We start from the raw sequence: 267,500 nt of genomic DNA, 5'->3' as shown, positions 1-267,500 counted from the left end.
GGGGTATATGGTTAAAAAAGAAGAAAAAAAAAAGAAACGTACCGGGCGTGTCTGCATCGCTCTTTGGGAAAGAAGAAGGAAAGGATGGCCAGCGCATTTGTATACGCGAAGGGCATCTTGGGAAGGCAGAGCATGATGGGAGAAGCTATATTTTCTTTTTTCCTGTCTCTTCCTTTTTTTTTCTAGATAGGAGGATATAAAAGCTGGGAAAAATTCCCAGGGGGGGGGGCAAACAGAAAAGAGTCGTGAACATCTTCTCTTGAAAAGAATTTCGTATTGCTGACGTTTGGATTGTGCGGTGTGACATTGGTGGCGAGAGGCCAGGTGTGGTCGATTGGAAAAGAAGAGGGCAGAAACGTGCTGTTGTCGAGAGTGACTCACTCCTTCCCCAACCCCAGAACCGAATCCTGATTATAACGCTAACGTTCCAAAAGTAATGCCTCCTATATTTATTCGACCCAAATGGATCAGAGGATATTGCAACTTGCATTGTTATGATGACTGAACTGATGCATTTATGACCTGAAACTTTCATCTCTCTCTTGCAGATATTGACGGTGTAAAACTCTCAGAAAGCAATCCCTGTCAGAAGCAGAGATTTGTCATTGAATTCCTCAATTTCAGATATGACAATGCGTGCTCTATATTTTTACAACTGAGGTATAAAAATAGGCTAGCAAAAGTGTGTTTGTTTTTATGGTGTAGAGGACTAGGACATATAAATCCTAATCCCGTTACAAAATGAAATAATGAAACGAATGGAATGAAGTAAACAATAACTCAATTGCGGGATGAAATAAACATGTCGTTTATTTTCTGTTGAAAATAAAATGGTTTAGGTGTAACACGTGTTCATTCAGGCGTTGACGACTACATGCGTGGAAAAGAAAGAAATGAAGTCGAGGATGAGAAATGGCCGTCCCGCACGTAGAAAGGAAAATAGAAAAGGGAGTGTTTGCCTCAGCAAAACTGTGCGTTCATGATAGCAGTCGTCCATGTGGAAAAGTCTTCAAACCAAGAGCTATGGACGCCGAACTTGCCTGGTTGACGAAATCAGGCGAAAGGGAAGAAAGAGGAAGTTGAATAGTGTCGTGGACTTTTATATCGGGGTGAGTGTTCTGACTGTGCATGTCTGGAATTCCTTTCAGGGGAAGTGACGTTTCGCATGTGTGCGTACTTGTGCGTATATGTGTGTACGTTAGCGTGTGTGTGTGTGCGCATGTAAATGTGAGTGTATATACGTGAACGTGAATATATGTAAGTGTCTGTGCGTATGTGCGTGCGTACATGTGGGTGTGTGTATGTGAGGAAAACATGTTCGAACAATGGTACCACTCCAGTCTTCATAGCTAGCTCTTCAATGTATTAGTTTTTGAATTAAAAAATAGGAAATCTTATTTATGGAATGATCCTCGTATTAGGTCTGTATTTTGTACTGAGTCTGAAAACCAGGTTTATTTACCACATCAAATCAATTATTGTACTGTTTCCAGGTTATCTGTACATTATCGACAATCAAAACTCTGAGATATGGTATAATTTAGACACAGGTTGATCGATCATCAAAAAAGATAAAACTGAAAACGAACAAAAAAAAAAAGATAGTTTCATAAACACCTCAATACAAACTGACGAGTTTACTAAAACCTAAAAAGAGGCGTAAGCTTAATAATATTGCCGAAAAGATATTTTGACCATGGAAATACTGATAGAAAGGGGAAGAAAAATACAAATTATGTGAAGGTCGATTCACGAGGGATGTTAAATGGTGGCAAACGCGTAATGAAAAGGTAAACAAAGTTTGGGAGGTAAAAGAAATAATACTAAAAATATTATTTATTTCCCTAAAAAAAGATAAAAAGTGATAAATGAGAAAGGATTTACACTATGTAAGACAGACCAATTGTTTCAGAATGTTTTAGTGATTGATAATTTATATTTCGATTATTTGGACTACTTTTTTTTAAATCTTTGAAGTGATTCACCATATATAAAGGGGAAAAGCAAACAATCTACCTTTTATGAGACGGACTAAAACTTTTAGAATGGTGGAAGGTGACACGACTTAAAGAAATAGGGCATATGTTGAGCAATAAATATTTAATACTATATGAATTACTAGCAGGACCCGTTAACTGGCATTGCCTAGTGGAAGCCTGTCCCCACCTCCACTCGCAACAAAGTAAACTATGGTTGTTGTTGTTGTTGTTGTTGTTGTTGTTGTTGTTGTTGGTGGTGGTGGTGGTGGTGGTGGTGGTGGTGGTGGTGGTGGTGGCCATTGCCGTCTCTGAACAATTGCAGACACTGAAATGAAATAATCTGGCTTTCACTGGCGATTAGTTATGATTTGAGGTGATAACATGCAGATACTGCTTGCTTTAAAAAAAGCAATTAAGGGAATGTGTAAATCAGTATGAATGATTAAATTTAAGAAAAATGGTCAGTTAGAATAATAATGGAAAATATAAACAGAAGTTTTAGAGGTTAGGGATTCTCGCTGTATATGGACTGTCTAGAGTGATCAAAATCAGTGGTAGCAGTCATAGCTGTTTCCATTTGTTGTTTAAGTCTTCCTCTTCTTTTCAACTTTTCCACCAATAGTATTAAAGTAAATTCCAGTTTTATGTCGTTGTTTAACGTGTAAAACAAAACCAATTACAACTTTTTTCACTTCACTTCTTTGAGTATTGTCATGTTAAGAATAGTGTTTGGGATAGATATCCCAAACTCCGCATGTTAAGAACATCTATCGGAATAGACACCCTCAACATCGTCATGTAAAGAATGGCTTTTGGAGTAGACAACCCCCTTTTTATTGGGGAGGTAGTTTTGGAAAAATAATTCCCCCAAATTTAACAGTTGATAATCGTTGTCAGCATACCCACCCGCAAAAGTAAAAAAATAAATAAATTGTGAGGTGGCGGTGTCGGTAGAAGAGATGTAGATTTATTTATCGCACATGCGTATAAACCTGATAGCCAGTAAATTACAGTGTATAATACAGGTATTTATATCTCTGTAAGTACTTGACTCCACAAAATTTCAATGAGATTTTCTTAATCAGCATAGTCAAAAACCTTTATAAGTAGTCTTTCTAAAGAAAATTGTGGAGTTGAACCTAATGTACAAATTTACCCCCCCCCTATACACACACACAAAAGAAAAAAAAAACTTAATGTGCGCGCAATCTGGAGAATCAGTCCGGAAAAGAAATTTAGATAAAATACTCCACTGAATTCAATTCCCCATGTAATGAAATTTACGTTAAAACTGTAGCATAGCACTAACTTTCAAACACACATGCAAGTCTGCCAATGGAGGTATAGAAACAAAAAATAGAAAATATCTAAACAGTTTGACGAAATATATAAGATATTAACTTAAATAAGCATAGTTATTTGAAAAGATATGCGATAAAAAAACTAAAAAAGTTTAAATATTTTTATATATAAAGGTGGTGAAAAAAAAAGTAAACATACAATATAGTTAAGTATAAAAATAGCTTAACAGTTATAAAATGGGAAGAATATTTACAGCAAGATACAAAGCGAGCGAGTGAATGAGAGAGAGGAAATAAATATTTGCTGTTTTATCTTCAAAGCGAGAGACAGAGAGAGGGAGAGAGAGAGAGAGAGAGGGGGTGAGAGAGATAGTTGGGAAGAATATATACAGCGGGAGAATTACCTATATAAAAAAGGTAACTATGTTTGATTACTGAAACAAATGTACAAAGTAAGTGAGCAATTTACTCATAGGGCAAAAGTAGGTATCAGTACCATTAAGTCAGAATATAGGAATTGCCAGAGCTCATCCAATCAGAAGGAGCGGAATTAGTCTGGGGAGATTTTATTATTTTTGTAACGGTGAAGAGAAAGATTATGTTATGTCAATGAATTTATGAACATTTTCGTTTGTCTTTTGTACTTAATATGCTGTAAACAATTTCATGTTATACATAGGATTCAATTCATCATTTACAATCTTCTCATAATATTATTCATTTATTTAATATTTCATAAAAATGATAGCATCATATTGTGTATTTTCATATTCGTTACAATTGTTTCGTGACCATTCAGATAATTTCAAGCATTATGTCATTAAAAATAATTCCAAAATAGCCACTCTTCACCAAACGGTGAAATACACTATTTATACATATATGTACATACTTCTAATCTCTATTTAAGAGATCAAGGAGTTGGACCTACTTCCACCTAACTCTTCTGTATTTTTTTTGTTTAATTATTTTCTGTTAGCCATGGAATTTATAAACTGCCCCATTTTCGCATTTTTACTTTTTAAATCATATTTCAATCAATTACTTATCCTGATATTACATTAAACCTCTGCGTGTTTTTTCATCTAAGTAATTATTTATTTAATTGTTTTATTTTATAAATACTAAACCGCACCCTCACATTTTAGTTTATATGTCCCAACTATATCATCTTCAATCCACGATAGTTTCGTATCAGTTTTGTTTCCATCTATGGTCCCATAAATCTCATAAATCTTTGCTTAATATTGTATTTATTAAGAAGGAATGGTAATTAAAAGGTTAATTTAAAAAATTATTAATTAAAATTTATCTTCATTCCATACTTATCATGTCATTAATCTAAATTTTAAAATAATCTTTTTAATTTTTATCCATATATAAGTATTCTATTTTAATTTCTTTTATTTTCCTCTTCAATAACATTTTTTTAAATCTTCATGCTGTAATGGAATTTCTATCAATTTACCAATTTCTCTCATTTTTTAAAGTATTCATATTTTAATATTTTAACTTTAGTATTTATTAATCGCTCTTATTTAATTTCAAACTTATAGTTCCAACATTAACTTCTTCTCATTTAAAGATAGTTGACATTATATCCACTCTTTGCTTAATAAATAAATAATAGCAAACCAGAACATTAAACGGTGCTCATGTACAATGCAGACTATGCTGAACTAATAACGTTATTATTTAGAAACCTAATCTTAACATGGGAAGGGAGTGTTTTGTAATTATTTGATATTTTTACTAACAAGCGTCATCCTAACCCTAACCTAACAAGCTAATAAACCAAAGCTACCTGGAAAATTGAATTTGACTTGAAAATCCTATCTAAAAAAATAGTATGGTCTGTATTCTGGTGTAAGTCCCATTAAACAATGATAGAATTTCTTCTGTGCTCGGGCAACCATTAGATTTGTTTGGTTCACCAAGCTATCTTCCCAGGCATTTCCTCCTCTCAAAGAAGGCAGGATTGTTTTATCATCAGAGATGCCCTATATTAGACTCGGAATCTTATGCTCTATACAGCCCACATGAGAAGATAAGTATATAGATAAATATTTAAAACATATTTTCAACAATAATTTGAGTATCAAGAAACGATCAAACCTTTATGAGCTTATGCATCTATGTTACCACATTATTTTTTAAAATAGTATATGCGAGTTAAATTCAAATTGTTTCTTAAATTTTTAAGTGAAAGTACAGAATAATTACAAAACACTCTTCCCTCCCTATTTAAGAATGGTGTTCTAAATAATGCACCCCATTATGTTCCGGTAATGAAGGTGAAAACCTGTGCAAGCTATGGCAGCAATTCAAAAACTTTGCCATATACGTTTCAGAAAAGCAAAGGGAATTTTGAAGCATTTAAACTGGCGAATTGAAAGTTATACGTTTATTTATTTATTTATTTGCGGACTATTATCCTCATCTTCATAATTGTTGTTTCACAAAAGTTATACTTTAGAAAAAACATTTATTCAATGAAGAAGAAGAAGAAAGTAGTATGTCTCATATGGCTATTTGATTGATGACACTTTGTTATGTTTTTAATCGTTCAGAAAATACAGGAATCCGATATTCACTTAACCCGATAAATGTGAGGTGGCAGCCAATAGGATTGAGCAGACTTTTCGAAGGGAGAGTTCATTATTTCAGGAATTGGAAATGAAGTAGCTAATATCAAATGTATCTGTAGAAAACCTAAATATGGACGGCGAAATACTAAAATATGCAGCAAATGTAGAGAACTTCCCAGTTGAGTGTGAGGGGTAAATAATTAGGGAGAAAAATTTCTGGAAATAATATAAGATTTTATTATAACGGATGTGATTGTAAATATGTGCAAAACCTACATAAAATAGTTGATCATAATAAATTTATATGTTGTGTCTGTGTTTGCCAAGCTATAATGCTTTATTTTCCTTGGGGGAATAATTGTTCCTATTTTATTATATTAAAGATCAATGAAGACATGACCGTGCACATCTTAGAACATTTAAAATATTAATTTAATCATTCAACAATCATCATTACCGGCCGGACATAGTTTAAAATCATTAGTTACTTTGATTTTTTTTTTTTTTTTTTTTTTTTTCAGATGAGATGACTCTGAAAAAAAAAAAAAAAAAAAAAAACCTGATACACAAGCATCTGTTTGCTTTCTTGTCCTAAAGAACTATTCTAGCCTCTCTTTAACTCTTAACCTTATTTGACCAATGATAGCTTTAGAGATTTTTTATATTTTCTAAGCAGATGTCAAGAGTCAAGGCATTCGTTGTATATCAAAAAACAATGCGCAATAGATATTTATAAATATATTTTAAGCATTTTGCTCTTATTATATCATAATAACACAAATACAATAGCAATATAAAGAAATGTTCAGAAGACAATCTTGTCTTTATCTGAACATTTCCTAATATTGCTATTGTCGTTGTTTCGTCTTCATTTATTGCAGGAGATCGTGTAGCTGTTGAGCCTGCTGTACCTTGCCAAATGTGTGTGCTTTGTAAAAGAGGTCGCTATAATCTTTGTCGTGAACTCCGTTCTTGTGCAAAACCACCAATCGATGGAAACCTGGCCAACTATTACTGCCATTCTGCTAATTTTTGTCACAAGTAAGTGAAAGATGGCACCAAATAAATTTCATTTTCTTTCATGGAACCTTGTTCAGTCAGTTGCAGCAGGGCAGCGACAGTAGCTAAGTGGTTAACGACACTGACTGACCAGTGGAGTGTGCCAAGTTCGAATCCAGTTCGTTTCATAGATTTTAACAAATTACAAAATTTAGTAGCACCCTGAATGTTGAAGAAGACATAAAAATTATATCTAACTGAAGAAAAAACGTTGGCAACCCTCACCTGATGTCTCCTGTAAGTACCCAATGAAAGATATCAAGGAAACGAATGCCAACAAAATCATCATGAATTGTACACAACAGCAACAACAACAACAACAACAACAGCAATAAGAATCTGCATTCCTTGGCCTTTTGGCTAGGAGAAAAGTGTAGTATCTGTTCTGATACTACACTTTACCTTTTCTGTCCTCTTTTTTCTATGGAAGAAAAATCCGTCTAGATTGAGAGAATTTTTATCCAGAATGCCCTTTTTGGAGAGCTGTATTCACCCCACATTAAAAACCGACCTTGTGTCTAACTCTGCCCTTGTGGGGAGGCAAGTAAATAGGAACAATAATAACAATCAACAGCAACAAGTGAATCGTAAAAATATCAATTCTTAATAGCATTTTAATGATTTTTTTTATTTTTATCATACAGTGATTCTATACACAACTATTTTTCCATATGCGTTGTGTGTCGTCATAACATTTGATTTATTTTGTATAGATCGACTTAATCATTCTTCTTTTCCCGCTACAAAATTTGATGACACCGGCATTGGAGGAGGCACAAAATTTGGTGACCCAGACGTTCTTCCACAAAACAATTTTCTGATACCATTGAAAAAACAAAAAACAAAAACAAAACAAAAAGCCATTTATTGCAATATCATTTTTTTAAATGACATATTTCGAAAATATAAACATACATTTCACAGGATAATTTTTTAACAAATTACAAAATTTAGTAGCACCCCGAATGTTGAAGGAGACATAAAAATGATATCTAACTGAAGAAACAAAACTTTTCGACAATTCTATGGAGCGATTTTGTTCTTCTAAACACTCATGTAGTCTTCTGCACACTGCTGCAATATTAGTAAACGACTACAATATATATCATATATAAAGAACCACTCAGTCTCCTGATAAATCCACTGACTTCGATTCTATGCATATATATATATATATATATATATATATATATATATATATATATATATATATATATCCACATACATGTCATCCACATACAGTACTGTTTCGCTGTTTCACATCTCATCAGTGTGGCTAGACAGGCAACTACCTCATGCTAGGATTCCCGATTCCGATACAATTACCGATTCTATTCTAAATTTATGATTCCGATACGATTTCCGATTCCAATTCTTTTAAAATCTATAAATATTTAATTAGAGATTTGTTGTTTTTGTAAATTTGTAAATTATTACATAAGTCCCACTAATTTCCGTGTATACTTTTTTTCTGAAATGTGTTCCTTGAAATTGATTGAAAATTGTAAGACAATAAAAGATTTATTTTGATTTTAAAACAATGCCAGATTGTATAAGTCCGTCGTTAGTGTACAACATGCTATATGCTACTTGAAAGTTTTCATAAACAGTTGAAAATAGTTGATGATTGAAAGGCAAAATGAGAAAACGATGTAAGAACAAAATATTTAACAACGCCCCCTACCAGATTGTCTAAATAATGATATTACTATTTAGAAAACCATTTTTGATATGGAAAGGGCGTGAGTTTTGTTAACTATTCAGTGCCTTCTTTCAATGAATGAAGTGAAAATTTTATTTTAATAATAAAAACATTGGTGGGTTATTAAATTGATTTGCTTTGCTGTAAAAAAAAAAATCGAGATGCAAATGACAGTAGTAGTAGTAGTAGTAGTAGTAGTAGTATATTAACACTCTCAGCTAAATCCCCATTCCAAAATGAAATATTACTTTTATAGGTTATTATGTGTCAAACCCTTTAAAAAACTTGACGGAAAGAAAAGCCATCATTTTAATATTTAGAGTTTATAAGTTTTGTTTTGTTTATTTTATGCAAATATATATATATATATATATATATATATATATATATTATTATTATTATTATTTTAATACCTACGGACACTAGTGTTTCTGTGGAGAAATGCGTGACTTACCTGGATAGACCACGTGCGGGTCGGTCACCGAAAATAAATAAAAAGAAAGAAAAGAAACGGTCAAGACTCTTATTTATAGAGTAGTGATCACGTGAGTTAGAAGAATATGCAAATAGAGGTGAACGATTTTGCGATATAAAAAGCCTGTGTTGTTAAGAGGAGGGGCAGACTGTTGGCAGAAGTCAGTGCTGTCAGACGTGCTTTAGAGTTTTGTTATTATATGCTGTGCTCGATTGTTGGGAGAGAGAAAAGAGAAGAGGAGGAACCAAGAAGACATTCTGCAGATACTTGACTTTGTGCTGGTTTTAAGCTATTTCGGCGCTTGGTGTGCGATGACTAACAATGGACAGATTCGACATTCGCTTAATACCCGAGTTCGACGGATCTACCACTGGACCGGCTGTCGTCGAATGGATTGAAAAGGCAGAGAAAATTTATAAACTGTGCAAAATTAAAGAACCAGCCACAGTTATCCCTTTGAGGCTAACCGGAGGGGCCTATGCAGTCTACCAACAACTCGGGGATGGACCAGACTGGGATGAAATCAAGCAGAGCCTGTATACAGCGTTTGGTACAGATCCATTTGTTGCGTGGCAACAGTTCACGAGCCGGACACTTCAACCCAAGGAAACAGTTGACGTGTACCTAGCCGACCTGCGAAAATTATCTGTACCGTTTGGTGGGGTCAACGATAAAATATTAAGCTGTGCTTTTTTGGTAGGCCTACCCGAGGAGGTCAGTAAACTCTTGCGAGCATCATCAAGAATCGATGAATTGTCAACTGATGAGTTATTGGCCCGAGCTCGAAACATCTGTAAGGAACAGGAACCAATTGCAGCAGCAGCTCGTTTTCGACATGGAGGCAATGGGGACTCTCTTCCAGATAGTAATAAGCATGCCACCCCAGTGTGCTATAAATGTGGGGAGGCCAATCATTTTGCTAAAGAGTGCCGGAGTGATAGGAGAGGTGTATATCCACAATCAAAGAGACCAGTGCAATGCTATCGCTGCAATAAGTTTGGGCACATATCTCACAACTGTTCGGGAAACGAAGTTGGGGGCAAGTTACTATCGCTACCCTTGCCCCCTGCCAACCAATAAACACAGGATTGCCTGTCATTAGCGTTAAACTTGATGATGTGCAGTGTTCAGCACTTATAGACACGGGGTGTTCCCGGTCTATAGTTAGTGCCCATTGCTGTCCGGTGTGGCGGAGGAACCCAGTCGGCGTTATGACCATCAATGGCTTATCACGGGTATGTTGTGGTGAAGGGACAGTCACAATCTGTACTGAGAAGGGTGACACAGCTAAAGTTGACGTTCTGGTGATGCAGGAGAAACCCCTTGGCTACGACATGTTGCTTGGAATTGATGCAATACAAGCACTAGGAGGCGTTACAATCACAGCAGCTAGAGGTATCAGGCTTGGAGAAGGGAAAGACGTCTGTGCAGCCATGTCGATTGAAGAAAAGGACTTCTGTGCTACATTTGATGACAACGAAAGGGTGTGGACTGCAAAGTGGAAATGGGCCATGGGCCAGGAACCAGATCGGCTGTGCAACACGATTCCAGAGTATGCAGTTTCTACCAAGAATAGGGCCGCATATGAAGAAGAACTTCAGATGTGGATTGACAACGGTTGGTTAATACCATACCCACAGGAACGTCTGGGACCACCCAAGGGATTAATTCCGCTCATGGCTGTTGAACAACCTACCAAAGAAAAAATTCGTCCCGTAATGGATTACCGAGAGTTGAATCGGCATGTTGATGCGTTTACTGGAAACGCAGATGTGTGCGCTGCTAAACTGAGAGAGTGGCGTCAAAAAGGGAGCAATGTAGCACTTCTGGATCTAAAGAGGGCCTACCTGCAGATACGTGTCCATGAGTCATTATGGCCGTTTCAGACAGTACTACTCAAGGGAAAACTATATTGTTTGACACGTTTGGGTTTTGGCCTAAACGTAGCACCCTTGATTATGACAACCATTATTAAAACTGTTTTGATGCAGGATGAGACCACAGCAAAAGCTGCTTCAGCCTGCATAGATGACATCTATGTTAATGAGGACATAATGTCTGCGGATGCAGTTCGAATAAAACTGAAAGCGTTTGGGTTAATAAGCAAAGACCCTAAGCGCCTAAAGGATGGAGTGCCCGTGCTAGGCCTCGAGGTTTGGGAGGAGGGCAATACGTTGCGATGGAAGCGAGGGAGCCCACTTCCAAAGTTACCCAATGTATTAACAAGACGTACTGTGTTTTCTATCTGTGGTAAATTGGTAGGACATCTACCTGTCTGTGGATGGCTCCGATCGGCAACAGGAGTGGTGAAAAGACGAGTGACTACAGTAACAAAAGGATGGGACGATGTTGTGGATGATGATTCTCTCCAACAAATGATGGCTGAAATGTTGTCCAGAGTGCATAGGAATGACCCTGCCCGGGGTGAGTGGCAAGTGTCTGGAAACAAACTAAATGCATGGGTTGACGCAAGTTCGTTGGCTACAGGTGTCGTGTTGGAGCAACTAGGTGTTGTTGTGGAAGATGCATGCTGGCTTCGTCCGAAAAATGATGCCCAACATATAAATTTGGCAGAACTTGATGCCACGTTAAAAGGTCTTAATCTCGCATTGCAATGGCAGACTAATGTTGTGCATCTCCACACTGACTCATTGTGTGTTTACCATTGGTTAACCGACACCTTGACTGGAAAGGCTCGAGTTAAGACTAGAGCTGCAAGTGAAATGCTAGTACGAAGGAGACTAGCAATAATTAAGCGTCTAGTTGACGAATACAGCTTGCAGGTAGACATTACGTTAGTCTCGTCGATGCAGAATTTGGCTGATAGCTTGACTCGAGTACCAAAGAGGTGGATCGATGCAATGAGGCAGGGATCCGATCTTCAACAACAAACATGCGCGACTGTAACGGATCAATTAACACCTGACCAGATCCGTATGATACACCAGCAGATTGGACATCCTGGAATTCAGAGGACTGCATATTTTGTCCGAAGAGTATGCCCTGCAACTACAAAAGCATCAGTGAAAGCAGCCATACGTTTGTGTGAAGAGTGTCAGAGAATTGATCTGGCACCATCCCAATGGCAAAAAGGGAAGCTCGAGGTGGAGGGCAACTGGCAGCGAGTAGGGATGGACATAACACATTATGGGGACAAACATTTTTTGACCATGACGGATTGTGGCCCGACGCGTTTCACAATATGGCGCCTGTTGACACGACAGGATGAAGCCAGCATTATACAACAGTTGAGAGCCGTCTTTTTTGAACGTGGTGCCCCGATTGAAATTCTGACTGATAATGCCGCCACATTTCGATGTCAAGAATTTCAGAAATTCGTGCATGAATGGGGGATTAAAATGCATTATCGGTGTGCATATTATCCCGAGGGTAATGGTATAGCAGAACGGTGTCACCGCACCATCAAAAGAATTGCAGCCAGGACGCAGTGCTCTATTCCAGAAGCTGTGTACTGGTATAATATAACACTCAAGGACAATGCAACACCAGCAACTGCACCAGCCAATGGGATTTACCAATATGAACAGCGTGTGAAAGGAGTTGATGCCATACCATCAGTGGTGAGTGTTGTCAATACACCATATCAGGTGGGAGACCTTGTTTGGATAAAACCCCCGAATACTGGGTGCACTACGAAATTTTTCCGGGGAAAAATAGATGAAATCATAAGTCCTCAGACCATGTTGATTGGTGGCATGCCACGTCACGTAAAAGATATCCGCCCTTGTTATACCTCTTCTGATTCTGAGGACGATGAGGAGGATCACACACCGTTCAGAGATGATCCTGATCACTTACTACCCCTTCAGGTGAGCATAGAAACACCACCAACAGAACCAGACGAGGGAATGATGGGACATACTGATGACAATAGTGAGGAGAGCGATGGACACAAGGAAGTAATGCCTCATCGAAATACTCGACAGAGACGAATACTGCCCACCCCCCGTGATTGCGAAACCCCGCAAGAAGGGATGATGGAGCACACCGAGAAGATGACGCCTCCGATTCTTCGGAGAAGTACCCAACAAAGACGGATACTGCCCCCCTGCCCTGATTGTGAGACACCGCCTATGGAACCATGAGACGGGATAATGGAACAGACTGGTAGTAATGATGGTGGTAATGAAGAAAACAGCAATGAGGAAGTGCTGCCCCCGATTCTTCGAAGGAGTACCCGCCAACGACGATTGCCCGCATGTCCTGTTTGTGATCATGAGATCAGGGGGGAGTGTGGAGAAATGCGTGACTTACCTGGATAGACCACGTGCGGGTCGGTCACCGAAAATAAATAAAAAGAAAGAAAAGAAACGGTCAAGACTCTTATTTATAGAGTAGTGATCACGTGAGTTAGAAGAATATGCAAATAGAGGTGAACGATTTTGCGATATAAAAAGCCTGTGTTGTTAAGAGGAGGGGCAGACTGTTGGCAGAAGTCAGTGCTGTCAGACGTGCTTTAGAGTTTTGTTATTATATGCAGTGCTCGATTGTTGGGAGAGAGAAAAGAGAAGAGGAGGAACCAAGAAGACATTCTGCAGATACTTGACTTTGTGTCCTTCTAGAATTATCAGTGCAGGCAGTTATAATTGCCGCTGGTCATGGGATTTGAACCCTGCAACAGAGCCATCTTTGTCTCCATTATCAAGAAATAAACCTCATAGTCACCATCAATCACAACGATATTCAAGGGAAATTAAACATTTATAAAGGCATGAAAATTATACAAGAACTGTCTACAGTGAACATGATCTCGCACAAATGACAGACTTTCAGCAGAAAGGGCTCAACTGTTAAAAAACTTACTTCTTAAAGAGGCGGAAATAATTATAATTATGCCGAGTGATTCTTTGTAGTTGTTAATTAATATTGTAGTAGTGATTCGCTGGTTTACACACTTAATTTTATCACTGTTGTTTATGTTTGACATTACGTTCGGCCACCACAGCGCGCCTTCCAGATTTAATGACTCAGCAAGGTTGATAGCTGCTTTCTTTTTGGCTAGGGGCAAAGTGTACTATCAGTTTTCATATTACATTTCCGATATTTAGAAATATTTTTTACCACTTTATTATTAATCGTTCTTTTGTTCAATTCATGCAATTCTCATCTAATCCCTTTTAGAAGAATACCATTATTAACCATTCTTTTATTCTGTCCATCCATTTCTAATCTTCTCTCTGGTGTTTAAAAGAATAACATTAATCATTCCTTTATTCTGGTGACATAATTTTCATCAACGTTAGTCGTTAGTGTACAACATGCTACTTGAAAGTTTTCATAAACTTTATAAATGCTACTGTTTATTAATAATTCCTTTAATCTATGTTGTATTATGCATAAGCGTATGGTGGCGAGAAGGAACCAGACAAATAATATGTGTTTAAATTTTAAAATGATTGATTGCTCAATCGTTTATTTAAAGAAACAAACTTAACGAGACAGTAAAACCAAACGAAGTGTTCAAAGTTCGTAAGGATGTGAGAATGTTCAGGAAATAAGGTTTTTCGTGTAAGGTTAATGTTTGTAACTACTTAGGAGAGAAAAGTTGGGCGTTAGTATGATTCAGGATGAAATGAGAATGTGAGTGTTAATTCTCGCTGTTGGTGTTTCCACGTGGAGAGGTTGATGGATGATGTGCGCGAACATAGGTTTAACGTCTGGGGTGGGGGATCCGACAGAGCCGATAATTATCCCATGCTGTTTGACTGATTGTCTCTGGGCTCGACTGACTTTTTGTCGCGACGGTTACTGTTTTTATAGTGGTGTTGCGGACGTAGGTGAAGACACAGGGCAAATTGATAATTAGCTTATATTTTGCTATCTTAATTGTGTTTGTTTATCGTGTTATAATTTGTTGTAGTTGACTGTCTGTTTTGTGTATGTATGCATGTGTTATATCGATTTGAAGCTAATAAAATTGTGAATGTAATCTAGTTGTACGGTTGCATTGTTATGTGAATTATATATTGGTGTTTATATGCTTAGGAGTTGCGTTTGCTGTGATGTTCGTGTTTTGTATTTTGGTTTTGTCTTTTGCTGTGCGGCTTTCTGTAGCGGTTTTCTTTGTTGAAGTAAGTTGCGAGTTATTCTAATAATGTGTGTATCTAAAGAAATGGGATTTGGAGTTGTCATGTGTATTTATTGAGTTCGTTTGTATTGACTCGACGAACAGATTTTTCTTATCGTCGCCATTGTTGTTTTGTCGCGGCTGCTGCTGCTTTTCTGGTTTATTCATGTGAATATAACATCTATAAATCTAAATTCTTTGAAGTATTTTTGTTTCTTGGTATTACAGGCTTCCTGACAATGTAAACAATGAAGAAGGAGCCTTATTAGAACCTTTATCCGTTGCAGTCCATGCTTGCCAACGTGCAGGTGTAAGAATTGACTCCACAGTCCTTATTTCAGGAGCTGGTAAGTTCTTATTGTTCCCGTAACACAACCATTAAAAACCTTATTTTACTAAAAAATAATTTAATGCTCCAATCCTAACCCTAAACATGCAATAATAGTATTTATAAAAAAATACTGAGATTATTATGTCTTTCAAAGTTGTTTGAACTATTCCCTGCTTCCTTTGTTCTGTCCGATTTAAAGTAACCTTCTTTGACTGCAATGTACTTGTACCATTCCAACAACTTCTAGAAAGCCCCATGAAAGTCCTCTTGTGTGAGCATGTCAATGACCCTCATCACAAACTCTTTCACCTCCTCAATTGTTCCATAACGACAGCCTCTAAGATTTTCTTTGAGCTTGAGGAAAAAGTCACAAGGAGCAAGGTCTGGATTATAGGGAGGGTGAGGATCTGTCTTGATGCCCATTTTGGTCAAATAGTTTGTGACAAGGATAGAGCAACCTTGGGACAAACTTTGTGCAAACCTTCCGTGTTTTCAGTTCCCTGTGAATAACTGTGCGTACAGTTCTCACACTAACATCAAACTGTGCACTTATTGTTTCTATAGACACGTGGCAGTCCTTATCTATGAAATTCTTTATTTGGCCAATCAACTCTGATGTTCTGACTTTCTTACTCCTCCCATACCTCTCATCATCCCTCACGGACTCTCTGACTTCCTTTAATCTCTTATGCCACTCAAAAGCTGATGCTTGATTCATGCAAGATGGTCCAAAAGCAATCTGAACCATTCCATACGTTTCTGTGGCATTTTTCCAAGTTGAAAACAGAATTTTATTGCATATCGTTCTTCTAAAGTGCCATCATGTCCAGATTGCATTTTTTAAAAATTAAAACCTTTGGTAAGGTGTATTCAAATTCCTGCTGTATCTGTTCATTTTGACCTAAAATCATAAAACTTGTATAGCAATAACATACTGAATTACAAGAGTCTACGACAGTTTTAAATACCTGTTCAAAAAAGTCTGGAAACTTATTGAAGGCACCTCGTAAGTTAATGCTACAAACGTGAAACTTAAAAAAGATTGTTTTTTATTTGATGATGGCCATGTAGATGAATGAAATTTCTTTTGTGGGTGTTGAACTTTGTAACCATTTATAAACTTGGCAAGCTGTTTCAGCTAATAGGACCCAATACTGCCGAGGGTGAAAAACTATATTAACATAAAAATGATTTGCAAAATATTAGTAGTGGAGGGGGAGGAGGATGGATGTTATATTTCTGTTTTTGTGTACATTTTTCTGACCAAAAGCAACATCGGCAGAGGAGTTGAAAAAAAACAAAAACGAACAAAGTAAGCTTTTCTAACTGAAATTATTATTATTATTATTATTATTATTATTATTATTATTATTATTATTATTATTAATATTGTTATTGTTCTACTTATTATTATTATTTTTATTTTTGTTATTATCATTATCATTATTATTATCATTATTATCATTATCATTATTAGTGTTATCATTATTTAAAAAAAAAACAAATTTACTTTATTGGTTATTACTATTACCACTAATATTATTACTAGTAGTAGTAGTGGTGGTGGCGGTTGTAATGGTGGTATGTTTTTATTAATTCTTATTATTACTGTAGCTGTAATGGTAGGTGTTGTTGTTTGCTGTCATTGCTGCTGTTGTTTTTGCTGTTAATATTATTGCTATATTAGTGTTGCCATTATCATTATAGATTTTATTTCTATTGTTGTTGGTGTTGGTAATGGGAATAGTGGTGGTGATGGAGGAAAAAGGTCGGGAGGGGATCTTTGACCTTGGTGGGGAACCCTCCTAGAGATAATGTCTCGATAAAACTATCGGTGATGGTGTAACCTTAAATTCACTAACCCCATTTATGGGAGAATATCAAATCAAAATATTGAAAATAACGAATATCTTGTGATGGTCTAACGTCAGGTAAGTGTCCCACTGGTCAACAGGGTGGGTCCTGTCGTCATCATACAACTGTTCGAAATTCTGAGGATGTGGCTGGATATACGGGGAGTGAGAATTGCCAGAGAGGGTACCAAGACACGAAGGGAATTGGAACAGGAAATGTAAAAAAACATGGACGGATGAGGAAAGAAGAGTACTGTGGGAATGCTTTGTAAGAAGTGGAAGTACCAAATCTGGTGGATATATCTGAAAAATGAAGGAAGAATGGGATCGAGAGGAGGGGGAGCAAGAAGTGTCGCGAGTTTGGTATCCCAGTTAAAACAAATTAAAAATAACAACCTACTTTCAGTGATTGCAAGAGAAGAGATTGAATTGATGGTTAGGAATGAAATGAATAACGAAAGTAAAATTGATGAAACTAGCTCTGATGAAAGAACTGAGAGAGTGGAAGTGCAGAGGGGAAATGTAAGCAATGATGGGAGGCGGACAACTGAAGACGTATGGAATCCTATGGTTAGGGGAAGTAATGAGAAAGAGTTTGAAGGATCTAAGGAAGATGAGATCATTGACTCTGAGACAATGGAGCCAGTGAAAGGAGCAGATGTATGGAGAAGTGGTGATGAAGTTCAAACTTTGACTTCTGTAGAAGAAGAAGTTCTTCAGAAGTTAAGAGAGGTTCTTCTTAGAGACGATATCACAGAGATTCCAAGTATGAAGAGTAGCGATAGGCGGAAGGTGAAAAACGAGGTAAAAATAATTCAAGAAGTAATTCACAACATCATAAGAAAGAACATATCGATTACGGAACTTAACAGGCTTCTATATGCAGCATCATACGTTATTGCGAATCGTCTGGGCTTATTACAGAAGAAAAAGGGAAAAATTAAGGATAGAAGGCCACACTGGCAGAGGCGGCTTGAAGAAAGTATTAAATGGTGGCGGACAGACGGTAGAAATAAGAAAAAGAGTTAAACTAGGACAGAAAGCTAAGGACGAGCTTGAAAGGAGGTATAGATTGCTGGAAAAGGGAACGATGAAAGTTCTAAAAATGTTGAAAGAGAAGGTCTACACTGGTGGTATAAAAATTAGGAACTTTGTTGGAAAAAGTGTTACATTTTGGCAAAACAACCTTTTCCGGAACAATCAGTCTCAGCTGTATAAAGAATTAAATGGTAGTAAACAGGCGGGAAATAACAACACTCCACATGCAAAAGGTGCAAGGAAGTTTTGGAGTGGGATTTGGTCCATCGAAGGGCGATATAATGAGAAGGCTAGCTGGTTGGGAGAGGTCAGAGAAAGGCTATTAGAAATGCAGCAGATGAAGAACGTTGAGATAATCATCGATGACGTTAAAGCTGGCATACGAAGGATGACAAACTGGAAGGCACCTGGTCCAGATGGAGTGATGGGCTTCTGGTTTAAACAGCTCCCATGCCTTTATCCACCTATAGCTGCTGCTCTGCAAAGGGTTGTAGAGTCGGGAGATGTCCCTGATTGGCTTGTGAAGGGAAGAACAACACTGATTAGGAAAGATCCTGCAAAAGGAACAGATGCCAATAATTATAGACCAATTACATGTCTGCCATTGATGTGGAAACTGTTGACTGGAATATTTGCGGAGAAAATTTATGAACATCTAAAGAGTAATGGTGTTTTTCCTGACGAACAAAAGGGGTGCCGGAAAGGCTCAAGAGGTACTAAAGAGCAACTACTAATCGATAAAGCAATAATGCAGGATGCGAAGAAGAAGAAGAAGAAGAAGAAGAAGAAGAAGAAGAAGAAGAAATTTGAGCGTAGCATGGATCGATTACAGAAAGGCTTATAACATGGTTCCTCATTCATGGATACGTGAAATACTATTGATGATGAAGGTTGCTGAGAATGTGGTAAGGCTTTTGGAGACAAGTATGGCTCAATGGAAAACGGTGCTGACAGCAAACAGAGAGGAGATGGGGCAGGTTGGCATTAAACGTGGAATATTTCAAGGAGATTCGTTATTGCCACTTCTTTTTGTAATGTGTAGTAGGGGGTAGTGTCAGAAATGCTACATAATGTAGGCTAAAGGGGTGGTCAATGGTGTATATACATGCATATGCACACATAAACATTCATAAATGCATATATATATACACACACACACATGCACACGAATGTATACGTACGTACCCGACAGACAACAAAATAAATAGTGTAACGATGTTGCTCGCCCAGGTAACACCAATTCACCCTGCTACAGCCTAAGAGTTGGATGGGGTGTTTGACATGAGGTTTAAGAAATTAATCTTTTTCTCCAAGGTCTGGAATATGTTTTATTGCCGATATGATAAACAGAAAAGTGAAGTTAACATAGCGACGAGAGGTCTACTCTATTATCTAGGGAATATTATCATAGGTCACCTGGTCTAGTTAAGTATCAGACCACCAAGTGAAACGAAACTGAAAAAAATGTGAGAGTAAGCTGAAAAGTTTGTTTCTTCGGACAGATTAATAAATTGACTTAAGCATATATTTGATTGGAAAGAAGAGATAAGGGAGAGAAGAAAAAAAAGAAAGAGAGAATTAAAGAGAGATAGAGAAAGAAAAGATTCACAAGAAAAGAAAAAAGAAAAAGAACATAAGAAATGGGATAGAGAAAGACAGGGTGATCTTAAGAGTTGGAATTGGCGTTTGATAAAAACCATTGTGTTTTTAGAAATAACAGTCTTTGGCTTATTGGTATGAGAGAGAACGCACTGCTCTGGGTCCTGACCCCTAGGGGCCAAATACCCCCAGAAAAACTAAGTTGAAAAGCTGTTGTTTATAGCTGGGAAATTGTCTCGACGAACCCAAGTTGTAACAACCTGCATCAGAACGTAAAGAACTTAACATCATACAAATGTATCCTGTATATATCTTAAGAATATTTTATGAATAATTATTTTATTTGTTTATAAGAAAATGATGGTCCATGCAGAAAGAGACAGAGCTAGAAAGGGAATTATGGGAATGCATTTCTTTGTATCTCTACGCCCATGGCCAAATCACCACTCGGCCATGCTGTAGAGTGTGTTAGAAACCATGGCACTGAGAAATAGTGCCACAGTTGCAGGAAGAACAACACGCATAACTTTTAGATCTGTTTTTGATGATTGTATAACGAATACCGACAGCCCAGTTGGGAATGCTGATCATGCAGTGATAATGGTTGAAATCGCCCTAAACTCTAGACCCAAAACTGAAGAGCCAGTGCTCAAAACAACGAGATATTATAAAAAGGCTGACTGGGAAGCCATCAGAGATCTTATCAGAGATGCGCCATGGGGAAATATTTTTTCTCTTCCTGCTGAACAGTGTGCAAACGAGACCACTGAATGGTTCAAAACTGCAATCGAAGCGCATGTTCCCATGCGGAAATTCTATAGCAAGCCCCACTCTCCCCAATGGTTTACTTTGACTTGCACAACTGCCATTGCTCAAAGGCAGCATGCATACTACAGATTTAACCGACATAAGTCCAGTTCAAACAGACAGAAGTACATAGAAGCTAGAAGTAACGTTAAGAAAGAAATAGCGACAGCTAAGAGAGAATTTACGGAAACCACTAAAAAATGCATCGAAGCACAAAAACTAGGAACTCGTGACTTCTGGAAAATCTACAAAAGTGTAGCAAATAATGGGCAATCAACAATTCCCCCACTAACCAACAATCACGGAGTTGTTTGCTCAGCAACTGAAAAGGCTAACATGCTTGCCAGTCGGTTTGCCTCAAACTCCACACTGGACTCTTCCAACCATCCCCTACTTGAATTTCCTATGCGGACAAACGCCATGCTAGACGATCTGAAAATCACCCCTGCTCAGGTGCATGCTATCATAAAAAACATTGACACTTCAAAAGCATGTGGACCTGATCTCATCCTAGCTGTGCTATTAAAAAAGTGCTCAGCCGAAGTAGCTCCAGTTCTCCCCAAACTCTACAACAAATGCCTTAATGAATCTTGCTTTCTGGGCTGTTGGAAAACTGCTTCTGTGGTACCAGTATTTAAGAATTCTGGCGAAAGAACTGACCCATTAAATTATCGCTCCATTAGCCTCCTCCCACTTTTTGCCAAAATATTTGAGACCTTAATTAACCATGCTCTAGTCCATCACCTTACAGATGCTAAACTTCTGACTGACCAACAATATGGATTTAGACAAGCCCGTTCCACAGCAGACATCCTCACTGTAATCTCTGAATGTATATACCATTCACTGGACAAAGCGGGGGAGGGCAGAGCGGTAGCTCTAGATATATCTAAGGCTTTTGACAGGGTATGGCATGAGGGTCTCCTCAGGAAGATTAGATCATATGGTATCACTGGTAGAATACTTAACATAATTAAATCCTTCTTAGATAAGAGAAAAATCTAGGTTGTCCTCGACGGTCGTACATCTAAACAATATGATATAAATACGGGAGTGCCTCAGGGGTCTATCCTTGGACCTCTACTGTTCCTGATATTCATAAATGACCTCCCCGACAAAATTGCCTCTGAGATGGGTAAATATGCTGATGACACCACACTCTATAACAGGCATGACAGGAAAACAAATGAACATATATCTAAAGAAATGGCAGAAACACTAGAAGATGACCTCCAATCTGTAGTGGAATGGGGACAAAAATGGATGGTCACGTTCAATGCTGCCAAGACTAAACTAGTTTCATTCAATAATTACAAGAAACCTTCTCTACCACCCATAGCAATGGCCAACGACTCTTTATCTGAGAGTACGTCTTTCAAGCTCCTTGGCCTAACGTTCACAAGAAACATGAGTTGGAACAATTACATTGAAGGCATTGCCAGGGCCGCTGCAAGGAAGGTGAGCTCTCTCTATTGTGCTAGAAAACTACTAACACCCAAAAGTATCCTGTACTTCTATAAGGCCACCATTCGCCCATGTATGGAGTATTGTTGTCATATTTGGGCTGGTGCATCGGCTACTAGTCTCTCTCTCCTTGACAAGGTTCAAAAGAGAGTCGCAAATCTGATAGGCCCTAAACTGGCATCTAAACTTCAGCCTCTGTCCCATCAACGAAACGTTGCATCCCTCTGTCTGTTCTACAAGTACTTTAATGGTGAATGCTCTGATGAACTGCAAGCACTTGTGCCCCCACGACGTGAACACCCTCGACAGAACCGACAGGCTGCAAAATCCCACCCCCACACTGAAGAGATCCCTAGATGTAAAAGATCTTTCTACTCCAGTAGTTTCTTCCCCAGAACCGCTAGACTTTGGAATTCCATTCCAGGTCCCTGCTTCCCCAACTGTACTGACATGCAGAAGTTCAAGTACAACATGAACCAACATCTTGCTGCCCAAATCCCTACATAGTACCCCAGTAGTTGTTGCCCCTGACAGTAGTCCCCTACACCAAAGTGGCAATGTGCCTTGTTTGGGGTGAAAATGTAATAAAAAAAAAAAATGTGCAAACTCTGTCTGACGAAGACTTAAAGATAAGGTAGTTTGCTTGAAGCATTGCTGGTAAATAGATATGGAGGAGTATAAGATATATGATTATATCTTAGACCAATGAGGAAACTTTCTAAATTTATTTGAAATGGGTCTTTCTGGATCTACTCAAATTTTTTAAAAGAAACAGATTTTCTTTCAGTAAACCAGTGGAACTCATTGGACTCGAGTCTACAGACTGGTGTCACTGGCCCTTTTCCTTGACAACATCTCTCTTCACTCACATGCACATAAACATTAATGAACATACAGACACACGCACAACTCATGCCAGGGAAAGATTAACAAGATGTTGGTTTACGTTACATTTAAATTTCTAGATATCAGTACAGTTAGAGAAACAGGTATCAGGAAGGGAATTCCAAAGTCTAGCTGTTCGAGGGAAGAAACTATTAGAGTAGAAAGCTTTCTGGCATTTAGGGATCTCACAATGAAGGGGTGTGATTTTGTTGCTTAGCAAGTTTGTTGGGGATATGTACGTTGAGGAGGTTCAAGTGCAAAAAGTTCATCAGAGTACATTCCATTAAAAAATTTGTAATTTAGGCACAAAGATGCAATATTGTGGTGAGTGAACAGGGGTTAGAGTTTAGTTGACAAAGTGGGACCTATTAAATTGAAGACTCTTTTTTGAACCCTATTCAAGAGAGAGAGGCTAGTAGTAGATACACCAGCCCAGATGTGGCAACAATATTCCATGCATGGGCGAATGGGGGCCTTGTATACAGGATATTCTCAGGTGTGAATAATCTTCAAGTACGATAGAGGGAACCCACCTTCTTTGTAGCAGCCTTTGCAATGTCCTTAATGTATTTGTTCCAGTTCATATTGTCTGTGAATATTAGGCCAAGGAGTTTAAAGGAATAATTCTCAGGTAGAGTGTTATTTTTCATGAATATCGATGGTTGGAGAAACATCTTGTAATTGTTTAAAGAGGGCAACTTAGCAAATATACCCATCTCGGACACAATATTATCAAAGAGGTCGTTATTAAATTTATCCTTTTGGTTTTGATAAATAGTGACTCGTTAGTAAAGAATAAAATAATTTAATAAATCAAATGATTGTATTTTATTGTTCCATTTCTTTTAGGACCAATCGGACTGTTATGTTATTTGACGGCAAAAGCAATGGGGGCAAAGCAAATTTGTGTTACAGGTAATTTGCAATTATTTATTTGTTTTTTCTTTAAATTTAAAGTTTAATCTTACTTTATGACTAACTTGTGTATTTACCCGGCGTTTTCTGGGAATATTTTTACTTTAATAATTTTTTATTTTCTCTTAATTTCTTGTAAAAAAAAATGTTTACACTTGTTAAAAAATAATTCAATTGAAGAATTGTATGTTTTTCTAATGTAAAGAAGTTCTTGATGAGCCATTCCCCTTAAGTAATCCCATTTATCAAATTTACACTACTAACGATTCCTATGATATTGTTATTAAGAGGTGTCTGGGTAATCAAAGAACACAATAAATCAATCCCAGGAATAAGGTGACCTATAATGGAGTTATGGAGAGGTGTCTGGGCAATCCCAGGAATAAGGTGACCTGTAATAGTGTTATGGATGTGTGTCCAGGCAATCAAAAGAACACTATGAGAAATCCTGAGATTTAAAGCGACCTGTATCCATGATGCCTGGGAATGCATCAATATTACGTCGATCGGCCAGGAAAGCTAACCGATATTAAAAAGGGTTAGACCAAAACCAGCAAAAAGTACAATAAACAAAAGCTGGCAAAAATAAGGTAAACAAGTCAATCAACAGGAACTCTGACCCACAGAGTTGCAAAACAATAAACAAGCTGGCGGGGGAAAAAGGTCAACAGGTCAAAGTAATATAAATAAAAGAGTAGAGAGAAAACACATAGGACGGAGACACAAAGCAGAGACATAAAGCGAAATACAGATTGAGACCGAGTTCTGCAAACCCACCTCTTCACTAACCTCCACTGCGCTCCAATGTTAGTTATCACTTTTATTTTGAAGTGTAAAAGTGAAATGGATGGCTCTCGTCTTGAGAAGGCTCCATGTTTTGACATGCTTCTGGGATTGACCTTTACTCCTGATCTGAAATGGAACACGTACATCAAATCTGTTGCCAAGGTCACTAGAAAAATGGTGGGATCATTCTACCGCTCCAGTAGATATCTCACTGCTGATGCAATTCTCTATATATAAAAGCCAAGTACGTCCAAGGATGGAGTACTGCTGCCATATCTGGGAAGGAACTGCTAAAAACAGTCTATCCTGCCTTGACAGAGTACAAAATAGACTTCGTAGCCTAGTGGGAGATGCCCTTTTCTTTTCCCTGCAACCTCTCTCCCACAGAAGGGACGTTGCGAGCCTGTCTTTGTTTTATCGTTATTTCCATGGGAAGTGCTCGTCTGAGCTCCAATCTCTGGTCCCCCCTCGCCAATATTTCACAAAAACACCTGTCTAGCTGAAACCACTGTTAGTAATTTTCCCGCACTCTTTATCTGTGCCTAAATCAAAACATAGATTCCATGAACAAAGCTTCTTTCTTAGAAGTGCCCACCTGTGGAACACTTTATCAGATCTCCATTAGTAACGATTACTACGATATTGTCCCATTGATTACTGTACATGCAATGACCCTTATCCCCAAGTGGCCTCCGGGCCTTGATAAGTGGTGACTTCCATGTAAAAAAAAAATAAAATAAAAAAAATAAACAAATCTGTATTGAAAACATAAAAAGTGTCTCGTATTCATTTTAACACAGAATTACTTTTCGTTTATACGACCAAGAGAACTTAACGATCACAGCCCATTCATATATGTAACAATTGTCCCATTGACTACTGTACACTCTTTAACCCTTATCCTCAAGTTGCATCTGAGCCTTGATAAGTGGTGACTCCTATGTAAAAAAAAATGTTATAATGAATCTGATTACAATAAAATCTATAGGATGTTTGTACAAAATGTCAACATGTAAATCCTATAAATAGTTTCAATTTTTTATGATGGAATATACATGATACACTATATAAAGGGTGACACTTGATAAAAGCAAACAAAATACAAGGAGGTGTATTGTGAAGCCCTGGATTGATCATTATTGAATGCCTGTACATTTTCTAACAGGACTTTACTACTTTATTACATAACCGCTAAACGATATTTCTCATCTCTGACTGCTGCACATATGGATGTCCTCCTCACCGACTGCAATCCGCCCCCGCTCTTTGTTCAGCAGCGTGATCCAGGCAAAGGCTCATAACATGATTGATTCTCTGAAGGCTGCCGTCATGGAGAAGTTCACTGTTATAAACAAAGACATGGTTGCTAAGGTGTGTGATTCCTTTCACACCCACCATGAGATTGTCATTTTAGCTGGCAGTGGTTCCATCAAAAACTAACACAGGCTGGAATGATAAAATTGTCGCCCAAACGAAAAAAACACTACAGCTTTATTTTAAAACTTTTATTGAAAAAATCAATTCAGATAACTTATATATAATTACGATTTTTTAATATATTATTTATTTCTCTAAGTCATTTTGTAGAAGCTTCTGGTTTTATCTATGTATTAAACGTGATAGTCTGCTAACATATAGTTCTATTATACAACACTATGTTTACATTGTTTTGATTTGGTGCTACTTTTCAAACTTTTCAGTTTATTCTTGATCTTCGAGGTAATAATTTTTTAAGGTGCAATTGTAACGTAGTACACATGTTTACTCATGTAGACGCAACACGTTGTAGCAGAGTGTGTCACATGGAACATAGGACAAGTAATAACTCGACTCCTTTTTTTTGTAACAATGATATTTATTTCTGAGTACTTTCACAAATAAACTGATTGTGCTTTTTCTCTTTGACTTCTGTCCTCTTGAACGTTGTTTCAAACGTGCTCTCAAACATGCTTTTTATCGTTTTGTTTCTTTGCACACGGCTCGATATTTGCATCTGTTACAAAATGTTTTAATAAATGCGTCTTTTTTTCTTCTGAGTTGATACTCTTCCAATTTGTATACGGAATAATGATTCATCAAAAAAGACTGACCACTTGTGCTTCAAATATATTTCTGATGAATTTATTAAAATATGCACACATTATTAGTAAAATAGTTTAGACGATTTGTCGATTTTGTTATAATTAAAAAATAAGTCTTTTAACACTTTTTAAGAGGTTGATGACAATCGCCTGAAATTTGCCAAGAAGATAGGGGTACATCATACCTTGTCTGTGAAGTCAGGAACCTCAGAAGAGTTGGCTTCCCAAATCGAAACAACCTTGGGTCAACGTCCCGAAATCTCTATTGAATGCAGTGGAAATCCAACTGGTCTAAGGAACTGTATGTTGGTAAGAATTATTTTTTCATCGCTTTTTTTATTTATTTTTTTTTCTTTTTTCTTTTTTTTTATTATAAGAAAAGTTTCTTTCTACCTTCAGTTCATTTAGTTTTGTTAAAAGTTGGATTTAGAAGTCATTTATTCTCTGCTAATCCTAATAATTGTTGAAAGTTAAGTTGCAACTTCTCATAAGGTGATGCCTTATCTGGACATTTCATATATTATAAGACTAACAAGGTATGAAAACACCTGATGCAAATAGCTAATATATATATATATATATATATATATATATATATATATATATATATATATATATATATATATATATATATATATATATAGTTTGTTTATTATACAAACATTATTGATTACATATGTGCATACATGTTTCAGTTGAATCCTAATTCAAGAGACCACTTCATCAGACCAAAAAAGGAACGATATTGAGCTGAGTCAAGATTACATTTATTTTTATAAGATATTTGGGTGTGGTTTATACTCTGAAAGACAGTGGGGTGTATACTTTGGGAATGTAAGTGGTAAGGCTTTTGGAGGGAGGTGTGATGAAGGGAAGGAGTAGTATATAAAAGGAACTTTATCTCTGTGTCTGTGTGTATGAGTTCGTTCCTTACGGATTCGAAAATGGTTGGGCCGATTTTTATGAAATTTCACATGTAGGTACTTTATGTGCTTGGTAGTGCTCATAGATAGGTTTTGTGTCGAAATGTTTTCGATAAGTATCAATAATCGACATAATCTGGTGAAAGAATGACCTGTGATTTTGACCAACCTTACACAGCCTAACATCACAAGTGCATTTGAGAAGTTTTATAACCACACAAACCAAAAGGCTCGACATATAAAATCAACAGTAGGTTCTTTGATATGACAGGGATGCATTTGAAATGGATGTTTCTGTTTGAAGCACAATTGCACCATAATATTTAGCTTTTTCATTTTAAACTTAAATTCAAGCCATTATCACCACACAAGCAGTAAAGCCAGGCATATAAAATCAACAGTAGGTTCTTTGATATGACAGGGGCATGTTCGAAATGAATGTTTCTGCTTATAGCCCAATTGAAGCATGAGACTTGACTTTTTCATTTCAAACTTTAATGCAAGCCTTTATATATAAAAATAATTTTATAAAATTAACAGTAGGTTCTCTACAGTGCAATGTAGACTACAATATATTGTGAACTAAGTCACTGCGGCGAAGTATGTGAAGCTTCCTCCTGGTGCACCACAATGGGTCCCTAATCAGAGCAGGCAATTAATCGATTTGATTGAGAAATGGTTGATTTTACTGATTTTGATGACAATAAAAATATACGATTGTGAAAGATTTGATCATCATTCAATCCCCGGCAATCGATACGTCCTTTAAGAGTAACTAGTGTGTACTTGTTGTGAAGCAAGTGTTGCCTCTCCTGAACCGATACTGCTTGTTTCCAACTCTACTTTTTCTTTTTATTATGAAAATAATTCTCAGATGAATATTTTTAAATAAATAAAATGAAAGTTTTTTTTAATTTATTTATTACAAAAAATTAAATAATTAAAAATGTATTTTAATGTAAAAATAATTGTCATCTATATAGCCTATAAGTTTTTAAAAATTGTTATCTATATAACCTATGAATAAGTTTTTAAAAAATTATCACCTATATAGCTAATAAATAAGTTTTTAAAAATCATCTATATAATTAAGAAAACCTATGTTTTTTAAAAATGTCACTTTTTAATTTTTTTTTCTTGCAAAAGAAATCATCATTTATCAAGGTCCAGAAACCACTTGAGGATCAGGGTTAAAGAGTGTACAGTAGTCAAAAGGACAATATCATAGTAGTCGTTAGAAGTGTAAATTTGGTAAATTAGATTACTTAAGGGGAACGGCTCATCAAGAACTTGTTTACATTTGACTTGAAGACGACCATATTGTAGTCAGCTGGAAAACAGGCAAATGGAAAAGAGTTCGACAGGTGTACAGCTCCAAGATATAAGCTTTGTTCATGGAATTCACGTTTAAGTCTAGGCACAGATAAAGAGTGAGGGAAACTATTGATAGTGTTTTCAGCTAGACGGGTGTTTCTCATGAATGCTTGGCAAGGGGGGGGGCATAGATTGGAGCTCAGACGAGCACTTGTCATGAAAATAACGATAAAGCAGGGATAGGCTTGCAACGCCTCTTCTGTGGGAAAGAGGTTGCAGGGAAAAGAAAAGGGCATCCCCCACTAGACTACGGAGTCTATTTTGAACTCTGTCAAGGCAGGATAAGATCTTTCTAGCAGCTCCTGCCCAGATGTGGCAACAATACTCCATCCTTGGACGTACCTGGCTCTTATACAGGTAGAGGATTGCATTAGCAGCGAGATATCTACTGAATCGATAGAAGGATCTCACCATTGACAATTCTATTTGTGGCGTCTTTAGTTTTAAAATAATTCATTTTGAAATGGTTAAAATCTAAATTCCTGGCAGTCAGTGGCACCAGATAATACTCAGTTATCATTTTTGCATTTTATTTCTTGTCATTTCTTTGTGATAGAAAGATGTCATTTATTAAAATGGATCTAGATAACAACGTCGGTTCAATTGCTTTTTTAGAATAATTAGTATTTCTAACGTATTGATTATAGAATCAAGACACTCAATCTATTGGGTTGACATAAAAGTTTGCTCATTTTTTAAATAGTTTTATATTCCTATTCTTCAAATCCTCTATTTGGCGAAGTAAAGTTAATGTCAGCTTTCAAGTAGTTTTTACATTATAGCTTGTATTTCATGTCTTGAGATTGAAGATTAAACAGCACTATCGATATTTAATACAGGGGGACCCAAAAAAAAACAAAAGCTAAATGGAGGCCATCTAGAACATATGCTGTAGAACAGAGAAAAAAAGACCAAAGACCCTAGTGTTTTGATGTGATGTTTTGAATATAATAAACTAGTTATGACCAAAGTTTCATTTCATTCGGACAAAACACTAAGAAATGAGGCCTAATTAGAGTTGGGGCCCGTTTTTTGGGGGGCGGGGGTCACCCTGTATGTGCCAGAAATAATTTCTCTGATTCAAAAAAGGAAATTTGTTCCTTGTTCTGGACGAATAAAAATGATTGACAATGATAAAATGAAAGCCAGAGCTGAACAAATTTGCCATTTGACAATTTCACAAATTGCAGATATTCTCAAAATTTCCAAATCGAGCATGGAAAATTAATTGCAAAAACACTTATGTTTCTAAACTTAATGTTTGGATTCCTTGTCTGACAAGAAACGAACAAACTTTTTGACCAATCCAACATTTCAATAATTGAAGTCATAGTTTTTCTGTGATGATCCAGGGCTCTACAGACAAAGTTATCTTTAGTTGACGTTTGACAACTAAATATTTTCGTTTACTAGCCAAATAGAAAAGTTACTCGCCAAATCTATGTGATTTTTGGAATATGACGCCTTCATTCCATGAAAAGTACATACATCATAAAGATGTTTCTGTATTTCTTTTTAACAAGTGTAATTTTAAATATGCACTAAATTTTATGTTGAAATTTGAAAGTTTTTTAAATAGGCTTCATAAAAAAAGAGCATATTGTTTGACTTTCCATCGTTTTATCAAAAAAAATAATGATTGAAAAGACATTTTTTCGCTCAGTAATAAGCTTTGGAATATTGTCTGTGAAAATTATTATTTCTGATCACCACTTGGAAAAATCACTCGCAAATTGTGATTGTTTGATTCACAACATAAAGCCCTGTAGTTATACAAAGATCATGCTTAGTGTTATGACCCTAAATGACAGAAAGAAATAAGACCATAAGGAGGTAGAGCAACAAAAGTATGTATTTACAGAAAGTACAGAAACAATGGATTGCCAGACTGTTTTCGGATTGGTTATAATGACCTTGTATTCATTGTTTGGAAGAGTCCATGTAGTGGTCATTCAAAGACGATGCTTTATTAATCTTTTGTGCTTTGTCAGCCAATTTTGAAAATGGTTGTACCTTTGCTGAACATTTGCACAAATAAGCAAAATCGTACAAATAAGTTTCTTGGTGGCTGATTTACGGTCTCCTCTTTCTTCAAATCACTTGTAAACTAATTAATTTTAAGTGAATATCTTGATGATATTGTTCTTCTTAAAAACAACATTAAATTTGTTCAGAATTTTATGTAGAAAAAGAATATTAAAATTTCTTTTTTTTTTTAATTCCATTTTCACCCCAAACAAAGCATAGTGCCACTTTGATGTAGGGGGCTACTATCGAGGTGCTGGCTTGATATGTATGTTGCAAGGATATTATGTAGGGAGATGAGCAGCAAGATGTCTGTTCACATTACTCTTGAACTTCTGCATGTCAGTACAGTTAGAAAAGCAGAATCCCAGAAGGAAGTTCCAAAGTCTAGCAGTTCTGGGAAAGAAACTATTGGAGTAGAAGGCTTTCTTACACCTAGGGATCTCTACTGTGACGGGGTCAGATCTTGTTGCTCATTGGCTGTTTTGGGGTGTATTTACATCGAGAGGGTACAAGTGTTTGTATTTCGTAGGAGCATTCACCATTAAAATACTTGTAGAACAGGCAGAGGGGTGCGACATTTCATTGATAGGACAGAAGTTGAAGCTTAGATGACAGTTCAGGACCTATCAGATTGGCGACTCTCTTTTGAACCTTGTCTAGGAGTGAGTGACAAGCAGCAGATGCAGCATTGTTCCTGCTCTCAAAATTAAAAATATGCATTTGAACCCTCTTCGAACAACACTTTGGTCTCCTCAAATCGTGCACCAATCGAACTTGTTCAGAATTTCATACATCTAGAAGGATTTATGAGGATTCACAAACTCTGATTATGGCATGAATATACTTATTGCAATCTAATCTTTCAACAAAATCTGGAAAGAATGAGATAAAACTCAGTTTTCAAGGCATTGGTCAAATCCAAACTACACTTTAGATTAAACTCGTAGACACTACACGTTTCTCAATCTATAAAACTTGATGGACCGTATGCAAAAATGTTATGTGTCATCGACAACATATCTTGAGATAACCATGTAACAAAGAAAAGGCTGTACGGTTGCTTTCTGTGCATATCTGTACTTTGTTGATGCTGACTTTCAGTGCTGGCTTCATATGTATTTGGACACGATGATCCGATTGGAAAAAGTGCTTCTATAGTCCCAAGAGGTCAAGTGACTGGCTGGCAGTGCTCATATTACAATCAAAACTCTTCCAGAAAAGAACACTGGCCTTTTAGCATTAGAGCTTCTAGTCAGAATGAGTGAGTGAGCATCATGTTATACGAACTTTGTGAATGTTGCATCAATTGATGGATGATTCCAGATGTGATGAGCTTATCAGAGATAAATTCTTTGCAATTTACTTGTTTTTATCATGCATACAAAAGCATAACAGCTAAACACACTTAAATATTTTCAATATACTTTAAATCTTATGACTGAACGAATTAGGTCATAAAGAGTTAAAGGTGAAAGTACAGAATAGTTAACAAAACGCCCCCCTCCTCATAGTAAGAATAGGTTTCTAATTATTTTTGTAAAAATATTTTTTTTTAAAAGACGTTTTTATTATAGTTTCCTTTATATAGAAAGCCATTCTTAATCTGGGGAGGGATTTTGTTTAATATTCTGAACTTTCACCTGACAATTTAATAAATAAATTAATAAATGAAAATTAGAACAAAACTTTCTGAGCTTAAGCAAAAATAACACTCATAATTGTTGTGGCAGAATCACCTACAAACGAACTGATCCAGTGCATGTTTCTACACAGTATATGTGATTTTCTGGTCTAAGAATCCAAGTTTTGAGATTTTGTTCAGATGCACATACAAACGGATGCTTTTAATACACACCTTTATTAATACACAGATATTGATTATTGATTGATTGCTATTGGTTTTAAAGGCGACTGGAAATGGTGGGTGCGTTGTGATGGTTGGATTGCAACCAGATGATGTAACAGTGCCTTTGTTGGATACAGCTCTCAGAGAAGTGGACATCATAGGGTCATTAAGGTACGTCAACTGGTGAGTACAAACAAAACTTAATTTATAGATTGCATATACATGCATAACTTTAACATTAAAAAGGAGAAAAAATATTAAAATTTTTAAAGTATTTCAGTTGAGAGAATCTTCCTAGAATATGTCAATTGGTCACTAAAGACAGCCGGCATTTCACTTATAAATTTCCCAGACGTCTCAAATATATATATATATATATATATATATATATATATATATATATATATATATATATATATATGAATAAAAAATCAATATGAAATATATAAATATAAATGTTTATATCTTTTCTGTATTTATTTTCTATGTATTGACGTGTAGGAATACAAAAAGTTTTTTGAAAATAAACAACAAGAATGTTTCTTTCAAAAGCACATAATTTTGGACTGATCCTTCGGTCTTCCTCAGTGTAAATGATGGAAATGTTCCTTTTATATATATATATATATATATATATATATATATATATATATATATAAAATCATAAAACTCAAATGACCTTGTAATGGGTATTGTAACCCAATATCCAGTGTATGACTACTGGCTGCGCATGCGTACATAAACATAAACCCATAACGTAATACGGAAATGAACGATGTAAAATAAAAAAAGCAGAGAGTATTAACAATTGTTTATTTGGATAATTTAAACGCAAAAAAAAACAATTGAGACACTGAAAACGTACACAGTAAAACAATACGTTTTATTGTCGCGTTGATTATTCATTTGTAACGCAAATTAACAAAATTATATTTACAAATAAATAATCAACGCAACAATAAAACGTATTGTTTTACTGTGTACGTTTTCAGCATCTCAATTGTTTTTTTTGTTTTTTTTTTGCGTTTTAATTAAAAGTTATATCAAAATTTGAATTTAACTTTAAGTATTATGGTATCTGTTCAGTGCGCATTTACCTATTAGTATGGCAAACCACTTATAATTTCAGTAGCTGCAAGTTTTTTTTTTTTTTTTTAAATAAACAATTGTAAACAGAATGACTCATAGAAATCTATCTCTATTCTTTTTTCATTTTAATATACTTTCATAGAAATGTTTCTGTTATGTCACAAAAAACTATTTTCTTTACGTCACAAGTGTACTGCTCATACATTAATTCCATGTCTTTTATATTTGTTTGATTTTTCGGCAGTTATGCACACCTATGAAGGAACCACTTTTTTGGTTTTTTGTTTGGAGAGTATGCAACAGGGAGAGACAACTTTCATTCATTTATTTTGACTTTGTTATGAAAATTGAAATTTTTTTGAGATTTTCGATTTGGTCCAGAAATTACATTTGTTTGCCCTGATGTGCACTCTCCGAATCTCCACACTAAAACCAAAATGTGGTTCTTTTGCAGTAGTGCATAAGTACCGATTTTTCTAATGATATTTTTATGTTAAAAAAAAAAATTGATATTTTTGAATCCACTGTGAAAAATTTCCCCCACTCTATATCTGTGCCTAAATCAAAACGCGGATTCCAACTCGGTTCCGTCTGCCTGCTTCCCTCCGGACTACAACTTGGATGTCTTCAAGTCCAATGTTAACAAATTCCTAATGAACCGCCCCCTTAAGTAAACACTTCAGCAAATCTCCTCACTAACTTAATGTACTTGCAATAACCCTTATCCCTGAGTGGCTTCCGGGCCTTGATAAGTGGTGATCACTGTGTAAAAAAAAAAAAAAAAAATGTTAAAAATCAAAAAAAATTAATGATATTTTCATGTTAAAAATCAAAAAAAATTAATGATATTTTTATGTTAAAAATTTAAAAAAATTAATGATATGTTTATGTTAAAAAAAAATTAATGCATATTCTAAAACGTTCTCAATTCTTTGAGGAGACATCATCAGGTGAAAAAACAAATGAACAAAAAAAAAACTGAAAAAAAAAGAGAATTTCAAAAGGTAGCTGTGAAAGTCAGTTAAAAGCCGGATTTCATATTATTCCCCAAAATATGTTAAAAATATAAATTTCATGATTCCAAATTGTATTGCATTAAGCATTTTAAAATATTATTACTAACTTCATTGATAATATTATTCATTGTAGTTTGTTAATGAAAGCAGCTTTGAGTAATTTTGTACTTTTAAGATTGGTTTTAGCATGTATTTATTTTTCATGTTATTAACTGAGATTTAAAAATAAATTTTTTTATTCAATTTTCACCCCAAACGACACAGTGCCACTTTGATGTAGGGGCTACTATCAGGGACATAAGTTGCAGGGGTACTATGTAAGGAGTTTAGCAGCAAGATGTCTGTTCACATTACACTTGAACTTCTGCATATCAGTACAATTGAGAAAGCAGTAGAAGGATTTCTTACATCTAGGGATATCTACTGTGTAGGGGCGGGATTTTGCTGCTTGTAGGGTTTGTCGGGGGGGGGGGCTTACGTCAAGGAGGGTACAAGTGCTTGTAGTTCATCAGAGCATTCACCATTAAAATACTTGTAGAACAGGCAGAGGAATATTTTATCGATGGGACAGAGGCTGCAGCTTAGATGACAGTTCAGGACCTATCGAGTTGGCGACTCTTTTTCGAACCTTGTCCAGGAGTGAGAAACTAATGGCACATGCACCAGCCCAAATGTGACAACAATACTCCATACATGGGCGAATAGTGGCCTTACAGAGGTACAGGATACTTTCAGGTGTAAGTAGCTTTTGAGCATGTAGAGAGAGCCCACCTTCTTTGCAGTAGCCTTGACAATGCTCTTGATGTATATGTTCCAACTCGTGTTCCCTGTGAACGTTTAGCCAAGGAGTTTAAAAGAAGTACTTTCAAGTAATGTGTTTTTGGCTATTGCTATTGGTGGTAGAGAAGGTGTCTTGTAATTATTGAAGGAAACAAGTTTAGTTTTGACAGCATTGAATGTGACCATCCATTTTCGTCCCTACTCCACTACAGATTGGAGGTCATCCTCTAGTGTTTCTGCCATTTCTTTTGATATGTGTTCATTTGTTTTCCCCTCATGCCTGTTATAGAGCGTCGTGTCATCAGCAAATATACCCATATCAGAGACAATTTTATCAGGGAGGTCATTTATGAATATTAGGAATAATAAATAGATCCCTGAGGTATATCATATTGTTTAGATGTACGACTATCGACGACAACCTGAATTCTTCTCTTACTTAAGAAGAATTTAATTACATAATTCTTCCAGTGATACCATATGATCTGATTTTCGTGAGAAGATCATTGTGCCATACTTCAAAAGCCTTAGATATATCTAGGGATACTGTTCAACCCTCCCCTGCTTTGTCCGGTGAATAGATATATGTTCAGAGATTACAGTTAGGATGTCTGCTATGAAACGGACTTGTTTAAATGCATGTTGTTGGTCAGTCAAAAGTTTAGCAGCTGTAAGGTGATGCACTAGAGCTTGATTAATTATGGATTCAAATATTTGGGCGAAAAGTGGAAGGAGGTTAATGGAGCAAAAATTTAATGGGACAGAATTCTTGAAAACTGGTACCACAGAAGCAGTTTTCCAGCAGTCAGGAAAGCAAGATTCATTAAGGCATTTGTTGTAAAGTTTGGAGAGAACTGGAGCAACCTCAGCGGAGCATTTTTTTAATAGCACAGCTGGGATGAGATCAGATCCACATGCTCTCAAGGTGTCAAGATTTTTTATGATAACATGCACCTGAGGAGGAGTGATTTTCAGATAATCTAGTGTGACGTCTGTCCGAAAAGGAAAGTCAGGGAGGGAGTGGTTTGCTGGGGCCAATGTGGAGTTTGAGGCAAACCGACTGGTAAACATGTTAACCTTCTTGGTTGCCGTGCAAACAACCTCTTGATTGTTTAATAGTGGGGAGTGGGGGAATTGTTGATTGCCCATTATTTACTACACTGTTGTAGATTTTCCAAACATCACGGGTCTGTACTTAAATAATCAAGTGGAAAATTTCTGTAATTTTAACAATATTTGATTAAATGCAAAAATGCTGCATAAATACACAGTTTCTCATATTTAAAATCATCCTAAAGTTGGTTATATAATTACCGAGATGTTAAACAATATGCAAATTGCCTAATAAGAATATAAAGATCATAATATAATATTTTGTCATATTCATATGTTCTTTAAAAAAAGTTGTTTCTATTTTCAATTTTTGATTTACTAAAGAAATGAATTGATCTATGACAAATGTTGAAGCACCGAGATTCGATTTTTTGAAAGAATAAAGAATATGGTAGTTTTTAAATGAAAAAGAAAAAAATATATATAAATTTTTCCTAAAAATATTCAATTCAATTGTCATACAATATCTACACATATTAGTATTCAGTGTAACTTACAAAATGGCCCAAAATAACATCTACCACACACACACACATATATATAGTAAGTTATAAAATATATATGTCGATTAAGCTACACTGAATATTCCGCGTTTCATCCACTCTAGGATTCTTATCCGCATAAGTCTGAAAAATCCGCATAAGTCTGAAAAATCCTAGAGTGGATGAAATGCGGAATATTCAGTGTAGCTTAATCGCCATATATATTTTATAACTTACTATATATATATATATATATATATATATATATATATATATATATAAAAAATTCCACAGCCAAACAACGTCGCAGCTCACAAGAGCTCTTGTGAGCTGCGACATTGTTTGGCTGTGGAATTTATTATATACAATCTCTCACATTCTGAAAATCATATATATATATATATATTACCAGGTGGAGATCAGTATATTTATTTCCATTTAAATAAGAAAAAATATATACATATATACATTATATACAGTGTAGCTTAATCGGCATATAGATTTTATAACTTACTAACTAGCTCTACCTACGTATTGAGCACTTTTGAAGTAAATACTTAATGTTTATGCATAAATTTGTACTTTCGTATATTAATTTTATGTGAGTAAATTAAGTAGTTATATATATATATATATATATATATATTTACAAAAATCAAGACAACAAAATATAAAATGATAACATTTCATTTTATATTTTTTATTATAAAAACTGATAATCATGAAGCTTCAATAATTTTAATTTTGACTTTGATTTTATTGGTATATGGACATTACCGAAAAATTTTAATATTAAAATTTTGCTTTAAAAATACTAAGGTATATATATATATATATGTATATATATATACTAGCATTTCAGCCCGGCGTTGCCCGGGTGTTTGGATGTGTATGTTGAGCAAAAAAAAAAAGTGGTAGTAGGAAGTAGTAAGGAGGAAAAGAACGGGGGGGGGGAAACCTGACGTTTTTGTGGTTACGACCACCGCCAAACCTAAAGTGACTTATGTTTAAATTAAGGCTAGACAATCGAAAGAAGAGGATATCTTTCAAAAATATCGACGAAAAAAGCGACCCTCCCCCCGTAGAAAAGTGCCTAGTTGACGGTGAAGAAATTAATGTTTGTAGCCAATCGTGTGATATTTGTCATATGAAAGGTCGAACTTTAAAACGATACTGATCTTGGTAAAATCCGTCGCCTCTATCGAAAGTTTAAGGCAGACATGCAAACATACATACATACATACATACATACATGCATTTATATATTGGTAACTAAAAATTTTCGACCAAAACCGATGAAAAAGCTTGCCCTATCTCTGAATACCTTTTATGTAAAATTTCAAATGTGACGTTAAATTTGAACTCAACCTCAGATCAAAAGTCTCAAACTCAAATCCAACTGTTCTCTTCTCTCTGCACTTTCCACACTGACGCCCAAAATAAAGAAGACAGCTCTTTTATAAAGAGACCCAACCACATCTCATTTGCATACCTCCTCTCCCTCTCGTCACATCATGTGATTTTCAGTCCATAAATACCAGGGGGCGGCCATTTCTATTTTCTCTTTTTTTTTTCTTTCCTAACACGAGCCGCACGATGCATGAGGTAAGGTTCTTTACTTTTAACCACAAAATGTTTACATCAGAAATTGTCTGAGTAATTTGGTAGAGACTGCAGAGGTCAAATTTTTTTTAATTTTGACCCCTATTATGACCCCTTAAAATTTATTGTTTCGGGCTCAAATCAAGTTAAGTTAAATCCATGTCCAAGGAACCTATATCTGAAATGTGAAGTGTTTAGACCCAAAATTGTTGGAGGAGTTTGGTAGAGTTCTCAAAAGATAAATCGTTGAACTTTGACCCCTTAACAGCAATATTTCTGGCCGAAAACGGATCAAAAATATTTTCCCAAATCTCAGTACTCTGTACATCAAATTTCGAGTCTGTAGACTTAAAATTGACAAAGTTATTATGTAGGGAACTGTACACACAGACACACAGACACGTTTACTTTTATATATATACTAGCATGGGTGCCCGGCGTTGCCCGGGTATTTGGAGGTGTATGCTGAACAAAAAAAAAAAAAAACAGAAATAAAAAAAACGGTCAATTTGTTTAACTTTAACCTCTATTATGCCCCCTTAATATTTATTGTTTAGGGCTCAAATCAAATTATTAAGTTAGATCCATGTTCAAGGAATCTATATCTAAAATTTCAAGTGTTTAGACCCAAAATTGTCGGAGGAGTTTTGTAGAGTTTTCAAAGGTCAAATCGTTGAACTTTGACCCCTTAACAGCCAAATTTCTGGCCGAAAACCAATCGCATCGATTTTCCCCAAATCTCAATACCCTGTATATCAAATTTCGAGTCTGTAGACAGAGTTATTGCATAGGGAAATGTACACAGACACACAGACACGTTCACTTATATATATATATATATATATATATATATATATATATATATATATATATATATCTTAGTATTTTTAAAGCAAAATTTTAATATTTAAATTTTTATTCTCTATATTGCTCTGTAATTACACTGAGCTTCTTACATAAGGACTGATATATATTACAAGAATATATATATATATATATATATATATATATATATATATATATATATCTTAGTATTTTTAAAGCAAAATTTTAATATTTAAATTTTTATTCTCTATATTGCTCTGTAATTACACTGAGCTTCTTACATAAGGACTGATATATATTACAAGAATATATATATATATATATATATATATATATATATATATATACGAGCAAACAGTTAATAAAACATGGTAAAAAACACGTTGAAAAAGAGTTTAAAACATATTTAATCTGAAAAGAAAACACTTGATAAGTGCATAGTCCTTAATCCGCGGAGTTTCGAAGAAATACTGTCCTTCTCATCAGAGGGTAGGAATTAGCGAAATGCAGGATCGGATTTTGCATACAAAAGTATTTGATGAAACTACAAGTAAGTCAAAGATCTTACTTGATAACAAAAAGTGAAAAAGAGGGAATATGGTGAAGAAAAAGGTGATTACACGTGAATGGATAGTCTGGTAAAAGGTAAATAATCCAATGACGGTAAAATCTAAAAATATAACTCCAAGAAAGTTAATTGAGTTTTCATTTGCACAAGTAAAATCCAAGGAAATCACGTAATTGGAAGATGGTCCAAAATAATCCAAAATGCCGAAATCCATGGAATAATTCACAAATATGTACAAAGAAAAGAAAAGGGGAAAATTCCAATAATATTAATAAAAGAAAAATACGATATGCTTTTCACACGACTGCCAAGACATAAGAAAGATTAGGGAAGAAGAAGAGGAAAAAAAATTAAATGGTGATAGTATTAAATATAAGATAGAAAAGCAAATGTCAAAATGACCCAGACCAAAAGGATGTTAAAAGGCGTGAAAAAAATATAGGGCAAAAAATAGGTAAACTGAAATGTACAGGTTATTACTTAAGAAAATGTCAGCAAGAGTTGTTAAAAGACACTAAATGGAAAAAATAAATTAATTAATTAATTAATAAAAAATAAAAAATAAATAATAAATAAATGATAAAATATAAAAATAAAAAATTTTAAGGGGAGAGGATGGCCGGTATCTGCAAATTCAGGATGAAGCAAGTAAGTATGTAAGTAAATGCATATAGTAAAATATAAGTAAATATAAATGCAGTATATAAATGTGTGGGTAGATAGGAATATTTAAAGACTAAAAAGGAAATTGCAGATAAAAAACCGGCCAAACAAAGAAGAAATAAAGAAGTAAAATAAAGGATTATTAAGTTATAAAGTATTAAGAAAGTATGTAGAAAAAACGATAAAGTTAAAGAAGAATTATATATCTATATGAAAAGTTAAAGTAATAACTATCTAATTTCAAAATTACCATAATTAAATTTGGACTTGTGTTTACAGAAAGAGATCAGTTCGTTTTAAGAATTTATTATATTGTTACTTTGAGGGGAAGTAATTATAGGTATAGCTTTGGTTGTGCAGAGGCGACATGACTTAGAGCCTGGAGTATAAGACTTAACTTTTCTTTGATAGTCCATTTGATTGAGAAGGAGGTATTGTTAAAGTTAAGTTTTTTAATTAAAGTGGTTAGAGAAGTTCCTTAGTGGTTAGAGAAGTTCCTTGGTTATTATTAGAATTATGGTTGTTAAAAGAAGAAATGTGGTTTGATATTCTTTTCTTAATTAATGTTAAAGTAGCGCCGATATATGTATGCACTTTATTAAAAGCTCGAGATCTGATATTAATATTGATTTGTTGATTTGTATGAGTTAAATAGTTTGAATTTTGTTCATAGTGTTCAACAAATTGTGGGACAATGATTGTATGAGAACTATTTTGGAGGGGATAATGAGTGTTGTTAGTGTCAGGATGGCTGTTAAGAGAAATATTATTATTCTCATTAATATTATTATTATTATTATTATTATTATTATTATTATCATTATTATTATTATTATTACTAGTTGTATGATTGCAAATGGAGGGGCTGCTTGAGTGGTATATTGGATTAGTAACTATATCAGATGAGGGATGGGAAGAAGGATAACTTGAAGACGAAATATTAGTGTCTGTTATGGGAGGATTACATGGGAGCTCAGTAATTGTGCAAGAATATATAACATCTTTATGGATACAATCATTATTAAGTGGGCAAAGATCTTTGTTATTGCAATTACAGTTAGTTTTGGGTTTAATTGGGAAAGGGATTTTTTGAGCTGATTTAATTTTTTTGTTATTAGATGTTAAGATTCTTTGTGCTAAATTAGGCATTGTTGAATAAGAAATCCTGATTGAGTTTTTATTGAAAATAGAACTATATCTGTGTGGGTATTTAAAAGAGTTTTGTACAATGTGTAAGAATTCCTTAGGTATATTAGTTTTGACATTTATGCTAAATGGAGAATTAAACCAAATATTTTTCTTTCTCCTAATGCGACTGGGTGGGTTAGATGCATTGTGATTAGTGTTTTGGTTTGGATTATATATATAGACTGGTTCATTGTTATTGATAGCAGCAGATCTTGTTATTTGAACTCGTTTCTTACGAGTCATATTCTGTGTGATTACAGATTTAAGGTGGCCTGCAGGAGGAGCATAATGGTTGTATTTAATCTTTTCCTTGTGTCCTGAGTTTTATATATATATATATATATATATATATATATATATATATATATATACTGGTTTTTGGAACTATTCTAATGACCTACATATTTTGGAATTGATTTGAGATATACCTATTCTCTGATATTCTAAATTTACATTATATAAATGTCCTTGAGGATAATGAAATCTACCAATTCTTGGAATTCTACTGTCAACCTTCCTGTTTGAGAATTCCTGCCTGGATCTTGTTCTAATTTCACATCAATTAACAGGAATTTTACCAGCATTTTTAACAATTCTGATAGGATTAACAACTATTTTCAGGATTTATAAAGATCTACAAGAATTTTACCAAAACTTAATCCTCCACACATCTTTATTTTGTTGGGCTCCTAAACAGTTGTCATATTCTTCGCTTTCCGAAATACCACTCTAAAGATATCACCTGAAATTATTTAAAGCTTTGGGTCTACTTTCTTTACTTTCAGATTATTTTATTTTTATATATATATATATATATATATATATATATATATATATATATATATATATATATATATATTATATATATATATATATATCCTAGTGTGGGTGCCCGGCATTGTCCGGATGTTTTGGAGGTGTAAAAGAATAAAAAAAGTTTTGATAGGAATGTAGGCTTGAATCCGAAGCCTCGACGCAAAGATGAAAAAGAAAGGGAAAAAAACCCTAACATCTTAACTGCTCGGCCATGGCGGGAGAAGAAGTGAAAACCGTTTTAATTTAATGATTATAAAGTTAAATGACAGGTGCAGTAATTTAATGAGGTCAAAGATCACACAACTTAACTTTGGCGCTGCAGACGAGTTTCAGCGTATTTGTTTGTTGGAGAAGTGTCCCAATGAATAGCAATTGTCTGATATGATGGGTTTTTCCCCCCACATTGATCAAAACTGATTGCTTTCTGGACGTCTCAGCCTTTCATGCCGAGAACTTGATTTTGCTTCACAGTTTCATTTTTATACTAAAAAGCGAAACAAAGATGCGGCAAATGAAAAAAATCTCGAAAATAGCGTGTAAAAGTCGCCCAAATTAAAGATACATGCAAGCTCGTTTCGTAAATTGTAGATATTATAATCTAGGTAGCATATAAAAGATTCTAAGAAACAGTAACAACCGCAAGCGTTCTCCCTCCAAAAAGCTTTGCTGGACACACACACACACACACACACACACACACACACACACACACACACACACACACACACACACACACACACACACACACTAACACATCCTTTTTCTTTTATCTTTTCCTTTTTTATTATTTGATCTTCTTTAATGACCCCCATTATTTCATAGTGACTCCAATTTTTTTTTCATTACTTACCTATACACTACCTTTCCGATTTATATTCTCCTATTCTGTCCTTCCTTTTCACGCATACTTGATCCCTTCCTCCTAGATTTATTTTTTATATTTTAGGTATTTATTCTTATGTTCCATACATACTTTTAATATATCTTAATATCGTATTCATCCATTCTCATTTTCATCTAAATGTTATTAAGCCAGATTTTATCTACATTTATATTTCTGTAATTTTGGTCTTTCTCCTCTTCTGATGAGATGCATTTAGCTTCGAAATGCCATGGCCCAAAGAGGTTTCTTTTTCTTGTTCTCTTTCCTTATCATTCTGATGATATAATAAAGTTATGTATAACTTTTATTTTTCATCTTTTATTAAATATATTTAATTACTCCTCTTAACAGTGTTGAGCTTTTTCTATCTTGATAAGTATTTTGTTAAAGATATACTCTTTGATAACCTTTCCTAGTTCTAAAACAGATCCTTTGTTTGATAAAATGCATGCCCATTGGCTGATAGGAAGGGACGCGGTGGATACTAGAAAGCTGATAGGCTAACTAAAATCCTCAACATATATAAAAACGAAAAACAACCACAGAATTCGCGCATAAGCCTGACGAATCCTATAGTGGATGAAACACCGAATATTCAGTGTAGCTTAATCGCCATATATATTTTATAAATTACTATATATTTAATATATATATTTAATATTTATATATTTAATATATATTTTTAATATATATATTTAATATTTACATATATATATATATATATATATATATATATATATATATATATATATATATATATATATATATATTTAAAAGAGTGTAGCCATCAACAATTGTGGTTTTTTTTTAAAGGTTTTCATCATATTTTTATTTTAAAACATTTTTATAACGCGTTTCGAGCTTAGGGTGTGCTCTCTTCAGATATTTTCGTAAAAAGTTTTTCTTTAAAATGGGAGTTTGTAGAATTGCCTCCGCTGATATTAAATATGTTTTTCAGAGTGATGCGATGCGTGTGTTCAGTGTTCAGACATTCTGTCTCCAACTCTAAGTGTTCACAGTGTCCGGTCAAAGTTAGTTTCAAAGAGTGTTTTTTAGTCCATATGGTGAAGGTTTTTATGGCTTTTTTAGGGTTCTTTTTAAAGACTTTCTTTCCCCATGTATAGCATACACTCACACACAATCACATACGCATACATATACATTCATGTACATGTACACATGAACACGCACACGTACGCAGGCACACACACATACACACACGTACATACATAGAAATATATGTAGGAGCATACATATATACACATATACATACCCACCTACACACTCACACACGTACTCGCATACATCCACCGCTAACAATTATTTTTATTTTTTTATTTTTTTATTTTATATATATATATATATATATATATATATATATACTTTTTTTTTTTTTTTTTCCCAACCAAAACATGCATGTATATATGCGCTTTATCATTCAGACATACGTACACGCACCCACACACACACAAGTAAGATGGAGAATAGGTAGAAGATATATATACACACACATACACGCACATATATGTACACACATATATGTATGTGCACATACACTCACAAACATCCACATACTATGTAGGCACACACACATACACACACACATGCACACACACAGACATATGCAGGGCCTCACACATACACGTATATCCATATCCACACGAACACATTTACCCACTCATACATGTGCATACATATGTATATATATACATACACACACATACATACGGATGTGTATACACTCATCCACCCATATATATATATGGGCACATGCACTCACAATCACACACACACAAACATATTCATACATTCCACCTTATGTATATATTGGTTGAAGTTTCCTTTCCAATCCAAGCACATATGCATACATGGATTCGGTCACCCAAACATAAGTGCACGTATACATGCAAACAAGATGTAGCATAGATAACAGATGTTATATAATTATACACACACGCATACACAATCATATGTGCACACCCACGCACACACACATATACACACGCACACACGCGCGCACATACACATACATACGTTTAATTTCTAGTTGTTTGTTTAGTTAAGAGAAATGGTACTGTACTGGGTATGGGTGCGCGCACCCGCGAAAGTGTGCATGTGCCTTATTGTGCTTTTTTGTTGTTTCGTGTGTGAGGGTGCATGCGTGTAAGTGTATTTTGTGTTTTGCCTATTTATGTGTATAATTATGGAGAGATGTTTAAGGCGGGGTTAAACTTTGCTATGAAATTTTTTTCTTGTGTTAGCAAGTAGAAGTAGTTGTCAGTTTGGAAGATGGGCATTATCTCGAATCTGCCTCCACTATTAGTTACATTTGACGTTAGCAGTTTATATAGTAATATACCCCATGTGTTCGTGTGGATATGGATATACGTGTATGTGTGAGCCCCTGCATATGTCTGTGTGTGTGCATGTGTGTGTGTATGTGTGTGTGCCTACATAGTATGTGGATGTTTGTGAGTGTATGTGCACATACATATATGTGTGTACATATATGTGTGTATGTGCGTGTATGTGTGTGTATATATATCTTCTACCTATTCTCCATCTTACTTGTGTGTGTGTGTGGGTGCATGTACGTATGTCTGAATGATTAAGCGCATATATACATGCGTGTTTTGGTTGGAAAAAAAAAAAAAAGTATATATATATATATATATATATATCTATATATATATATAAAATAAAAAAAATAAAAAAATAAAAATAATTGTTAGCGGTGGATGTATGCGAGTACGTGTGTGAGTGTGTAGGTGGGTATGTATATGTGTATATATGTATGCTCCTACATATATTTCTATGTATGTACGTGTGTGTATGTGTGTGTGCCTGCGTACGTGTGCGTGTGCATGTGTACATGTACATGAATGTATATGTATGCGTATGTGATTGTGTGTGAGTGTATGCTATACATGGGGAAAGAAAGTCTTTAAAAAGAACCCTAAAAAAGCCATAAAAACCTTCACCATATGGACTAAAAAATACTCTTTGAAACTAACTTTGACCAGACACTGTGAACACTTAGAGTTGGAGACAGAATGTCTGAACACTGAACACACGCATCGCATCACTCTGAAAAACATATTTAATATCAGCGGAGGCAATTCTACAAACTCCCATTTTAAAGAAAAACTTTTTACGAAAATATCTGAAGAGAGCACACCCTAAGCTCGAAACGCGTTATAAAAATATTTTAAAATAAAAATATGATGAAAACCTTTTAAAAAAACCCACAATTGTTGATGGCTACACTCTTTTAAATATACATTTTTTCTCTCGTTGGAACTACACAACCATCACTTTAAATATATATATATATATATATATATATATATATATATATATATTGTCCTGCCCTCGTTTTTATAATTAAAAAAGAAAATGATTTGTTAATCATGGATGAAATGGGAAAACCTATTTTTATATCGACTGAGTTACTTCCCCTGAACCTTTTGCTCTGCCTCCATTTTAAATTGACTAGATTTACTTCCTTTTGAATGCTCTAGCTAGTAAACTGGTGGCCTTTAGCGAGTTGCATAAAGTGAAAGGTTGAATAATCTTATCACATCGGCAGTATAAATGATACGTAAACTTTTTCGATCGTGTCATTTTTTATATGTTTCCCATTTGCTTATCCGTATTTTTGAACTTTGATTATATTTGACATCCATCCAAATTGTGACATTGATTTTCTTCTCATTTGTGTTGGCCTATCTGTTTTTTTTTTGTTTTTTTTTGTTGTTTTTTTTTTGTTGTTGTTTTTTTACATACCTCACAATAAAAATGCAATGTGGACTTCAAGGTCATTATTGTGGGAAAGTAGTTTAGCCGACTGTGTAACACTGTGAAGCGTCTGACAGAAGAAGCCAGCCACGCCCAACTCTACCACGCCCACGATAAAGAACTTAGAAAATCAAATGTTTGCAGTGTTCCGACACTCAACTGTTATACATTTATGTAACAATTAATTAGTGTTTTATTTTAACTTTTATAATACGCTTAGACTTTTTACTTATAACAAGTCGTCTGTCTTTTTTTTTTTTCTTCTCATGACGTCACCAGTCTGATTGGAGTGACTTGCTGGAGAATACCCGACTTCCTTTTCAGCGTGGGTCAACTTGGATCGAAGACAATGTGGGCAAGTAGGCACCCGCTGGTGTCACCCATACGACAAGAAGGAGCCGTGATCCAGAAGGGCTAATCCCCTTCCCAGCAGGGACAGCCGACCAGATGAGAGGAAACGTCATAACTGTAATGTGAGAAATTTAATCTCACAGAATTTAGGATTACTAACAGAGAGAAATTGATACAACGAATGAAAGGCAAACTTACCCGGTATGATAAAAACCAGTCGTCTTTCTTCAGGGTTGTAAAATCCTTGCGTCATTTTGCATCTCAGCCGAGTCTGGTAGGTGATTCTTCATAAGAAGTGTTGGTTAAATCTCTACTGAGTAAAGTTTGAATGTTCTTAGTAAATGGATCCAAAGGAAAGGGGTCAGTAAGTTCCGACGAATAGTTAATTCCAATATCAACATTCTTAGCTGATTTAAAGGAGACGATATTATGTCAAGGAATGGAACCCAATTAGTTAGGTAGAATAGTCTTACTGATGAGAGAAAAGAGGGCGGGGTTCAAATTTAAATCAACCAATCAAAAGGCTGTAATAAAATAGGATCACAAATTCTTATCAACCAATCAAAGTTCGCATTTCAAATCATGGAATTTCTGACAGTAATGAGTATCGCATGTCATGACAGCATTATTATTATTATTATTATTATTATTATTATTAAATACCCACTTATACTAGTGTTTCATCCTTTCGAGAATCATCAGTGCAGGGTGACACTATTACTGCCAGTCGAGAGATTCAAACTCACCCACGAAGCGATCTCTGACTCCATTCACAAAGAACGAACCTCACGACCAACCTTAAGTGCAAGAAATATTGTTGAAATTTAAGCATTTATTATTAAATGTCGAGACGTCCGTCCATAGTGATCTAATCATTATAACATCCTGATCTGAGCATGTGAGCTTAAGTGACCGACTTTTATTTCAAATTTAAACTGTTCAACAATAAGAATCAAGTTCTTAAATGGGCTGACATTATATATATATATATATATATATATATATATATATATATATATATATATATATATAAATATGCACACATATATATGTACATATATATACACATATATATATGTGTATATAAAACATACATATATAAAACATGATATATATATATATATAAAATATAATATATATGAGGTATAGATACACACATATTGATACATGATATATATATATATATATATATATATATATGTTATAGATAGTAGACTTTTATAAATAATTAATCAATTTAAGTAACCCTTGTTTTGTTTTAATTTTTATTTCAGTTTCCCCATTGCATTAGCACTGATTGTTACAGGCAAAGTGGATGTAAAACCCTTGATAACTCATCGCTACAAACTGGAGGACAGTGTGAAAGCATTTGAACACGCCCACTCGATGCATGACGGATCCGTAAAAATCATAATCCACTGTGACCAAGACTGATACTTTTACAACCACCATTCTTTTATCCACTTCTCTCTTATTTCCCATTAAAAAATAAAATAAAATAATTTTAAAAACTATAATATTTTACAAAATCCATTTTCCGAGAAGTACAGAATCAGGAGACATTTTTCAAGGCTTTACAGTTTCCAAAATTCTTTCTGGTGATGGGACAATTCCAATATTTTTCTGGATTCCAATACAATTACTGATTCCGATTCTTTAAAAATTCTAAATATTTAGTTAAAGTTGTTTTGTTTCATATTCATTCAGATTACCATAAGTCACGTAATATTCTCATTTTTCAAAAAGTAATTGATTGTGGAGCATATTTACTTCAAAACCAGTTCCAAAACTTAAAAGTTGTATTGGGCAGGCAGGCTTGAATTCGTGAAATGGAGGCAGAAAAGAAATTGAAAGAAAACCTGACATCTTATCGCTATGTTACGGCGCGACAGAAAGTGAAAAGCGTTCAAATTTAGCGATGACAATCAAAAAGTTGACTTCCAGAAATGAACAGTTAAGTGAATGAGTTAACGCAGGCGCAGAAATGAACGTCCGGCCATAGGCCAGTTTCTGCTGTATCTGCTTCCCCACGATGTTGGGAAAAACTAGCTCCCCACTAAAAGGGGAGCTCTGGCAGCGTCCAAAGTAATAGCAATTGTCTGATATGAAGGGTTTCCCTCACATTGATCAAAGCTGATTGCCCAGAAGGCTAAGCAGTGTGGCTTCGCTTCGATTGGTTTTGCTTTATTTATACGAGAAAAAAAAAAGACAAACAAAAGCCAGAAACCAGGGAATTTTTAAAAATTCGATCAAAATAAAGATAGAGACAACGTCGGTTTCCAAATCTTAAATATTATAATCTAGGGAGTGTAAGGAAAGTTCTCCAAAATAGTAACCTTGTTAAGAAGCCCGTCAAAAAAAGCCTTTCTTGGACATAAATGCACGCGTCCATTTGTCTTTTATATATATACTACCGGGGGGTACCCGGCGTTGCCCGGGTGTTTGGAGGTGTGTGTGGTCACCCGGGTGTTTGTGTCGGGGGGCGGGGTAAATAAAAAAAAAAGTTTTGGTAGGTAAGTATGAAGGATCGAACCCGAACCCTTGAGGTAAAGTTGGAAATTAAAGTGTGAAAAAAAACATGCAACGTTAACCACTGGGCCACCACGAAATACTAACAGAAACGCGTTTGAATTTATTTAACTATTTAGAATTGGCAGGTGCCCGTTTTAATGACTTAATGAGGTCAACTTTAATTGCGGGGTAGTATTTTATTTACTGCGGGAACGCTTTTTTTAATTTTTTTTTTTTGTTTCCCCAAGATGTTTTTTTTGGGGGGAAACCAGCTCCCCATAAAAAGGGGATTGTCCAAATTGAATAGCAATTGTCTGATATAAGGAGAAACTCCACATTGATCAAAGCTTTTGGACATTTCTGGTGGTCGCGACTGACCGGAAAAATAACGTCAGATTAGTTTCGCTTTTATTATACGAAAAAGCCTAATCCACATGCAGCGAGCGAAAAATATTGAATATTTATTTTTTCAAAGTCGAGCAAATTAAATAGACAGGCGACCTCCGTTGTTAACTCGTAGATATTATGATTTAGACATGATATAAAAAATTTTAAGAAGAAGTGAGTCGACTGATCGCTTCTCGGAAAGAAGCCTTTCTTGGACATACACAAAAAGCGAACATACATACATACACACATTTTCCCTTTATATTTATAGATAGACTAAGGGGGTACCAAACATTTCCCGGATGTTTGTAGGTGTGTGTGTTGGGGTGGGAGGGAAGATCAAAAACAAAAACCCTGGAGTTTGTAAAAGAAAAAAAGTTTTGGTAGGAAGGTAGTATTGACGCAAAGGTGGAAAAGAAAGGGGAAAAAACGTGACATCTAATCCGCATGGCCACGAGGGGAGAGGAAGTGAAAGCTATATTAATTTGAGGCTTATAAAGTTGACAGGCATGCAGATTTAATGATAATGAGGTCAAACATATTTGGCAGTTAAGTTTTGCTGCGAAGCAGTTTTTCTTTCCCCAACTTTGGCTGTTTTTTAACCCAAAATAAAAAATGGGGGTGTCCATTTGAAAAGCAATTGTCTGATATGACGGTTTCTGCTGCATTCTTTGTGGACGTACCTGCCACGAATGCCAGGGAACTGATGGTGTGGATTCAGTTTCGCTTTTTGATACTGAAAAGTGAAACGAAGACATGGCGATCGAAAAAAATCTCGAAAATAGCGCGTAAAAGTCGGGCAAATTAAAGATAGACACAACCTCTGTTTGTAACTCGTAGATAGTATGATTTAGACAGTATATAAAAAGTTTTAAGAAGGTGTGACCCGACCGAGTGCCCCCCCCTCACCTAAAAAGCGTTTGCTGGACATACACAAAAAGAAGTGCACACACACACACGCACACATTTTGCCTTTTATATATATATAGAAGATTTCTTCGACCCATTTGGACATTAACTAACTTTATAATCACGTACTTAAAAACAGTCTGACATATCTAGACCTAGTGTTATATAATGAAATCCTACAGACTAACAATTTTAGCTAGTACATAGATATATATTTTAGTAATGAACCCCCATTGTTTTAGTTTGAAAATTATTGGGTTCTAAAACCTATAAGACCGGATGTCATAATAATTAACAAGAAAGAAAGAATCTGTCAAATTGTAGATTTTGCCGTCCCAGCAGACCACAGAGTGAAGATCAAAAAATGAAACATGTGTGTTACTTGCTAAAGAACTGAAAGGAATATGGAACTTGAAGAAAGTTAAAATAATACCGATAATTGTAGAAGCATTAGGAACACTCCCTAGAACTTGGAAAAAAGACTAGGAGAAATCGGAATCACAAGGAAGACTTATACTATGCAACGGACAGTAATGCTGAAAACAGCAGAAATCTTCAAGAAAACCCTCGAATGCAGCATTTAATCTACATGAATGACAAACACTAACCGATCATACAAAAGATGCAACAAAAATAAAACAAAAATGCAACCAGGAAAACTGAAACTGAAAAATTGCAACTTGACAACCCCCCCCCCCCCACCAACAAAAATAAAATAGTCGAAGGGTCAAGGAGGATGGAAAGACTCAGGAGTGAAAGCACTAACCAGACTTCTACTGGACGGGTGGTGAAGGAAACTGGGACCTTGGGGAAGCTTATTGCTGTCCAAATTCCAGTGACTACCAATGTTATTGCCAGCGAGAAGTTAATGACCAATGGCTGTTGCAATAACACAAATTCATTTGCAAAAGTTATCAAAAGTGGTGAAGAGTACTGGTAATCTGGGGAAACTTGTTGTCACTCAGGCTCCAGGGAACACCACCGGTTGTTGTCAGTGAGTAATTTCTGATGAGGTATGAGAACTCCCAGTGAGTACATATCAGCAAATTTGTAGATCAACACCTTCAGCTAATTCATTATCCTTAAATGAACTTCTACTTTTTAGTGCTTTTTAGTATCTTGAAAAACTTGTCAGAAAAAAAATTATTTGACAGAAAAAGTTCAGAGAGGTTAACAGGTAAAGACACTTGCAGTGTTAGATACAACGCAAGAGTTGTGACAAGATCACATTTTTCTGAGCTGAGCTCAAGCTTCAGAGAGAGGAGAGCTTCAGAGAGTCTGCACTTGGGGAAGCAAAGAATACATGACAGTTCTGTTCTTGGATTTTTTTTTTTTTTTTTTTTTTTTTACACAGTGATCACCACTTATCAAGGCCCGGAAGCCACTCAGGGATAAGGGTTATTGCAAGTACATTACGTTAGTGTGGAGATTTGATGAAGTGTTTACTTAAGGGGGTGGTTCATTAGGAATTTGTTAACATTGGACTTGAAGACATCCAAGTTGTAGTCCGGTGGGAAGCAGGCAGACGGAACAGAGTTCCACAGGCATGCAGTTCTAAGAAAGAAGCTTTGTTCATGGAATCCGCGTTTTGATTTAGGCACAGATATAGAGTGGGGGAAATTTTTCACAGTGGATTCAGCTAGACGGGTGTTTTTCATGAAAGATTGGCGAGGAGGGACCAGAGATTGGAGTTCAGACGAGCACCTGCCATGGAAATAACGATAAAACAAGGATAGGCTTGCAACGTCTCTTCAGTGGGAGAGAGGTTGCAGGGTAGAGAAAAGGGCATTCCCCACTAAGCCACCAAGTCTATTTTGTACTCTGTCAAGGCAGGATAGGCTGTTTTTAGCAGCTCCTGCCCAGATATGGCAACAGTATTCCATCCTTGGACGTACTTGGCTTTTATATAGATAGAGAATTGCATCAGTAGTGAGATATCTTCTGGAGCGGTAGAAGGATCCCACCATCTTTCCAGCAACCTTGGCAACAGACTTGATGTACGTGTTCCATTTCAGATCAGGAGTAAAGGTCAAAACACGGGGCCTCACCCAGACGAGAGCCATCCATCACAATTGATGCCAGATGGGATCAGAGCGTTGATGATGTAAGGATAGGAGTTTGGTTTTGGATGCATTAAAGGTAACCAGCCACATCTTCCCCCACTGAACCACGCGCTCGAGATCAGAGGAGAGAGAATCAGAGAGAACTTTGTCATTTACAGCCTTTGATGTGTTGCCGTAGATGGTCGTGTCATCAGCATAGATGTCAATGAATGATTTAAGTATGTGTTTAGGGAGGTCATTGATGTAGATTCAGGAAGAGAGTTGGGCCTAGGATTGACCCCTGAGGGACTCCAGCATTTATATTGCAGGCCTCCGATTTTTGTCCATCTACCACTACTCTTATGAGCCTATCGGAGAGAAATGATTTAATGATTGAGAAAACATTTCCAGTTATACCGTAGCTGGAAATCTTGTGAAGTAGACCCTTGTGCCATACCTTGTCGAAGGATGTGAAGAAGATATCGTGGTTTAAAATGTAACTGTGAAAAGCCACTCTCCTCCAAGCAAATTAACTCAAAAACACACGGCCACGAGGGGAAAACAAAGAACAAAGATATGTTGCACGTTATCCTAATGGCAAAGAACATTTTTGGTATGATCTGGATGATATGATACTGTTGTTTGGGTTGTTAAATAACATGTGTTCAAAAAGTGTCGAACCTCAACTTATGTAAGAACATTTGTTGTGGAGTCAAAGGCTTGATATGCCGTAACGTGAACTGAAGTAAATAAGTTAACAAGGTATAAATATTATGAACAGTCTATAAGAATTAATGAAAATTACAAACAGTATGAGAAGTATATAACACTAGTAGAGAATTTATTTATCTATCTATATATCTATAAACATGAAATTGTGTCTGTGTGTCTACATTTCTCTACCAAATTACTCTGTCAATTTTCAGTCTACAGACTCGAGATTTTACATAAGGGGTACTGAGATTTGGAAAAATCTTTTAAATCGATTTTCGGCCAGAAATTTGGCTGTCAAGGGGTCAAAGTTCAACGATTTGATCTGTGAAAACTCTACTAAACTCCTTTGCCAACACTTGAAATCTTAGATGTAGGTTGCTTGGACATGGATCAAACGTTTTAATTTGATTTGAGTCCAAAACAATAAATGTTAAGGGGTCAAAATTAGTGTCAGAGTTTAAAAAAACATTCGACCTCTACGGCTTAATTGCCATATATATCTTAAAAAATTACTACCAAACTCTACTTACGTATTGAACACTGTTGAAGTAAATACTCAAAATAGATACATAAAATAATATATATATATATATATATATATATATATATATATATATATATATATATATATATATATATATATATATACTGTGGAAGCAAAATCAAAACTTCAAAAAGGGTATTGATGGCAACAAAAAGTGTATTTCATTTTATGTTACAATTGTTTCCATGTCCAGTCGAACAATTTCAAACATTATATCGTTTGAAAATTTTCCAAAACCAGCATTTCGTCAGACTTTATGAATAAACACACTTTTGACAATAGAGCATTTTTGAAGAGAAAGAAAAAAAGAAAAATTCCCTTAATGGGAAAAGCATGTGAGAAACATTTACCTTTTCTGTAGTTACGGAAAAGTCCATTTAAATATTAATATATCGCCTAATTTTCGTATCTTTATTTAAGAACAGAGTTATGAGAAGTTTTCACAGAAAACCCTAAGCCATTAAAAAAGTTTTTTTTATATATCTCATTCGTTGAGTTCCTAAATTAGATCTCGTTGTTTCATTATTTCCCAATAATTAATTTTTTTAGAAAGAGTTTTTTAATTTTATTTCTATATTTATAGTATGGCCGTAACAACCTTGCAATAACGTTACGGTTAATTTTAGTTTCGTATTAGTGGCAAGTAATGTTTACAGATTATCGTTATTGTGGTACTTAGATTAAGGACCATTTTAGGTTTAAAGTGTAATTGAATATGAGAATAAATAAAGCTGTATTATATATATATATCCTTGTACAACATTTCGAGTGAGGTTTTCTAATCTATTTATTATTATTTAATGTCTTAAAATTTATTGTCATTCTACTTGAATGTTTTCATATTGTTTCTAAAGACAATTATGAAGGGAGATAATTCAATTATGCTGTTAATTGTTACTAGTTAATTCTGTTGGAAACTGGGTCGATTTTTATTTCCTGTAACAACTAAAGGGAGATAATTCAGGCCGTTTGATGTTTTCGGTTCATTGATTACTAGAAGGCATCTATGATTTAATAATTAATTTAATCAGACAGATCCAGAACGTGCTACGATGGCTTATTTAACAAATTAAGGATATAAATTATGTTTTTAATCTTAAAAAATTGGTTTTTACCCATGAGTTTAACCCACATCTGTTATTAATCACTTATGCTGCTCATGTCTTATAATCCGTGTGTTGTATTCTTGGGTATCTAAATAAAACATTATATATCCAGCAATTATTATTCTGACAGCAAAACCACCCACTAGCTACAAATGTGTTACACTCCGATGAGAAGATGTCTACTCCTGCATTTATGAGTAAAATACATTTAGAACAGGGAATAAAGTAAGAGAATAAGTAAATCAGCATGGATTCTACCAACTTAAGATGTCAGATGACAAAATCAATTAAACTAATTTTCAGCTCCCAAATTGCTAATTTAATTTTTAATAAAAAATAGTTTAATTGTTAAGTTTTATTGACTTAAAGAGGGTATCACTTATTTCACTGTGAATACTGCTACAACTGAATACAAAAATGCTCACTGTTATGGAGAAAAATTCCATTTTTAGATGAGCTTTATATTTTATTTATATTTCTTACCAGGTTTAGAATAATAGAAACTATATTCGCATGTTAGATTTGGATCCTTCATTTATATTATAACAATTCTAGCTATTTAACTCTACATTAAAATTTAATCCTAGCATCCTTATTGTTGTAAAACGTTATACCTCAGTTACATTTAAGGCGTGATAGCAGAAATCTATTCCTGTGAAGACATCCCTGTATGGCATCAAGCCTTTTATTCAAAATTTCCTCTTAGTAATTCACCATGTAGAAGGCTTCCAATAAACATAGATTGCACCTTTTTGATTTCCCGGGGCTGTACTTCTTCCCCCTGTCCACTACTGACCATTTTAATTCAAAATTTTCATTATTTCTGTTAAGTTCCCTAACCCAATCACCTAATGCAGTTGTATTCCTCTTTTTGTTTTTATTTTTAATACTGATTTTTATACCCTCCCCCCCTGCTATCATTAACGCCATCTCTATTAGTTTCTATCTCAGGTTCCTTTTTAAATAATACTACGTGGTTTCTATATCTATCCTTAAATACTGTTCCCGTGGTCCCAAGATATATCTTCTTAGTGTTGTCGGTTTTTATCTCGCATTTATACACTATTTCCGAGGTAAGACATTTCCCATCCAACGGACAATTTCTAGGTATTCTGCAATTACATTTTCTGTTTAGGATACTTTCGTTTGATGCTAGTTCGTTATTGTTCCTTATTTTGCTGATTTTTCTATTGTTGGAGCTGATTATAGTGTTAGTTAAGTTTCTGGACGTTGAGAAAGATTATTTTACAGAGTTTCTATTTATTATTTTGTTTAATTTATTATCCGGGGGGAGGTTTTGGTCTATTATTCTGTAGAATTCCTTAGGTATATTATTTTTGATATGCTCGCTGAATGGTGGATTGAACCAAACCTGTCTCTTGCATCTATTTCTCTTATTAATGGTACCACCCTCATCCGTGCTTGTTCTGCTGTTATTATTTCCCCCACCGTTTGTATTCTTTTGATCATTTTCAACATTTCCCTTATTGATCTTTGGTTTTATTCTAGCTCTCATTGCCATGTTATACGAGATTACGCAGCTAGGTGTGTAGTTACTGTTATTGGTACTATTATATTATATTTTTCCATTGTATCCCGATCTCCTAAGGGCATCATTGTAGTATTCCTTGTTTTTTTTTCAAAAAGACTCTCATTTTTAGAAAGTTCTGAAACTCTTTTAGAAATGTTGAGAATCAGCGCTTTCTTCATGCATTTCGGATGGTTCGATCGGTAATCTATGTAGAATGTTTTCTGGTTAGGTTTGTGATAAGGTTCATATGTGTTATTGTTTAAGTTGAGGGTAACGTCCAGAAAGTTAACTATCTTGTAATTGCTGTCCATTGTTATCTCTAATCCAAATTCCTTAAAAAAATTCTGATGTTTTTTCTTGATTTTTCCATAATACGATCGCTAGAATTAACTATGAAAAGTGCGTCATACCTGTAAAGTCCCCCATTTAAATCTGGAATTTTCTTGTCTATCTCCTTTAGTAAGTAAAGACCAACCAAGTCAGTGACCTCGTAGAGTCTGGGGTACCCATTGTGATGTCAAAATGGCCCTCTCTATCTTTTCTAGTCCACAATTCACCGTTACATCTGATTAAGGTTTTCCTGGTTATTTTTATAATTTCAATTTCCAACTTTGTTAAGTCAGTTTCATCTTCTGCTAGTTTAAGTGATTTTTTAAATAGTGCAGAGGAAATAGAGGGGTAGTACGCATCTATGTCGAACATGATAAATTTGCTTTTTTGGTTTTTAGGGATCTTATCAAACCACTTGATTACTTCACCTGAAGAAATCCAGAGGCTGTGCTTAATTTCGGATTTTAAGGTTGGTATAATTCTGTCTAGTATCTTTTTACTGATATTACCTATATCGGATGTGCATGGGGCTATAAGTCTAATACTGGGTTTATTATTGAAGTCCGGTTTATGGTCCTTCAATAGAAATCGAGGGTTAAGTGGTGTGTAAACCTCTTTTTTGTCTTGAATGTTCATTTTCCCACATATTTTTAATGCTAACAGGTTGATTCTACTTAGATCCTCTTCAGTTGCTTTCTTGTATTTATTATTAAGTTCAGTTAGAATGAGATTATTATAAGGTTGAAAATTCATACTGTAAATGTTCATAGTTTTATCTGCTGGGAATATAAGGTTTTTTTAACGTCTTATTAATGTTTCTTAACTTAGGGTTTAAATATTCATGCTTTTTTTTTTAAAACTTTTAAACCCTTTACCATATTTATCAAGTCCAGCTCAAAACGTTCCAAGGATTGTAACTGTGGTGGGCATTTTCTAGTTTTTATCTGGTAGAGTTTGCAGTATGAATGGCTCTCATCTTGGGGAGGCCTCAAGTTTTGACAGGCTTCTGGGCTTGTCCTTTACTCCTGATCTTAAATGGAATATGTACATCAAATCTGTTGCCAAGGCCGCTGGAAAAATGGTCGGATCCTTCTATCGATCCAGTAGATATCTCACTGCTGATGCAATTCTCTATCTATATAAGAGCCAGATACGTCCAAGGATGGAATACTGTTGCCACATATGGGCAGGAGCTGCTAGAAAAGACTTGTCCTGCCTTGATAGGGCTCAAAATAGACTTCATGGCTTGGTGGGAGATGTCCTTTTCTCTTCGCTGCAACCTTTATCTCACAGAAGAGATGTTGCGAGTTTATCTCTGCTTTATCGTTATTTTCATGGAAAGTGTTCAACTGAGCTTCAATCTATGGTCCCCTCTCGCCAAACTTTCACAAGAAACACTAGACTAGCTGAAAATATTATCAATAATTTTCCCCACTCTTTATCTGTGCCTAAACCTAAACATAGATTCCATGATCAAAACTTCTTTCTTAAACTGCACGCCTGTGGAATTGTCTTCCGTTTTCCTGCTTTCCAGCTGTCTATAATATGGTTGTCTTCAAGTCCAACGTGAACAAGTTTCTGATGAGCCGTTCCACTTAAGTTAACAAATTTACCGAACTTCCATTACTATCGATTACTATATTGTCCTTTTGACTACTCTACACTCACTAACCCTTATCCTTGAGTGGCCTATCGGCCTTGATAAGTGGTGACGACTATGTAAACAAAAAAGTTCACGTTGTCTTCCTCTGAAGGGTTTCCATCCATGCCTTTATCTAAAGCGGCGGTGATGTTATGATCCTCAGTATTTTTCATAGTGTGGTGATATACCTTCCATCTGATGGTTTTAGTGAAATCCTTTACCACCTGGATCATGCTCATTGTGTATTGCTTGTGTCCTGGAATTGCTATGTTCTTTGGCGAAAAGGTAATTTCCTCTTTTGAGAACATGTTGTATGTATTGGTGTATTTTTTCAACTCACAATAAGGAGCAGTATAGACTTATATGTAATATAGACTTATATGTAATATAGACTTATATGTAATATAGACTTATATGTAATATACTGAGTTGCGAACTCAGTATATATATATATATATATATATATATATATATATATATATATAAAATGCTCCCTATCGTGGGTTGAGCATATTGGGGAGCGATATACAAACTGCTATTAGTGTATTAGGTGATGTTCTTTGTATAAACAAATTGAGCTTAGGTATTTGGAAGATGTCAAAACATTTTTAATTTACTACCCGCATAGCAGCAGCTGAATAACGTAATGGTTAGAAGCCGGGACTGTCATTTGTGCAGTCAAGTTTCGATCCTGGCTTAAGGTAGTTGCTTGACTAGCTGCATTGATGAGCTGTGATACAGCAAAACAGTATTGTATGTAGATCACACACACACACACATATATATATATATATATATATATATATATATATATATATATATATATATATATAGTAGATAAACAGAAAGATAGAAACGTGTGCATGTATATGTAAGTAGCTGGGCGCACTTGGGCAAAATGAAATACCTTATTCTAGGTCTTCTATCAGATATTATGACAAATATGAAGATGACACTTGCTTGATATAACAGTAAAGCCTGTTTATCAGGCTAAATTATTCTTTTACCTTATTTATTTATTAATTTCTTTTCTTTTTTTTTCTTCTTTTCTTTAGAGGTCTTACTCCCACTATTACCTTCCATAACAGAAGAGATAATTATAAAACGAAGACAGACGGACAAATACATAAAATTTCTTTTAATCAACATATCTCAGGATTTAACTTTTACAATTTACTAATAATTAAAACTTAATCCTACGAAACAGAACGACAATATTCACTATGGCCTTAAGATCTGGAATAAACAGGTCAGACATTTTTTTTTTTTTTTTTTTTTTTATTACATTTTCACCCTAAACAAGGCAAATTGCCACTTTGGTGTAGGGGGCTACTATCAGGGGCAACAACTACTGGGGTACTATGTAGGGATTTGGGCAGCAAGGTGTCTGTTCACGTTACACTTGAACTTCTGCACGTCAGTACTGTTGGGGAAGCAGGGACCTGGAATGGAATTCCAGAGTCTTGCGGTTCTGGGGAAGAAACTATTGGAGTAAAAAGATCTTTTACATCTAGGGACCTCTACAGTGTGGGGGTGGGATCTAGTAGCCTGTCGGGTTTGTCGAGGGTGCTCGCGTCGTGGGGGCACAAGTGATTGCAGTTCGTCAGAGCATTCACCACTAAAATACTTGTAGAAAAGGCAGAGGGATGCAACATTTCGTCGATGGGACAGAGGCTGAAGCTTAGATGCCAGTTCAGGGCCTATCAGGTTTGCGACTCTCTTTTGAACCTTGTCAAGGAGCGAGAGACTAGTAGCAGATGCACCAGCCCAGATGTGGCAGCAATACTCCATACATGGGCGAATGGTGGCCTTATAGAGGTACAGGATACTTTTGGGTGTTAGTAGTTTTCTAGCACGGTAGAGAGAGCCTACCTTTCTTGCAGCGGCCCTGGCAATGCCTTCAATGTAATTGTTCCAACTCATGTTTCCTGTGAACGTTAGGCCAAGGAGTTTGAAAGATGGACTCTCAGATAAAGAGTCGTTGGCCATTGCTATGGGTGGTAGAGAGGGTTTCTTGTAATTATTGAATGAAACTAGTTTAGTCTTGGCAGCATTGAACGCGACCAACCACTTTTGTCCCCATTCCACTACAGATTGGAGGTCTTCCTCTAGTGTTTCTGCCATTTCTTTAGAAATGTGTTCATTCATCTTCCTGTCGTGTCTGCCATAGAGTGTAGTGTCATCAGCATATATACCCATCTCAGAGGCAATGTTGTCGGGGAGGTCATTTATGAATATCAGGAACAATAGAGGTCCAAGGATAGAACCCTGGGGCACTCCCGCATTTATATCATATTGTTTAGATGTGCGACTGTCGAGGACTACCTGGATTTTTCTCTTATCTAAGAAGGATTTAATTATGTTAAGTATTCTACCAGTGATACCGTATGATCTGATTTTACTGAGGAGACCCTCATGCCATACCCTGTCAAAAGCCTTAGATATATCTAGAGCTACCGCTCTGCCTTCCCCCGCTTTGTCCAGTGAATGGTATATACGTTCAGAGATCACAGTGAGGATGTCTGCTGTGGAACGGGCTTGTCTAAATCCATATTGTTTGTCAGTCAGTAGTTTAGCATCTGTAAGATGATGGACTAGAGCATGGTTAATTATGGTCTCAAATATTTTGGCAAAAAGTGGGAGGAGGCTAATGGGGCGATAATTTGATGGGTCTGTCCTTTCGCCAGAATTCTTGAATACTGGTACAACAGAAGCAGTTTTCCAACAGCCCGGAAAGCAAGCTTCATTAAGACATTTGTTGTAGAGTTTGGAGAGAACTGGAGCTACTTCGGCTGAGCACTTTTTTAATAGCACAGCTGGGATAAGAGCGGGTCCACATGCTTTTGAGGTGTCAAGGTTTTTTATGATAGCATGCACCTGAGCAGGGGTGGTTTTCAGATCGTCTAGTGTGGCGTCTGTCCGCATAGGAAAGTCAGGTAGGGGGTGGTTGGAAGGGTCCAGTGTGGAGTTTGAGGCAAACCGACTGGCAAGCATGTTAGCCTTGTCGGTTGCTGAGGAGACAACCTCGTGATTGTTGGTTAGTGGGGGAATTGTTGATTGCCCATTATTTACTACACTGTTGTAGATTTTCCAGAAGTCTCGAGTTTCTAGTTTTTGTGCTTCGATGCGCTTTTTAGTGGTTTCCGTAAATTCTCTCTTAGCTGTCGCTATTTCTTTCTTAACGTTATTTCTAGCTTCTATATACTTCAGTCTGTTTGAACTGGACTTATGTCGGTTAAACCTACGGTATGCATGCTGCTTTTGAGTAATGGCAGTTGCACAAGTCGACGTAAACCATTGGGGAGAGTGGGGCTTACTATAAAATTTCCGCATTGGAACATGCGCTTCGATTGCAGTTTTGAACCAGTCAGTGGTCTCGTTTGCACATTGTTCAGCAGGGAGAGAGAAAATATTTTTCCATGGAGCATCTCTAATTAGTTCCCTGATGGCTTCCCAGTCAGCCTTATTATAATATCTCGTTGTTTTGAGCACTGGCTCTTCAGTTTTGGGTCTAGAGTTTAGGGCGATTTCAACCATTATCACTGCATGATCAGCGTTCCCGAGTGGGCTGTGGGCCTTCGTTATGCAGTCATCGGGAACTGTGGTCAAAAACAGATCTAGAAGTGATGCGTGTTGTTCTTCCTGGTCAGGGAAACGGGTTGGAAACGTAACAATTTGTGATAGGGAGTGAGATATAGCGAAGCTATGGGTTGTGCTGCCCGCTGCATCTGTGTGAGTAGAGAATCCAAGCCAGTTTTTGTGGTGGACATTAAAGTCACCAAACACATGTATTTGTGCGCTAGTGTCGAGGGACAGTGCCGTGTCTATGCTGTCAGATACTTTGTTTATTATGGAGCAGTCCTGAGTCGAGGGAGAGCGGTAGAGAAAATAATAGTAGCTAATACTGTGTTGCACGTTTAGTCTAAAGCACATAAAGGCTTGATCATCTGTTTCTAGGTTTGTTTCTCTAGTCAAGGGAAGGGTATTACGAATGTAAACTCCAAGTCCGTGCATATGTCTGTCAGAGTCCTTACGGCAGAGTGGGAGATATCCAGGCATGTTAAAGTGGTTAGAGGGAATGGAGGAGTGTAGGTTAGTCTCACTTAGTGCTAAGATATCCGGGGTATTTGTTAAGAGAAATGCTTCAACATCAGCTAAGTTAGTTCTAAGCCCACGGATATTTGTGAATGAGAGCCTCAAGGGAGGAGGCAAGTTGAATTTGTTTGTCCCTAATCCTGGTTTAAGCTTATTTTTAGATTGTACTGTCGTCATATTTTTTTTTAAGAGTTCTGGTAAGGGGGAGCTAAACAAGAGGTTATGCGGAGCTTCAGACATGCATCACAAGTAGACCATCAGCTGACCTTTCTCCAATTAGGATTGTGGCCTCAGGAAAGCCCACCGGGGATGAGTGCAGGGTCCCTTTCCATGCGCGTCATGGCACTGCAAACAACCCGATATTATTCAACTGTTGATGGAGCAGCCGCTCTAAGCGCTACCAAAGAGTTAGGGCTCCTATACTACCAGTCGGGAACAGCAGCCAGGAACTGTCAATCCGGTACCCTCAACCCTTTAGAAAAAGGTCAACCCAATCTAATCGCTCAGGCATATCTTATACTCAAGCACTCCCAAATGTTCAGTTTTAGGGGTGGGGCATGCTGGGAATGGGGAAGAACGGTGTTCATTGCCCTAGCCAGGAAACAAGATCTACCGCTGGGTGTTTCTGTCGAATCACTGAGATAGTGTCTCTGCGCTTGACTAATAGGCAAAGAAGGAGTATGGAAGCCGGGCGATAGACAGAGCCTATCTACTCCTTAAGCAATTTAGGTTTGCAAACCGGTGAATTTGTTTGAGTCACCAGCTCTAGGAAGGTTGTCATCCAAGACTGAAGAGGCCTCTCTCCCCTTTGGTTTAGTTTCAGAGTTTTCCTTCTCCTAGACGGATGATCTGGGAAGACCTACTGGGTCCGTCAGCCCTGAGAGGGTTTTCTCCGCGCCTAGGTTCTAATCCAGGTATTTCTGCGACCCCGCGTTGTTAGTGTTACTGGGTTAGTTTGTGGGGGATTATATCTCTACTGATTAGTTACACTCCTCAAAGTGATTTAGGGACATGCTATTTACTTGTTAATGGATAAAGGGGGGGTGAAGTTCATGCAGTGTAAGCGTCTATGTTTGTAAGAGGGCTTGTTAGGGAGGAGATAATGTGATTTTAGTCTTACCCTTTTTTTTTTTTATTTTATTAATGTTAGCTTAGGTCTAGTATAGTGTTACAGTATGAGTAGGTATTAAGAATTGAGCTACGAGTTGTGCCCGAGCTATTTTAGATGATAGGAGGGTTAAGATGTAAGTGCAATATAGCATGGATAAGACAGCAAGTTTTGAGTCATGCGTAATTAGGTGAATAGATATATGGGCAGGTTTTCAGTAGGTGCGAATAGAGTTGAAGTTGTAGGTATTTTTTAGTAAGAGTCATGGGGCGTTTTGCATAACAAGGAGTGTCGTTTCAATAACGTAATTAGTCGTTGCAAAACTCGAGGAGACAGTTGTGTAGTGCATATCGCTTTGTTTCTGGGTACTTTGGCTGTTAAGTACCTGCCTTTATGTGCATAGGCTGTTAAGTCCCTTACTGGATAGGAATGAGCTGTAATGCATGCCTTAGAGGTAGAAATGTATAGATGTTTAGTGATGGCTATTAAAACAGTTTGCATGTGAGGGATTAGGGGCTGGAAGTTAGCGATTCCACTACAGATGCGGAGCAATGTGGGAGTTTAGTGGCGGATAGGTTGGAAGGAGTAGATTGTTAGCGTTCAAGAGAAGAGGGGTTATTTATTTACAGATGGATTTCCATTAGGATTTTTGAGTTACAGGTAAGGTTTAGTTTGAAGAAGGGAGGAAATTTTTTTTTTTTTTTTTTTATGCATGCAGGTAAGACAAACGCAATCGTCTTGGAGGTAAAATGTATAAGATTTCGTAGCTAGCTATTAGGTTTTTCCCTCCCAGTTATAGGGACAGCTCCCAAAATATATTGATGTGTGTGGGAGGGCAATTGATTGGGAGTTAGTGATTAGCAATACCAAGATGGCGTGAACATTCTCATTCTCCAGTTAAATAACTGCTGGCTTCCCCTCATTTGATGATCCTCCTAACAAGATGAAATAAATTATGATGAAAAACGGCTAACTTGATATGTTGAGTTTCTTCTTTCTAACTTTTATTTTTGCTCTGTTAGTCTGTTCTCCTAGTCAAAATTTCCTACAGAAATTACTCTATCTTTTATCTTTTATGGACACAACACATACCCACTATATATATATATATATATATATATATATATATATATATATATATATGATGAGAATGAAGGAAATTGTATTCTGAGGAGATAGAGAGATGAAAAAGTAACAAACCAAGCTATATAGTTATCAATGCTTTGTCTATTTCACGACTTTCTCGGGATAATTAAATTGAAAATAAAATACCATATCACATTAAAAATTCATTCGTCAATATTTTTTTTTTTTACAAGGCCCGGAAGCCACTCGGGGATAAGGGTTATTGTGCGTACAGTAGTCAATAGGATAATATCGTAGTAATCGTTAGTATTGGAGATTTGATAAAGTGTCTTACTTAAGGGGGCGGTTTATCAAGAACTGAGAAGGCAAACATGCTTGCCAGTCGGTTTGCCTCAAACTCCACACTGGACTCTGCTAACCACCCCCTCCCTGACTTTCTTTTGCAGACGGACACCACACTAGACTATCTGAAAATCACCCCTGCTCAGGTGCATGCTATCATAAGAAAGCTTGACACTGCAAAAGTATGTGGACCTGATCTCATCCCGGTTGTGCTATTAAAAAAGTGTGCCGCCAAAGTAGCTCCAGTTCTCTCCAAACTTTACAATAAATGCCTTAATGAATCTTGCTTTCCTGCCTGCTGGAAAACTGCTTCTGTAGTGCCAGTTTTCAAGAATTCTGGCGAAAGGACAGACCCAGTAAATTATCACCCCATTAGCCTCCTCTCACTTTTCGCTAAAATATTTGAGACCATAATTAACCAAGCTCTAGTCCATCACCTTACAGATGCTAAACTTCTGACTGACTAACAATATGGATTTAGGGAAGCCTGTTCCACAGCAGACATCCTAACTGTAATCTCAGAACGTATATACCAGTCACTGGACAAAGCGGGGGAGGATAGAGCGATAGCTCTAGATATATCTAAGGCTTTTGACAGGGTATGGCATGAGGGTCTTCTCAAAATCAGATCATACGGCATCATTGGAAGAGTACATAACATAATTAGATCCTTCTTAGATAAGAGAAAAATCCAGGTTGTCCTCGACGGTCGTACATCTAAACAATATGATATAAATGCGGGAGTGCCTCAGGGGTCTATCCTTGGACCTCTGTTATTCCTAATATTCATAAATGACCTCCCTGACAAAATTGTCTGTGAGATGGGTATGTATGCTAACGACACCACGCTCTATAGCAGACACGACAGGAAAACAAATTAACACATATCTAAAGAAATGGTAAAAACACTAGAGGAAGACCTCCGATCCGTAGTGGAATGTGGACAAAAATGGATGGTCACCTTCAATACTGCCAAGACTAAACTTGTTTCCTTCAATAATTACAAGAAACCTTCCCTATCACCAATAGCAATGGCCAAAGACTCTTTATCTGAAAGTACATCTTTTAAACTCCTTGGCCTAACGTTCACAGGAAACATGAGTTGGAACAATTACATCGAGAGTATCGCCAGGACTGCTGCGAAGAAGGTGGGTTCTCTCTACCATGCTAGAAAGCTACTAACACCCGAAAGTATCCTGTACATCTATAAGGCCATCATTCGCCCATGTATGGAGTATTGTTGTCATATTTGGGCTGGTGCATCTGCCACTAGTCTCTCGCTCCTAGACAGGGTTCAAAAGAGAGTCGCCAATCTGATAGGTCCTGAACTGTCAGCTAAACTTCAGCCTCTGTCACATGTTGCATCCCTCTGCCTTTTCTACAAGTACTTTAATGGTGAATGCTCTGACGAACTGCAAGCACTTGTGCCCCCTCGATGTAAATACCCCCGACAAACCCAACAAGCAGCTAAATCCCACCCCTTCACAGTAGAGATCTCTAAATGCAAGAGAGCCTTCTACTCCAGTAGTTTCTTCCCCAGAACAGCTAGACTTTGGAATTCCCTTCTGGGTCCCTGCTTCCCCAACTGTACTGACATGCAGAAGTTCAAGTGCAATGTGAACCAACATCTTGTTGCCCAACTCCCTACATACTACCCCTGATGCTTATGCCCCTGATAGTAGCCCCCTACAACAAAGTGGCAATGTGTCTTGCTTGGGGTGAAAATGTTATAAAAAAAAAAATTTGTTTATGTTGGACTTGAAGACATCCAAGTCAGGTGGGAAACAGGCAAACGAAAGAGAGTTCCATAGAAGCTTTGTTCATAGAATCTACGTTTTGATTTAGACACAGATAAAGAGTGGGGGAAATTAATGACAGTGGTTTCAGTTAAACGGGTGTTTCTTGCAAAAGATTGGCGAGGGGGGAACAGAGATTGGAGCTCAGACGAGCACCTGCCATGAAAATAACGATAAAACGAAGACAGGCTCACAATGTCTCTTCATGGAGGACTTTCAGCTTTTCCTCTCTATTGCCATTTTGCTTGTGCTGCCCGTGGTCATCAACTGATATTCTCCATGTCTTACGTGGCTTACAACATGGCTTTGGGCTATCAACATTAATGTGGAATACACTTTGGAGCAATTTGGATGATTGATGGTAGGCGATGTGGCCATATCAGTTGAGGTATCATTGTGTGATATATTTTCTCATGGAGGCTGGTAGGGTCAGGAAATTTCCTTCATCAGACGTGCTGCAGCCAGGATTGTGTGATTTTGATGTTTTGTCACTCAATGCATCTTGCAGCCATACAAGAGTACAGTTTGGACATGTGAGTTGTATGCTGCCACTCAGTTGCTAATGGAGTTCGCGATGCTTATGTAAGGGAGATAACTAGCATTAGCTAAGCAAAAATAATCATTTTCTGCAAGAGATGATTTAGGACGTTAAAATAATTGATCGAACAATGAAATAATTTCAGGTAAAAAAAGACCCTGTCTCCACGAAAGCATAGTTCCGGAAATCGATGAGGTAGTTTACGAAAAAGAAAATACAGTCAAAAATCGTATCCTTTTGAAACTGAAAAATAAATTCACGATCTTAAATATTATTATTATTAATAACAAAATTCAAGACACAAATACCTGAACCATGATCTCCACAAGATCCGTTAGTCCCAGAAATTGCCAAAATAGTTTACAAAAAAGAAACAAATTAATTTAAAAAATGAAAACTGAAAAATAATAATTTAAATGGTACTTGTGCATAATTTGAACCACATGTAACTCAATGTCCAATCGGTGTTGCTTGGAACATGACATTAACCGCCGAGCTCTGCCAATTATGAAAGTGTAACAAATGCTTCTCAAAAAAAAAAAAAAAAAAAAAAAATGGAGGAAACATGATAATTTTAACAAAAAAAACCCTGATAATTTAAAAAAAAAAACATCATTATCATGTTTTTTTGTTAAAATTATCATGTTTTTTGTTAAGATTATCATGTTTTTTTGTTAAAATTATCATGTTTTTTTTGTTAAGATTATCATGTTTTGTTTGTTAAAATTATGTTTTTTATGTTAAAATTATCATGTTTTTTTGTTAAAATTATCAGGGTTTTTTGTTAAAATTATCAGGGTTTTTGTTGTTAAAATTATCATGTTTTTTTTGTTAAAATTATCATGTTTTTCTTGTTAAAATTATCATGTTTTTCTTGTTAAAATTATCATGTTTTTCTTTGTTAAAATTATCATGTTTTTTTTGTTAAAATCATCATGTTTTTTTGTTAAAATTATCATGTTTTTTTGTTAAAATTATCATGTTCTTTTTGTTAAAATTATCATGTTTTTTTTGTTAAGATTATCATGTTTTTTTTGTTAAGATTATCATGTTTTTTTTGTTAAGATTATCATGTTTTTTTTGTTAAGATTATCATGTTTTTTTTGTTAAGATTATCATGTTTTTTTTGTTAAGATGTTCATGTTTTTTTTTAAATTATCATGTTTTTTTGTTAAAATTATCATGTTTCCTCCATTTTTTTTTTAGAAGCATTTGTTACACTTTCATAATTGGTAGAGCTCGGCGGTTAATGTCATGTTTTTTTTTGTTAAAATTATCATGTTTTTATTGTTAAGATTATCATGTTTTTTTGTAAAAATTATCATGTTTTTTGTTAAGATTATCATGTTTTTTGTTAAAATTATCATGTTTTTTTGTTAAAATTATCATGTTTTTTCTGCTAAAATTGTCATGTTTTTTGTTAAAATTATCATGTTTTTTTTGTTAAGCTTATGTTTTTTTGTTAAAATTATCATGTTTTTTTTTGTTAAAATTATCATGTTTTTTTGTTAAAATTATCATGTTTTTTTTGTTAAAATTGTCATGTTTTTTGTTAAAATTATCATGTTCTTTTTGTTAAAATTATCATGTTTTTTTTGTTAAAATTATGTTTTTTGTTAAGATTATCATGTTTTTTGTTAAAGTTATCATGTTTTCTTTGTTAAGATTATCATGTTTTTTTTAAGATTATCATGTTTTTTTTTAAATTATCATGTTTTTTTTGTTAAAATTATATTGTTTCCACCATTTGTTTTTTTTTAGAAGCATTTGTTACACTTTCATAATTGGCAGAGCTCGGCGGTTAATGTCATTTTTCTTTTGTTAAAATTATCATGTTTTTTTTGTTAAGACTATCATGTTTTTTTGTTAAGATTATCATGTTTTTTGTTAAGATTATCATGTTTTTTTGTTTAAAATTATCATGTTTTTTCTGTTAAGATTATCATGTTTTTTTTTTGTTAAAATTATCATGTTTTTTTTGTTAAGCTTATCATGTTTTTTTGTTAAAATAATCATGTTTTTTTGTTAAGATTATCATGTTTTTTTGTTAAAATTATCATGTTTTTTTTGTTAAAATTATCATGTTTTTTTTGTTAAAATTATCATGCTTTTTTGTTAAAATTATCATGTTTTTTTTGTTAAAATTATTATGTTTTTTTGTTAAGATTATCATGTTTTTTGTTAAGATTATCATGTTTTTTGTTAAGATTATCATGTTTTTTTTTGTTAAAATTATCATGTTTTTTTTTGTTAAAATTATCATTTTTTTTGTTAAGATTATCATGTTTTTTTGTTAAAATCATCATAATTTTAACAAAAAACATGATAATTTTAACAAAAAAACATGATTATCTTAACAAAAAAAACATTATAATCTTAACAAAAAAACATGATAATCTTAACAGAAAACATTATAATCTTAACAAAAAAACATGATAATTTTAACAAAAAAACATGATTATCTTAACAAAAAAAACATTATAATCTTAACAAAAAAACATGATAATCTTAACAGAAAACATTATAATCTTAACAAAAAAAACATGATAATTTTAACAAAAAAACATGATAATCTTAACAAAAAAAACATGATAATCTTAACAAAAAAAACATGATTATTTAAACAAAAAAACATTATAATTTTAACAAAAAAACATGATAATCTTAACAAAAAACATGATAATCTTAACAAAAAAAACCAAGATAATTTTAACAAAAAAAACAAGATAATCTTAACAAAAAAACATGATAATCTTAACAAAAAAACATGATAATCTTAACAAAACAAACATGATAATTTAAAAAAAAAAAACATGATAATTTTAACAAAAAAAAACATGATAATTTTAACAAAAAAACATGATAATCTTAACAAAAAAAAACATTAGAATCTTAACAAAAAAAACATGATAATCTTAACAAAAAAAACATGATAATTTTAACAAAACAAACATGATAATTATAACAAAAAAAACATGATAATTTTAACAAAAAAACATGATAATTTTAACAAAAAAAACATGATAATCTTAACAAAAAAAAACATGATAATTTTAACAAAAAAACATGATAATTTTAACAAAAAAAAAACATAATTTTAATAAAAAAAAATCAACAAAGCAAAAAATAAACCAAGAAACAACGACCTCCCATAAAAAGTTTTTTGTTTGATTTTGTAATATAAGTTTTTTTTACTATAATTTGTTTTATTTTTTTGTAATATAAGATTTTTACTGTAATTTGTTTTTTTTTTTGTCCAACGAAAAAGTTTAAAACAAAACATATGAGCAAAGTTTTTTTTTTTTAAAGTTTTTGTGTAACAATTAAAGAAACTTTTCTTTTCAAGTGAAAGATTAATAAACTATTTTTTTTTTGTAATGGTGGTTCTTAACAAGGGGAGGGGTGTCTATTCAGAAAGCCGTTCTTAACATGGAGAGGTTGGGGGTGCATTGCGTGTGCATGAATCTCCACCCACATCCATTCTTCTCAGATCTTCTTTTGGCAATGCTGCACTTCTCGCCACAGGAAACGCAGTCTTTTTTTTGGGGGAGGGGGATTCAGCAATTTTTTTTTTCTTGACAATAGCAGACTGTTTGTTCCGGCGTTATCAAATATTTTTCCAAACTGGAGATATTCATTTTTTAGTTTACACAGTTTTCAGAAAAGAACTGTTACATGTTATGACCTTCACCTTCACCGAGGTGCACGACTTATATGATCTTCACCGAGGTGCGCGACTTGACACACAAAAAAAAACAGCCTCTTAATCACCTGCTAACGCACGCGTCACTGTAACGTCCAATGACAACAACAACAACAACAACCTTCTCACTCGACCTGCCTTTTATACCACTATCTCAATCCCTCCTCTTGCGCATGCGCCCATAGATTCCTGATAACCTCGAGACTTCCGCTTATAAAAACCCAAGTTTTGTTGTCGCGCATGCCTATACAAGGCGCAAACACGTGGGCGTTTGTTTTGTTGGTAAGTACTACACATGTGTGTGTGCTGCGTAATGAATTTAATGACTTTTATTTCCTTCCAATTTTTATTTCGAAAAATTCGTCTGCTACTTTGCAGTACATTGATTGGCTGATTGATGTCTTACACCACATTACAATCAAACCTGAACGCATGATGTTGTGTTCCAAGCAAAACTGATCGGACGCTGTTACGTCTAGTGCAAATTATGCACAAGTATTATTTAAATAATAACAATAAAAAATTAATACTGTACCTGAACAATGATCTCCAGAATAGCAGTTAGTTCCGGAAATTGCTACAACAGTTTATGAAAAGGAAACAAAGGCAATGGAGGTCATACGGTAGCAATGCAAACGTTGCATGTGTGTCATGTGCTGCTTTTTTTGTTTCATTTTATTCCTGTCAAAGTTCTCGGTAAACAAGGGGGGGGGCCCTCTTCTAGGAGCTAACACTTGATCTCTATATGAGATACACAGATATTCGTTATTCCATTAAAATTCTCCTTTACATCTGAAACACTGAGTTAGTTAAGAAGTTGAGAACATAATTTTCTTCTCCACAATTGACCATTTAAATATTAGAGTATATATTTTTTGTGGTTTCTTACTCTTACTGGATTCCAGAACAAGAATTCATCTAGTTTGATGGAGTATCCAGTTTTGTGTTGCACCAATCCTTGTAAAAGCCATAGAAAGGAGATCGCATTTGGGTCACAAATATTATGTGATTTTGAATATTTGGTCAGGATTTATTTGTAGGGAAAAGTCTCCTCATGCCAGGTTGCCCTGAAAAACCTTTGTACAGAGAAACCTTACATCCTAGAAGATAGTGTCTAGTAGGCATTCAAGTTCTATCCACACTGAACATGGGGGCATGTGGTTTGAAATATGAAGGAAAGAATTAGATATTGCTTATCTCATGGTTAGATAAAAGATGATGTGACTTTGATGATTAAACTCAGGAGAAGAAAACTAGATTAAAAGATACTTGTAACTTAAGTAGATTTTGAAAAAATTTATTTTTATTCCTTGGTTATTACGATCAATGGGAATTCTCATTTATATCTATATCTATAGTAGTAGTAGTAGTAGTAGTAGTAGTAGTAGTAGTGTGTGTGTGTGTGTGTGTGTGTGTGTGTGCGCACAACTCTCTTACAGCCCACTCCACTAGACCGATCATGACTAACCCTGGCATGATGATGGTCCCCCACCTAAGAATGGTGCACACCATTTTTCAAGGTCAAGGTCATAGCCTATGTATATATATTTTCCTACAGCCCACACCACTGGACCGATCATAATCAAACATAATATGATGATGGTCTCTGACCTAGGGATAGTGCACAGCATTTTTTAAGGTCAAAGGTTAAGGTCCTATTTGGTGCGGTTCTTCATAAACTCCCTCACCTAGAGATGGTGCACACCAAGTTGAGGTTCGCAACCATCCCAGAGGCTGCCACCATCTTCTTTGTGAATTGAAATCAGATCATCCTCCTCCACCTCCTGCGAAACCCAGGTATCTTTGCTAGTTGGATATAAAATACTACGATTTTCTTGCCGAGATGAATTTCTATGATGAACTTCAGCAGAATAATTCTTATCCACACAATCTGTTAATACAATTCCAAATCCTTAATTAAATTTGGCTAAAGTGTATTACAGTTATCAATGAAAAAAAGGAGGGGGGACAAATTGACAATAAATAAACAAAGCAAAAGAAAATTTACTTGTCTCTCTACCTATATATGTTTCAAGTGTGCTTATTGATTATTACATATATCATTTATGCATTTGTTATTGTTAGTGTTACTGAGCCAAACACATATATTTTCCATCTTGATTTTCTTTTATTATTTATTATCTTTTTGAAGTCTGCAATTAGTGAAGCTTATCCAAAAAATCAACCTTTAACAATAGCTTAAAAGTGATGATAACACATGCATAGATAATAAATTTTACAATCATTAAAACACAATTGAAACTCATACACGTCAATAGAAAAGTACATTTTCTTGCATTTGGTAATAGTTATTTGGATACTTGTACAGTTTAATCAAGACATTAAAAAAAAAATGAAAATATTGAAAAAAAGTTATATTGTACGTACCTGTTATGGAATGAAGTTCTCCTAAAAAAAAATTCACTTAGTTTGATCAAATAGTTTTTTGTTTTTTTTTCAGCAAAAAAAAACAATTTGTTATGATACCGAGCAAAAGGTAGCCATGTTTCGATTTTTGAGGAAGAGAAACTATTATTTAACATGTGGAGGGGGGGGGGGTCGGTGCTTTAGACTGAGTTATCTCCCTGTGGCGCCCCCCTCCTTTCCTCATGGTTGAAAAATTCTAGCATGACTACCTTTAGCTTGGTGTCATAACAAATTGTTTTCTCACTGTAAAAAACAAATACTTGATCGAATTAAGTGAAATTTTTTTTTTCGGAGAACTTTATTTCCTAACAGGTACGTACAATATAACTCTTTTTTCAGTATTTTCGTTTGTTAATGTCTTGATTAAACTGTACAAGTACCGTTATTTGTTGCCTATTTCTTTTTTTTTTTTCACTGTTGTTAACTAATACAATTGTATTTGCGTCTTTATTTGCATTCTTATTTAGAGTGGCAACAAAAATGAAAGAAATTACAGAAATGTCTGTATGATGTACGTACCAGTCATGGAATGAAGATGAAATATTCCAAAAATCACATAATTTGATGAAGTAGTCTTTTTTTTTTTATTCTTTTTTTTTTTTTAAACCAAACTTTACTCCATGACGATATGGGGAGGAAAAAAAGCATTGTCCATGAAGGAAGCAAGGGCAGACAACCGACTTTCATTTCAATTTTTTTCTTTTTTTTTTTTTCTGAGGTGAGTACCTATTTACTATGCCTCCTCACGGGACAGAGTTAGACACCAGGGTCGTTTTTTAACGTGGAGAAAAGGTACAAAAATAAAAATTGTCTCAGTCGTGAAGGATTTCTCCTCCACCGAAAGAGAACAAGAAATAGAAGTGCAGCATCTGAAGAACAGATGGTATTTATTTGCTCCCCCACCGAGTAAATTAGGCACAAGGCCGATTTTTAATGTGAGGAGTGAAGGGAGGGAGAAGGGAAAAAGGGGACCAGCTCCCGAGAGGTGGGAAATGGGAGCTGGTTAATGGTCAGGCATGTGGGGTTGCCCCCACATCTGGTCTTTGCTAGTCATAGCTAGTCATAGCTTGCAGTATCTGCCGGAACAGATGCTACACTTTGATCTTGTCCCGAAGGCCGTTGAAAAGAAGATAAATCCAAAATTTCAGTACACAAAGTTAAGACGCTGGAAGTGGACTCGGTTTATCTAAATATGGAACAGAAGTCACTAATCATGAAACGAAATACGAAACATGGAAACACTTCTTGTTTTATTATGAAACAATAAAAAAAATAAGAAAACTTATTTTTTACATTTCTATAAATATTTGTAATATTTAAAATATATTCTCATGGAAATATTTTATTTAAAAAAAAAATAAGTTAAACATTTCTATAAATAATTTTCTAAATATTTAAAATATATTCATATGGAAATAATTTAAAATTTTCATAAATTATTTTTTTTTTACATTTCTGTAAATAAAATTTTCTTTGATATATATATTTTTTTAATTCTTAGATAGAATGTCTTTCACAAATTTTATCGTATAATTTTGGCATAAATAATGTATCATAAAACGAATTTAGAAAGACTCGTCCACGGAAAACACGTCCATGAAAAACTCGTCCATTTTTGCTAGGTAGGAAAACTGGGCTATTATTGAATAAACATCGATTGAAAACACATTTTATGACCGTTTTTGAAGGAGATAGTTTTTAGAAGAGACTAAACCCCTACAATATATTTTTAAAATATTTTTACTTGTTTACTATCGTTTTATAAAAGATAAAATCGATTTTTCTAAGTGTTTGTTTTTACCTAGCTAGATATGTTTTTAGTGGTTTAACTTATTTTAAAGTGTGTATTCAGTTCAAAAAAGAGACTACACCCACCCTATAATATTTTTAGTTCTCCTGATTTCTACTTTTACTTTTCTCACTCACATGCCTCTATTCTGAATTCGTAGCAGCGGGCCGAAATGAATGGATTATTTTTCAACCAAAACGTTTATTAACAATGTTTTTTTTTTGTTTTTTTTTACATGTTTAACATATTTCAAACTGATATCAGTATTACACAATAAAAACAATTAAATTAAAACAAAAATTATTTTTCCTCTTTTGAAAGTAAAATTGCCATTTTTTTTTTACTTGATTACTGAATTTAAAAGCTATTTTTTCCATAGTATTTTCGAGTTAAAATCAGTTTTTACAATATTTTTGTTTATTAAATTGTTAGTTAATTTGGTAGAATAAATGTTTAAAATATAGTAATCAAGTAAGAGATTAAATTTTTACTTGATTAAATAATTCGAAATAAGAAAATGATTTTTTGTTTTAATTTAATTGTTTTTATTGTGTAATAATTGATATCAGTTTGAAATATGTTAAACATTAAAAAATGACCGTTTTGGTAGAAAAAAAGTTCCTCTCAGCCGGACACACTTCTTAACTTTGACCCTCCAGGAGTCACAGTCTAGATTTGAGCATTCGAGGTCAGCAGGGTTGATGTTGCCGAATTTTAAGTCCCTTTTGCACTCGTCCTTAAATCTGAGGAGTAGTTATCAGTTGATCTGCTGCTTGCCATACTGGATGTCTTTGGGCGATTCGACCATCCTGTATGCGAATGATGTGACCTACTCAGCGCAGATGTCTTTGGGAGAGGAGGGCAAACATGTTTGGGAGATTTGCTTTGGTGGGAACGTCTTTGTTTGGAACACAGTCCTGCCATGTAATGCCTAAGGCCTTTCTGAGATTGTACAGGCAGAAGGTGTTTAGTCTGCGCTCTTGACGCATGTAGAGGGTCCATGTCTAAAGTAAGATGCTGAGGACACAGGCTTGATACACCCTCATCTTGGTGTTCATGATCGGCATGTTGTTATCACACATTCTCTTGGTCAAGTGGGCTATGGCTGCTTTCCCAATGCGGGTGTTAAGCTCAGTGTTCAGTGAGAGGTTGTTAGAATATATAAATGGATAGATGAATAGATAGGTGAAGTCGTTCATTACCTCCAGTGTGTGTTCGCCAATGAATATGCAGGGGACATTCCTCAAAATGGGCAGCTGATGCTGTATCATCTGCGAACAGCATTTCCCTGATGGCCATATGGACTTTAGTTTTGGTGCATAGATGGGTCAGGTTGAAAAGGCTTCCATCTCCTCTTGTGCAAATATAGATGCCAACTTCAGTTTCATTAACAGCGTATATAGAGAAAAATATACCAAAGAGAGTTGAGACAAGATCACAATGAGGATAGGGGAAAGATTCCGAAATTGATCCATTGAAATTGATGGAACTCTTCATGTCTTCATAGAAAAAGGTTATCATCATCAGGAGCTTGAAGGAGTGTTATATTGTCTCTAATAATAAAGGTTTGTGTGTTTGATGTGTCATCTCTAATAATGGATTAGAAGAGATGACGTGTTATATTATATATTTATGTTGTATCATAAAGGGAATCGTGTGTGACATGTATTTTCAGAACCTACCTCTGCTTCTTCGATGTTGGACCATCTGGAAATTTCTCGTCCTGGAGGGAGACTTGATACCTGTTTTTGGATGAAGATTCAATCACTCCAAGACAAGGAATTAGTTCTATAGTTTTTATTTCACTTTTCCCAGATATCCTGCAGAAGGTGGAAGTGAAATCGGCCTGTGTGGGTTCTTCTTCTACACACGTCAGCGTTCGCCCCCCCCCCATGAAGAGGAGGAGACAACGGGAAGCCGTCCGTTGTCTTCTGAGTCCAACTCAAATCTCAAAATCTCAACGATTCAGCTAACCTGATCACATAACTCACACGCAATCAAATCAGCTGATCTTTTACTTCCGGCCAACATGTCTACACTATAACTCACCTCTTCCCCTCTCTCTCTCTCTCTCTCTTTCTCTCTCTCCCTCTCTCTATTCCTTAACATTCCTTTCCCCCTTATTTATAAAAATGTATGACGAAGACACACATTTTTTTTACTACCCACTTTTACTAAGGGAATCCTAATCTCACCCCACTGGCAAAGGAACTGTCATACCATCATTCAATAAATCATAGATAAAATAAATAAAATTACATCTACAAATAATACCATGTGGCGCGAATCCTTGCTCCCTCGAAGGTCAACAACTCTCTGTGACCCCATGGCTTCCATCTCGCATCTTAGAATCATGCAGAGATCACAATATCTCTCGTCACGCTATAACGCGTTTCCACAAGCACATGACTCATACGAGATAAAAGATTTTTCTTATAATATTACGAGAGCATTTTCCTATGTCTCCCGCCGAATTACGCATCCGGAGAAAAATCCCACGAAAAAACGACAAAAAAAAAAAATTCTACAACCATTTTGAAAATTCGAATAAATATCGACTGAACCTTTGACTCTTCCAAACGTAAGAACTAGTCGACCCCTTATTCAACCCAGTAGTGTGTCTTTTTTTTCTGCACTGCTTAATCTTATTTCTTTCTCTTTTTTAACATTTTATCATTATTATCACTATCATTATTAATTAACATGTTCTTACTTATAAATTAATCATTATCTGAATAAATCCCACAAGGCAAAATTCACTCCTCCTCCTTCTGCGAAAAAAAAATACATGTCCAAGAACAAGAATAAACCTGCACAATTCTGAAGTTAGAAAACGTCAATCGCATGAAAATATAAATAAAAAAAAAAAAAATTCTTATAATCATTCACAAAGTCTTATCTCACCAATAAAAAGTTACAAATAACAAAAACATAGAATCGTGGAAACCCAAAATTGTCCACGTCAGCACATTTTGAGGTCAGTTTACATAACCTTTGACCACCTCACAGAATCTCAAAAATAAAAAAAAATTTTTTTAAATCACAGTCGTTTACAAAAAATGCATAGACATTTACAATTAAAATACATAGTCGTTTCCAAAAACAAACAAAAAAACCCCGACTCACTTATAACTTTCAGACAATCCTTCAAAACAAAATTCAACACAATATAACAATCGAGGAAAACTAAAATATATCCACGTCACCCAACACTTGGGGTTTTCTGAAAAAAAAAATATCACCTTTTACTTATCCCAGCGATTTTTATTATGGCCTTTTCTGCCATTTTCTCTACTGCCAATTACGCCACGTCAGGGGAACTCCATTTGCTCTCTTATGTTGGACAGAAATACATTTTGCTTTGCTATATTGGAAAAACTTTTTTTTTTCCCAGGTCAGTAACCGCGACTGCCTTTCAAGGCATATAGCTCAGCAAAATATATCGGGATTCCATTCATGGATTTTTCCATGTTGATCCTACTCGAAATTACAGAATCCTATCACCCTAAGACAACACGTGTTTTTTTTTCTTTTTTTTTCATCTAAAAAAACATAGATTTTAACATTTCATAAAACAGTTTGCATACAATAACATTTTTCCACACCAGAAAAAAAATTCTCACGAAAAAAACCCGTACAATTAGTGAAAAAAAAAAAAAATTCCACATTAGCAGAAAGTATCCATTGTTTCTTAACAAACAAACAAATAAATGCACATTGTCTTTTCCTAAAAGTATGCAACGCATTTACAATTTTGCAACATTTAAACCTTATAATTGTTTAACTTATAAATTCATAACAAATATTTGATTGACGTTTTTCTCTGGTAATCGTGACAGTCATCTCATTTCTTTTTCCCTTTTGTTTCACCTCTGTAACTAAAGTTTATGTGTTCTATTTCTTTTACACCAATTTTGTGTAATAAATTGCGAACAGACGGGCTTACCTGACAAACGCTCGAGGTGTGCACTCTGCAAAGCGGGCACGTCCAAAGAAAAATGGCAAGATGGCGGCGGCCGGTTAATATTGCCAAGTAATCACGCAAAATCTCGTGTTCTCTCGCACACACAAGAGTTCAGCTTAGCATAAAAACGGGTCACTGTGAGCAAGAAGGGAGAAGGAAAAACGTAGTCAAGACAAAGACGACGCTTCTGACGACTGAGAAGAAAAAAGAAGAAAAAGAGCAAGAAGTAGAAGAGGAAGAAGAGAACGATACATGAGAAGACGAGGTGTGTGCGGTTTTGAGTAAATCGAAACAGACAGAAAAAAAAAAACTCTGATTACAAGCTATTTCGGCTTTGGTATGGAGAAATTTGACATCAGATTAATTCCGGAATTCGATGGCTCCCCCACTGGTCCCTCGGTGGTTGAATGGCTGGAAAAGGCTGAGCGCGTTTGCCGGTTGTGCAAGATTAAAGACCCAGCTATGGTTATCCCATTGAGACTCACTAAAGGGGCTTATGCCGTGTACCAGCAGCTAGGGGAGGATCCGACCATGGAGCAGATTACACAAGCGCTATACGGGGCATTTGGTACAGACCCTTTTGTCGCCTGGAGGCAGTTTTCCGAACGCCGACTTGGGCCGGGGGAGACAGTGGATGTCTACATGGCCGACTTGAAAAAGCTTGCCACTCCCTTCGGCGGTGCAAGTGATCGCATATTGGCATGCGCCTTTTTGTCGGGACTTCCAGATGAGGCAAGTCGACTGCTGCGAGCATCGTCAAGACTCACTGAGATTGGATTGGAGGAGTTATTGGCGAGAGCATGAAACATCTTGAAAGACGATCGAGAACTAGTCTCCGCAGCTGTTGACACTCTGGACTCGCCAACGAAGGGTCTACGATGCTATACCTGTGGTGGCCCCAACCACTTTTCCAGAGACTGCAAAAGCAGTATAAGGTGCACCCCTAATTATGGAGCACGACAAGTAATACGGTGTCACCAATGCAATAAGCCAGGCTACATAGCGCGGAATTGTCCGGGAAACGGGCAAGGGGAGGACGCCGCAGCGCTAGAACCCTCCCCAACGCGGCATTGAACAAAGCGCTGCCTGCAGTAACAGTTCAAGTTGATGGATGTGAACGTTCAGCGCTGGTTGACACCGGCTGTACCCAAACCCTTCTTCGAAAGGAATATTGCGCCACATGGAAGAAACGAAGGATCCCTGTACTTACTGTCGGCCAAGGCTCATTGGTGTGTTGTGGGGTCAGCGTTGTTCATATCAGCATTGGCAATGGCTCTCCGGTTGCTGTGACGGTGTTAGTGGTCGATGGGGAGCTGCTCGGATATGACCTTCTCCTTGGAATGGATGCTATCACACAGCTAGGCGGAATTACTGTGAACGGCGCTGGTGATGTGAGCTTCTCTCGACCAAACAAACAAATGTGTGCAGCAATCACTCTCGATGAGCCCGACTTCCATGCAGAATACGATAAGGGCACAAACACTTGGACAGCATCCTGGAAATGGGCAGGCGACCAGCCACCAGTGTCATTGCGGAATCGACTTACAGAGTATCCCCCTCCTGCGTGGCTTAGGGGGCAGTACGAGGCAGAACTTCAAGTGTGGCTGGATAATGGCTGGTTAGTTCCATACCCAGAGGATGAGCTCGGGCCCCCGCGGGGGCTAATTCCCCTGATGGCTGTCAGACAAGAGAACAAGCAGAAAGTTCGACCTGTTCTTGATTACCGGGAACTTAATGAATGCGTTGACCCACACACTGCGGGGGCTGATGTCTGTGCTCATAAACTACGGGAGTGGCGGCGGCAGGGTGCGGAACCAGCCATACTGGACTTGCGAAGAGCATACTTGCAAATACGTGTTGAGAAATCGCTGTGGCTGTTCCAGACGGTGGTGATCAAAGGAACTCGCTATTGCTTGACCAGGCTAGGATTCGGCCTGAATGTAGCCTCTAACATCATGACAGCAATCATGCAGGCGATCCGGCGTCAAGATGAAGCGGTGCAACATGCGAAATCGTCGTATATAGACGACATTTTTGTCAATGAGAGCCTCCTGTCTGCCCAGGCGGTCAAAGAACACTTCGAGCACTTCGGATTGTCGTGCAAGGAGCTGGAGCGGCTACAGGACGGGGCGAAAGTGCTCGGACTGCAGGTGAGCGGAAGTGCAGATGGCCTTCAATGGGGAAGGAGTGGTGAAATCCCGGAAATCCCATCTACCGTCACACGTCGGAGCACGTTTGCCATTTGCGGAAAATTGGTGGGTCACTTCCCTGTGTGTGGGTGGCTCCGAGTGGCTGTAGCGGCCATAAAGCGACGGGCAACTTCTATGTCAACTGGATGGGACGATGAGGTGCATGATCCTGCCCTGCGAAGCATGCTGGTGGAAGTTGTGGCCAGAGTGACCAATGATGACCCTGTACGGGGGAGCTGGTGCGTCGATGGGAGTGAATTTACAGTTTGGGTAGACGCCAGCTCACTTGCCCTTGGCGTTGCTCTGGCGGTCGACGGAAGGACAATAGAAGATGCCTGCTGGCTTCGGCCGGAGAATGACGCCAAGCATATAAACCTAGCTGAACTCGATGCTACACTGAAAGGAGTCAATCTAGCACTTCAGTGGCAGGCTAGAATCCTTCACATCATCACGGATTCCACGTGTGTGCATCGGTGGATGACCAATGCCTTGAACGGAAAGGCACGTCTGACAACGAAGGCGTCGGCCGAAATGTTGATTCGGAGGCGGCTTGCTACCCTAACCGAAACCACTAAGGAATACGACTTGGTCATAGATGTGACACTGGTGCAGTCCTGTTTGAATCAGGCGGATCGTCTGACCAGAGTGCCACGCCGTTGGCTAGACCTGCCAAAAGAAGTGAACGAGTCAGCACCTGTAAATTGCGCTGCAGTGGGACATAGACTCAGCCCGGAGCATATTAATTATGTCCATTGCCAAAGCGGGCACCCCGGTGTAAACCGAATGCTTTACTTCGCCAGATTGGTTGACCCCTCTGTGTCTCGGAGGGCTGTGAAATCTGTTGTGGGAAGCTGCAACACCTGCTGATCGATCGACCCAGCACCTGTCTGGTGGAAGAAGGGAATACTCAGTGTGAAGCGTAATTGGGATAGGATTGCGATGGACATAACGCACTACAACGGGAGGCATTTTTTGACGCTTATCGACTGTGGACCATCTAGGTTTTCATTGTGGCGGCCCCTTCGCCGGCAGAACGCGGCTGCCATTATCCATGAGTTGGAAGGTGTGTTCCTCGAGCGTGGCCCTCCTTCTGAGATACTCACCGACAATGGCCCCGCTTTTGTTAGTGAGCCGTTTAAACAGTTTGCAGATGGCTGGGGTGTCCATCTGCATTTTCAGTGTGCCCATGTTCCCAGTGGAAACGGGATTATTGAGCGCAATCACAGAACTGTTAAGACAATCGCAGCACGGAAGGGGTGTACGGTACCTGAAGCAGTCTATTGGTACAACGTCACCCCTAAGGACGATGTTTCACCCTCCACCGCGCCAGCCAACGCGCTACATACATACTGTGTGAGTGTGAGAGGTTTGGAGAGCAGCTCACTACCCGAACCGGAGCCACCACAAAAGAACATAAAAGAGGGAGATGTCGTCTGGGTTAAAAAACCCTGAGGCCAGTGCACGACTCGCTACGGAACCGGTCATGTCACTGAAGTGATCAGCCCGCAGGCGGTGCGAGTTGATGGAGTACCTCGTCATATTAAAGACTTAAGATCAGTATTCCAAACGCAGCTGCCGCTTGACGAAGATAGTGAAATTGAATCCGTGACCAGCGACCCATCATTCTGGTTCATGACGGCTTCAACGCACAGCGACACTGAGAGTGATAGCCTTCAAAGTACTGACCCTCCTGCTGATGATGAAGACCCGGACAGTGATACTGCGATGCTCAGCTTTAGGTTCGCCGACCTTCGTGTCACGGAAGACAGCGCAGACAATGATGAAGCCCCGAATCCCCCTCTCCGAAGAAGCACTCGAAGAAAAAGGCCAACGCCTCCCTGCTCTTTCTGTGATAATGAGATCAGGGGGGAGTGTGTAATAAATTGCGAACAGACGGGCTTACCTGACAAACGCTCGAGGTATGCACTCTGCAAAGCGGGCACGTCCAAAGAAAAATGGCAAGATGGCGGCGGCCGGTTAATATTGCCAAGTAATCACGCAAAATCTCGTGTTTTCTCGCACACACGAGAGTTCAGCTTAGCATAAAAACGGGTCACTGTGAGCAAGAAGGGAGAAGGAAAAACGTAGTTATCAGTCTGTCGATTGATATATCTGTTTTTTTTTCTTATTTCTCTTAATTTATCAAATAATATAACTATACATAATTTTAATGTGTCTTTTTTCCGTTCTGTCTATATATATATTTGTTTCACCGCTGTTCAATGAAAGGACCCTACATTGTTGTTTTTTTTTTTTGAACTGACTGTATATCTTTTATCATTCATTACGGCATATCGGCCTTTTTTTTTTTAAATATTTTCTTGTAAACTTTAGTTTTCTGTGTGCGTGTGTGTTCAAATTAAAAAAAAAATTTTTTTTCGCATTTCTGTGATCGTGTAATGTTCTTTTTTCGTGGTATTATTTATTTATTTATTTTTTTTAATTATCCTGGACCCTTTTAAAACGTTGTGTTTCTTTTTTGTTTTATTTTTTCCGTGGCAACCGAAGTTCTTTTTTTTTTTTCAACCCACCCTTGCTGGTTGGTCTGATCGCTTACGGCTCCAAATTGAGTGTTACGTTGTTGCTCTATAATAAAGGGTTGAGTGTTTGATTATGTTATATATTTATGTTGTATCATAAAGGGAATCGTGTGTGCGTTGTCTTCTGTGTCCAAATCAAATTTCAACGATTCAGCTAGCCTGATCACATGACTCACACGCAATCAAATCAGCTATCTTTTACTTCCAGCCAACGTGTCTACACTATAACTCACCTTTTCCTCTCCCTCTCTCTCTATCCATTCTCTAACAGGAGCATCATATTTTTTTGTAGTATCGTGAAGAGGCTGCTCCTGCTAACGAGGTCAAATGCCTTCGTAAGATCAATGAAAGCGAGGTACAGTAGTTTCCTTTACTCTCAGCACTTCTTCTGTAGTTGTCGTAAGGAAAATGCCATGTCGACAGTTGACCTTTCTGCTCTAAAGCCTCTAGGTAAACTCTTTCTGCAAGCGACTGGGGTCTGTTCAATACTACATGAGCAGGGAGATGCAGTGATAATTACTACAATCACATTTGTTTTTGTAGACAGTTATAATGTTATCATCACCCATGTCTTGTGGAACCGAACCCTCCTCCCAGCACTGGAGCAGAAGTTGATAGAGATGATCAAGGAGAACTGTATTTTTGCTGGTCTCGATGATTTCAGGTGGAATGCCATCACTGCCTGGAGCTTTACCGCTAGCGAGGGTGTCAATGGCTTCAGTGAATTTGTCAGGGAAGGGTGAGTTATCCAGCTCATGGCTGGCAGGAGTGGGATGTCTTCAATTGCTGTATTAGTGACAATATTCCTGCGTGAGTATAGTTGCTAATAATGCTCAACCCATCTCTCCATTTGCTTGCCAGAGTTTGTGATGATATTGTCTGATTCTGACTTCAGTGGGGCACCTTCAGTCTCGCATAAATCCCACGAACGTTTCTGCAGTCAGCAGAAAGTTAGATGCTGCTACATAGGTTCAACCAGTATTTGTTGGCATGGTGTCTGGCAATCTTCTGGGCATCACTTTTGGTCTTCCTAAGTGCAGCAAGTGCCTTATCAAGCAGCGCAGCATGTTTAGCTGAGATAACTGGCTCTAGTTCAGTAATCCCTGCCTTAAACCAGTCTGGATTCTTCTTCTCCTGCTTGTCAAAAGTGTCCATTGCAGAGTTATAAATGGCCTCACGAATGCGTTCTCATCTATCTTCCATCAATTTGAAGTTATTTTTTTAAAATTGACGTGAACACTAGAATATTTCAATTAAAAGTCAAATATGAACAGGTAAAATTATAGAGGAATAAAAAGCGAATCAAATGAGGTATAGGTTGTTTAAACAGTTACATAAAATTTAGTTTAAATTTGCAGTTTTTGAAAAAATGACAAGTGCGGACTTTCTTTTTGCTGGCACTGTATATATATATATATATATATATATATATATATATATATATATATATATATATATACAGAGAGCGCGCGCGAGAGAGAGAGAGAGAGAGAGAGAGAGAGAGAGAAACGTTGAATCGGATAGGAACATATGAACTGACACTAAACATTTTTTTTGTGTCTTTGCACTGTTATGCATTACTTAAAGAAACATTCGTTACTTAAACTGTAGATTGGATCAATTAAAAATCATTAAATACTACGTAGCAACACGCAAAAATAATGAACCACATTTTCGTTGGGGTGGAGTAGGGGGAACTTTCCATATTTAAAACTGTTGGATAAAGCTTTCCCTGCTTTACTTTATTGAAAACAACGAATTTAGCCCGTTAAAACTTACAGACTCAGTCTCTATCTATCTTTCCCTCTCTCTCTCTCTCTCTCTCTCTCTCTCTCTCTCTCTTGTGAGGGGATAATCTAGAGATTTTAATCTTACTGGAAGTTTAAATCAATAAATATTTATTATTTTATTATCACTACAAGCAGTGAGAGATGTTTCTTAAACCAAAATCAAATAAAAAAGATAATTAATGGAATCGGTTTTTGGCATTCGGAAAATAGGCTCAGATTTGTCCAGACAAAAGTTGTTGGGACTGCACTTGCCCTCCTCTTTATGATGCTGGTTGCCGCACGAATCCATTCACACACTGGTAGGTGCCACACAAGTTTTCCATACAGGGAGAATACAGGTTGCCTCATGAAAACATTGGGCACTTCAGAAACTGCAGTTCCGTGGCCCAACTTCAAGTTCCCTTGCTCCTGTCGAATGTTCAGGCCCAAGACACAAGCGCCATCCTCCAAACATTCTGGGTCCTTGCAAATCAAACCAAACTTGGCCAGTTTGGACCTTACATGTGATGATGACATGTCTTCATTCACATATGTCATCAAGGTATGCTGATGTCCCCTCTTTTATTGTTTCTTTCTGTGACAACACAGTGTTGACAATGATCTTCATTATTTGAGGTGCCACATTCAGCCTTAAGCTTAATCTGGTAAGGTAGTACCTGCTGCTGATAAACACCACCGTCTGAAATAGCCACATTGTCTCGCTTATCCGTACCTGCAGGTAGGCTTTTCTTAGACCCAGCAGGGACACATTGGAACCCTGCTGGCGTCACTCATAGCTTGCTGGCACAAACGTCAGCATCTTTACTTTGTTGTGCTGAGAAACCACTATCAGCGGGATCAGGCCCTTGGGAGGTCCAAGTTTCTCATAGGGGTAGGGAATTAACCAGACATCCTTGATCCATTTGTGGAGTTCCTCTTTGTATACAAGCCTCATTTGGTCGGGGACATGGTACTTGGCTACCTCATTCCACGGTTTGGCTTCCGACCACTTCCATGAGGCGATCCAAGCCTTTTGCTGTTGGTCAAATTCGACAATAAAGTCTGGCTGCTCAATCTTCAGCGCAGCACACTGGAACTTTCTCCTGAAACTGTACTGCCCCCATCTGCATTATATGAACATCACCTAGGGCTCTGATAGCATCATAGCCTAGAAGCAGGTCAAAGCTCAGTGGTTTTTGGAGTACTACCAGCACCTCAACCTTAGTCGAATTTCCAGTTCTTGTGTCCACCCCGCAACATGTCACAGTGCCCACCCTGCAACATGTCTGCATCTTTCCAGTGATGATGGTCACCCTGACATTCTTCTTCTTCTTCCAAGTGTGGCAGAGGCCTGCATACATTATGGTGCGAGAGCATTTGGAATCAGGGAGTGCTGAGCACAATATCTCATTGATATAGACCTGAATGGTCAAAAGCGCCTCGTCTAATTTCTGCTTGGGAAGAGGTCGACGCTGGCACCTTGTCTCTGACTCTATTTCTCGCACAATCCCGGGCCATATGACCAGTATCATTACACCGGTAGCACCAAACAGCTGTCAATCACCGCCAACAGTTCTTTGCAATGTGATCCTGGCCATTGCACCTACAACACAAGACTTCACCACATGAGCCGGGCCCCTGAGACAGTCTATCATCAGTCGATGTGAACGGTGCAGCAGTGACTAATGGTTCTCTCATCTAATAGGTATTCTTCATCACGGTCCTGGCCCAGTCTACCAAGTCATTAAAGGACAACAAAGTTATGCTTGAGCTAGCTCTCAGGAGTTGCTTTGCTCCAGTTGTGAGCCCTGCCAGTAATTTGCATGCCAAGGCCTGCTCAGGCAGCCGACTGAACAACATCGCCAACTTCGTCAGCTTGGATAGATACGCGTTGACAGTTTCGCCTGAACGTAAGACTCTTGCTTTAAATTGCTCCAAAGCAATGGTAGAGTTGATAGCAAATGGCTTGTATAGTGCTGCCTTGATCCTTTTCATAATCTTGTTTCTCGCTCAGAAAAACTGAACTATTGAGATTATGTAAAGAGCAATAAAAACTACTTGAAAACCAAAACAAATGAGCCAGGTAGGTATGAAATTAACTTTTATTGACTACAATAACATTTATTTCTTATATATTTTTCATTGTAGTTGTTTGTTGGCTTCTCTGCTAATTACCGTTTATTTTGGAAAAATTCTATATTGCTTAAAAATAAAATACTTATCAACTTCAATAATTGTTTGTTAACATTAAGTGGGGAAAAAAAATGAAACTCTGTAATCGATCATATTGACGTCTAAAACTTGGTATAGGTGTGATGCATTATGCAATGCATTAAACGTCCCATCGGGTCTGCCCGTGGTACACGATAAAAGGGGTTCTCTATTTATGTTTATCACCATAAGTGCCTACTTGAATAAGTACCCTTATTTTTATTTGCAAAATTTACATGTTAAAGTGGGGACAATGGCGCATTTGCATAGTTGGGTCACAGTTTCTTAACGTGAAATTATTTCGTTAAAAAAACATTTACTCGTGCTTAAATAAACAGAAAATGAAACTAATTTCTAGTTTTACTTTGACTTTTCGCGGGCTTTTTTAAAAAGTGAAACTAAACTTAAAAACGTTCTCTTCTTTTTTTTTTTTCGGAGGGAAACAACACGTGACCTTTTCGTAAACACATATACTTGCAGTGTAGGTCTCGTTTGGCAAACTACTTTAAAGCTATTGGTTAACTAATGCACTTTCTAAAAAAAGTATTATCATTGCAAAATAATTAAAAAAAATAAACGTGATCACGCATATTAACCTACTCGAACGTAGCCTACGTAAATAGAAAGCTGTTCTACTAAAGTCACATTACCTGCTGACATCGTAGAATAAAATAAAATGACCACGGTTAAACGACCGACGACTATTAAAATGATCGATCAAAAAAACATAACTCCGACAAAGAAAAATAAATTTACTTAAAAAAAAATCCATCTAACCCGACGTCTAGCTGTATCTACTTAATTATTTAGTTGTGCCATTATAACAGTTCAATATTATCTGATTAAAAGCAGATAACATTATTTGCCTGTTACGTAAACACTGGTATTCGAGTCGTATTGTTAGAAATATCAGTGCAACTACGCTATAATACCGAAATTCGAAATTTTGTGTTTGATTCGATAGATTCGAAAACGTTGTCAAAAAAAAAACAAAAAAAACAAAAAAACAAATGTTTAACAAATAAATGTTATTAAAGGCAAGACAAGTTACTTTTCTACCTAACTGGATAATTTTCAGTGTTTTTATTTAATATAACATGTTTATTCGTCTCGAAAAACATACAGTTTTTACCGATGTATTTGAAAAATGCAAATGGCGGCTTGCTCGTTGTTGAACACGGTAAGTTTGGGAAAACGAGTTTAAACAAAAAAATTATACAAAATACAGACAGAAACTCACTCAATGTTACCGTGACATAGGCGGACATATATACGGTATGTTTCTAACAGTATTTTGTATAATTTTTTTGTTTAAACTCGTTTTCCCAAACTTACCGTGTTCAACAACGAGCATGCCGCCATTTTTCTTTTTAAAATATATCGATAAACATTGTATGATTGTTGAACCGATTACACGTTTTAAAGTAAGTAAAATCACTAAAACTTTTCCAGATAGGTAGAAAAGTAACTTACCTTGCATTTAATAACATTTATTTTTTATATGTTTGATTTTTGACCATTTTTTCGAATATGTGTGTATAGTAATACAAATTCGAAATTTTTAATATTGAATTTCAAGGCAAACCAATGATCTCAACTTAATTGTCATGTTATATTGGAAAATTACGAAGACCGATAAGGTAGAGAAAAACAACAACAAAAAAAACAAACTTAGGCACTTTCGCATGACAGTGATATATTAGCAACAGAGAAATGAGATCTAGCGGCCATTATGGGAACCTCAAATATAAACGCATGTTCCGCAAAAATACATAACAAAATAAATAACAGAAAGATATATGAAAATTATTATTATGAAAATTATTATCATGACATTTATTGAGGAATATTTTATTTGTTTATTGGTGGTTATAACTGACAAAGTGGATACACATTTTAGCTTGAGAGGAATATTTTATTTTCTTAGTTTTTACATACTTTTAGAATTCTGTGTCTGCTCTTAGCAGGACACATGTGACAATGTAGAAGCCTGGAGATTGACTGTCCAATCCTTTTTAGGTCAATCACCGTCAAAGTCATAAATTGAATAAAAAAATATATCACAATATAATTTTAATGTATTAATATAATTTCTTTTCAATGAGTTATTTAATGCATCAAAAATATAATTTTAGTTTGTCAATGTAGCAAAATAGAATTTTAAAAACATGAAACGGTTATAAAGGTTTAAGAATATTATTTTTACAGAAAGATTGTATAAACATATCAAAATTTAAAAACATGAAACATTTATATAGGTGTAGGAGTGAATCTAAGTGACCTCAGGCCACATACTGCTACCATGAAGAAAAGACATTGTTTCTTTAATCCTCTCTTTCTCTAAAAGAACTCAACTAACCAAGATACCCAAAAATCTAATTCCTTTTCTCTTCTGCTGTTGCTGCTCGCTCACCCCCTCACTCTCTCTCTCTCTCTCTCTCTCTCTCTCTTTGACCGATGATTGACCTAAAAAGGATTGAACAGTCAATCTCCAGGCTTCTACATTGTCACATGTGTCCTGCTAAGAGCAGACACAGAATTCTAAAAGTATGTAAAAACAAAGAAAATAAAATATTCCTCTCAAGCTAAAATGTGTATCCACTTTGTCAGTTATAACAACCAATAAACAAATATTACAATGGTGGCCCGACAAAAAGGACATTAAATCCTCAAGAAACAAACTAATTTTACCCAGGACTGAAAGGAAAGAAACATTTTTTGGAGTTTTCAGGAAAATTACAAGTAACTGTTATTTCAAGTCACAAACGTTTTCAAAGAGAACCTTCGATGTAAGTAAAACAAACTATTTTTTTTTTCCACCTTTCTTCGGTTAAAAGAAAAAATACTAGAATATATTTTTACATACACAAAACAAAAAAAAAAAGTAAAATGGAAGAAACCTCCTTACAACAAATTACAATAAAACCGCCGGAATTCATGGAAACAGCAGTGAATGGCTGGTTTTCCATTCTGGAAGCGCAATTCCATCTGCAGAACATTACAAATTCGACAAAAAAATTTTATACGGTCATATCAGCTCTGCCTGCAGAGGTGGTAACAAAAATACCGCTTCATATTTTAAACGAAAAGGACAATGAGGAACTGAAATGCTCCTTAATTGAAGCGAATGAAAGAACGAAGCCTGAGTTGCTAGACAAGTTAATGTCTACAAACACAATAACAGGCCGTCCATCAGCATATTTACAGGAGATGCTCTATATAGCAAAAAGGATAGGCGTCGGCGAAGAAATTGTTCTTCATGAATTTCTTCAGGCCTTATCTGCAACAATTTCCCCCATCATTGCCTCTCAAAAAGAACTAAATTCATCCCAACTTGGAAAATTAGCGGACGAATTAATGCCCTTATTAAATGACATAAACGGTACAGCAACAGCATTCACCACTCAGCAGCAGCACACAGAAAGGAATAAAAACGTCCGTATACTGATAGGAATAAAACCCTATTTCCCAGAACAAAAAACTAAAATATGCAAAGCGCACCTCTACTTTGCTGAGCAGGCAAGAACCTGCAAACCGTGGTGTAAATGGCCAAAGAAACAGAACATCAAAATGTTACCAAGCTCACGTCCACCCACACCACCACCAACAGCCTCGGAAAACTAGTAATGCGAACCGTGTCAGTCCCCTTGAGTTCGCTGCTACTACAAATCAAAGTAAGATTAGGGACAACAATTTTACAATTTATAGTAGACACTAGTGCAAGCCTCTCAATAATACCGACGTCCGCGTTAAAAGGCGTGACGTTATACCCAACACCAGTATCACTCACCACTGCCAACAGAGAGAAAATAAAATGCCACGGCCAAGCTAACCTGGAGATTGCAATACCAAGCTTAAGAAGGACCTTTTCATGGACATTCGTGGTCGCTGATATCACCAATCCCCTCCTCAGAATTGACTTTCTAAATAACTTTGGCCTCACTATCGACTGCAAAAACAGGACAATTTATGACCCAACAACAACCACTAAAAAGAAGTTGTTATTAAACACTACTGCTCCTGTAAATGTGGTCATAAACGAAGCAAATATACACACATTTATTAAAACAAACTTAGATAAATACCCAGAAGTTATCTCTCCTCACACCAACAAAAACAGTAACTACTGCGGTATTTATCACAGAATCGACACAGGTAGTCACTCACCAGTTTTTGCTACATCCAGACAACTGTCTGCTGAAAAGCTGACTGCTACAAAAAAAGAATTTTAGAGACTAATAAATGGAGGAGTAATAACCCCTTCAGACAGCGAATGGTCAAGCCCACTACATCTAGTACCTAAACAGAGTGGAGGATATCGTTGCTGTGGAGACTACCTCACCTTAAACAGTATCACTAAAAGTGATAGATACCCCATCCCTAATATTAATTCCTTTACTACTAAACTCGCTGATAAACAACGATTTTCAAAAATTGATTTAATTTCAGCCTATCATCAAATTAAAATGCACCCAGATGATATTCCAAAAACTGCAGTTATTTTGCCAATGGGACTATATCAATATGAATTTATGCCGTTTGGGTTAAAGAATTCTTCGGCTACCTTTCAGAGATATATGGACAGAATCTTTCGAGATATCGACTGTGTCTTCGTATATATCGATGATATACTCATTTTCAGCAATGACGAACAATCCCATAAAAAAGATATCGACAGAGTTTTCCAAATCCTTCAAGAAAACAATCTCAAAATATCACTCTCCAAATCGATTTTCAACGTAACTGCCCTTGACTTCTTAGGCTTTAAAATTAACTCAAAGGGAATTACACCAACTGCAAATAAAGTAAAAGAAATAGAATCCTTTCTATGCCCTAAAAATGCTAAAAGCCTATGCAGATTTCTTGGTATGGTAGGATTTTACAGAAAATTAATACCAGGATTTGCAAAGTTAGTTTTTCCTTTATCTGAAAGAATGCGACTAACACCGAAAGGATTAATCACCTTGAATACATTAGAAAAAGAATCCTTCTCTACCATGACTAAAATATTGGGTAAGCTAACGGAATTACCCCATCCTCAACCAAGCTGCACACAGTATCAACTTGTCACGGACAGCAGCAAATATGCAGTAGGTGCTGCTTTACATCAAGTCGTGAATGGAAGCCCTATACCAATAGGATTTTTCTTGAAGAAACTGACAGCAACACAGACAAGATATTCTACTTTCGACTGTGAACTTTTGGCAGCTTATTTGGCTGTATTACATTTTCGCCACCTCATTGAAAGTCACGAAGTACTACTTCTAACAGACCACAAGCCAATATGCGGCGCATTTCACAGTTTAAAACCAGCAAAATCAGATAGGCAATAAAGGCAACTAGCCATAATCACAGAATTAATCTCAGATATTGCCCATGTGAAGGGTGATCAAAATGTAGCAGATTGTCTATCACGCCCAACGCTTGCTGTACAGATCGACATATACGACCTCCCAGCACTTGCAGACGCCCAAACAGCAGATACTGAAATACAGTCCTTCCCAGAATGAAAAAAATATACAATATCAGGAAAAGATCAATTCGTGTTGTGTGATATATCAACGTCATACCCCAGACCTTTTGTACCATTCACACTACGGAAATCCATTTTCGATAGTTTGCATTCAGTGTCCCACCCAGGTATAAAATCGTCTATAAAAATGATTAAGGCTAGGTTTTACTGGCCTAACATGGATAAAACCATCAAATAAAAAAGATAATTAATGGAATCGGTTTTTGGCATTCGGAAAATAGGCTCAGATTTGTCCAGACAAAAGTTGTTGGGACTGCACTTGCCCTCCTCTTTATGATGCTGGTTGCCGCACGAATCCATTCACACACTGATAGGTGCCACACAAGTTTTCCATACAGGGAGAATACAGGTTGCCTCATGAAAACATTGGGCACTTCAGAAACTGCAGTTCCGTGGCCCAATTGGAACCCTGCTGGCGTCACTCATAGCTTGCTGGCACAAACGTCAGCATCTGCTGTGAACGCATCAACATGCACGTTTAGTTCGCAGTAGTACATCACTGGCCTCACCTTTACTTTGTTGTGCTGAGAAACCATTATCAGCAGGATCAGGCCCTTGGGAGGTCCAAGTTTCTCATAGGGGTAGGGAATTAACCAGACATCCTTGATCCATTTGTGGAGTTCTTCTTTGTATACAAGCCTCATTTGGTCGGGAACATGGTACTTGGCTACCTCATTCCACAGTTTGGCTTCCGACCACTTCCATGAGGCGATCCAAGCCTTTTGCTGTTGGTCAAATTCGACAATAAAGTCTGGCTGGTCAATCTTCAGCGCAGCACACTGGAACTTTCTCCTGAAACTGTACTGCACCCATCTGCATTATATAAACACCACCTAGGGCTCTGATAGCCTAGAAGCAGGTCAAAGCTCAGTGGTTTTTGGAATGCTATCAACACCTCAACCTTAGTCGAATTTCCAGTTCTTGTGTCCACTCTGCAACATGTCACTGTGCCCACCCTGCAACATGTCTGCATCTTTCCAGTGATGATGGTCACTCTGACATTCTTCTTCAGAGGCCTGCGCACACTATGGTGCGAGAGCACTTGGAATCAGGGAGTGCTGAGCACAATATCTCATTGATATAGACCTGAATGGTCAAAAGCGCCTCGTCTAATTTCTGCTTGGGAAGAGGTCGACGCTGGCAACTTGTCTCTGACTCTATTTCTCGCACAATCCCGGGCCATATCACCAGTATCATTACACCGGTAGCACCAAACAGCTGTCAATCACCGCCAGCAGTTCTTTGCAATGTGACCCTGGCCATTGCACCTATAACACAAGACTTCACCACATGGGCCGGGCCCCTGAGACTGTCTATCATCAGTCGATGTGAACGGTGCAGCAGCGACTAATTGTTCTCTCATCTAATAGGTATTCTTCATCACGGTCCTGGCCCAGTCTACCAAGTCATTAAAGGACAATCAAAGTTATGCTTGAGCTAGTTCTAAGGAGTTGCTTTGCTCCAGTTGTGAGCCCTGCCAGTAATTTGCATGCCAAGGCCTGCTCAGGCAGCCGACTGAACAACATCGCCAACTTCGTCAGCTTGGATAGATACGCGTTGACAGTTTCGCCTGAATGTAAGGCTCTTGCCTTAAATTGCTCCAAAGCAATGGTGGGGTCGATAGCAAATGGCTTGTATAGTGCTGCCTTGATCCTTTCCATAATCTTGTTTTTCACTCAGAAAAAACTGAACTTTTGAGATTATGTAAAGAGCAATAAAAACTACTTGAAAACCAAAACAAATGAGCCAGGTAGGTATGAAATTAACTTTTATTGGCTACAATAACATTTATTTCTTATATATTTTTCATTGTAGTTGTTTGTTGGCTTCTCTGCTAATTACCGTTTATTTTGGAAAAATTCTATATTGCTTAAAAATAAAATACTTATCAACTTCAATAATTGTTTATTAACATTAAGTGGAAAAAAATGAAACTCTGTAATCGATCATATTGACGTCTAAAACTTGGTATAGGTGTGATGCTTTAAACGTCCCATCGGGTCTGCCCGTGGTACACGATAAAAGGGGTTCTCTATTTATGTTTATCACCATAAGTGCCTACTTGAATAAGTACCCTTATTTTTATTTGCAAAATTTACATGTTAAAGTGGGGACAATGGCGCATTTGCATAGTTGGGTCACAGTTTCTTAACGTGAAATTATTTCGTTAAAAAAACATTTACTCGTGCTTAAATAAACAGAAAATGAAACTAATTTCTAGTTTTACTTTGACTTTTCGCGGGCTTTTTTAAAAAGTGAAACTAAACTTAAAAACGTTCTCTTCTTTTTTTTTTCGGAGGGAAACAACACGTGACCTTTTCGTAAACACATATACTTGCAGTGTAGGTCTCGTTTGGCAAACTACTTTAAAGCTATTGGTTAACTAATGCACTTTCTAAAAAAAGTATTATCATTGCAAAATAATTAAAAAAAAATAAACGTGATCACGCATATTAACCTACTCGAACGTAGCCTACGTAAATAGAAAGTTGTTTTACTAAAGTCACATTACCTGCTGACGTCGTAGAATAAAATAAAATGACCACGGTTAAACGACCGACGACTATTAAAATGATCGATCAAAAAAACATAACTCCGACAAAGAAAAATAAATTTACTTAAAAGAAAATCCATCTAACCCGACATCTAGTTGTATCTACTTAATTATTTAGTTGTGCCATTATAACAGTTCAATATTATCTGAAAAAGCAGATAACATTATTTGCCTGTTACCTAAACGCTGGTATTCGAGTCGTATTGTTAGAAAAGTCAGTGCAACTACGCTATAATACCGAAATTCGAAATTTTGTGTTTGATTCGATAGATTCGAAAACGTTGTCAAAAAACAAAAACAAAAGCAAAAAAAAAAAAACAAATATTTAACAAATAAATGTTATTAAAGGCAAGCAAGTTACTTTTCTACCTAACTGGATAATTTTTCAGTGTTTTTATATAATATAACATGTTTATTCGTCTCGAAAAACATACAGTTTTTACCGATGTATTTGAAAAATGCAAATGGCGGCATGTTCGTTGTTGAACACGGTAAGTTTGGGAAAACTAGTTTAAACAAAAAAATTATACAAAATACAGACAGAAACTCACTCAATATATGTTACCGTGACATAGGCGGACATATATACGGTATGTTTCTAACAGTATTTGTATAATTTTTTTTTGTTTAAACTCATTTTCCCAAACTTACCGTGTTCAACAACGAGCATACCGCCATTTTTCTTTTTAAAATATATCGATAAACATTGTATGATTTTTGAACCGATTACACGTTTTAAAGTAAGTAAAATCACTAAAACTTTTCCAGATAGGTAGAAAAGTAACTTACCTTGCATTTAATAACATTTATTCTTTTTATATATTTGATTTTTGACCATTTTCTCGAATATGTGTGTATAGTAATACAAATTCGAAATTTTTAATATTGAATTTCAAGGCAAACCAATGATCTCAACTTAATTGTCATGTTACAGTATATATATATTTATACTGGAAAATTACGATGACCGAAAAGGTAGAAAAAAAACGACAAAAAAAAACAAACTTAGGCACTTTCGCATGACAGTGATATATTAGCAACAGAGAAATGACATCTAGCGACCATTATGGGAACCTCAAATATAAATGCATGTTCCGCAAAAATATATAACAAAATAAATAACACAAAGATATATGAAAATTATTATGATGACATTATTGTGTAATATTTGTTTATTGGTTGTTATAACTGACAAAGTGGATACAAATTTTAGCTTGAGAGGAACATTTTATTTTCTTTGTTTTTACATACTTTTAGAATTCTGTGTCTGCTCTTAGCAGGACACGTGTGACAACGTAGAAGCCTGGAGATTGACTGTCCAATCCTTTTTAGGCCAATCATCGGTCAAAGTCATTAATTGAATAAAAAAATATATCACAATATAATTTTAATGTATTAATATAATTTCTTTTCAATGAGTTATTTAATGCATCAAAAATATAATTTTAGTTTGTCAATGTATCACAATAGAATTTTAAAAACATGAAACGTTTATAGAGGTTTAAGAATATTCTTTTTACCGAAAGATTGTATAAACATATCAAAATTTAAAACATGAACATTTATATAGGTTTTAAAATTTTTTTTTTTACACAGTTTTTTTTTCACAGTAAGATTGTATAAACATATATCAAAATATAATTTTTGTTTGTCAATGTAGCAACATAGAGGTTTAAGATTTTTTTTTTTTTTTTGTACAGAAAGATTGTATAAAAATGTAGCTAAATATAATTTTAGCTTGCAGTTTGTTTGCACGGACTTTTAGGAAAGGAAGAGTTATCGACCCCTGTTCTTTGGCTGACAAGTGACATCTGCCGGCGGTTTTTGAAACTAAAATGCACACATTCGCCTTATGTCGCTGACATCCAAAAGTGCCAAAACTTATGAAAGAAAATATTTGTTGGCGAAAATTAGAGAAAATAAAATACTTAGTTAAAAAACATCGGAAAGTTTCAACTGAAGATAAATCGTTAAATTGCCAAATTTTTTTTCAATAAATTGTGCATTTTACCTTGTTTTTAGTATAACTCAGTTATTTCCCTTGTTATTATGTTATATCTTCTCAAAGAAATATGGCAGTGTTTTTATGATAAAGATCGAAAACTTGTGTTTTATTAAATAATGCAATAATATTTAAGTACTTCTGATATGCCAATTAAGAAGATATTGCTTTTTTTTTATGAAATTGACACAAAAAGTCAGTAGATACTATTGTTTTTTGGTTGAATCAATTTTTTCATTTTCCAAATTTTGCTATTATATTGTTAGTTGTAAATGCTATTAAAATTTGCATGTTAAGAATAAAAACGAAAATAAAAACCTGAAAAATTGAATTTCCATTTTTAATCAAGAGTAAAAACCAAAAATGTAAAGGCCAAGCATTCAGCCTTTACTCATTTCTGTTGCGGTTATGTTTTGTTCAAAATGACTACCACAGATAATTTGGCTTACCTCCCGTTTTTTTCCTCTTTAGCCCCCTTTTTTTTCAAAGGAATCACCACTTATCAAGGCCAAGAGGCCACTCGAGGACAAGGGTTAAAGAGTGTACATTAGTCAAAGGGACAATATCATAGTAATCGTTAGAAGTGTAAATTTGGTAAATTGGATTACTTAAGGTGAAAGTTCATATTTTACTCACCAAGAACTTGTTTACGTTTGACTTGAAGACGACCATATTGTAGTCAGCTGGCAACTACAATTTAGGCACTTAATGAAATAGCCTTTTCCTTGTTGGTAGAGATATAATTGGCTTTTATTTTGTGCAGTTCTAAGAGGTCCACCCTCCCAGACTTTGTCTCCCATCTTTCAGGTGAAGTAAGTTTATTGATTGTTGCATGAGACTCCCCTACTGAGGAATACTGACGGGATGTCCAGACAATTTCTAAAAGGCCAGCGTGCTCTTCCTTTAGGGGCACTGGCTTGACTCTCTTCAACCTTCCAACCGTGTATCCCATCTTCCTGAAGTGAGAAGGAAGTAAATACAAGCTCTACTCTCAGAAGGGGGTACTCCGGATTGGGGCAAAAAAGTCTCACTCTTGAAAAATTTCTACTTTGAACGAGTAGAGAGTAAATATTACACTTTGAATTAAATAAACCTACACACACAGAATCACTTACAGATTGGAAATAAGGCCATTAAAATGGGAATGCGGATCGGTTGTCATTCTCAGCTTCTCCTAGTCTTAACTGAATGTATTTTGATCCATTTCGTTCTTTCATATTTTACTGATCAATTTTCGAGCGTCTGTTAGTGTTCCTGCGGGAAATCAGTTGAAAACAAAACCTTATACTCTAATCGAATGGGGTCTGCATTCAATTTGACCATTCATATTATTTAATTTCATGTTATTTTTTATTTCACAATTTATAAATTAAAAATTATTATTATAATTAAAAAAAAAACAAAAAAAAACCTGTTTCGAGTAAACGAGTTTGAAAATAAGGGCTAGTACCAAGAGCAGATAACTCCCATCGCCCCGTGGAATTATTAAGAGTAAGTAATAACAAAAACAATCTTCCCCTTTCTTATGTTTTTATTCTTTAGAATTTTAAGAGACTGCCAAAAAAATAGAAATCATAGAAGAAATTTTTTTTGTGTTGTATTTATATTTCAAATCCATCGGCTAACTTAAAAATCGCACACGTGGTCCAGCAGTCATTATTTCATCGTTGTTTGACGGGAGTTGTTGAAATCGACATCATGGTGCAGTGTTTCGAAGTCCGTTGTAATCACGCGAGCGAAAGACAAACTTGTTCGTTTTTTCGAATCCCAACGAACCCAAAAGTCCGTCTAAAGTGGCAGAATGTCTTCGATCGGTGAGTACAAATTAATTTTCATTTGTTTATTAAAATATAAGGATTGGCTATTTCTTTTCAGCTGTTCATGAAGTGTTTAAATAACCCAGCCTTTATATAAACAAGGACCCCCCCTTTTTTTATACCAAATAATAAAAATGAGTTTCTACCTTATTTATTTATTTGCCTACAAACTAATTGCCTCCCTCCTAAAATACACACACACACACACACACACACACACACACACACACACACACAGTTTTAGACTTTAAGAACACTTTTCTCTTATAAGGTTAATGCAAAATGATCACTAATTTCCGGACCATTATAGCTTTAGTATTTTTTAAAAAGAAGATTAAGTGTAAAAAAAAAAAAAAAAAAAAAAATGGGGGTGTTTGTGCACTTTTGCCACCGCGCTATTTTTAAATAGTTGGTTTTTTCCCAGGTCTAATTCAAGCTTCACGAAATCTTTTTTAAAAATAAATTGTTAAGTGGAAGCACAGAATAGTTACAAAACACTCTCCCCTCCCCATGTTAAGAATGGCTATTAAAATAATAACGTTATTTCAGCACGGTGGCAAAAGTGCACACTGCACAGCACAAGCACCAAAATATAATAATCTTTTATTTTTGTTACGTATACCAACTTTTATTCGGGCTCTTTTATTCGGGGAGAGGGTTATTTTGAGGATTTAAAAAAGTTTATTTCATGTTCGATTCCCAAACCATTTTTTGTTTTCCTTAATTTGACACTTTGAAAGGACATTTTTTTGTTTAAAAAAAGGGATCACTAAACCCCAAAGTAGGGGTTTAATGCTATTAATTCTCTACATACAGATGAAAACAAAACACACACTTACTCTCGCAAAGAAAACAAAACCATACCCTCTCCCTTCCAATTTAATCATTCAAAATATTTATAAAAATCTATAATCGCAACTTCTGAGCTTCTCTACCCACTAGGTACCTCCAACGCGCACCACACCACAGCCCCCGCCCCCCCCGTATATAACACGATGTAACTGGAATTTAATAATATCATCCTAACTTTTTTACCATTTAAAAGAAGAAACTTCAAATAAACTATTTTTAAAATATTTTACAGCACACAAAAACAATGAAAATGCTAGACAAAAATTGTGTTTACGTTATCGACGCTTTAAAACAACGGTAAGCACCCCCCGACCACCCCATGTTAAGAATGGCTTTCGGAATACACCCCCAACCTCCCCATGTTAAGAACGGCTTTCGAGGTAGGGGGTAGTGGTGTTTATTCCGAAAACCGCCCTGAACATGGGGAGGTTGGAGTGTTTATAATACGCTGGGTCGGGCAGTGGGGCAGGGGCACGTCGTAAAAAACTTAACAAGACAACGTTCCTATGTAGTGTCATCAGAGATTTGGAGGAATTTTTGACACCCCTAACAGAAAACTGCGAATAAAATATATATAAAAAAAAAAAACTCGTAATTTCTCTTTTTAAAGTGGGTTGTTTATTTTCTGTATGGGATATACTTCCAAAATAAACTATTAAAGTTGTTTAAAAAATAATAGAAATATTATTTTTTTATTTAAAAAAAAAAAAAGCCCAGTGTTTACAAAATGCCAGCGTGCCTTCATGCAGCCATTTGTTTGGTATTATTATACAAACACCGTGACAGCGTTAGGGTTTAGGGTTAGGTTTAGGGTTAGGGTTAGGTTTAGGGTTAGGGTTAGGTTTAGGGTTAGGGTTAGGGTTAGGGGTTAGGGTTAGGATTAGGGGTAGGGTTAATTCGCTGTCACGGTGTTTGTATAGTTTTACCATTTTTTTTACGTAATAAAATCAATTGAATTTTACGAGTTAAATATTTTTCAATTTTTAAACTTTAAAATCTATTAAAATTTTTCTATTGGTTCAATTTTTACGATATTTTCAAGGTCAATGTGAAATTTTATGCTCTTTCCAATAAACCAAATATAATATTTTAGACAAACGTTTTTTGTTTTGTTTTTTTTTTCAAATTCAACCCCCCATTTTGAAATGTCTATTAAAATGTTAATAATTAATTTATGTACCAAATTGAAGATAAAAGATCAATAAAGAAAATATTCTAATTTCAAACAACGACAACAAAAAAAGAATAGTTTTTGAAAATTTACCTGTAAAGTCCAAAGTGTAAAACCCTTTTATAAAAAAAAACACATTAATTTTTTTTTCCTCATATGAAAGCTCATGTTATGCTTATATCTTCAAGTAAATACCGGACGCTGACTGCAAATTTTTCTATTTCATTCAATGTTTTCTTTTTTTTAGATATTAAAAAAAAAATAAAACTTCAGTCGATAAAGAAGTATTAAAATATATCAATCAAAAACTCGTGTATTTCATTAAAAGAATAAAAAAAAAAAATCGATGAAGTGGATTTTTTGTTTTAGGGAAAAAACTTATAAGTGAATGTGCGTTTCTTTTGAACTATGGAGGACGAAAAATACTAATTTTGGTTAACACACACAATAAAAGAGACATTATTTATCCATATTTGATAAATTTCATATTAGCAGCAGCTCTTTAAGCAAAACACATTACGAAAATGCGATTTTCTACAACCCTCGCTTTAAAAATTCTTTTATTTAAAAATACATGAATTTCATCGTTTAATTTAAAATATAGATATGGATAAATTCTTAGCAATGAAGAATGGAACTACCCATTTAATAGTATATTTTTTAAGTGATTTTTTTGGCATTTATATATATATATACATATATTTATAAGCAAGTCAAAATATGTTGATTTTCTTTATATTTATTTGAAAGAAAACCACTTTAAAAAAAGCAAATATTGCATAATTTGCTATTAAACCTGTTATTTTTTAAAAAATTTGGTCTTTGCTCCTTTTAATTGAAAAAAAATTAGGGGTTGAATTACATTTTTCAAGTAGTTATAAGCTTAAAAAAATAGTAAGTTGAATTATTAATCATTTTTAAGTGCCACATTCTGATACACCTAACATAGTGACGTTTTTGAGTACGTAGACATAGCCATGTTTTAAAAATCTAGCAAAAATCAAATAAGTCATATTTTCCTGAAATTTTCTATATTTATTCATTATTAAATAAACTTACGTACTAAAAGTAGGTTTCGTTAAATATATTAGAGGAAATATTTTTTTTAATGTTCTACACCCTCCCCTCTATTTCATGTTAGGAAAACTAAACAAAATAAATGTAGGTCCATAAAAATTTCAACATTTTTTAAAGCTGAAAGATCAAATAATTAAAAAATAGTTGTGTGTGTGTATATATATTAGCTGTACCCTACCACGCGTTGCTGAGGCTCAAATTGGCGCGATGGAAAAAGTTCCAAAATGAGAAAAAGCATGTTTCTTATAGGTTTAATTTTCCATTTTGCATGGGTACACAGTTTTTGTTCCATTTTCTTAGCTGATATAGAGATTTTCCGGTTTGGTGACTCTTGAATACGTAACATAAATTGTCCATGTGAAAAAACAGCAAATTTCAGTTGCAATACATGCGGTGGCATCCCTGGCAAATATAGCTGTTGGATAATTAACCACTTTATCTGCTTTCACAACAGTGTCGATGGATTTGTATTTGACTACCTCACTTGGAATTTTACATTGAATAATAGCGTTAAGTTCATGAGCATCTTTGTATTGACCTACAAGAATAGCTCATTCACTCAGTCAAATGGAATTCTTATAATTTGAATATCTGCAAAAACCTTTTAAACTAACTATTCTTTTGATGAAATAAAATTACAGAAATTACAGAAGTTAAAAGTCAAAGAATTTTGCCCTTAACTCTGATCAGCTGGCACTTTTTCGTACCCAATTTCCCACAAGTGATGCAAAAGTTTTTGTGCGGATCGAACAGTCTGCAACTGGACATGCATATTTTGAGTTAAGTTTAATGTCTTCACATGGAACAAAAAAGTAGAGTATTTGAGGCAAGCATTTATTTCATCTGCTGGTGTTGATTGAAGAATAACAGGTAACATTTGTCTGAAATCTCCTGCAAGCAATATTACTGCATTCCCAAATGGTCTGACATTGCCACGCAAATCTTGCAAGGATCGACCAAGAGCCTCAAGTGATTTTTTGCGTACCATTGTGCATTCATCTTAAACAATAAGTTTGCATTTTTGCAATATTTTTCCCCATATTGGATGTTTTGGAGATGTCGAACATGAGATTTTTGAAAAATTGAATGTTTTAAAGTAGAATAAATAATTCTTCTACTTGGCAGCAAGGTCGCAGGTATTCCTCATGCAGCAAGGGCTAAGGCTATCTCATTTTGTTACCAAATGGCTGCCAAAATCAATTTAATTAGAAAGGTTTTACCAGTTACTTCTGGTGCTGTTCAAGGTAGCAATAATTTCCAAATAACTTCTATTCTCACAGTCAGTAAATTAGGTGACTAAAATAGGATTTATCCATGTTTTGACAATGCCTTATTCACTGTAATTAATTTAGGAGACTAAAATAGGATGAGGGATTAGAGATGGACAGATAGAGAGGAAGATATATAGATAGAAAAGAGAAAGTGAGAGGAAAATAGAGAAAGAGAAGGCGATAGAGAGATAAAGGGATTGATAGATAAACAGAGAGGGGGAGAGTTAGAAACAGAGAGGGATGAGACAGAGGAAAGGAGAGAGAGGGAGTTAGAGAGAAAGGGGCTCAAAGAGAGATGGAGAGGGTGATATAGAGAGAAAGAGATTGAGAGAGGGAAAGGGAGAGATGGATAGAGAGAGCTGTTAAGAGAGGGGGAGAGAAACAGAAGGTGAACTACACTTCACCGTTTGTTTCCTCGTTCAGTAAAGAAGAAATCTTTCGAGACTGAGGCAATTTTAATATTTTGTTATCATTCAGAGTACCCCTTTTTTTTGGGGGGGGGGGGGGCTAGATTTTCCTCACATTAGAAACCGACCAGGTTATCTTTACTTTCACTTAACAAATTAATAAAAGAAAAACATATTGTAAAATTTGAATTTAACATGAAAATGCTATTTTAAAAAATAGCACGATAACATAAGTGCATAAGTGCTACTTTAGGTACTCCTTGGGCGTTGAGTTCCATGGCGACCAGCATAATTATTTAATGGTCGCTCCCTTAGCCCCCCCACCCCCAGTCAAGGCTAATGCATCCACACGTAACATTTTTTTTATTTACTGACTTTGGCTTAGTAACTAAACGATTTATTGATAATTTCGTAACCCTTAAATGCATGCCGGAAGATTTAAATTGGTTCATTATTGTTGTAATGAAAAAAAAAAGTTTCATTCAACACAAAACAAAAGACACATATTAATGATAAATGATTTATTATTCTATTCATTTAAATTTACTAATTTTTAAATAAAAAAGTTAAAAAAAGAATAGTTGCTTATGTGCGCATAAAAAAGTTTGTTTTTTTTTTTTTTTTTTAGATTAGGTCCACCTTATAATCACTCCCTAACCTCCTCACCTTAAGAACAGCTTCCGGATTAAACACCACTTTTGGAGGGGGGTCTATTTGCAAAATTTAACTGATATTTGTTGTCAGCATACCCACCCGAAAATACTATTAAAAAAAATAAAAAGGAGGGGTTCAGTGCTCGTGGCAGAGAAGTAGATTTATTTATCAATAAAAGTTGCGGAGAAGTAAATTTATTTATTAATAAAGGTCGTCATTTAAAAAAGAAAATTGTGGAGGTGGACCTAAATGTAAATATTTACCCAAAAAATTATCCCGAAGTTTATTACAAAAACGTTTTGTTTTCGCACTATTCAACAATTTGTTCATCCGCGCATGTAAATTAAAAAATATTTGTAAAAGTGAGAAGTTATCAGTAAATGATTTAGTTTTTTTTTTTTAAATTTATTTATTTTTTTTACATTAGGTCCACCTCCACAAATGTTAAGAACGGCTTTCAGAATAAACACCCTCAACCTCTCCATGTTAACAACGGATTTCGGAATAAACACCATTTGGGGGGGGATATTTAAAAAAAAAGTCGATAAAAGTCGTCATTTAAAAAGAAATTTAAAATCAAATGTTTGTAAAAGTGAGAAATTATTAATAAATGTTTAGTAACATTTTTCGGTGCTAATGCAGAGAGTGATCCGAGCTATTTAAATCGTATTTCCACATTTAATTAAAGTTTTATGATGTTTTTTTTTTATTCAATTGCAAGGTTAAAGTACAGAATAGGTACAAAACACCCTCCCCTCCCCATGGCTTTTTAAATAATGTTATTATTTCAGCATGGATCACTCTCTGCATGGGTACCCATTTTTTTTTTTTAATATTCATAAAAAGTAAATCTTTTTTCAAAATAAATAAATAAATGTTTGTAAATGTGACAAATAATCGTTTAGTTACGGCAACGTCAGGAAATAAAATATGTTACGTGCGGGGTGGGGTGGGGGACTAAGGGAGCGACTATTATTTTTTTCTGCTGGTCGCCATGAAACTCAACGCCCAAGGAGTACCAAAATGTAATTTTTTTTGTCAAATAAATAAATTTCAAGCAATTTTTGCAATAAATAATAGATAGCAACTTTGTTAATTTTACGACTTGCCCCAGCATATTATAAACACCCTAACTTCCCCATGTTAAAACGGCTTTCGGAATGAACACCCCCAACCTCCCCATATTAAGAACGGCTTTCGAGGTTTATGGAAGGGCGTTTTTTTTTGTTTTTTTTAACATGGGAAGTTTAGAAAAAGTTAAAACAAACTTTTTTATGTAAACAATGCTGTGAAAAGAAACTAAACAATTAAAACGTAATGTTTCATGAGTGAAATGCCTTAACATAAATAAAGGAATTTAAAATTAAAAAATTGGTAAGTACATAAATGAATTTAAATTTTTAAAATATGGGATTATTTTATTTTTTTTTTTGTGTGCTAATGCAGAGAGTGATCCACACTATTTTTTTAAAATCGTATTTCCACGTTTAATTAAAGTTTTATGATGTTTTTATTCAATTGTAAGGTTAAAGTACAGAATAGGTACAAAACACCCTCCCTTCCCCATGTTAAGAATGGCTTTTTAAATAATAACGTTATTATTTCAGCACGGATCACTCTCTGCATGAGTAAGTTTTTTTTTTTACTTGTAATTCGAGAGTAGTTGAAACGGAAGTTACCAGAAATAAAACCGGGCAAGTCTCGCAGAAACAATTTCGAAAAATATTTATATTTTATTTAATATTTTAATAATTCGCGAGGTAAATTTATTTTAATGACATAAAAACATCCCTCGACTCTAAAGATGGGTTGTCTGAAAATTTCAAATAAATTAGTAACATAGAAATATGGTTTTATTCACTTTTAACGAACCAAATTTACATTTTTATATATATAGATAGATATATATATATTAGTGTTGGGACGAATAATCGGAAAAATTGGAAGATTTGAGGGTATCGGAATCGGAAAAATTGATGCCTATTTTCCAATGGTAAAATGATTCTTTTTAATTGTTTTTTTTTTTTTTTAAATTTTTTATTTGATTTTGTTTAAAGCAAAATCTTCCATTGCTGGTAATAATGATAAAATAAATATTTATTTTAAATTACTAGTAAAACTAAAATTGATAGATCATCCTTCATAGGTGTATTTTGATGTTTAGGAAAATATCTGCATATTTAGCATGTGTTTTTACGAAAATTGGGAAAAATAACAGTCTTATTGTTATCTTATGTTGTAGATTTATAAAGAATTGGAATCAGTAATTGTATCGGAATTGGGAAAAAATATTGGAATCATCCATCACTAATATATGTATAAAATCCCATTATTTATTTCACTTACCTTAAAGTTGTAAATAAAATTGAACATAAATCAATATTGGACCCCCCCCCCCCAAAAAAAAAAAAACGAACACTTTTTCTTGATAATTGTTTTTTCTCGGTAATATAATCATATGATTTACAACAACAAAAAAAAACACAGGATTCTAAAAAAATAATTATTTTTAAAAAGCTTTTAAATGATATTGAATTTAAATATTCCATGATATGAAGTTTAAGCAAAGATTTTTTTTCATAACAGGTTTCCAATATTAAAAAAATATATTCATATAATAGAATATATGGCTCTTGAGATAATCAAAATTGTGTTATACCAGCCTTCCTTGAATAGAGGAATTTACACTGATTAGCACTATAAATAGCGCTAGTAATTCCAACACCGGTGAGAGAGATGCGACTGCACTTTAACTGCTAACCGAGTGCCCAGCAGATATACACGCTTTCCTATCTTTGTACATTATTGTTAATACACTTGTTACTTAACTGAACCTCAACTTGATTGTTTTATTTTCACTGTTATTCCATGACACGCCAGATTGGCGACAAGGAATCGAAACGACCATCACTGCAGAGAATCACCAAAAGTGATTGAAATTAGTGTTGGGACGATTCCTAATTTTTATACGATTCCGATTCCGATTCCAGGAAAATATTGATTAATGATTCCGATACCAAGTACGATTCCGATTCCTAGGGAATTATTGTTTTGAAATATACCAGGTAGTTTTATACTTATGGTTGGTAGTTCCCAAATATGTTCCCTAACTTTGGAAGAGATATTTTATGTCTACACCAGTACACCGTCGTGTTTTGGTTTAAATAAAATTATTATATAATAAACTAAACGGAAAACTTAGCAAAATTTATTTTAGAGAAAATTTATTTGACTTAATTGGAATACAGAAAAAAAACTCAAAGAAAATAGAATTTATCCTTCAGAGAAAAAACAAATAAAATATAATTTATATAACAGAACAAAAACAAGAAAATTAGAGAATAAATACACACGATTCATTATTTTGGTCCTCATAATTAACAGATTTAATGAATTAAATAAAAAAAATATAGCGGAAGAGAAAGAAAATATATACTAATTAAATATAAAAAAGATAAATATTTAATTAAATAATTTATAAATGAACATGCGTAATGAAAAAAAAAACAATATACCATGTGACATGGCGCCGTAGATACAAAATAACCTTTCCAAATTAACGACCATATATGAGGAATACCATTAATCGAAAGTTTTTGTGTTTTATACCAAAAAGGTAGGTATAGCGAAAAGTTACAATTAAAGGAATTTCAAAAACGATTTTTTGTTTGGCTATTGATAGTTGTATTTGTGACGGCAGTTCTTCAGACCTCCATAATTCACAAGGAGTAGTTAACACCTATTATTTTTTCTTACTTTTTCATTGCTTTTACACGTTGTTTCTAACGTGAAGAATAAGTTTAGCCAAACTAATTTTGAAATAGGGTATATCAAAGGAACACATATAAAAATGATACCACTATAAAAAACAAATGAAATACTAGATAAAATTGAGCAAACATAATTACCAAAATTACAGAAAACGATAAAAAAAAAAAAAATGGTGAAGTTTGTTGAGTGAAATGAATTATTGAAAGAAAATTAATTGAACTAATAGAAATGTTAAATAAAAAAATGTCACATTTCAATATTTTTTTAATAATTAAATTCTCAGGGTTGTCGAAATTAAAAATTAAGTGATTTTTTTTTATTAGACTTCTTTCGAAGTTTGTTACCTTGAAAAATACATTTAAAACCCTGTTTTTTTAAATAAATTGAAAAATAAACGCAATTAAAAAAATTTAATTGATAATTGAAACTTTAAAAACATATTAAACATTGAAAAATTACTTATCTCACAAATTAACGTCCAATAAAGTAGATCCAGTCTTCATACAAGAATTCAGTTATAATAAATATATCTTTCCCAAACTTAAAAATTAAATCTTTTTTTTTTTTTTTTGAGAGAGAGAGTGCTTTAAAATCGCCGGGGAGTGCCGCCTAAAATTTTAAAGAAGTAAATTTTAGGAGTTTAGTGCCTTTCAAAGACAGTTATAATAATTTATTATCATTTAATTTCCTTTTTTTTCCTCCCCCCCCACACCTTTCCACGTGGTTCAGTAGTTAACTAGTGCTCCTGTTGCTGTCAGTCAGCTATCTTTACCTAAGTTTTAATTTCTAGTTAAAAGAATTTTTCATGAATAGAATCAGCATTTTTAAAAATTATTTTTTAGTTGTATATATTGTATTTACTCTTTGAAGTTAAGGAGGGTTAAAAAAATTGGTGACACCTAGATGGTGACGTAGGCAAAAAAAAAAAAAAAAAGACACTGCGATTTCGATCCTCACTAATAAAACTGCTCTGAGTGACTAGTTGGTAATTTTTTGTTCCTTTTCTTTTTTATTTTGCTCCTCCAATTTATTTGGATGCATCACAGTTAAATGTTTTAACATGTTGGTTGTGGTCATGTTAGATGGTTTTATTCCTCGCGATATTTTAATTTGACAGACTTTGCAAATGGCTTTCAACTCATCATCTTCATCAACTTCAAAAAGTTTCCATGGAAGACTTTTTTTGGACTTTGGCGTTGTGCGTTCTATCCCAACCATTATCAATGGACCAGAGGTCATCTAGTCAGTGTCAGACAGGGCCAAACTATTTGCAAAGAACTTTGCAGCTAATTCTACCCTATGCGACGAAGGCCATCAACTCCCCATATTTCCTCCTACAACACAGAACAAGCTAGGTAACATACAAATATCCGTGCATGAGGTCGCCAAGCTAATCAAGAACCTAAATTCTAGTAAAGCAACTGGCCCTGATGGCATCCCAATTATAGTGTTAAAAAAGCTTCAACCAGAACTTGCTCCCATACTTACGAAACTATTTAAGCGCTGCCTTAAGGAGAAGTGCTTTCCGACCCCCTGGAAGACCTCAGCAGTTTGCCCTGTGTTTAAGAATTCAGGTGATAAGTCCTCTCCCTCTCAGTACAGACCAATAAGTCTCCTGTGTGTTATGAGTAAGTTGCTGGAATCCATATTAAATAGAGAAATAGTCAACCACCTCAGCAGGAATAACCTTCTTAGTGACACACAATATGGTTTCCGCTCTGCAAGATCTACCGCAGATGTGCTGACAGTTATATCCCACAGGATTAGTGAATCTCTTGACAAAGGCTTCCTTTCTAGGGCAATTGCTCTTGACATATCAAAGGCCTTCGACAAGGTATGGCATAAGGGTCTACTTCACAAGATTTCCAGTTACGGTATTACTGGAAATGTTTTCTCAATCATTAAATCATTTCTCTCCGATAGGCTCATAAGAGTAGTGGTAGATGGACAAAAATCGGAGGCCTGCAATATAAATGCTGGAGTCCCTCAGGGGTCAATCCTGGGCCCAACTCTCTTCCTGAATCTACATCAATGACCTCCCTAAACACATACTTTAATCATTCATTGACATCTATGCTGATGACACGACCATCAACGGCAACACATCAAAGGCTGTAAATGACAAAGTTCTCTCTGATTCTCTCTCCTCTGATCTCGAGCGCGTGGTTCAGTGGGGGAAGATGTGGCTGGTTACCTTTAATGCATCCAAAACCAAACTCCTATCCTTACATCATCAACGCTCTGATCCCCAGCTGGCATCAATTGTGATGGATGGCTCTCGTCTGGGTGAGGCCCCGTGTTTTGACAAGCTTCTGGGTTTGACCTTTACTCCTGATCTGAAATGGAACATGTACATCAAGTCTATTGCCAAGGTCGCTGGAAAGATGGTGGGATCCTTCTACCGCTCCAGAAGATATCTCACTACTGATGCAATTCTCTATCTATATAAAAGCCAAGTATGTCCAAGGATGGAATACTGTTTCCATATCTGGGCAGGAGCTGCCAAAAACAGCCTATCATGCCTTGACAGAGTACAAAATAGTCTTCGTGGTTTAGTGGGGGATTTTCTCTACCCTGCAACCTCTCTCCCACAGAAGAGACATTGCGAGCCTATCCTTGTTTGATCATTATTTTCATGGCAGGTGCTCGTCTGAACTCCAATCCCTGGTCCCCCCTCGCCAATCTTTCACGAAAAACACCCGTCTAGCTGAATCCACTGTGAAAAATTTCCCCCACTCTATATCTGTGCCTAAATCAAAAGCGCGGATTCCATGAACAAAGCTTCTTTCTTAGAACTGCACACCTGTGGAACTCTGTTCCGTCTGCCTGCTTCCCTCCGGACTACAACTTGGATGTCTTCAAGTCCAATGTTAACAAATTCCTAATGAACCGCCCCCCCTAATTAAACACTTCATCAAATCTCCACACTAACGTAATGTACTTGCAATAACCCTTATCCCTGAGTGGCTTCCGGGCCTTGATAAGTGGTGATCACTGTAAAAAAAAAAAAAAAAAAAATCCGCTAAAAAAGACAAAAAGAAAAAAAATATAAATGGATGGGGCGGTAAATTGTACCAACCGGTAGTTAACAAAAAAAACTTATAGAATTTAATTTTTGAAACCACTGTATAAAAGTTTACATAATGAAATGCAAATATGCATTTTCGGGTTTGACAACTTTTTCGAATCTATGCGTACAGTAATACAAACCCGCATTTTCTTTTGAATTTTTTATTTTGGTTGACTGTGTTCAATTCACACATGGTTGATGCGGTTCAATATTGCTAAACTATAAGTCTTAAGTAAAATTCTATTCATAAATACTTTTTAAAATGAAATTATTTAATTAATCGTAAATATTATTTAGACATAAAAATTAATTGATTACAAAACCTTTTAAAAATATATATATTAATTTCTTTTTCGTTCGGCAAAAAACTGCGCAAAACACTTTTAATTTTCAATTTAAAATTCTAGAAAAAAGATTATATTATTCTGCTTTTAATATAATCAAATTCAGGGTTTTATCTTTCTGGAGAAAAAAATTTAAAAAATGGATTTTATTTCAATGAAATTAAAAAAAAAAAACTTGACTGAATTGAATTAATTACCCTTGAATTAACGAAGGGGTTATTTAATAACTTTAGGTTTGGAAGAGATAGGTATGGGGTCGACTTTTTGGAAACATCAAAAGAAGCTGACAACTGTCAAAACTTTGCGAAATAATACAACGTGATCAATTTCATTTTAGAGATATTTCTTTCAAAAGCCTTCTTTTAAAAAAAGAAAAAAAAGTACATTGTTCTATTAAACCGTTTACTGTTTAAATAATTTGACTTTGCTCGTTTTATTTTAAGAAAATATAAGTTGAAAAAGCATTTTCATTCAGTATTAGAAGATTTGTCAGTAAAAAAAAAACAATCACCAAAAAGATAAGCGTTTTTTTATTTTTACTCGCAATGTAGAGCCCTGCATACTTCTTTTCAAGTTAACTCTTTTGTAGTTTTGATTACAATAGATCTGAATGAATGAACCTTGTAAGGGAGGGGCACTAAGCATTGCCCTGTTAATAATGAATTTCTTTGGTTTCTTTTTATAACATGCTACATTTCTCTCTTGCGGTTAGAAATATCAGGAAATTTTTTTCTTTTTTTTCAACATCAGACTAAAAGAATCGTAATATTAAGGTATTTTTTAACGATGCGATTCCGATTCCGATACCTCCCAAAATACACGATTCTTACGATTAACGATTCCGATTAATCGTCCCACCACTAATTGAAATAAAAATTCATAAAATCTTTACGGCAGAACACCTTCGTCATTTCAACAGATATTTGGATACGCAAGGATTAATAGCAAATTAATTACTACAATAGTAATTTGGCGACAGGAAAAAACTTGCTGCCAAAATCTACAGCGAAAAACGCGAATGTTGTCAATTATTTAATAATTGAACACGCTTACCAAGTGTTTTAGAAAGGGAAAAAGGGTTCATTTTTTCTTCACCAGAAGCTATTTTTCCTACGGTAAGCATTTTCTTCTACAAAGTTAAATATCCAAAACCAACTAGCAAATACTGTGTAAGCTTATCGTTATTTCGATAACATCTGGGATTTGAAAAAAAACAAAAACACGCTTGACTTTGTCAAGAGAAAAAGAGACAGACTGTGAAAAATAATTATTCGCGTACATCATTTGTGCTTAGCAAACATATAAAGAATCAAGTCGTTTTTTGCAAAAGGCAAAGAGGATAAAAAAAATGCAAAAAAAAAAAAAAGTTTCCCATACGTGTTCTTCAGATATTTAAAGCGACGGATTTTATTTTTGCTACATAAAAACGCATGCAAATAAAAAGAATGTTTCCAGTAAGACAAAAGAAGTGGGAAAGAAAACCTGCTTGTTTTTTTGTTTTTTTTTTACTAAGGAATATTTCTTTAATACAAGCGTAAAGTGTAAACTGAATTCGTATGATGGATGCGAAATTCAAAGGCGATATAAATGTATGAATGTTACTAGAAGAGAGGAAGACAACTACACTACTTATGCAAGTATAGTGAACAAGTATTGCGACGCTTTTAAATCACATAAAACGGCGAGAAGCGTCAGTGGCAAAAAAATTACCTTCAAAGGAGAATTATTAACGATTATTTTTTTCCAGAACAGGGCCGAAAAAGCAAGAATTTTTTCATGCAAAAATCAAACAACCTCCTTGGAACTGATCTGTTCGAAAAGTTTAGACTATGGGATCTGCCTTTAAGCTCATTTTGCCAAAAGGTTAAGGATTCGAATGTGGAGGCAGAAAAACTTAGAGGAGTTAAGAGAATTTCCCAGACATATTTTCAGGCAGTTTGGGAAGGTGTACAAAAGCGGTAGCAAAATTTGACATAAAAGTAAATGAACAGCCAGTGTTCAGAAAGAAATGTTCCATATGCCGCTATAGAATAGACGGTGAATTAGAAAGATTCAAAAACATGGGTGTTATCGGAAAAATTGATCAGTGAGTGGGCTGCACCAACGGTTTACATCAGAAAGAAAAGTAAGGAGATTTGGGTTTGCGCCGACTTCGAGACAGGCTTAAACAGGACATTATAACATCACCATTATCCTCTTTCAAACCCTGAAGATATTTGCGAAACTGAGTGGAGGGAAATATTTTTCTAAAATCGACCTCAGTGATGCGTACTTACAAGTTCCAGTCGATGAGAAGTGTTGAAAGCTGCTATGTATTAATACCCATGAGGGATTGTACAAGTTTAACAGACTTACTTTTGGAGTCAAAGTCACCCCTGCGATTTTTCAGCAAATTATGGACATTATGTTAAATGGATTGGATTTCGCAGTAGGGTAAGCTTGACGATGTGTTAATGAAAAGCGCTAGCAAAGAACAACACAAAGCTCATGTAAACCAAGTATTCAAAATGATCCAGGATTATAGATTTAAAGTAAAACAGGAAAAATGTACATTTTTCATGGAAAAATAAAATACTTGGGGCAAATCATCGATAAACATGGAAGAAGGCCGGATCCAGATAGATCGAGTGCAATAAAGAATATGCCTGCTCCAGAAAATATTGCGTCTTTACAAAGTTTCTTAGGTTTGGCAAATTACTACAATGTATTTGTTCCAAATATGCATAAACTAAGGTCACCTTTAAATGAACTGTTAAGGAAAGACCAAAAATGGGTCTGGACGCAAGAGTGCAAAGAAGCATTTTGGGAAATTAAAGAGACTTTAACGTTTGACTTGTTTCTGGCACATTATAATCCCAAGCGTGAAATTATAGTTGCAAGCGATGCCATCTCCTATGGCATAGGAGTATGCATTTTATACAAAATGGATGATAGAAAAGTGAAACCCATAGCACATTCATCCTGATCACTTTTGCCAGCCGAAAAGAACTACTCACAAATTGAAAAAGAGGTGCTAAGCATTATATTCGCAGTAAAGAAATTTCATAGTTTCCTGCACGGTAGGCAATTTCTGTTACAAACAGACCACAAACCATTATTAACGATTTTCGAATCGAAAAAGGGACTACCACAGTATACGGTGAATAGACTCCAAAGATGAGGTACCATACTTCTGAATTACGATTTTCTAATGGAGTATGTACCATCTAAAAGATTTGGTCATGCAGATGGGTTATCTAGGTTAATACCTAAGCAGACACAACCATTGGAGAATATGGTAATAGCAGCCATTCAAGCGGAAGTTGAAGTAAAAAAATATGTTATGTGACACAATAAGAGAACTTTCAGTAACGCTTGATGAGATTAAGAGTAAGGCAGAGGTGGACGAATTTATTATACGCACGAAAAAGGATCAGCATTAACGAACTGGATGAAGAAATTTATTCAATTTGCGATAACGTCCTGTTATATAGCGACAGGGTCGGAATTCCTGCGACATTTCAGAAAAGAATGCTCAAGGAATTCCATGTAGGACATTCAGGTATATCAAGAATGAAAAGCCTTATGCGCTCTTTCATTTATTGGCCAAACATGGATAAGGATATAGAAGGAAAAATCAGGGAGTGTAGAGGATGCGCATTAGCTATAAAAGCTCCTCCGACTCAATTCGGATTGTAGGCAAAACTGGACCGACCTTGGTCTAGGATTCATTTAGATTTTGCAGGATTGCTATATGGGTTCTACTATCTCATTGTTGTAGACAGCCTATCTAAATGGCTGGAAGTATTAAAATGTAAGAATCCCACATCTGAGGTAACTATCAACTTCCTGTATAAACTATTCACTAGGTTTGGAGTAGTAGACTGCATTATTACAGACAATGGAATGCAATTTACATCTACCGAATTTAAACATTTTTGCAAGGACCATCTAATCGAGCATATAACCACTCCACCAGACCACCCAAGAAGTAATGGACAAGCAGAGAAATTCGTTGGCACATTCAAGAGAGCTCTCAAAAAGAGCTAGTGGGTCACCAACGGATAAGTCAATCCAACAGTTTTTACAAATCTACAGAGTCACTTCGAATGTAAACATCGAAATGTCGAAGACACCTGCTGAGGTGTTGTTCGGACGCAAGGTTAGATCGATTTTTCACAAGTTGTTACCAAACCAGAAAAAAAACTAACAAAAATCGGTATAAAGTTGGTGAAAGAGTCTTCTACAAGATTCCCAAAAATAATATGACTTTCTGGGAGTCTGGCATTGTTGAGAAACAAATAGACAACATAGTCTATATGATTAAGGGACCAGACTTTGTGCACAAACGTCACACTAACCAAATTCGGCAAAGATACTCTAACACTGAGGTGACCAGATCGCTCGAGGAGGACATCATGGACACAGTGTTTGATACTTTTCAGGTGCCCATACCAGAGACAGCTCCGGAGAACAGAAGATCAAACAGAAAACGGAAATCAACAGAATCAGGTTATATTGGCCTTCCTTGAACAGAGGAATTTACACCGATTAGCACTATAAATAGCGCTAGTAATTCACACACCGGTGAGAGAGATGCGACTGCACTTCAACTGCTAGCCGAGTGCCCAGCAGATATACATGCTTTCCTATCTTTGTACATTATTGTTAATACCCTTGTTCCTTAACCAAACCTCGATTTGATTGTTCTTATTTTCACTGTTGTTCCACGACACAACAAATTGCAAATCTAAAATCGACATAAAAAAATCCGTTTTGATTTGATTATTTAAAATGATAGGGGGTGATCTTTATTATTTTTTTGTGCTTTTTCAAAAAAAGTATGAAAGCCTGTAAGAAACATAAGTATCAACAGAAGACGTAAAAATTGATTTTATTGTATTAACTCTTGTTTGTGTAGTTTGTTAAAAAAATCTATTTTTACAATGTAAATATGAAAATTCAATAGCAAAAAAAAAATGTTACTTCCATGAACCATTATAGCGCCAATGCCCATCCATAGAAATTGACTCAGAAAATAGTAAACACGTAAAATGCTGACGTTTCACACACAGCTGAGGAGGTGCCTACTGCTATGGCCACCGAGATATAGAAGGCCTGTTAACTGAAAAATGCCTGCAAGCAATGTAGTTAAGATTTATCGAACTGTTACTGTCGATACTATATAGCGGCATTTTTAAAAAAAGTATTAAAACATGTTAGAAAAGAAAGGAACCCAATTCGATTAATAATGAAACTGAACTTTATTCAATATAAAATATAAATAATATCTATGTAAAATTACGTAATTTTAAAGCAATATGCAATCTAATACTGATGCAACTGAATTATGAATTTAGGGAACAAACAATTAAAGAAACATAAAACACAAACAATTCTTGGCCTTCAGGACAAGATCACAGTGTAGTAGTATCTGTTCTGATGCTACAATTCACCTTTTCTGTCTTCGGCCGATGGAGAAATCCTTCATGGCTGAGACCATTTTTATTTTTGTTCCTATCCAGAGTGCCCCTTATTGGGGAGCTGGATTTTTTCCACAAGATTATATGTTGAAATATTTTAATAACTATTACTTTTAATACAGAAATTACATTTAAAGTTTTGGTTTTCTATTCTTCTATGTCCATTTTTTCCCATGTTTTTCATCAAAATGTGTAGCGTATTTTCATCAGTTACATGGTTAGGAGTCCTATACTCTGCTATAGTCTTCATTTTCATATCAGCGCAGAATACATGAATATGGAAATGAAGTTCACATAACTACTAAAAGACAATCATACTATAATGTGACATTGGTCAAAAACTAAGAAAATATACTAAACATCTACGATATTAAATCAGAGTGGTGGTGAATTTGGGAGGTGATATTATTATTTCACTCACTAGGAGTGGTCTTACAGGCCATCATCAGTGATCGCTCACTGGCAGTAACCTGTGGTATTCGCTGGAGACCGCGGGACAACAAGTCTCCCCAGATTTCCAATGTTCTCCACCTCTTGACCACTCGTGCAGATGATTGCACATTATCGCAACAGCTGTTTGCCATTGATTTCTGATTGGCATCGGCCATTGGTGTTTCCTAGGGTTTAGGTGACAAAATGCCTCTCCAAGGTACCAGATTTGAACTGCACACTTCCAGTGGAGATCTGGTTAGTATTCTCCTACCTCGGACTTTCCATCTTTCCTGACCCTTCACAACTAGTTGGTGTTGCACCAGTCGAGGTCATTGACAGTGTTTTTTGGCACTTCACAGGGAACATGGACCCTGCTTAAACGGGTTTTAATTTTTTTGTAATCGAGCGTGTATTCATTTTATTTTTCGATATATTTTTTTAAAAAATTTTTTAAGTTTTATTTCTTTAATTCAATTTGATTCATACTTTTATTTCGTACTTGTTTTTATTTTATTTTCCTTTTATTTTAATTTATTGTTATATTTCCCACACTAAATATTTTTATTTTTTGTTACATTTAGTTTTTCATACATATTCAAATAATGCTTTTGGCCTTTTTTTTTTTTTTTTTCCTCAAATAGTATCTTCAAAAAAAAAGGTTTTTATGATTAAATAAACTAATGTAAACCTTTAGTGTATGCACTTTAGGGAGCAACCATGAAATTAAAACCCATTTACGCAGGGTCCACGTTTCCTGTGAAGTACCCCCCTTTTTTTTTTCATTATTGTTATAATAATAATAATGGTGCTTGTGAAGTGTACGCACTGTGCTATATTTTAGATGGGATTTTCAAGTTAAATTTTATGGTATTATTTATTTATTATTTTTTTTTTTTTTTTAAATCAAATTGTTAGGTGAAAGTGCAGAATAGAAAGCCTCTTCCTATTAAGAATGGCTTTATAAATAACATTATTATTTCAGCATCGTAAATACACGGCAAAAATACCAAACAATATTTATAAGATAAACACAAGAAAATCTGTTAACTATAATTTAATGTATTCTTCATTTTTAGTTCATATCAAAAATTTAATTAAAACTGATTAGTTCACAAATTTTTAAAATGAATTTGTGTTCGTATGAATAAAGTGTTCCAGAGAATAAAGAATTTAAAGAATAAAGTGAATGTGTTTGAGAGAATAGAAAATTTCCTCTTTCATTTCCTATTTCAGTCATGTAAATTATTTACAAATAAAATGTTATACAACAAACAAACAAATAAAAACTTTCAAGTTTTAAATATATTTCAAAGAAATAAATTATGCCCGGTGCAAAAATATTAAAATTATCAATTGTTTTAGTTAAAAAAAAAAAAAAAACTGTTGTGAAAAATGCTTCTAACTTTAAAATATTTGGAAATATTTAATGAAAAGTTTTATTTATTAAAAGAACGGACTGAAAAATATTCTCATATAAAAATTGTGTTTTTCAGTTTAAAAAAATAAATGAAATGAAATATTTGACTTCCTTCGATAGATATGAAAATTCAAAAACAACCTACTTACTGTTATATTTTGTTAGATTAAAATTATCCCAATATGCAATTATTATAATAATTACAATTATATAATTATCCAAATGGAGAATTGTTTTTTTTCTCTTTAGGAGAATAAAAAACCTGCACAATCTAAGGCAACGAAAAATATATTTTATGGGCACGTGGGTGAACACCAGAAACTTTCTATACTTACATGTTGATCTGGAAATGGCATCACGCTGTCATGTTCACTAGCCTACTCTCTCGGTAGCCATGCTTTTTTTTTTTTTTTTTTTTTTTTTTTTAAATTTCCACCACGAAAAAATATTTGGTGCGTATCCAAATTGGCACTTATGGAGGCAATTAAAAGTAACGAAAATACAGAAAAGTTTGTATGATGCATGCACCAGTCGTGTAATGAAGATGTCATATTCTAAAAATCATGTAATTTGAGTAAGTAGGCTTTTTTTTATTCAAGAAAATCAAATTTTACGAATAAGTAAGTTGTAGTGTTTTCATCGGCCATGATGAAATCCAGTGAAATAAATAAGGAGGAGACAACTCAAATCGAAGTGTTGAGGTAAAAAATCATCTTTGTGTTTAATACAGTTTAGTAGTAAAATTGTTAAAAATCATAAATTTTGATTTTCTTGGTTAAAAAAAAAAGAACTACTTGATCGATTTATGTAATTTTTGAAATATGAGATCTGGTGGGGATTGAGTCCCCTCAACTGAAAAAGATTGTGAACGCTCAAAAGTTCACAAAGTGAATACTTACCTTGAAGTTGTTACTTTCAGGATCTGTGTTTGCAAAAACTTACCAAAGTTTTCATTTTTATGTATAAAGATTTGTAATCAAATAAAAATTAAAAAAAAAAAATATGTCCGCATTCTCACGGCATTCCCATGACTTCTTAAATTTTGCATGTTCCATTTGCTGCCAAACACCAAATTTATTCTTTTTAACGCAACTAATTCATTTATATGCAAATTAGTGCATTTATATTTTAAACCACACCATGTTAGACATTTTTAATCAAGAGTAAAAACCGAAAATGTAAAGGCCAAGAATTCAGCCTTTACTCATTTCTGCTGCGGTTATGTGTATTCTTCAAAATGACTACCACAGATAATTTGGCTTACCTCTTTTTTTTTTTCCTCTTTAGCCTTTTTTTTTTTTTACAAAGGAATCACCACTTATCAAGGCCAAGAGGCCACTCGAGGATAAGGGTTAAAGAGTGTACAGTAGTCAAAGGGACGATATCATATTAATCGTTAGAAGTGTAAATTTGGTAAATTGAATTACTTACGGAGAACGGCTCATCAAGAACTTATTTACATTGGATTTGAAGATGGCCATATTGTAGTCAGCTGGCCACTACAATCTAGGCCCTTAATGAAATAGCCTTTTCCTTGTTGGCAGAGATATAATTGGCTTTTATTCTGTTCAATTCTAAGAGGTCCACCCTCCCAGACTTTTTCTCCCATCTTTCAGGTGGAGTAAGTTTATTGATTGTTGACATGAGACGCCCCTACTGAGGAATACTGACGGAGCTGCCCAGGCTATTTTTAAAAGGTCAGGGTAGGTAGCCTAATTTGATTCCCTTCAACATCGGTGAGATGAGGGTTGTCGATATTAATTTCCTAACAAGGGACAAATAACAATCCATGTCCCCTCATCGAGAGAGAAATAACAATCTCCTCCTAAATTGAGGAAGGAAGGGAGTTCAAAACTTGAATCCTGATTTAATTATCGCAATAAAGTTGAAAGTACAATAAAGTCAAAATTTGTTTTCAAAAGGGAAAATTAATACAAGATCATATTTTAGCGAATAACTAAGAGAGGCATTGAATTTTCTCAATGTCGTTTCGCTATACTTTCGCTATACTGCCAAATCAAGGATATTGTCAGCCCATTTCTGTCTACCCTGTCTTCTTTTTTCCCCTGGATTGTACCTTGCAGGATGATCTTTGCAAGTCCTCCTGAGTGTGTTACGTGTCCATACCATCTGAGCTTCTTCTCTTTCACCATGGTCAATAGATCTTCCTAGTTATAAACTTGTTGTTGTATGATCTTTCTGTGGATTTCATTGTTGGTGACATGGTCCTTGTATGAGATGCCAAGGAGTCTTCCGAAGCATTTCATTTCTATTGCTTGGATCCTCCTTTGTAGGTCTGCGTTCAGTATCCATGCCTCGCTTGTGTAAAGCCATCTTACGTTATTACTAATGTGAAAAACTGGTTCACTTAATTGAGGGCATTATTCTCTATTGAAAAAATAAGAAAAGCAAATTTGTTACTTATTTGATGTTCTATCAGATAATTGATACGGCGCCATCATAATGAGAATGGATCACTCCAAAGAGGCCATGCTACGAGATCTGGTTTTTGATAATATTGGTCCCAACAACAAATCCCTTCACCAACTGTTGTGACTTATGAAAACATAACTCTAGAAAGCATTACAGCAATTGTGGCTGGACAAACTTCCACAAAATGTAACGCAGATACTAGTGCTAATTGTAGACACTCCTCTCATTCACATGCAAGCAGATTCAGCTGATAAGATTCTCAAATCAAGCAGCAGTTCTCAGATGATCAGCGCATTCGCCGCTTCTAGCAGTTGACACAAGTTGCAAGAATTTCAATATTTTTGATATAATATATATATATAGACAGTATGTTTGCAAAAAATCTGAAGGTTCTACTTACAGATACTGACAATAGGAACTGATTAATCGAATGGAGTCACATTCTACTAGCAACTAATCAGAAACTGGAATCGCTCCATAAATATACTGGATCTGTTAGAATTCTTGCACATAATTTTTCGTGCCCACATGAGAAAGATCTTTGCTCTTCATCTGCAAAATTTTACAGCTCAAGACTTATATGGATCAGCTATCTACTGAGAACTCTTCTAAAATTAAACATGCCTTTCAATTCAAAAGTTGGTATAAGTTGCAAGAGTTGAAAGACTTCAATGAATGTTCATTCATTGAAGTCCATGACGAAAGCCCTTAAAACCAAAAATGGACAGCTATAGAGTTGTTCAATTCTGAAGTAGACACCATAAGGACTATAGCAGAGAAATGTCCCTTTACAGCTAACCCCAGCATGGTATTTGTTGGTGTTATTTTAAATTTGCCAATGATGCTAAGAAATGTAAGAACCCCTGCAACTATAAACAACACAGAAACTTCCATTCCAACTAACGGTTTTACTATTTTCGTATGACCAAATTAGGCATGACTACTTGTTGCTTATATTGAATTAAAAAATTGTAATTAGTACTGTGTGAAGTCGAAATCCTTTAATAATGAAGCAGTTATTTTTTTCCAATTATAATTTTTTTTTTTTTTTTTTTGTTTAGCTACAATACCAATATTTTTTTAGCTACAATACCAAAATATTTGTGGGTGCTTGTTGAGGCGACAGATCAGTTTTTCAGATATGTAATTTTTGTCATGTCAAAAATAGTAATATACCGCAAAATTATGAAAATTCATTGAGTAGAACAACTGTTATTGTGTTTTTGATAAAAAAAAAATGTCTGAGCCAAAAAGTACTGCAACCATTATGATGGTGAAACTTGTGAAACAAGGGAGATAAGTCAGGTTAAAAAAATATTAAAAAATAATAAAGTTCCAAAATAGTAATTTATTTAAACAACAAACAGTAAAATAAGTAAGTTAATTAAATAAGATTTGTATATTTTCCAAAATATTAATGTTTATAAACAACAAACAGCAGAAACGGTAATTTAAGTTCTGTTGTCGTAACTTTATATCAAAAATACTTTTTTTTTTATATAAAAAGTAATTAAATAACAAATAAAAAGTAATGTGTGTGAATATTTTCCAGTTTTGGTGTCTAAAATATTATTCAAACAGGGTACAATTCAAAAATCATTTGGAAAATATTTTCCAGTTCTAAGCAATCTCAGTTATGTCCCCTGTTTGTGCAATTTACTGTGTTCGTATCTATGGAAAATGCAATTTTCCATAAAAATTACTTTTCACTATAAATAAATTTCTACTCAATGAATTTTTGTAATTGTGTAGATATATTACTATTTTCAACATGACAAGTAATATTGTTCTTGCTCAAAATGACATCTTTAAAAAAGTCGATCTGGCAACTTGATCTCAACACGCACCGATTTGTGCATAGAAAATGTTCATTTTGATGTATTTGTTTTCTTATTTACAATGTTTTCATACTTTTATGCTGTGTAAATTTGTTATTGTGTTAGGAAATTTTAAATTTATATGTCTGGCAGTGTTCTTAGATATATTTTATACAGAAATTCATCCGATAAGTATTAAAATAGAAAAAAGTCTGATCTTAAAAATGACTTTTCGCTCTTATAGATAAAAAAAAGAAGAATTTTTCCATACGAATATTTTACGTCACACCGAGCAAGGGAGATAATAAAATCTCAGCAAATCATTTCTTCTTAAAAAAACAAGATTTATTATAATCTGGAGATATAGCTTAATGATGGAGCATTCGACTACAGATCGAATGATCCCCTGTTCAAGCCCAGGTATACCTCACCATTTTATTTTAATGATAAGGACAAAGATCTTTCTGATTCCCTCGCTCTTGATCTTGAGAACGTGGTTCAATGAGGAAAAAGGTGATTGGTTAATTTAAATGCATCGAAAACCAAGCTTCTCTCCTTTCATCATAATCACTCTGATCCTCACCACACCCTAATTGAAATGAATGGCTCTCGTTTTGGAGAAACCCATGTCTTGACAAGCTTCTGAGACTGACCTTCACTCCTGATCTGAAATGGAACACATACATCAAATCTGTTTCCAAGATCACTGGAAAAATGGTTTGACCACTCTAGTAAGTATCTCGCTGCCGATGCAATCCTCTATCTGTATTAGCCAGGTACGCCCTAAAATGGAGTGATGTTGCCACATTTGGGAAGGAGCTACTCGGCACACTCTATCCTGCTTTGATAGTTCAAAACCGGCTTTGAAATCTAGTAAGTGATGCCCTTTTCTCTTCCCTTCAACCTCTTTCCCACAGAAGAGATGCTGCGAGCCTGTCTCTGCTCTATCGCTATTTTCATTGCAAGTGTTTAAATGAACTCCAATCTATGCCCTTCCCCCCCCTCGCCAAACTTTCACAAAAAAAACATTCTACTAGCTACGACCACTCAAATGCGGATTCCATGAACAAAGCTTCTTTCCCAGAACTTCCCACCTTTGGAACACTGTTCTACTGGCGTGCTTCCCATTTGAATACAACATGATAACCTTCAAATCTAATGTAAACAAGTTCCTGTTAAGTCGTTCTCATAAATAATCAAGTTCTACCCAATTTATATCATTAACGATTACTACACCACCACTTTACATTCATTAAATCTTATCCTTGAGTGGCCTTTGGATCTTAATAAGTGGTGAATCCCAAGTAAAAAAAAACTGTTTTTTTTCTCCAATTTTCAAATTCCATCTTGTCATTTTCCCATTACATTGTTGCAAAAATGTCTACAGTAGAACCCCGGGATACAGTGGCCCTAGGATGTGTTTTTTTCAGGTTACGATGTGGAATACAATGTTTTTCCAGACCCCTGGTTACGGTATTTGTCCCACCCTATGGTGTTATTTATAATGTTATTTGATTATATACATGTGTATTATATATTGTACTGTATTTTGTTACTGATTTTTAATGCTGAATCCCGGAGTTATACTGTACTTTACTCCTGACCCCAGTTTCTCCCTTTGTTCTGCCATGTCAATGTTTTGATAAAACTGATTTTCATTGCTCTCAAGGTGTCCAAATAGTTTCATGCCAATGGATGATTGACAACCTAGATCTACAATATAATGGTCATATATATACTTAGTAAATACAATTCCAACATTATTATCTTCTACACAGTACCTCTTCCAAAATGTTTATACATAAAACTATTGCTAAAGTGAAACCATCAAACTAAAATGAATAATAGAAGACAATTATTAAAACATGCTTTTGCAAATGGATATGTCAATGAATGCATAATGAATTTAACCCTAACCTGTATAAGGAAATTATGTTTCTGAATTTTTGAGATGAAGATTGATAATTTGTATTTGTGTTATTCGGACTACTGTTCTCACCTTGTATCTTATTCTCATAACATATCGGCTGTGACAACAGCATATTCTTTTCATTCTTTTGACTCTCAAGTTTATATCTGACACAGTAAGACATCGTCAATCAATCGAGAACCACATAAGTCTATATAAAAAAATAAGATATTAACGGTATATACTAAAGAGTCAAAACCATGAAAAGAATATGCTGTTGTCACAGCCCTACTAATAACATTTCGGCTGATGTAATTTCCAAACTTTTTGTTGAACTCTGGAATTTCTTTGTCAAACTCTGGATACTCTACATTAGTTAAATAAAAGGGCTCCATTCGAAATTCTGTGCAGATTCCAGAGTTCAACAGGAATATGTCCAATACACCTGGAGAAGGTCTGAGATTACATTGGCTAAAACATTATGAGAATAACACTGTTAAAGATGAGAATAGTAATCCTAATAATCTAAATAATCCAAGGAAATAGTTTTTTTTTTACACGGCGGTCACCACTTATCAAGGTCCGGAAGCCACTCAGGGATAAGGGTTATTGCAAGTACAGTACATTAGTGTGGAGATTTAATGAAGTGTTTACTTAAGGGGGCGGTTAATTAGGAATTTGTTAACGTTGGACTTGAAGACATCCAGGTTGTAGTCAGGTGGGAAGCAGGCAGATGGAACAGAGTTCCACAGGCATGCAGTTCTAAGAAAAAAGCTTTGTTCATGGAATCTAAGTTTTGATTTAGGCACAGATAAAGAGTGAGGAACATTTTTCACAGTGGATTCAGCTAGACAGGTGTTTTTCGTGAAAGATTGTCGAGGGGGGACCAGAGATTGGAGTTCAGACGAGCACCTGCCATGGAAATAACGATAAAACAAGGATATGCTCACAATGTCTCTTCTGTGGGAAAGAGATTGCAGGGTAGAGAAAAGGGCATCCCCCACTAAGCCACAAAGTCTATTTTGTACTCTGTCAAGGCATGATAGGCTGTTTTTAGCAGCTCCTGTCCAGTTTGTTTTATAACGAGTATATAAGTGCTTATGTTTTTTTAAAAAAAAAGATGTCTACTTTTCTAACCAGTTTTTGTTTGTATTTTTAGCCGCAAAGATAAAAACTGGACACCTCACTCACGGCTTTGCAGTTGTCATTTTGTAAATGGGAAAAAAGAAAATGGACCCACCATATTTCCCTCTACGAATAATGTGTCTTTTAAAAAGAAAAGGTAAGTCAGTACATATTCCTCTTATGCCCTTTTTAGTCATTAATATTTCTTAAGACAATAGATCGCTTAAGGTCGAAAACTTTTAATGCAACATTTAAAGTTTCACATAATATGCAAAGTAAATCAATTAGGATCAAATGAAGTTGAGACACTTTAAAATGGGCAATGATCAAAAGGACGTATTTGCCCCCCCCCCTTTTTTTTTTTTTTTAAATTTTTTTTTTTTACTTGAAATATGAATAAAAACAATCCGGCATATTAAATAACAACTTTTGTACACAATACATAATTTGTTATCCACGCAGTTTTAATAAAAAGAAAATTTTAGTTACAAACTGTTTCATTTTATAAATGTTAGGGATATATAAAGATATGTAGTTTTATTTACAAAACATTTTAGGTGGATAAAATATATAAACAAATAAAACAGACAAATATAAAAGTAATTCAATATGAAGATGCAGAGATTTCCTGATAAAAATTGTCAGTACATCATAAACAATAAAAATCTTTATCATAAGCAATAAGAATGATTAATTTATCATCTAAATATATAAAAGGCAAAAGTGGTGCACACATTTTTATATATTCGAGGAAGGCTTTTTTCAGGGGGGAGGGGGGTTCTCGAGAGGGTTACTATTTTGGAGAACTTTCTATATACTCCCTAGATTATAATATGTATCATTTGCGAACAGGCGTCATATCTACATTTATTTTGATCAACTTCCCTCTATTCTGTCCTTTCGCGTGTTTGTTCATCTTTTTCGTATAAATAAAGCGAAACTCATCGAAGCAAAGTCGTCAGCGGCTTTTCGTGCCGGGACGTCTTGAAATCAATTAGCTTTTATCAATGTGGGTAAAACCCTTCATATCAAACAATTGCTATTCATTTGGAGAGCTCCCCCTTTTTCGGGGGAGCTGGTTTTCCCCTAACATTGTGGGGAGCATAAACTGGCCTGCAGCCAACCATCATTTCTGCGTCTGCGTGATTCTTAACTTATTCACTTCAAGTCAACTTTTTAATCGTTAAATTTGAACGCTTTTCACTTCCTCTTGCGTCTTAACGTAGCGGTAAGATGCCAGCTTTCCTTTCACCTTCTCTTTCGCCTTCGCGTCATGGGTTCAGGCCTGCTTGCCTACTACCACTTTTTTTTTTTCTTTTACGCCTCCAAACATCCAGGCACTGCCGGGCACCCCCACTAGTCTATTATATAATATATATATATATATATCAAAATCTATCATTCTGACGTTTCCTCTTAGAGGGTCAGACGATAAGGCCTTAGGGAAAATTTTAATTTCACCTGCCCATTTCTTGTTTTTTTTTGGTATTTAAATTAAATTATGTTTCCTCTGAAATTTCTCCTTCCATTCTGCTGTACCAAAAATTTACATATATATATATATATATATATAAGGCAAAACGGGCGCACAAGTTTTTGTATGTCCATAAAAGGCTTTTGTTCGCCGGGCTTCTCGTGGGGGGGTACTATCGTGTAGAACTTCTTATATACCCCCTAGATAATAATATGCGAACCCGCGTTGCGTCTAGATTTATTTACGTTGACTTTTATACAATTCTTGCTATTTTGGTCCCTCTCGTGTTGATTTGGCTTTTTTGCAAAACTGATGTGCAACTAAGGTGTCATTCTCGACCTACGGAACCGGGAGCATCCAGAAAGCAAAGGACGTTTGATCAATGTCGGTGAAAACCGTCATATCGGACAATTGCTTTCATTCGAACACTCTCCTAACAAAGGGGGAGCTGGTTTTCACCAATACATTGGGGAAAGAAAACCAGACAAAGTTAGGTAAAAAAAAAAAAAAAAACCCAAAAGAACTGTCTCGCAGTTAAAATTAAGTGCAGAATTTAATTTCTTTTGACCTAATTAAATTTGCCACACACCTACTACTTGTGCGTTTAAAACGTTAAATTGAAATTTTGTTTCAGTTACTTTCCTTCGTGGGCAAGCGGTAGCTTATCAAGTTTTTCGCCTCAGTGTTCCAGGTTCGATCCTACCTACCTACCAAAACTATTTTTTTTGTTTTGTTTTTGTTTTACTTTTTCTTCATTTTACATCATGTTCACTGTATTTTTTGTTTGTTTTTCCAATTTTTTAAAAGAAGTTTAACATAGGGTTTGGATATACCCCCCCCCCCCTTCAACACACATACCTACAAAAAACTTTTCACTGTTTTTTTTTTTTTTTTCTGTTTTTTTTTTTTAAATATTTGTTTTTGAACCTACCTTCCTACCAAAACTTTTCTTTTTTGATCGCCCCCCCCCCAACACACACACCTACAAACACCCAGGCAATGCCAGATACCCCTGCTAGTCTATATATATAAAAGCCAAAGTGTGTGTGTGTGTGTGTGTCTTACAAAAAGTTTTGACAAAGGCGACGGATTTTCACGAGTTCGGTATCATTTTGAAGCTCGACATCTTGGACGACAAATATTGAAAAATTGGCCAAAAACATTAATTTCTTCACCCTAAACTGTACCTTTTTCTACAAGGAGGGGTGACAAAAAAAATCGTTCCTTCATTTTCTCTCCTCCTGCTACTATGACAATGACGTCCTATTTGACCTAGAAAACGTTGACGTTAGTTTAAACCACCTGCAAGTGTTTTTAAAAGTTTAAGTGTGTTCTGAGTTGTATGTCTCTTTGGCGTAGTGGTAACATGTCAGACTTTTTTTTTTCCGCCTTAGCCTCGATGCTTCAGGTTCGAGCCAATCTTACTACCTAAACTTTTTTTTCCCTCTTTTACACCTCTAAACACCCAATCAGCGTTTTGTCCAATTTACGAAAGGAGGTCATCTGTATCTTTTATTTCCGCAACTTTTATGTTACAAAATTCACGCTGTGATTTCATTTCTCTATGGTGCGATGTTTGACCTAAAAAAACGCGTTGACGTTCGTTTAACCACCTGCTTTTTAAAACGTTTAGTTTCTACCATTATCATTTCTCTGCCCTTGTAGCGTCGTGGTAAGTTATCAGGCTATGTGCCTCAAGGCTTCGGGTTCGCGCCTACTTTCCTACCAAAACTTTTTTTTCTTTTACACCGGCAAACACCCAGGCAACGCCGGTCATCCCCGCTAGTCTATTATGTAAAAGGCAAAATGAGCTTTTTGAGGTTCTTGCGTTGATTAGATTCCAGGAGAAGTTAACGAACATCGTCTCTATCTTTATTTTCATCGAGTTTTAAAAAGTTCCTTCGTTTCGAGTGTTTGTTTGTCTTTCTCGTATAAATAAAGCAAAATTAATCGAAGCAAATCGGGCTGGGACGTTTTGAAGTCAATTAGGTTTGATCAATGTGTTTGGAGGTGTGTGTTGAGCAAAAAAAAAAAAATTTGGTAGTAGGCAGGCAGGCAGGCTCGAATCCGTACCGCAAAGGAGGAAAAGAATGTGAAAAAAGGAGATAGTGCATTAAATGAGTTGGTAATTAACTTTTTCCCTGGGTAGAGGATATTCATATCGGACAATTGCTATTTATTTGGACACTGCCTTTTTTTTTGGGGGGGGGGGGCTAGTTTTCCCCAACATTGTGAAGAAAAAAAAATAAAACGATGGGAAGCTTAACTGGCCTCTAGCCAGATGTTCATTTCTGCGCCTGAGTGATTTACTTAATTACCAACTTTCATCATTTCGATATCCGCTATGGCTTAATGGTTAGTGAGAAAGACCTCTCTCTCTCTCTCTCTCTCTCTCTCTCTCTCTCTCTCTCTCTCTCTTCTTTTTTTAGTTTTTTTTTTTTTTTTTTTTTTTTTTTTTGTCTTTTGTCATCTGGCCAAAAGTTAATTACCAACTCTTTTTTTTCACCTTTTCCTCCTTTGCGATACGGGTTCCAGCCTTTTTTTTTTTTTTTTTTTTATAACACCTACAAACACCTACGCAATGCTGGGCACCCCCGCTAGCCTAATATATAAAAGGCAAAATGGGCACACATGCTTGTATGTCCATGAAAGGCTTTTTGCGTTGGGGTTCTCGCGTCGGTTAGATTCTGGGAGAAGTTTTCTTATACTTCCTAGATCGTAATGTTTCAGATTTGCAAATGGACATCGTCTTCATCTCGAAACTAACTGAAGCAAATGCAACTGCCTGGCCTTCCAGCCGAGCAGTATCTGTTCTGTAATTCATCCTTGGTCAATGTAGGGAAAAACCCTTTATACTGAGACAATTAATATTTATTTGGATACTGCCAGAGTGCCGCCTTTTTTGGGGGGGGGAGCTGGTTTTTCTTCAGATTATAAACGACCTTATATCTAATTTGCTTTTGTGGGGAAGCAAATAAATACCACAACAGAAAGTGGAAAGCTTAACTGGCCCTTGGCCAGGTTTAAAAGAATCTTCCATTTCTGCGCTGACTCCTATGATTCTTTAGATAATAAGAATCATTAGTTTATCATAAGCAATAAAAATCTTTAATACGGAATAAAGTCAGAAGTGAAAAAAAAAAATTTATGTATTACATTTCTAATGTTTCTGATTGGTTATTCTTATTAATAAAATTATTCCCACTACTGTTCTCATCTCTAGTGTTATCTGTAAGTTTTGGTTGATGTAATCTCCAACCTACTTCGGGTGTATCTTGACACATGCAGGTAGCATGTTCTTGTTTTGTCAACATCAACTGTGGTACAACGGATAAAGTACTTTGTAAATTCAGTTGTAAAAACAATACTCTTTTGGAAGCTGAAGATTCAATCCTTGGTGCAACACTCAAAATGCAATTGGAAATGGTTTGTGGAACTAGAGCAGGGATTGAATAAAATGATCTGTTCAAAATTCTGTTGGTTGGTTTATGGCATATCAACCCTTTTTAGGTCATTCAACGCCGAATCCAGTGATTTTGAAGAAAAAGTTTTTAATAGAATATATTTGGTTTTTCCAAGTCGGTTTCTATTTAACTCATAGTTAGGACCCTAATAGGTACTACCACTTCGGATCAGAGTGGACTTAGGTTGGTTGGTTGTTTTACGGTATATCAACACTGTTCAGGTTATTTAATGCTGAATCCAGTGATTTTGATGAAAAAGATTTTTAATAGAATATATTTATTTTTTTCAAGTCGGTTTCTATTTTTTTTTTTTTTTTTTTTTTCACCTAAACAAAAAAAAAAGTTTGTGTCAAAGTTTTCTATAATTTGTGAGTCCCTACGCACAACATTTGGTTCATTTTAAAAGTATAATTGCTTCATAAAATTAGGAATTGAAAAGTATAGTAGTAATGTCACAAATAGTTTTATCAAAGGGACGACGTACCACAAAATATGAGGTAGGATGTGTGACTGGAATTACCAGTGCACCGAACGATTGACAGAATACCATGCCATGTAAAAGATCTGCGACTCCTAGTGGGACCAGATCCACTTGTTCTGACATGTCTTCAGAGGATCTGAGTGAAAGGTTTGTGACAATTTGAGAGAGACCATGTGAACAGCCACATAAATAAAAGTGATGCCTTTTCTGATAATACTTCTCATGGAAACCCAGTACCTGTACCACTGCGAAGAAATAAACTGCGCAAAAGACCACCATCCGAATGCTTAATGTGTGATCATAAGATCAGGAGGGAGTGAAGTATGTAGTTGTGTGTTCGTTTCATGTTCTTGGTCACCAACCTGTAGTGGTAATCGGGTTTAATTAGATCCCTTTTCAACCACAAATAAATAATAAAAAAAAAAAAAATCAAATATGCGAAATAAACATTGTTTATTTACACAAATTAACAAGTAGCAACAAAATCATTTTTAGTGTCTGAAAATCGTGTCTTGGTAATCAATTTTTTTATGACTGTAAAAGTTCTTTTTAGAATGTTCGCTGAATCAAAACTTTGCTATATTTCCGATATATTCACTCGTGCCATCTCTGGATGCAGCCTGGACGGGTGATAGTTAGGTTTGCCCAGTTACCAGAGTCCACCTCTCAGTGTTGCAGACAAAGTCCAATAAAAAAGTAAGCCAGTCGGAGCCAGCGCATCTGCAGGAGTTGCCAAAAAGATATTGCAATACTTTATCATCTGCCTATTGGGACTACAAACCGGATTTTTTTGTTGGGGGTTTACTCCCTTCTTCTTTGCCTTTCCCAAGGCACCCACAAAGCAGTGGAGCCTATTTGCCTATTGCTGGTGAAATTTTGAAAATAACAGATATCCGCATTGTCATTATGGCTGTATCAAAATGAAATTGAAATCATTAAATGATTCTTTTTAAAAAGAGTCGGCTAAAAGCATTGGTGATTCCGTAACGGTGAAAATTTAGAAAATACTAGACTACTCATGACCTGTTGGGTCAGTATATGTTATAGCTGGCTATGGAATAATGAGGATACAGAATTAATGTATAAGCATGCAAAAACAAATGTGGCGACCAGTAAAAACAATATGCAATTTTGTGTGCACGCAAAAAATTGAATACATGCGCACACAAAAAAAAAAATGGCGACCAGTTAAAACAGTATGGAATACATTGGATAATAAAAGTTTTAACATCATTGCCCTTAGAAGATTAAATGTGTAATTCGTTAAAAAAAAAAAAAAAAAAAGGAAAATAAATACAAGCAGGTAGTGTGCATTGTGTACAGGTCTACCCTAGTGTTTTTTTTTTTTTTTTTAACAGCCTTAAAAATATTAGGAAATAATAATTAACTGATTAAGTAATATTTAACTGAGACCTTTTCAAAGCAAATCTTAAAAAAAAAAAAATGAAATCCTCCCCCCCCCCCTCCCCCATACACACATTTTGAAGGGTTTCTACGTTTTTTAAAAATGTTTGGAACTTGAGACCCCCACCTTACCCCACCCCATACCCTCTTTCTGCCTCCCCCCTCCCCCACCATCAAACTTGAAAAAATGCTAACGGTTGCATGTCTCGCTATGTTGCCAAGAAGTGATGTCTAATTTTACGTTGAATTTATATAGGAAAGTGATCCCTTGTGCTAAAATGTTATTTTTAATTATTTAAAAACAAAAAAATTCCTTTTATTTTATCTTTAAATGCCGTTGAAATGTATTAACTAAAAAAAGTACATGTTGATTTCTTTTTAGGAGGTAAACTATACTTATCTAAAGATTTGGAAGGGGGTTCAGTTTCACATACAACATTCTAGTAAATCTGTCCCTCATTTTCAGAACAGATTTACAACTCCGATTTGACGTTGGTTCCTTCATCTCCCCCCCATCATCATCATTATTATTATTATTATTATTATTATTAATAATATTCTTTATTTATTTATTTATTTGTGACTTTTCACTTCCATCTCCCGTCATTATTTAAAAAAAAAAGTATTTATGATTTTTGAAAAAGGTGTTTTGCAGTTAAATAATAGGTTTCTAAATGATAACATTATTTCAGCACTGGTCGTTAAATGCAAAAGTGCCTTTTTTGTCTTATCGTTATTTGTTGTTAATTAATAAATCCCGCCTACATCGTCTATTATGTATCAAGTGTTTGCGCAAAATCAGAGATCCTAAACCAAACTCTTAAACTAGAACCGGAAGGACAGTTTAAACACCAAAGCAAGCAAGCAAGATCATTTGAGTTTTATAATTATATAGATAAGTACAATGAGGATCTCCGTTATTTTTGTCAAAATTTGGAATATATTCAAATTTTTCACCATTACAGAATTCGTGTTTCTTTTGGTAGACTCTTTTTAAGAAGAATCATGTAAGGATTTCGTTTTCAGTTATATACTTACCTTTATACTTTTAATGTACTGAAATTGTTTAAATTTTTTCTATTTCAATTTTTTTCACTATTTATTCTCTTGTGCTAATTTTATGTATGCAGGTGTTTTTTTTTTGTTTTTTTTATTGAGCATCTGAGTTATAATCTATTTAGTATTATACATGAAATCTGAAAAAAAACAAACCCAAAAGCGTTTAAAATGAATAAATATACTAACCTAATTGAAATTCTTACTGTAATGAAGACAAAAGCAGAAAGACCTTTTTCCAAGGCTTTATTCAAGTGAATTTTGCAGCAAATATGGCAAGTGGCCAGGAAAACATTTTAGTAAAATATAAAAAAAAGTATTGAAAAAAGCAAATGGCAAGATCACGTAAAGGGAGATATGCAAATAAAGAAAAAGTCACTTTAATAAGAAAGTTATAAGAAAATTATAACACTTACAAAAATGGAAATTTTTTGCATTGCTTATGGAGCCATGATTATTTATTTTTTTTTTTTTTTAGTATCGCTCAAGATGAAAAAACCTATTAAAACATGTTTTTGTTTTCCTATTACTACATGATACTAAATTGATTTTAATTGCAAAATGTTCACCATGTCATAATATTTAAAATATCGCCTGTGTATTATTTTTCTTCAAATTTTCGGTATTTTTTAAAACTTTCTTTGCACTTAAACACTAACCTTTTTAAGGTATGCTGAAAATGAACATCACGTTTAAATTTTGCACAGACAGTTATCTAGATATTAAGACCTTTTATTATCCAATTTAATTCATTATGGTGGCCATGTTATTTATTTTTTATTTTTTTTTACTGGTGGCCACGTTTTTTCCCAACTGAAAAGTATTAATGCACATGCGTGTTATAAAACCGTTTCCCGACATTTCATCACCTGACATTTAACCACCCGACTATAAATCATGGGCATATAATCACTAGACATTTAATCACGTTTTTTTTTCATCGCATGGACACTTAATCACTCGACACCAAGACAATTAATCCCTCAAGGAAAAAACAAAAATTTGTGTAATGTTATTTATGCGATTATGTTTTTATTACGTTAAATTTTAGCCGTTTTGCCAATTTTGGAGTTATTTTTATGAGAGATTAAAATCAATAGGGTGAAACTGCCCCTCATCCCTCCACTAATCATGCAAGGGTTAGAGGAGAGGCTATCTTTTTTTTTTTTTTTTTTTTTTTTTACAAGGAAGTCACCACTTATCAAGGCCCAGAGGCCACTCGGGGATAAGGGTTATTGTGTGTACAGTAATCAATGGGATAATATTGTAGTAATCGCTAGTAATGGAGATCTGATAAAGTGTCTTACTTAAGGGGGCGGTTTATCAGGAACTTGTTTATGTTGAACTTGAAGACATCCAAGTTGTAGTCAGGTCGGAAACAGGCAAACAGAAGAGAGTTCCACAGGCACGCACTTCTAAGAAAGCTTTGTTCATGGAATCTACGTTTTGATTTAGGCACAGATAAAGAGTGGGGAAAATTACTGACAGTGGTTTCAGCTAGATGGGTGTTTTTCGTGAAAGATTGGCAAAGGAGGACCAGAGATTGGAGCTCAGACAAGCACTTCCCATGGAAATAACGATAAAATGACGACAGGCTCGCAACGCCCCTTCTGTAGGAGAGAGGCTGCAGGGAAGAGAAAAGGGCATCCTCCCACTAGGCTATGAAGTCTATTTTGTACTCTGTTAAGGCAGGATAGGCTATTTTTTGAAGCTCCTGCCCAGATATGGCAGCAGTACTCCATCCTTGGACGTACTTAGCTTTTATATAGAGAATTGCATCAGCAGTGAGATATCTTCTGGAGTGGTAGAAGGATCCCGCTATTTTTCCAGCGACCTTGGCAACAGATTTGATGTACGTGTTCCATTTAAGATCAGGAGTAAACGTCAATCTCAGAACCTTGTCAAAACATGAAGCCTTCCCAAGACGAGAGCCATCCATTTCAATTGATGCCAAATGGGGATCAGAGCGTTGATGATATAAAGATAGAAGCTTGGTTTTAGATGCATTAAAAGTAACCGGCCACCTCTTCCCCCACTGTACCACGCGCTCAAGATCAGAGGAGAGAGAATCAGAACTTTGACATTTATGACCTTTGATGGTCGTGTCATCAGCATAGATGTCAACGAATGATTTAAGTATGTGTTTAGGGAGGTCATTGATGTAGATCAGGAAGAGAGTTGGGCCCAGGATGGACCCTTGGAGGACACCAGCATTAATACTATGGGCTTCTGATTTCTTCCCATCAACCACTACTCTTATGAGCCTATCAGAGAGAAATGATTTCATAATTGAGAAAACATTTCCAGTTATAGTGTAGCTGGAAATCTTGTGAAGTAGGCCTTTATGCCATACCTTATCAAAGGCCTTTGATATGCCAAGAGCAATTTTTTTTTTTTTTTTTTTTTTTACAGTGATCACCACTTATCAAGGCCCGGAAGCCACTCAGGGATAAGAGTTATTGCAAGTACATTACGTTAGTGAGGAGATTTGCTGAAATGTTTACTTAAGGGGGCGGTTCATTAGGAATTTGTTAACATTGGACTTGAAGACATCCAAGTTGTAGTCCGGAGGGAAGCAGGCAGACGGAACAGAGTTCCACAGGCGTGCAGTTCTAAGAAAGAAGCTTTGTTCATGGAATCTGCGTTTTGATTTAGGCACAGATATAGTGGGGGAAATTTTTCACAGTGGATTCAGCTAGACGGGTGTTTTTCGTGAAAGATTAGCGAGGGGGGACCAGAGATTGGAGTTCAGACGAGCATCTGCCATGGAAATAACGATAAAACAAGGACAGGCTCGCAACGTCTCTTCTGTGGGAGAGAGGTTGCAGAGTAGAGAAAAGGGCATCCCCCACTAAGCCACGAAGTCTATTTTGTACTCTGTCAAGGCAGGATAGGCTGTTTTTAGCAGCTCCTGCCCAGATATGGCAACAGTATTCCATCCTTGGATGTACTTGGCTTTTATATAGATAGAGAATTGCATCAGTAGTGAGATATCTTCTGGAGCGGTAGAAGGATCCCACCATCTTTCCAGCGACCTTGGCAACAGACTTGATGTACGTGTTCCATTTCAGATCAGGAGTAAAGGTCAAACCCAGAAGCTTGTCAAAACACGGGGCCTCACCCAGACGAGAGCCATCCATCACAATTGATGCCAGCTGGGGATCAGAGCGTTGATGATGTAAGGATAGGAGTTTGGTTTTGGATGCATTAAAGGTAACCAGCCACATCTTCCCCCACTGAACCACGCGCTCGAGATCAGAGGAGAGAGAATCAGAGAGAACTTTGTCATTTACAGCCTTTGATGTGTTGCCGTAGATGGTCGTGTCATCAGCATAGATGTCAGCGAATGATTTAAGTATGTGTTTAGGGAGGTCATTGATGTAGATCAGGAAGAGAGTTGGGCCCAGGATTGACCCCTGAGGGACTCCAGCATTTATATTGCAGGCCTCCGATTTTTGTCCATCTACCACTACTCTTATGAGCCTATCGGAGAGAAATGATTTAATGATTGAGAAAACATTTCCAGTTATACCGTAGCTGGAAATCTTGTGAAGTAGGCCTTTATGCCATACCTTGTCGAAGGCCTTTGATATGTCGAGAGCAATTGCCCTAGAAAGGAAGCCTTTGTCAAGAGATTCACTAATCCTGTGGGATATAACCGTCAGCACATCTGCGGTAGATCTTGCAGAGCGGAAACCATATTGTGTGTCACTAAGAAGGTTATTGCTGCTGAGGTGGTTGACTATTTCTCTATTTAATATGGATTCCAGCAACTTACTCATAACACACAGGAGACTTATTGGTCTGTATTGAGAGGGAGATGACTTATCACCTGAATTCTTAAATACAGGGCAAACTGATGAGGTCTTCCAGGGAGTCGGAAAGCACTTCTCCTTAAGGCAGCGCTTAAATAGTTTCGTAAGTATGGGAGCAAGTTCTGGTTGAAGCTTTTTTAACACTATAATTGGGATGCCATCAGGGCCAGTTGCTTTACTGGAATCTAGGTTCTTTATTAGCTTGGTGACCTCATGCACGGATATTTGTATGTTACCTAGCTTGTTCTGTGTTATAGGAGGAAATATGGGGAGTTGATGGCCTTCGTCGCATAGGGTAGAATTAGCTGCAAAGTTCTTTGCAAATAGTTTGGCCTTGTCTAACGCTGACGAGATGACCTCTGGTTCATTGATAATGGTTGGGATAGAGCGCACACTTCTGTTCAGGATCCTATTTGTTATTTGCCAAAACTGGTGGGATCCAAGCCGCTGATCAGCTACCTTGGATTTAACAGACTGGGCATATAGCTCTCTTGCATTTTTTATTACTCTTTTACAGTGGTTGCTGGCAGACCTAAAAGCAGCTTTAGTCTCAGTGCATCTATTACGTTGGTAGCTATGGAAAAAGTGATTTCTGTGCGCGATAGTAGCAGCACATTCTGGGGAGAACCATGGCTGGCTGTTAGGTTTTTGTTGGAATTTTTTAGATGGTATGAACTGGTCTATGCCTGCAATTAACCATTCGGTCAGATCTGATACTATAGAGGACACATCCTTTTTAAACATGGAGTGCAGAGGTAAATCAGATATGAATGTACGGAAGCTATCCCAGTCGGCCATAGAGTATCGGTATACAGTACGGTGGAGGGGTACGTCTGGGGGCTTCTTACATTTCGTTTTTATCTTAACTGATACGACGGAGTGGTCGGAGGATCCTAGAGGAGAATGAACGGAATATGAACATAGCTCAGGGGAAGTTGAGAGAAAAAGGTCGAAGAGGCTTGCATATTGACCGGGTGTATCGGGCACACGGGTGGGTTCGCGAACAATCTGAGTGAGATCATAAGCAATGGCAAAATCATGACAAAACCTCCCCTCATCGTCTGTCTTATTTGAATGGGTCAGCCATTCCACGTTATGGACGTTGAAGTCACCACATATGTGGATGTTAGCCGAGGGATGTGAAGACAGTATGTGGTCTATTTTCTCAGATATGCTCTTAAAGATAGTAACTCCGCTGTTGTGGGGCCTATAGAGGGCAAATATAAATGCAGTGGTGTTAGCAAGTGCAACTCTGAAGCACATATAGGGTAAATTAGGATCTTCTCTAGAGATATCCCTGCCACACGGGGAGCCATCCTTAATGTAGGCACATATTCCATGCCCATGGCGATCTTGGGGGTCAGATTTAGCTGTTAAATTGCCCTAGAAAGGAAGCCTTTGTCAAGAGATTTATGGTATTATTACCATACATTAACAGGGGTACTAATTAGAGGTCACCATTTCGGTAGGCTCCCACTTCGAGGCGCCTTCGATAACAGGGAGAACTGGAGCGCTGAAATAGAAAGAAATACTGGTAAAAGGAGACATTGTCTTCTTATAAAAATGAGGACGTGTAACGCGACTTTGTTATGAATTCATGAGGTTTTATATATCCAATATATATGTGTGTTTTCCCGAAACTTGGGTTACAAAGAAAGACAGTGCATTTTGTAAAGTCTGTATTAATGTTCAATGCTCCTCTTGGCTACCTAACGGGAGCTGAGGAGTGAGGCGTGTGTTCTGTCTCTAGTCGCCGTAGAAGTAAGGACGTTTCCTTCACTTGAATGTCCCACGTAAACCGTTCTCGCTTTTCATTGGCTGGAACCTCTGATGACGTATAAGAAGAAAGGAAGGAAAAGAGAAAAGAGTAGGGAGAAAGAGAGAACTAAGGTGAGAATACAGCCTAGTCTCGTAGTAGTAGCAGCTCGCTACAGATTCACTAATCCTATGTGATATAACCGTTAGCACATCTGCTGTAGATCTAGCAGAACGGAAACCATATTGCATGTCACTAAGAAGGTTATTTCTTCAGAGGTGGTTGACTACTTTTTTATTTAATATGGATTCCAGCAACTTACTCATGACACAGGAGACTTATTGGTCTGTACTGAGAGGGAGATGACCTGTCACCTGAATTCTTAAATACAGGGCATACTGATGAGGTTTTTCAAAGTGTTGGGAAGCAATTCTCCTTAATCTGTTCGCTTAAAGTAAATATAAGCCACTTTTTAAAAAACTTTTGGACAAATAAACAGTAATCATAACATTTATTTTAATTAATTTATTTTTCATTTAAAAATGGAAACAAACTTCTGCAAATAGTTTCATTTTTTTATTTTTTTTTTTTTTTTATTACTTAATGTTAACACAATACCGAACTTAAAAAAAAAAAATATTATCAAAAAAATCTTTTTCAATAACTATTTTATTTTTAAACAAACATAGGAGTAAATGTTGTTGTTGATAATGATGATGAAAAAAAAAAAAATTATTAGCAGGCATAAGCTGCATTATAATAAGTGCTAGTTATCGTCCTTGTTTGAACATGTCTACCACGCACACACATAATCACGCGAACATCTAAGCACGTGCGTACAAAAGAAGTGTGACTGTTGGTGCTTAACGCCATTTCTAAATTCTGTATCTACAAGCAGCGTTATTTTTAAACATGAGTGGAAACAAAGTTACTTTTGGAGTTACGTCAAAAGGAAAACCGTCGGTAATTCATAAACAATATGAATTCGTTAAACATCGAAAATATGAAAATGGGAATATTCAGTGGCGTTGCAAGCTTTATCAGAGTGCCAAATGTACAGCAAGGTTAACGACCAAAAATGATGAGATTGTAAGCAACTGTGACCCTGAGCACAATCATTTTAGTAATAAAGAAAATATTTTGGCGCGCCAAGCCGTTGTTGAAATGAAAGATAAAATGGATGACATATCGGCTACTCCAAGTGCAGTCATTGCCTCAGTTGCCAACCAGCTTCAACCAGATGTAGTAATGGCATTGCCGAGCAAACAAACGCTTAAACGGACCTTAAGTAGGAAGCGTCAGAGGCTAAGTTATTTGGGTGCAAATCTACCTCCCCTTCCAACAGATAGGTCATTTACCTTTCCAGACCAATTTCAGGATCTCATACTTTTTGACTCTGATTCAGGCAGTGATCGGTTAGTAATATCTTTTAAACAAATTAAAAAAACAAAACAAAAAAGGCGTTGCTACACTATTAGAACGAAATTTCGGAAATCGTAATATTAAGTTTTACATGCAAACAATTATATCTACGTATTCCTCGTATTTTTAAGATGATTATACTAAAAAAATTACGAAAATCGATAAGGTAGAAAATTATTTATTAAAGAAAATAAAACATCGAATTCGATGAAAACGATCGTAAAACACAAGAGAATTCAAAAGGGAGGTAATTTTCCGTTTTGGTTTAAAACAAGATGGCGCAAAATGTTCACCTACTCACACGATTAAAGTTGTTGGTATTTTTTTACGACCTGCCCTAGCGTAGTATAAACACCCCCCCCAACCATCTCATGTTAAGAACGGCGTTCGGAATAAACAACCTCCTTATGTTAAGAACGACTTCCGAGGTTTTGGGGGGGGGGGTATTCCGAAAGCCGTTCTTAACATGGGGAGGTTTGGGTGTTTATAATGCAGTTGGGCAGTGGCACATCGTAAAAATTTACGGTGCTAATGCACTTACTGATCCGCGCTATTTTTTAAATCGTATTTCCAAGTTTAATTGAAATTTTGTAAGGTTAAAGTACAGAATAGGTACGAAACACCTTCTCCTCCCCATGTTAAGAATGGCTTTTTTAATAAATTTAATTTTAATTTCAGCACGGATCGGAGTACCAAATTTACCCTTATTAGAATTGATAAAAAAAAAAATCACTAGAAACCAATTTTTTTTTTTTTTTTTTTTTTATTGGATGGATATTTTTTTGCCGGAGTTTATGTAATTATTAACAGGAAAATTGGTGAAAAAAAAACTTTACTGGGGGGGGGGGCGGATTTAATAAACGAACAAAATGAAAACAAAAGTTTCGTGCTTATGCACTTATGTTACCGTTATTTATTTTTTTTAATGGCTTAAGTGCATCCCCTAATGTTCGAAGATTTTCTGATTGTTTTAAAATATGCATAAGCACTAAATTTTTGTTTTGTTTTCATTTTGTTTGTTTCTTAAATCCGGCAAAAAAAAAATATCGCAGGTATCGTAAAACTAAAAACTTTAATTAAACTTGGAAATAATACTCCACCACTACTGTTAATAATTGCATAAACTCCGGCAAAAAAAAAAAAAAAAAAAATATCCATCCCCAAAAAAAAAAAAACACACACACACACGGAAAAATTCTTTCCATGTAAAAATAATGATTTCTCCCTCAATCGAACAACGTTCAACATCGGAGCCGATGCGTATTTCGCTTGTAGGGTAGCACTCGTCTACGCCGGCCCATTGAAGAAAAATATAAAATAAAATTAATTCCTTATTTATTGTTTGTACTTTTTTTCGTTTGTAAAATAATCATTTTGTTTCATTACATTTAATGTTTGGTATTTTTGTATAAACAATTATGAAGATGAGGACACTAGTTCGCAAAAAAAATGGATATACAGATTATGAAGAATCATCTTAAAGGATTCTAAAAAATATACAAATATAATGTTGTGAGCGCTTTCGGAAATTCCCAAGTGATTAAGTGTCGATATGATGAAAAAATACGAGATTAAATGTCTAGTGATTAATAGTCGTGTTATGAAAAGATTGTACGCCTTACAAAACCAACCCTCCTCCCTATGTTAAGAATAGCGAACGCCACTGACATTAAATGTGAAATTGAAAAAACCTCTTATCCAGAAAACTACTTGTTTGCGCAAAATTTAAATGTGATATTCGTTTTCAGCATATCCGAAAACCTATTCGTCATTTTAAAGAGCGAGCTTATTTTTTTCTTTCCGTTTTCTTTTACGAAATAAAAGCAAAATGTTTATTTGGTGAGGGAATAAGAAGTAGTAGTATCAAACTCTTCGGTGTTTCGTTTCGGGTTTTAAAGTGTTTCGTTTCGTCTATTATTTACCTGCCTCCCACTACTCCAACTCTTAAATAAATACAGATAAAATTATTTGTTAGTAGTTTATAAGAATTTCATCCTGCCCTCTAAGGAGATTAGAGGAGATGGGGGTAATCTGAACGATTAAAAAAAAGTATTGATCGTACGCGTCGACATTCTCTTGTCAGAGCGCCTAAGACAAAGCGTTTCGTTTCGTTTTTAATGTTTCGTTTCGGCGACTGTTGCGTTTTTTTCTTCTTTTTTTAAACGTCACAAGAGCTTATTAACGGAATCTTTTTTTTTCTTATTGTTTCTTTTTTACACGTATGGGAAAGTAAAAAAAAGCAAAACATAAAATGTTTTAAAACAAAAAATTAAGCAAGACCGGTTTCGTGACGACTGAAGCAAAATAATTAAGTCGAAAGTAAAATTAAAAAAATATATTTTAGTCAATTTTTTCTCTGTTAAAAGAAACAAGCAAATGGAGGAAGTTATCGAAAGTAACAAAAGGGGAGCGAAACTTTGTCATGCGGGTTACATGTACACAAAGACGGCCGTTCGAAGTGATAAGATCTGGTGGAAGTGCTCAAAGAGGGCTAGTCTGAATTGTCGTGCTAGTGTGAGCACCTCGCTCGACTCCAAGAACCCCGTACCTCGGATTTTTCACAATCATGAACCAGAAGAAGCCGAGGTTGAATACGCCAAATTTCGAAACCAAATGCGAAACAGAGTGTTTGAAGAGAAGGGAAAAAATAATAGCAACCCTTACTCCATACGAAATTGCAAATTTCTTCACCGACCAAGAAAAAAAGAAAATTCACGAAAATGCAGGTCTGTAACTCCTACTAATTCCGTCAACTTCAATTAAGCATATTTAAATATGTGTATGCTTCGTCTTCGATTCATTTTTTACTTTAGGGTGACAAACTGTATTATGGGAGATAACTTATCTCAACTTATTTTTAGATTTTTTTTTTTTTTTTTTCAACAATTTATTTATTTTTTAGTATTATTGTAGACTAGCAAAGCGTGGGGTGGCGAGGCGCCTGACCAAACCGGTCGTAAAATACGCTTAATACATTTTAATTCATGCAGATTTCGTATTTACGGAACTAATTCTGGGTAAATTTTTACTTGGTTTCCACCTTAACATTTTCCTTTTAAAATGACGATCTTTGTAGGTTTTTGAGTATGCTGAAAATGAATATCGCATTTAAACTTCCGCAGTAGTTTTCCGGATATTAAGCAATCTAATTTCTTATGTGAAAAGTGGTGGCCATTGTTGAACGCACAAGCGCGCACATAGTTTTGTCCACCACTTTTTAACATAAGGAATTACATTGCTTAATATCTTGAACATTTAAATGCTATATTCGTTTTCAGCATACTCGAAAACCTACAAAGGTCGTCATTTTAAAGGAAGTAAAAATTTACCCAATTCTCTATTGAATATATATACATACATAATACTGATTTCTAAAGTTAAAAAACAAAATAACTTGGGTACTAGAATCGAAACCAAAACATTTAGCGCTCCAGACGCGTTCCCTACTGTTGGAGCTAAAAGTATAAACATAGAATGGATTTTCTTTTTTACAAATTTATTTAAGGCGAAAGTTTTTTTTTTAATGGGGGGGGGGGAATACCCCCCTTCATTCGTAACTGTCTTAAAACGCTGGAATGGCCCGGACAGGGGTAACATTTTACGTTAAATTTATAAGCAAAACTGAAATCCTACTCTAAATTATTTTTTTTTTCTTTCTATCAAGTTTTTCAGATGTTCACACGTAATTGCCCAAAAAAAGTAGAATCGTATAGATGTGGTAACTTGCTATAATGCTGTGCTAGCTGTCTATATTTTGCAGGCGGTATTAGGTCCTTGCGTTTGTATGTGGTGTTAAGGTGTTTTTTTAGGGAAAGCAGAATGACAATAGTAATCTATGTGGAAACGATCTCCCATCAGAGACAAGCTGTCGAATGGTTCGATGACTTGAGTAAACAGTGTCGCGTTGGTAGGTATCGGGGGTGATGACACAAGAAGGGCGAATATTGAACTGGCGGTATTATAAACGTAGTTCACTGTAACTGAAGAGCATCTCGACCGGATAACATATTTTTGCACCGGGTGGTCACTAAGCAGTGGAGTCCCTTTGTAACTATTTCTTTCCCCTCCATGTTGTATGGGTATGATTTTCTGACATTTTGAATTTATTTTCATTGTTTGAGACTTTTATTCAATATGACTAATTTGCTCTACGAGAAATAGAATTCCTTAATCAGGGTCACTATACATCACATCGTTCTTTTCTAAGAATCTTAGAAATCTTTGGATCCGTGAAGACCAACGCAGATCAATAATTTCATCAGGAACTATTCCCGGGGGGGAGGGGGCTTCTTCCATTGGGTTTATACAGTCTATACTGTCATTGGTAGTTTCTCTCCAGTGACTTGGTTCCTCATTGTCCAAACTTCTAGGGAAGAGTAGCCATTTTCTCTCGCTCTGCTGTTCATATTAGATATTATGTGCAACTCAGTATCTGTTATCTTGCCTTCAGATGGTTTAATTTGCACAATTCTGTATGAAATTCTGATACTGAGCACTCCCTAATTGGATTTTTGTTACAGTTCTTTATCTCTCCAATCTTTATTTGATTATGGAATGATTCCAGTAAACCATCAGTGAGTAGGGCTTGAAATCCCGGAGCGCGATCAACCCTGATCTTTACTTCGTCACCCGAACTATCAGTTAGAAATTGACTGCTTTCTGATATTTAATAATAATGTTGCATGTGTTAAGGCAGAAATATTTTGCCGAACCAATAATACTAGTTGTCCTTCACGTTGTACAACATCACTAGCGTACCAGCTCCAAATTTTATCTGGTGGTTTTGTTGATGAGTGTTTCTTGAATTGGCTTGGTATATGCTTTAGTGACATGCAAGTGTAGCAACTATCTATGGTATGACTGATGGCCTTATCTGTATCCAGCACATAAAATCCCATATTAAAGATCTGCTTTGACTAGTGTTTACTGGCATGGTGAAGTTGTAAGTGTAGTGCGACTAAAAGTTTGTCTAATACTCTTTCAGAAATGACGATTTTCTGTCTAGCAGAGTGCAAGGCTTCTTCCTGTGTAACCCATGATTAACCCATCCGCTGAGCCTGGATCCATGTGTTACAATTCATGTATGAGATGGGACAATGACCCGCTAATAAGTCTTTTACAGTGATTTCTCTAACTACTGATGCCTCCAGGGCATTGATAAATTTACAAATTTTACATTTTTCTTCACAATGGATAATTGTGTCTAGCGTAATCTGATATATTATTTTTCCCTAGTACATGGGATAATTTAACAGAATATCGAGAGACAACACTTAGGAATGTTGTGACCAGAGTTTGCGGAGAATGCACAGTGTTGGAGTTTCTCATACGCTTGTAAGCAGGGGCGACTATCTGTGAGCACTTCAGTAGCATGTTCTGATTGAATTATATATGGGCTGAAGTGTTTGATAGCTGAAGCAATCCCTGGGGAATTGGCTCTGTAATAATAAATGCAAAATCTGCATGAATTAAAATATATTTAAGCATATTTTATGACCCGCCATGGTTGGGCACCCCCCTGCTAAATCAAAAGACAATTTTTTCTGGAATCCTAGTAGCCAAGACAGCAAATTATCTAATTTCTCCGAAACTTTGAAGAACAGCCATAATTTAGTGCCTAATTTTGCTCCCAAAATAAATTTAGTATTTTTTTTTGTTTGTTTTGCATTAAATGTAATGGGAGGAAGATTTTGGTTTAGTATACCGCATATAAGGTTCGTTTTGAAATTCTCTGAACGTTAAAATTATGGCAAAAGGCACTTGAAGCAGGTCAAAGAGTGCAACATATGTGTAAATAATGGTTCTCGTTACTTTATTTTATTTTTCAAAATCGTTTCAGGCAAAGCATGAAGCCACAGAGCTAAAAACAGAAACACTTCATGGTCCAAAACTAACCAATAATGAATGTTAGACAGATTCCAACCTAGAAAATAGCAATTCTTTCCCCTTTGTCAGAAACATCGCTCATGGAACATGAGAACTAACAGACAAAATAGGGACAGTGAGAGTTATGAGGTGGCTGAAAAAAAACCCCCAATAAACCTTTATTACTCTTCGGTTGGATGAGGTTATAAAGAGCGCAAAAAGTATTTTATGACATTTTTATGAAGTTTCCTTGCCTTTGCTGTGATTTTTGCGTTTCAACTCGCATAACTATTGATCTATATCAGGAGCATCTTTTCAAACTTGGGATACTTTATGCCGAATTTTGAAACCCATAAACGATTTTGAACTGAACCTTTTATTTGACCAATCGGTTTAGAGTGTACTCATCCTGTCAGCGATGACCAGTAAATTTTTAATTGTATTTATTTATTCTCATATATAGTAATGATTGAATTTCTCCCAAAAGACTGTCACTTACCACTGATTTGATAAATGCCATTAGCCAGTATGCCACTGATCCTTGTTTAATTTTAAAATATTTATTTTTCAGTGCCAAAGACGTATTGCCACAACAATTTCTCTCGGTAAGTAATTGATTTCTTGTACAGATTTATTTGATGTGTCCTCCCCCTTCTCTAAATATTTATTTAAAAAAAAAATCATATTTCAGTAAATACTATAGACAATTTTTCTCTATATGCTTAGTTCTAATCCTTTTTAATTTTCAGCAAGAACTGGCTGATGTAACTGCCATAATGTCTTATTTTGTTCTATTTCCATGCATGTTTTTACTTTCTGTATTCATTTTGAAATGCAATTATATACTGTTCATTTTGAAATGCAATTATATACTGTTCATTTTGAAATGCAATTATATACTGTTCATTTTGAAATGCAATTATATACTGTTCATTTTGAAATGCAATTATATACTGTTCATTTTGAAATGCAATTATATACTGTTCATTTTGAAATGCAATTATATACTGTTCATTTTGAAATGCAATTATATACTGTTCATTTTGAAATGCAATTATATACTGTTCATTTTGAAATGCAATTATATACTGTTCATTTTGAAATGCAATTATATACTGTTCATTTTGAAATGCAATTATATACTGTTCATTTTGAAATGCAATTATATACTGTTCATTTTGAAATGCAATTATATAACTGTTCATTTTGAAATGCAATTATATACTGTTCATTTTGAAATGCAATTATATACTGTTCATTTTGAAATGCAATTATATACTGTTCATTTTGAAATGCAATTATATACTGTTCATTTTGAAATGCAATTATATACTGTTCATTTTGAAATGCAATTATATACTGTTCATTTTGAAATGCAATTATATAACTGTTCATTTTGAAATGCAATTATATACTGTTCATTTTGAAATGCAATTATATACTGTTCATTTTGAAATGCAATTATATACTGTTCATTTTGAAATGCAATTATATACTGTTCATTTTGAAATGCAATTATATACTGTTCATTTTGAAATGCAATTATATACTGTTCATTTTGAAATGCAATTATATACTGTTCATTTTGAAATGCAATTATATACTGTTCATTTTGAAATGCAATTATATACTGTTCATTTTGAAATGCAATTATATACTGTTCATTTTGAAATGCAATTATATACTGTTCATTTTCAGAACAAAAAAGAAATAGTGTAGAAGTGAATTCATCTTACTAGTTGATATGTTGTTTTTGTTTAAGTTTTAAAATTTATTTTTCTTGTCTTTTCTTTCCCTATCAGTCGGTTCTGGAGACTAAGAACCCAATGCCGTCAACCTCTAATCTCATGAGCATCCGAACATTGAATCCAGTTTCATCCCTGAAATCGCTTGGTTTACCGAATAAGATGCCGCAATTGTCAGAAAATAGACAAAATCTTTTTCCACGCACGCAGGTAAAATTATCATTTTGAAATATTTGTTTCCTTTTTTTCCTTTATTTCTTATTTCATCTTTTTCTTTATCTTTTTTCCTTTCATATCTTTTGTCTTGGTTGAACTTATTTTGGGTATATGTCTTCTTCCTCTTGTTTCTCCTCTTTCTTTTTTTCCTCTTCTCCCTTTCTCTTGAGTTTGCTGCACTGCTGCTATTATTGGCCATATGACTAAATTGTGCTTGTTGATTGATTTGTGCATTCCCTCATTTTGTAATAAAATTCAAGCCAAAGTTGGCAGTTCAGAATGGACATTCTAAATGTGTTGACATGCTATCTCCTCTCTGTCTAAACAGGATGTTAAAATGTTGAAGCAAACTCTAAGTTACCTGCTGAAGTATATAATGTTGAAGTGATTGCGTCTAAATTGCCTGATGAATCTATATCTTTCTGAGAAAAATATACTTTAAGTAAATCTGTGGAGGTTTTAGCAGTTAAATATGTCAGAAAACTACCAGCTTGGAAGAGAGAAGACACATGTGCAAAATATTCTCACTAGAAAAGATTGAAGTAAAAAGTGTCTATCACTAGATACTTTCTTCTCGGGCCTGTAGAAAATGTACACATCTTAAGCTGCAGTTTTTCTACCTCAAAAGAAAATATTTCTATTCTGACCAGACTCTAAAAAGGAATGAGAAAGTTTTCTTGTTTTTTTTTTTATCAGATTTCTAGCCTCTTCAGAGAACGTTAAAATACGAAGAACTGTATTTTTTACAGGTTATTTTTTTTTTTTTTCAAGAAAAAGAAAATAAATTTCTCTCTATGAAAGAACCTTGTCATAACATTATTTCAGATAATAAGTTATCTTTGTTTGCAGATATTTCAACTAATCTTCTCGAAGACTTTTATTTAAAAAAGACATTACAAAATGTAAACTTAAATTGCAAACAAAGGGAACAAACTCTTTTTGACTTTGCTAAAAGTATTACAACCTTTTTAAAAAAAAACTGTTGGTTGAAATCTTACATCACAGCAGTGAGTAATAAAAAAGCTTTCCCAACCTGGCTTTCTTTCTTTCGTAATTGTTATCATACAAAGAACTTTCTTTGTAGCTGAGAGCAAAATCTTAGTAGTAGCAATACAAATGAAAAATTTAAATGGCTTAAAATATTTCAATATTGGTATATATAGAAAGAGCTTGATAAGCTAAGAAAGAATCTTTTTTAAATTTTTTAAATCCAATTAAAATCAAGGAAGTTATGACTATTTTTATGCCCTGCGTGTTTGGATATTTTCCCCTTTTTAAGACCATATGCGTTTTGTCACATTTTTTTGCACTACTTTTCCGTAAAAATGCTATATCTTTGTTAAAACACAAGACTAAGCAATCAAATTTGCCATATATAAGTGTATTTTTGTGCAAGGAATCTGAATATGCTACTGAAAATCTCCAGAAATGAATGATTTCCAAATAATCTGCAGTAAATGTGCATAAATATGCTGCGATTGCTTAAAAATGCCATGTATTCATTAAAAGAAAAGAAGTTAGAGAACTCAAAGTTTAGTTGTAATGCATTTTATGTGCCAAAAACTGAAATCGAAATCTAGGATTGGTTAAGAATGAATATATTGCAATATTTCGTTGATATTATTGTAGATTAATACCTTCTGTTACCCCTCCCCATCTTACCACCTCTCCAAAATATGTGATTCTACCTTTATAGACAATTGCATGTGAACAACTTGAAAAACTTTAATAAAAGTAGGTACCGGCAGTAGCCAGAAAAATGAGTGGAATTCGTAAAAAATGGTCAACTTTAGGTTATGTTCACCAGCCTGTATTTCATTTGTTTGAATTTGTTTTTGGATAAAATATATATTACATGAAAGAGCAAATTTCCCTCTTTCGTATGGTGTTTATTTTGTATTTGTTGAATAAAAATTCAATTTTACTGATTTATTTTAATAGCACCAACAAAAGGGATAATATTTTGATGTGGAACGCTAGCTGCTAATTTTTTAAAAATGTAGAAAATCATACCTCTTATTTAAAACTCTTGCAAATTTTTGCCATTCGACCAATAAAAAAAGTATAAATAGCATCAAATTAAGCAAAGAATGATCTTTATTTACATATAAAAATTACAAATATCAAAAAAAAAAAATATGCGAAATTCTTTTGAAAATTTTTTTTCTGATTTAATTTGCTTCTAGTGAATTAACTATTCATAATAACCATGGCAAACGTGATATTAAATTAAAGTTTATTCAATTTCCTATAAAATGGTGCTAAGAAATTGTACCTCGCTTTATTCGCGAAAATATGCAAGGCGAAAGAAGTGACACCTCTGGAGTCTTTTGGACAAAATTGCGTGAACCATGAACACGGTGACAATGTGCGAGTCAATAAATGAAAGTTGTTTGACTTCGGTATTTCACCAAATAGGTAACTATACGGCTTCAATTTCAATATAAGCGATAAGAAACCATTTCTGTACATTAATTTGTAAAAATTACGTTTGAATATTTTAAATATTCAGAAGTATTTTGCAACATTTAGTTAGCACGTGTTCAGCTTTTTAACGTAAACAAATAAGCGATATTTTGGATTTTTTCAAAAATTAAAGAAGTGTAAGCCATTTTGAGTTTCAGATGGTTCGCTGTTACAAAGGCTAAATTAAAAAAAACAATAAAAAACACCCTCTCTTCCACATGTTAGTTCGCTTCATAAGTACTATTGTTTTCTTTTATTGTTTTAACATTTATTTTTTATTTTTTGTATAATTTAAATTGTTAGCTGAAAATACGGTGCTTCTACACTTTACTGCCGAAATTGGAGACGCCATTTTATTCCACGCACCTGCTGTCCAAATCCAGGGGAGACTATGGCCGAAGCATGAAATAAAAAAAAAAAAAATTAAACTGGAGAACGATTGCAGTTAAAACAAAAAAATAAATAACTAAACAACCCACTTCCCTGTTAAAAATTGGAAATTGGAGACGCCATTTTATTTCACGCACCTGCTGTCCAAATTTAGGGGAGAACATTATATTAAACTGTGGCTGAAGCATGAAATAAATAACAAAAAAATTAAACTTCCGGAAAGAACTATGAAAAAAGTAAATAAAAAAAGTGAAAGAGAACATATATCCGTAATTTTTTAATTGGAAATGTTTCGATTTAATTAATGAGAACGAGAAAGTTTTTCATGGAACATTTTTTTTTTTTTATTAAAAACCTAAAATGAAATAACATATTTATAATGGTTTAAACTGAGTGAGCGCCTTTTTTTTTTTTTTTTTTTTTTTTTTTTTTTTTTTCGAACAAATAAATAATTTTAAACATTTTTTGAATTAAAGCAACTTTGAAAGGTACACAACAAATTAATTTAATGATTGTTTTTTTTTTTTCTTTTAAAAAAAAAAAATGACACACACAGTTAAGAGTGTTTTTTTAAATAATAGTTTTTCATAAATACTATTGTTTTAATATATTTTATTCTTGTATCGTTTATTAAATTGTTAGGTGAAAATACAGACTAGTTAAAAAAACACGCCCCCCCCCCCCCGCCCTCACGTTTCCTAAATAATAACTCACTTCATAAGTACCATTGTTTTCATTGTTTTAATTTATTTTATTCTGGACAGAAAAAACAAATTAGCACAATGAAAACAACTTTTATGTTGAAGACATGGTATTATTTTACTTTAAGGCCTGTCTCACGTCCGTATATAACAAAATGTGTTTTTTTGTAGATTTCGGTGTGCTAAAAACGAATCTGAAAACCGTTTCCGTCGCAAGAAATAGTTTTCATGATATGAAGAAATTACTTTTTTGAAAAGTGGGTGATCACTTTTCGATTTAAATTTAACTTAAAATGAGTACCCACTTTCTGGGCACCTTAGAGGGGGGGGGTATTTTTTGTGATTATTGGCTAAAATTTTTTTTGTTTGATTTCTTTTGCATGGTATTAACTCCTGAACTCTGGGACCGTTTTCCATTTTATAGCCCAGCCTTCGTTTATGCTACGCACAAGCATAAACGAAGGCTGTTGAATGTGCACTCGTGTACCAAACTGCCTTGTCACAGTGTAGTATTAGCAAAAAAAAAAAAATTAGACAAAAAACAAATACTTTTCCAAAAATTAAACCATGTAATTCCATGTTATGAAATTTGATTTTCTTAATCAGGCCGAGAAAAGAAATGTTTCTGTGAAGGAATATAATAGCAACCGGTACACCAAAGATGTCATCAAGTGTGTCATTGAATTGATAGGGCAAGCAGAAGTATCTGGCAAGAATTGTGGAAAGATAATTGATATTGTAGAAAGACATATCTTTCACACAGCTATAGATTCAAAAGATCTGCCATCAGAGCGATCATCTCTAAGGTATGCTGACAAAGGGCATGTCCTTGCCAAACAAAGCGAAACAGATGAAGAAAGTGCTCTAGTTGATCAGGCAGAGTTTGGAAACTACAGCTTTAGCAAACAAGGACAGTTTGTGGCAGTATATTATGACGATGACTTTTATTTAGGTCAAGTAATTTCTGTCACAAGTAGTGAAGAAGGACAAGTGAAATTTCTGGACAAGTGTAAGGTGAAAATAAATGCCTTTAGATGAGCAAGGTAAGAAGTAGAGAAAGTCTCTTCTCTGTATGTGTTTGATTGGGGATTTGAGGTAACCACCTCAAATCTACGAATGTGGTCAGTTCCAAGCGAAGAGTTCAACAGAATCACAAGGAAATATCAATTGTATAGAGAACTATATTGTTAACATGCAGCTTCCTTTTGTATTGAATGTAAATTGGTATTGAACAGGTACGTTTGCTTATATACGATACTTCGCCATGATAAACAGTGAATTATTGCGATTTTTTAAGTTTATTATTTTAGAACTACAAAGTGTACAGAGCTGAAATTTAGGTATGACATTCTACAATATGTATTGATTATGCATGCAAAATTTCACATCTGTATCTTTAATAGTTTTTGTGATTTTGAAGTTTGTATATATTTAAAACATTCGGTACTTTATTTCCGCCATTGAAATTGAACATATCAGTATTTTTATCGACTTATAATGAAAAAACTTACAGCTGGAATTGTCTGAAAAAAATAGGCATAATAACCACTATGCATAGAATTATATTGCATGTTCATATTTAATTTTCTTTAATTCAGTTATATTTGCTGGTACTTCAAAAAGTGCCCACCAGTGCGATTTTGCGATTATAAATATTGCAATGTTCACTTTTCACATCTCAAAAATGAAGGCTGAAATTGAATTCGATATGATTATACTTTTATTTCTTATTGTCTTCTAATACTAAGAGTGATGAAAGCATCTTTTGTGACGTTTTTACCGGTTACTTTTTTTGTCAGTTGCTTTCAAAGTTGCCATGTCGTAATGTAAACATGTTCATGCTACGTTTGCAAATATGAAAATGATCATAACTTGAAGACTAAACAAGATATCTTCATGATTTTTGTTTTGTTTTTCTTGTATTTGTGTGTATTTTTATATGAGAGAATCAAATTTAGCCATAGGCGATTTTGAAATTTTGGCTGCCGGTACCTAATAAAAGATAAACAAAAATGATTTTAGAATTTAATGTAAAATGATTTCCCATTTTGAATCATTCGAGCGTTTTAGGGTAGTTATCCCCCCCCCTCACACACACACACCTTTTTCCTATGATAGATAAATCCTGGGTATTTTTTGTTTGTTTGTTTTCTAAAAGGCGATTATGCATGATTTTAAGAGGGTCTTTGTGCAATTATGAGAAGGTATGGAGGTTGCCACTCTGACTTTGGGTTAATGATAGGGCTAAGGAAAATTATGTGGGAACATCCTGAAGACTTTATAGAAACAAAACAAAAACAATTTTAGAATTTAGAGTGGGGGTTGGTTTCACATAAATGTAAAATAATTCACCATTTCAAGACGATCCTAGCGTTTTAGGACAGTTGACCAATTTATTTATTTTTTTTGGGGGGGGAGATTAATCATGTGCACTTTTCTTTAAACGTTTTTATTTATTTATTTATTTATTGTTTTTTTACGCTTATGAGCTCACAGAGGAAGTTTTTTTAGTGGGGTGCTCTGCCATTTGTACTAAGCATTATTGTGAAGGCTGAATATTTTAGGAGACTTGCCATTCATACCTAGGATTAGACATAGAATTAAGCGAGTTTTTTTTTTTTTTTTTTTTTTTTTTAAGAGGGTGTTTGATACCCATTGTGAAACTTTACAAGAATTATGACAAACAGACAAAAATAAATGTTATTTAAAAAAGTGACGTCCCTCTAACAGAAAAACATGATGCTTGGAAAAATATCAAGTATTTAAATTCTATTTAAATATAAAAAAAAGAAACAAGTTTTTGCTAAAGCTGACAAATTGTTAAAAATTTTGAATTAATGTTATTTTGATTTTTAATTACATTTCATGTTCTTTCCTACCGTTGTTATTTTTTAACTGATCACCTCCTACAAATATTTAAATATTGATTATTTTTATTTATTTTTTTTTTTTAATAATCGGGTAGATTAGTTTCCATTCGATAATAATTCACTGAAAACAATTTTTAAGGGACGAAAATTAGAAGTGTGTTACCGTTCGTAATCGTACACGTGAACCAAAACATTTCACATTTTCGCTTGTTAAAATATTTTAAAATTTACTACTACCCAATTTTTAAAAATATTTGTATGGTTGATAACAAAATAGCTCTAACATGTAAGAATTTTTTTATAACCAGATTTTCAATTAAAAAAAAAAATCTATTTGGAATAAAAATAAACAACAAAAACAAACGTTTGTTTACGCCATGTTATCGCTGCTGCTGCTGATACAGCTACTATCACTAATACTACAGAAGTCTTGATTCAAATTCATAACGATTTTTTCGGATATTATGTTTTTAAATTGCTACGTACCACTAGAGAAAACACTGTTCAATCATCTTTTTAACGAATAAACATAGTAAAAAGATTGTTTTATTTAATAGTGAGTGTCCGAAGAAATTTTTTTTCAAAATTTTCAATATTCACCATTTTGAACTCTTTTTTTTTTTTTAACACAACAAAAAAACAAGTGGTCAAATGAATTTCGGACACTCGAAATGATTAAAAATGACATCTCTTTTGGCTAATTTCCAAATTTCATTAAAAAAATTCTAAACAGAAACACCGTACGAATGTTTACAAATCAGGGAGGGTCATTACAAAAACTTACCGAAAATGCTGTTTTATGATGTTCACATTTTTATAACTTTATCTGCTTAAAACTCTAAAATTATATAATGTATGTTATTATTTACTAATTCATTTGAAAGTATATTCATTTCTGAACAAAACGGTGGTATTTTGAAGACTTAAAGTTTTTTAAGTGCTTTGGTTTTTAAAATATAACTATTTTAGCAGAAACCCCTTGAAATCTGTGATTATCCAAAGCGTTTTAACGGCCATGTGTATTGCTATTAGTAGCAGAGACAGCTAGTGAACTTTTTTTCTTTTTTTTTTTTGTACTCTAAGTTTCTTTTCTTTTCCTGATCAAATTATTTGCTTTGATCCACCAAGTCTTTTTCTCTTTTAATTTTTTTTTTGTTTCTTTTGTCTTTGCATTGGTAACATTTTATACGTCAAAGTGACCTTCATTGGAAATGATAATTCCCACACTTTATATCTTTTGCCTTTTTATATCTTTCGTTTCTTTTTCTTTTTTCTTTTACTAGTTTTCTTTCTTTTCTATTTCTTAAACCAACCCACTTTTCAAGAGAAACAATCCCAGAATATTTTTAGACAATGTTTAAATATTTAGTAGCAATTTTTTTTAGTTTTGTATCAGTTTTTATTAATATAATACTGATAATTCAATGCTGTCCTGGTTGAAATATAATTAATTATTTTGGAGAGGGGCACAACTGTAGCAACAAACTTAGGCTGGAGGCATTTTTTTTACTGCGTATAAAATGTCTTCTTTTAACTAGGGGGTCACCGCTTATCAAGACCCAAGGGCCGCTTAAGGATAAGAGTAAATGAGTGTCAGATAGACTGTGAGACAACACCTTGATGTAATGGGAGTACTTGGGTAGAGTTTGATTTATTTAAGAGGACAACTCCACAAGAACTTATTTACATTAGAGTTGAAGACGACTATGTTATAGTCAGCTGGAAAGCAGCCACAAAGTATTCACTTCCACAGATGGACATTTTTTTTTTTTTTTTTTTTTTTTTTTTTTTTTTACTGTTCACCCCAAACAAGGCACAGTACCATCAAATTGTAAAGGGCTACTATTTGGGATTTCTGGGCTTGACCTTTACTCCCGATCTGAAATGGAACACGTATCAAATCTATTGGCAAAGTTGCTGGAAAAATGGTGGGATCCTTCTACCGCTCCAGTAGATATCTCACTCCAGGTTCGGCCAACAATGGAGTACTGTTGCCACATCTGGGCAGGAGCTGCTAGAAGCAGCTTATCCTGTCTTGACAGAGTTCAAAATAGACTTCATAGATTTCAATAACAGGACTTCTTTCTTAGAACTGCACGCCTGTGAAACACTATTCCGTTTGCCTGCTTTCTAGCTGACTACAGTCTGATTGTCTTCAAGTTCAACGTGAACAAGGTCTTGTTGAACTGTCCCCCTAAATAATCCACGTTATAAAATTCTCACTAATGTTTACTATGCTAAAATCACAATGACTAGTGTATACCCATTAACCCTTATCCTCGAGTAGTCTCTGGACCTTGATAAGTCGTGACCCCCATGTAAAAAAAAAAAAAAAAAAAAAAAGTATTGGCAGGAATACTATGTAGGGAATTGAGCAACGAGATGTCTGTTCTCATTATACTTTAACTTCTATATGTCAGTCCATACAGTCAAGGAAGCAGGGGACAGGGAGGGAATTACAAAGGCTAGTAGGTTGAGGGATGAAGCTATTGGTCGAAGGCTTTATGGCATCAAGGGATCTCTACAGTGTAGGAGTGGGATTTTGCTGCTTGTCTGGTTTGTCGGGATTTACATTGAGAGGGGTGAAAGTGCTTGGAGTTCATCTGAACACTTATCATTAAAATGCTTGTACAATAGGCGCAGAGATGCCACATTTCGGCAATGGGACAAGATTGGAGTTTGGCTGACAATCTGATGACTCTTTTTTGAACTCTAGGAAGGATGTTTTGTTTTTCAGGGAACCAAAATCATTTGGGGATTTGGCTAAACAGTTTGCAAACCTAAAATGGAACCTTTCAAATTCCAAATAAATTGCATAGAATCAAAAAACTAGTTTTTTTCTTAAATTCTTACACAAAATATTTTAACATGCGCTTCTTTATGCAATTCATTTTATTCAAATAAGATAAACCTGCTCTTTTTTTTTTTTTTTTTTTTTTTTTTCTTAATTGCAGATTTTATATGTATGAAGAAGTATGGCACTATAATCTTGTAAGTGCCTACAAAATACAGTCTCTATGGAGCTAAAATCAGCCATGTCTGCTGTCAACAAGTTTTTGTTTTTCAAAATGTTTAAATAATTTGAAAGAAACATTTCAAAAATCCATGTTTTTTTTATTAGTGCTACAACCATTATCAACAATTTCCCCACTCTCTAGCTGTGCCTAAATCTAAATGCTCAAAGCTTCTTTCCTCCAATTGTCATTTTACTTAATGAATGAATGGCTCTGCTTTTGAGGAGGAATCGACTCTAATTTTATCTTCCTCATCAAATCCTCATATGTTAAATCCATTGTTCTTTCTTATAAAAGCAGTTCTTTTTTTTATTGCTCTAAACACTTTCTCACACCTGACGTTATTCTCTACATCTACAAATCTACAACCATGTATGGAGTTTATATTTGGGCTGAATATATCTCTATCTCATTTGAAAATTCTTGATAAATTGCAGAAACGTATCTGTAATTTGATTGCCCTCACAATATCTTCTTTACTGCAACCTGTGTCTCACAGATGTGATGTTATTAGTCTTTTTTATAAATACTATCATACATGTGTTTCTTGGAATTATCTATTCCCTACATCCTTTGTTTCAGTTCATTTGACTTGTTAGTCTAGTGGTCTTCATCAACTTGCTGTTTGATACCTCATTATAATACAGCTTCTTAGAACTGCAGGATTGTGGAACTCTTTCTGATGATTGTTTTTGTTTCAACTATTAGCTTTGATCATTTCAAGGTCAATAGGCATCTCTCCTGTCTTTGTGATAATCATCTTTCAATCTTGTTTACTTCTTACACCAAGTGGCTTCATGCCTTGTCTGGAACCATTTCCATATATATACAGGGTAGAACGATGAAATTGTCGCCACAGAAAAGACGACATGATTCCATTTCCGTTTAATGAAAACTGGTTTTCTTTTTTGTTGTAGACCATTTACTAGTTGGCCAGTTGTGTACAAATTCCAAGAGCGATAGGAGCCTTCTATCATGTTTGAAAGTGACACAATGTTCAATGAGTGAGATCGGAGATGCACTGCTGTATAACTCTTGCTCTCTACTGATCCAAGTTATGACAACAGGACCATTGCCAGCACTCTCAAAATGCAAATTTGGACTGTTTAATGCTTGAGGGCACAGCTCAACAGTTTCCAGTCACTGTTATGGTCTTTGGTATGATTTCAAGTGAGGGCCACATCATGCCACCTCACATTTTCAAAATCGGCTTGAAACTCAATACCTGGTTGTGCTGAAGAGTGCGGTGATCCCCTGGTGCAATCAAGTGGACACTGGCAGACCCTGGCAGCAGGACTTTGTGCTGGCTTACAAGTCCAAAGAGACCCAGGCTTGGCTTCAAAAAGGAGTGCTACGATATTGTACCCTTCTTTCACTGGCCACCTCTTCCACTGATCTGAACTCACTGGACTACATTGTTTGGTCATATGTCGAAAACCTCACCGACTTGACCTCCCACAACACCAAAGCCAGCCTGATCGCTGTCATCCGCCAAGTATTTGCTGAGTTCTCGCTGTCGTTTGTGGAAAAGGCATTTTATCATTCTACCCTGTGTGTATGTGTGTGTGTGTATATATATATATTTTTTTAATCAAATCGATTGATTGCTTGCTCTAGTTAGGGATCTACTCCCCCCACCCTGCAGTGTACTGAGAGGAAGCTTCACATACCTCCTCCCTATAGTGACTTAGTCCACAATACATTGTAGCTAACATTGCACTGTAGAGAATCTACTGTGTATTTTATAAAATTATCTGTAAATAATGGCTTCACTTAAAGTTTAAAATGCAAAAGTCAAGTATCATGGTTCAGTTGTGTTCTAAAAAGAAACCCGTCTTATAAAAGAATGTACAGTTGATTTTATAAGCTGAACCTTTCTGCTTTTGCGGTGATGAAACTCAAATGCACTTGTGATTTGGTCAAAATCGGACATTCTTCTTTAATCGGATTTTTTTGATTATCAGTTTTCAATATCTACTAGGTGCATTCCAATAAGATATCTATGTACAAACGCTCCTAGAGACATCAAGTACCCTCATGTAAAATTAAAAAAAAAAAATCAGCCCAGCTGTTTCCAAATCAATAGAGAACAAACTCACACCCACCCTCACACAAAGTTCCTTTTATATAACAGTAAATAGAAATAGATATATAATTTTATAAATAGAAATTTCAGAATGTGAGAGAATATATAATTATTTCCACAGCCAGACAACGTTGCAGCTCACAAGAGGCATGAAAGCCAACAAACGGGAAGTCCAAAACTCGAGTTTCGCCCTCATTTAGGCTCATCAGTTAGACACATCTGAACTCGGGATTTGAAACCCGAGCCTCTTGCATGCGAGGCAAGTACTCTACCAACTTAGCAGATGCGTCGCACACAAGAAAGTTTTAACTATGACAGATCAAGTAAACCGCAACAAAATCCGACAGTGGAATGAACTTACTTTTGTCTCAAACAAGGGATGTGATCATTGCGACCAGCTATAACCCAAGTCGATGTCTCACTAGTAGGAATTTTATACTCGCTAAGGATGTCGTCATGACAAGCTTACCTGACGAGCAATAAGCAATAGAAATTTCAGAATGTGAGAGAATATATAATTATTTCCACAGCCAGATGATGTCGCTGCTCACAAGAGCCATTTTATAAATCAGGATTTTGTTCTGGTATCAAAATGAATTGGTTATTACAGACCCCAAAAATAAAAAAAATATCTTGATGTACAAATGTGCTTTAATTTAAAATATTTTTTTTTCCAGATGAACTTATCAAACAATTCAAGTGAAAAATCCCAAGGTATAAAAAGACCCGCTCCCTTACCGCCCCCTGTTTCCATATCAAGAGAAGAATTAGAAGATGTGAAACCTTGTAAACGACAACTCGACGCACAGAATTCAATCCCGCAAGAACAGAACCGTTCACAGGTAACCACAGCCCATCACACTTATCCTAAGATGCCATCGATACAACAAACTCATTCGAACCTTGGCCATCAGTCTGGCCAAATAACTCAGAATCAACAGAACCATCATTCCGGTGGTCACTTGCAATTGTCAACGAGTCCTTCAAACCACCTCCAATCGCCAACTCCCAGTCATCAGTCAGGTCAAATGACTGAAAGTCAACAGACTCACTCTCGGATAACAATTGTTTCTCAAAGCCGTCATGTGACCACTGGGCAAACAAATCACAAAATGTCTGTAAGTCAGCCCAAAGCCAACCCTACAACTCTCTCAAATCCTTTCCAAGTACTCACAAATCCGAAGACTCATCAAATGACCTCAGGTCAAAAGATCCACCAAAACATCACGATAGGACAACCGAATCCTCTTCAGGTGGTTGTTGATCAACCAATGGCCGTAGATTCTCAAAGCCAGTCTAAAATTAGTGCGGGACACCAGAAACCTCAACAGCCGAGTTCAGCTCAACTGAGATTTCCGACAAACCGTATTGAAGCAATCTCTGCTCAACAGCAACGTGAAAATACTCTGCAGGAGCCTTTGTAAGTTGTCCTTAATTTTTTTATGATTAATTTAATTTTTTTGTTTATTTTTTGTTAAGATGGTTAAGTGTACAGCCCTTTTTTTTTTTTTTTTTTTTTTTTTGTCCCAAATAAAAATGATACTAGAAAATTATAAAAGTAAAACCTCTTTATAATTGAAAAGAAAAAGAATCGTGAATATTGGTTGCAGGTAGTCAAGATTAATGGGTCAAGGCAAAAGTGTAGAAATAATAATATTAACTAGCAGGGGTACCTGGCGTTGCCCGGGGTTTTGGAGGCGTGTGTGTGTAAGGGGGGGGGGGTAAAGATAAGCGAAATAATAACCCTGTTACATATTCCAAAAAAAAAAAACGTTAAACTTTAAAAAAATCGGAAAAACCAAAACCCCAAAAAAAAACAGCGAACAAACGTCAAACCTGTTTAAAAAAGAAATCGGAAAAGCAAAAATAAGGGTAAAAAATGAATGTGTTCGGAAAAACAAAAACAAAAATCACAGTGAAAAAAATAAAAAAATGGCATAAATAACCCTTCAATTGTTAAGTCCATGGTGTTTCACCCAGTAGAAAGCATAGAACGAAAAGGAATGTTAAAATTCCATTCCAGGTTTTTTAAGCAACTACAAAACAAAATAAAACGGAAATGTTTTAAATGTTAATTTTATAAAGAAAAAGAAATGGAAAGAATCATTTTTTCGGGTAAAAATGTCGGGGAAAAAAATGGTAATTAAGCAACGTAAAAGTAAACGTGGGATAAGAATTAATGTTTGTGGGAATGTCACTATCGGTTAATTCCGTGGTGCGTTTCACCCAATAGGAAGCATAGAACGCAAAGGCACGGTAAAATTTCATTCCAGGTTTTTTAAGTAACTACGAAATACAGAAAAACGAAACCGGCGTTCGTTCGTAACTGTCCCTTGTGAATGATCCCGTAATGGTGTAAGTGGTGACGGGGGGGGGTAGGAGAAATTAATTAGAGAGAAAAGATTTTACTACTTCCATCGATTTTAACCGATTTTGGCAGTGAACTCGCAGCAGAAAAAATATAGTAATCTATGATTATCGAGGAAGTGGAGAGGTAATATGCCTATAACACACCTCAGATATTGTGCTGCAGTTTGTGCATATTACATTTGCATGAAATGTCTTGATTTTTAATCCTATTAAGGTCAAAATCAGAGTGGGAAAATGAGTTCATTTTATATATATATATATATATATATATATATATATATAGGGAGGATAATCCAAAGGTTAAGTCCATAAAGAGCAAAGCTTAAGTTCAGTCCATTAAGGCACAAAAGAAAAAATGTAAAAAAAAAATAATTTCCAATTCTGGCTATATACAGAGTGATTAAATTATGGCAAATTTGATTCTGATTGACCCATTGCCTCCATCTCTGGGTATAAAGGAAATCTTCCAAATATTCACGAGTATACCCAGAACAATTATACCCAAAATATGGCAATATGATTGTCTTCATTTAATGTGTACGTTTTATAGAAATGAGCAGTTTTATACCAAAATCATAGCTATGTCTTTATTTTTCTTTGCAAATACCAACAGCCATTTCCAAGGAAACATGGAGAAATTAAATATGACCAACATTTTGTACTATTAGTAAGGATTAAACAAAAATATGAATTAAATATTTAATTATTTTAAGAAAATAACTCTTTGGAATGCATTTGTTTACATTTTAGCATTGAATATTTTCAAATGTAAAAAAAAAAGTTACATCATATGTCAATTTCAGTTTACAACTATTCTATACAAAGATATATTTTTCAAACATAAAAGGAATTTCAACAAAGTTATAAGTTTGTCATGAAAAATTTCAACTAGAAATGAAATAAGCTTATGTATATATGCCACTTGACAAAGTCATAATACATTTTATTTTTAACAACAATGGTTTCCCTAAAAATTGTAAAAAAAAAATAACTACTTGTATGTTAAAAAATCGCAATCAGTTTGATATTGTCTAGTAATGGGTTGATTCCAAAAACTTTCCTGATTCTGATACAATTATGGATTCCTTTCTAAATTCCGATTCCAATTCTTTTAATACTTATAAATATTTAATTAGAGATTTGTTTTTTCGTTTTATTTTGTAAATTTTCAAATTATTACATACCCCCCCCCCTCCTCCCTGGGTAATTTCCGGATATATTTTTTCTCAAATGTTTTCTTTGAAAAGACAAAAAAGTTTGTTTTTTTTATTTTAAACAAAGTCAAATTGTATCAGTTTGTCATTAGTGTACAACATGCTACTTGAAAGTTTTCATAAACAGTTGAAAAAAAGTCAACGATTGGTAGGTGAAATGAGAAAACCATGTAAGAACAAAATATTACCAACGCCCCCGCCCCCCCATTGTTATGAACAAATGTCTAAATAATAATGTTACTATTTAGAAAACCATTTTTAACATGGCGAAGGCATTGGGTTTCGTTAACTATTATGTGCCTTCTATGAATGTTTAAATTTTATTTTAATTATATAATTTTGCTGTAAAAAAAAAAAAAAAAAAAAAAAAATATGCAAATAACAACTAGCGAAATCTGTGGCAATTCCACAGGGGACTCCTTCATATGTAATATATTGATGTTGGTATTCATGACATAGAGATGCTCTGATATTATTGTAACTCTTGTTAAAACTGGAAAAGTATTTATCTAAGCTAGCAGGGATGCCTGGCATAGCCAGGGCATAAAGTACGCTTAAATATGACATTTTAATTCCTGCAGATTTCATATATATTATTATAGAGTTAATATTCTATCGATTTTTATATGCTATAAAGTTGCGATTTCAAAAATAAAATATATATCCATATGATATGGGTGCAGTAGCTTGAGTTCCTTCAGCTATAAATCGAAACTGAAATCAAAATTTCTTGATAAAATTATTTATAAAAAAAATGGATCACTGGAGTTTCATCAACTATAATCGAAACCAAAACTTGTGAAGAATTCTTGGTAAAATCTTTTATAAAAAAAATAGATGACTTAAGTGCCATCTGCTATAATTTAGACTGAAACCAAAACTTATGAAGAATTCTTGGTAAAATTATTTATGAATAGATAAATAACTTGAGTGCCATCAGCTATAATTGAAACCAAAATCCAAACTCATGAAGAATTGGTAAAAATTTTTGATAAAAAACCAGAATTCATAAGTCACTCAGATGTAATCCTGACACACAAAATAAATAAAACGCACGCTATGGTATTAATATATGGTATTGTTAAAAGTCATAAAAACAGCACTCCTTTCCTCACCAGCGACAGAGAAAAAAATTCCAAGCATGTTAAACCTTTGATATTAAAGTATGAAGTCTCTAATAGACACTATATGACCATTTATCAAATAGGTGCGAAAAGATTTTTAAAATCTGATATTGAATAGTCAAGTTAACCCTAGAATATTTACTTTGCTTACAATAAAAACAAATTAAATTGGGTTTGGAGAGTCTACATCTGGGAATGGGTTTTCAAATATGCTTGGAATAACAATTGCCACAGCCATGGAGGATTTCCTTGTGTCAAAAGAGGTGCCATAAAACTTTAATTATTCCAGAAGAAGCTGATGACAGACACCCCGATGTACAGCTGGCGCCAACGAAATTTACCTCCCACATTCAAACCACTTAATAATCATATAAACTCTCTCCGATGTGGGCACACAGACATTTTAGCAGATGAGGCAAGTTATCTCTCAATAAATGACAAATAAATAATAAATTAAACTCAGCTAATCAATGTTTAATCTGTAAATAAGTTTTCTAACGCATTCTGTGGCCCTTCTCAGTCTTATGTTGTAAAGGAACAACTTATAATAAAAAAAAAATAACAATTTGTGCTTGTTTTATTTTTATTTAAAAATTTTAAAGAATTGATTTGGAATCGGAAATTAGACTATAATTTTTCCGATATCCCAAAAAGTTCCGATTCTGATTAATCGCCCTAATACTAATATTGTCCTTATATTATACTAGGGTCGCTCTCAAAGTAAGGCCTTCTATTTTTGAACACGAAAACTAAAACATTGAAGAGCTATGAAGACAGGAGTGATACCATTAAAATAAGCAACCTTTTGTGCTCCAGAATTTATTTTTCTACATAGTCACTATCATTCTCAATGCACTTTTGTCAGCCTCTTTTGCTTCCTCAGTTGTAAAACTCCAGAGCATACCTTGTCACTCGCATCTCTGTCGCAACTCTGAAATTGATGAGCACATCTCTTCACTATACCGATATTTACTGGCTCAGTTTCATAAATGTTCAACAGGCGCCAATAATGTTGATTGGTTCAATTTTTCTGCATTGAGGGCTTCAATTATGCATCTCTGCTTCTGACACATGTCCATGACAGGAGTTGCTTTCTTAGTCTCACACCATCAATATCTGCAACAAAAGGATGAAACTTTTAGGTCATGGATGCATAAGTTCAGTCATCATAACAATGCAATTTGCAATCCTCCTCTGGTCGATTCAGGCTGTATAAAAATAGGAAGCATTACTTTTGGAACAGCCCTCATCTAAACAGGATTCTCCATCCGAATTAAAAGAAAAATAATGGATAAAAACTAGCTTGTAAAACTTAAAAAAAAAAGATAGTTGCTAAAGTTGATTTAGTTTTTGTTTAGAATTCCACCTAAATTAAACAAAAATCAAAATAAAATCTGTATGATGTATGTACCTGCAACTGAAATAAAATATCGCATTCCAAAAATTATGTAAATTGATCAAGTAGTTTTATTTTTATAAAGAAAATAATTTTTAAGCAAATTTGAAGTTTTTGCTTTCCAAAATTTCGCAAGTTTGATTTGGAGGCCCTATCTTGTTTTCAAGATGCTGTTCTGATATTGTTGTTGTTCACTTTGACTCCTAATTTTTTTTATTTTTTTATTTAAAAATAAAATTACTTGATCAATTGACGTGATTTTTAATGTGCGATATTTTCTTTCCATCACAAGCATGAACATCATACAGATGTTTCTTTATTTTTGTTTTTAATATGGAGGCAGTTGTGAACAATCGCTATTTAAACCCGAAAACATTTAATTTTGTATTTTAATTTATTATCAAAAAGAAAGAAAAAAGATTTTTTTAAAATCTCTTCACTAGCATATGCAATCATTTGTAGGTTGCTATAATTCTATTGAAATACATTAACTCTTCAGAAGGATTGTATTATTTTATTAGGAATTTATTTTTCCCTATCCAGTGACCCTTTTGGAGTAGAACAGAATAGTTTCTGATTTTTACATTTGGAAGCCCATGCATCCGCACTCGATGCTCGCCATAGTGTAAGAGATAATGACACAAACATTAGAAGATAAACGAAAAATCCAACTTGTCGATAGGGCTACAATGGTGTCATATATCAGGTTGACAAGAAAGTTCTTGTGGGTTTTAACTTTTAAATTCAGATGAACATATCTCAGCTCAAACAAAAATTTATTGGTTGAAATAAGCACTATCAGAATGAACACGCTTCTTCCAACCCAAAACCAGTGTATTTATGCCAGTAATGTCAAAATCTTGCATTCAACTGGCGATGAAGTCTCTGAAGGCGTTTTTGATATCGCTTAGGTTTTTTAAGCATTTCTCATGCAGAAAGCTGTCAAGATGCTTAAAACAGTGGTAGCCGGTATGTGAGAGGTCTGGAAAGTATGGTGGATGAGGCAGAATTCATTCAACTTCTGCAGGGTCGAGCATTGTTGTGGAGGAAAATTGGGCTTTTTATGTTGTCTAATGCTGGATGTTGTTTGTTGTTGTCGAAGTTTCTGATGCATTTCATCCATTTGGTGACAGTACTTCACCACCGTTATGTTTACGCTTACTTTCAAAAAACTAATGGATGAGACCAGTCACAGACCACCGAACAGTCAGCATGAGATATATATATATATATATATATATATATTTAAAAAAAAATTTTTTATGACTGGTTCTTTTGAATACCTCAACTGCGTAAAAAATGTATTAGGCAGTTTTATCTTTCAGTATCGGATCTTGTAAATTTTTCATCCAATGTTCAACCAGATATTCACATGGTCACTGTCATTTTTGCTAGAAAAAAGTGATGCAAGTTTTATGCTGTTTTCTTATTCATATTTCTAATGTGTTGCGTCTTGAAATCATGAAAGGTGCCTCTTCAGTAGATTTTAAATCAATGATAACCAAGTTAGCTGTAAAACATTATGGATAATCTGACACATTGTCAATCAGCTACTTCTATCCAATGTAGATTTTTAAACGACAGCAGCACGATAAAAGGGTTGATTGCACAAGATCTTGGTAGAGCTGCATTTGGTTGACCATCAGATTCCTAATCTGAACTGCAATGCATAAAAGTAATAAATGCATTTCGCACGTGTTGATCTTGTGTACGTTTGAACGAGAAAGTATTACCAATCTACACATGTTTCATATAAATTTAAATTTCTCATCACTACTAAGTAAATCTTTTCTGTCTTTTTTAACTAGAAAAACTCCGGAGACACGTGACTGCCGCCTGAAGCAAAGCTCTGCCCCCGACAGCACATATCGAGATTCTGCCTCCACGATGAGTTTAGTTCCTCTTAAGAACAAAAAGACCTTTGTAGTATCCAAGCATCAACACACAGTCATGTCAAGCCTTGCGGCCCTTTGGAAAGACAATAAACTCTGTGACGCAGTAATTGGCAATGGAACCTTCAAAATAATGGTAAGACGTGTTGTTTTAAGAATGTGCATTACTTGATTGTGAGTAAGCTAAATATTATTGTCTCAAGCTCCAAATTTACATTTTTATACGTCCACTTTGTGTGCTGATAATCTAATACACAAAGAGGCTTGTATGTCAATAACTAATATATATGTTAATTTATAATGAATTCCAATTAAATAATATAGATGTATATAATTTTTATTCCAGGTTAAGAATATTAAAAGAAAAAAAAACAATGAATTTAACGAGGTTTATATAATAGTGCTTTAAATAGAGCAAGATACACTTTTCTTTATATTCAGATAAGCATTTTTCAAAATTGCTACACGATCATGACAATGTTTCAGTCAGTCACTTATAAATAATCGATGACTTTTAAAAGGAATCTTGCATCACTTGACAAAGTCATCGATTATTTATAAATGAGTGACTGAAACATTGTCATGATCGTGTAGCAATTTTAAAAGGAATCTTGCATCACTTGACAAAGTTTTAGTCCTTTCAGATTTTTTTGAAGACTAAAACTTTTAAAAGGAATCTTGTGTTGCCTTATGAGGTCATTGGTTATTTATAACTGACTTGTCATGATCGTGTAGCGACTTTGAAAAATTTATCTTTTATTTATATATATATATATATATATATATATATATATATATATATACATACACACACACACACACACCAAGTTAAAGGTATTCAGGAGATAAAACTCATGAATTAAAACAAGATTATTAAGAGTGCTCAATATGAAGAGCAGAGTATATTATTTATATAGACAAATATTACAGTCTACACTGAACATGGTAATGTCTGAACATTTGGTTTATTAAAAAACCAAAGGCTTTCGTCAGGCGACAGAAATAAAGTTTATCCGCTATTCAACATAGCTGATCCTATGGCCAGTTGTGTAGCAACTGTGTAATATTTGTCTATATAAATATATTATATATATATATATATATATGATGGACTCTTGTTGATTTCAATGTATGAGCTTCTGCCACAACTAAGTTGTTTGGAAGTCCACACAGATAATTTATTTATAATGGTGAAGGCTTTGTGTAGAAACAACCACACTTTTGGCTATTACTGCTAATCCTTGTCGGTGCAGATGATTGCTACAAGACAAAGCATACAGTACAACGCAAGTTTTTACATGAGTTACCTTCTCCTAGATGTATGTCTTAACGAAGATTGGTGGTGCATCTCTCCCAGTGAATTAATATGCCTCCAGATACCAACCTGGAAATTTCTATGACTTTGTGCGGTATATACAGTGCCTAGTCTTCCCAAATGGTTATCCATCTGTTACTGGCCAGGCTCATCATTGCTTAACTTCAGTGATCTGGTGAGAACCGGTAACGTGATTGTGCCATATTTTCGTCCCTGTATTCAAAGTGGTTAACATGAAATATATATATAAAAGATGGAAAGGAAAAACAATGAAACACAGGAAGAAATAAAAAGTCCAACAAGAGATTGCTCAATTTCCTTCAATGGTTTCAGAAAAAGTGAAGATTTGGAATTTATTGAACAAACAGCAAAACATGAGAAAACAAAAACAAACTTGCAATCCACACACACGTTTCATAGTATGTTTTGGCATGTGCGTACCAATTTGAAAAAAATGTGTTGCGCATGCAAAAAAAAAAAAGATGTTAATTGGTAAAACGAAAATAAAGAAATGAAAACCTCAATAGCAATAAAATAAAGTAGTACTTAATTGGTGTCAGAATTAATAATGGAGTGGCAGTGCATCGATTGCGAATTTTGCCAGATGTTCATTTAGAGAGTACGAGCCAAGCATAATGTGTGAATTAAATGGTAATGAGAGAGGGATGACAACATTTCCAATGCACTTACAATATGCGAGAGAGGATTGAAGAGGGTTGAGTTTGTAAGGTCAAAATAAAGTGAATAAAATTATTCCTATGTCTTTTACATTTGTAAATACCGTACAGGATAAGTAAAGATGGGGTTTCCTTTATTTCTTCTTCTTTTCATTCTCATCTTAATCTTTTTTTTTTTTTTTTTTTGTACACATATTTTTTCAAATAGCACAAAAGCATTCCATTTCACATCTTGTGTTTTTTTTTTCATTTGTAAACATTTGTTAATCCAAACGAAACTCTCGTTTGATTTTTACTGCTTCCTTTGTTTAATTTTTTCCTTGCTGTCTTTCATACATTCTGTCTCTTCAGCATTTGATTTTCTTATATATATATACACACACACACACACACACACTATTAGGTTGTCCAGCATTGCTCGGTTGTAAAATACGCTTAAATATATTTTAATTTATGCAGATTTTGTATTTATTATAGAACTAATTCTCTAGTGATTATTATATTGTACTCAATATATATTAGTGATTTCAAAAGTTAAAAGAATATATATATATATATATATATATATATATATATATATATAATGATTTGGATGCCATCAGTAAGAATTAAAACCAAAACATTTAGCTACCATTTCAGCTAATGATACATGCATATCAAAATTACAATCAAAAAGACAAATTAACGCAGTTAATCATATAAATGTATATTTGTGCATGCATAGAGCATACACATTATGCTGAACTATGCTTGCCAAGTTTAAGTTTTTCAATTTTGACCCCTTAGCAGCTATTTTTCTGGCTAAAGACCAAATTGATTGTATTCCACAGGTCTGAATACCCCATATATTAAGTTTCAACCAAACATTGTACAAAGTAGTTTCGTAGAGACCATTCCACAGATATTATTCTTCTAAATGCAGCTCTGAATTCTATGCAATTATGCACAATGTAGAAAATATGCATAAATACAACTGTGTGTAACAGTAAAATGAAACTAAGCGTTTAATAATTAAACAAAAATAAAAACGAACAGTAAATTAATAAAAGTTCGTTTTTAAAGGAATATGCAAAATGAATTATCCTTTTTGAAGTCTCTAGTATATTCATGGCTAAATATGTAAGGAAATTGTATTCACTTTTTAAATAGAAAAATGGGCATTGCATTTTTGAATTTGTAAGATGAGGATTGGTTATTCATATTATTTGGATTTATTGGACTACTGTTCTCATCTTGAGTCTCATTTTCACAACATTTCCGTTGATTTAACGTCCAACCTTCTTCGGGTGTATCTTGTTGAACTCGGGAATTTGGACGGAAATTAGAACGAAACCCTTTTAGTTTTTTCTTTATTACATTTTCACCCCAAACAAGGCACATTGCCACTTTGATGTAGGGGCTACTATCAGAGGCATAAGCTATGGGGGTACTATGTGGGGAGTTGGGCAGCAAGATGTCAGTTCACGTTACACTTGAACTTCTGCATGTCAGTACAGTTGGGGAAACAGGTACCCGGAAGGGAATTCCAAAGTCTAGCGGTTCTGGGGAAGAAACTACTGGAGTAGAAGTCTCTCTTACATCTAGGGATCTCAACTGTGAAGGGGTGGGATTTTGCTGCTTGTCAAGTTTGTCGGGGCTATTTACGTCAAAGGGGTACAAGTGCTTGCAGTTCGTTGGAGCATTCACTGTTAAAATACTTGTAGAACATGCAGAGGGATGCAACATTTCGTCGATGAGGCTGAAGTTTAGATGACAGTTCAGGACCTATTAGGTTGGCGACTCTCTTTTGAACCTTGTCTAGGAGTGAGAGACTAGTAGCAGATGCACCAGCACAAATATGACAACAATACTCCATATATGGGCGAATGGTGGCCTTATAGAGGTACAGGATGCTTTCGGGCGTTAGTAGCTTTCTAGCACGGTAGAGAGTTCACAGAAGTAGCATGCTCTTGTTTCATCAGCCATGACTGGATAGAGGTGCTAAGTAATTCGCAATTGTATTTTTCGGTCACCCACAATAAGGATTGAACCTTCAGGAGAATATCACTTTTACAATTGATTTTTCCAAGTACTCTAACCAATGTGACATGGACCCATGGTGCAGTGGTTAGAATAAAAGTGATATTCTGTTCAAATTCTTGAGTTTGACAGAAACATTCCTGAGTTGTACAAGGTACACTTGAAGAAGGTCAAAGGTTACATCAGCCGAAATGTTGTGAAAATGACACTCAAGGTGAAAACAGTAGTCCGATGACTCCATATAATACAAGAAAAGTAGACTTTTAATATCAATGTCAGTGCAACAAATAACTCAACGTGTGTGTGTGTTTCAAATATAAATTTTTATTTTAACTATAATCTTTTATTTAAATGCAAAGTTCTATTAATAACTCGACAGTTCAGGACTAGAAAAAAAAAACTTAACACTCTGTGCTTGGTCGGATCCCCCCTTCTCCCCATGGAAGAACAAAAATAAAGAAAAATCTGTATACATATCTATGATGGAAAGAAAATATCATACACCAAAAATCATGTAAATTGATCAAGTAGTTTCATTTTTAAATAAGCAAATCAAATTTTATTACTAAATGATAAGTAACAATCATGTGATGCCATCTTCAGTCTGAAGGAACAAGGGAGATAATTCCAAATAATTCAAACTACAAAAGTTTAGAAAGCTATTCTTAGCATGGGGAGAATCTCAAATTAAAAATTATTTTTTATATAAAAATAAAACTACTTGATCAATTTGATTTTTGGTGTATATTTTATTTCCATCATAGGTACATACATCATGCAGAATTCTTTTATTTTTGTTTTTTGTTTTTTTCATAAAAGCATCTAACACTCTAGAGATTGAATAAGTATTTTTTTTTTATATAATCTCAAATTATAAGGTCACAGATATAGTGCAGGGAAAGGGCCCTTTTGCTGCATAAATATGTTATATATTGAACATTCTCTATCTTATTTGTACTTCATATATATATATATATATATATCTATATACCTCCATGGATTTTCAATGCATGACTCCTTTCTTCAGAGGAAATGTCTTTAGCAAAATAATGATTATGGATAAACATAAATTTTGCTATTTAGCATATATATTGAAAATTAAAAATATTTTTAAAGGAACATAGATAAGACATCATTTTAAGGTGATCCAATTTGAGAATTTAAATTTCTTCTATTCCTTGTTTCAAATAATAAATTTGTTTACAAATTCTATATTTTAACAAAATTTAAATATAAATCCTACTCTCTCTCTCTGTCATATATATATATATATATATATATATATATATATATATATATATAGATAGATAGATAATTTGTGTAACTTAGAGGACAAACTTCCACTACATGAATAAATGAACAATTCTAAGTCTTATGATTGAGATAATTAAAATGTAGGTAATCTTGGGGTTCAGAGTTCAATCCTAAGCAAATACAGCAAGACAATTTTATTAAATCAAATATCAAAAGATTGGAAAAATGCAATTCTAATTTTCAAGGCAATAATTTAAAAAAAATTTTTTTATGGAAATTGCTCAAGACCAGTCTAGAAGTGTAAGCCATGTTTAGTTTCAGAACAGTTTCCGATGGTTCGTTGTTCTATTCAAGTCCTGGTTCACAGACAGAACAGTTTCCGAGGGTTTGTTGTTCTACACAAGTTCTGGGAGTTGACTGGTTCGCAGTAGACATTTCTTGAGTTGGAATCCACAGAGCAAAAGATTCTTCCCGTGTTGACACGAAGAAAACATATGCGAAATTGCTACAGAAAGGTTTAATATTTAAAGAGCAATTCTGGTTTCTGATTGGTTGGTAGCAGAACGTGAATTAATTTGATTTGTCAGTTCCTAGCAACATCGTTTATAAATAGAATCTCCTGACTGTGCGGGATCATATCCCATTATACTGCAAAAATATTGTAACCCCCCCCCCCCAATTTTTTTTATTATGGGGGGAAGTCCCTTTGGTGCATACTGCTCAGAAATAAAAATATATTTTTATATTCAATTATACATAACAAAATTAGAAATAATTTGGATCTTAAATTTTAGCATGTAAAAAGACGCCATTTTTAATTTTGTTCAAATGTCACATATACATCTGTGTGTACATTACAGAAAAATAAAAGAAATTTCTTATTTTTACCTTAAAAAAGGGATGGGTATGTGAAAAAGGAAGCCATTTCTTAAATGTTTTTTTTTCATGGGGATCACCACTTATCAAGGGCCGAAGGCCACTCAGGGATAAGGGTTATTGCATGTACAGTAATCAATGAGATAGTATTGTAGTAATCATTAGTATTAGGGGTTTTGATAGTGTCTTACTTAAGGGAGCGGTTTGTCAGGAGTTTGTTTATGTTGGACGTCCAAGTTGTAGTCAGGTGGGAAACAGGCAAGCGGCAGGGAGTTCCACTGGTGTGCAGTTCTAAGAAAGAAGCTTTGCTCATGGAATCTACGTTTGGATTTAGGCACAGATAGAGTGGGGAGAATTATTGATAGTAGTTTCAGCCAGACTGGTGTTTCTCGTGAAAGATTGGCGAGAGGGGGATGAGAGATTGGAGCTAAGACGAGCACCTGCCATGGAAATAACGATAAAACAGACAGGCTCGCAACGTCTCTCCTGTGGAATAGAGGTTGCAGGGAAGAGAAAAGGGCATCCCCCACTAAACCGCGAAGTCTATTTTGTACTCTGTCAAGGCAGGATAGGCTTTTTTTAGCAGCTCCTGCCCAGATGTAGCAGCAGTACTCCATCCTTGGACGTACTTGGCTTTTATACAGATAGAGAATTGCATCAGTAGTGAGATATCTTCTGGAGTGGTAGAAGGATCCCACCATTTTCCCAGCAGCCCTGGCAACAGATTTGATGTACGTGTTCCATCTCAGATCAGGAATAAAGGTCAAACCCAGAAGCTTGTCAAAACATGGAGCCTCCCCAAGACGAAAGCCATCCATTTCAATTGATGCCAGATGGGGATCAGAGCGTTGATGATGTAAAGATAGAAGCTTGGTTTTGGATGAATTAAAAGTGACCAGCCACCTCTTCCCCCATTGTACCATGTGCTCAAAATCAGGAGAGAGAATTAGAGAACTTTGTCATTTACGGCCTTTGATTTGTTGCCATAGATGGTCGTATCATCAGCATAGATGTCAACGAATAATTTAAGTATGTGTTTTGGGAGATCATTGATGTAGATCAGGAAGAGAGTTGGGCCCAGGATGGACCCCTGAGGGACTCCAGCATTAATACTGTGGGCCTCTGATTTCTGCCCATCAACCACTACTCTTCAGTGAGAAATGATTTAATGATTGAGAAAACATTTCCAGTAATACCGTAGCTGGAAATCTTGTGAAGTAGACCCTTATGCCATACCTTATCGAAGGCCTTTGATATGTCAAGAGCAATTGCCCTAGAAAGGAAGCCTTTGTCAAGAGATTCACTAATCCTATGTGATGTAACCGTTAGCACATCTGCTGTAGATCTTGCAGAGCGGAAACTATATTGCATGTCACTAAGAAGGTTGTTTCTGTTGAGGTGGTTGACTACTTCTTTATTTAATATGGATTCCAACAACTTACTCATGACACACAGGAGACTTATTGGTCTGTACTGAGAGGGAGATGATTTTTCACCTGAATTCTTAAATACAGGACATACTGATGAGGTTTTCCAGGGTGTTGGAAAGCACTTCTTAAGGCAACACTTAACCAGTTTTGTAAGTATGGGAACAAGTTCTGGTTGGAGCTTTTTCAGCACTATAACTGGAATGCCGTCAGGGCCAGTTGCTTTACTGGAATCAAGGTTCTTGATTAGCTTGGCGACCTCACGCGCAGATATTTGTATGTTGCATAGTGTTGTCTGTTATAGGAGGAAATACAGGGAGTTGATGGTCATTGTCGCATAGGGTAGAATTAGCTGCAAAGTTCTTGACAGATAGTCTGGCCTTGTCTGATGCTGACGAGATAACCTCAGGTCCATTGATGATAGTTGGGATAGAACGCATGTTTCTGTTCAAGATCCTGTTTGCTATTTGCCAGAACTGGTGGGAACCAAGCCGCTGCTCAGCTACTTTGGATTTAACAGACTGAGCATATAGCTCTCTTGCATGTTTTATTACTCTTTTACAGTGGTTGCTGGCAGTCCTGAAAGCAGCTTTAGTCTCAGTACATCTATTACGTTGGTAGCTATGGAAAAAGTGATTTCTGTGCGCGATGGCAGCAGCACATTCAGGGGAGAACCATGGCTGGCTGTGAGGTTTTTGTTGGAATTTTTGGGATGGTATGAATCGATCTATGCCTACAATTAACCATTCAGTCAGGTCTGATACTATAGAGGACACATCCTTTTTAAACATGGAATGCAGAGGTAGGTCAGATATGAATGTACGGAAGCTGTCCCAGTCAGCCATAGAGTATCGATATACAGTACGGTGGAGAGGTACGTCTGAAGACTTATAACATTTCATTTTTATCTTTACTGTTACAACAGAGTGGTCAGAGGATCCCAGAGGAGATAGAACGGAACATGAACATAGCTCAGGGGAAGTTGTGAGGAAAAGGTCTAGAAGTCTTGCATATTGACCGGGTGTATCGGGCACATGGGTGGGTTCGTGAAAAATCTGAGTGAGGTCATAGGCAATGGCAAAATCATGACAGAACCTCCCCTCATTATCTGTCTTATTTGAGTGGGTCAGCCATTCCACGTTATGGACATTGAAGTCACCCGAAATGTGAATGTTAGACGAGGGATGAGCAGACAGTATGTGGTCAATTTTCTCAGATATGCTCTTAAAGATAGTAACCCCACTGTTGTGGGGGCGATAGAGGGCAAATGTAAATGCAGTGGTGTAAGCTAGTGCAACCCGGAAGCACATGTAAGGTAAATTAGGGTCTTCTCTGGAGATATCCCTACCATATGGAAAGCCATCTTTAATGTAGGCACATATTCCATGCCCATGGCGATCTTGGGAGTCAGATTTAGATGTTAAGTTGGAGTATCCTTTAATTATGAATTCGTCTAGAGAAGTGGTTGGCCCTATTCCAGTTTCACTTAGAAAGAATATGTCCGGTTTCGTTTCCTGTAATTGTATTTCAACCTCTGGAAGGTTGGAACGTAGACCCCTGATGTTGAAGGAGACCTGGTAGTAGGGGTCTACGTTGGAGGATGGGGTTCTAGGTTTATTCGTGTTTCTTTGATTATGCAGTTTTGTTTAAAAACGCATATACATATAAATGAGTATACATATAAATATACATGTAATATGTACCCGTTGAAAAAGAGTTTTTATTTGTTAATTGAAACAATGCAAAAAAAAAGGGACATTTTTGAAATAAGAAAGAAAACTAATGTGCATAAAAAAATAAGTCAATTGCCATTTATGCGCGCCTTAAAATAAGCATGCAAAAAGTATTTGTCAAAAAGAAAATTTGCAAAGAAAATGTTTGCAAAAAAAGTGACTTTTTTTTTTTTATTCCAGTAAAAGTATTAGTTACACATTGGTAGGTTAAAGTGTTAATACAAACAAAATGGATACAGTTTAACGTCTTGCCCAGAACTTTAACATCAGCTTGTACAGAAAATATATTTTGTTTAAATTTCGGGATTAGGAAAGCGTTTTCTAGAATACAAACATAGTTCACCTTTATTGGTCCTTAACAAGATTTTAGCATCACCTCTTTTCAAAATGATATCATTTACTCGACTGCCGTCAGCAAATTCTAAAAAATGATTTTGTGACTTAAAGTTGGGATCAAAATTGATAAAATCAGATTCCTTGTTAATCACATGTGCTGTGGCATTACAATTGACAAGAAAATTATTATTGTTGAAGTGTTAAACTTACATGAGAATAAGAATGTATGTTCGCTAACGGAGCTCTCCACATTTTTAATGGAGTCGCCCTTTAAAGTCCTGTATATACATTGGAAACTCTTCTGATTAGGTTGTCCACAATTATAGCAAATAATTTTTGTACTTTTCTTAGGAAAAAACCTGCTTTTGGCAAAGTTGCGTTTTTTATTCCTGGCATGGGTATAATTTAATTTTGGTGTTTTTATGTGTGCATTTTTAAGTCTTATGATATTTGTAGATTTGTTGTTTTTCTGTGATCATTTTTCTTCAGTTTCCTCATAACTTCTGAGTGCTATCTTGAATTGACTAAAAAATCACGGGTTTTTCTTTCTGGGTTATCACGGTGGTAAATAGCTTGAAATCACTCGGTAATCCCTTAAGGACCATGGAAATTAACAGACTGTCGCTAATGACTTCACCAGACAGTTTTAAAGAATTTGCAGTTGTTTCAGCTCTTATAATATAATCTGTAATGGTTTCGGCTTCCATTCGTTTTAGAGAGGTCAGTTCAGTATATAAAGAAATAATTTTGTGTTTTCCTTTCGATAAATAATGCTCTCTCAATATGTTTAATACTTTGCAGCCATTGTCCAGGGCTTCTCTCATTACCAGTGATAGACTTCGGTCATCTAAACACTGTATTAATTCCGCAAAGACAGTTGTGTTCTTTTCAATGAAGTCGGGGTCGTTTCTGTTTGAAGTACTTTGTGTAACTTTTGAATTCTTAGATATCCTAAAAATTTCACTTGCCACAATGCGAATTTTGATTCGGATCCATCGAAATACACATGTTGGGTCTATAACTTCTAGAAGTGTAAGCCATGTTTAGTTTCAGAACAGTTTCCGATGGTTCGTTGTTCTACCCAAGTCCTGGGAGGTGATTGGTTCACAGTAGACCGTTCTTGAGGTGGAATCCACAGAGCAAAAGATTCTTCCCGTGTTGACACAAAGAAAACATGCAAAATTGCTACAGAAAGGTTTACTATTTAAAGAGCAATTCTGGTTTCTGATTGGTTGGTAGCAGCAGAACGTGAATTAATTCGATTCGTCAGTTCCTAGCAACATCGTTTATAAATAGAATCTCCTGACTGTGTGGGATCATACCCCATTATACTGCAAAAATATTGTAACAACAAGGCATGAAGCCACTTGATGTAAGGAGCTAACCTGAACAAAAGCTGATTATTGTAAAGACAAGATGCCGATTGACCTTAGTCTTGAAAAGAGCCAGGCTGGAGGTAGAAGGAAAACAGTTGTAGTCCTTGGGAAGAAGCTGCTGCAATATGAAGCTATATTACAATGAGGTATTAAAAAAAGAAATTGATCAAGACCTCAAGACTAACAAGTCAAATAAGCTGGGACAAAGGAAGCAGAGAATAGATCAGACAAATCTAAGGAACACAATGTCATAATAGTATTTGTAGAATAGACTGAGACTAGCAACTCTAATGAAGGTATGGGTTGAAACTTTCTAAATTTCCCACAATGCATCTGAAGTTGAAAGGATGTCAAAAAGAGGTTAGGATGATGTAATACATGCATTTCTATATAAAGGTGAAAGTCAGGTAAGTGAATTTGAAAGTGGCGTTCCTATAAAGTACTCTAAATGATCATTCCAGTTATCACAAAAAAGTCAATCCACAGTCAAGATTTTTATTTTTTTAAACAATGATTTTTTTTTCCATAGGTATCTTACATGTATTTCATTGCACATATAGCCGAAGTTGCTATCACACAAACCATCAGAGGCAGGTAAATATTTTAGATAGTCGCGCACATGTTAAGATATAGTGAAAAAAAAGAAAAAAACTACTTTAAAAGGAAGAAAAAACTAAAGTTCCTGAAATTCAAAAAGCACCTTGTAAGAAGTGAAGTTTGAGGAAATATATCCCACAATATATAAAAATGTCTCCCTAATCTCATATCTCTCTCTCTCTATATATATATATATACAAGCACCCATGTTTGTCCAGCTGGGCAAACTTGAGTCCTTGTACCAGAAAAATATCCAATAAATAAAACGTTGTTTAGTAAATCGTTATTTTTTTTTTATTTTTTTATTTAAAAAATTTTTTTTTATTTATTAATTTTTTTTTTTGCATTTCCATACACCAAACATGGATATAAATATCACTGAAACATCTGCTGGGTCATAAGCTTCATTTCGAATGCCTGCCTTCCTCTCTCTCTCTCAGTAAATCGAACTAAGGGAGATAACTTCTGGTCAATAACGGAAAAATATCCAGTAAATAAAACGTTGTTTAGTAAATCGTTATATTTTTGCATTTTCATACACAAAAAAAATGGACATAAATATCACTAAAACATCCGCTGGGTCATAAGCTTCCTTTCGGTACCTAACTTGCCTGAGTGGATTGCCTGTAGGCTGAGACAAACCGCGTCACACACACACACAGACAGTACGAAAATTTATAATAGGATATGGATATAGATATATATATATATATCAGATTTTAGAAGTATATACTCTGCTCTAAGGGTTATAACAAAAATTTATTTAATAAACACAGCTTTATAAGTTTAATAAACCTGGATTAACTAACCTTTTAGTGTATTGGATTTTTGTATAAATTTAATATCCCTAGAAATACCTGATTAGCATTTCTTCAACCAATAAAACCATGCACTCCAAATGATTTGTTGTGACTGTATTCATCATCTATATATATATAAAAGCAAAAATGTGTGTATGTATGTCTGCAAAAGGCTTCTTTTTTTTTTTTGTCGGCCTTCTCGGTTAGCTCGCTCCTTAAAACTTTTTATATCACGTCTAAATCTTAATATCTATGACTTAAGAACGGCGCGTCGCGTGTGTATTTAATTTTGTCCAACTGGATTGCAGCCGCGTCCTGTTTCAAGAGCAAGCATCATGCGACTTGCATTTCTCGTACCTGTCAATTTCATTTTATAAATGTTAAATTAAGATGTTTTCCATTCCTCTTCTCTCGTGGCCGAGATGGTTAAGGTCCCAGGTTTTTTTTTTTTTCCATTTCGTTTCCATCTCCACGTCAAAGGTTCGGGGTTCAAGCCTACTTTCCTACTAAAACTTTTTTTTCTTTTACACCTCCAAACACCACGCCAACGTTTTTTTTTTTTTTAAACAGGATTGTTTTGATCCCCCCCCCCCACACACACACAAACACACCTACAAACAGCCGGGCCACGCCGGGTACCTCCCTCTAGTATATTATAGAAATATGTATGGGGGGGGGGGCTCCACAAAAACGACCCTCTCGACCGGTTCTATGCACGCGCCAAATGACGTCATAACCTGATTTACTTTAAATAGTTGAAAAACTGAACAAATTTCATATACGTCGTGTTTACGTCAGTTGCTTAGCACGTTGGTTCATTATGTAAACGTTTTGGGTTCGAATCGTGGTGCGAGATGTCTTTTTTTCTTTTTTTTCGATTTTTTTTAAATTTAAATATTAATCTTGTGAAGTAAACTGCTCTAGAAAGGTAGCCTCCGCCGAGAGATTCGCTAATCCTATGAGATATAACTGTAAGCATATCTGCTGTAGATCTAACAGAATGGAAACCATATTGTGTGTCACTAAGGTTATTTTTGCTGTGGTGGTTGATTACTTCTCTAACAGATTTAGCAACTTATGATGCGCAGGAGACTTATTGCTATCTATCTATCCATATTTATATAATATATAATTTGAAAATCATGTAAAAAGCCGTTGAAATGCACTGATAGAATGCAAATATTTTTATTAATTTATTTATTTTTTCTTCCACTTTTGTTTAAATTTTTTCATGTATAAAACCTTTCCTGAGAGACATTTTGTCATTCTGTCATATAAGTTATTTTTTTTTTTATTTATTTATTTTTTTTAAAGTAATGTTTGTAAAGACATTTGTTATGTTGTGTTGTATTAGTCAGATTAATTAATGAAATAGTCGTCTGTGGAGTCTAAAAAAGAATCTGGAATTCAAGTGTAAATTAATGATAATGTAGTACAAAAATCTTTGTTAAAATTTTGGAAAATCAAATTTGTGAAGTTTTATATTCAATAATATCTGCAGTGAATTTGATGGATCAATAAATATTGTAATTTATTTGATTTTAGTTTTATTTTTCGTCATCAGTGTTTTCTGTTTCTTTGATTGCTTTATCTAGTATATCGAGCGTTTTATTATCTAAATGTTCCAATTTGTAATTTTATTTTTTATATATTTCTTCTGTTTTCATTTCGTCTGACTCACGGCTAGAACTGAAATGTGTGTAAATGTGTAGCAAAAAATGTTTGTATGAATAAAGTTTTATACTAGATATACAGTTCTAATTTATTGTTGACCACTTTTATATAAATATAATAAGGATTCACTGAGTTATTCCTTGTGGGCATAAACTCACTTGAATTGATATATATATATATATATATATATATATATATATATATTCAGAAGTTTAGATAAGATAAGCCATTGGTACCATCGGTTTCAAACTTGATAATAGAGAATCGTTTAAGGTCCCAATATCAAACTCTCAGCTGATCTATCTCGTCTGTATACCGATGAGATAGATTGGCTGAAGAGAGCTTGATATAGGGACCTAAAATGATCCATATATATGTGGTGCATAATGTATTTTGAGGGCATACATTATTTTTTACTAAAGCTGGAATATTATTTGATTTTATATTTTCTAAATTTCAAAATTATCAGTGACCTTCCTTACACAACACAGGAAAATATGCACAGTAAAAAAAGAAAGAAAAAGCTGAACATAGCATCGTAGAAATAGAACCGTTTTTAAAAGTCATTTTAGTTTTTATTTACAAAGTCAAAGGCTTAAGATGGTATTACCATGCGTTCACCACGAGTCTCTCTTTAGGGTCCAAAAAAGAGTCTCCAATCTAATAGGTCCTGCACTTTTTTTTTTTTTTTTTTTTTTTACAAGGTAGTCACCACTTATCAAGGCCCGGAAGCCACTCGAGGATAAGGGTTATTGCATGTACAGTACTTCATATTGAAGATTTGATAAAGTGTCACATCACCATAATGTTCTATCACTGTACTTGTTTTACAAGTGCATTAATGGGATGTTCTATGATGGACTCCTAACACTTGTACCCCATTTGTTATACATGCTCCTAACAAACCTGTTTAGCAGCAAAATCCCACCCCTTTATTGTAGAGGTCCTTCAATGCCGGAAAGCCCTCCACTTTAATAATTTCTTCCTCAGAAAATTATTAATGAAAACTGTTTTCAAAGCCAATTAATGTAAATTGAGTTTTGTTAAATTTTTCAAAGTTTTCAGAAAATATTTACCTCCCATGTTTATGGCCGAACTCTCCGCTTTCTTTTGCGAAATTAGATTTTCGCTAATTGTCTTCAAAAACCGTTTTCATTAATAATCAATTTTCTACCTTATCAGCTTTCATAATTTTCGGATATATGTAATGTCGCAGGAACAAACAAGGACAGAAATAAAAATCCGACTTGGCATTTTTTTTGAAGTGCAAATAAAATGCATTTATTCGTGGTTCTTCCAAAACAATGCATTTCATTATATTTCCAAAGTCTTTCCATGCACACGTGCTTTTTAAGTCTGTCGTTGCCACATCACTTTCTTGCCCTCGATTTTCAGACGTCCATCTTGCCCAGCACTCAACTTGCTTCTCTCCTTTGACTAGCAATACACATGGCCGTTAAAACGCTTTGGATAATCACAGATTTCAAGGGGTTTCTGCTAAAATAGTCATATTTTAAAAACCAAAGCACTTTAAATCTTCAAAATACTGTTTTGTTCAGAAATGAATATACTTTCAAATGATTTAGTAAATAATAACATACATGATATATTTTTAGAGTTTTAAGCAAATAAAGTGATAAAAATGTGAACATCATAAAACAGCATTTTCGGTAAGTTTTTATAATGATCCCCCCCCCCCCCGGATTTCTAAACATTCGTACCGTGTTTCTGTAAAGAATTTTTTAATGAAATTTGGAAATTAGCCAAAAGAGATGTCATTTTTAATAATATCGAGTGTCCGACCACTCGTTCTTTTGCTGTGTTAAAAAAAAGATTTCAAAATGGTGAGTATTGAAAATTTTTTTAAAAATTTCTTCGGACACTCACTATTAAATAAAACAATCTTTTTACTATGTTTATTCGTTAAAAAGATGATTGGACAGTGTTTTCTCTAGTGGTACGTAGCAATTTAAAAACATAATATCCAAAAAATCGTTATGAATTTGAATCAAGACTTCTTTAGTATTAGTGATAGTAGCTGTATCAGTAGCAGCAGCGATAACATGGCGTAAACAAACGTTTGTTTTTGTTGTTTATTTTTATTCCAAATAGATTTTTTTTTAATTGAAAATCTGGTTATAAAAAAAAATTCTTACATGTTAGAGCTATTTTGTTATCAACCATACAAATATTTTTAAAAAATTGGGTAGTAGTAAATTTTAAAATATTTTAACAAGCGAAAATGTGAAATATGATGTTTTGGTTCACGTGTACGATTACGAACGGTAACACACTTCTAATTTTCGTCCCTTAAAAAATGTTTTCAGTGAATTATTATCGAATGGAAACTAATCTACCCGATTATTAAAAAAAAAAAAAAATAAATAAATAAAATAATATTTAAATATTTGTAGGAGGTGCTCAGTTAAAAAATAACAACGGTAGGAAAAGACATGAAATGTAATTAAAAATCAAAATAACATTAATTCAAAATTTTTAACAATTTGTCAGCTTTAGCAAAAACTTGTTTCTTTTTTTATATTTAAATAGAATTTAAATACTTAATATTTTTCCAAGCATCATGTTTTTCTGTTAGAGGGACGTCACTTTTTTAAATAACATTTATTTTTGTCTGTTTGTCATAATTCTTGTAAAGTTTCACAATGGGTATCAAACACCCTCTTAAAAAAAAAAAGAAGAACTCGCTTAATTCTATGTCTAATCCTAGGTACGAGTGGCAAGTCTCCTCCTAAAATCTTCAGCCTTCACAATAATGCTAAGTACAAGTGGCAGAGCACCCCACTAAAAAAACTTCCTGTGAGCTCATATAAACGTAAAAAAAAAAAGCATAAAAACGTTTAAAGAAAAGTGCACATGATTAATCTCCAAAAAAAAATAAATTGGTCAACTGTCCTAAAACGCTAGGATCGTCTTGAAATGGTGAATTATTTTACATTTATGTGAAACCAACCCCCACTCTAAATTCTAAAATTGTTTTTGTTTTGTTTCTATCAAGTCTTCAGGATGTTCACACATAATTTTCCTTAGCCCTATCATTAACCCAAAGTCAGAGTGGCAACTTCCCTACCTTCTCATAACTGCACAAAGACCCTCTTAAAACCACGCATAATCGCCTTTTAAAAAACAAACAAACAAACAAACAAACAAAAAAAAAACACCCAGGATTTATCTATCATAGGAAAAAGTGTGTGTGTGTGTGTAGGGGGGGGGGTAACTGCCCTAAAGCGCTCGAATGATTCAAAATGGGAAATCATTTTACATTAAATTCTAAAATCATTTTTGTTTATCTTTTATCAAAGTTTTTCAAGTTGTTCACATGCAAATGTCTATAAAGGTAGAATCACATATTTTGGAGAGGTGGTAAGATGGGGAGGGGTAACAAAAGATATTTATCTACAATAATATCAAAGAAATATTGCAATATATTCATTTTTATTTCAGTTTTTGGCACATAAAATGCATTACAACTAAACTTTGAGTTCTCTAACTTCTTTTCTTTTAATGAATACATGGCATTTTTAAGCAATCGCAGCATATTTATGTGAATTTACTGCAGATTATTTGGAAACCATTAATTTCTGGAGATTTTCAGTAGCATATTCAGATTCCTTGCACAAAAATACACTTATATGGCAAATTTCATTGCTTAGTCTTGTGTTTTAACAAAGATATAGCATTTTTACCGAAAAAGTAGTGCAAAAAAATGTGACAAAATGCATATGGTCTTAAAAAGGGGAAAATATCCAAACACGCAGGGCATAAAAATAGTCATAACTTCCTTGATTTTAATTGGATTTAAAAAATTTAAAAAGATTCTTTCTTAGCTTATCAAGCTCTTTCTATATATACCAATATTGAAATATTTTAAGCCATTTAAATTTTTTCATGTGTATTGCTACTTTGACCACATGCTGTATTTTTCTTTCCTTGTGATGCCAGCTTGCATACATTTGCTAATTTGCATACATGTTTTAATGGCTGCTGCTGCTAATATTTTCACTAACCTGCTATCCTTCGGCTGCTGCTGATTTTCTCACATGCATCCCTGATTACATATCTTCATTACTTCAACATGACAAGAGGATGCTATTGTTTTTGCTTGTAATTCAATATTTCATTTTTCAAATTTCACTATTATAATGAAAAAGTGCCAAACTTTTATTCATACACATTTTTCGCTACATATGTGCATACCTGTTTGTTTAAGCTTCTTCAGACCAAGAATCTATGCATATTTTTATTTTCTTTCTTTGCTAATTTTTTTTTTTCTTTTCTTCAGGTTCATAAAGTGATCCTCCTGGCAATTTCACCCAAACTATTATCCCAGGCAAACGTCAAAGCCAACTGTTTCATTCGGGTCAATCTACCCGAGGAAGTCAGCCAAGCGGCTCTAATTGCCTTTTCAGAGTACATGTACCATGGTGTACTAACGCTGGATCCAATTCTTCTCCAGCAACAACGAATAATAGCCATGCAACTCGGAATACGTGAACTCGAATTATTGTGTGACACCCACTTAATGTATTGTGATATTCAGAATCCAACTGATTTAGATTTGTCCGTGCTTGACTCCCCTATCAATAATTCTACATCAACAGACCTTTCCGAAAACACTTCCGTTGTGCCAAAGATAATCAAACACGAAGAAGTCTGTGAAGAATTATCTTTGAATTCTTCTCAGTCTCTACTAAAAGACTTCTCACTACCAATCAAAATGGAACCACTTGATTCTGAAAGCAGTTCTTGTGTACAAAGTATTTTCAACAGTTCCATGTCTCCAAATGCTTCCAGTGTCACGTCTCCAAATGCTAGTGATTTAAACGGCACCAAATATATGCAGAACAATTTAGAGGCGCCACCATTATTCACTGGGCAGAACAACGAGCAGTCTTTCCATTCCATGCCTTCTGATTTTGAATCGTCTACAATTCCATTACGTCAAGGCACCACTGACTCTCTCTTAGAATTGAATGACATTTTGCAGTTGACAAAATTCTTAAAAAAGTCTGATCTCACTCATTTTGACCCAAGTGAAACCTTTGACACTTCCACAATTTCTCTATCCCCAGATCCCTGTGTGTCACCGAACGATGACATCTTTGATCACGAGACGAACAATAAGAAATCTAATCTTGCCACAAATGCAGATGATCTTTTCCAAGCATCTAAAAAGCCACCTGCTGTGTCGACATCGCAAAGGACTTCAGAACCATTAGAGGTGTTGAAGGAAAGCACCGAGTTGTTGACATTTCAGATAACGGATGTCCGCAGCGTTCACCGGAAAATTGATATTACTTGAAAGGTACTGAGATTTTGGATAAGTTTGTTAAAGAACTTGATGCTTTTTTTTTAAAAAAAAATGTCTGTTCAAAGATTCTGATTAGGGTGTATTTTGTCTCGTTTCCACCAGTGTTTTTATAAGAGAATAGCTGATATACCCGTTCCGGGGTAGGCTCATAATAATGAAGCCCACTTGCAAGAGTCTGAACCCACAAATATTTCCAAACAATAAAAACACATATTGACATAAGACAAAAGTGTATGGAAATGGAGGTGATGCATTCGAAATTATGAATTCAAGAGTTTTTTTGTTTTTTTTCACCATTTATCAAGGTCACTTGATAATAAGGGTTAATGATTGTACAGTAGTCAGTGGGACAATATCGTGTTAATCATTAGTGAAAATTTCGTAAATCGGATTACTTAAGAGCACGTCTCATCAAGAGCTTTGAAGTTTACGGTATTATGCTCCCATTGGGTATTCATACATTGATGGAAATTGCTTAACTTTTTTCATATTAATACAATTTTCTGTATTTTGCTTATACAGATGACTGTTATTCTTACACTGTTGTGGCGTGTTATCTCGTATGAAGTCTCAAGATTACAATGCTGTCCAATAGGTTTGTTCTATTTATTTAGGTATTTAATTTACATACCACATTATACCTCCCTGACGTTTGATGCCTTCATTCGATCTCTCATTCCTTCTAAGTAATCTAGAATGTCTGTGTCACTCTCACATTTGTTCTTCTGTCCTTTTTTTTCACGAAAACCTTGGTCCATCTTCGTGTTCTACATCTCTTACGCTATTCTCACTTTCCTCCATGTTTTGTTCATTTTGTGTTTCTCTTGCTCTGTTTCTTCTTGTTCCTCTTCAGGCATTTTCATATCTTCAGGCTCGACCCTGGTTCTAAATTAATTCCCATGAACCAGTATTGGCTGCCCCTTTTTCCTAGCACAGCTGTGTTCTGTCTTTTTTTTTTTTTGTTGTTGTATAATAAACTTCACTCTCTCTAGCTCTATCTCGTTATTCCTTTTATAGCAAACTTTCTCGTCTGTGGCAAATGAAATGGTTATTGATGTTCTGATTTGTCTGCCCATGTAATCTCCAACCTTCATGAATGATGTTTATGACAAAGGAGAACGAACTGCTGTTTTCTTGGCCGGAATCTTTCCATCTCACACAACTGAATTTTGACCTTGAAGTAGTATCTTTTTTTTAGCTCTTTACATCAAGTGGCTTCATTCTTTGTCTTAGGTGATTACTATAAAAAAAACAGTGAACCTTAAATGGTGTTGAGGATAAAATTTTAATGGCAGAGTTAGATTCCTTGCAAACTATTCCTTTGTTGGTCTTGCTAGGGATTTTCGAATTGCAATCATATGCATTTCTATAATAAACAAACAAAAGTGTAGTATCTGTTTGCTTTCAAGATGAGACTATCCTTCAGAGCATTACCTCTTTGTTTCAGGAAGGGAGGACTGAATTTATGGCCCGTTGCTTGAGGTATCATCTGCGAGGATCTAACAAGACGAACGACACTATTTTAGTTGGCAGAATAGAATTCTCGTTTTGAGAAGCTGAATTCCAACCCTTGTGTCTAACTTTGCTATTGAGAAAGGCAAGTAAACAAAGCTGGATCAAAATGTAGTATCTGTTTGTTTTAAGAAGAATCGTTGCTGTATTACCTCCTGTCAAAAATAAAGATTTCTCACATTGTTAATTAGTTTCTGTCGACTCTGCGATCTTGACGTTCTATAGCCGTGTAACCATTTATTCTATGGCTTGGTCTTTCTTGTGATGTGGCTCAAACACCTAACTCGGATTCACATATATTTAAGCTGAGCAAAATGGTAGTTGCGAGTTGGAAAGACAAACTCCTCATGAAACCATTAGCAATTTACTTGCTGATTCAGTTAACAATTGTTGTTACCTGACACAGGTGTCTATTATTGTACCTATCGGGATAAATCTATTCAGTATATTTGTGTATTGTTTTCCACTTGACAATACAAAAGCCTTAAATGGCCGTTGAAGGAAAATTCAGTAAATAGATGATTTAGATATTTTTTATTAATTTCACGTATCTGACTCGTGTGCTCATCTTGGTTTTAATTATTCTCAAATTTTCCTTTGTTGTACTTTTCAGCTTTCTTCAGATGCCACCAAAACTTGACTAAAATTTAATGGAGATGTTTTTGATTGACACAACCTAACGAAACAAATGTCAAAACCTGTTTCCTTCATCGTTTTTGATAGTTTGATTTGCAAAAAAGAAAGACGCATCCTACAAAAATAATTCATTCGTGTTTAAAGTTTCACTGCTTCTTAAGATACAGGCGACAGATCAATTTCTTTTAAATATTGTCGTTTTACGCAAAAACAGTATTACGTACTTAATTGTGCTGAAAATAGTAATATATCCAAAAATTACAAAAAAATCATTAAAAGTAATTTTTACAGAAAATTGGGTAAAATTGCAATTTTCTTAGACGTTATAAAGTAGGCAGTAGGAGTCGAAAAACGGGATATAACTCTGAAAGGAATGTTTTAGATTATTTGTGTCATGGTGGCAATATTTGTCGTCTATAGTGACAGACTTTTTTGTTTTTTTTAATTAAAAAAAACGGTGCTAGTGCACTTACTGATCCGCACTATTTTTTAAATCGTATTTCCAAGTTTAATTAAAGTTTTATGTTTTTTTTTATTCAATTGTAAGGTTAAAGTATAGAATAGGTACAAAACACCCTCCCCTCCCCATGTTAACAATGGCCTTTTAAATAATAACGTTATTATTTCAGCACGGATCAATAAGTGCACTAGTATCAAAAAGACAATGGCATTTGTTCTATTCGATGAACTTTTGTAATTTTTGGATATGTTACTATTTCCAACATTACAATTAAGCACGTAATATTGTTTTTGCTTAAAACGATATATTTTAAAACATCGATTTGTCGACTATAACTTAACAAGCACAAAAGATTCTGCTTTCTATGCCAGAAGCCAACAATCTAGTAATCCTACAAAGCAGCAATAAAAGTTTGAGACATTGATAGTTTACACTAAGTGACATTTTGTTGTGTGTCATGTATCAATATGTATGAACTGGCTGGCAGCCCAGCATTGCCTGGTCATACAATAGGCTTAAACATGATATTTTAATTTATGCAGATTGCATATATATTATTATAGAATAAATCCTCTATTAATTATTACATATTACAAAGAATAATTTGCTTGGTGGACTAATTTGCAAAAAAAAAAAATTAAAATAATAATAATAATGCTAATGTTGTTCATCAAATTCCATCTGTGTTTGTTTACAATATCATGTTGGCCGATGTTTGAGCTTGACAATGAATGTCCTGGAAAAGTCATTTTTGATCAATATTTAGTTTTAAAATATGCAAACAAATCAATGATTTGTGGTGATTTTAAATGGTACCTCTTTTATACTAAGTTGAACTCATTAATAAGGAAAAATTAAAATAGAATGATGAAGTTTTTTTTAAGAAGAAATGATTTGCTGAAATTTTATTATCTTGCTTGGCCGATGTAACATTAAATATTCCCCTGTAAAAATGATTCGTTTTTATCTATATGAGAGAAAACCTGTTTTTAAGACCGTAGTTTTTTCAACTTTTGATTTTCGATATTGGATGAATTTCTCTACAAAACTTATCTAAGAACGCTGCCAGATATATAAATTAGCTTAGTGTGAAATTTGCAAAAGATAGGCTCAGCTGATTCGGAACCTATAAAGGAACTTACACTCTCTTACACACACAGACACACACACACATGAACACACAGTGCTTTTTATATAATAGAATATATATCACTAAGTATGGCAGATGATGAAGTAGCCTTCAAATTCTCAGTTTCAGAAGAGACATATTATAGGTTAATCTGAACAGGGACTTGAGCATTATCAAATTGCTGTAAACATTGGGATTCCACTGTTAGCCGAGCAATTGCTTGATTCATAAACAAGGAAAAATAACTAATATTATATTGAGATCCTCTCATAGCAGTCTTAATTATTAATAAGGATTTAAAGTTTTATCACAAAATTGTAATAAGATTTGATTAATTATCAATAAGTCTGGATATTTTACAAAACTTGGCAAACTGACCTTGATGTACATAAGAAATAATTTTTTTTTTTTACTAACTTTTAATTTTCTTTTTAATAATCTTTATGAATAAACTTGTAATTTAGTTCTTAACCATTATCCTCAAGTGGCCTCTTGGCCTTGATAAGTGGTGATGCCTATGTAAAAAAAAAAAATCCGTATTCAAAATCCATATTTTTCATCAATCGCAAAATTATAGATTTTAGAAACATAGGTGGCAGTTGGTTATCGTTAGAGGATACCTGATATCATAATCGTTTATAATTTAAAACTGAACCCTTTATTTGTTCTCATTTTTGTGTGTTTGGTTATGGAAAATGTAAGTGGGACAATAGTGGAACGTTTGTTTTGATTACAAAATAATGTTAAGATTGTTTAAATGGACATTTTTCGAGATTTTATTCTCTTAAATAATTTGTAAAATATGATCTGTTAAGAAAAGAATAAAATATATTTTTTAAATCTCTTTCTCCCCCCCTCTCAATAAACAAGAACAAAAAAATTGTTGCCACTATCAATTTATATAATTATTTAAAAAAAAAAAAAAAAAAAAAATGCTTGTTTTAAATATTGTCTTTTTTTTTTTCTGTTTTCTTTTTTAATATGGCCTGATGATTATTGAGCGGATTTCAAAATAAAAGGGAGATAACTTTGCACGATTTAATGAGAAAAAAGAAAATGTCAAGTGAAGATTTACTTGCTCATGATGCAAATGCAAGCACTTATCCTGTAAAAAAAAATGGTGGTTGAAAATGCCAGAATCTTGATAGTAAGTCTAAATTCAGCTTGCTTCTTAGAAATTACATTAAATTTGGTATAATTATCTCCCTTTTTATGGCAAGGAAATCAGCTAAACCAATCTTAAATTAATTAAAAACAAAAACACGATTGTAAAATTATTCTTTTATATTCATTGTAATCCCAGTTGTAAAATAAATTATTTTTCTATAAAAGTGATTTTGTTTCTTGTTTGTGTGTTTATAAAAAGATTCTAACATGAGACTAAAATAATTGTTTTTTATGACATAAAAAGAGAAGTCATCAATTGACAAAAAGAGAACGCAGGGAGATGTGTCAGCATTACATCATCCACTACCCTTTTGGCCAAGATCAAAGTGTAGTATCTGTTCTTCAGATGCTGCACTTCCATTTCTTGTTCTCTTTCGGTGGAGGAGCAGTCTTTCACGAATGAGACAATTTTTATTTTTGTACCTTTTCTCCACGTTAAAAAAAAACGGCCCTGGTGTCTAACTCTGCCCCATGGGGAGGAATTGTAAATAGATACATCATCCACCATCCTTCCACTTCATATATTATTTGCTCTCTATTATGTCTTGAGTCGATAAGTGTAAATAAATTGTATTGTTTTGATTAAAATGATTCGTTGTTGTGAATTTAAAAACTTAAGAAAAAGAAAGTGTATATAATTTTGCACGCGTTTGCCAAACAAGAACCCAAGTTTGCCCCGCTGAGCAAACTTGGTTCCTGTACCGGAAAAATATCCAGTAAATAAAACGTTTTGTAAATCGTTTTTATTTTTTTATTTTTTTTTGCGTTTTGCATTTTTTTTTTTTTTTGCCTTTCCATACACCAAACATGGATATAAATATCACTAAAACATCCGCTGGGTCATAAGCTTCATTTCGGTACCTTACTTGCCTGGACGGATTGCCTGTAGGCGGAGATAAACCGCAACACACACACACACACAGACAGACAGACATCAGGAAAATTTATAATAATAAAGATAAGATATACGTAGAGTATATAAAATGATTAATGGAGAATAACATGGAATGAAAATTTACCGGAAAAATATCCAGTGAATAAAACGTTTTTTAAATCTTTATTAGGCTTAAATAAACCGCGTCATAGACATGCACACACAGTAAATCGAACTTACTAAGGGAGATAATAACTTGTGTTGAATACCAGAAAAATATCCAGTAAATAAAACGTTAAGTAATCGTTATTTTTTTGCATTTCCATACACCAAACATGGATATAAATATCACTAAAACATCCGCTAGGTCATAAGCTTCATTTCGGTACCTTACTTGCCTGGGTGGGTTGCCAGTAGGCTGAAATAAACTGCGTCACACACACACACACCCAGACAGACTATAATTCAATAACTTGAGTGCTATTTCTTCCGCCTGTCACACCAATAATTTCCTGGGTAAGGTTGACACTGTTGTCCAAACTTCCAACTTCCAAACTTCTGTATACGTAACACACCTTCTCTCAACTCCAAACGAACTTCTGCTAATTCAACTTATTTATTCGAAATCCAACTTCAAAATGAACATCCCTCTAAAAAATCAACCCTCTTTTATCTCCAACCAGGAGCATCTCATTTGCATATCGGGTGGTCACATTGCAGGCATATAAAGAGATAAGGCAGCCATTTTTGTTTCTTTCTACTTCATTCATTTCATTCCACGACCGACCCGTTGAATTATAGACACGTGCTAGTTAGGTAAGTCACACGTTTCCCTACACAGACATTAGGAAAATTTATAATGAGAAGTGCGACCCGAAATTCTATTGACGTCACAACTGTCATATAAGCCAGTTATATAGATTGACAATATAACAGTAAGAGTGCCTGCTAATCAGATAAAATCTGACCAAGCATCTGTTCAAAATGCTATCTCAGCTGAAGGTTGGAAGTAAGAATGCAATAGCAGTAACAGCCACCTTTAGTAGTGTAGTATCTGTTCTGATGCTGCACGTGACCTTTTCTATCTTTGGTCAGCGGAGAAGATCTTCATGACTGAGGCAATTTTTTTTATTTTTGTTCCTATCCAGAGTGCCTCTTTTTGAGGAGCTAGATTTTCCCCACATTAAAAACCGACCTCATGTCTAACTCTGCCCTTGTATGGAAGCAAGTAAATAAGAACAGCCACCTTTTTTTGTATATGGAAATCACTTGACATGAGCTCTAACACCATTTGATGTAAATTGCAAAAATGAATGAAAAATGATCACTAAACAGGAAGGTGCAATAATTTCAAAACGCTGTAGTCTTTTATAATATGATAATATGATGAATTATAATAAATTCAGAGGTCAAATTATTAGCATGATATTAAGTCATTCATGTTGGAAATACCTCAAGGGACACACAGCCATGTGCAACATGGCGCCTTAGGATACTTTGATCTTTAACGTGCTCATAGAAAAGCCTTTCAAAGAACTATCCCTTGGTTTGGTCATCTATATTATTACCCAATGAAGTATTGAAGTGCCAGCCAGAAAAGCACTATGGTTTTACCCTCTGCTAAGAATACTTAACCACCTTCATCATCTGTTAGTTATCTGACAAACCAAGCCTAAAAGTGACCCAACCACCAAACTCTAAACAGACTAATTAAAAGATAAGCCCTTCAAGAGCCCAATAAAAAAAATGTTACAAAGCTCATTGGCAAAAAAATGTACGGTTCTTCTTCGTTATTGTAACAAAATTCGAAAATTAAAATATTAAATTTCAAGTGAAATCAATAGTATCTACTGCATTACCATGTCACGGTAATGAAAATATCCCAAAATTACTAAAAACGATAAGGTAGAAAATTATTAAAGAAAGTTTTTTAAAGAAATTAGCAATTTTAGCTTACATAATAACTGAATTGTGCTTATATTAGCAGGGGAGGTAATTTACTTTTAAAAACTGTCAAAAACTTAGAATAATTCAAATTATGGGTTATTTCCCTTGTGTTGCATTAAACGTGACAAAACAAACATGGCGAAACACTATTTTTCCTGTTGAATCATGTAAATATGTGTTTTGTGTAATATTCCAGAAATATTTAACTAATTGCGACATGACAGATAATATTTGTCATTGTTGAAATTGACAAAAGCATTAAGTGGTTATCATTGGTTTTAATGAAAACTCAATTTTTGTTGGATTTCGCTTCAATAATGAAAAAGAACCAAATATACATCAGTACATCACCGTAGTTGATTTAATATCCATTTTACATGCTGGTATGTTTTGGATGACTTTTAAAACTTAACTTCCAAATCAACCTATCTCTGGCCAGGTCTTCACTTAGGCTATATGTCCTGAAATGCAGCACATTTTCTTTGGAAGCCATTTCCTTAGTTAAGGCAAGATTTTTATGTGCTGGATACCCTTCCTAATATTAACCCAGTGATATGATGGGAACCAGTGGTTTTTATTGCAAAATCAACTCTAGGTGATTGTGTAATCTTCACTTTTCATGAGCAATGTTTCTGACAAAAGGGGAAAATTGCTGTTTCTGGGTAGAAATCTATTCATCTAATGTTGATCGTTGACTAGTTTTTGACCATGAATGGTATTTTTCTTTTAAGCTCTCTACACCAAATGGCTTCATGCCTTGCCTGAAGCGATATCTATATAAAAAAAAATACTCATGTTCTAATTCTTTTATCTTCTTTGTTGCTGAACTTTCACACGCTTCCATAACTGCGTCAGGTGCATATGTTTGTGATTTACTATTGTTGGGTTAACGTGTCTTCAATTCGAGATGGGTTAATACTAAATATTGAGTGAGGAAACCCTGCTAGTACATAATTTGATTAGTTGAAAATAACAGGAAATGAAAGGTCAGTTGGGGTCAACTTAGTGAACTTGAAAGTTAGCTTTACTCGCCCATGGGAATTGATAAAAACGGGTGTGACATCACATGGCTGAAAGAGAAAGTGACCAAAAGAAATCGTCAGTGTGATTGCATGCCCAGAAGTGCATTCATGTTATTTTAGAATGTCCTGGTGAGATACGATTAAACGGTAATTATCAATCTCACTCTATCACCTCCCCACCAGAATGGTTAAAGATTTTAAATAAAAACAAGAATAAACCTCCTTTGTCATCAACAGTTTTTCTTAACTTTTTGCAAGTATGATTAGGCAGCTTTGATTTTAAGCTGCAAGGAGGAACGATTGGCAACGAAGGTATGAATATTACTTGTGAACTGTGATGTTTCTGTAACAGATATAACTTCCGCACAAGGTTGAAATGATGCTAAGTCAAAAGCTGTACGTGATTTCGTCTTATAATCAGCCTCACAAACATCAAAGCAATGTTTACCCCTGCACCCAACCCGTACATCTAGGAAAAATCTATAAATTTTATTACGTCTTCATCTTTGTGTATGCCTTTGAAACGTGTTCATACAGTTTCCCACGTTTTTATGCATTCCTTTGTGTTCTGTAAGATCTTTCAAGTTGTACCAATTGAGCAGTAACGAGTGCAGATAAGGTGGTGTTGCATCGTATGGTCCTCCTCTCCACATTCACAGATGTTTGAGTCAGTTTTATAGCTCTGTCTGATCATAGCAACTTTTGACCTCTTCATTCCTGTTCTCAGGCAGCTGAGTGAAGCCAGAATGCTTCTGAACTGGAAGAGAGAGCCTCAAAATGGGAGATTCCCATATCAGTAGGAGTGGAGTCATTTTCTAGCCGTCTGGTTCACAGCTGTTGTCTTGTCTCTTCCTGAGATGTTATTACAGGTTTGACATGACTAAGGAAACTTTGCCTTGACTTCAGTCGTTGGATTGTCAGTGATGTCAATGAAGGAGATGCCTTTGTGATCTTTACTCGACTGGCAACTTCCCATCTCACATCTGAAGGGGCAATACTAATGAGGCGGAAATTTTTCAGAGTAGATTTTAGGCAGTCAGTGATCAAACAGCAGGTGTTGGTCAATGCTAAGTTTAGTTTTTTGGCAAGTGTTGATCTCTTCCCAAAACGAGAATCATATTCAGCAATGGAATAGCACAGGGCCAAGGCAATACTTCAGCAAAATTGTATGATATTGTGTGATACCATGTGTGCCTCTACTCGGCAGCAAACTGATCCCAAAGCTGCATGGTCTTCTCTTTTATCTTCACTTCTGGCCATGGTGTTGTCTCTCACATTGGTGGATGCCAAGAGGTGCAGAGTATAAAAAATAAAATAAAACAAAACACAGACACAAACCCCAACAAAATCGTGCAAATATCAGTTGCATTCAAGCTATGTGTGATACCAGTAACTCTGTGAACATTAAGGCCTACGTCTACATAGTTTGTAGAGGGTGAGGTCGTCAATTGTCAGCTCATCTCAATCTGCTCTGAGTCATGACCTGCCTTCAACTATCAAACTGTTGTCAACCGTCGCAAACTCAAGACTGTCTGTAAATTGTCCCATCGTAAAACTCATTACCACTTCTAAAGCTAATATATTGATTGATGTCCGTTCTTTTGTCTGCCACACCTTGATTAACAATTCTATTTAGCTTTCTTTTGTGCCCCTTAGTGAATAACTGTCTATACCTTTGTTCTGCTGATAAACTTATTTCCTCTTTTTTTTAATTTTTAATTTTTTTATATTTTTCAGAATAACGATAGTATCACATATGAAGGTCTGAATTGAAAAAAAAAAATTCCTTATCAAAATATGAATTTGAGAAAATAATAATTACCAAAAATAATTGAGTAATTCTGAGTATGGTGCACATGCAATCAAGTAGATTGTTATTATAACATTCGATTGAAATCGGTAATTGTTGCTGTGCAGGTCCTGTTCCAATTCAACATGTCCGATTTCAGTACAAGTTTTAGTTGTTTTGGAATAAAACAGAACTTATCTAAATGTGACAGTGCTGTGTTATTAGCAAGTTAAGGAGAGTAGACATTGGATCAGTTGTTATGAACTCGGTCGGAGTGTATATGTACATATGATGTGTATATAATGCGTGTATACACGAGTTTCTATTTACTATTGACGTGTTGTCTATTTGTGTTCATGTATTTCATGTGATCGTCTCTAGTTATGTGTGTATTTAGTGTATGTGTGTGCATGTTCACATGAAAGCAAATATAGGACGGATACAATTCAATGGGGAATAGGGAAACATACCTTCCATCTGGCTGATCTTGTGTCGACAGATCTTTGCAAAAAAACTGTAATATGATAATTCTTACAACAGAAGTCTTGTTTGTATTTACAGCCTTTATTTTTTGATGCTTCCCCATTGAAAAAAGGCTTACTAGTGTTTAGTTCTACATCTTAATTATCACCCCCACTCCCCACATGAAACCATCACGATTCGTTGACCGTCTCTCTCGACCTCTAATTGCCAACTCCTCCTTACGGACTGACTTAACTAACTTCCTACGTGTAAATCTAAAATTCATTATGTCATCACTCACATAACCAAAGAATCAAAACTCATCGCCTATTTATTTTCACAAAATCATTTTGTTATTATTTTCTTAGTTTTCTGGTCCTGGATATGACCTTGAACTATATCCAATGGTGAGGTCCCAGCTTGCAGGTTTGGGGATTGTGTAGCTACTCTTTAATTGCCATTCTCCCAGGTCCACTCTGATCCGGACTGGTAGTGCCTGTTAGGGTCTCAACTATGGGTTAAATAGAAACCGACTTGAAAAAACAAACAAATATATTCTATTAAAAAGTTTTTCTTCAAAATCACTGGATTCGGCATTAAATAACCTGAAAAGGATGGATATGCTGTAAAAAAACAATAACCAAACAACCAACTTTGTTTGCTAAATTCCTTTTAAATCTCTTTTCAATCTTATGGCATTTCCATTTGGGTGAAGGTTACTCTACCTATGACCGATGTCAGTCGTTTATTTCCAGTCACCTTTTTGCCATAGTCAAATAGAGGCCCTTTTTTTGCCTCTCATCAACTTGACGATTCTCTCGTCTGTTGGTTTCTCTGACCCCTTTTTTCCCATAGGTGTTTCTAACTTAGGCTCTTTGTATCCTAATCATTTATCTCAATCAATCATTTCCATCCATTTATACAGACTACGTTTGGGGATCAAAACAAAAAACTCTACCTACAATATTTCCACTGGTAAGTTCACAAGAAACCTTCTATTATAAGCATTTACTCGGACTTCCAAGCTCTAGAATCTCTGCAACTCCAACACAGACCCCTGGAAAACGTCACACTCCCTAACTAAAATCCTTATTCCCATTGCGCTAGACCAGGAAATCGCTTTCTAAACCCTTAACTATTATTTCGGAAGCATGTCCGACTTCTCTAATATCTCCATTGGAGTGCTCCAGATTTCAAAACTAGGATCATCCCACTAACATATGCTTAGGACCATATCTCATACATTACTTGTTACGTCTTGATGGCTTTCTTACTGTGTTCTCCTTTTTCCTTATATCTCCTCTGATTGATTCGCAACATAATGTCTGCTTTTCCCATTATAACTGTCTGCCAACAGTATTCTGTGGTAGGGGAGTCTCCGTGTCCTCTAAAGCTGAACATTTTACGACCAGTGATGACACCTATTCATCCTTACATTATGTGAGGGAGTATCTTTTTTGCTCTCATCGTGCTGCAACTAATGTTTCCCAGCCCATAACTCTGGAAAAATCGGATTTCTATTCTTGGAACTTTCTCATTTCCATTCCAAGTTGATCTCCACTCGATATCAAATAATCCTGAAAAAAAGCTTTCTTTTCGCAAATCACTTTTCGAAAATAATAAAAAAACATTTGCCGCCGCATAACTGTCCTTTATCGTTATTACCTCACGTATACGCTGACCGTCAAATTCTCCTAACTATATTTCCTCTTTAACATTTTTTTCAATCTAATTTATATCCAGTGTGCCACCTTCCAAAGAATAAATACATCACAAAATTACATTTTAAATTTTCAAATACATTTATATACATTTCACAAAGAATAAAACGGTTCACAGTTCGTTAATTAAAAGACAAAACACAAGTACTTTTTCACAAAATCAGTCCCCAAAACGAGATCATTCTCTATTCTATTAGAAAAACGCTGTCTTTCTTTCTCATTTTTTTGTTTTTGTTTTCAATAAAGCCAAGAAATTCAATTTGCAAACAATCCCAAGAAATATATTTTGATTAAACAAAACCACCACAAATAAAGAACAAAGCTTTGAATCGCAATCTCATGACTTTGTTTTTAGTTTTGTAATTATGCCCAAATGCATCTTATTTTCTTTTAATGGATTGACAGTTGCTATTTCTTTGGACGAGTTAAGGGCAGAATAGATTCATTGATTGATATAATTAAATGAATGATTTTGTGCTACGAAACAGTTGCTGTCAAGAATGGTAAATGTCAACATAATTAAAAGAATAAATTGTAAGATGGTCAACATCATGAAATTTGAAATATAGACTTTTGTCATTTGTTTGTTATATGCTCTGTATTAACATTAAGCATCACAAATTAAGGATTGGTATTTATAAGAAAAAAGTTAAATATAATTGAAAAAAATCCTATTTCCACAGAAAAAAAAATATACATACATTTAACTATGTTTCCTCCCAGAATCTCTGACATGAAACTTTATACAGTATATAACAGAAAAAATGTCTCCTCTGTAAGAATTTTTTCCTCACCTGCTTTAGCTCCAAGACAGCGGCAAAAAATTAATTACAACAAAGCATACCTCTAAAATTCGACACAAATTTTATTCATTCTTCGTTGCAAAAAGGGAATGTCTATTTTGCCTTTGAATAAAGTAGGTAACACCTCAAAAGGTAGTAGTCCTTTAATCTTCAGCAGGAACTGGAATTTGGGTTCAGCACTGTTTGAAGATCGGATTAATTACAGACGTTTGAAAGGGTAGGCATGATGCCTTCTGATGATGGATTCAATTTTCGATTAGAGTCGACATCAGAGAAATTTATAAAGCATGTTCATTTGAAGGAATTGTCATTAAAGACAGGTCAATAATTCTGACATTAAAAAGTCTCTGGGAGACATATATAATAATAATGTAGCCTAATCATTTAGGCTTTAAACATAAAGTCTCAAGGAGACAAAGAGTAGAGGCACCCAAATATCCATAGAAAGTTGAGTTTCATTTTTCTTCTACGGTTGCTGTATTTCGAACTGAAAAAAGAAAAGTCATTCAAAACCCCGCCAAACTCATCGCTCAGCGGTTAAAACTTCGACCAATCTGATTGGTCTAAAGACAGTGGGTAGCCAATTAGCCAATGAGAGGCTTGCTTATAATTGTAAAATTTTTCACACCCTCAATCTAGCTGGTCATCTCCAGTCTCTAACACCTTTTCTGCCAACTTGGCTCAGATCAGATCAGCATTAAGTTGCTGGCTTGACTATTTGCCGTTTGTTGATTCTGGTCAGACAATTGTGGCAAACAAACAATAGTGTTTGATCGAATTCAATTAGTAATCAAAACATCTCCCAATTTTCTAAACAGCGATAACGTTTACATTTTTTTCTTTTCTCTTTTTTACTTAAATAAACACATACACACTCCGTTTATTTCTTTCTAATTTAAATACTGATTCCTTTTTTTTTCTTCTTATATCGACACATACATGTTTCTTTTCGTTATTCTCAACGTAAAAATTGACACAATCAACAATTTTTTTTCATGGTCATATTTTTCACTAGCCTGAGTGCTCGGCGTTGCCCGAGTGTGTGAAGGTGTTTGTTGAGCAAAAAAAAAAAAAAAGTGGTAGTAGGAAGGCAGGCTCGAACCCGTACCATGAAATATGAAAAGGATGTGAAAGAAACGTGACATCTTTGCCGTTGCATCGATCGCAAAACCGGAAATGGTGAACGTCGAAATTAAGGCCAGTCAATCGAAAAGAGGGGATGACTTGCGAAACAATCAGCGAAAAAAAGCAACCATTCCTTGGAAAAAACTAATGTTTTTAGTCAATTTTTCGATATTTGTCGTCGGAAAGTTTGAGGTTTAAAACGATACCGGTTTCTTTTAAATACATCTTTTCTGTGTGCTGGCGTTTGTTTTCTTCTATATTTTTTCTATTTTTTCTGCCTTTCTCACTAGTTTACACATAAAGTACTTTCTCTTACATATTTATTTTTTCACAAACATATTTTTTCTCATATCAATAACATATTTCTTCTTGACTTGTGTTTCTTTTTTTCCCCTCCCAGATTTTTTATGGCGTTGTGTGTGTGGTAAGCCGTATGTTCCGGATTCCTTATGTCCCCTAATTATGGGGAGACAATTCATGTATTTCATGTGATTGTCTCTAGTTATGTATATATTTTTATGTCTATTTTTATGTATGCATGCGTGTTCACATATAACAATAAAAGAACAGATACAATTCAATGGGGAATAGGGAAACATACCTTCCATCTGGCTGATCTTGTGTTGACGGATTCTTGAAAAAAAAAAACCCCAAAAATACAACATGAAGATTCTTACGACACAAGTCTTGCTTGTGTTTACAGTCTTTATTTTCCAAAGTTTTCCCATTAAAAAAAGTACACTGGTCTTCAGTTCTACATCTTAATTATCGACTCCTTTACTTAGAACCATCATGATTCATTGACTGTTTCTCTCGACCTCTGATTGCCAACTCCTCATTATAGATTAACTTCTTACATGTAAATCTAAAATTCATTACGTCATCACTCATGTAATCAAAGAATCAAAACTCATCACCTATTGTTTTTTCACAAAATCTATTTGTCATTATTTTCTTTGTCTGCTAAATTCCTAAACTGCCTAATGAGATTCTTGGTGAAAACATATGAAAATTTAAGTAGTTATGCCTATGTAAAAAATAAAAAATAAAAAAATAAAAGTTCATCCATCAAGTTACATTCCTGGAATCTATTTACTGTAAATATTTTTATTCTTCTAAAACATAACTTCTCGCATCGATAACATTTTTCTATCTGAACAACACTAATTATCATAATCAAATATCAGCAAGATTATTCGGTATTTTCTGGGAAGCTAATAATGTCATATAGTGACATAACTAAGAGGGGGCGAGGAGGGGCGGACCACCCTGGGTGCAATCAGGCTAAGGTGATAAAAGTAGTTTGAAAACAATGGTGGAGACAGGCGGGCATATAACCTCCCAGATATAATTTATGCCTTACCCCAGTTTTGTCCCACCTCCTTCGTCAGAAATTTTCTAATAAATTTATGTGAATTTTGTGACTAGGAAAAATAGCAATGTTTTCAGCTTTCATGTGTTCAGTTTCATAGGCGGGCATATACCCCTCCCCCAGTAATAATTTATGCTCCCCCAGTTTTTCCCCCTCTCCTCCTTCCATCAGTAATTTTCTAATAAATTCTCAGGAAAATTAAGAGTGGCAAGATATAGCAATATTTCCAGCTTTCATGCCTTCAATTACTATAATCTTGGTTACTAACAAGAGACAGTGTTAAAACATTTTATCGGACGAGATGGTGTTTTAACTCTGTATCATTAATAACAACAAAACAAAATATAAAGTCAAAAGTTAAATTGGTTAGGTCACTGGCTTTTTTCACTTTTGTTTCCACCTTCGCATCAAGGCCTCGGGGTTCAATCCGACCTTCCGACCAAAACTTTTTTTTTTATTTTACACCTATTTTCAACACACACACCTCCAAACACACGGGCAACGCCGGGAACCCTCCGCTAGTGATTTAATAAAAGAAGAAAAAATTATGGAGAACTTTATATATCGTTAAAACAACGTTTGGTTTCTTTGAAATAATTTCTATAATCCTCCATCCAATTATTTCATTTGCTTTGAAGCATTTTCAGATTTGATTCTTGGAACTTAAAAAGCATTTTATTATTATTTATTATTTTTAATTATTGTTATTGTTTATTTTTATTATTATTGTTATTATTGTTATTTATTATTATAATTATTATTTATTTTTATTATTTATTGTTATTATTGTTATTTATTATTATAATTATTATTTATTTTTATTATTTATTTTTATTATTTATTGTTATTATTTATTGTTATTTATTATTATTTATTATTGTTAATATGTAGGAGTTCTCACACAGTTCATAACCAGAAATTGATTACTAACAACAATCGATGGTATTTCCTGGAATCTGAATAACAACAAGTTTCCTGAAATTTCCAGTAATTTCCACCTCTTTGCACATTCATTTGCATTATCGCAACAGCCACTTGCCATTGAGTTCTTGCTAGCAATGACCATTGATCTACATTGGAATTTGGATGGCAATAAGCACCCCAATGTCCCAATTCTCTTTACACTCATCTAGTGGAGGTCTTGTTAGTACTTTATCTCTTTGGTCTGTCCATTCATCTCGACCTTTCTTGACTATTTGGTGTGATGTCATTTGATGTGGACACTACACACGTTTTTTACTACTACTACTACTACTATTATTATTATTATTATTATTATTATTATTATTAATTTTATTATTGTTATTATTATTATTATTACTAATATTTTTAGTATTATTATTTGGCATTATTTATAGTATTTATTATTATTACTATTATTATTAAATATTATTTTTAGTAGAAGTAGTAGTAGTAATAGTATTATTATTTTATTATCTATATATATATATATTTATGTGTTTTTTGTGCTTACATTCGGTCAATTAAAACAAAAAAAATTGGTGTCGCTGTTGACGCAAAGCTAATAAAAATGATTTGTTCTTCTTGGCCTTTTGGCCAAGATCAAAGTGTAGTATCTGTTCTTCAGACTCTACATTTCAATTTCTTCTCTCTCAGTGGAAGAGAAATCCTTTACGACTAAGACAATTTTTTGTTCCCCAGACTCTACATTTCAATTTCTTCTTTCTCAGTGGAAGAGAAATCCTTTACGACTAAGACAATTTTTTGTTCTTTTTCTCCACATTAAATAACGACCCTGGTGTCTAAATCTGTCCCGTGGGGATGCATTGTAAACAGGTACTATATTTAATGTAACAAAGTTTTAATATTACAAAAGTAACCGTGAAAAGTAATTTCTGATTTAATTACAAAATGCCCTGGAAATGTCCCTTCTCTCTGATTAATTATAAAATGCGCTGGAAATGTCTCTTCTGATTAATTATAAAAATGTTCCTTCTGATTATTTTTGATTGTTTACTTGCCTCCCCTCAAGGACAGAGTTGGACATGAGGTCGGTTAAAAATTGAGGAGGACCAGCCCCCCAAAAGGGGCACTCTGGTCAGTAACAAAAATAAAAATTGTATCAGTAATGAAGGATTTCTCCTCCATTTACCATGACCAAAAAAGTTACTGGAATGCCGAGACTGATACTACACTCAGAAATTCATGTTGAAGCAATGGTTGCCTAATTTCTAACTGTGTTAATGCTTTTATGTATTAATTTCGAAAAGCTGCTGAAACAGGTTATGATTTAAACATTACTTTATTTCAAGTATATCTTAAACAGTGGGGTTGGGGATATGAAGTCAGTCCCGAAAATGACTTAAACCGTTTACGATTTAAACATTACTTTATTTCATGTATATTTTAACAGTAGTGTAAGGGAATATGAAATCAGTCCCGTATATGGCTGAAACCGTTTACACATTAAACATTACTTTATTTAATGTATATTTATAACAGTGGGGTGGAGGATATGAAGTCAATCCCGGAAAAGGCTGAAACAGTTTACTATTTAGACATTAAATTATTTCATGTATATTTTTAGCAGTTGGTTGGGGGATATAAAGTTAGTTCCAAAAATGGCTGAAACAGTTTATAATTTAAACATTACTTTATTTCATGTATATTTTTAATAGTGGGGTGGCGGACATGATTCAGTCCCGGGTTTGAATGAGAAAAGTGCAAATATATACTAGCAGAAAGCGTCGCCCAGTATTGAATGAGATAGGTGGAAAACATATAGTAGCAGAATACCCAGTGTCGCCCCGGGATTGAATGAGATATTTGAAAGATATATACTAGCAGAATATGCAGTGTCACCCGAGATTGGATAATATAGGTGGAACATATGTATTATGAGAATACCCAGAATTGATTGATGTGTTTTTAATGGAATAATCAGCCCAGGCAATATATCAAAGTTATTATTTAAGTAAGGAGGAAGAGACATAGTGGGTTACAGTTAAGAAAATTATTGTCGAAATTAGTAACATATCCAAGAATTATGAAAAATGCTGAAAAGTGAGTTACTTGATTGGTGTGTTTGTAATGAAATAATAAGCCCAGACAATATATCAAAGTTCTTATATCAGCAGGAGGGGACATAATGTGGGATTTTAATTATAAAAAATGATTGTCGAAATTATTAACATATCCAAGAATTATGAAAAATGATGAAAAGTGAGTTCATTGATTGGTGTGTTTGTAATGAAATAATGAGCCCAGGCAATATATCAGTTATTATTTTAGTAAGGGGAGGCTGTAAAGTGTGTCAGACTTAAGAAAAGTTATTATCTAAATTAGTAACATATCCAAGAATTATGAAAAATGATTAAATGTGAGTTAATTGATTGGCGTGTTTGTAATGAAATAATAAGCTCAGGAAATATATCAAAGTTATTATTTTAGTAAAAGAGGGCGATAAGGTGTGTTTAAATGATGAAAAATTATTGTCGAAATTAGTAACATTTCCAAAAATTATGAAAAATGATAAAATGTAAGTTAATTGGTGTATTTATAATAAAATAATCAGCCCAGACAATATATCAAAGTTATTATGTTAGTAAAAGAGGGTGCTAAGGATGGGCTAATTATGAAAAATGATTGTCAAAATTATTAACATATCCAAGAATTATGAAAAATGATAATCTGTGATTTAATGCATTAGTGTGTTTGGAATGAAATAATCAACCCAGACAATATATCAAAGTTATTATGTTAGTAAAGGGGGGCGATGATGTGGGATAAAATGATGAAAACTAATTGTCAACATTAGTAACATATTCAAAAATTATGAAAAATGACGAAATGTGAATATATCAGTTAGTGTGTTTTAAATGAAATAATCAGCTCAGATAGTATATCAAAGTTATTATTTTAGTAGAGGGTGGTATATAATGTGGGTTAAACATATGAAAAGTGATTGTCGAAATTAGTAACATATCCGAGAATTATAAAAATTGATGAAATGTGAGTTAATATATAGTTGTGTTTTATATGAACTAATCAGCCCAGAAAATATATCAAAGTTAATTTTTAGTAAAAGAGGGCGATAAGGATGGTTTTAATTATAAAAAACTATTGTCGAAATTAGTAACATATCCAAGAATTACGAAAAATTATGAAATGTGAGTTAATTAATTGGTGTATTTATAATGAAATAATCAGCCCAGACAATATACCAAAGTTATTATTTTAGTAAGAGAAAGCGATAGGGATGCTTTTAATTCTAAAAACATATGGTCGAAATGAGTAACATATCCAAGAATTACGAAAAATGATGAAATGTGAGTTTATTGATTGGTGAATATAATAATCAGTTCAAACAATATATCAAAGTTATTATGTTAGTAAGAGAGGGCGATAAGGATAGTTTGAATAATGAAAAATGATTGTCGAAATTAATAACATTTTCAAGAATTATGAAAAATGATAAAAATGTGATTTAATGCATTAGTGTGTTTGCATTAAATAATCAGACCATACAATACCATATCGCAAAGTTATTATTTTAGTAAGGGGCGATGATGTCGGTTAAAATGATTAAAAAATATTGTCGAAATTAGTAACATATCCAAGAATTATGAAAAATGATGAAATGTGAGTTAATTGATTGGTGTGTTGTAATGAAAAAAATCAGCCCAGACAATATATCAAAGTTATTATTTTAGTAAAGGTGGAAGCTATAAGGTGTGTTTAACTCATAAAAAAAATTGTTAAAATTAGTAACATATCCAAGAATTATGAAAAATGATGAAATGTGAGTTAATTGATTGGTATGTTGTAATGAAAAAATCAGCCCAGACAATATATCAAAGTTATTATTTTAGTAAGGGTGGAAGCTATAAGGTGTGTTTAACTCATAAAAAAATGATTGTTAAAATTAGTAACATATCCAAGAATTATGAAAAATGATGAAATGTGAGTTAATTGATTGGTGTCTTTGTAATGAAATAATCTGCCTAGACAATATATCAAAGTTATTATTTTAGTAAGGTGTTCGATATGGTAAGTTTAAATGATGAAAAATTATTGTCGAAATTAGTCACATATCCAAGAATTACGAAAAATGATGAAATGTGAATTAATTGATAGTTGTGTTTTTTATGAAATAATCAGCCCATACAATATATCAATTTTTTTTATTTTAGTGATGGGAGAGGCGATAATGTGGGTTAAAATTATGATAAATTATTGTCGAACATAGTAACATATTTAATAATTATGAGAAATGATGAAATGTGAGTTAATTGACCGGTGTGTTTGTAATGAAATAATCAGCCCAGGAAATATATCAAATTTATTATTTTAGTAATGGGGGTGATACAGTTTTAATAAAAGGGCTAGAAAAATATGATTATGCCTTCCTTCATGCTGAAGAGAAGGACCTCAGAATACCCAGCGACAATATATTACATATGAAAAATGCCACTGTGGAATTTCCACAGGTCCTGCTAGTTATTATTACTATTATTATTACAATTACAGACCTATTACATGTCTATCACTAATGTGGAAGCTGTTAACCAGAATCTTTGCAGAAAAAGTTTATGGACATCTTTGGAGTAATGGTGGTCTCCCTGATGAACAGGAAGGATGCCAAGGATCAACGAATGATTGATAAGGATGCAAAGAGGAAGAAGAGGAATTTGAGTGTAGCATGGAAAGGCTTTCGACATGGTTCTTCATTCATGGATTCGTGAAACACTATCGATGATGAAGCTTGCTAGGAATATGATAGGGCTTTTGACTCAATGGAAAAATGCTGCTGACAGCAAACAGAGGTACTTGAGCAGATTGGCATTAGACGTGGAATATTCCAAGGAGATTCGTTATCTCCACTTCTTTTTGTAATGATAATGATACCACTGCGCATCCTTTTGAAGAGAGAGAATCAGAAAAGTTTGAGTCACACGACGATGTTCACTCTACATAGGTCTGAACGCTTTTTTTCTTAGAACTGCCCGTCTATGGAACACTATCTGCTGGCTTGCTTCTTGACCGACTACAATATCATTGCCTTCAAGCCCAATGTAAACAAATTCAGAAAAGTCTGATGATGTTCACTCTACACAGGTTTGAACGCTTCTGCCCACTTCCCCCAGCAACCTGCTTTTATGGTGCCTGGGCACACCTCAAAATCACGTGTGAGATGTGAGTTTTTGAGAATTGTTCGAGACCGTAGACATTAAAAGACCATGGTCACCATCTTGGATCTTTTCGCTTTTCCTTCTCAACCTGCACAACAGAGACCCAAGGACGTTTTTTCGGTAAGCCTTCTCTATTTTTTTCACAGCTTAGGATCTGGTGGCAGATGCCTCGACCATCTACTGTTTATGGATGATTTGAAAATATTCAGTAGAAATGAGCAGGAAATGGAAAGACTGGTAGAACTTGTCGGAACATACTTGGAAGACATCGGATAGAGTTTGGGATTAGCTGCAGCTTATGTCCCCCATAATAGTCCCCTCCCCCACTTCAAAGTGGCACTGTGCTTTGTTTGGGGTGAAAAAAAGCAAAAAAAAAAAAAAAAACGCACATTTCCGGAAGCATCTTGTTAAAATGAAGCCCCTGGCAGAAAGAATCATGACTAAGAACTGTGTATGTGATTCCATGTAAATGTGAAAAACTATACAAAGGTGAAACATGTTGCCCACTAAAAGTAAAGTAAGAAGAACACCGAAAAGCAGTACGATGTGGAGAGATTAAAAAGTCGAGTATAACTGACTAGATATGGCAGGAAAAAAGAAATCATCTGTCCTCATGGGATGAAAAAAAAATTATAAACAGAATGGAGAGTAAGATGATTAAAAAAAAACAATTACTAAGCAATCAAAGAAATCAATTACTAAGCAAACAAAGAAACCAATTACTAAGCAATCAAAGAAACCAATTACTAAGCAAACAAAGAAATCAATTACTAAGCAATCAAAGAAACCAATTACTAAGCAATCAAAGAAATCAATTACTAAGCAATCAAAGAAATCAATTACTAAGCAAACAAAAAAAACAATTACTAAGCAATCAAAGAAATCAATTACTAAGCAAACAAAGAAACCAATTACTAAGCAATCAAAGAAACCAATTACTAAGCAAACAAAGAAATCAATTACTAAGCAATCAAAGAAATCAATTACTAAGCAATCAAAGAAATCAATTACTAAGCAATCAAAGAAATCAATTACTAAGCAATCAAAGAAATCAATTACTAAGCAAACAAAAAAAACAATTACTAAGCAATCAAAGAAATCAATTACTAAGCAAACAAAGAAACCAATTACTAAGCAATCAAAGAAACCAATTACTAAGCAAACAAAGAAATCAATTACTAAGCAATCAAAGAAATCAATTACTAAGCAATCAAAGAAATCAATTACTAAGCAATCAAAGAAATCAATTACTAAGCAATCAAAGAAATCAATTACTAAGCAAACAAAAAAAACAATTACTAAGCAATCAAAGAAATCAATTACTAAGCAAACAAAGAAACCAATTACTAAGCAATCAAAGAAACCAATTACTAACCAAACAAAGAAATCAATTACTAAGCAATCAAAGAAATCAATTACTAAGCAATCAAAGAAATCAATTACTAAGCAAACAAAGAAATCAATTACTAAGCAATCAAAGAAATCAATTACTAAGCAATCAAAGAAATCAATTACTAAGCAAGCAAAGAAACCAATTACTAAGCAAACAAAGAAACCAATTACTAAGCAATCAAAGAAATCAATTACTAAGCAAACAAAGAAACCAATTACTAAGCAATCAAAGAAATCAATTACTAAGCAAACAAAGAAATCAATTACTAAGCAAACAAAGAAACCAATTACTAAGCAATCAAAGAAACCAATTACTAAGCAAACAAAGAAATCAATTACTAAGCAAGCAAAGAAACCAATTACTAAGCAATCAAAGAAACCAATTACTAAGCAATCAAAGAAATCAATTACTAAGCAAGCAAAGAAACCAATTACTAAGCAATCAAAGAAACCAATTACTAAGCAATCAAAGAAACCAATTACTAAGCAATCAAAGAAACCAATTACTAAGCAATCAAAGAAACCAATTACTAAGCAAACAAAGAAATCAATTACTAAGCAAACAAAGAAATCAATTACTAAGCAATCAAAGAAACCAATTACTAAGCAATCAAAGAAACCAATTACTAAGCAATCAAAGAAACCAATTACTAAGCAAACAAAGAAATCAATTACTAAGCAAACAAAGAAATCAATTACTAAGCAATCAAAGAAACCAATTACTAAGCAAACAAAGAAACCAATTACTAAGCAATCAAAGAAATCAATTACTAAGCAATCAAAGAAACCAATTACTAAGCAATCAAAGAAACCAATTACTAAGCAATCAAAGAAATCAATTACTAAGCAATCAAAGAAACCAATTACTAAGCAATCAAAGAAACCAATTACTAAGCAATCAAAGAAACCAATTACTAAGCAATCAAAGAAACCAATTACTAAGCAATCAAAGAAATCAATTACTAAGCAATCAAAGAAACCAATTACTAAGCAAACAAAGAAATCAATTACTAAGCAATCAAAGAAATCAATTACTAAGCAATCAAAGAAATCAATTACTAAGCAATCAAAGAAATCAATTACTAAGCAATCAAAGAAACCAATTACTAAGCAATCAAAGAAACCAATTACTAAGCAAACAAAGAAACCAATTACTAAGCAAGCAAAGAAACCAATTACTAAGCAAACAAAGAAATCAATTACTAAGCAAACAAAGAAACCAATTACTAAGCAATCAAAGAAACCAATTACTAAGCAAACAAAGAAATCAATTACTAAGCAAGCAAAGAAACCAATTACTAAGCAAACAAAGAAATCAATTACTAAGCAATCAAAGAAACCAATTACTAAGCAATCAAAGAAATCAATTACTAAGCAAACAAAGAAATCAATTACTAAGCAATCAAAGAAACCAATTACTAAGCAATCAAAGAAATCAATTACTAAGCAATCAAAGAAATCAATTACTAAGCAATCAAAGAAACCAATTACTAAGCAATCAAAGAAACCAATTACTAAGCAAACAAAGAAACCAATTACTAAGCAAGCAAAGAAACCAATTACTAAGCAAACAAAGAAATCAATTACTAAGCAAACAAAGAAACCAATTACTAAGCAATCAAAGAAACCAATTACTAAGCAAACAAAGAAATCAATTACTAAGCAAGCAAAGAAACCAATTACTAAGCAAACAAAGAAATCAATTACTAAGCAATCAAAGAAACCAATTACTAAGCAATCAAAGAAATCAATTACTAAGCCAACAAAGAAACCAATTACTAAGCAATCAAAGAAACCAATTACTAAGCAAACAAAGAAATCAATTACTAAGCAAGCAAAGAAACCAATTACTAAGCAAACAAAGAAATCAATTACTAAGCAATCAAAGAAACCAATTACTAAGCAATCAAAGAAATCAATTACTAAGCAAACAAAGAAACCAATTACTAAGCAAACAAAGAAATCAATTACTAAGCAAGCAAAGAAACCAATTACTAAGCAAACAAAGAAACCAATTACTAAGCAATCAAAGAAACCAATTACTAAGCAATCAAAGAAACCAATTACTAAGCAAACAAAGAAACCAATTACTAAGCAAGCAAAGAAACCAATTACTAAGCAAACAAAGAAATCAATTACTAAGCAAACAAAGAAACCAATTACTAAGCAATCAAAGAAATCAATTACTAAGCAATCAAAGAAATCAATTACTAAGCAAACAAAGAAATCAATTACTAAGCAAACAAAGAAATCAATTACTAAGCAATCAAAGAAATCAATTACTAAGCAAACAAAGAAATCAATTACTAAGCAAGCAAAGAAATCAATTACTAAGCAATCAAAGAAACCAATTACTAAGCAATCAAAGAAATCAATTACTAAGCAATCAAAGAAACCAATTACTAAGCAATCAAAGAAACCAATTACTAAGCAAACAAAGAAACCAATTACTAAGCAATCAAAGAAATCAATTACTAAGCAATCAAAGAAACCAATTACTAAGCAATCAAAGAAACCAATTACTAAGCAATCAAAGAAATAAATTACTAAGCAATCAAAGAAACCAATTACTAAGCAATCAAAGAAATCAATTACTAAGCAATCAAAGAAACCAATTACTAAGCAATCAAAGAAATCAATTACTAAGCAAACAAAGAAATCAATTACTAAGCAATCAAAGAAACCAATTACTAAGCAATCAAAGAAATCAATTACTAAGCAATCAAAGAAATCAATTACTAAGCAAGCAAAGAAACCAATTACTAAGCAATCAAAGAAACCAATTACTAAGCAATCAAAGAAACCAATTACTAAGCAATCAAAGAAATCAATTACTAAGCAATCAAAGAAACCAATTACTAAGCAAACAAAGAAATCAATTACTAAGCAATCAAAGAAATCAATTACTAAGCAATCAAAGAAATCAATTACTAAGCAATCAAAGAAACCAATTACTAAGCAAACAAAGAAACCAATTACTAAGCAATCAAAGAAATCAATTACTAAGCAAACAAAGAAATCAATTACTAAGCAAGCAAAGAAACCAATTACTAAGCAAACAAAGAAACCAATTACTAAGCAAACAAAGAAACCAATTACTAAGCAAACAAAGAAATCAATTACTAAGCAAGCAAAGAAACCAATTACTAAGCAATCAAAGAAATCAATTACTAAGCAATCAAAGAAATCAATTACTAAGCAAGCAAAGAAACCGATTACTAAGCAAACAAAGAAACCAATTACTAAGCAATCAAAGAAATCAATTACTAAGCAATCAAAGAAACCAATTACTAAGCAATCAAAGAAATCAATTACTAAGCAATCAAAGAAACCAATTACTAAGCAAACAAAGAAACCAATTACTAAGCAATCAAAGAAATCAATTACTAAGCAATCAAAGAAACCAATTACTAAGCAATCAAAGAAATCAATTACTAAGCAATCAAAGAAATCAATTACTAAGCAATCAAAGAAATCAATTACTAAGCAATCAAAGAAATCAATTACTAAGCAATCAAAGAAACCAATTACTAAGCAATCAAAGAAATCAATTACTAAGCAATCAAAGAAACCAATTACTAAGCAATCACAGAAATCAATTACTAAGCAATCAAAGAAATCAATTACTAAGCAATCAAAGAAATCAATTACTAAGCAATCAAAGAAATCAATTACTAAGCAATCAAAGAAACCAATTACTAAGCAATCAAAGCAACCAATTACTAAGCAAACAAAGAAACCAATTACTAAGCAATCAAAGAAATCAATTACTAAGCAAGCAAAGAAATCAATTACTACGCAATCAAAGAAATCAATTACTAAGCAATCAAAGAAACCAATTACTAAGCAATCAAAGAAATCAATTACTAAGCAATCAAAGAAACCAATTACTAAGCAATCAAAGAAATCAATTACTAAGCAATCAAAGAAACCAATTACTAAGCAATCAAAGAAATCAATTACTAAGCAATCAAAGAAACCAATTACTAAGCAATCAAAGAAATCAATTACTAAGCAATCAAAGAAATCAATTACTAAGCAAGCAAAGAAACCAATTACTAAGCAAACAAAGAAATCAATTACTAAGCAATCAAAGAAACCAATTACTAAGCAATCAAAGAAATCAATTACTAAGCAATCAAAGAAACCAATTACTAAGCAATCAAAGAAATCAATTACTAAGCAATCAAAGAAACCAATTACTAAGCAATCAAAGAAATCAATTACTAAGCAATCAAAGAAACCAATTACTAAGCAATCAAAGAAATCAATTACTAAGCAATCAAAGAAACCAATTACTAAGCAATCACAGAAATCAATTACTAAGCAATCAAAGAAATCAATTACTAAGCAATCAAAGAAATCAATTACTAAGCAAACAAAGAAACCAATTACTAAGCAATCAAAGAAACCAATTACTAAGCAAACAAAGAAATTAATTACTAAGCAATCAAAGAAATCAATTACTAAGCAATCAAAGAAACCAATTACTAAGCAATCAAAGAAACCAATTACTAAGCAATCAAAGAAATCAATTACTAAGCAATCAAAGAAACCAATTACTAAGCAATCAAAGAAATCAATTACTAAGCAATCAAAGAAATCAATTACTAAGCAATCAAAGAAACCAATTACTAAGCAATCAAAGAAATCAATTACTAAGCAAACAAAGAAACCAATTACTAAGCAATCAAAGAAACCAATTACTAAGCAATCAAAGAAATCAATTACTAAGCAATCAAAGAAATCAATTACTAAGCAATCAAAGAAACCAATTACTAAGCAATCAAAGAAATCAATTACTAAGCAATCAAAGAAATCAATTACTAAGCAAGCAAAGAAACCAATTACTAAGCAATCAAAGAAACCAATTACTAAGCAAACAAAGAAATCAATTACTAAGCAATCAAAGAAATCAATTACTAAGCAATCAAAGAAATCAATTACTAAGCAATCAAAGAAACCAATTACTAAGCAATCAAAGAAATCAATTACTAAGCAAACAAAGAAACCAATTACTAAGCAAACAAAGAAATCAATTACTAAGCAATCAAAGAAACCAATTACTAAGCAATCAAAGAAATCAATTACTAAGCAAACAAAGAAACCAATTACTAAGCAAACAAAGAAACCAATTACTAAGCAATCAAAGAAATCAATTACTAAGCAAACAAAGAAACCAATTACTAAGCAATCAAAGAAACCAATTACTAAGCAATCAAAGAAATCAATTACTAAGCAATCAAAGAAATCAATTACTAAGCAATCAAAGAAACCAATTACTAAGCAAACAAAGAAACCAATTACTAAGCAATCAAAGAAACCAATTACTAAGCAATCAAAGAAATCAATTACTAAGCAATCAAAGAAACCAATTACTAAGCAAACAAAGAAACCAATTACTAAGCAATCAAAGAAACCAATTACTAAGCAATCAAAGAAATCAATTATTAAGCAATCAAAGAAATCAATTACTAAGCAATCAAAGAAATCAATTACTAAGCAGCTCTAGTACAGAATTTAACATGATATGGGAACCATTCATTATAAATAAAATGTCACAAAAACCTATGTATATTTACGGAATCAAGACAGTTCCTCGCCCTCCCTATAGTCCAGACTTTGCTCCCTGTGACTTTTGGTTATTCCCTAAGCTCAAGGAAAACCTTAGAGGCTGTCGCTATGAGACAACTGAGGAGACGAAGAAGGCTGTGATGAGGACCATTGACACGTTCACACAAGAGGACTTCAATAGCACCTTCCAGAATTTGTTGGACCGGTACAACGAGTGCATTGCAGCCAAAGGAGATTACTTTGAAAGGGGACTAGAGTTTCATATGTATAGCATCAATAAAAATGCTGATATGAAAAAAGTCTGGAAACTTATTGGAGGCACCTCGTAAATATATACTGTGCTGGCAAAAAGAAAGTCTGCACTTATAATTTTTTCAAAAACTGCAAATTTAAGCTAAATTTAATGTAACTGTTTAAACAAATTATACCTCATTTGATCGGCCTTTTATTCTTCTATAATTTTACCTGTTCATATTTGACTTTTAATTGAAATATTCTAGTGTCACGTCAATTAAAAAAAAATAACTTCAAATTGAGGAGGCAAAAAGAAAGTCCGCAGCAACAAATTTGCTTAAAACCACCTTAAATTTTCGCCCCTAAATCAGTTTAAAATATCCACCAACAGGCAACAAAGCATCTCTAATCGTAGTTGTTGTTCCAGGTTATACAACGTAACATTTAGTCCATATGCCACAACTTCCTCTTAGTGATCGTCAGGAGCTCATTAATCTACACCTTTCTGCTTTATCCAATTGAGAAATCGACCGTGAATTGAAATGTGATGAGAAAACGACACAAAAGACTGTGCAAAAGTACCAAAACACCGGCAGTGTTTGTGATGCTCCTAAATCTGGTTGTACTAAAATTAGTTCTAACAAGGAAGACAATGCTATCAAGATCCGCAGCCTAAGAAACAGATTTGAAATGGCTCACCAAATCCAACAACAGTGCAATCTTGTTAAAAAGTGCTCTCTTTCTACTGTCAAGAACAGAAAGTGCCGTCTGGACTTTGTTAGATGTAATGAAGATCATGACTCTTTATATTGGTCAAAAGTGCTTTTTAGTGACGAAAGCAAGTTCAATAGGCTAGGTAGTGATGGTAGACAGTATGTCCATTGAAGAAAAGATGAAAATTTAATCCTAGGTGCTCAGTTTCAAAGCTGCAAGGTGGTGGAGGTTCAGTTTTGGTGTGGGGCATTATTAGTACCAATGGTCTGGGGCCTATAATTCGCTTGCAAGGTCGAATTAATTTGACCAAGTACATTAAGCATTTTCTACCCTACTTTGATCGGAATTTGGATGATAATCCCATCTTCATGCAGGATAATGCTCCCATTCACACAGCTGGCAATGTCAACAACTTCCTGGAAGAGTATGATATTCTGTGTTTGGATTGGCCTGCACAATCTCCAGACCTTAATCCTATCTAAAACTTATGGCATTATATGAAGCAACATCTATGCAATGATAAAATTTCAAATTTGGAAAAACTTTGGACAAAAATTAAAGAAAAGTGGGATGCCCTTTCCCGGAGTATTGCTACAGTCAAATTCAAGGAATTCCCAAAAGATTGCAGGCTGTCAAATTGCAGAAGGGCTATGCTACTAAATATTAACTTGTTCATTGTGTTCCTGTTGTATTTGTGTTACATTAATGTTCTAAAGTTACATTTAAATAACAATTTTCCATAGTGCGGACTTTCTTTTTGCCTCCTTAATTTGAAGTTATTTTTTAAATTGACCTGAACACTAGAATATTTCAATTAAAAGTCAAGGTAAAATTCTGTGAAGCTATTTGTTTTTAGGATATTAACCCGTAATTGCTTAAAAAAGCAGAATCTTATTAAGTTGAAGGTGGAGTAGTAAAGGTTGTCAGTGTCCAAATTTTGGACCATTTTTGGGGGTGTGTATAACATTTTTGAAAAACAAAAAAACATTTTTGGTATGAAAAAAAAAAAAAAATATTACATGAAAATATGGCTGCTCCAGATTAAAAGACTGAGGTTTTTTTTTTTGAGAAATTAAAAAGCAAATTACAATTACACATGTAAGTCTAGAATTTAACATAATTGAAAAACAAAAATACAAACAAAAAAACAAATACAACAAACAAAACCAAAAGTACAGAAAAATCTTTGTAGTGTACGTACCCATAATGGAAGGAAAATGCCAAATATCACATAAAATTGATAAAGCAGTATTTATATATATATGAGGTGTCCTCAATAAGTTTCCAGACTTTTCGTATGGGCACTTTTATTGATAGTACACACATAAAAATCTAATCTCAATTCGAAGTAATCTCCTTTGGCTGCAATGCACTTGTATGATTCCAACAACTTCTGGAATTAATTTTATTTATTGCGGACTATTATCCTCATCTTTTATTAGTTTTTTCACGACGTTTCGGCCAACTATTCCTCTGGCCTTCGTCAGGTGGTAATCGCGACGGATAGGAACTCTGAATCTCCTGACCGCATTCACTGCAATTACTGCCTTCCATAGTTGTTGTCGTCTCACCATGTTTTTGGTGAAGTAAGCCTCTGGCCGGCTTTGGGTAGAATTGAAACCGCTATCTTCAGACAATTCTCACCTGGAACCGTAGAGATTCAACGTCTTTATCAACTGCGTCATGGGCCCTGAAGGGCGATTAAGGTTGAATTTTTTGTCTTATAAGTTTATGTTTATCATTTGATCTTCCATGGTCGAGTCCATATCAAATGGTATATATTATTTTTTTAATTGGAATTCATTCAGATGAATATTATTTATCAATTTTGATTTATTGCGGACTATTATCTTCATCTTTTATTATTTGTTTCACGACGTTTCAGGTGAGAATTATCTGGAGATAGCGGTTTCAATCCTACCCAAAGCCGGCCATATTATTCTTCTAAAGTGTCCTCATATCCAGATTGCATTTTTGAAATTCACCAGCTATGGCAATCAGGCTTTATTAGGGTGTATTCCAATTCCTGCTGTAGCTGTTCATTTGAACCTGAAATCATAAACATTGAACATCCATCTCATAAAATGTACAGCAATAACATACTGAATTTTCAAGAGACTACGACAACTTTAAATGCCTATACAAAAAGTCTAGAAATTTATTAAAAGGCATCTTGTCTAGAAGTGTAAGCCATGTTTATAAACAAAAATATTGTAACACCTTGCAAGTAATCATTTTTTTTTTAAACGATTTTCTGCGAGTTATAACCAGACCGATTTTGATTTCGGTGATTAGAATGGAATTGCCTCCCTTTGTTTTTAAATATGGCGCATCAAGACACAGCATTATCACTTACACAGAAAATTTAATTTTCTCAAAAAAAAAAAAAAAAAAAAAAAAAAAAGAAAGAAGTGCGTTTTAAAATACAATATTTTCGTTTTCCGACGGGTACGGACATCATAAAAATTTTATTTACGTTTTTGTTTTTTATAGGTTGAACACTGGACTTGAACCGAATTTTGATTTATCACAAGAAATGAAACAACAATCAGGTCTCTTTACAATTTCGAAAAAAAAAAAAAAAAAAATGGGTAAGAGATTTCAACGGTCTCGGCTACAATTGAATAAAATTTGTTTATTATTGTTTATAATGCGCGATTTAATGACGCCTTTTAAGTGCTTTTTGTTTTTTCTTCTTACTATTTCTTCTTAAGACAACTATGTGAAATTCAGCGTAACAAGTTCAATCTTGATCTAGTATCTTTGATGTCTTGTTGCCAACGAGGAAAAAATACGGTCAAATAAATTTTATCATTCAAGGGAGGCAATAACAAATAAAAACACGAATTACCTCCCTTGGATCATGTACAATTTGAATTCTTGTATCTGAAACTTCTTAAATAACGTTTAAAATGCATCCTTTGTAATCCTCTTCCTCCACTCTCACAGGGAAGGGGGGGGGGAATTATTTCACGAGAAATACATGTTAGTAATTGAAGAAGCATCGGCGAAGAAGATTAGCCTGGAAAATTGGGTGGAGCATTTTAAAAACAAAATTACAGAACATATTTATTTTAATGACACGACATAAAAAAGGGTTTGGTTACGGTTGTGTTCCATTCATAAACCGAAAACCAGGGAATCTGTACAATGCACAGCCACCTTATATATATATATATATATATATATATATATATATATATATATATATATATATATATATATATATATATATATATATATATATATATATATATGTATATATATATATATATATATATATATATTTATTTGTTTGTTACATAAATATTATTAGTTGTATATGTGCATACATGCTTCGTAGGAGTCCCTATTTATTGGTCTGATGAGGTGTAGGGTGTGGTCTTTTTAAATACGAACTCCACCGAAACATGTATGCACATATGCAACCAATACAGGCACCGCCAAAACGGGGGGGGGGGCAGGTCAGTACTTTTTGACGGACCGTCTTTTTAAAAATCTACCAAAAATCAGGTAATTATCCGATCAATACGAATTTTTCAGCGATTATTAAGAGAAGAATGAACTTTATAACAGTGTACTTATTTTTCATAAACGATATTTTTATATATATATATTTTTGCTTACAACCCCCCTTGTTTTGAAGTGGGAACAAATATGCTTAAAATAATCATCTGAAACTGAACTCAACATATTGTGTTGTTGTAAGGGACAGAATTATAGATTAAAAAAAAAAAAATTGTTTGCAATACCTTATTTTGACGTCTGAATATCAGAACTTCGATTGTGTTTAATTATCCCGCTTTTGAGTTTTGAAGTGTGAAATTCGGTAAATATGTTAAGTAAAATAATTAATTTAAGTTAAGCAAAACAAAACAAAAAATTTTTTTTAATATTTATACGAAAAAAGCCATTTTAAAATATTTGATAAATAAATTAACAATTTTTTTTAGCGAGCCGAATAATGCATGATCATTATTAAACAGGGCATGCTTTGAATAATCGATACAAAAAAAAAATTCGATAAATATTGTGCCCTTTGTGTTAAAAATAGCATCATTTTTTCGATCCTGTTTGAAAACGTTTGCCGCCTTTCGATTACGGTGGACCAAACGCGCTGAAATAATTTTTTTTTATTCTGCTTTAAATTGCCCCCCCCCCATTTTGGGGAGCCTGGCCCCACACACATACACATTAAAAACCAAACTCATAAAAATGGTCACCCATCTGGTACTGGCCAGCCTCAGCTTAATAATACATTGAAATTTTCGTCACTGAAAAATAAGTTATTTTGGCCTGTTTGGTCTTTCATAGTTTGCTTCTTATCAAACACAAACGTAAACAGTGTCGATCTAGACTCTAGATTGGCGCGAAATAACCGGTTACCTATATGAATAAGTGGAATTATTTGAAATCCAGGTACTTATATTATAATATTTTTGCATATTCTCTTAGAAAATCATTCTAAATCTTAGTTAGACAATAAATAATTAATTAATTATTTCAAAAACCTTTTTTTTTTTTTAAATATTTATGTACGTTTTTTGTGCAAGACAAAAAATGTCAATTGTTAACTTTTTGGGAGAATTTAACATTGAAAAATTTAATTAAAAATAGTAGAAAAAGTTTTACATTATTCTGTTTTCTATATGATAAAATTCAGGGTTTTATCTTTCTGGGAAAAAAAAGTTACTCAGAAATAATGGATTTTAATAAATGTAATTTCATTTTAAAAAACAACAACAACTTGATTTTGCGGCCATTTTTGGCGGTGCCTACAATAATATTTGTATAATAAACAGACTATATACTCTGTCCTCCATTGAGCACTCTTAAATAATCATGCTGGTTTCATTAAACTTATATCTAAGAAACCAATCTATACAACTATTATATATATATATATATATATATATATATATGTATGTATGTATATATATATGCATATATATATATAAACTATTATATATATATAAACTATTATATATATATAAACTATTATATATATATAAACTATTATATATATATAAACTATTATATATATATAAACTATTATATATATAAACTATTATATATATATATATAAACTATTATATATATATATATAAACTATTATATATATATATAAACTATTATATATATAAACTATTATATATATAAACTATTATATATATATAAACTATTATATATAAACTATTATATATATATATATATATATATATATATATATTCGTCACGATTAGACACTAATCTACTAGATTGTTCAACCCCAAATGCAAAAAAAAAAGAAGAAAAATCAATATTTAAATTTTTTTATGATGTGCATATTTTCTAATACAATGTTCTAGTAAATTGATTGCCCATAATGGAATCAGTCGACGTTTGAAGGCCAAACTGCTTTTAAAATGACCAAATTTATCAAACCCGGCAACATTAAAAAAGCATTGAATAGAGAACGTTATTACTTATCAGTATTCAGAATTAGTGTGTATACAAAGGTAAATACGTTTATAGGGTTTTTGGAGTTTAGAACGGGTTCTGGAGAAATAAACAAAAGAACCAGGAAAATGACCTTAACGAAATAAATGTTAAAATACCCAAACAGATTGGTTTTAAATAATAAATTGAAAAAAAGGAAAAGGGATTAAAAATCACATGTTAAAAGATGTGAGTTGAATGACGTAATAGAAACCGAGTATTAATATATATTTTTTGTGTGATTTGTGTGATGTCTTTCGGCGGTCAGAGCCCTCCAAGGTCACTGCGGCAAGCGGCCTCCAGTTGGGACGGTATAGGCGGCGTCGAATCAATAGACCGCTGTACCGTTTCGCTGTCCCTCTTTACACAGACAAGCATGTGGCGTAAGCTATTGGATTCACTGCGTCTCATAGCGGTATAACCGGGGATCTGAGGTTCGTCTGATACAGACTTCAGCCAGGTATCCAGCGCCGATTTGAACGATTCTGTTTTGCAGTTCGTGATCTCTCTGATGTTACGTGGTAGGCAATTGAAGAGCGTAGGACCCCGGGAATTTAAACTGGATTCCCTGAGCTGTCGGATCCAGTTGTCCCTGGCACTGGTTAAGGGTGGTACCACACACCTTCTGCCACGTTTTGAGATATGGTGCTGTATACCAGCGTTGGGCACCTGGTTCTCCATCATACGCCAGGTATAGATGATTGAATATCTTTCTTGCCTGCGTTGAATCGATTTGATATTCAATGTATCCAGCAGTTGCCAATAATTCAATTGACTATAACCAGTTATCTTTCTTAGAAACGACTTCTGGATGGCCTCTAATGCTTGAATATGACCTTTTCTGTCCGGAGTCCACAGCTGACAACAGTAATCAATGTGCGGCAACACCAACGACTTCCAGAGTGTCAGCATTAGGTTTTTTTGTCTCGTTTTGAAAGTGCATAGAATCCAACCGGAAAGGCTCCGTGCAGTTGAACAAACTTTGTCGATCTGGGAGGTGAATGTACCATCAGAATCCAACGTTACTCCCAGATCGCGCACAGTATCTTTGGTTTTAATTAGCTTCCCGTCTTGGGTCGAGTACTTAGATGCTTCTCTCAGGTCCTTCCTTCTACCGTATTTGATACACTCGAATTTCCCGGTGTTAAACTGCATATTGTTGTCATCCGCCCATTGGTAGATAGCGTCTAGATCATCTTGGAGAGCTTGTACATCAGAAGAATCTTTTATTTTCCTGCCAATCCTGGTGTTGTCGGCAAAACTTGAGACGAAAGACGATTTGACTTTTTCGTCTATGTCGCCGATTAGTACGAGGAACAGCAGCGGACCAAGTACTGAACCTTAGGGAACGCCAGATAGCAATTTGGTCGGGGGAGATGCAGAGCCATTTACTACAACTGTCTGGTAGCGATCTGTTAGGAATGATTTAATCCATAGGATCAATTTACCTCCAATTCCAAGATGTTGGAGCTTTTCGATGGTTGCTGCAAAGTCCACTTTGTCGAACGCCTTTGCAAAGTCTAGGTATATCACGTCGACATTACATTCATTGTCTAGAGTATCAATGATCCTATCATGATGGATTAGAAGCTGACTTAAGCAGGATCTTTCGGTTCTGAATCCATGCTGCTCTGGATTGAACAGACTGTGGTTGTTGAGGAATTCCACCAAGTACTTTCGAAGGACCTTTTCGAATACTTTTGTAATGTGGGATGTTAGTGCCACTGGTCGATATTGCTTGGGGAGAGATCGACCGTCACCTTTGTATATTGGGATAATGTGAGCGCGCTTAGAGTCGGCTGGGACTATCCCTTTGTCCAGTGATGCCCTCCATAATATGAATAGTGGCTTAGCCAGCTGCTTTTTACATTCCTTAAGGAGTAGCGCTGGGAAACGGTCGGGACCTGCCGCAGAGTTGGCTCTGAGTTTATCTATCACGTCGGTCAGGTCTCTTTGTGTAAACGTCACACCAGTAAGCATTGGTTTAGTGTCGTCATCTGGTTTAGGTTCAGGTTTTGACGGTATTGGTCTAATGGGCTTACTGAAAACCGATTCGTATTGATCAGCAAGTAAACTGGCCATTTCAGCACTATTAGCGGTTAATTGCCCGGCATGATTAATGAGAGGACCTATCGCTGACTTAATACTTGAGAATTTCTTGGCATAATTGTAGAAATATTTAGGGTTACATATATATACACACAGAGAGAGAGAGAGAGAGAGAGAGAGAGAGAGAGAGAGAGAGAGAGAGAGAGAGAGAGAGAGAGAGAGAGAGAGAGAGAGAGTTGTTCAGGGAGTTATACTGGTCGAGCTGATCGGATGTGGGGGCTCACTAGCGACAGGGCCTTGTATGCCAGGAAAAGCAGAATCTAAGATGCTTTCAATCTTCCAATGGGAAAGCATTTAGAACAAGTCGCGCGTGCATGGTCCCCCTCTGGTGCTGCATGTGAGATGACGCCACAAAAAATAGTGAAGAAATGATGAATGTGAGAAATGTGAAGGGCCAACCTTGCCTTCACATTTTCTCCAAGTTTCAGAAAAATCTAATGGATGGGGCAAAAGTTATGGGATAAAAAGTGTCATTTTTTACAATTTTGGGGCATTTGTGACCCCTTGTGAGCTCCTGAGAACGCCGAATCCCAGTGAAAATGGACAAACGATGCAGTTTCACGCCTTAATACATGTATATTTGAATCAGAACCATGGAAAACTACTATACAGACATACATATCAAGTTCTTGAGTAATATGAAAAAAGAGCTCCAAAAATGCATGTTTTTTAGCCCTAAAAGTCCCAGAGAGATGCGAATCAGAAATTTGCCAGGGTCACCCATACTGAATTCATATTAAGAACAATGGCCTTCACATTTTGGCCAAGTTTCAGGAAAATCTAATGGATGGAGTTGTGGTTTAAGGAGAAATACAAACTGAAGCAGAGAGAATATTCAGATCTATAATAATACAAATTGGGGGTTGCAAAAATGAATTGTGGTGTGAGGAGAAATACAAACTGAAATAGAGAGAAGGAGAGTTTTAAAATATAATCTTAAAAAGATAAGATACAAGTTAGAAAAGCATTTCATCCAAGGCATGAAAATTGTCAAACAAAATATTTTTACTATAGGCTTTAAAAATAAAAGTACAAGATTCAATTTGAAATTTATTTATCTTCAAAATGCACTTTTATAAATTTTATAAAGTAAGGTACAAAATTTAATTTAAATTGAATCAAAAAATTACCTTGGATTTATTTTATGTAATGTACATTTTGTTGCAGTTTAAAAACATTATCTTTCATCTAGCAATTAATGATATAGATATAACATTTTCAATGATTTTTTAAAAAGTGCAGCATCTGCACGCATGATTGCCGCCTGAAGATTACTGTACTTTATTAAGTATCCTCTCATGTGTCTGCAGGTGACTTTTAAGGCCTGCAGTTGATTTACAGGGACGATGACATACATGACACACCAAGTTCAATGGTTTAATGGGGCTGATTGGATCCGGAATATTGTTTTTGTGAACAACCCTGTGTCTTCTCAATCCTTATGTCGAACGGCATACCTTCCTTATGTAGATGCATACCTTCATACCTTCATACCTTCCTTATGTAGATGCATACCTTCATACCTTCATACCTTCCTTATGTAGATGCATACCTTCATACCTTCCTTATGTAGATGCATACTTTCATACCTTCATACCTTCCTTATGTAGATTCATACCTTCATACCTTCCTGCATATTACACACACTGTGCTATGAGGTCGCTGTGGAACATTGAATGACGATCTGTTATTGTGAGATTTCAGGTGGCTCACATACCCTGCCTTTGAAAGGAAAATGCGACCACACGTTTCACAGATCCAATTTGCATGGTTGCTTGGCAAAAATTCCAGATCTCCCCTCCGAAATGCCTTTTTAGCTTTGCACACTCCATCCTCTAAAGCTGAAGAGAACCACAGCCGTTTTTTACCAATTTCCGCCAAGCGCCACGAGCAACCGCAGTTTCTTCTCAGATGTTGGTACCAATATCTGTACCCCTCAGATTGTTTTGAGGCTTATGTTATGGACGCTTACCACTCCTAAGTTCTCCATATAAGAGTCAATTTGGGAGACGATCATACCAATACGTACAATGTGACCTGCTCAGCGAAACTGCCCAGTGATAACCATGTTTTCAAGGCTCGGGCACTGTGCTCTTTCAAGTACCTTTGTATCCGGTATGCGCATTTGTCACTTGATATTCCAAATTCTTCTCAGACACTTCTAGAACCTTAATGTGTCTCTGGTGGATCATCCATATTTCTGCAGCATATAGAAGCACTGTGACAACACACGCCATATACACATCCACCTTGGTCTTAAGGGTGAGTCCACGATCACTCCACACCCTCTTCTCCAGTTCTCCAACAGAAGCCTTTTGAATGCAGGCGTATATCTTGGCATCCAAGGAGACATCCCTGGACAATACACTGCCAAGGTAGACAAGAACATCAACCACTTAAAGGCTAGCACCATCAACCGAGATGTTTGACTCAATGTACTCCTTTCCAGGGAGAGGCGTAAATATCACCATAGTTTTCTTCAAGCTGATTTTGAGCCCGAATGCATCACAGGTTCGTGAAAAGTCGTCCAGAATTATCTGCATGTCATATTCAGTGTGAGCGAGAAAGTCTACATAATCTGCAAAAAGAAGTTCCGTGATCAGATCTTGGAACACTTGATTTTGCATTGAATCTCCTAAAATTAAACACCTTTTCAGATGTCCTGAAGTGTAACAGGATACCTACGTCACAACTTGAGAATGCATACCTCAACAGAAGCGCAAAATAGAAAAAAAAAGAGTTTAGGCAGGAATATCTCCTTGCTTTACACCATATTTCATCTGAGAGCTGACCATTAAATGCAACTCTAGCTTTCATATCCCGATGCGATTCCCTAAACATATGCACAAATGTCGACGGATAACCAAGCTTACTAAACACCCTCCACAAAGCATCTCTATTAACTGTGTCGAACGCTTTTGTCAGGTCCACAAACACCTGATACAAGGGCACTTGTTGCTCAATGCATATAAATTACAAATTGTTTTTATAAACTACTAGCGGGGGGGGGGGGGGGGCTAGTCGTACAATACGCTAAAATATATTTAAATTTATCCATATTTCGTATATAATAGAGTCAATTCTCTATCGATTATTTCTTATGATATTGTACCCAATATATAGTCGGGATTCCAAAAAGTAAAAAAAAGTGTGACTTGTGTGCCATCAGCCAGAATCGAAACCGAAAGCCAAAATATAGGGACAGATAGATATAGTGAGTTTTCTAACTGATTACAGTGAGTGAATATGTTGACACTTTCATTGGATTTTTTAAAATTAATGTTTATACTCTAATATTCGTGAGTAAAATATATAAAAATATTTGCATATCTTTAATGTTTATTAAAATATTTTAGCCTTTTACAAAATAGTTGACCCCCCCCTTCCCGACAAAATATATGACGTTTGAATCGTAAACTGCTTCGCCCATTTCCGGATTCGAAAAGTAAATATATATAAATGTTTGTACAACCAACTTAAAAAGAAGCTTGTTTTAGAAGTTTCAAAACCAAATTGGAAAATCTTATGGATTGTGAAAATAAAGCGTTTCGTGACCGAACGATATTTGTTGCAGGAATTCATTCCTATTTGAGTCACGTAAGTTATTTCGATTTGAGAACAAATGGCGTCGAAGCTTTGTTTCTGTTTTTTTTTTTTTCCCACGAGGAAACAAATACGTTTTCGTGGTCGATCGATATTTTTTCAGGAATTAATTTCTATTTCAATCATGTAAATTCTTTCCAGTTGAGATTGTACCCAATTTATAGTAGTGAGTTAAAAATATGCAAATAAATCGATACAGCTTTCATTCCGAAATTCGATCTGCGCCCGGCGGTGTGCGGTCGTAGAATACGCTTAAATATGATATTTTAATTTATTCTCGTTTCGTATATATTATTAGAAAGTCAATTCTCTATTTGTTATTTCATATGATATTCTACCTAATGTCTAGTGATTTCAAAAGTTAAAAAAAAATGACTTGGTTTACATCAGCTGGAATCGAACGTAAAACTGTAGCATTAAACTCTAATGACGTCACCACTGGCCCATCGTTACTCGAAGTCATTTAAAATAAGCTAACATAACTGTATAACATGTATAACGATTTGCGCATGCGTATAAGAATAGTTCTAATTGATTTACGCTTGGCAAGTTATGCTTTCTTTCAATTTTGACCCCCTTAAAAAGTTATTTTAACCGACTATCGATCCATAAAAGAACGGTCGACAAAAGATGCAACTATTTGAGCCGTCTTGCATCGTTCTGCGACTTACCGTTTCGGAGGAGACACAATTTGAAAACAATGGAGACAGACGGACAGGCAGACAAACATAGTGAGATTTATAAGATATTTATTTTCAAATGGAACGATTACAAGATACCTCGTTCCCGAGTTCGACAAGACACGTTCGTAAGAGATTAAAGGTCACGGCGGCTGAGACAATGTGCTAATAAAATTCAAGATGAGAACAGCAGCCCGAATAAATAATACAAGTTATCAATCTTCATCTAAAAAATTCCGAAACATTCCATCCATTCTTTTTTTCTGAAAATACCTGTACGATGTGAAGAATTTCTGAACACTATTTTTAAGAAAAAAAAAAAAAGTAGATTTTTCTTGTATCCTGATAAACATAGATTCATTTTGGATACTTTAGGATCGCATCTCGGTATTTGAATAAACTTAATGTCTTACTAATTTCTTTTTTTTTATGTCGGAGAAACAAATTCATCTTTAGTGTCTATCCACTTTTGAACGCAGCTGTATTTTGAATAGACACTCGACGACCCAGGTTGCATACACACGCTTATTCCAACGAAATATAAACTCAGTGTTCTGATGAGAAGAGATAAGACTAAATCCTAATAATAATTACATAAACCTCATTTGATGTTCTTAAAAAAACAAAAAACGACGTGTTTTTCGGAAGGGCTGAGTGTACAAACGCTATTACCAGGAGATAACGTATCGTAAATTGCTGAATTCGATGTTTTAATTGGTCTTTTTAATTAGTGTATTGTGACATATCGCTTGCGAAGCAATATATAAGCCTTATCCTGAATTTGCACACGGGAGACACAGAGAGAGAGAGAGAGAGAGAGAGAGAGAGAGAGAGAGAGAGAGAGAGAGAGAGAGAGAGAGAGAGAGAGAGAGTCGATAAAAGTTTTTTTTGTCTCGTTTCACGAAAGATTCTGCGTGGCTTAACGAATAGCCCCAGCTTCCATTCGGGTCAATCTAGCATCAAATACACAACTAATTAGCTAGGAATTCTTTAGCATATTAAAGGCATTTGTTAGAAGCCACTGTTAGGCAGATGAAAAAAAAAAAAAAAACGGTTGCTGGAAATGAATTTCTTTAGGATTTTGTGAATTAATCCATATATGCTAGCATTGTGTTACACGGCCTACACGAAATTTATTGAGTGGACGAATTTACTCTGATTTTTTTGACAAAGTTTTATGGGCTATAGAGGTTTATCAGGTTTGTGTCTAACTCTCTGACTCCATAGAAATAAATAAAAAAAAAATATTTTAAGGGTGAATAAAAAAAGGCAACTTTATTTACTATTTGGGAGATATATAGAGAAGGTTCGTTTTGTGGCAGAAGAGAATGTTCGTGAAATGTGTGTGAGAAAATCAACAGAAAGAATGATCATTGGGTTGTACTTATCGGTTTAGGTGGGAACAAAGTTGGTTCGAATTTACTTCGGTGTCTACCTTTTCTGGTTTTCGTGAATGAAGCAGTGTTTAGTCATTTAAAGCGTTCGAGCCATAACGTGGGGCTAGTACGTCGTTTTTGACTTTCATAACCTTTTCGGGGCTCTTCCGGCCGCGTAGAAAATCAACCGTCCTTTCTTTTCTTCTTCTTCTTCTTCTTCTTCTTAAAAAAACCCAGAAAAAAACGCGCCAAAAACCAAACTTCCTTTTTCCACCGGAAGTCCCGCATCTTCCAGTCCGCAGTCAATTCTTTTTAATCCCCACAGTTTTTTCATTGTTTATTGGAATCTAATCAATCATGTGGCGTTTACTGTTGCGAAACTAAAGAAGGCGAAAAATCATAAGATCAACTTTAAATTTCCATTGAGAACTACAGTACAAGTAAAATTCAAGTTCTTATTCTTTCTTATCATATGCAGAATACGGACAGCATATTCCAGCAAGTGACGTAAACCGCTAGAAGGTGCCCAAGGAAAACTTCGTGATTTTGTTTTTTTTTGAACAAAAACGCCGGCCAATGTTTTTAACACGCAAGCAAACATTTCCAAATAAACGACAAACAGTCATTGCAAAGTAATTTGAACAAATACCCCCCCGCAATATTTTTAACGCCTTTACCAATCGACTGTTCCAATCTCATTGGTTAAGCGTTCCGTCGCTTTTCGATAGTTTACGTAATCTGCCGACATATGTTGACAAAACGTCGGTTTTAGTATGGTCCATATTCTACATAATTACTGATAATTATTCTCACGAAGCTCAATCAACATTACCAATAAGAAAGATTCTGTATTAAAAAAAAAATGATACAGTTCTAGAGTATTTGTCATTCACTAACCGAATAGTCTAAGTGAAACATCAGAACAGGCACTACACTTTGTATTATTTATTTGAAGGAAGTCTATATCTATCTATTATATCTATAAAAGTGAACGTGTCTGTGTATCTCTCTGTTTGTGTATCTGTGTGTCTGTCTGTGTGTGTACATTTCCCTACGCAATAACTCTGTCAATTTTTAGTCTACAGACTCTAAATTTGATATACAGGGTACTGAGATTTGGAAAAATCGATGTGATCGGTTTTCGACCAGAAATTTGGCGATTAAGGGGTCAAAGTTCAAGGATTTCATCTTTGAGAACTCTACCAAACTCCTCCGACAATTTGGGGTCCAAACACTTGAAATTTTAGATATAGGTTCCTTGGACATGGATCTAACTTAATAATGTGATTTGAGCCCAAAACAGTAAATGTCAAGGGGTCATAATAGGGGTCAAATTTTAAAAATTTGACCGTTTTTTTTTTTGCTCAGCACACACCTCCAAACACCCGGGCAACGCCGGGCACCCATGCTAGTACATATATAAAAGTGAACGTGTCTGTGTATCTGTGTGTCTGTGTATCTGTGTGTCTGTCTGTGTGTGTTCATTTCCCTACGCAATAATTATCTCAATATTAAGTCTACAGACTCAAAATTTGATATACAGGGTACTGAGATTTGGGGACATCTTTGTAAACCATTTTCGGTCAGAAATTTAGCTGTTAAGGGGTCAAAGTTCAAACTCCTACGCTAATTTTGGGTCTAAACACTTGAAATTTTAGATATAGGTTCCTTGGACATGGATCTAACTTAATAACTCAATTTGAGCCCCCAAACAATAAATTTTAAGGGGGTCATAATCGGGGTCAAAGTTAAAAAAATTGACTGCTTTTTTTTATTTGCTCAACATAGCCTCAAAACGCCCGGGCAACGCCGGGCTGAAATGCTAGTAATAATAATAATAAAAATAAAAATAGGCACAAAGCCATTTGAAAGTGTGGGAAAATTGGTGTCTTTAATCATCCTTTGTCAGCATGCGTAGCAAATGTTTATCCTACTTTTTTTTCGCTATACTCATTACTCACAATAATACCACATTTACTCCTACTTAAACTTTCTAAATCGTTCAAAAATTTTGATTTTATATACAATCATCTCATTAGGGTTAAGTGGGGAAAACAATGATCAAAATATTTGGGTTTTAAGACCCTCCCAACCTTTTCTAAATAATAGACCGTTCACTGTTTCCCGGTTTGTTGAGAACCGAAAACAAGCTGAACAATCTTTAAGTTGGGGTGGGATCTAAATGGGAAAGAAACTGAAAAACAAAATGAAGTGGGGGGACTTTGGGGAATGAATTATATCCTAAGATGAATGCAACTTGGGAGAGACCAAAGGCGAAAAGAAAAATTGTCAACAATAAGTAGGCATCCTAGAAGTTTCGTATTGGCCCTGGAGTGGGTTCAATTATTCGACTAGCTAAGAGACTCAAACCCTATCCGAAGTGCTGGGACCCGACAGTGCCAAGGACCGCATGTGTCATGCTCAGGTAGCGAAAACGTACTCATACTCCACTCCTCTTCATACGCACAAGTTCGCGACTTTTATTCGCCTTCTTTCAAAAACTGCGGAATCGAATTTCTTTTTATTAAATCTGATCTCCGTCCTCAATTAGAGCTTGAAAAACGCGATCAGATCCTGAAGAAAATATTCATTCCTTTAGTTATCCTACACCACCATTCGCGCTACGGCCAAGATGGCGAAAAACACTACCTGCCGTTCCCTATCTCACGGCGGCCTGGCAATGTCAATTACACAGGATATGTTTAGCGGGCGAGTATAATCGGGATCGATACGAGCCGTTACCTAGCTGACATATCCATAATACCACCAAAGTTTTCAGCATTCCAAGAAAGTATGTTCAAGCGTTTCTTTCGCTGGCATCCCGCAGTGGGGACACGCAAGCGAATCCAAATTTCTGGAACTGTGTTGTATGGTATTGAGAGGTTACGCATTCCAAGCCAATCGCCAGGTAAGAGAGAGTTGTTCCTTTCTTCTGAACACCTCAACAGCCCGACGAGCGGGTCATCAGCCGTCCCTTACTTTCTAGAAGTCAGAGGAAGGCCACTAAATCCTGGAAGTGTTTTGAGTACGGCTTGGCACTCTCTGAGGAACTGTGTATCCTCCTCGGTCTACAACGACCCTTGACCGAATGGACGAGAATGAGGTCGAGAAGAGAGCTGTCGATCATGGGGTTCCATGCAGGTTCTTTTGTTAATGTTCAACTCATAAAAGCCAGTCTCTTGGCATCGCAATAACACGTCAAGTCGAACATTTGCAAGCTTACCTCACACAGATGTTAGATACAGAACTGTCTGCGAACCCAAATGCCCTTTCCTGTCTCATAAAAGCGAAAACAAGAAGCGCTGGCGGACTTCAGATTTTCTGCAGGCAAACTGGTATGATGACAGGAAATATATAAATAGCTCATGCCTTAGTTTTACCATGTAAACAGAGTTTCTTGCGAAGCAAAGAGTGAACCGACGCTTTGACCTTTAATTGTACTGACCAATTCCAATTTCTTTCAGGCTGGAAGCCCGGTCTGCACCACTTGCCAAGAATTTGAAGCGGGCCATCTGTCCAGCTGAAAGGACCTGGAAGGATGGTGTTACCGCCTTAAGCACTCAACCGCAGGCCAACTAACTTGCTGCGGTTTATTCTAGCCTATGCGATCATTTCGTAACGAGTGAGCGCCTTAGTCACTATATGGATCTCTTGAAAGCACAACACGACGGTGATGTCATTAGCGAACGCGGAAACTGACTCTCGCTCTACCAGTCAAAGGGATTCTGCGTACGACCAAACTTGCCTCCCCGCACATTAGCTTGCAAAGTAGTGGTTCAAACGCAATGATGTAGAACAGAGTTGAAAGCTAACAGCCCTGGCGCACAGACCATGAGATAGCGACAGATTTTGAACGCTTCCCATTAACTGCCGCCGTATTATTTATCAACAAACTAAAAAACATACTCGTTTTTCGACACTGAATAATAATAAATTTTGTTACTAAAATCAATGAATATCATGCCAACATAACAATACACACCCTGAACACAAACTAAACCAAACATTAACCTAACATACAGTAAATTACAAAAATAAAACACAAAGCACAAACAACCTCATAAACAGAAATAACTTTGAAAAACTCTGGCAAAGATATAGAGATGTTTCAAAAGTAATGCTTCTAATTTTTTTATTCCGCTCTAATGTATCAGAGGGGATTGCAAACTGTATTGTCATGATGTCTGAGATCATGCAATCATGGCCTGAAAATTTCATCGTTCTGTTGCAGGTATTGATAGTATGAAATCCATTTTATGGACGTGTATCAGAAGCAGAGATGCGTCATTGAATTCTGGTGTGCATTGAGAATGGTGGTGACTACATAGAAAAATAAAATCTGGAGGACAAACGGTCGCCCCTTTTTAATGGTACCACTCCCGTCTTCGTAGCTCTTCAACTTTTTAAGTGAAAAAAAAGGAGGTTTTACTTTTGGAACGATCTTCGCATGACAAAGCTCGCTCCAGACGTTATCGTTAAATATTGGGAAAAATATATTGAGAATCGTGGTGAATATGTAGAAAAAAAAAATTGGAGCACAAAAGGTTGATCGTTTTAATGATACCATTTCCGTCTTCGTAGCTCGTCAACTTTTTTAGTTAAAAAAATAGGAGACTTCACTTTAACTACTCTCATATATAAAATATAGAGAAAGTTATACTGACGGTTCAAAACAACTAAGTAAACAAATGAATTATCCACAGATGGATAAAACTACAGCATATTTAAAATGGCGTTTGAATTTATTACGAAAAACAACGAAACAAAGCTCATTTGTCAAGTATTTTAGTCCTGAAAGGGAAAGAGTTCAAAGACCCATACATCACATATATAATGAATGAATACAGCAAAATGAACGAAAAAGGACAAAAAATTGTTTTAGTGTGGATACCAAGTCATGTTGGTATACCAAGTCATGTTGGTATACCAAGTCATGTTGGGAAACCAAGTCATGTTGGTATACCAAGTCATGTTGGGAAACCAAGTCATGTTGATATACCAAGTCATGTTGGGAAACCAAGTCATGTTGGTATACCAAGTCATGTTGGTATACCAAGTCATGTTGGGAAACCAAGTCATGTTGGTATACCAAGTCATGTTGGGAAACCAAGTCATGTTGGTATACCAAGTCATGTTGGTATACCAAGTCATGTTGGGAAACCAAGTCATGTTGGTATACCAAGTCATGTTGGTATACCAAGTCATGTTGGGAAACCAAGTCATGTTGGTATACCAACTCATGTTGGGAAACCAAGCCAGGTTGGTATACCAAGTCATGTTGGTATACCAAGTCATGTTGGGAAACCAAGTCATGTTGGTATACCAAGTCATGTTGGGAAACCAAGTCATGTTGGTATACCAAGTCATGTTGGTATACCAAGTCATGTTGGGAAACCAAGTCATGTTGGTATACCAAGTCATGTTGGTATACCAAGTCATGTTGGTATACCAAGTCATGTTGGGAAACCAAGTCATGTTGGTATACCAAGTTATGTTGGTATACCAAGTCATGTTGGAAAACCAAGTCATGTTGGTATACCAAGTCATGTTGGTATACCAAGTCATGTTGGGAAACCAAGTCATGTTGGTATACTAGGCAATGAAAAAGTAGATAGGTTACCCAAGGAAACTACACTCATCAACATGAGTATTAAAACCCCATGCACAGATCTAAAAGGGAAGATTAAGAAATACATCAGAAGCAAGTGGCAGCCTGAGTGGAATATGCGTACTCAAAATTAACTATATGAAGCCCAACCGATAATCCACAAAACCAATAGAACAATAACAAAAAGACGAATAAAAATTAGTGTTCTAAAACGGATCATAATAGAACCCGCCAAATTAACAGACGGGCACCTGTTTGAAGTTGTTAAAACATCAAATTGTTCAAGATGCAACCAACTGATACACGTATTAATGGAATGTTAGTAGTACAAAGATATCCAAAACAAATACTCCAAATAAATAATCATCAGGGAATTATATAATGAGGTAAAAAGATGCCTAATCAGAGAATATCTGAAAGAAACTTAACTTTTTAAAATTATTTTAAACAAATAAAATTAAAAAAACAAAGCACTTTTAAAGCAACTGGATGGTTGAAGGCAAACGAGTTTAGAAGCAATTAGAAATATGAACGACTATTACAAGAAAATATACGACACAATCACGTTGACACACCCGTTCTCACCAGATCACCGAAGTTAAGTAACGTTAAGCCTGGCCAGTACCAGATGGGTGACCATTTGAGGAGGCCAGGCGCTGTATGTATCGTGAGGTAAAATACCAGATTGAGAAACTGGCGTGTTCTATCGTTCTCTCGAGGGTAGATGGGACTCTCTTAAATCGTGGTAGGTCTCCATCTAGTGATGGTGTCACGATAAAAATACCCTAGATAGCCTTGGCTAAGCATCACATATTCAGCTACCGACAAGATTAGAAGTACACTACAAATTTGTGTAATAAGTTCAATCTCGGCTATGGCCGCGCTGGATAGATCGATAACGAGAAAACTAGAAATCTGAAGGAAAAATTCTGATACTCTATTTCTCGGTTTAAAGAAAATATCTAGTTTACATGACCCATTCAGAGGTTGACCAACCAACTTACTTTCAGTAATCGCCCCACTAAAGCCAAGGTTTTTGTTTCGATTCCGACACCGGCCACAATATCAACCGTATGATCCTAGTCAAAACAAGTAACTGTTATGGCTTGCAATAAGCCACAAAGAAAACAGAACAACGGAATAGAGTTTAAACAATATTACTGGAACAACAACGTAAAAAGGTTATAATTGAAAAGAGTAGTAAACGTCACCGAGCAGGCGAGATCAAAAGGTCTATCGTTTATATAATTGATAGAAGAGTCCATTCGGAGGGTGATTCTCCCACAACACCACCTCCCAAGCTGATTTCCGCGGTTGTGAAAATCAATATTTCTTCCTTTTGGGGCAAACCACCAAAGGATCTGTGCGCTTCCTCTTTCTGTCGGAGCGTCTCGGTTCTGACATCCCTTTTGGAGGGTCTATGTCAAAACAGTCATACACAGTTTCAATCGCCTCACTGCCGTCCTGCGGTGGTTCTTCTTGATCCTTGTAGAAGCGTTTCCTGATTTGGTTCAGGTGCCTCTTATGCTGGAACTTTGAGCCCTAATGATGTATGTAACATGGCTGATTCTTCGTAAGATCGTGCCCTGTTCCCAAATAGAAATGTTATTTCTAAAATGTCTAAAATACACGTTATCTCCGCTGTTAAACCGTTTCGTTGGCATTGTAGATGTTCTGTTGTGTACTATGTGTTTGGGTAGCAGGCTGAACAACCATGGTCGAGGATCCACATCGATTATGCGGGACCTGTGGAGAATTTTTACTACCTGATAGTAGTTGACTCTTACTCTAAATGGCCAGTGGTACTAAGATGCAAAAAACCGACCACGGCAACAACGACAAATTTTTTATTGGAATTGTTTGCTCGGTTTGGGGTTGTAGACTGACTGGTTAGCGACAACGCTACACAGTTCACCTCGACAGAGTTTAGAGAATTCTGCGAGACGTATCAAGTCAAGCATATTACGACACCCCAGTACCATGCCAGAAGCAACGGCCATACCGAACGCTTCGTCGATACGCTTAAAAGGTCATTAAAAAAGGCGTCCGGTACACCAACAGAAAACGCCCCCAGCAATTTCTGCAGGTTTACAGAATCACGAGAAATCCGAACAAACCAGATGCGGGATCCCCAGCAGAAATCATGTTTGGACGAAAAATAAAATCCGTATTTGATAAACTGCTACCCAAACACATAATAGACAACAGAACCTCTACAACGAAACGGTTTAACAGCGGAGATAACGTGTATTTTAGACATTTTAGAAATAACGTTTCTTTTTGGGAACAGGGCACGATCTTACGAAGAATCGGCCATGTTACATACATCATTCAGGGCCCAAAGTTTGCGCAAACAAAATTTAAAATTGTCTGCTGTTAGTTCAGACAACTTAAAGTTATCATAGCTGTGTAGGTAGCAAAATCGTCATTATCGTCTTTTACCACATTCAAACATCTCTAACGCTTATGGAAAAGAGACGTTTTCGGCGAGAAAAGTTCTGTTAACAAATTTACCGTCTCATTGAATGATAAATCTGCTGTTTCCCGAGGCAAGATGTAATCCACGAATTTATCATGCTCAGCCCTTTCCAATTTTCGTAGTAGAAGTCTGGTTTTCTTTTGATCAGACCAGTTACTGCAGTCAATATTAAAAAAATCTTCATGATGCCGAAAATACGCTGCGAATGATTTTTCCTCTTCCTCGTATTTAGAATTGTCAATCGCGGTCCATATTGTATTCTGAGAAAATGCTGAATTGCTTTCCGCGTTCACATTATTTTTAACAATTTCTGTAAGTAATTCCTCTGTTCGTAATTGACGTTCACCTAACTGTTTTTCGGTTCGTATTTGACATTCCGCTAACTGTTTTTGCAATTCCTTTTGCTGTTCCTCGAATCGTATTTGACGTTCAGTCCAGTGTTTTTCGGATTGTGACCGACGCTTTTCGGCATCGATATGGAACTTGATCAAATGTTCTAACGCTACTTTCAATTCGTCCATTTTGCTTTGCCAGCATTAGCAATTTCCAAACTTTCGCTGAATTTTACAAAACCGTTTCATTCTTTCTTATTTCTTCCTCCAGACAATAAAACGAACAGAAAAAAACATAAATATATAAAAAGTTCATTGTCTAAAGAAAAAAAAATCATGTGTATATTTTTCTGGAGAGAAGAAAAAAAAAATAACGCCCGATTTTAGCAGCGAAACCACAAGTGACGAATTCTTTTTCCAAAAGTATAAAAATTTACCTTTCTAAGTTGCGACGAACCTTTTTCTTTTTGCAAAAGTACAACGCTATCGTTGAAAGTCGTGACGAACTTTTTTCTTTTCAACTCTTTTTTTCCCGTAATGATCTGCTTTTTTTTTTAGTTACCGTGAATCTTTCAGTTGCAAGTGTTATGTTAGACACTTCCTTAGGCTTGATAACATTTGAGTCCGACGTCGTTAGTATTTTTAGAATACTATTGCAACGCGAGTATTTTTTTTTCAATGTCGTTACTGGTTTCGATTTTAGTATGCTCCTTGAATCCAATGTCGTTAATGTTTAGTTTTTTAGAACAGTGTTTTTAAACGTAAGTACGTTCTCCGAATCTAATGTCGCCAGTGTTATGGCTTGCAATAAGCCACAAAGAAAACAGAAAACGGCATAGAGTTTAAACAATTTATTACTGGAACAACAACGTAAAAAGGTTACAACTGAAAAGAGTAGTAAACGTCACCGAGCAGGCGAGGGTCGCTCTGGTGTTTAATCCACACCTGGGATCAAAAGGTCTATGGTTTATATAATTGATAGAACAGCCCATTTGGAGGGTGATTCCCCCAAAACAGTAACAGAGATTAATAATAGTCGTTTCTGAACAACAAACTTGCGAGATTTTTGCCTGACCAAATTAAAAGAAAAGTTCAACACACTATCTTGCTTGAAAAAGCATAGAGACTCAATCAACTGTTAGACCCTCGAAAAACAATCTGTCTATGTGGTGCTCAGAAGGCCCAGTCTGACCGACCTTTCATACCTATCTCTTGGAATATATGTACTTTTGACTGGAAAACCTAGATGTATAGTCTTCTCAAACATACCATTCGATCATTCGGAAACTGACCACTTGAGATAATGTCCATCCTTATCTATGAATACACAAAACTCTTTTCCTCAGGTACCTCGTATCTAAGCAGCTATTAAATGTGGAAGTCTCCAAAGAGGTCAAAACTACAGCGGGGAATCTCCTATCTAAACGGACAACATTTCTTCATCTCTCAGTATAAATCAGAGTTGAAGGAAAGATCTTCAAATAGAAGTCAAATTCTGCGTGGCTGAATCCCTAAATTAGAGATACTCTCAATTTGTTGTGTGATCTTTTAAAAATATATCTCACGTGTAACAAGTTAGTTATTAGTTTGATACCGGGTAACGCCGGGTAATCTTTTAGTGTATCAATAAAAGTGAGAATGTGTGTATGTGTGTGTGTGTGTGAATACACTTCTAAACTTATATACTCGACGAATTTTTGATTTACAAACTTGAAATTTGGTATATAGGGTATTCAGACATGTGGGAAACTTGATTTCATTCGAAAAAAAGGGCTGTTAAGAGGTCAGAATTGGAAAAAAATGTATTTAGGGGTCATCGGATTTTTATCTGTTTGTCAACTCTTTCACGAGGTTTGAAAACACTTTTTAAAGGTTAAATGGCAAGCTGGTCACATGGTTATCGTATTTGACTCACTTTCTTTATGTTTTGGTTTTGATCTCAGCGCCAGTATTTTTAACTTACAAGTTCTCTGTTTAGAAAACAAACAAACAAACAAACAAACAAAAAATAATATTCACATGCACATGTCTCATTTTTTTTCCGTTTTACTTTATTTTTTAAAAAAAATTTAACGTTATATATTTCTGTATATAAAAAAAAAAAAAATCTGCATTAATTAAAATATAATATTTATGCGTATATTTCGACCGGACAACGCATGTATGTCCATATGTAACTAGACAATATTTTAGACAGAGGCTTCTTTCCTCTAAATAAAGCAGCTTATTTGGGTGTCGGTTATTTCATGATGTGTTGGAATTATTATTAAAGATGGGGGCCGAGAAACATACGCCGATGACTGACGTCAGAAAGTTTGTATTTTATTATGATTAAGATATAGAAGGACCCAGATAAAGTTAAACTTTGATTTTTTCTTGGGTTTCTCTCTGTGCTGACACGAGGATTGAAAGAAGGGCGTTAAATAATAAAATGTTAATTATTTTTTTATTTCAAAAATAGATTGTTAACTATTCTGTGCTTTCATCAACCAATGTTTGTGGTTAAAGTCGTATCACTGCTAGCCAAACACACGACTACAAATTCGCCCCCGTCTCTGAAAACAAAACCCAAAACAAGCTTTCTTTTTAAAAAGCCGGCATCATCTCATTTACATATCACATAACGAGAAATCTCGTTACTTCATGAGACCCACCAGCATATTAGACGCAGCAGCCATTGATCTTTTGGTACTTATGCAAATAAGTTACCGTGCTGAAATAATAACGTTATTATTTAGAAATCCATTCTTAACATGAGAAAGGGAGGACGTTTCGTGACTATTCTGTAATTTCATCGAACAATTTAATAGAAAAAAATATCGTAAAATTCGAATCTAACTTGAAAGTACTATTTAATAAATAGCACGGTAACTGCGACGCTTAAACATCGATTTTTGTGTCTGTTTTTGCTTTTGTCTAGATGTTGCACAAAATCAGAGGCTTGTACTAAATTTTAACTATTATTATTTGCTTACGAGCGGCATTTTACCACTGGGAGTAAAGAGAGAACGAGACAGAGAGAGAGAAAGAGAGAGAGAGAGAGGGGAGAAAGAGAGAGAGAGAGTGAGAGAGAGGGGGGAAAGAGAGAGGGGGAGAAAAAGAAAGAGATAGAATGGGTGTGAAGAGAGGGGAGAAAGAGAGAGGGGGGGAGAAAAAGAAAGAGATAGAATGGGTGTGAAGAGAGGGGAGAAAGAGAGAAGGGGGAGAAAAAGAAAGAGATAGAATGGGTGTGAAGAGAGGGGAGAAAGAGAGAGGGGGGAGAAAAAGAAAGAGATAGAATGGGTGTGAAGAGAGGGGAGAAAGAGAGATAGTAACTCTTGTTCTGAAAATGCTAGTACATTAAATCCCTTCTCTAGAAACTTCACAGAACGAGAAATCTAAAAAATACTGGTGTTAATTTCAAACCATGTATCAAGGCAATTTCAAAGATTCCAACAACATGGAATATTCAAATTATTCAATTCTCCAATGACTGATTCGCGGAAATAATCTGAATGTTCCAGTTTAACTTCATTTTCCATAACTCTTGAAAATCCAGGATGCTCCAAAAGTCTTGGGAACATTTCAAGTCTTCATATCTGCTTAACTATGAATGGTTGTAAGATGAAACGGGTGCCATTTTAAAGCTAAATGCATTAATTTTTTGTAAGGCATTTGATTTTTTCACTTTTTTTCAGACCCAGTAATGGCGTTCACTCAACCAGAAAAGACGTTTTGTGTGCTTGAATTTGCAAAAACTCATGGACACTTGTTCAACGTGCCTCCCAGATTTCCAGATCTCACACCCTGCGATTTTTTTTGTGGGGATTTGTGAAAAGACTGGTCTATGTGCCTCCCATTCCAAGAGACGTTGATGAGCTGAAAGTCCGAATAACAGAAGTTGTTGCAACCATTGACAACGCAATGCTAGGACGCGTTTTGCAAGAATTGGACTATCAGCTTGATGTGTGTCGTGTGACCAATGGTACGTACGTTGAATATCTTTGAACATTGCAAGAAAAACGTGAGATTACAAGCTTTCTAAATATACCAGATGTATTTTTATATCATAAATAATTCTCGAGATATTCAATGTCTAAATGTGCACAAGGCTTTTAGAACAACCTCTATATTTTTTTCCTTGACCATAAAAGGGGAGACAAAAAGGAATTCAATATACTAGCAATTTGAAAACAAGAGTAACTATCTCTCTTTCTCCCCTCTCCCCCCCTTACTATCTCTGTTCTTTGACACATGTTTTTGACACATCATGAGTTACGGGTTGAATTGAAAAATATAAATTGTTATTTGTTACTTAATGAAGAAATGTATAAAAACAAAAATATGTTTGATAAAACATTTCTAAATTTTTAAGATGAAGATTGGTTATTCGCATAATTTTGATTCTTTGGATCAGTTCTCATCTTGAGTGTCATTTTTCATAATGTTTCGGTCGGTGTACCCTCCAACCTTCCTCAGGTGTATCTTGTCGAACTCGGCAAAGTTTTTGTGGAGCTCGGGAGTTCGCACTTAATTTTTAAAAGATATGTGTTTAGAATACTTGGAAAAGTTAAGTTGTAAAATGATATTTTCCTAATGGTTGAGGGTTCAATCCTCATTGTGGGCGACCGAAAAATACAAGTGCGAATTACTTTGAACCTCTATCCAGTGATGGCTGACGGAACCAGAGTATACTACCTTCGTGCAATAAATAAAGATTTCCGTTCGAAATTTGGTGCAGATTCCCAAGTTCGACAGAAACATGTTCGAATTCGACGAAATACACTTAAAGAAGGCCGGAGAGTACACCGACTGAAACGTTACCTATTGTCGTTAGTCTTGATAAAATCAATAGGTAGGAGGAAAGCAGTCAGCAGGAAGAGTGTTCTACACGCATGTAGTTCTTGGAAACAGGCTACTAGAATAGAACGCTGTGTTACAATAAGATATGAGAACAACAAATTGATGGAAACAGCTAGACCAACAAGCCAAACCAGATGGAATTAAAGGAGACAGGAAATAGAGCAGATATTTTTGAAGAACACGTGACATAATAGTATTTTTAGGAAAGAGATATAGTAAAATCACATTTGTGAGAAGAAGAGATTGCAGGACCAATCAAATTACATAATCTTACTGAGAACTCTCAAATATGACATTAACCCAAATATGATGAAAGTTTCTGATAGTAGATTTGTAAAGATAAAGAATAGCATCAGATGTGAGAAAGTGTTCAGATCGATAGAGAGAACTGACATTATGAAAAGCAGAAAGAGCAATAGATCTAAAGTATGAACCGCAAGTATTATTTAAAAAGAAAGACAAAGCCATTTTAGAGTCGATTTCTCAAAAGAAGAACCATCCATGAAAATCTCAAGAAAGATTGAAAGACATGACTTGAGGATTAAATAAAATAAACCATTTCGTGTTTTAATTCACAACTGAACTTAGATCAACTTCAAGTTTACCTGCACATTCTAACTGATCTAAAAAGAATAGGCGAGACACAATACCAGAATAGAAAGTGATATTTATCAACATAGATATACCTTTTCTAAATAATTGTCTATGGAAGATCATTGATATGAATAAGAAACAGAGTTTACCTAGAATAGAGCTCAGAGGAACATCAGCATTGATAAGAAAATAAAATAAAGAAACCACACGAATACAATAACACTAGAAGACTAGAATGCCACATTCTATCTAGCGCCTTCGAAATGCCAAGCGCAATGGCCCTACTTCTTCTTGAACAATCGCAAAACCGGCAGATTAGCAGTTAAACGAAACCAAGTTATTGAACATCACTAAAGAGGCTCAGATTCCCAGACAATTAACAAATTTGCCGTTCACCAACTTTTAAAAAAAAATTTCCTAATAGCATAGAGAATACTACCAAGACGATAGTTAGGCCAGATCGACCACTAGCATTTTTTAAGAAAGGAACAATAGAGGACTCCTGGCAACAGTCTTTCCAAAATCCATGCAACTATGACAGTGTTTTGTAAGAGAATTTTTTCACATTAAATCAAACAAGATCATTTCTTGTTTTTATTCCTGTTTTGGTTTTCGTCTTCATTTTCTCATTAAAACGAGGATTGAAATTTAAATGGTTGTTTTCTTTTCCTTTTATTTAAGAGTAGGGTTTTTTCAAACTGAAATTCTGTTTCAAGGCAAGCTGATTAATAGGGACTTTTATTCGAGTGATGTTGATAAATATCCAGAAAAGAAAATAAGCGGTTGGAAATCAAAACGTTAACTTATCGTCGCCATTTTTCTTTTGTATATTGGTCATCAGGTTTGCTGACATTGGAAATATCGCTTAACGACACACGCCGTTGAAAGGAACGAACATAAATAATAGAAAAAAAAAAAAAGAAAATCAAACGATTCTAAATAATGAAACTAAATTAATGCTTCAATGGGGATTCGCCACGCGATTCCTCTTTTATAACCAATAAATCCGGAAGCTGAAATAAGCCTATAGTTGAGTAAGAATAAATTAATCGATACATTTTAAACAAATCCCTTTATTATTGTGTGTTGGCTTTTAAAAGATTAACGTTATTGATGGATCTCTATTGATTATTATCCAATGCATATTAATTATTTTAAAAATTATAAAAAAAATGTCTTGGGTACCATCCGCTAGAATCAAAACTAGAACATTAAGCGCTTCAACATTACTCGTTATTTATCTCGCCTGCGTCGTTACCGTCTGAGCTACAGTTACGAAAGGTTTAAGATTAAACGAGTTTGAGCTATAAATGTTTAATATCGCGCATGTGCAAAAGTAACAGCAGGAGTAATGTTTTAATCGACCGACTCTTCCAAGGTTAACTGTTTTGTTCTTAATTTGGATCAGATGTGTTTGCCCGCTAAAACACAATCAAAAGGTCCAAATATCCTATATATTAAATTTTAACTATATTGACTAAATATCCAGAGAGGAGTTTTCGCACAAACACCGACAAGATCACTTAAATATATATATTAAATTTTAATTATTAATTAATAATTACTACGTGCATAAAAGTAATTCATTTATATACTTGCATGTTTAAGAGTTTACTATTCATCAGTATAGCTAGACTGTTATATCTCATAGGATTAGCGAATCTCTTGACAAAGGCTTCCTCTGTAGGGAAAATTGCTCTTGACATATCAAAGGCCTTCGATAAGGTATGGCATAAGGGTCTACTTCACAAGATGTCCAGCTACGGTATAACTGGAAATGTTTTCTCGATCATAAAATCATTTCTCTCCGATAGGCTCATAAGAGTAGTAGTTGATGGGCAGAAATCGGAGGCCATCAATATTAATGCTGGAGTCCCTCAGGGGTCCATCCTAGGCCCAATTATCTTCCTGATTTACATCAATGATCTCCCAAAACACATACTTAAATCATTCGTTAATATCTATGCTGACGACACGACCATTTACGGCAACACATCAAAGGCCGTAAGCGCGTGGTACAGTGGGGGAGGAGGTGGCTGGTTACTTTTAATGCATCTAAAACTAAGCTCCTATCTTTACATCATCAACGCTCTGATCCCCATCTGTCATCAATTGATATGGGTGGCTCTCGTCTAGGGGAAGCTCCATGTTTTGACAAGCTTCTGGGCTTGACCTTTACCCCTGACCTGAAATGGAATTCGTACATCAAGTCAGTTGCGAAGATCGCTGGAAAAATGGTGGGATCCTTCTACCGCTCCAGAAGATATCTCACCCCTGATGCAATTCTCTATCTGTATAAAAGCCAACTACGTCCAAGGATGGAGTACTGCTGCCATATCTGGGCAGGAGCTGCTAAAAAACAGCCTATCCTGCCTTGACAGAGATCGTGGCTTAGTGGGTGATGCCCTTTTCTCTTCTCTGCAACCTCTCCCCCACAGGAGAGACGTTGCGAGCCTGTCTTTGTTTTATCGTTGCTACCATGGCAGGTGCTCGTCTGAACTCCAACCTCTGGTCCCCCATCGCCAATCTTTCACGAAAAACACCAGTCTAGCTGAAACTACTGTAAAAACTTTTCCCCACTCCTTATCTGTGCCAAAATCAAAACGTAGATTCCATAAACAAAGCTTCTTTCTTAGAAGTGCACGCCTGTGGAACTCTGTTCCGATTACCTGTTTCCCACCTGACTACAACCTGGATGTCTTCAAGTCCAATGTGAACAAATTCCTGATGAACCGCCTCCTTAAGTAAGACACTTTATCAGCTCTCCAAAACTAACGTACTGTACACACTATAACCCTTATCCCTGAGTGGCTTCCGGGCCTTGATAAGTGGTGACTACCTTGTAAAAAAAAAGCTAGACTTTTATTGACAAGGATCGATCCTACAACGGTTCGATAAGTAGTATGGTGTTTTACCACGGGACCACCGGGTCCTTGCCAATAATAATTAAAAATTCAACGATCTTATATTCATAAGCGATAAAAATCGTGCATAAAATTGGCAAGGACCATGTGGTCCCGTGGGAAAACACCAGACTACTTATCGAGCCGTTGTAGGATCGATCCTTGTCAATAAAAAGTCTAGCAATACAGATGAAGAATAAACTCTGAAACATGCATGTATATAGATGACTTACTTTTATGTACGTAGTAATTAATAATTAATAATTAATATTTAAAATGAAATTAAAAAAAAAGTAAATACGTCTTAAAAATGTGGTCGAAGAAAAAATGTAAACAAAGGGCAAATAACTCCTTTCTTATAATAAAACGTTCAGGGAGCGAAGTAAAAAGAAAGAAACTAATCGCTAATAAAAATATATAAAAATTCAACAATCTTATTTCCGTGTACTAGAACGTTTTCATCTTAAATTTTACGCAATCATGCAGAATGTAGAAACTATGCATAGACAGAATTCAACATAATAGTGAAATGATACGAATCATCTTATAAGAAACCATAAATAATCTATATATTAATAGGATAGTGTGTGTGTTATTTATTTTGTGTGTCACACTTACAGTGACTTGTTTAATTGTTATGGACTTCCATTCCTTGTAATAAATAATTTTACCAAGAATTCTACATAAGTTTTGGTTTCGGTTTCGATTATAACTAAAGGAACTCTAGGTATATATATATATATATATATATATATATATATATATATATATATATATATATATATATATATATATTCCAGAGGTTTTGGTTTCGGTTTCGATTCAAGCTGATGCATTCAAGCCATGTGTGTGTATATATATATATATATATATATATATATATATATATATATATATATTTTGAAATCGTATCTTTATAATATATAAAAATCGATAGAACATTAACTCTATAATAATATATACGAAATCTGCAAGAATTAAAATATCATATTTAAGTGTACTTTACGGCCGGGCTATGGCGAGTGCTCCTGCTAGCTTAGATAAATTCCTCTGCAGTTTTAACGAAAGAGCTACAATAATAGGTTACTTGGCCTTTGTACCAAGGTCAAGGTGTAGTATCTGTTCTTCAGATGCGGCATTCCCGTTTCTCGTTCTCTTTCAGTGGAGGAGAGATCCTTCACGACTAAGACAATTTTTATTTTTGTACCTTTTCTCCACGTTAAAAAACGACCCTGGTGTCTTACTCTGTCCGTGGGGAGACATTGTAAATAGGTACAATAATATCAGAACGTCTTCATTTATGCTAAGCATCTACAGAAGCCAACATCAATATATTATATATGAAGGAGTATCCTATGGAATTTCCAGATCCCGCGAGTTAATTAATTAACGTTCGATTTTTAAACGAATATGCAGATTAGTTAACCTTTACGTAGTCGCTCGCATATCCATGACTGGGTATATTAAGTTCGTTTTAATGATTTTTAAATAGAAAAAGTAGGTTTTTAATATCAATGTCAGAGCGAGAAACAAACTTAACGTGATAGGTATATAGATTATAAATTTGCTAGCGCAGAAATCCGACATTTTCATTTAAATATATAGAGTTACAAATTTATTGGAAATAAACATTTTTAGAACACGATTCAATGCTTATTCTATCTTATCGATTAAGCAGTTTGTTTAGAAAGTTACGAGACACCTTCAATAAGTTTCCAGACTCTTTTGTACGAGCATTTAAAATTGTCATAGACTCTTGAAAATTCAATATGTTATAGCTATAAATCTTATGAAATGACTTACCAATTTTTATGATTTCAGGTTCAAATGAACACCTTCAGCAGGAATTAAAATACACCCTACTAAAGCCTAATTATAACAGCAGGTGAATTAAAAAAATGCTATCTGACACGTTAGAAGAACGATACCGTACCTTAATTGCGCCAACTAGCTAAATGTGCTCTTTTGGCAACCACGCATATAAAGAGCACTTTTTTTTTTTAGTTGGCGCAATTTCCCCCGGATTTGGCGCAATTACCCCAAAGTACGGTATGTAATAAAATTCTGTTTTAAACTTGGAAAAATTGCTACAGAAACGTATGGAATGCTTTATACTGCCTTTGGACCATCTTGCATGAACCAAGCATCATTATTTTTTTACATGGGAGTTACCACTTATCAAGACTCGGACGACAACTCGAGGATAAAGGTTATTGCGTGTACAGTAATCAATGGGATAATATCATAGTAATCGTTAGTAATGGAGATTTGATAAAATTGGATTACTTAAGGGGACGGTTTATCAAGAATTTGTTTATGTTAGACTTGAAGACATCCAAGTTGAAGTCAGGAGGGAAACAAGCAAACGGGAAAGAGTTCCACAGGTGTGCAGTTCTGAGAAAGAAGCTTTGTTCATGGAATCCACGTTTTGATTTAGGCAGAGATAAAGAGTGTGGGAAATTATTGACAGTGGTTTCAGCTAGACTGGTGTTTTTCGTGAAAGATTGGCGAGGGGGGACCAGAGATTTGAGCTCAGACGAGCACTTGCCATGGAAAATAACGATAAAACAAAGACAGGCTCGCAACGTCTCTTTTGTGGGAGAGAGGTTTCATGGAAGAGAAAAGGGCATCCCTACTAAGCTACGAAGTCTATTTTGTGCTATGTCAAGGAAGGATAGGCTGTTTTTAGCAGATCTTGCCCAGATGTGGCAGCAGTACTCCATCATTGGACGTACTTGGCTTTTATATAGATAGAGAATTGCATCAGTATTGAGATATCTACTGGAGCAGTAGACATTGGTAACAGATTTGATGTACGTGTTCCATTTCAGATCAGAAGTAAAGGTCAATCCCAGAAGCTTGTCAAAACATGGAGGCTTCCCAAGACGAGAGCCATCCATTTCAATTGATACTAGATGGGGGATCGAAGCGTTGATGATGTAAAGATAGAAGCTTGATTTTAGATGCATTAAAAGTAATCAACCACCTCTTCCCCCATTGTACCACTCGCTCAAGATCAGAGGAGAGAGAGAGAGAGAGAAAGAGAGAGAGAGAGAGAGAGAGAGAGAGAGAGAGAGAGAGAGAGAGAGAGAAAGAGTTTTTGAATGGCATAAGAGATTTAAAGAAGACAGGAATAATGAGGGGGGGGATTAAACTATAAAACGTCCCTTACACTAAAGGTTGATATGTCGTTGGATATATCTCCTGGGGGAGGGGGGGGCTTCCTTTTTAGATCTCTGTCGGCGCCATTACTAGCAGGACCGCTGTACAGGAATTGAACATCGTATGAGATGAACAAACATGACACCATTGTTTTTATATAAATAGAAATTTATTTAAACACTAGCTGTACCCGGCCACGCGTTGCTGTGGCTCAGTTTGTTAAAATGGAACACATGTGAAAGTAGAGAAAAGTTTGATTCTTTTTTCAAGAGAATGTACAAATTATTTATTTTTTTTAACAGATGTTAAGAAAATAAACAGAAAAATACTTCCATCATTAATTATGCAAATAATATAAATAAAATGTTGATTTAGTGTTTCAATATGCTTATAAATTACGATAAAACTTGCTGAGTATGCACTGTTTTACGGTTGTTGTAAAAATGGAACGAAAACTTAAATTTCGCTTCATTTTAATCTTTCTTAATTTTTTAATTGTGCCCCCCCCCAACGAATATAATCAAAACAGTAACATTCAACAATTGTACTTTATGTATATAAAACACAAAATGGGTGTTTGCATTACTGTATACATAGATTCGAAAAAGTTGTCAAAAAACAAATATATAACAAATAAATGTTATCAAAGGCAAGATAAGTTACTTTTCTACCAAACTGGATATATTTTTTTTGTTTTTATTCAATGTAACATATTTATTCAGCTCGAAAAACATACAGTGTTTACCGATGTATTCGAAAATTCAAGATGGCGTCTCACACCCTCTTTAACACCGTAAGTATGGAAAAAGGTGTTATAAATAAAAAAACTATACAAAATACTATTAAAAACCCGCCGAATATATGTCAACCTATGTCACGGTAACATATATTGAGCGAGTTTTTAACAGTATTTTATCCGGTTTTTTATTTATAACATCTTTTCCCACACTTACCGTGTTAAAGAGAGAATCAGACGCCATCTTGAATGTTCCAATACATCATAAACACTGTATGGTTTTCGAGCTGAAAACATTTATATGTTACATTGAATAAAAACACGAAAAATATATCCAGTTTGGTAGAAAAGTACCTTATCTTGCCTTTGATAACATTTATTTGTTATATACTTCTTTTTGGACAACTTTTTCGAATCTATGTGTACAGTAATACAAACCCTACAAAATATTTATTAAAAAAAAAATAAAAAAAAAGAAGTTAATAACGAAAGGGAAATAATTCCATTTTTAAACGAAAAAGTCAGTTTACCTAACTTACTGTATTAATGCTATCTTTTTAAGCAAGAAAAAAAGGGTAAATATCCAGATACGCTACTACAGAACATCGACCACTCTAATTTGTTTTATTATAGGTAATTGAGGTCGCTGACAACGAATCTGATAGTCAAACTTGGGGCAAATTTACCGTTTGCATGGTATTTACCCTTGAACCCACGAACTTCTTTCCACCATTTTGCAGCTTCCGTTTATGCTACGCGCATGCACGCTGTAGCATAAACGACGGCTTCACCAAGCAAACTTCGTTGGGGGAGGGGATTTTTTTTTCCAGGACATAGAATTTTCTAATTTTCAAAAATACATTATAGCGCTTTTTGGGTGGAAAATTTAAAATTAGCTGAAAAAGAAATAAAATAAGGAAAGGAAAGCACACCAAGTTGGAGTAGGGGGGGTAATTTATGTTTTTTTTTTTACCTGGAACATCGAATTTTCAAATTTTCCGTAAGTAACGCACCGACATTTACCAATTAGAACACCATTTAACATTTTCCGAAGATTTTACTTTGTACATTGGGGGCGCGAGCGGGGGGGATATGATGTTGGCGCGCGCGCGCCCCAACATCACATCCCCCCCAAACAAATTAGAGTGGTCGGTGTTCTGTAGTAGCGTATCTGGATATTTACCAAAAAAAAATATTTAGGTTTGGCTATAAATTCCTAAACTCATTTCACCCTAAATAATTTAGGTGACTTAAATAGGAATCTAATTGAATCTTTAATTTTTTGAATAGTATGTGAGAAATTCATTTTTCTTCGAGTTATATTGAATTCATTAATACGGATTTTAGGGGCTTTTTTCGTAATGTTACTGTAAAAATTATTTTTTATTGTTACAAATTACGATGCTTTAAAAAAAGCAAAAATAAATTCTTGCGTTTTTTTATTTACTACTGAAAGCCATAACTTTAGTAAAGGTATTTTTTGTTTAAACAAAATAAAACATTTTCACTAAGAGTTAAGTAAAAATAATTAGTTCATTATATTCTGCAATCATTATTTGAAAAATACTGCAATTTTCATTAAAATTCGTTAATTTCCTGATTTTTGGTGAATTTTTAAGTAAAGCGTGGAGTCAAAATGTGTATACACTTTGAGCATCGGCATTTATTTTGCGACCACGTGTGGTTAATTTAAATTAAATTTCAATCATATAGTTACATTATCAATAATCATGTAATTAAACCCATTGAAAATTTACCGATATTGTAAGCACATTCTGTTTACATTAAGCTTGTAGTGTTTTTTTAGTGATGCAATGTTGTCAACTGAGATTTAAAAAAAACCCGCGAGATCAGGAGAAAGAAATATCCAAAAAATCGCTAGATTTTTAACTTATCGTCTGAAATTTTCAAAAATCGCTAATCCCCCCCCAAATAACTCCATAATGTTCCGTGTTTTCAAAGGAAAGATAAGTTACTTTTCTGCCAAACTGGATATATTTTTCGTGTTTTTATTCAATATAACATGTTTATTCATCTCGAAAACCATACAGTATTTACCGATGTATTCGAAAATTCAAGATGGAGTCTGATTCTCTCTTTAACACGGTAAGTTTGGGAAAAGATGTTATAAATAAAAAACCGGATCAAATACTGTTAAAAACTCGCTCAATACATGTTACTGTGACATAGGTTGGCATATATTCGGCGGGATTTTAATAGTATTTTGTATAGTTTTTTATTTATAACACCTTTTTCCAAACTTACGGTGTTAAAGAGGGTGTGGACGCCATCTTGAATTTTCGAATACATCGGTAAACACTGTATGTTTTTCGAGCTGAATAAATATGTTACATTGAATAAAAACACGAAAAATATATCCAGTTTGGCAGAAAAGTAACTTATCTTTCCTTTGATAACATTTATTTGTTATATATTTGTTTTTTGACAACTTTTTCGAATCTATGTATACAGTAATACAAACCCGTTTTTTTTTTGTTTTTTTTTGCTGTTGTTTCTTGCTTTTTACACTTTTAGATCGTATTTTAAACTAAACTTCGGAGGTTGGAATGCCCCCCACCTAAAATGTACTTGGAAAAATCGATTTTATAGTGAGATTTAAGAATGGTTAGTCGAAAAAAAGGTGAAAAACAAAACAAATAATCAATAAATAATTGTTACCAAAGGCAATAAATGCTACTTTTTTTTACTTACATGAGTGAGTTTATTTTATGTTTTCAAGCGCTTTTCTTTATTTTTTAATAATCTAATGCGGGTGTGTGGGTGCCAAATACCTCCAGATTTTCTAGAATTTCCCGCTAGATTGTAAACGAAATCTCTAGATCTAGCAGGAAAACCGTTAAATTGTAACACTGGTCACGTGACAGGAAGCGGTAATAAATAATTGTCCCTAAATAAAAAAAATGGCCTCTCGGTAAAAGAAATCCACCTATTTATCATAGAAAAATTAAGTATAATGTTATAATTAAAAAGAAATATATAAAAACACACATGGATATAGTAAACATATTATACCAAAACGTGGAAGCCATCCGTCCAGTGTTTTTTTAGACAATTAATTCCGAACGAACAAACAGTTACATTTTTATATATAGAGATTTAAGAAGGAGCATTTTCTTTAACTCAGAGAATTGAGGCACGAGACCCGTTTTTAACTTTCCAACTTCTTACTTTTACGACCGCCCGCGACGGTCTCTCGACTTGAATTTTACATGCCTCACTATCTGTGATCGGATCTCAACTCGGAGTGTTGAGCCACACGACTCATTGCCTTCAGGATCTAATTTCAATTGATTTACAATTCTTCCCTTAGAGAGAGAGAGAGAGAGAGAGAGAGAGAGAGAGAGAGAGAGGCGGGGGGAACTAGCAACTTTGGATAGAAGAGAAGAGATCATTCTTACTAGATTTCAAAGTTGATTTTATATAGAGTAAAAGCTTTATGTGCTACACTTCCTCAGATGTGGTAGCAATAGTCTATTTTTGGGTGCATCTGATTGCAGACCTTATAGGCTTCAGAATTAAATATTTGCTCAAAACTTGTTTTCTTATGTAACGTTGCACGCACGTTATGTAGATTCTACAGAACTATTTGAAGTGTATTTATTATAATATTCACTTAAGTCAAAACGATTTGAGACCCTAGAAAACGAAAGATCAAACCTACAGAACTTGAGCAGTAAAAGCCTCAGAAAAATTGTTAGCTTTTCACAGGACTTTTCCTTTCGGTAAAAGAGACTTTCATACAAAAATCCAAGCACTCTCAAACCTCAACTTCGATGATTGTCGAATTTACCCCTCTCCAACATTATAAGTAGTTGTCGGCTATAAAACAAAGAACTTTTGAAAAAAAAAAAAACTACACAGGAGCAAAGAGAAATTGTCATCAACACACTCACGAAAATTTTTAAGATATTCAAAACAAGTAAAGCTTTACAAAAAGTCACTAGAATAGAATGTAAAAAAAAGAATAAAATAAAATAATAAGCGTCGAACACATGAGAAGAAAATATGATTTGTTATTTCTATAAAAAAAGAAAAGAACAATGAAATATGAAAGTAAAAAAGTCAAATGACTATAAAACTAAACAGGGGACAATTAATGTTTTCTCATAAAAAAAAACAAAAACAAAAACAAAAAAAAATCATAAAATATTAAACAAATCGATCAAAAGAATTAATGTTTAAAAAAAAAAGAGTGAATAATAATTAAGAATGATTTAGAGAAGAGAAAACGACTTTTAAAAATAATCATTCTACCAATGACCCGACGATGTTATGACCTTTGCTAGTGAGAGCAAAGGTCACAAAAGGGTGAGGTGGGGGGCGAAATGTGGAACAATGGAGAGCGCTTCTTTTGGGGGAGCTGGAGATATCTACATTAATGAACCTTGTGCCTAACTTGTCTGTACTTCTGAGGTGCAGATGTGTTAAGTAGATGCTTTGTGATTTTGAAAATGTTAGAATATATCAACCTGGGATGACTCAAGCCAAGAATGACAGTTTGTTTATAATATTCACCTGAATCAAAAACGATTTGTAACTCTAGAAAACGAACGGTCAAACCCACAGAACTCGTCAAACAAAACACTATTCACACATTATGCATGACATTTTATCTCTTTCACTCTTTCTCTTTTGCGTTCTTTCACTCCCTTTCTCTCTCTTGCAATGAAGAGGAGAAGTGAATTGTAATTGTTTTGTTTTAAACAGTTTAAGCTTGGATTCCTGCACGCACCAGACGCACATAACAGTTTTATTCGCACGCAATGGATCGACTGAATATGCTCCCTCGTTGTTAAACGTAAAATAAATGATATATTTTTTTTAATAAAAATGCCTTTGTTCACTGTTTCTATACAACCGTTAAATTTCAGTATGTGGTCCCTGCCATTAATGCCGACGATGGAAATACTGCCTGTAACGACGCAATGAAGACACAAGAAGCGACCCATGCCAGCCGGCTATAGCCGACGACATATCAACCCGTTGCGTTGATGTTTCCATGTGCCTATAGTTTGATATCGCTTATTCCCCCGGGGAGCTGGTTGCATTCCAAGGACGTTGTTTTTTTAAACTCTCCCTGGGAAACGATAGGGTCATATCGTATAGACATGCAATCTGCAAAAGTAAGAGCCGTGGAACAGCTTGGAGGAAAATAAATCTGAAAAGTTTAATTAGATAAGGTGTATGTGATTGGCACCATGGACACTGACACATGTACACAGTTCATACACCCCCCCCCACACACATAAACGCACATGGGACTAGCCGGAATGAACATATAGATATTCTTTTAACAAAACAAAGATATCCGAATGTGTGTGTGTATATATATATATATATATATATATATATATATATATATATATATATATATATATATATATATATATATATACATACATACATACACACACATTCGGATATCTTTGTTTTGTTAAAAGAATATCTATATGACCCGGTTTCTGTATAAGAAACTAACAGGTGTCCCAGTCTTAAAATACGCTTAAATATGATATTTTAATTCATGTAGATTGCATATTTATTATTATAGAGCAAATATAATTTCCAAAGTTAAAAGAATGACTTTGGTTTTATAAACTGGAATCGAAATCAAAGCATCACACCAGATGGATTAAAAACGCCTTTAAAAAAAAAGGCGACTTCAATCCAAAAATGTATATGTATGCGTGCTCAGAAGTTAGTCAATTTAATCTTACGATGGTCAACTGTTTTTTTAATTGCTATATATGAAATACGTCGTTATTGACTTTTACTAGCAGAACACTGATACTTTAATGTGTAGAATATTGAAATGGATTGGACAACTTCTATCCATACAAAATAATTATTTTGTAAAGACAAGCAATTTCAATGCAAAATAAAGCGTTCCAAAAGAATGTCAGTTAAACGACTCCGAGAACGTTCTGGCGAAAGAAAGTGTTTTAGTTGTAAAGTTGGGTACGCATGCTAGTGTGCACTTACGTGTGTGTAAATGAATAAACATGAAGATTATATATATATATATATATATATATATGGACACTGACACATGTACACAGTTCACACACACACACACACACACACACACACACACACACACACACACACACATAAAGATGAGAAGTTAAAAAGAAGATCAATTCATAGAAAGTCCTTTTTTTTTCTACGTACATAGAGATAGATAGGATAGTTCCTTGTGGTGATAGCTAAACGGATACTTGATGTGTAGGTTTTACATAAAGAATCATAGTTCATTTGAGTGTGTATCATAGATATAACGATAGCAAAGAAAGACTAGAAACGTCTTATCTGTTAGAAAGAGAATGTAGGGAAGTGAAGAGAACATTCCCACTAGATTGCGAAGTTGGTTTTGCAATCTATCAAGGGGCACCACCTCAGATGTGATGTTATGCAATCTGCTCCACCTAAAGTCAGATTCCCAGAGAATTTAAGTTAAATGATTTCCAAGAAAAGCAAAAGTAAATGAAATGCGTAAAAAGAAAATAAAGCGCCGGTAAAATCTTTTGAACTCTTGAGACAGAATAGTGTCTTTTGGTGGTCAATTTCCGAGTGTGCGAGCGCGGCAGTAGTCAGTTACTGTTGACCAGGCGGAGAATGACTAAGACAAAAGGCAGGATATAAGATTTCCGGTCGTAATTTAATATATTTATTTATTTTTAGTTTTGCGTCTCGAGAAATTACTTGGGGTTGTTCGGTCCGGAGCATATAGGGGCAGATCCGAGAAATGGAAGATCGAAAGACATTTAGTTCGAGAGATGAGCTGCACAATCGAACGACAATGATGTGTCTATAGACAAATTAATTCAGTTGGATCCTAGCGGATACAATGGAACTTACTTAAGATATAGTCTTTAGCGTGTGGGGGTTCTTTTCCAGGGCGGTGTCTCACACACAAACACACTCACACATATACACACACACCCAAAGCACAACGAACTTATACATAGTGCATCTCAGTTTGTATTTTATCTTGTGAGTGTGCGTTACTTTTGTTGTAAACCTGTATATGCACCCTCGGCCATCAGCAAGACGACATGGCCAGATCAAGATGACAGAAGAGAAGAAAACCACAACATACGAAATTTGAGATCGGTGACCGTCGATGTCTGGTATTACATCAAAATGTAATTGATGTGTACAAATAGATGATTTACACTGGAGAATGATCCTACAAATTTTCTATTAGAATGTTCAACAACTGGATTGATATTTGACATCTAGCGAATGTGCGTTATGAAACACCCACTGGGTGACTGTGGGTAAAACTAAAGGCAAAGTTAATATCATGACTCAAGAAATCCTTTCTTTGACCAGAAAACAATTACGTATTTGAAGCATGAAACTGTGTTAAAGACTATCTACAATCCGGAGGTTATCCTAAGTTGCACTAAGAATGACACGCTACCCCCCAAAAATCTTTCGTACAAAAGAAAACATCCCTATTTCCACGTGGTGGACAGACGGAGATCGCAAATTAATAAAAATGCAACATTAAGGGAAGTAACGAGTTGGGGGTTAACAACCCTTCAGTTCTTTATGCTCTAGAAGATATATTAGATCTGTCATACAATCGTGACCGGAAGTGGGGATCATTCAGTGTCGCATTCTTGATGACTTACCACTAAATATAGTCCAATGTATTATGCTCAGATTGTGTAAACATTTGCACAACGTTCGTATTGGCGCAACTAGCCAGGAACTTGGGTAATTGATCGGTTAAGATTTCCCATCTGTTTTGGTCTAGGAAAACGTTATCTTAATTTAATGACTGGCCAATTCGTTGGCCTGTGTCCGACAGGCTCTGAGCAAGGGAGGGAGGGAGCCAGGGATGTTGTGGCGGCCACAGGTGCTTCGGCAGTTTAATTAACTGTTTTTCCGTAAGTAACGCGCCGAGCAGAAGAACCGTTTAATATTTCACAAAAATTCTGTTTATATTAAATAATATGTATGAAGAAGCGGGTGGTGTTGTGCAGGTACTGGTGCTTCTTCTGCAGTAAAATTAACCGTTTTTCCGTAAGTAACGCGCCGACATTGATCAAGCAGAAGAACCGTTTAATATTTCACAAACATTCTGTTTACATAGGGGACAGGTGGAGAGGCGTGTGTTGTTGTGGCGGCCACAGGTGCTTCGGCAACGTAAAGCGCTATTTTTCGCAAGTAACGCGCATACATAAACCGAGCACAAAAACTGTTTAATATTTCACAACATTACCGCCCCTTCCCCCAATGTAAACAGTCTTTTTTTGTGAAATATTAAACGGTTCTTCTGCTCGATTAAGATCGGTGCGTTATTTAAAAAAAAAAACCAAAAAAAAAACCGGTTAATTAAACTGCAGAAGTACCTAGTAATAACTATACAATATCTATAATTGTATACCTACCCTAAAAAAACAAATAAAAACATAAAATCATGTTTTTGGAAAACGCTCGTAAAAGATCAATGACAGCCCATTAGCGTCCTAAATTATAAAATAAAAAATAAACGAATCTCTTAATAAAAGAGTTGCCTCCCTCGGAACAATAGCAAATTGTAAAACAGCGGCGGATGGAATAATATATGAAGGAATAGAATAATATATGAAGGAATGAATATATATATATATATATATATATATATATATATATATATATATATATATGAGATATGAAAGAATGGAATAATCTAAGACTGAATGACGTAATATAAAACTGAATTAAATAATATATGAATCAATAGAATAACATAGATGAATGGAATAACCTATGAATAAATGAGATAAGATGAATAAATAGAATGACATATAAAGGAATGGAACAATACTTGAATGAACCAAATCACACGAAAAAATAGAGTAACACATGAATGAATGTAATAACATGAATGAACGAAATAATATGAATGAATGGAATAACGTATGAATGAACGAAAAAATATGAATGAACAAAATAATATGAACTAGTGGGGGTACCCGGCGTTGCCCGAGTGTTTGTTTCCGGGACGGGGGGGGAGTTTTAAAAAATGTTATGGTAGGTAAGTAGGAAGGATCAAACCCGGAGTCATGAGTAAAAGTAGGAAAATAAAGTGTGAACAAAAAAAACAAAAAAAAAACATCTCCAACGTTAACAGTTCGGGCACCAAGAAAAGTCCATTCCAGTTGTTTAGGAAAAAAAAAAACAAAAGCAAAAAAAAACGACTACGGTAGGTCGGCGCGAACGTGAAAATATAATGTGAATTGTCCAGCACGCTAACCACTACGCCACAGAGCACTGCAACTTAGTTTTGTGATTTTAAATAACTTCACATGAAAGAACTACGAAGCCAAACCGGTGTTCTCTTCTCAACTGTTCCTTGTGAACGATCCCCAAACGGTGTTAAGTGGTGGCAGGGGGAGGAGGAACTTATAAGAGAGAAAATATTTTACCACTTCCATTGATCTTAACCGATTTTGGCCGTGACTTCTCAGCAGAAAAAGTATAGGAATCTAAGATTATCGAGGAATTTGAGAAATAATAAGCCTATAACACACCTCAGATATTGTTCTGCCGTTTGTGCATATTATATTTGGATGAAATATCTTGATTTTTAATCCTATTAAGGTCAAAATCAGACAGGAAAAATGAGTTCATTTTATTTATATAGAAGAAGAGAAGATGAATGTAATAACATGAATGAACGAAATAATATGAATGAACAAAATAATATGAATGAACGAAATAATATGAATGAACGAAATAACATAGGAATGAAGGTAATAACATGAATGAATGCCATAACATATGAATGAACGAAATAACATATGAATAAACGAAATAACATTTGAATGAACGAAATAACATATGAATGAATAGAATAACATGAATGAATGAAATAACATATGAATGAACGAAATAACATACGAATGAATGAAATAACATGAATGAATGGAATAACATGAATGAACGAATAAACATGAATGAATGAAATAACATGAATGAATGAAATAACATGAATAAACGAAATAACATATGAATGAATGGAATAAGATGAACGAATGGAATAACATGAATGAACGAAATAACATATGAATGAATGAAATAACATGAAATAATGGAATAACATGAATGAATGGAATAACATATGAATGAATGAAATAACATGAATGAATGGAATAACATGAATGAATGAAATAACATATGAATGAATGGAATAACATGAATGAATGGAATAACATGAATGAATGGAATAACATGAAGAATGGAATAACATGAATGAACGAAATAACATGAAGAATGGAATAACGTATGAATGAACGAAATAACATAGGAATGAAGGTAATAACATGAATGAATGAAATAACATTATAATGAACGAAAAAACATATGAATGAATGGAATAACACGAATGAATGGAATAACATTCATGAACGAAATAACATATGAATGAATGAAATAACATATGAATAAATGAAATAACATGAATGAATGTAATAACATTTGAATGAACGAAATAACATATGAATGAATGGAATAACATGAATGAATGGAATAACATATTAATTAATTGAATAACATTAATGAATGAAATAACATATTAATTAATTTAATAACATTAATGAATGAAATAACATATTAATTAATTAATTGAATAACATTAATGAATGAATGGAATAACATATTAATTAATTGAATAACATTAATGAATTGAATAACATATTAATTAATTGAATAACATTAATGAATGAAATAGCACGGATAAAAATGTTATCTTTTTACTCACAAGCGATCAATGAACAAAACAGTTATTTTCCTTCCGACGTTTTTATATTATTTTATTCTCTACATCGTCGCCATTTCACTCAGCTTTTTCAAGTAAAGCCGTGTCGTCTAATGATTCCCAATGATTTCATATGTTAAACTTAGCCGGATAAATGTTTCCATGATATTTTTGAGTTCTTCAAGTTTATATTTGAGAGAATGAGCTTATTGGAGGGAAATGGCATAACTAAACATATTCACTTAAAATTTCTTAAGTTACTCTTAAGAAATGAGTTACACAGATGGACAGAGTCTCGCGGTAACATTCACTTTTGACTATTTATTCATTATTGAAATTTTTCCGTTCGCAATGCTTCTAACAGAGAGTCTGAATAGAAAACTTTTGTTTCTCTCCATCGAAAACGTGATGTCGTCATCTCATATCGCTCGACTATGTTTAGTCTAGGGAGTTTAACCTGTTTCCGCTTTCTTCCTTACGTCACCCTGGTACAATTCTGTTTGAAGCTAGGTTATCCTAGGTTAAGAGTGACAATTTTCAAAATTTGGACTAGCTAACTTAATCGCTTCTTACTTGCATAGAGTCTCTATAACGTAACACAAAATGACTAATATACTAGGGCCTTTAGAAAATTAGGCTTTATAACTAAAACTAATACTTTGACTAATACTTTATATGCATTTCCTATCTTAGCGCTGCAATTAGGCTAAGATCCTAGAAGCTTTTAATCTTGAGTGTCTGCATCCTAAATCGCCACTAATTTGTTACCTAAAAATATCTCGCACAAAAGAAAACATCTCTATCCGCATAAACTAACTAAATTAATAATGTACATAGAGGATGATTCACGTTTCTGAAATTTTCCATGTTAAAGTTGATAACTCAACACGATGATTGCTTACGACAGTCAATTTCGCTAGATACAGTGTGGCCTTTGCAACCCGCGCACGTGGTGACACACACACACACACACACACACACACACACACACACACACACACACACACACACACACACACACACACACACACACACACACACACACAAATCACTTTCAGTTGACGATTGACACTTATTGTAAAAGAATTTAGGAAAACTCGTCCCGGGAAAACTCGTCTCGGGAAAACTCGTCTCCGGAAAACTCGTCTCGGGAAAACTCGTCCCCTTTCGCTAGGTAGGAAAACTGGTCCCGTATTGAATAAATATCGATTGAAAACACATTTTATGATCGTTCTTGAAGGAGATATTGCTTTTTAAAATAGACTATAGCCCCCCCCCCATAATATTTTTAAAAAATATTTTTATTTGTTTAATTTTTTTTTTTTTTCTACCTAACTGGCTAAGTTCTTAGTGGTTTCACTTATTTTAAAGCGTTTATTATGTTCATACCAAGTTAATTAAAAAAATTTTTGGTTCTTATCTTAACGATGTTTTTTGGAGTCATAAAAACAATAATAAAAAAACAAAACAAAAAAATTAAAAACTGGGAGCGTTACTTTTTTGTTTTGGTTTTTTAATTATGATAGTTTTTTGTTGTTATGTTTTCGTTTTCTCTCATACCAAATGCAATGCACTCATGCGTTATTTAAAATTATAATTCTATCAATTATCAACATTTATTGTCGTCCTCTCAAATTTTGCAAAAATTAACTAATAAATCAAAAGCGAAATATTTTTTTGGCGCGAGAGATGCCATGTGCTAACAATCTCTCGTTAACTCATTTTTAATTTTTTAAATTTTTACTTCAAAATTCTAAAATCAATCATTAAGAGAAAAAGTAATCACTAAATAAATTTATTAATCAATTTTATTGAAAACTCCGCTATCGTTTATCAAGAATCTTTTTAATTTCATTTTTTGTTGGTTGTTTTTCCGAGGGAGATATAACCCCTCCCCTCTCTAAATTATATTTAAAAAAATATTAAAATTTTGGTTTGTATTACTGTACACATAGATTCGAAAAATAATAAACTAGACAAAATACTGTTAGAAATTCGCTCAATATATATTACCGTGACATAGGTTGACATATATTCGGTGTTTTTTTAATAGTATTTTGTCTAGTTTATTATTTATAACACCTATTCCCGAACTTACTGTGTTTAAGAGAGAGTCGGCCGCTATTTTGAATTGTCCAATACATCGGTAAACACTGTATGTTTTTCGAGCTGAATAAACATGTTACATTGAATAAAAACACGAAAAATATATCCAGTTTGGTAGGAAAGTAACTTATCTTGCCTTTGATAACATTTATTTGTTATATATTTGTTTTTTGACAATTTTTTCGAATCTATGTGTACAGTAATACAAACCCAAATCGATTTTACCCTTTTATAACAACAGTAAATAAGTAAATTCTTTTTATATTAATATAAAAAAATATGCTGTCTCGTTTATGAACATAATAAACGCTT

General features: G+C 34.7%; 2 protein-coding genes and 1 pseudogene across 13 annotated transcripts in view; all 3 read left to right on the top strand.

The window, feature by feature from the left end:
• Nucleotides 1–49,810, top strand: part of LOC145303592 (sorbitol dehydrogenase-like) — an 81,542-nt gene extending 31,732 nt beyond the window's left edge. For 6 of the 8 annotated variants that reach the window (XM_080145145.1, XM_080145141.1, XM_080145146.1 and 3 more), the window contains 6 exons: nucleotides 6,750–6,909; nucleotides 15,421–15,539; nucleotides 24,019–24,084; nucleotides 27,085–27,260; nucleotides 33,184–33,305; nucleotides 49,571–49,810. In XM_080145145.1, the coding sequence (XP_080001271.1) occupies nucleotides 6,750–6,909; nucleotides 15,421–15,539; nucleotides 24,019–24,084; nucleotides 27,085–27,260; nucleotides 33,184–33,305; nucleotides 49,571–49,730 (803 nt within the window). In that variant the 3' untranslated portion in view covers nucleotides 49,731–49,810. The remainder of the gene's footprint in view (nucleotides 1–6,749; nucleotides 6,910–15,420; nucleotides 15,540–24,018; nucleotides 24,085–27,084; nucleotides 27,261–33,183; nucleotides 33,306–49,570) is intronic. The other 2 variants (XM_080145147.1, XM_080145140.1) reach the window with 1 other exon arrangement.
• A 51,315-nt stretch (nucleotides 49,811–101,125) lies between these two features.
• LOC145303589 (uncharacterized) lies at nucleotides 101,126–223,019 on the top strand. Of its 5 annotated transcripts, XM_080145137.1 has the most exons (8): nucleotides 101,126–101,472; nucleotides 128,722–128,844; nucleotides 149,996–150,029; nucleotides 151,227–151,379; nucleotides 163,590–164,332; nucleotides 170,825–171,044; nucleotides 189,293–190,315; nucleotides 222,900–223,019. In XM_080145137.1, exons 1-7 carry the CDS (start codon nucleotides 101,357–101,359, stop codon nucleotides 190,310–190,312), a joined length of 2,409 nt encoding a protein of 802 aa, XP_080001263.1. In that variant the 5' UTR covers nucleotides 101,126–101,356; the 3' UTR covers nucleotides 190,313–190,315; nucleotides 222,900–223,019. The 5 variants fall into 5 exon arrangements, with proteins under 5 accessions (XP_080001263.1, XP_080001262.1, XP_080001260.1 ...); XM_080145136.1 differs by lacking the exon at nucleotides 222,900–223,019 and having other exon boundaries at nucleotides 189,293–191,301; XM_080145134.1 differs by lacking the exons at nucleotides 101,126–101,472; nucleotides 128,722–128,844 and adding an exon at nucleotides 142,715–143,552.
• Nucleotides 207,878–208,047, top strand: LOC145240488 (U2 spliceosomal RNA; annotated as a pseudogene).
• Nucleotides 223,020–267,500: the final 44,481 nt, after the last annotated feature.

The sequence above is a fragment of the Euprymna scolopes genome, chromosome 19 (assembly GCF_053919585.1).
Source record: "Euprymna scolopes isolate OS-2025 chromosome 19, ASM5391958v1, whole genome shotgun sequence".
In the NCBI taxonomy this organism is placed as follows: domain Eukaryota; kingdom Metazoa; phylum Mollusca; class Cephalopoda; order Sepiida; family Sepiolidae; genus Euprymna; species Euprymna scolopes.
The sequence above is the reverse complement of the archived record's forward strand: the minus strand, read 5'-3'. Positions and strand labels throughout refer to the sequence as shown.

What these genes read in the sequence shown, in the direction of transcription:
- LOC145303589 (XM_080145134.1), top strand. Translation starts at nt 143,050, where the DNA reads ATGAGTGGAAACAAAGTTACTTTTGGAGTTACGTCAAAAGGAAAACCG. An exon ending in TCTGATTCAGGCAGTGATCG is followed by an intron (nt 143,553 to 149,995) that starts GTTAGTAATATC and finishes TTTATTTTTCAG; the next exon opens with TGCCAAAGACGTATTGCCAC. An exon ending in ATGGAACCTTCAAAATAATG is followed by an intron (nt 171,045 to 189,292) that starts GTAAGACGTGTT and finishes TCTTTTCTTCAG; the next exon opens with GTTCATAAAGTGATCCTCCT.